The sequence below is a fragment of the Mus musculus genome, chromosome 4 (genome assembly GCF_000001635.26).
Source record: "Mus musculus strain C57BL/6J chromosome 4, GRCm38.p6 C57BL/6J".
Taxonomy (NCBI): domain Eukaryota; kingdom Metazoa; phylum Chordata; class Mammalia; order Rodentia; family Muridae; genus Mus; species Mus musculus.
Window position 1 is genome coordinate 73,974,708 of NC_000070.6, and position 266,311 is coordinate 74,241,018.

General features: G+C 38.9%; 1 protein-coding gene and 2 pseudogenes across 3 annotated transcripts; all 3 read left to right on the forward strand.

The window, feature by feature from the left end:
- The first annotated feature begins 38,520 nt into the window (after window positions 1-38,520).
- Window positions 38,521-227,507, forward strand: Frmd3 (FERM domain containing 3). 3 transcript variants are annotated; one of them, XM_030253548.1, is made up of 15 exons: window positions 38,521-39,209; window positions 99,338-99,442; window positions 123,395-123,437; window positions 145,092-145,170; window positions 153,492-153,589; window positions 161,121-161,244; window positions 170,327-170,414; window positions 178,860-178,948; window positions 183,302-183,355; window positions 184,537-184,600; window positions 185,660-185,748; window positions 186,992-187,066; window positions 187,342-187,410; window positions 195,931-196,055; window positions 212,607-214,296. In XM_030253548.1, exons 9-15 carry the CDS (start codon window positions 183,330-183,332, stop codon window positions 213,197-213,199), a joined length of 1,041 nt encoding a protein of 346 aa, XP_030109408.1. In that variant the 5' UTR covers window positions 38,521-39,209; window positions 99,338-99,442; window positions 123,395-123,437; window positions 145,092-145,170; window positions 153,492-153,589; window positions 161,121-161,244; window positions 170,327-170,414; window positions 178,860-178,948; window positions 183,302-183,329; the 3' UTR covers window positions 213,200-214,296. The 3 variants fall into 3 exon arrangements, with proteins under 3 accessions (XP_030109408.1, NP_001157204.1, NP_766457.1); NM_001163732.1 differs by lacking the exon at window positions 183,302-183,355 and adding an exon at window positions 227,282-227,507 and having other exon boundaries at window positions 38,896-39,209; window positions 212,607-213,062; NM_172869.4 differs by lacking the exon at window positions 183,302-183,355 and having other exon boundaries at window positions 38,896-39,209; window positions 212,607-215,221.
- Window positions 69,660-70,514, forward strand: Gm11760 (predicted gene 11760; annotated as a pseudogene).
- Gm11405 (predicted gene 11405) lies at window positions 253,419-255,242 on the forward strand (annotated as a pseudogene).
- Window positions 255,243-266,311: the final 11,069 nt, after the last annotated feature.

The window sequence follows — 266,311 nt, forward strand, 5'->3', positions numbered from 1 at the left end:
AAATTTCTCTGGCCTGGCCTTTTAAGGATAGGAAAGCCATTGTGGGAGCAACCTTGAGAGCATATGACCAAATCGCTTAAGTCTGCAAAAACACAAAAATAAACAGTTAAGTGAAATAATGAACACAATTGAAGATATAAACATAGAATTTCACGAAGAGATAGCATCACTAATAAAGCTTCAAACTGAAACAAATCAAAGAATATCAAACAAAACCTCAAAAGTAGACCTCACAATAGATTATGAAACATGGAAGAAAGAATTTTAGGTCCTGAAGACAAGGTGGAAAAAATAGATAGCTTGAAGACAATATTAAATCTAAAAATATTCAATTCAGTCACAAAACATGCATGAAATATGAGATACTACGAAAAAGCCAGAGTCAGGAAAAATAGTAGTAGAAGAAAGAAAACCCAGGGCAAAAAAGATGGAAATTATTTTTAACAATATCAAAGAAACAAAGTTTCCCAATACAAAAAAAAAAAAAAACAACAACAACAAAAAAAGAAACAGAGCTTTCTATCAAAGTATAAGAAGCCTACAGAATAACAGATAGGACCAGAAAAGAAATTCCCATGAACAATTATGAAAACACCAAATGTACAGGATAAAGACAGGATATTAAGTGCCGCAAGGGAAAAGGGAACAAGTAATACATAAAGGCAGACTCATTATAATAACACTCAACTTTTCAATGCAGACTCTGAAATCAAAAACTGCCTGGAAGGATGTTCTACAGACTCTGAGAGATAACATATTCAAACCCAGTCTACTGTTCCCAAGAAAAGTATCAATTCAAAATTAGTAAGAAAGAAAAACATTTCTAGTATAAAAGAAATTTAAATTATTTTTATCTACCAATGAAGCTCTAAAATGGCACTCGATAGAAAAATTTGGTCTAAAGAGAATACCCTCTAAAGAAGAAAGAAAGAATAAATAATCCCAGACACAAGCGAAGGGGGAAGCAAGTTCTCTGCCTTAGGTGATGTGCATGAAGAAGAGATGCCCTCCCCTCCAAACCATCACAACCACCTCCAGCAGGAGGGAGAACTGACCCTAGGATCATGAGAGCACAAGAGCTAGAGGGATGAAGAACACCAAGGAAATGAGGTCCTCTAAATAACAGGATTGAGGTACTGATGCATCATAAGGAAGACCTTCATGGATCTATACCAGATAGAGTCTTATAGCTGACAGGAGATGTGGTCACATACCCCCATGTCTAACCCAAAAGTTATCTCCAATTGATAACTTCTTGAAAATAAAAATTTAGTTTTCTCCAAGGGTATTTCACTGGGGAAATAAACACTCTTAAGGGTGGGATTCATGCCTAGCAGTCAATGGCCAACTGAAAATGAACTCAGTGAGATCTTTACAGGTTCTTCTCTCATAATGTTGTATCCAGGTCTTTACTTTTTTTTTTTAATTCTTGAATTTTTATTTATATAATTTTTCTCTCCTTTTAGTCTCCAGTTTAGTGTTTTCATTGGATTCCTGAGTGCACACACTCAGGGTCTCTACATCTATATCTGTTCCTTGTGCTTTTTCTTGGACTCTTTTTCTCCTATTTGTTTTTTTCTTATTTCAATATTCTACCTTTTGTTTGTTTTATTTATTTTATTGTTATCCATTAGAACCTGTTTTTTTTTCTAATGAGAGAAATAAATAAGGTGGATCTGTATTAGACAGGAGATAGGGCAAAACTGGGAGGATTAGATAGAGAGGAAACTGTAATCAAGATATATTATGTGAGAAAAACCTATTTTCAATAAAAAAGAAAAATAAACAACCAAAAAAACCCTCTCATGCCAGGAATGGGTTATATCTTGTTGAGTTATTGGACATAGAAACCCCCAAACTTCATGGGCTATTCCTAAAGGTTATTGATTACTTTCTACAACTTGATGATAAGGCCCTATAGCTAAAGACAACACTTATGTCATTAAACATGGATGTGGAAAAATAGTATCTAAGTAGAAGCTTCACCACTACTTATGAATCTCAGGTTTTTCAAAGGCACTCTTCACATTACTCTAGGAGAAAGGTAGTCATCAATATTTCCAAGCTTCAAACCGTGGGGCCCACCAGAGTGATCAGTCTACAAGCTACACTGCTACAATAGTAGCACAAATGTTATAGGAGAAAGTAAGTACTTTCTATTTGGATAGAACCCATTCAAATGAGCATTAAAATTGATTAGTAAAATAATTCTCAACCTGAGAATTGATAGGTCATAGACCCTAGAGGAAAACCTACCTTTGCCAAGCTAAAGAAACATAGCAATAAAATTAGTTCTAATAATGTACTGATATGCTCATACATCAGTGCTTCAAGCAGCCCCCATCAGAGAAACTTCATTTTGCAGTAGATGATAATTAACACAGAGATGAAGAATGGGACAATGTGCAAAAAGGGAGAGAATTTGGAACACTCATCCCTAAATGGAATTTCTTTATCAAATCTTTCTCAGTGTTCAAAGGTATAAGTGAAAGAGGAGGTAGAAATATTATAAGAGCAAGATATAGAGACAATAGGGTGAATAGACATACAAACTCAAAGAGACTATAAGCATATGCACAAAACCTGCTCAGGTTGAAACCGGACAAAGTTCCAGTACTGTGAAGGGAAAATGGACAGAATATCTCACCCATAACTATGTTTTCTCCAATGGTGTATCACTGAACATGCTCACCACAATTAAGAACAGACCCCCAATGCCCAGGGTAGTTGGTTATCACAAAATAAACTCAATTATATTTTTGGAGACCTTTGTATCACTTTGCATTGTTTTGCATTTTTTGTCATTTGCTTGCTTATTTTCCATATTAATGTTTTTGTGAGAGATTTTGTGTGTATGTGTTTGTTAATTCATTTATTATTGCTTTTTTGTTATTTTTAAATAGAGATTCAGAGAATATAATGTTGAGTAGGTAGGGAAATAGCACAGATCCAGGAGGAATTGGAGGAAGGGGGAAACATTATTAAAGTATATTGTACAATTTTTTCAATATTAAAAAATGTAGGAAAGGAGCAAAGAAGGTCAATGAATGTAGTGACACATAAACCAAAAGAAGGAAATAATGTTTTCTTGTAACTGGATCTAAGTTTCACTTGTACAGAATCACCCATGCTACTTTGTGTTAAATAATGGCCAGAGAAAAATGGGCACAATGCCAAGAGTGGAATCAGTTCTCCTATTACCAAAAGACAATAACTCAGGTAGGACAAAGCAATAGGGCAGACTTAATTATAACAAGCAATGAAGTAACAATATATACTTTAGAACAAGAATGGGTTAAGAGTTGCAACTATGGGACAATTCTAGAACCTATGAAACTAATACTTTTCTTCTTCCTATTATCTTCTCCATTATTTTCTTTATGGGCATTTCCAAGTAAAGAAATTGCTTTCTTGAAACCTGATAGTCACACCCAGAGTCCAGAGCAAATAGAATGAGTAAATGCTACTCTTATCTATATTCATATGGCCCAAGACCCACCCCCACCCCCTGCTGTTGGAATGGTGCCACTCACAATGAGCTAGTCTTCCCACTTCAATTAGTACATTCGATACAATCTTCCATAGACATACTCACAGGTAAAGTGATATTGAAAATCACTCCTTGAAAGTTTAAAGTTAACATTATCATCACAGAGCTGAATGGTAAGTGCCTCCTGCTGAAGACATTGCATGCACTTTGTGGTTGATATAAGTAGAAATGTTATGCTGGAATTGACATAAATCTTCCTTCCAGTTCATTAGCTTTCATAGTTCAGAAAGATGCTGTGTAGAATGCTTAGGGAGGAAAGCCATCAACAGTTTAGTTTGACCTAGATATGTATCCTGTGACTTTCAAAACCAGCCTCCAAAGAAGATGTTCTCAGAGGTGCTATCAGGAATGGGTCTTAAGGCTTACTTATTATTGTTATCCATTCATTCTTCTTTTTCCTCCAAGGGTAGACCTTCCAGGAAAGGGGTATGCTTTTCTTTGCCTATTCTGTATAGAATTTACTCTGTGTTGATGCATAAGATCCAGGAATAAGCATATCATTTGTATCCTATTTGGGGAGCTCTGAACTGAGACAGTTCAAAATGCTACCAACAGATTGTTTTATTTGTTATTTTGGAAGACTTGACATGGCTTAGCCAAAAACATCATAAGCACCTGCTATGTACTTTTTGTGCTCAACCATGAATCAGTCCTTTTAGAATTACTCTTCTGCCTAATAGAGTTGGGTTGACACTATGGTAATGAATGTGTAGTAGTTTTAGAAAGTTAAAATGAACAGGATTTTATGAATAAATTTAACAATTAAGCCCATAGCCAGTTGTCAATAGGAGGAGCTTAACTATGGGACTTCAAAATCTGACTTCTCTTCAGAATAGTCTGGACAGATTTGCTGTATGAAGACAACATAGAACACAGGACACAGGACAAAAGAGAAGGCTAGGCTAGCTATCAATCACCAGAGAAGAGGCAAGTCTCTGACAAAGTTCAACATCAGGAGCAAAACTCAACCCAGGAAGAAACAATTAGTTACTGGGGCCCAGAACACTGGAGACCACAGAGAAATTTGAAACAGAAGTAGAATGTTATGAGGGCTAGAAGACAGGACAGAGCAACAAGCAAAGCTAGACTAAGATCATAATAGAAAGAGTTTGGTTGTCTGGTTTAGACCTTGTCCTATGAATGTATGATTCACTCATAGTTTGATGGAAGGCCAGATCTTTATTCAGAGGGCAAATGGTAAATTCTATTCATAGGGATCTTTTTGGCACAAGACTTTTCTTGGTCACTGGGTAGTAAAGGATTCACTATACTCTTAATTAGGTTACTAAGACCTATGGCTTTCTCAGTTAGGTTATTTCATATCACCATGAAAAGCCAATTTATTTGCCTTTAGGCAAAGTAACTGGCCATCGTCACATCTGTATTGTTGAAATGGGGATTTTAATAAAGTTGTCAACTGAATTTCATGTAAGGAGTTCCTTCAGATGTTAAAGCCAGCAAGTCATCAGTGAAACAAGAGCCAAGCAGTAGAGCTGTTTTGGTCACTATTTCAGTAATTATTATCCTTCACTAATACACTAGGTACTCTGCCACCTAACCCAGGCATCATTCATCATTTTATAAAGGCACAAATCCAAACTATATATGTAGAGCCACACCATAACTATCACCTTGGGTTTTCACTACATCAATATGTTCTTTACTGGTTCTAGAAAATTCATGTTCTTGTCAACTACATTTACTCTATTAGCTCTAAAAGTTGTTGTTTATTCCAACATGAATTCAGAATGTAAGAGTCTCATCTAAATATCATCTAAATGAGGTATGTGTGGAAAGCACAGTTCAACCTAAGGGAAACTGCTTTCCAGGTATAAGCTTATGAACCAAAACAAGTGTATGCTTCTAAGGCAAACTGATAGATCTGGCACAAAATAGTCATTCTTGTACCTACTTCTCATGAAGAGTAAAATAACCAATGCCAAAGAAACTAAAACCCCATTATTAATTTAAGGCTTGTGATTAAACTTCTTTGACTCCATGTACAACTGTCTGGATACACTAGATGTGAGGTTAGGCCCCCAAGGCTTCAGGTAGCTTCAATAAATGGTCTTGTAGATATGACAAATTAATGTGACAGTAACTCTTCCAGGATGTCAGTGCATATGCCACTACAGCTCTGCCATTTCCACTTGGGCCCAGTTCCTTGTGTCCCAGTAGCTTTGTTCAAGTTTCTTAGTGCTGCTCTATGACTAGGTTTTTCAACGGAAGCTTTTAATACCTAGATGGAAGTTTCCATGTGGTGAAATGTGCCTGGAGAAGCAGAACAATGTGAACACTGTCACACTGCCTATGCCCTCGGAAGTGTAAGATGAACTGCACCTTGGCCCACTACAGTTTTGTCAGAGGTGGCCAAGTAGTACTGTGTTGAATGAATAGAGCCAAGTTCTGATGTAGCATTGGCAGCAAAATCCAGAATGCTATGGAACCGTGCCCACAAAGCCCTGGCATGTGAGACATGTGATGGAAACAGAAGCTCCAAGGATCCCCAAATTGCCATTGGCATTAGTCTCCTACCATCTTGATAGATGATATCTTGCTTCTTTTTATTTCATACTAATCTTGTCAAATGATCCTTGTCTCTATCCTTAGTACTGTGTCAATTAGTTTAACACCATCACATGAAATTCTAAGTGTATCTAGTGGCCTTCCCACTTAATTTCTGTAGGTAGAATATTTAATAGTTTATACATGTCAAAACCTAGTCTCTTTTTCCATTGAGTGCCTCTTGGGTCAATAGATATGTTCTTGCATGCTTTATTACTATAAGTCTGTAATGAAAAATGACAAAGTTCCTTTCTTTTTCTCTTCACTTTCTCTCTACATAGATGGTGTGCATAATAGAAGGTCAAGATATAAGCAATGCTGTCCAAAGCTTGCATTTGGCAGAAACCTCATTGTATACTAGAAGTTCTCTACTGGCAATGTGTGATGGAGAAGTTTGATGAGCTGTATTTCATAGACACCTTCATCCCTATAGAAGTTGTATGTTTATCTCCATTTGTGGGTTGCAATGACTTTAGTCTGTAGCCTCCCTCAGCCTTGAAGCAGGCTGATCCAGACTTTGACCTTGCTGCCACTAAGAAGGAGATTACCTAGGGTAAAGCCTTCTAACCTTGATGGCTCTATTTGCTCTTCTCCAAGACTCTGCTTCCTGCTGAAAGGTCCTTAAGACGTTCTGAAGACACACCCTGTAGATCGCCTATGGGCTGACTCCAGGCACCAAGAATGGGCAGGCGGGGGATGGGCCTTCCCCCTTATAAGCACACTCTCCTAATAAACTCGCGGGCCTTGATCAGAGAAATATTTATCTTGGCTTCATTATTCCTTTCTCTCAGTCTAAGTCTCTTTCAGTCCCAGCCTGCCTTCCAGAAATACCCAGTTCTTGTAGGCCACGGGCCAGCTTACAACATCAGTCTTTCATTCTTTAGTTCCCTTTTTCAGGTAATCCCACAAATGTTTTTCATTCTAAGGTTACTGCCTTCTGTGTGACCATTATGACACATAGACAGCACCAGTGTGTCTTCATTCTTTTACCAGGGTAAGGTCATCTTTGGTGGATGTCCCTGTGAGATGTTGGGTTTTTTTTTTTTTTTTTTTTAAGGAAACATAAAAGGATTGGATCTAGAAGAGAGAGGTGAGGGCAAGGACTGAGAGGTTCCAAAAAGGTGGCAACTCACAGGATATCCCAGCCTCTGAGCTTGACTGAAGTCTTTCATTCTCAGTCTTTCACACTATGTTGGACTTCAATATGAGATTCCTGATTAATATAAGAAGAAAATATAGATCAATCTCCCTTCCTCTCATTGAGCAAGAAAGGTTCTAGGTTACTTACCACACAGAGGTGGCCTCGACAATATGTATATTATAGAAGCCCTTGAGACATTTATGTGGAAATACAGCAAACACACTCTATAACTAGTTATACTTTGGGGAAGATTCACTCTTCAGTTCAAGAATTTGAGGTGTTCAAATTTTGAACCATGGCCCAGCAAAACTATTACATTCCTCCCATTGGGTTGCAATGTCCAGCCATGATATGAGTGAGGGTTTGTGCCCAGTCTTATTGTATCTTGTTAGGTCATGTTTGGTGGATGTCCCTGTGAGATGTTGGGTTTATTTATTTATTTATTTTTTAAGGAAACATAAAAGGATTGGATCTGGAAGAGAGAGGAGATGAGGGCAAGGACTGAGAGGAGTGGAGGGAAGGGAATGTAATGTGTGAGGGAAGAATAAGTTGTTTGAAAAGTAAAATTAATAAGATCCTTGGAAAATAATCATAGACATATACAATTTCTTACTCCAAGTATTGTAAAGTCTTAATATTAAAATATTCTTTATTAATCCTTAGATTATATATGATAAAACATAAAAACCCAATTCAAAAACTATATTGCTACATCATTACAACTGCTACTTACACCAAAATATGCTGTTTCTAGAACTCTACCTTGCTCTCATATTTCCTTGCCCTAAATTGATATAACTGCCAAAGACAGATACTATTCAGAACTATGTGAGACAAAAGTTACCTGTTTTTATAAAATGCAAAAGTGAACTTTTTATTTACTCATTTATTTTGATCAACCTTATATCTATCAAAGTTGTTCTACTTGTGTTATGTTGTGGTAGCTTGTCCTTCACTGCTGTGCAGTATATTAATGAAAAACAATACTATAATTTATTTATTCATGTTCTTATTTATGGACATTACAAATATGTTCTGGTTTCATTTTGTTTGCTATTATAAAATACTTGGACAATAGTAGTTTATGGAAATGAGGCTTATTTTAGCCTATAATTACTGGTGATTGTCTATCATTGTGGAGAAATCAAAGCAGGAACTTCAAACAACTAGACCAGAGTCAAAAGCAGATAGAAACGCATGCTTACTTGATTGTTTTTATGCACACTGTTTTATTTTCTACTCATTTAAAATTCAAGAACTTTGCATAGGGAATGAGACTGCTCTCAATGAGCTGGGTCTTCCCACTTCAATTTATAATGGGAACCTCCCAAAAATATACCCACAGACCCACCCAGTCTAGGTAATTCTAGATATGTCAAGTTGTCAGTTAAATATAACCATCACATAATATTCTCAGTTTACAGCAGAATAGAAGTAATTTTGTATATGTTATGTAAATGCAAATACAATGAAGTAATTTATTAGATTATCATTTTTATGGATACTATATTTAACCAAATGAGTTACTTTTTATTAAATTATATATTGTTATTCAATACTGAAATAGTGATTCAGAACCAAGCTAATAATAAATACCTCACAGGAATATACTGGGATGCTTAAAAATATTTGCTATAAAACATTAGTTTGTTTTAATGTGAGACTAATGTAGTATAAGTTTCATAACTAAATTAATTTCTACAGAGATGAGAATTGAACCTAGGGTTTTGTATATTGTTGATCTGAACTCTACTAGCTTATCCTATTTTAGCCTCCAAATATTTAAGAAATAAAATGAGGCTGAAGAATGATTTGTAAGCCCACACATTTCTGAAGTTAATGGATAGTACCTAGCAGAATACTGTACTACTGTATTATCTACCCTATAAGTCTTTCAGAGAAACCACCCACTCCTGAGTTCAGTGGCCATAATTTCAGGGAACTCTGTTACCTGATACTTCACCATAATCCATGAAGAGAACTTGCCTGTATGTGTGATAATAAGTTGGTATCACAGCAGACCCTGTCATCTCATAACCCACCAAAGAACCTCATATAGAACCTGACCAGAGTTCTGTGGTCAGAGTTAGGTATCCCAAGTATACTTTTGAACCTCACACTTTGCCAGGTTGCCGTGACGAAAGTAAAATAAAAATCTCGGTGGAAAATCTCATCAACACAATGAATCAGGTCTTCAAAACAAATTACAAGTTTCATAGCCTGTGTTTTTGGAAGAAAATATTTTCTCGGCCTTTGGCAAGGGATTCTTCACTTTCTTTGACCAGAATGGACAGATCTCCTAAAGATCCTCATGTTCTACTCATTCATTTTTTTTATTAAGGTTTTCCTCTAATTAATGATCTAATTCTGCTACTTAAAAAAAACCTTTTTAATTAATTATAAAAAACATAAAAGTTTTTGAAACTTTTATATATATGCATATATAAAAATCACTCCTTCCTTTTAACTCCTTTAGGCCCCACAACTCATCTGTCTCCCAATTATATGCCCTCATTATTACTAATTTTTGTAATCTACTTAGTACAGTTAAAGCAACTCCTATGTGCATGAAGTCATCCACCGAGTTATCAGATGTTGGAGGACATTTTTGGACACTGTATACAGATTATTCTTGTATTATTCAAATGCTGGTTGATTTCTGATCCAGCAGAGATATGATTACAGGCCAGATTTTGGTACTGTTAAGCACATCTTGCTTTAGTATTTTGTAAATAGTGTTCTTCATTACTTTCTGACTGGTTAAAGTCTATGGCTATAGCCTATGGCCTATAACAAAAAAGCAGAATAGTAAGTGGGGACTTCTGGAGAGAAAAAGGACCTATGGGAAGGAGTCACACATGGGAGATTCAGCCTGTAGGACATAGAGGAAGAAACATGCTGGGAAGGAAGGTGGGATACCTAACCAGCCATGTGGCAGAACTTAGATCAGTATAGACAAGATAATTAAGCCACAATCTAATGGGAAGCAAAGCCTAGTTATGAGGCCAAAAGCTTATAAATAAATATAGTTTCCATGTCATTATTCAGGAACTGGGTGGGCATAGAAAGGCCCATGTTTACAATGGACAATCTGTCCCTGGTCATTTCTACAAAGAAAAATGATTTTTTTTCTCCCTTAGTAAACCTAAACTATCCTTAGCTATATGACCAGTGAAAAATTAGGGCTGCTATCTCCTTCCATACTGGGAGTTTTGAGTAATTGCATCTTGTGTCATGTGCATGTAAGAAACCACAACTGTCCTGAGCAAATGTGTAGTCATGTCCTACTGAGAGGCCAGTATTACAGAATACTCCTTGCCATCCACTAGTTTCTATATTTTCCCCTTCCATAATATCTCTTTAGTCTTGTGACTATGTTATTTAGATGTTTGTGTATTGCTGGTCATTCAGACTCACTTATTTTCAGCACTCTGAACAATTATGGGTTTCTGTATTAACCACTACCTTCTACAAAAGAAACTTCTCTGACCAATATTGAGAATGCATATACCTATGGCTATAAACATCCGTACTTAGAAAATATTATTATAATAAGACTGTTAGCAAAAACACATCAATAGGTTCTTCCCTGGAGCCCATGGCTTCCATAGCCATGGATATAAGCATGGTTATATTACCAGGAATGAATTCTGTCATGTGGAACTGCCCTTAAACTCAACGAAGAGAGAAGTTGGTTACCTGTATTAATGATGTTGCTGTTATGGCACCAATGAGAGATCTTGCTTGTACAGTTGCATTTAGCATGCAGGGCTCAATTCTTGGTAAGACTCATTGATGTATTTTCTTCCTAGCTGTTTAGATAGTATGTTGTAGATAGAAGTTCCATTTAGTAACTAGTGTCTTCCAGTAATAATATTGTTTACACACATGGCATACATCTGTTTAAACTCCTTTTTAAAGGAGTATATTTTATTCCAGCACTGTTAAAGCTAGCCCATTGGGAGAGAGATTCCTGGTCAGTTCAAGATTGAGTTTTCTGAGTCCTGTAACCAAAATGAGTAGTGTCCTTAGGACTAGATTTGTTGTTGTTGCTGTTGATGATGATGATGTTTTTCATCTAGTTAGGTTGTATTATCAAGAGCAAACACCACATTTTCTCTCACATGAGTATCTTTGTTAGGGTTTCTACTTCTATAATGAAATGCTATGACCACAGCAACTTTTATAAAAGAAAGCAACTAATTGGGGCTGGCTTATAGTTCATAGATTTAGTCCAATGTAACATGTCAGGAGGCATGGCAGAATGCAGGCAGATATGGTGCTAGAGAAGTTCCAGAGAATTCTACATCTGGGTCAGCAGGACCAACTGTAGACTAGAAGAGAGTACCATACTGGGCCTGGCTTGAGCATCTGAGACCTCAAAGTCCACCCCTCAGTGACACACTTCCTCTAACAAGGCCATACCTATCCAGCTATGTTCATTCAAATTATCCCAGCAGGTAATTGCTTTAATTCCTTTTGTTGTGCGTGTGTTTAGCCTGGAGTTCATGCAGAAGCCAGCAAATTAAAAATTAGGCTACTGTTTGTGATGTGCCAAGGGAAAATATTTAGTAGAATATAAGAGGAAAGTTTACAAAAATAACGTATGCTTGAAGAAGCTACGTAGGAATCTATTGTCTTGCAACTCAAATAAAAAATATAGTATGAGGGATTGTAGAATATGTGTGATATGAAAGAATGACATCTGCAGAATATTGGGAGCTAAAGGTTTAAAGTGTGGTGGGAGTAGGCACCAGAAAAATGAGGAGTAGGAAGTGGGTTAACCCAAGTTAAGGTTGTTTTAAGAAGCCTTACAATACCCTCACGATTTCTAATCTAACTAAAATATACTTTTTAAAAAGGAGTTTAAACAAGGTTTGACACATGGGTATATAATGTTGCTTCCAAAAAAGAAGAAAAAGTTCCAAATCTAGGCAAAATACCCATCCAGGTTCCTTTTTTCTATCTCTTAGAGAATTCTTTTGTTTTTGTTTTATTTTTAGAATTTGTTCAGCTGTTCTGCTCAGAACATAAAATAGACAGAACCAAAACAGAAACCCCCTGTATCATGTTGCACTCAAACACTAATGGACAACAGCAACAAGAGAAAAATGGTAAAAGCTGCAAGAGATAAGGACCAACTCACAAGCGAAGACAAACCCATTAAACTAACAGCTGGGTTTTCAATAGACAGGGTAAAATTCAGAAGGGTTTAGGAGGATATTTTTCAAGATCTGAAGTACCACAGCTGCCAACTTAGAGTACTACATGCAGTTAAATTATTCATCTTAATTTGAGAAAGTTTTTTTAATATATATAATTGTATAATTGAAACAGAGTAAAGGACATTATGACCATTGCTCTATCTCACAAAAGATTCTGGAAAAAATACAGCATACAAAAAAGAAAGATGAAACATTCCCCAGAGGCTAAAGGGGGAATACTAAAACAATTATTGTGTAAAGGAAACCACCAAACAATACAAATGATGTCTTGACAGGTCTCAATCCCTCGGCTATACGGGAAACACAAAGTACACCCAATGGAAAAAGAAAAACAAACAAACAAAACAAACAAAAAAACAGAATATCAAAATTGGATCTCAAGAGATGGGAACCTGAGAATGAGAGTTGGAGAGTTAAGGGTGGAGTTGGGGAATAGGATGAGAATATCCAAAACACACTTCGTGAAATTTTCAAAGAATTAATTTAAAATATTGTTTAAAATGACTGTAATTAAGATAAGGTTACACTAATAATTGAAAAGTAGAGAAAAGACATAAACTAGTAGACTGGATTACAGAACAAGATCCCTGTTTTGTTCTTGTTTTTGCCTCCAAAAAAAAAGTCTCATGATCAAAGACAGATACTGCTTTACAAAGAGCAAATACATTTCAAGCAAAATGACAATCATTTGTAAGTATTCTAATATGTGACAAAATAAACTTCAAATTAAAACTATCCAGAAGACATGGGTCACTTCATAGCTATCAAAAGGTCATTACAATTCTAAAAATATATACAAGGAACACAAATGCTATAAACTTTTATTTTTGTACCTTTCTTTTTTTATTGGATATTTTATTTATTTACATTTCAAATGTTATCCCCTTTCCCAATTTCCCCTCCAGAAACCCTCTATCCTATCTCCCTTCGTCCTGATTCTATGAGGGTGTGCCCCCATACACCCACCCACTCCCACCTCCATGCCCTTACATTCCCCTACACTAGGGTATCAAGCCTTTATGGGGCCAAGGGTCTCTTTTCCCATTCATTCCCCATAAGCCCATCCTCTGCTACATATACGGCTGGAGCTATGGATCCCTCAATGTGTACTCCTTGGTTGGAGGTTTAGACCCTGGCTGCTGTGGTTGGTTGATATTGATGTTCTTCCTATGGGGTTGCAAACCCCCTCAGCTCCTTCATTCCTTTCTCTAACTCCTTCAATGAAGACCCCATAATCAGTTCAATGGTTGGCTGTAAGCATCTACCTTTGTATATGTTAGGCTCAGGTAGAGCCCATCAGGAGACAACTATATCAGGCTCTTGTCCTCCTGCACTTCTTGGAATCCACAACAGGGTTTGTGTTTGATGACTTTATATGGGATGGATCCTCAGGTGGGACAGTCTCTGTATGGTCTTTTCTGTCTTGGCTCCACACTTTGTCTCCATATTTGCTCCCTTAAGTATTTTGTCACCCCTTCTAAGAAGGACCGAAGCACCCACACTGTTCTTCCTTCTTGAGCTTCATGTAGTCTGTGAATTGTATCATGGGTATTGCAAACTTTTGGGCTAGTATCCACTTATCAGTACATACAATGTGTAGTCTTTTGTGATCATGTTACCTTACTTGGGATATCTTCTAGTTCCATCCATTTACCAAAGAATTTCATTTATTCATTGTTTTTTTCTACTTTTTATTATTTATGTATTTATTTTTATTAGGTATTTTCTTCATTTACATTTCCAATGCTATCCCAAAAGTCCCCCATACCCTCCCCCCCACTCCCCTACCCACCCACTCCCACTTCTTGACCCTGGCGTTCCCCTGTACTGAGGCATATAAAGTTTGCAAGACCAATGGGCCTCTTTTCAATGATGACTCACGAGGCCATCTTCTGATACATATGCAGCTAGAGCTCTGGGGGGGGGGGGTACTGGTTAGTTCATGTTGTTGTTCCACCTATAGGTTTGCAGACCCCTTTAGCTCCCTGGGTACTTTCTCTAGCTCCTCCATTGGGGGTAGTATTCCATTGTATAAATGTATCACATTTTCTGTATCCGTTCCTCTGTTGAGGGACATCTGGGTTCTTTCCATCTTCTGGCTGTTATAAATAAGGCTGCTGTATTAGTCAGGGTTCTCTAGAGTCATAGAACTTATGGATAGTCTCTATATAGTAAAGGAATTTATTGATGACTTACTACAGTCTGCAGTCCAATTCCCAGTAATTGTCGGTAGCAGGTGTGAATGGAAGTCCAAGAATCTAGCAGTTGCTCAGCCCAGCACAGCAAGCAGGTGAAGGAGAGAGGAGAGGAGAGAAGAGAGAGAGAGAGAGAGAGAGAGAGAGAGAGAGAGACTCCCTTCTTCTGATGTCCTTATATGGTCTCCAGCAGAAGGTCTGCAATCACACCTTTAATCCCAGATGACCTTGAACTCGGAGATCTCCCTGTCTTAATCTTCTGAAATCTATAGCCACTGTGCCTCAAGATCTCCATACCAAGATCCAGGTCAGAAACTTCTATCTCCCAGGTTCCAGATTAGGGTCACTGGTGAGCCTTCCAATTCTGGAAGTTAACAACCAGGAACAGCCACTACAGCTGCTATGAACATACGAAGCATGTGTCCTTATTACATGTTGGAACATCTTCTGGGTATATGCCCAGGAGTGGTATAGCTGGTTCCTCAGTTAGTACTATGTCTTGGTATTGCCCTACACTGGGGCATAGAGCTTTCACAAGATCAAGGACCTCTCTTCTCACTGATGTCCCACAAGGCCATTCTCTGCTACATATGCGGCTGGAGACTTGAGTTCCTCCATGTGTACTCATTGGTTGATGGTTTAGTACCAGGGACCTCTGGAGTTACTGGTTGGTTAATATTGTTGTTCCTCCTATGGGGCTACAATCTCCTTCAGCTCCTTGAGTCCTTTCTCTAGTTCCTCCATTGAGGATCCTGTGCTCAGTCCAATGGATGGCTGTGAGCATACAGTTCTATAATTGTAAGGCAATGGCAGATCCTCTCAGGAGACAGCTATATCAGGCTCCTGTCAGCAAGTACTTGTTCACATTCACAATAGTTACTGGGTTTGGGAACTGTATATGGGATGGATTCCCAGATATGACAGTCTTTGGATGGCCATTCCTTCACTTTCTGCTCCAAACTTCGTCTCTGTATCTCCTACCATGGGTATTTTGATCGCCCTTCTAAGAAGGACCGAAGTATCCACACTGTGGACTTCCTTCATCTTGAGCTTCATGTGGTTTGTGATTTGTATCATGGATATTCCGAACTTCCAGGTTAATATGCACTTATCAGTGAGTGCACACCATATGTGTTCTTTTGTGATCAAGTTACCTCAATCAAGATGATATTTTCTAGTTCCATCCATTTGCCTAAGAACTTCATGAGTTTGTTTTTAACATCTGAGTAGTACTCCATTGTGTAAATGTATCACATTTTCTGTATCCATTCTTCTATTGAGGGACATCTGGGTTCTTTCCAGCTTCTGGCTATAAAGCTGCTATGAACATAGTGGAGCATGTGTCTTTATTACATGCTGGAGCACCTTCTGGGTATATGCCTAGGAATGGTAGAGCTGATTCCTCAGGTAGTTCTGTGTCCCATTTTCTGAGGAACCGCCAGACTGATTTCCAGAGTGGTTGTACCAGCTTGCAATCCCACCAGCAATAGAGGAGTGTTCCTCATTCTCCACACCGTCACCAGCATCTGCTGTCACCTGAGTTTTTGACCTTTGCATTTCTGACTGGTGTGAGGTGGAATCTTAGGGTTCTTTTGAGTTGCATTTCCCTGATGACTAAGGATGTTGAACATTTCTTTAGGTGCTTCTCAGCCATTCGGTATTCCTCAGTTGAAAATTCTTTCTTTAGCTCTGTACCCAATTTTTAACAGGACTAATTGGCTCTCTGGAGTCTAACTTCTTGAGTTATTTGTATATGTTGGGTATTAGCCCTCTATTGGTTGTAGGGTTGCTAAAGATCTTTTCCCAATCTGGTGGTTGCCTTTTTGTCCTATTGACAGTGTCTTTTGCCTTGTAGAAGCTTTGCAATTTTATGAGGTCCCATTTGTCAATTCTTGATCTTAGAGCATAAGCTATTGCTGTTCTGTTCAGGAAATTTTCCACTGTGCCCATGTGCTTGAGGCTCTTTTTCACTTTCTTTTCCTTTACTTTCAGTGTATCTGGTTTTATGTGGAGGTCCTTGATCCACTTGGACTTGAGCTTTTTACAAGGAGCTAAAAATGGATCAATTTGCATTCTTCTACATGCTGACCACCAGTTGAACCAGCACCACTTGTTGAAGATGATGTCTTTTTCCCACTGTATGGTTTTAGCTCCTTTGTCAAATATCAAATGACCATAGATGTGTGGGTTCATTTCTGGGTCTTCAGTTCTATTCCACTGATCTACCTGTTTGCCACTGTAGGAGTACCATGCAGTTTTGTTTTTTTTCACAATTGCTCTATAGAACAGCTTGAGGTCAGAGATGGTGATTCCCCCAGAAGTTCTTTTATTCTTCACAATAGTTTTTACTATCCTGGGTTTTTGTTACTGTAGATGAATGAGGAAATTGCTCTTTCTAACTCTATGAAGAATTCATTTGGAATTTTCATGGGGACTATATTGAATTAGATTCATGTAGATGGCTTTCAGGGAGATGACAATTTTTATTATAATAATCCTGCCCATCCATGAGCAGGGGGAATCATTCCATCTTCTGAGATCTTTCTTTCATCAGAGACTTGAAGTTCGTGTCATACAGATCTTTTACTTCCTTAGTTAGAATCCTACCAAGATATTTCATATTATTTGTGGCTATTGTGAAAGGTGTTTTTTCCCTAATTTCTTTCTCAGCCTTTACCTTTGAGTAGAAGGCCACTGATTTGTGTGAATTAATTTTATATCTAGCCACTTTGCTGAAGTTTTTTATTTAGTTTAGGAGTTCTCTGGGTCACTTAAATACACTATCATATCATCTGAAAATAGTGATATTTTGTCTTCTTCCTTTCCAATTTGTATCCCTTTGGCCTCCCTTTGTTGTCTAATTACTCTGGTTAGGATTTCAAGTAATATATTAAAAAGTAGGGAGAGAGTGGACAACCTTGTATAGTCCCTGATTTTAGTGGGATTGCTTTAAGTTTCCTCCATTTAGTTTGATGTTGACTACTGGTTTGCTGTATATTGCTTTTATTATGTTTAGGTATGGGCCTTGAATTCTTGATCTTTCCAAGACTTTTATTATTAATGGATGTTGGATTTTGTCAAATGCTTTCTCAGCATCTAATAAGATGATCATGTGGTTTATTTCTTTGAGATTGCTTATAAAGTGGAATACGTTGATGGATTTCCATATATTGAGCCATCTTTGTATCTCTAGGCTGAGGCCTACTTGATCATGATGGATGATAATTTTGATGTGTTCTCGAATTTGGTTTGTGAGAATTTTCTTGAGTACTTTTGCATCAATATTCAAAAGGAAAATTGTTTTGAAGTTCTCTTTCTTTGTTGGGGCTTTCTGTGGTTTAGATATCAGAGTATTTGTGGCTTCATAGAATGAATTGGTTAGTCTACCTTCTGTTTCTATTTTGGGAATACTTTGAAGAATGTTTGTATTAGGTCTTCTTTAAAGGTATGATAGAATTCTCCACTAATCCCATCTGGTCTGGGCTTTTTTTGGTTGGAAGACTACTAACAGCTACTTCTATTTCTTTAGGTGTTATGGGACTGTTTAGATCATTTATCTGATCCTGATATAACTTTGGTACCTGGTATCTGTCTAGAAAATTGTCCATTTCATTCAGGTTTTCCAGTTTTATTGAGTATGGGCTATTATAGGAGGATCTGAAATTTTTGAGGGGTTTCATCACGTTCTGTTGTTATGTCTCTCCTTTCATTTCTGATTTTGTTAACTAGGATGCTGTCTCTGTGCCCTCTAGTTAGTCTGGCTAAGGGTTTATCTATCTTGTTGATTTTCTCAAATAACCAGCTCCTGGTTTGGTTGATTCTTTGTATAGTTCTTTTTGTTTGTACTTGGTTCATTTCAACACTAAATTTGGTTATTTCTTGCCTTCTACTCCTCTTGGAGCTATTTACTTCTTTGTGTTCTAGAGCTTTCAGTTGTGCTGTCAAGCTGCTGCTATATGCTCTCTCTTCTTTTTGGAGGCCCTTAGAGCTATGAGTTTTCCTCTTAGCACTGCTTTCATTGTGACTCATAAGTTTGGATTTGTTGTGGCTTCATTTTCATTAAATTCTAAAAAGAAAATTAAATTTCTTTATTTCTTCTTTGGCCAAGTTATCATTCAGTAGAGTGTTTTTCAGCTTCCATGTGTATGAGGACTTTCTATTATTCTTGTTGTTATTAAAGACCAGGCTTAGTCAGTGATGATCTGATAGAATTCATGGTAGTATTTCAATCTTTTTGATTTTATAGAGGCCTGTTTTGTGACCAATTATATGGTCATTTTTGGAGAAGGTACTGTGAGGTTCTGTAAAGAAGGTATATTCTTTTGTTTTAGGATAAAATGTTCTATAGATATATGCTAAATCCATTTGTTTCATAACTTCTGTTAGTTTCACTGTGTCTCTATATAGTTTCTGTTTCCATGATCTGTCCATTGCTGAGAGTGGGGTGTTGAAGTCTCCCACTATTATTGTGTTAGGGCAATGTGTGCTTTGAGCTTTAGCAAAGTTTCTTTTATGACTGTGGGTGCCCTTACATTTGGAGTAAAGATGATCAAAACTGAGAGTCCATCTTGGTAGATTTTACCTCTGATGCATATAACATGTTGTTATTAGACGCGTTCTCACGCCCGGCCAGGAAGAACACCACAGACCAGAATCTTCTGCGGCAAAGCTTTATTGCTTACATCTTCAGGAGCAAGAGTGTAAGAAGCAAGAGAGAGCGAAAACGAAACCCCGTCCCTATTAAGGAGAATTCTCCTTCGCCTAGGACGTGTCACTCCCTGATTGGCTGCAGCCCATCGGCCGAGTTGACGTCACGGGGAAGGCAGAGCACATGGAGTAGAGAACCACCCTCGGCATATGCGCAGATTATTTGTTTACCACTTAGAACACAGCTGTCAGCGCCATCTTGTAACGGCGAATGTGGGCGCGGCTCCCAACATCTCCCCCTTTCCTTTTAATAAGAGCAAATAGGCCACCCATATTAATGAGAGTGGAGATAGAGGTCAAATCCCCAGTGTGTAGGTAAAGGAGCCATGTACAGGATTAGCTCTTAGGCTCACAGGCTTTTACCCAGAGCAACCCTGACCTGCTCCCGTGTCGTTTTGCCTGGGGGAAGGGAACTAGGACACTGAACCTTCATGAAAGATGACATGTCTCCCTAGAATAGGCTCATATATGCCGCAGAGCCTTTCCATTGCAGTGCTTAGCCGTGCAACTCTCTCGGGCTGCTGAAGCACACTCACTCTATCCCGTGCAATGAGTCTAGCCTCGTGAGATGTAAGAGCTGAGTGGCCAGCGACCTATTGCCTAAGCATAGATAACCATATATCAGGGGGAGCTCCATGTTCTAGTCCTGCAAGCGCCTGGGCAATAACCACCTTGTCTCTCCTAGTTTGGGCCTTAAGCTTACAGACCAATCAAAGAAGCAACACTAATCCACAGCAAAGTGTATCTCCAAATAATATTAATCCCACCCATTTTTTAAAGAAAGAAAATGCTGAGGAGATCCAATTGGGTAATCCTTTGGTCAGGGACAGGTCCAAGCGCGTGGAGTTGACCTGAAGTCTCAATTCCCGAAGGATCTGTTCAAATTCAGCCGTCCAATTCTGTAACATATACTGAAAAAGACTTTTTGACAAATTAGCTGCCCTAGTAAATTTAACATACTGAATGGAAATAACACACAATCCCGGAAACTTTTGTTCACAACCCTGCTGAGTTATTTGTCATAATACATCTAGTTGTATCTGGACAAGATCTATGAGTTGATTAACCAGCATGAGACCTCTCTGTATCTTGATGTCCTAACCCTTTTCCTTCTTTATAACCCATCTTTGCCATGATATTTTTTGCTTTAGCTGAATACCCTCCTGATGGGGCGTTTTCATTGGACAAAATAAGGCCCAAATGCTGCATAATATCCCTTCCCCAGAGGTTAACCGGGAGTGGGAGCACATAAGGTATGAATTTCCCTTGCTGCCCTTCAGAGGATTCCCACGTCAAGGCAATGGAGCTTATAGTGGGACATGATTGATATCCTAGGCCCTGTAATGAATGAGATGACTCTGTGGTGGGCCATGCTTTGGGCCACCAATGTGTAGAGATTATACTTTTATCTGCTCCGGTATCAAGGATGCCTTCAAACTCTTTTCCATTAATCTTAAGGCGGAGCTTAGGTCTATCATTTAAAGATACAACCAAATAGGCAGAATCATTTCCTGAGGAGCCCATTTTCTTTATCTCAGGTCCTGCAGATTTTTCCCTGGTATTATCAGGGAGGAGCAGCAGCTGAGCTATCCTATCTCCTTTACTAATAGAAAAAACGCCTTTAGGGCTTGAGCACAGGACCTGTATTTCAGGGGAATGTTGACAATCCATAACTCCAGGGTGGACTACTAAGCCCTGCAAGGTGAGTGAACCCCGGCCGAGAATAAGGCCCATGGTTCCCGGGGGCAAGGATGGTATAGGCTCCACTGGCACCGGCTGAATACTCATTTGAGGCATTAGTAGGAAGTCGGAGGCGGCACGCAGGTCCACCCTTGTGGGTCTTCCTGGGTCGCCTCTCTGACTGCTTCCTGGGTCCTGACAAACCGGTTCCCATATCTTTGAGGGCCCTGGGACCGAGGGCCCGATGACCCGTTTTTTGGCACATCAGTTGATTGACTATCAGGTGGGGGAAGGACTCTGCCCTTTATATCCCTCACAGAGCGACACTGGTCAGCTCTATGATAACCCTTGCCACACTTAGAGCAAAGAGTGAGAGTCCCTCCCTGTTTATCTGGAGCTCTGCAATCTTTCTTAAAATGCCCAGGCTTTCCGCAATTAAAACATGTCCTCTGATCATTTCTGCTCATGGAGCGGTTCTGAGATTGGAGGATGGCGGCCGCTAAGCCTGCATTGGTGAGAGGTCCCCCAAGCTCTCGACAGACCCTGAGCCAGTCTTGTAAGCCTTTGTTCTTTCTTGGGGCTATGGCCGCTCGGCACTCCTTTGTGGCTTGCTCATAGATTAGCTGTTCTATCAGAGGCGCAGCTTGCTCTGACTCTCCAAAAATACGCTCTGCTGCCTCTGTCATTCTGGCCACAAAATCTGAGAAGGATTCCTGAGGTCCCTGGATTATCTTTGTTAACTGCCCAGTGGTTTCACCTGCTCGAGAGAGCGCCTTCCAGGCCCTAATAGCCGTGGAGGAAACTTGGGCATAAGCTCCCCAATGGTAGTTTGTTTGATCAGCAGAATAAGCTCCCTGACCCGTTAACAAGTCAAAAGTCCAATCTCTCTGCTCTGGAGTCAAAGCAGCTGCGTTTGCTCGGGCCTGCGCTTGTGCAGCTTCATGCCAAAGAGCTCTCCATTCCATATATTTGCCCATACTAGGGAGAGCGGCTTTTACAACCGTTTGCCAGTCAGCAGGAGTTAGTGCCATGCCGGCGAGCCTGTCTAACTGCACCAAGGTAAAATTAGCATTGGTTCCGTATTTACGGACCGACTCGGCAATTTCTTTAATTTGTAAGTATTCTACCGGAGCGTGGACACGCCCACCCTCGGCTCCTTCAAAGACCGGAAATGCCTGTTGTATTTTCCTTTGTTCCTCTCTGGGAATGAATGAGTCTGCGCACTGCCTCTCTGCGCACTGCCTCTCTGCGCATCTCTCTGCGCATTGCTGACGCACTACGCAGGGCGGGGGCTCCGCATAGGGCGGACCTTGAAACCGACTGCCCTGAGGCCAATCAGCAAACTGGCCTTCGCCAGCCGCTTTTGGCTTCCTTAACTGATTAGCTAGCATTTTACCTGGCTGGTACCCTTTTTTCTCATAATGAGCTGCTTCTTCCTCCCAGTCTGTTTCCTCAGAGGAGAATTCTTCATCTGCTTCAGAGCTACTAAGAGCTGGCTCCCCGAGCCCATCCAGCGATGAGCACAGGCTCCTTTTCCTAGAGACCTCCGCTAATTGATCTTTCTTCTTTTCCCTTTTTCCTCTTTTTCTTCTAATCTCTCTCCAGGTATTCCTACCTAACCTTAACTTTTCCTCGGGTTCAAGACCCTTGGAAAGGCCTGTATACTTATTTTGTGTACCATATTTTCTCTTTGCTCCTACTCTCTCTCCCCGCTTTACTTCTGATAGCTTGTCCTGAATTTCCTCTAGAATTTTCAGCCCTATCTTAATCACTTGATAACATGTGAAAAGGAACAAAAGGGCTTCTAACACTAGAAAAAATTCAAGGCCAAACATTTTCCACTTTACTTCTGATAGACTGTCTTGAATTTCCTTAGAAAGTTCAAGGCCAGGCTTACCTCGTAAAGCTATACTCACTGGTACTCTCGTTCCCCAGCTGAAAAGTTCTGAATTCATACAGTTGAATCCTTCTTAACAGTCTGCTTTACGGGAACCTTTATTACCGCGACCCGCAGTTCTGGTTCTGGAATGAGGGATCTTCCTTGCGCCAGTCCCGAGTTTTTTCTCGTCCCGGAATTCGGCACCAATTGTTATTAGACGCGTTCTCACGCCCGGCCAGGAAGAACACCACAGACCAGAATCTTCTGCGGCAAAGCTTTATTGCTTACATCTTCAGGAGCAAGAGTGTAAGAAGCAAGAGAGAGCGAAAACGAAACCCCGTCCCTATTAAGGAGAATTCTCCTTCGCCTAGGACGTGTCACTCCCTGATTGGCTGCAGCCCATCGGCCGAGTTGACGTCACGGGGAAGGCAGAGCACATGGAGTAGAGAACCACCCTCGGCATATGCGCAGATTATTTGTTTACCACTTAGAACACAGCTGTCAGCGCCATCTTGTAACGGCGAATGTGGGCGCGGCTCCCAACAACATGTCTCTTCTTAACTTTTTTTTTTTTTTTTTTTTGATAACTTTAGGTTGAAAGTCCATTTTATTCGGTATTAGAATGACTACTTCAGCTTGTTTCTTAGGACCATTTTTTTTGGAAAATTGTTTTTCAACTTTTTACTCTGAGATATTGTGTGTCTTTTTCACTGAGGTGAGTTTCCTGTATGCAGCAAAATGTTGAGTCCTGTTTAAGTATCTAGTCTGTTAGTCTATGTCTTTTTTTCTGGGAAAATGAGTCCATTGATTTTATTAAGGAAAAGTGATTGTTGCTTCCTGTTATTTTTGTTGTTAGCAGTGAAATTATGTTTATGTGACTATCCTCTTTGTGGTTTGTTGTAAGATTATTTTCTTGCTTTTTCTAGGGTGTTGTTTCCCTCCTTGTATTGGAGTTTCCCATTTATTATCCTTTGATGGTCTGGATTTGTGGAAAGATATTGTATACATTTGTATTTGTCCTGAAATACCTTGGTTTCTCCATCTGTGGTAATTGAGAGTTTTGTTGGGTATAGTAGCCTGGGATGGCATTTGTGTTCTCTTAGGGTCTGTATAACACCTGTCCAGGATCTTCTGACTTTCACAGTCTCTGGTGAGAAGTTTGGTGTAATTCCAATAGGTCTACCTTTACATGTTGCTTGACCTTTTCCCTTTACTGCTTTTAATATTCTTTCTTTGTGCATTTGGTGTTTTGCTTATTATATAATGGGATGAATTTCTTTTCTGGTTCAATCGATTTGGAGTTCTGTAGGTTTCTTGCATGTTCATGGCCATCTCCTAATTTTCATTAGGGAAATTTTGTTCTATAATTTTGTTAAAAATATTTACTGGCCCTTTACATTGGGAATCTTCACTCTCTTCTATACCTATTATCCTTAGGTTTGGTCTTCTTATTGTGTCTTAGATTTCCTGAATGTTTTGGGTTAGAATCTTTTGCATTTTGCATTTTTTTTTACTTTTGTGTCAATGTTTTCTATGGTATCTTCTGCACCTGAGATTCTCTCTTCTATCTCTTGTATTCTGTTGGTGATGCTTGCATCTATAACTCCTGACCTCTTTTCTAGGTTTTCTATCATGTACGTTTTGTTAGAGTGCACACTTGAGATTACACATGATGCCTGGAAAGGCTATAACTAACCTAACAGGTACTAGATGATGCTGTGTGGTATTGGTACATGTTACAACTCTTTGCTGGTCATTGTTGGGCTTTGCTGATGCTGGTCTTTGCTGACTACACTATATGGTATTGATTCATCTTGCCATTCTTTGCTGGTCATCGTTTGTTGTGACTTCATAGAGAGAAACACCACCGAAGAACTTCTGGTAGTGTTCTGGCAGCTTCTTGCATCTTCTGTGGACTTGGGTTAATTGGCAGAACCTCACATTTTCTTCTGGATTGAACTTCTGTTGCTGATTCTTGAATGCTGTTGGCAAGTGGGCAGAGCTACCACTGTTAATTTGTGTCAACTGAACTGCTGATACAACGACAATGTAGATTGGATTTGCTCCAAACACTACTTGCAAACAAGTCCATTATCCTCCTTTGCCCTATTACTTTTCATTTCTACTACCCCTGGTGGGTGGTACACTAAAAGGAGGTTAAAACATTAAGTACCCGAATTAAGAGCAGGTTTTGAAAAATCAAAGCCTACAGTTATTGACCAGCATTGTTCAAGGGACTCCTAAAAATTTTTTTTTAATTTTTTTTGACTCCTAAAATATTATAAGCTATTGTTATTGCACTTGCTTGGCCCTCAAAGGTGGAATGAAAACCCCTATTTTTCAAGACACCATGCCCCTCAGACAGGGTCCATAAAGCCTTAGCTTTAACTTAACAAAATATTCCTCCTGGAGTACCTGCTTTCTGGTATCAAAAGGCACTGTGAAAGTCCTAAAGAAGAAAAGAAAGCAACAGTTCTAGCCATCTTTGAAGCACAGCAAAACCTTGCCTTGTATGATAACCTTAAGAATGCAGCATGCCATGGTGGAAAACAACTGTTCTCATTGGACTTAAGACCTGCTCAATATGCTGGGCAGTAGTGGCACACACCTTTAATCCCAGCACTTGGGAGGCAGAGGCAGGCAGATTTCTGAGTTCGAGGCCAGCCTGGTCTACAGAGTGAGTTCCAGGACAGCTTGGGTTTTACAGAGAAACCCTGTCTCAAAAAAATAATAATAATAAGAGAGAAACTGTGGATAGTACTGGTTAATTGACTAACCTGTACTAATGAAGTCAGTGATCTTGGACTAAAATTAGCAAACTTCACTTTACTAAACCAACAGAATCCCCAAGTATATTCTGAATATTTATATTTATGTTCTCCTCCCCACATCATGACACTTTATATCAGGCAACTTGGTTTTGGTTCCCAGCCACAGGTCAACCAACTTTGGCTCAAAATAAAATATCTTTTATTCCATTTGAGGTAAAGGCTTGCTTTGTATAAATAGTTTGCTACCAGAGTGTGAAGCCACATGAATCATCTGTTTAGACCAGGTGAGCTGCCTGGCACTAGTTAGTAGCATGGCCATTTTGTACTCAATCATTTGTGCTGCTTCCTTGGATGTAGTTGATGAGTTCCTACACAGTAGACACGATCCCATGGTTTGTGTCTATATGTATATTAAAAGTTGTATATTTGGATATCATCACATTTTGATGTCAAAGCATTAATTTAATTAAATATTGCCTTTTATTTTAAGGAAATTTGATTCTTTGGAAATATTTATCTATATATGTGAACATTTGTTTTTCAGACTATATGGTTCATTTTTCTTAATCTTCTAAGCATTCATATGTTTAGGGAATAATATTAAATTTTTTTTCCTGCCTCATTCCCAATGTGTAATTCTCTTTTCCTATTATTTCTGTGGCTGTTTGAAACTGTTTCTCTTAGCTTCAAAATCTTTGAGTGTCTGGTCATAAATGTATTAAAAAATAAAGGAGACTTGTTTTCATCTGTTCAATAGAATGGGTGTGTCAAGGATAATGTTCCAGGATTTGAAATGTTGTCATAAAAATTTCCCCCCAAAATAAAAATACTCCATCCCTGAAATAAAGAGAAACTTCTTGACTCACTGAAAAGGCCTCATACAAAGTTTGGTCAATGAATATCTTAAGATCCCACCACATTCCATTTATTACGTAGAATAAACACAAAATACCAGAGAGGAGCAAATTCCAAGTGTGGCTGTAGGGAGCTATTCTCTCCCATCAGTAGCACACAAATGTGATTCAAAACATAAATCCCTAGGTATAAAGAAGAAGCTTGGTATTTTCAAGAGAAATAAGTAATAACGATTCAAGTATGGATGACATGTTTGGTAAAAAACTGTCATTCAGTACAGTTTAATAATCACAACTTATTAATATTAAAGATGTTTAATGTCAAATACATCCCATATATTCACCTGTTTGAACAGATGGTCTACAGCTAGTACTGCTGTTTTCAACACCATTAAAATGTGAAAAGCTCCAGCCTTGCTGAAGGAAGTGAGTCACTTGATGTGGCCCTGTTGGTTTGATAGACTAGCACACTCTCTTTATGTATTGCATGGTAAATCAATTTTTCTTGACATACCTAAATTAAGATGTATATGTAAATAAATATGAAGATTTTAAGAATTATTTTTAAATTTATAATCATGGCATCAGTATATAGGAACCTATCTTCTCTCCTGGCCTTGCCATTGTTCTTTATGACAAAAAAGGACTGAATGGTGCTTATCATAGGCAAGTCCTTCAAGGGTTAACCTTGGAATTTGGGACAAAAAATAAATAAAATAAAATAGAATGGGTTACACTTAAAAAATGTTACTATTGCATGTTTCAAAGCTTACAAAAGGCATCTTGAAAATTTCTCATGGAGAAAGGTAATCCTAGTATGTTGTCTGCAGAGGAGTCCAATGTTATGTTGCCCATGTTCCAGTGGATGACCAACATCCATGCACATACAGGTAGCATTAATTAAACTTTACAAGTTAAAAATACAAATTTAAACAAAGGACCTGAGGTAAAGCAGATGATGTGTTGAGAGAGATTCTAATGAGACGGAAAGGGCAAGTGGCATGAGTTAAGTTTGTATATGCCAAGAAACATTGGTTACATGTATGAAATTTTCAAACAATTAGTTAGGAATAGTAATTTCAGTATGGAGTAAATTTTAAAATACAAAACTGAAGTGTCTACAGATTTTGTTACTCAGTTATTTACAGGAATTACATGAGCATATTAAATCTTGACTCGAAATGTTTGAGAGAGATATGGCCCATAAAAACAGTTAAACTATTTCAGAATGAATTTTGTAAAACCAAAGTAGAAAGTTCTATATCTAAGAGTTTGCTTAAATGAAAAAAAGTAAGCACTTTATATTATTCATAATTTGTCTATTAAATGAGAAGAAATACAGAGACCCACACTAGATAACATGTCAATAGTGAAATTTCTTGGACAACTCAATACTAAATGGGATCTCTCTATCAAACCCCTTATGGAATCATGGAAATCTATAAAAGAGGAAACAGGAAGAGCCGGTGAGCATGGACAACATGAAGAAAATAAGGCCTTCTAAAAACAATAGAACTGATGCAAATATGAATCACAGAGACTGTGGCAGCGTGCATAAGAGGGCTGTCATAGGTTTAAGCCAGATTGGGTTCCAGAGATGAGTGAGGAAGAAAATACAAACTCCCTTTCTTGAGGCTTTTTTTTTCTTCCCAGTTTTCAGGTTCAAACATGTAAACTTGCAAGAGCCTTGGGTGCTATGGATTGATTTTTTTTTTTATTTATCACCTTGACACAAACTAGAATGACCTGGGAAAGGAATATCAAATGAAACAGATTGCAGGAAATTCTTTAAGGCATTGTAGTGACAGTGTAGTGAAGTCTCCTTCAGCCACATCAGCTATGATTTGTCTTGTGCTCTGGTGAGAGCACGATTTTGGCAGCTGCAGATAGTTTCTGAGATTGTGTGATGTTTGGAATTTTGAGAACTTTTTAGAGGGTATATAAATGATCAGACTTGACGAGGAATTTGATGACCCCAGTCAGCATGAAGTTGACTAATGATAAAGTTGCCTCTTTTCCTACTCTTGACTTTTTTCCTTTCTGCCCTATGCTCCACCCCCCCCCCCCTTATCTAGTGTTAGGGGTTTCAAGGGGTAGAAAAGGGCTGGAGAGAGGTAGCAGGAAGGAGAACTCACAAAGTAGCCAATGTCTAGCTACAAGGAATTTTCTTAATTGCTTACTTATGGCAGTACCACACTTAGAAAAACAGGCCAGGAAGCAGGAGTGGGTGAGTTGGGGAACAGGGGGAGGGGTAGGATAAACCAGGAAAGGGGATAACATTTGAAATGTAAATAAAGAAAATATCTAATAAAACCAGTAGAACAAAAAAAGAAAAGAAGAGGAGAAGAGAGGAGAGGAGAGGAGAGGAGAGGAGAGGAGAGGAGAGGAGAGGAGAGGAGAGGAGAGGAGAGGAGAGGAGAGGAGAGGAGAGGAGAGGAGAAGAGAAGAGAAGAGAAGAGAAGAGAAGAGAAGAGAAGAGAAGAGAAGAGAAGAGAAGAGAAGAGAAGAGAAGAGAAGAGAAGAGAAGAGAAGAGAAGAGAAGAGAAGAGAAGAGAAGAGATAAATGGCTCTGGTTTGTATATGAAAGCAGGCTAAGCAAGGCATGCATAGCAAGTGTGTGTGTGTGTGTGTGTGTGTGTGTGTGTGTGTGTGCATGTGTGTGTGGTGTACTGAGTCCATTTAGTGCTGTTCTTTGTGTATATATTTAAGGGTGACCAGGGTTTGGATAACCTATCTGGGTGGTTCATCCCTAGAGATGACTGATTTTCCTTTTCTCAATGCCACAGATTGCATGTAGTTCTTCATATAGAGGTAGGGCACAATTTGATCAAAACATTCCTGGTGATAATTCAAATCTGGTCTGCACAATGCAACACACATAACTAGTCTTGAGGAACAAAGTAAACTGAATGAAGATCAATTGTGATGACCTTGAAACTCTTTGTAAAGTACATGTGATACCTTACATAAAAACAGGTTCTATAGATTGAGAAAAAAACAAGCTCATGCTAAGCACTGGGGAAAGACCCCGTCTCAGCCACGAATTGAGCAAAGGTCACCAGGCTATTAACCAAATTTGCTCACAGTTTTATGGGTACCAGGCTATGCATCCTTTCCTTTGAAGGCAAAACACTGTGTGTCTAACATTCTTAATTTTCTTTGTCTTATCTGTGAGCACAAAGACCTCTGAGCCTCCTAAACTGCAGACATAAGTTTCACTATTTCATCCTTGGGAATATCTTGCCATGCTGGTCATTTTGTGTTTCATAAATATTATAATTAAGTAGGACTACTCTTTGCTTTTCTCTCTTGGCAGCTTGGATAGAATCTTCGGCCTAAGCATGATGGCACATGCCTTTAATCCCAGCACTCGGAAGAAAGAGCCAGGTGGTTATCTTTGAGTTTGTGTCAAGCCTTATCTCCATAATGAATTCCAGGAGAGACGGGGCTATGTAGAAAAACCCTATGAGAGCTAGCCCTCAGGAAGGAGTCTTCTACCTCAGTTCCAACTCTAAATCTTATGTCCCAACAATGATCACACTGATCTTCAAAGCAACAGGGACTTACCTTCAAATTGTGGAAGAGACCAAGAGAAATGGGCATAGTCTATATTATTTTTGGAATGTCTTCAAATTCCCTGTGAAGTGGAAGTTTCTGGATATGTCAGGTGATACAGACTCACTCACGTGGTGAGTTTTGCTGTGGGCACTGATGTTTGGAGAAAGTATAAATAGGACCCAATGGACAGTGATGAAGCACTGCATGCAGGCTTGCATAGATAGCTCTTCTTCTTTACTGGTCTTCACTTCACTAAGAGAAGCAAGGCAGAGAACATGACCTGGCATCCCAGCTGGTCCTGGTCACTCCCTCTAACTTGTGCCGATATGGCAGAGGCCTGGTGGTTTCAGCTAGATAGTGCCACCACTGCTGGTTCTTGTGTTTGCTATCCTGACATTACTGAACTGGATTGCTGGTATCCTGAAAAGTGGAGATTGGAATCACCCCCAAAGAATTACTTCTAAGCAGATCCACATCCCCTTGTCCTCTTTTCTCGCCTATCTTTGTACAATGGTCTAGAAGGGGGATTAAACCATTTGAAAACCTTTAGAAAAAGTGGGTTTAAAAAAATTTAAGGCTACACCCCTGACCAACCATTCAAAGGGAGTTTTCCCTTGCCCAATAATGGGGCTTTTGTCAAATAGCATAACTTCATACACACATGGACACACACACATGCACATGCACATATACATACATAATGTGACTTTATGGCTTTTTCAACATACCTGGTATTATTCCTCACTCCACAATCTTCTGTATTGGCTTCCCTCATCTTGCTAGTTAAATCCTTCTCATTTTTTCCTTGCTAGTTAAATCCTCCTCATTTTTTCCTCTTTAAGCCCTAGATTTTCCTTCTCTCAAGCTGGTTCCCATCTATCGCATTCCCATGGAGTCGTATTACTTTTCTGATTCCTGTGATGACAGGAGTATATACATACATGTAGAGCTGTAAAGACAGGGTCCACATGTAAGAGAGAATAACAAGCAATTGTCTTTGTAAGTATGGATTACCTTCCTCCTTCTACATATTATTTCCAATTTTCACCCATTTACCTATACATTTCATAATTCCATTCTTCTTTGCAGCTTCATAGAATTCCTTTGAATATGTGCAGCATTTTCATTATCCATTCATTGTTGAAGGACATTTAGATGGTTTCTATTTCCTACATATTGTGAATAGAATAGCAAAGAACATGGTCAAACAGATGTGAAGCAGGATGGCAAGTCCTTTGGGCATGTGTCAAGAAGGGGTATAGATGTGAATATGGTATATTTATTTGAGCTTTTTGAGAATTATCTGCACCAAGGACCAGAGTGACTGCACCAATTTCCAACCCCACTAACAGTGAATAAGTGTTCCTTTCTCTTTATCCTCACCAGCATATTTTGTCAATTATTTTCTTCATCTTAACCTTTCTGAGTGGGACTAGATAAATCCAGCCCTAGGACAGCCCAGGCTCATCTCCAACTCATGATCTCTGCCTCCTCAGCATCCTTTTAATGTTTGTGTTTGTTTTTCTTTGTTTTCAGTGCATGAGTTCAAATCCAAGTTTGCACACAGATGAAGTACTCTCCACTGGCAACAGAGACACATTCACTGCTTCAAACCTTGACTTAATTTTTTTTTTTAAGATAGGGCCTCATTGTACAGTCTAGGATTGCCTTTGAATTTGTAACAATCCTGCCTCATGTAATATGGATTATAGAGCAATTCTTGTTCCCATGTTCTGAAAATACAGGTGTATCACCTCACCCAGGTCAAGACCTTGGCGTTTAATATTATCTGTCTGTATGTCACCATGTAGTTTTGAACTTAATACAGCATTTCATTTAGACTCATTGTTTTCTCGTTATAGTTCTTCAATCACTTTTCCATTCTGTTTCATTTAAACACTACTTATTCTAGATCTCTTCTTGTATTCGGTAGTCAATTACCAAGCACAATTTTCAAGGAAAACTGTATTGTCTAGAGACAAAATATTTTTCAGGTTTCCCAAATGAGGGCATAGGTGCTATCTATGAATTTTTGTCAATTTCCAACTTTTATTACATCTGTTATTGCCTAGAAATAGCAAAGATCATTCAGAGTCACCTGGAGGAAGAAGATCAGATACAGTAAATAACAGAAGCACATAGCTGGACAATCTATAGTGTACAGATTAAATTTAGTATAGATTATGAGTTCTCAATAGAACCTGCTATTTCTCAGCTTATACACACCTCCTATTCCCACTTATTCTAGATCCATCATAGCCAGAGCAAAGTGAACTCTCATTTTTCACTAGAAGAAAGGTCATTCAAATTATCTACAATTTAGATAGTGTCTTGAATATTCATTGTCTACACTCTGAGACAGTGGGCTAGAGTCTCTGTGTAAAACAAGTCCTCTAGTGGTCAGGGTGTGACTCTACATTCTCCTGTTTGTAATTCAAGCCATGCAAAAGTGTATGGTCTATATTGGTCTGTATACACTTGGCATAGTTTGTTGTAAGCTACTATGTACAAAATTTCCAGGTATACCATCTGTGACATGTAAACAAGAGCTATCAAAATTAGGCTTATGCTAAATAGGGCATTTTAGGTCACAGAATGGGGTCATTGGATGCCAGGCTATTGTTGTCAGGTTTCAACATTCCAAGGTAAGCAGTTTGGCATTATCAATCTTTTGATGATTTCCCAATAGCACATCATCGCCATTTTCTGATCTTTAATTAGTTACTGGTCTCCTTTCTACAAATAGTTTTGAAAAACATCTTAAAGGCATCCTCAGCTAGTTTTTCTCATCAGCTCCTCAGATTTTCACTTCTAGCAGTTATCCATCTCCTTCTCCCAAGCACTGGTAACAATTTGTACTCATTAAAAGACAATGCAACTTAGAACCTATTGCAAATGTTAACGCTATAGACACTCTCAATGAAATTTATGATTACTCTACTATGTGGTATAAAACACACCTGTTGAAGTTATTGTTTTTTTCCTAACTATCAGAACAGAAATCTCTGCTTTCATGTCTTTTTCCTCCTCTAGACCAGAGAATTCTCTCTCTCTCTCTCTCTCTCTCTCTCTCTTTCTCTTTCTCTCTCTCTCTCCTTCCTTCCTCCCTCCCTTCTTTCTTTCTTTCTTTCTTTCTTTCTTTCTTTCTTTCTTTCGTCCTTTTTTACTTTTTAAAGCTTATCTTCATCCTCTTAATCACCTGTGAATAGATAAGCATGATCTGTGTGTGTGTGTGTGTGTGTGTGTGTGTGTGTGTGTGTGTGTGTACACACGCAGGCACATGCGCCATGACATATATTTATAGGTCAGAGAACATTTTTGTGGAGTCATTTTTCTCTATGTGGCTTTTGTTATCTAACTATCCATGGCTAGGCTTACATGTCTAATCTCTTCACTCACTGAGATAACTTGCCAACCCCCCATATGCTTTTTGTTGTTGTTGTTATTCCAGAAAAAATAATATTATCTACAATATTCATAAGACCTTATAGAGATTAGGGCAAAGTAGGATACAGAAGAGTGACTGCTTATTGTGATGGCAGAGAGGAATACCCCTACATGGTAGATTGTGTTCTTATTTGAAAGCATATAATGTCCCTCTTACAGTTATAAATTATGTTTCTCAGTTTGGTGGTTTAAATGAGAATGGCCTCCATAGGCTGATAGATTTGAAAACTTTGTCCCCAGTTGGTACTCTTTGGGAAGGCTTGTGAGATGTGGCTTTGTTTGAGGAGTGGCTTTGTTTATGGGAGTGCTTTTAAGATTTCAGAAGCCTCCCCACACCCCCAATGCCTTCTCTTTGTGTTTTAGAGATGTAAATTTTCAGCTATACCTGCCACATACCTTCACTGTGCCATTAAACTCTCTGAAACTCTGAGCACAAATAAAAAAATCTATTTTATAAGTTGCCTTATACATAGTGATTTAACACAGAAATGGAAAACTAAGACAAATGTTGGTACCAGGAAGTAGGCTGTTGCTGGGAAGAAACTGATCATGCTGTATTTTGAATGACTGTGAAAGATGTTGCGACTTTAGATTACAAAATCTTGCTAGTGTATGCAATGGTGTCAGCGTTTGGAGGCTGACTATGGGATGGATCCCTGGAAATGGCAGTCTCTAGATGGTCCATCCTTTTGTCTCAGCTCCAAACTTTGTCTCTGTAACTCCTTCCATGGATGTTTTGTTCCCAATTCTAAGAAGGGGCAAAGAGTCCACACTTGGGTCTTCCTTCTTGAGTTTCATGTGTTTTGCAAATTGTAACTTATATCTTGGGTATTCTGGGTTTCTGGGCTAATATCCACTTATCAGTGAGTACATATCATTTGAGTTCTTTTGTGATTGGGTTACCTCACTCAGGATAATGCCCTCCAGATCCAACCATTTGCCTAGGAATTTCATAAATTCATTCTTTTTAATAGATGAGTAGTACTCCATTGTGTAAATGTACCACATTTTTTGTATCCATTCCTCTGCTGAGGGGCATCTGGGTTCTTTCCAGCTTCTGGCTATTATAAATAAGGCTGCTATGAACATAGTGGAGCATGTTTCTTTCTTACTAGTTGGAATGCAACCCTATAGGTGGAACAACTTTATGAACTAACCAGTACCCCAGAGCTCTTGACTCTAGCTGCATATGTATCAAAAGATGGCCTAGTCGGCCATCACTGGAAAGAGAGGCCCATTAGACTTGCAAACTTTATATGCCCCAGTACAGGGGAACACCAGGGCCAAAAAGTGGGAATGGGTGGGTAGAGGAGTGAGGGGGAGGTTATGGGAGACTTTTGGGATAGCATGGAAAATGTAAATGAGGAAAATACCTAATAAAAAATGAAAAAAAAAAGGAAAGAAAAAACAAGCAAACAAAAGCAGTTGAAGGTTGTAGAAAGAGCTTAATAAAGGCATCCTAATAGGAACCTGAAAGGGAGTAGCAGTGAGAGCTATGATGACAAGAGGTTCGAGAAGAGAAGAATATTAGCCATTGGCTGGAGAACATACTTGTGTTTTAGCAATGAAAAAAAAGTGACTACTTTCTGCTGTTCTGCTGCCCTGTCATAGGAATTTATGTGAGGCAAAATTGAAAATTATTGAACTGATTTTTTTTTTTGGTGATAGAGATGTCAAGACAACATAACAGAGATGTCTAAACAATATAATATTGACTCCATTATGTGGTTACTAGGAGTCAATCTAATGCAGGTCTGTAATGTAGGAGACAAGGCAAAGAGAATTACAAAATCTGCTGCTTGAAGAGAAAAAGAGCACCAGGAAATGTAAAGATGGAGCCAAGGCTTGTTCTGAAAGAGATAAGATTAAAGATAGGCCTGACCTGCATTGGAGTAAAGGAAAAAGATATCACCTAGCTAAGATTACAAATTCTGAATTAAAATAATAATAATAATAATAATAATAATAATAATAATAATAATAATAATAATAATGGCCCAAGGAATTTTCTATTTCTTAAAAGCAACAATCAATTGGCTCCAAGAGTAATTCGATGAGACAAGGTGTACTTCAAGTTGGTAGCCAGACTGTGGCACACATGTGATGCTGGCTTCAGAGTCATGAAGGCTATAAAAGTAAAGGAATCATGGCACCTTCTTCCATGGTTACAGAGACCCACTGAGGCCAGGGCTGTGGCTGTAGAATCCCTGCATGGAGGCCCTGAGAAGACATTATGTGATCTGTGAACGTGAAGCCTGGTTTGGACTGGAGACAGGAAGCTTTTGGATATGCCAGAGTTGTGGAATATCTGCTCCATACGGGCAGTTGAACCAGCCCAAGGGAGGAAAAAAAAGGCAGAAGAGTAAAGCTGTCTAAGCCCATTGACACTGAACGTTGCTCAAAGCCCATTGACAAAGTCCATTGGGATTTGATGTTTGCTCTGCTAGTTTTCAGTATAGCTTTGATCCAGTATTTTCTTACTATGGCCCTCTTTTTCCCTTTTGGAATGGTAATGTATATTCTGTGCGATTGTATGCTGGAAATATGTTATTTGCTCTTTGACTTTATAGGGGCTTGCAATAAAGAGACTACTTTGAGTCTTAAAATAAACTTTGGACTTTTATACCGTGTTAAGAATGTGAAAGGTTATAGGAACATTTGAAGTCGGACTGAATGAATTTTGCATTATGATATGGCGTTGAGCATGTGGAGGCCAGAGAGCTTTGAATATGGTTATTTGAATGGGAATGCCCCCATATGCTTGCTCACATGTTTGAATACTTGAATCCTTGTTTGTGGATCTGCTCAGGAAGTTTCTTCCTTAGGGTTTCTAAAGCTGTGATAATGAGACACCTTGACTGCAAGGAAGGTGGGAAGAAAAGGATTTATTTCACCCCCCAGCTTCATAGCTCCTCAGAGGAAGTGAGGGAAGGAACTCAGGTAGGACAGGAACCTGGAAGCAGGGGCTGATGCAAAGGGTGCTTCTTACTAGCTTACTCGCCGTGGCTGGTTCTGCCTGCTTTGTTATATAACTCAGGACCAGATAAAAACCACCCACAAGGGGCTGGGCCATCCCAAATCAACCACTAATTTAAAAATTCCCTTCCAGCTGGATCTTATGGAAATTTTTCCTGAATTGAGAGTTTCTCCTATCAGATAATTCTAGCTTCTGTCAAGTTGACATAAGACTAGCCAACACAGGAAGGATTTATATGTGTGATGTTGAAGGGGATGAGACAGACTTTGAGGTTTCAAATGTCTGGTGCCTTTGCCAGTGTGTTCTCTGCTTCCTAGTTGTAGTTCAGAGATGTAAGCTTTGAGCTATTCCTGTTGCCACGCCTTCAGTCTGTCATCCTGGACTCTAACCCACTGAAACTTTAAAGCCAACTAAATACCTTCTTTACTAGTTGCCTTGCTTGCAGCGTTTTATCACAGTAATTGAAAAGTAACTATTACACCATCTATACCTGAGCAGATGTAGGAATGTGTCTTGGGCTCATATCCCATTGCACTGACATCTACAATTTATATCACCCCATGACCCTCAAATCTGATCTATCAGATTCTATTCTATGGGATAACATAAACAATTACATAATATGTCAAATCTCTAATTCAGCTATGATAACTTGTGTTGAGTTTTTATTAAGAATGGTTTCTATAGGGTCATTTGAATGCTCATTCACCACAGCATGACAGGGAGGCACAGCATCTGTCTCTGTCTCTCTCTGTCTCTGTCTCTCTCTGTCTTTCTCTCTGCTACTTACAGATCAGGATGTAGTTTGCCACTGCTCCTGCACCATGCATGCTGTCAAATGCTCCCTCCATGCTCCCACGATGATCACAACTACCCTCTGAAACTGCAAGCAAACCCACAATTAACTGCTTCCTTTTATAAGAGTTGCCGTTCTCATGCTGTCTCTTCCTAACAATAGAAGAGTGACTAAGATACAATGTTATACTAAATTCTCTCTCTCTCTCTCTCTCTCTCTCTCTCTCTCTTTTCCTTTTGTTATTTGATACAGTCTCACTAAGCAATCCAGGCTGGCCTCACACTCTCTCCTCCAGCTTCATCATTGCTAGTGCTGAGGTTTCAGACAAGGGGCAGTAGTAGGTTGATCGCTCTTGCAGTTTAGAGGATTGAGAAATAGATGCCTGACTGTAGGGTGATTACTAGTGCTGGAATTGCAGAGGAAGCAGGGAATACACAGGACAGGAAGAACGCCAAGTGCACTGCTAGCCACAGCCAATCCCTTCCCAGCCTTTTTCCCTCCACAGCACAGGGTATCCCTCTGGATGAAGGGACTGCATATGTAGCAAACGTTAAAGAACTGACAGCTAACAAGCCTTTCTGGTAGCAATCATTCCTCACTGAAAAAGAAACAACAGAGCAAAGCAGCTTTCATTTAATTCCTATTTTCTAACATTTCTCCCTCCATCTCGAAGTTCTACCTACCTGTAACTGCTGCAACATCTCCGTCACCCCTTGAACCTAGAGCATTTCACACAGGGACAGGGGCTCATTGGGATGACAATGAATTCCTGGAGAGCAACAGAGAATTCCAGGGTTTCCAGCACCCAGAGAGGAGACTAAAATAGAATGGGAAACGTCTTTGTCATTAGACTCCTACTAGATTCCTATGCTGTGGGAGGTGGAGGAGGCTCCCTAAAGAGGGTGGGGCAGAATAGAGCTTCTAGTTGGAGTCTAAGGAGATAGGTCCATAAAAAAAATATTAAAAATTAAAAAATCAAACTATTTAAGAAAGACAATTCCTAACTAAAGATGGAAGACGAGGGCTGATCTCAGTTAATATTAACTTTAAAATCGGCCAGGAATATCCGAGACTGTTACCACGGTCATGTGCATGTGCAATGTTTGTGCCTCTTGCCATTGTTTGATAATCCCTTCCAGCCCAACAGTTCTCTCCATCAGCGGAATTCCCTTGAGGGTGTGTGGGTTGTTCTGCACTCTTTGCTGGCCGCCAGGATCCGGGAATTCACAATGCAGGGCGCCTTTGAGTCGAAGAGAAGCAGGGCAGGGACCATCTAGCAACCGCGATGGGAGGAGGGAGGAGGCGGCCAGTCGGAGGAAAGCATCAGGGCCTAGCCTGACGCAGCAGCAGCCCTGGAAGTGGCCCCCGCCAGAGCTTCTGAGCGTCAGGGGACAGTCGGTCCTGTGCCTCCTCCAACCGCGAGCCCTAGGAGGGTCCTGGGCTCCCACCGCCCTCAGCCTTCAAGCCCAAGCCAAGGGAGGTGCCCTCTGAGCTAGCTAGGAAAGGAGGCGGGGATTGGAGCGTGTGAAGAGGAGAGGGAGGGACGGGTTCTCCTCGCCACTCGCCGCTGGTGGCCGCAGGCGCCCTGCGCTGCCACGGTCTCCGGGCGGAGCTGCACCCGGAGCTGCGACTGTATTGAGAACGTGTGAATGTCCGCGTGGACCAGGGCCGCGCGGGTCCCGCGCCTCCTACGGCTGCCTCCCGCGTGCTGCTGTGTATGTTCGCTTCTTGTCACTGTGCGCCGAGAGGCAGAAGGACTATGAAGATGATTCACTTTCGGAGCTCCAGTATCAAATCGCTCAACCAGGAGATGAAATGCACCATTCGACTGCTGGACGACTCGGAGGTCTCCTGCCATATCCAGGTGCGGTGGCACCGGGGGAGGATGCAGGGCGTGCGGTACTCGCACGGTGCAGGAGTGAGTGAGAGGGCTCTGAGGGTAGGCATGCACTGGTGGGAAACCCATCTCAGCAAAGAAGAGCGGCTGGAATGCTGGATTTGCTTCAGTCCTCAAGATAGGGGCTTTGGCCCTCTATAGTCATCTGCTGTGTGTTATCCTTACCTCAGCCCCCTACCCTGACGTGTTCCCTGGGCTCACTTTACGTTGCTCCTAGGCTGAGACTGTAAGCAAATGTCTCTCGCTTGGCGCTGTACTGGTCCCTTTGGAGCCTATCTCACCAGGACATAGAAGCCACGGAGCCAAGGGAGACCCTTGCATGCTACCCCAGTGTCCTTCTTTCTCATCCACCACGTGGAAAAGGACTCCACCAGCCAGGGTTCGCTCCTGTTTCCCGCGCCCAGGCGGTTTGGGAACCTGCTTCTTGTACCCTGCTGTTTCTCTGACAGGAGCCTGATTTCTCTAGTGTGGTAATGGACTTCTCCAAGTTTCCTAGAAATCTTGGGCTCCAGCCTTGAGGAATGGGATGCACTTTGTATCGATTTGGAGCTACCTCTAAAGAAACATGAAATGTGTGTTTCAGAGAAAGGGAAAAGATTCATGAAGCTTGCAAACGAGTCCTGCAGGAAGCTGGGTCTTGGGTTAAAGAGCTTGGAATTTTGGTGACTATTCATGTGGTCAAGTTGGAGAAGGCACGTTGCTTAGTATTTTTATTGGCCTCTCCCTTCCTTGGGAGATCATTGTCTGTGGCCTCGCAAATATATTTGCAAACTGCTGTTGCTGCTGCCTCAGCTGGTGCTGTTGGTGGTTGTTGGTGGTGGTGGTGATGTGTCTATGTGTTTCTATGCACTCAAACAGGCTGTGTGCCCTTTGGCTGCACTTGTTCAGGCAGGTCGGTGTTAGCTTCTCCTATGACCTCATATGACATGCAAGTTCTGCAAAGGTTGTAGCAGAGCTAAGCACTGTGAGCATCAGAGTTTAAAATCTAACTATTTCTAGGATTCCCTCTTCCAGGCTACTATATCTTGAGGTTCTAAGACCCATGCCTGTGGGACGTGAAGGGATTAACACCTCCAAGAGGCAGGAATCTGCCTCTAGCTTGTGCCAGAATTTTTAAAAAGACATTTTTAATTAAAATATAATTACATCGCTTTCCTCCTTCCTCCTCCTCCTTCTATCCTCTCCCCCAAGTCTCCACTCTCCAACTTTTTCCACGTACCGCATCCACAATCTCAACTGATGCCTTTGTTCTTTTATCATTATGGTTACATATATATGTATATGTATGCATAAGACTATAAGCACAACCCTCCCAGTGTGTTTTTATTGTTTGTGTGCATATGGCTTCAGGGCGGATCACTTCTATCGAATAACCAATAAGTGGACTCATCCCTGGGACGTGCTATTCTCCTTCTTTTCCATGGTCATGATTGCCCAATGTTCTTTATAGAGGGTAGGGTTCTGTAAACATTTCCTCCCTCTCAGTTTATATGTATATTGATATTGCCGTTGTTTAGGTGTTGTTTACGCCATTTCCATGAAAGATTGTTTCACAGAGGACATCTGGTATTCTGCATCGTGTAATCTTTCTGCAAGCTTTTACCCGATGTTCCCTTAGCAAGAGATGCAGCAGTCTTTAGGAAGTACCCACATAGGCGAGATTCCCCAGAATCCTTGATCTTTGCATTGTTTCCAATTGTGGTTTTCTCTGAGGGTCTCCCTTTGCATTAAAGAGATGTTTCTTTAATGAAGGATGGTACCTACATTTGTCGGTAGGTAAATTTTAGAGTGTAGGTAGGAGTTTTGTTGGCCTAGCAAAGTGGTAGTCATAAATTCTCATCTAAGATCCATGACCTCACCAGTTCTGGGAAGTCGGCTAGGTTTATAGTAGTGTTCATGATTTCACTGCTGTTGAGTGAACTTTATGTTTAACAAACCGCTGATGTTGCACCTTTGTAGATATCTTGTCCTGGGGGTCACTGTTATAATTCCTAAATGTTGCAGCTCAATGGGACCATTATGTTTCTCTCCTGTACTGGTTAGCTTTTATGTCAAACTTGAAACAAGCTAGAATAATTTAGGAAGACAGAACCTAAATTGTAAAACTCTCTCATCTGATTGGCCTGTGGAAAAGCCTATTGAGCATTTTCTTGATTGATGATAAATGTGGGAAGGCCTCGCTAGTTATGGACAGTGCTGGTCCTAGGTGCTATAAAAAAGCAGGCTCAGAAAGCCATAAGGAGCAAACCAGTAAGCCCTGCTATTCCATGGCCTCTGTTTCAGTTCTTGCTTCGAGGTCCTTGGCCTTCCTTTTCTTCCCTCAGTGATAGAGCCACATTTGGAAGTTTAAGAGATTAAACCCTTTCCTCCCCAAGTTGCTTTTCATCATGGTTTTGACACAACATTAGAAACTTTACTAAAAGTAAAATAAAAAGTAAAGTAAATATTTCCCTAGAAATATTTCATAGTATTCTCTGGTATTATGTAAGCTAGAACACAGGAAGGAGGATTTCAAGTGAGATCCAGTTTAAATAAAAATAATCTGAGTACCTTGTCATAAGTGTATAGTGTTTTTAGGAATAGAGTATTACCTTCAACCTCTGAAAGGCAACAGTAGCAACAACAGTATTCTGACCAACCATTCAGAGGGAGATCTCTCATAACTGATACTGTGGTTTTCATTAGTTTGTAGCTTTTGTGGAGGTATTGTCAGCTGAAGTGTGTGTGTGTGTGTGTGTGTGTGTGTGTGTGTGTGTGTGTGTGTGTGTTCTGTATAATTGTATAATTCTAGGTAAATGAAAAACAATGAAGTTTCTTTAGCCTTTACCAAACAATCTTGATATTGTCTGTCACCTACCATTCCTTCAGTTTCTGTAATGACCTCCCCCTGCCCTTCCCAGTTAGTGACCCCTCCCATTTTTCTGTTTTGGCCTTCATTTTACCCATATCCTGCTATTCACCTCTCAACCCCTACTACCCTGTAGTACTATTACATGTTCCTGGTTTCTATGCTGCATACTTGTTTCTAAAGATCTGGTACTAGGGAGGACAAATGAGAGAAAACTTGTGATGTCTTTCTTTCTGGGTCTGAGTTAACTCATTCAATATAATCTTTCCTAAGTCCATCTACTTATCTTCAAATTTTATGACTTCATTTAGAGCTGAATAGTATTGCTTAGTATATGTGTACTTCAATTTCATTACCCATTCACCAGTGAAAGGACAATTAAGTTGTTTTCATTTCTTAGCTATCATAAATAGGGCCACAGTAAACACAGCTGAGTAAGTGTATGTGGAGTAGAACATCAAGTCCTTTGGACATGTGGCAAGGAGTGGTATAGCTTTATAGTATATGGCATATGGTGTTGTTTTATGAGGAATCACTCATCAATTATTTTAACTCCCAGATAAATGGAGTCCTATTCATAAAGTCCTCTCCTTCTGTTACACCTTGTACTGTACTGCCAATGTTGTAGCACTTCAGGTTTCAAATTGATGTTCTTGAGCAACTTGGAGTCAATTTTTTGTGCATGGTGATACACATAGGTCTAACTTCATTCTTCTGCATGCTAATATCTACCTTTCATTTGTTGAAGATGCTCTCCTTTCTCTAGTGTGTATTGCTTTTAGCCTCTTTGTTAAGTACCAGATGGTTGTCGTTATGTGCAACTCATGTTTAGGTCTTGTGTATTTGATTCCATTTGTCTACATGACTGGATTTTCATGCCAATACCTTATAGTTTTTTGTTACTACAATTCTATAATATACCTTGAATGGCAATCCTTCTAATAATACTTTTTGATCAGGATTGCGTGGGATATTTGGCTTCTTTTCTACTTCCATATGAATTTTAGAATTTTTTTTGTACTTCTGTCATGAATGTTATGGGTATTTGTTAAGGTTTAGGTTTTGTCCCAGCCCAGCATGTGTGGTCTATTTTATCCTTTAACATTAGAGCACTACCTATCTTTTAAGCTGATTCCTATATACAATAGATTGACATTTTTTTCCTTTTTTTTTCTTTTTTTGTTTGTTTGTTTGTTTTCCAGACAGGATTTCTCTGTATAGCCTGGCTGTCCTGGAATTCACCTTGTAGATCAGGCTGGTCTTGAACTCAGAAATCTGCCTGCCTCTGCCCCCCAAGTGCTGGGATTAAAGGCATGTGCCACCACTTCCCAGCAACTTTTGTTTCTTAATACATTCAGCTAACCTGTTTCTTTTGATTGGAGAGTTGAGACTATTATTTAGAAATTATTAAATTATAGAAAGGTGTATAGAGATTGTATTTTAGAAGGTTTATGTTTTTAGTTTTCCTTTCTCTTTCGTGGAAATTTAGCTTCATTTATTTTCTTTCTACAATTTCTTGGTTGTGTATATTCTTCTCTTCAGTTATAAGTATTGCTACCAGAGTTCTACTTTCTTGGTTGTGTTGTTTTATATGAGTAGTTTTAACTTTGTAAAATGTTTTGCTCTCTCCTTCAAATACGGCAGTCAGTTTTGCTGGGTACAATAGTATAGGTTGGCAGTCATGGTCATTTTGAACTTGTAGTACACTTCTCCAGGCTCTTAAGGCTGTCAGAGTTTCCATTGAGAAATCATCTGTTAAGCAGGGTGAAATGGTGTGCTCTTTTAATTCTATCATTCAGGAGGCAGAGGCGGGTGGATCTCTGTTAGTTGGAAGCCAGACTGGTCTACATAATGAGACACTGGCTTAAAACAATAATAGCCAAAAAAGGAAGGGGAGGAGGAGGGGGAAGAGAAGGGGAGAGAGAGAGAGAGAGAGAAAGAGAGAAGAGGAGGAGAGGAGAGGAGAGGAGAAGAGAAGAGAAGAGAAGAGAAGAGAAGAGAAGAGAAAAGAAAAGAAAAGAAAAGAAAAAAAGATAAATTAGCTGCTATTCTGATGGGTTTTCATTTAGATGTAGCTTAGTATTTTACTCTTGTAGCCTTCAATATTTTTATTTGTTCTATTTGAAGTATTATATGTTATGTTACTTTTTTGGTCTTATCTAGTAGGGGTTCTGTTTGCTTCTTGTACTTGTATTAATATGTCTTTCCTTAGTTTAAGAAATGTTTTTTTTCTATGATTTTGTTATAAATCTGATCTTTGCAATTCACGTGCTATTCATCTCACTCATATATGCCTTTAATTCAAATATTTAGTCCTTTGATAGTGCCGGTGCTGGCTAGTTTTGTGTCAGTTCAACACACAAACGAGAGTTGTCTGAATCAAGTGAACATTAATTGAGAAAAGGTCTGACTGTACGGCATTTTCTTAATTAGTGATAGATGGGGTGGAAGGGCCCACTCACTGTGCTTCCTGGGAACAGAGTTTCAAGTTTTGTCAGGGTAGTTGTTTTTGTTCTTTGACCTGAGTGTATGGATTTCTTTGAATATCTGTCTGATATGATAATCTGGCCTCCCTTACATTGAATCAGTGTAGGAGTTGAATGGCTTGAACTAAGCCAGGTAAAGCTGATGGAAAGGCTGTTTAACTAGACTTGGGCAAAGATGGCTCCAAAACTACAGATCTGGAGCTAGGTCTGTTGATATGGAGATGACAATGGGTAACCAGAAAGATGGGAGATCATGTCAGGCAGTCGTAGAAATAAGCTTGTGAGTGTGGAGATCATGCGTGATGGGGTCTAGAACTAGGCTTCTTGAACTTTTAGTTTCCTTATTCATTGGGGTTATTTATGACAAGAGATCAGCGAAACTTTTGTAAATTAACATGTGGGTAAGTTTCTGTACAGGGCTATGCTTCCCCATTACATGCCAGGAAAGGTTGCAACAGCAGCAGTGGCTTTTGAGTATATTCACCAACATATACAGAGTGCTGCCTCCAGAATAAGTGGAAAAACTCAGGTTACAAATTCTTGAGTTGTCCATTAGTCTCCTTTCCCTTGTAATCATTCCCAGAGAGAGGAAAAAAAATATAAGCTCTGTGAAAGATTTCACTGCAAGGAGCCCTCAGGACTATTGTGTGAGATCATATGAATGAATCCCATACCATTTGTCAGTATCTTCTATGTGTTATCCCTTTTTAACCTATAATATCCAATACATAGTATAAATCTCTTGGGTAAACATTATTTTGATTTTATGAATAAGAAAACTGAGACACCAAAATGTTAACTTATTTGTCCAAAAGAGTTTGAGCTGTTGGCCTTAATTATCTGGATCCAAAACTTGAGTATGCTTTTGGCTTACTACTTCATATTCAAATAGTTAGATTTCAGAGAGATTTCCAACCCAGGAGCAGATGAAACCATGGAATCCTGCCTGAACTGACTTGAAGACCAGTAGGGATTCTTGTCTCGCTAATTTGCATATGGATCAAGTTCAGGATTTGGCAGGAAATCTGGCATTCCAGAGCTGACTAGAATGCCTCAATCTAAATGCCACTAAGAAACATTTCCACTCCCAGAAAACACTGTATTTTTCCTCAAGAAAACTATACTTACGTGCAGTTAGGTTCTACAAGCTGTATTTTTATGTTTCAGATCAACCTTCAAATTACCTCTGTGAATCAAAAGATGAACTGTGAACTAAGCTACCAAGGAGATTCCTTGCCTGTGCTCTCATAACAGACTGTACTGGTCAAGGGGCATGTGACCAAATGTTTTCACATGTAGCATTACTTTTGGAGGGCACTACACTGTATTTTTGTAATATGAGCTTTGGAGCTCATAACATTGGTGACATAAGGACATCGGACAAAAGGAAAGGAAATTTTCAGAAAAAGTGTAGCTCTTTCATGAGATGATGATTTTTTTGTGTAGTTCAGAAAATTGCATTTTCAAAGATGAATTCTTTTTTTAAAATCATTTTAATTTTGTGCTAAATATCTTCCATGTTTCAAGAACAGGGCTAGAACTAAAGATGTTTAAAAATTAGGTTAGTTAATGGGTCCTTTATCAGATTGAAACAGATAGACAAAAATTTTATTTGAAAATAAAATGGCATATAGACATAAAGACAAACATATACAGGTACAACACCAAGAGAATGTACCTATACAAGGCTGGGGAAATTCTCAGAATGTCTGGTTATACATGAAACTGGTGAATAACTAAAGGATCAGTGGACATCACCTGGAAGCAAGTAAGAAAGCCAAATCTGAAAGTCTGAAATTTTTTTGATTATCTGTTTTAGAATCTTCATTTGAATGGTATAGGCAGTGGTCTACGTTATTGGGTTCTTATATCTACCACCCTTCTGCATGCTAATTCCTTCCAACCCCCCAACATTAGGTAGGATAGAAAGAAGGTTAGAGAGAACAGGGACACAGATTTCTTTAGATTATTTACTGCTGATTAGGGATGTTGAGTTCCTTGGGGTAAGTCCTACTTCATTGTCAGGATATTGAATTTCGTATTCACTTTGTTCACTACCATTTGACAAACAGCAGGTGCAGAAACCAGCAGCAGGAACAGGAGCAGGAGCCTCCTTAGAGTATGCCTCTAGCTCTGACTAGTCTCAGCGCCCTGGCATTTATTCCCTCTCAAAAGTTTTCAGAATTCCAAATATCATGTACTCTCAGAAACTATGTGCAGCTGGCAAAACTACACCTCTAGAGCATGAGGCAAATCATAATCACCTGCAGTGATTATGCTATCTTTTATCTCACACCTGGGCTTAAAACAAAAATGTATTCATATAACATAACTGAGTTTTTTAAAGAAACTGAAATTCTCACTATAGAATGGGAACACAAAAGATTGTCAATTGACTTCTATTTATCTTTTTATATGTTTTTTCTTGACACTGCTATATTAGGGTTTTATTGGCATGAAGTAACACTATGGCTAAGACAACTCATAAAGAAAAAATTTAATTGGGATTGGCTTACACTTTCAGAGGTTTAGTCTATTATTGTCATGGGAGGAAGCATGGCAGCATACAGACAGACATGGTGTTGAAGAGAGAGCTGAGATGTCTATGTCTTGATCCATAGGCAGCAGCATGAAGAGACTGTGTACCATAATGGGTGTAGCTTGGGAATAAATGACCTCAAAGCCCTCCTCCACAATTGGCACACTTTCTCTAAATGGTCACACCTGCTCCAGTAAGGTCCTATCTCCTAATATGTCACTCCCCATGAGCCAATCATTCAAACACATGAGTCTATGGGAGCCATCCTGATGACCACCACATGTACCATTGGCATAAATAGCATAACTGGATGTGGAAATGAAGGCTGAATATGAGTCCAATATTGTCAAAATTAGTGACTAAAATATTGATAAAGCCCTTTCAAGGACTATTCACATAATGTTCTGTGGCCTAGTACTTATGCTATAATTTGGAGTATGATCACTTAAAGGCAGGGGAGATAATTTGCATGTTAACAGATCATGGCCAGGTTAATTAACTCTTATTCTAAAGGTATAAATTGCTGCATTAAGAGAAAAATACGGAAATAATATCAATACAATTCCTCTAAAATGCTTTAACTTTTAGACTTAAAAATGATCCTGTAAGTCAGGTCAGTTCTTCCAATGTCAGGCCCTGGTATTTAGTGCCCTCTAGAAAATTAAGAGAACATAATGAATGGTTCAGGGCTGAACGTGAGCTACAACTTAGCTTGACAATTTTTTTTTAAGACTCGGGGAAAAGAGTGAGAAAGTCATTGAATTACTGGAGTTGAAAAGAAAAACAAACAAACAAACAAACAAAACCTTCATGTTCTTTCATACCACCTGGAACTTTATCTGGGGTAGCTTCACCTTTTGAATTCCCAAACCTCACAGGAGATGTGTTTCTCCAGATGGGTGTCCTGCCACATGGTTGAGGGGCACCTTCAGCAATACACTTTGCTTGCAGGTTTGAAAAATGTTTTTCCACCAGGTGTAGATAGCACCTCTTGTTGAAGAGCAAAGAAAGGAAAAGTTGTACTGTAATTCAAAAGCCACTACAGAAGCTGAGTTTGCAGCTCCAGCTGCAATGTAGCCACCCGAGAACAGTAAATTAGAAGAACAAAGCAAATTTAAACACATGCCACAAAGAGGATGGCTCAGGTTTCTTTCCAAATTGTACCTTCATTAGATAGAGTGTGTCTTTTCATGCTAGTATCCAATCCATATATTGTTTTAAAAAAAGTCCTCACCAGGCTTTCTTGAATATAAGATGCCCTGCCCCGGTATGTTAAGTAACTATTAAATATGAATATTTTTTGGTGTTACTTGAAATAAAATAGGGAGAGGAATCAGAATTTAGATTTGTACCTTTGAGGTATTCCATTATGAAGGCTAAATTTAATACTTAAGAAATACCTCCATTTTTCCAAGCAGCAATGTTTTCCAAGATCAAACACCCCACTCCACCCCCCCCCCGGGGTGGGGAACATTGGGCTTTATAAGTCCTCAGCAAAGGTTCTAAATTTTCATGTGGTGCTGGGAATAGAGATCATTCCAAAACGTGTGACGGCTGCAATAGCAATCAATTTCAAATTGCAAATCAGAAAAGTGGAGAGCCTCACTGTGACTATATACCATTTTATCAATTAGGGAGGACTGGAGGATGGCTAGAATGTAGAAGTTCCAGGAAATGTGTGTGGAACAGAGATGCAAATGCCTGAACGGCCTGTTGGGCATTTTCTGGGCATCAGAGATACAATAAGACATTTTGAATGTGTTCCATTCCATTCTATTAGAGAATACAGACACATAAACAAATCCAACACAGTAATATTGTGATAGAAAAATCTCAGAATGCTATTGGTAAGGAGTGGGGGTGAAGGTAGGGAAGTTATGAGCTGGAGACAGACTGCATGGGCTTTCCATTAAATATTGTTTGTTTCATCCAGAGCTACCACTTTTTTTCAATTTTTTTATTAGATATTTTCTTCATTTACATTTCAAATGTTATTCCGATAGTCCCCTCTACCCTCTCACCACCCTGCTCCCCTACTCACTCACTCCCAGTTCTTGGCCCTGGCGTTCCCCTGCACTGGGGCATATAAAGTTTGCAAGACCAAGGGGCCTTTCTTTCCAATGATGGCTGACTAGGCCATCTTCTGCTACATATGCAGCTAGAGATATGAGCTCTGGGGATACTGGTTAGTTCATATTGTTGTTCCACCTAGAGGGTTGCAGTCCCCTTCAGCTCCTTGGGTACTTTCTCTAGCTCCCCCAATGGGGGCCCTGTGTTCCATCCAATAAATGACTGTGAGCATCCACTTCTGTATTTGCCAGGCACTGGCATAACCTCACACGAGACAGCTATATCAGGGTTCTTTCAGCAAAATCTTGTTGGCATATGCAATAGAAATGTCAGTGATCTGTTTCAAAAATTCCCTTTGAGAAGTGGTAGCTCCATTGTGTTGAAGAACGGAGCTACCACTTCTTAAAGGGAATTTTTGAAATAGATCACTGACATTTCTCATTGCCATTTCCTTACATTTTACTTTACTGTTTTACTTGTAGACATCTCATCAAAACTTATTTTTTTATTAAATATTTTCTTTATTTACATTTCAAATGTTATCCCCTTTCTTGGTTTCCCCTCCAGAAACCCCCTATCCCCTATCCTCTCCCCCTCCCCCTGTGTGGGAGAAACACATCTCCCGTGAGATTTGGGAATTCAAAAGGTGAAGCTACCCCAGATAAAGTTCCAGGTGGTATAAAAGAACATGAAGGTATTGTTTGTTTGTTTGTTTTTCTTTTCAACTCCAGTAATTCAATAACCCACCCATTTCTGCTTCCTGGTCCTGGCATTCCCCTATACTGGGGCATAGAATCTTCACAGGACCAAGGGCCCCTCCTCCCATTGATATCCAACAAGGCCATCCTCTGCTACATACGCAGCTAGAGCCATGTGTTTTCTTTGGTTGGTAGTTTGGTCCCAGGGATTCTGTGGGTACTGGTTAGCTCATACTGTTGTTCCTCCTATGGGGCTGCAAACCCATTCAGCTCCATGGGTACTTTCTCTAGCTCCTTCATTGGGGACCCTGTGCTCCATCCAATGGATGGCTGTGAGCATCAACTTCTGTATTTCTCAGGCACTGGCAGAGCCTCTTAGGAGAAAGCTATATCAGGCTCCTGTCAGCAAGCACTTGTTGGCATCTATAGTAGTGTCTAAATTTAGTGATAGTGTATGGGATGGATCCCCAGGTGGGGCAGCCTTTGGATGGTCTCCAGTCTCTGCTCTACACTTTGTCTCTATAACCCCTTCCATGGGTATTTTATTCCCCTCCTAAGAAGGATTGAAGTATCACACTTTGATCTTCCTTCTTCTTGAGTTTCATGTTTTGTAAATTGTATCTTGGGCATTCCGAAATTCTGGGCTAATATTCACTTATCAGTGAGTGCATATCATGTGTGTTCTTTTGTGATTGGGTTACCTCACTCAGGATGATATTTTCTAGTCTCATCCATTTGCATAAGAATTTAATGAGTTCATTGTTTTTAATAGCTGAGTAGTACTCCATTGTGTAAATGTGCCACATTTTTTGTATCCATTGCTCTGTTGAGGGTCATCTGGGTTCTTTCCAGCTTCTGGCTATTATAAATAAAGCTGCTATGAACATAGTAGAGCATGTGTCCTTATTACATATTGGAGTATCTTCTGGGTGTATACCCAGGAGTGTTATAGCTGGATTCTCAGGTAATACTATGTCCAATTATCTGAGGAACTGCCAAACTGATTTCCAGAGTGGTTGTACCAGCTTGCAATCCCACTAGCAATGGAGGAGTGTTCCTCTTTCTTCAGATCCTCACCAGCTTCTGCAGTCACATGAGTTTTTGGTCTTACCTATTCTGACTGGTGTGAGGTGGAATCTCAGGGTTGCTTTGATTTATATTTCCCTGATGACTAAGGATGTTGAACATTTTTTAGTTGCTTCTCAGCCATTTGGTATTCCTCAGTTGAGAATTCTTTGTTCAGTCTGTACCCCATTTCTTAATAGGGTTATTTGGTTTTCATGAATGTAGCTTCTACACAAAGGATAAAAAGGCTGAGAAGGAAATTAGGGAAACAACACCCTTCACAATAGTCACAAATAATATAAAATACTTTGGTGTCACTCTAACTAAGCAAGTGAAAGATCTGTATGCTAGGAACTTCAAGTTTCTGAAGAAAGAAATCAAAGAAGATCTCAGAAGATGGAAAGATCTCTCATGCTCATGGATTGGCAGGATTAATATAGTAAAAATGGATATCTTACTGAAAGTAATCTACAGATTCAATGCAATCCCCATCAAAATCCCAAGACAATTCTTCACAGAGTTGAAAGGTCAATTTGCAAATTTATCTGGAATAACAAAAATCCTAGGATAGCAAAAACTACTCTCAACAATAAAAGAATTTCTGGTGGAATCACCATCCCTGACCTCAAACTGTACTATAGAGCAATTGTGATAAAAACTGCATGGTACTGGTACAGTGACAGACAGGTAGATCAACGGAATAGAATTGAAGACCCAGAAATGGACCCACACATCTATGGTCACTTGATCTTTGACAAAGGAACTAAAACCATTCTGTAGAAGAAAGACAGCATTTTCAACAAATAAATGGTGCTCGCTCAACTGGCAGTTATCATGTAGAAGAATGTGAATTGATCCATTCTTATCTCCTTGTACAAAGCTGAAGTCCAAGTGTATCGAGGACCTCCACATAAAACCAGAGACACTGAACCTTATAGAGTAGAAAGTTGGGGAAGAGACTCAAACATATGGGCACAGGGGAAAAGTTCCTGAACAGAACACCAATGGATTGTGCTGTAAGATCAAGAATTGACAAATGGGACCTCATAAAATTGCGAAGGATGCTGTCAATAAGATATAACGGCAACCAACAGATTGGGATAATATCTTTACCAATCCTAAATTCGATAGAGGGCTAATATCCAATATATACAAATAACTCAAAACTTTTAAGTCATTACCAATAGGATATCTTTAGTTTTTTCTGGTTTTAACGTCAGTCTTAGTTTTTACTATTGTGTTTTTGAAAGAGAAATAGTCCTAGAAGTTTACTTAAAACAAGCAAGAAGCATGAATGTCTGTTTAGAAAAAAAAAGGGCTGAGCAAAATAAAAACCTCTGGACCCTAGCAAACATGAGTGCTTATAGTTCTTGTCTTCCTGTTATGCCCTTCCTGTGCCTCTACCAAGGTGGGAACTTCCAGGAAACTGATCAGGATTATTTTTTAGCCAATTGAACCCAGAATTTAGTTTGCTATTAGATGTATAGGATATCAGCACATGAATATGGGTTTTTAAGTACACCTAAAGTTGAAAGGTTCACTACCCAAAGGGTACAAATATGTTCCATGGTCAGAATTCCCCGAAGCCAATTTGAAGTTACCCAACTAGAGTTGGTCATTACCACTTGTTATTTTTATTATGCCCCTTTGAGGACCCTGAGTTTGCCCATCTAAAGGGGCTACCATTACTTGTCTTTAAGTCCTGTTTGTAGACTACCATCCTTCTTATGGCTGTCTAGAACCATCCATACTGTAATCTGTTGTATTGGTTGTCTTGTTTTAGGCATACAGTACTTCCTAGACCTAAGCTCTTGCCTCACATTATAAACTGTAATTTTAAGATGAATCCCATGTATCACTTTCTGCCAGATTTTCACCCTGCTATCATTACTGGAGCAGTGACTGGAATATATGCTCTTATGTGACAAGGACAAGAGAACTTTTGGTAGAGATGACATGTAATGTATGTTTGAAAGAAAAAGTAGTCATTTTCCAAAACCTGGAGAGTGAGAACAATGAAGAGGTATAGTTGGGATGACATTCTGGTAGAAGAATGAGCATCAGGAAAAACATGGGATTTGGGGGGAATTGAAAGAACTGTACTGCAATTTTATAAAATAGTGTAGTCATAACGAGTCTTAATGGTTTGAAAACATTATTGGCCATTTTTACTAGGGAAAAATTTAGACTATTCATCAAGGTATGGGTTGTTTGGGCCAAACTGAACTGAGGAAGAGTTTCTTCTGAGTAGGTGTTGGGTGCCATTACACCTGGGAAGATGGGAACAAATGTTTGTTTATCACAGACAGGACAAGTGACAGAGCACAGAATATTATCAAAGTCCTACTTGGTGAACCAGTCAGTCTTACTGGGGTTACTTATGGGAGTAGGGGTGACTACAGGCTCCACTCTAAGATTTACCCGTCCTTTAGAACATCCTATTTCTAACAAACTTCCCTCTAATATGGGGTGTTTTAGCTGAGGATTGTGCTATACATTTATATTGCTCATATTTTTATAGATATAGGTAAGATTTGCTAAGTGTTTTGTCTCAGAGTTTGAATGTCTTAATGTTTTTTGAAAAGGATAATCTCAGGGCCACTAGAATTTAATTGGAAACTTTTAGCTAAGATTTTAAACTCTGCCTCCACCATCAGTGGACCTATCAGTGAAGCCAGTCATTCTTAATTATTAATCATGAAATTAGGAGATATTTCCAAGGCAACTTACCCCTCACCTATTAAGGTAGTACTGAATCCCCACCCAACTGATATGTGCAATTGTAAGGGCTCTAGGAAATAAGTATCAAAGAGACAGAAGTATACGAACTTCAAAAAGGCCTCATGCACAGTGTACACAGTTTTTCGGCAGACAATTTGTTTTTCTGCTCTTTCTGACCTGGCTGGTAAGTACTAGCTCATGTGGGAACTGGGCAACTGGTATGAGTCTGGACCCGAATTTTCAAGGCTAGTCATCTTAAGCTCCCTGTGGTTTTAAGTAGCACCTGGTCAGCTCCACAGCAGTTATTAACCTTGGAAGTGAAGAGGAAGTAATGGTTCCTATACTTATATATTATTTGGCTGTTACTGAGCATGAGTCACATTTTAAAATGGTAGGAAAATTCATAATGGATATATGCACCTTTATGCTCAGGAGTATGGGGGGGGTGATTAGATAGGATTTTAGACTTTCCAGTCCAGTCAATGTCTATCTTTTTTTTAAGTCTGGGAAAGGACAAATCCACTTCGCATGTAAATAACAAAGAATTCTAGGACCTTGCTCTCCTTTTCATTGTTCTTTCTCTTTTGTGATAAGTTATTGTTCATGTAGGCTTAGATAATGTGCTATATTTTCTCTTTGTACCTAAATATAAATGACCTACAATGATTAAGCAGATGAAAATTCACCCTTGTAAATACTGAAGAATAAACAGCACTTCTCAAATTAGTTTTTATCCTCTTATTGATTTTGTAGAGAATATCTTTTATCATTAATTATGAAAGCACGGAGTAAAAAGTCAAATAAACACAGGAGAATATTCAGCGAAAAAATGGATTCTCCTTCTGCATATGACACTAGCTGTACTCCTCAGGGTCCCCAATTCCCAGAGAAATGTTTCATAGGGTTCGACAACCTAGCACCTGCAGAACCAACAGATAAATGTTTTGGATTTTTTTTCTATTGGGTTTTCAACACCTTCAGTATTTTGGTGCCCATATATGTGTATATGCTTTCTTTGTGGACTTATTTATATTTGTGCTAGTTGCTAATAGTCATGTTCTGATTTGATGGGTAATCTCTACTGCTTCAATTATTTTTATTTTATTCCCCTCCTTTGTAGTGTAACTGGAGTAGATGAGTAGTTTTTCAAGTCCTTCTATCTCCTCAGCTCCCCGTCCTAAAACTTTTATATATCTTTAAAGAAAACTGCCTAACACCAATGGGCCCTGAATAAAATTCCACTTTGTCTGTGTAGAATGAATTAGTACCTGAATGACCTCGTAGTGATGGGAAAAGGAATGCCAGCCTTCAGAAGGATGAGAACAAAAAGGAAAGTTCTGGAGATGTGTATCAGTGTGCCGAATATACATGTAACTATGGCAGGTCCTGTGACCTGGTTGTACTCAACTAGCTGATCAACCAGCAAGCATTTTCTGAATAATAATAATAATGATAATAATAAGTAATAATCCTTTTACATTTTTATTTGTTTGTTTATTGTGCTAGTGCTTTGTCTGAATGTATACATTTGCGCCATGTGCATGCCTAGTACTCACAGATGCCATAAAAGGGTATTGGAATCTCTAGAACTGGAGTTACAAATGGCTGTAAGCTGATCTGTGAGTCCTGAAATATGAACACAGGTTTTTTTAAGAGCAGCAAGTATTCTTACCCACTCCTGTTTCCAAACTAAGAATTTGCTATTAGTGTTTGTTCCTTACACACAATGTTTTTTTCCCCTTGCTACATATTCATAGCACTCATTGTGATTGTTAACCTGTTTCTTCTTTTGTGGGCATTCTCATTATCTCTAGTCTACATCGATTAGCAGCTCCATAAAGGCTGTAATAGAAAACTGTAGGGTCTAATACAAATATTGGTTAAATGAAAGAATAAATGAATCACTTGGCAAGTTGTAAAAACCAAAACAATAAGCCCTCTACCATGCATCAAACCCCATAGTAAACACCTTCCATCTCATTAAACCTCAAAAGCAGCCTTGGGAAGTAGCAATTACTATTCTTACTTTACAAGTACAAAAATGAAAGGACCAAATAAAAATGTTGGGTCTTTTGTCCCATTACATGTAGACAGTGGTAGACTGAGGTTTGAATTAGGCTTGGCTGGAGACCCTGAAGTTTAAAAATTATTGTAAGAGTCCAGGAGATACCAGACACCTCAGAAAGTAGCTCTGCAGGGGAAGCAGAGTTTTGATAGATGTCCGTGGCTGGGGATAGACTAAGCTGCTGTTCCCAAAGTGCTTAGGTGGAATCGTGTAGTCCATCAGAGTACAGTGCAAAGTGGGTTTGTCCATGACCTGGGCGGATATTTTAGCAGTTGTAAATTATTCAGGTGCTGAGGCAGAGTGATTCCTTGCACTGAATCCTAAATGCAAACTGGGATGAAATTCAAGACCACAGTTACTGCTACTACTGAGCACTTTCATTTTTTCCCTATTAATAGAAAGAAAGATGAGAAAACGATAACCTTGAAGCTCCTAAGTTCTTATTGCTTATTATTTCCCCTCCCTTTCTCCCTCTTTGTGGTGGATAAACTGAACCCCTACTGTGCATACAAAGCCCTTTCTCTACCCCTGAGCCACATCCTCAGTCCCAAGTGCTTCATAAAAAGTTGTGCTGAGAGAACTCTTCCCACATCTTTAAAAAAATAGTTTATTGGTATAGAATACAAATAAATCACTATCATTTAATATATACAATTCCATGGGTTTGAATTTTTATTACATTTATTTATTTAATGTGTGTACTTCTATGTGTGTGTGGGTGTGGGTGGGTGAATATGAGTGGTGGATATGTGTGGGTGTGGGTGTGTACTCATACCATGGCATACATGTGGAGCTCAGAGGGCAATTTATGGGAGCCAATTTTCTCCTTCTACCACATTGGACCTGAGGGTTCACCTCAGATGACAAACACTTTTATCTACTAATTCATCCCACCTGCTCCATGTGCTTGTTTTTTAGGACAGACACAGAACTATTTATCCATGACTACAGTCCATTTTAGAATATTTATCACTATAAAGAGCATTGGAAGGCACTCTGTACACCACTGGAAGAAGATAATCATACATATGTCTTAGTTACAACTTCTGCAACCGGCATCAGTGATCTTCCTGAAAGATACACTGAAGCAATAATGGTACAAATTTATGGAAATAACCAACCGGTTTTTTAATTGGGCTTAAATTACATTCCGTGGGATGGAACTCATGCCAGACATTGCTAAAGAGTCTAAGAACCTAAGAAAAAGGGCCTAGGGGAAATACTACTACCACTACTAGTACTCTGATAAAGGAACATAGCAATGAAATGTCTCCCAGTGAGATACTAGTATATTCGTAGATCAGTGCCTCAGTCTTCCCTCTTCAAGGAAAAGTAACAAACCCAGAACTGAACGATTTTCAGAAAGTGAGACACATTGGAATACTCAGCCATAAATGCTATGTCTTTATCAAAGCTTACTCTTTAAGGCTCAGAGATATATGCAGAAGATGATGTGAAAAAAATTGTAAGAGCCAGGGTTGACACATGACACCAGTGATAATAATTATTGGGATATAACAGGTCTTATGAACAAATGAACTCAGAGTGACAAAAGCACAGGCCTTCACTGGTAAGGACTGAAGGGGTTCCATCAGTGAGAGAACAAAGTGGACATGGACCCCCACCAGTAACCTAACTGCAAATGATACGCACTGGCAAAGAAACAATTAGTTTTATCCAATGAAGTCTTACTGGGAATCTTGTCCACACCTCAGGACAGACCCCATGTCTATGAGTAGCTTAGCCAAGAACATAATGGTACTTTTGTAGACTTTTGATCATGTTTTGTTTTGTTTGGGCATTCTTGTCTTGCTTTGTTTTATTGGCCATTTTCTTGTTTAGTTTGATTTTTTTAGATTTTTTTTTATATAAATGTTTGTTTTAAGAGAGAGAGATGTGCCAGGCAGTGGTGGCTCACACCTTTAATCCCAGCACTTGGGAGGCAGAGGCAGGAAGATTTCTGAGCTCAGGGCCAGCCTGCTCTACAGAATGAGTTCCACAACAGCCAGGGCTACACAGAGAAACCCTATCTGGAAAAAAAACAGAGAGAGAGAGAGAGAGAGCGAGAGAGAGAGAGAGAGTGCATAAAGTTGTGTGGATAGGATCAGAGAAGAGTTGTAGAAAATATGATCAAAATATATTGATCATATATATATTGTTTTTTAATAAGATAAATTAGAAGAAACACGTTTCCTGTACCTTTGTAGGGCAGGCTTTTAGTGTTCTCAGGTTAATGGCACTTATATATTTTATTTATTAGATTGCTTTGACCTTCGAGTCTATAAAATATTTAACATTTGGGTACTTGCACAGATACTTGTTAAAGCCTTTTCTCCTGTATTTTTCCTGTGTGTACATTGCACCCTGTCTTTCAGCATAAAACCATCTCTTTAACACTTATATACAATATTATCTCACCAATGGACTTGACTTTCATAATGGGAATTGTCTAGGGAGACTGTGTATTCACAGTTCTTTGGTTCTCCAGCTTCTTTGGATAAGAAGGTGTCTCTACTAGACTTACAAGTACATAGTTCTACTAGGACCTAAACAAGACCCAGGCTTGGTTACAACCTTGGAACCAAATCAGCAGCTCACAATTAAAGCTCCAGGGGATTTGCTGTCTTCCTATGACTTCTGCAGATGGCCACACACATGCAGCACCCATTATCATAGAGACACACATATACTCATAAACAAAAACAAAATTTAAACAAATTGACACTCAAAGTGTTAGTTGAGTCACTACAGGGCTTTGTTATAGGGGCTTCTGTAAATATTTTCAAGTTTTGAAACTAGCTTTTTATCATTAGCTTCTTATATATTCAGGATGATGCTCCTTGCCTTCTTGCTAAATATTTTTACTACCCCTAATTCCTAGCAAGATCCAGAGAGGTTCATTAGAGGGGGTGGGAGAGGAGGGAGAGTGGAGGGAAAAGGGAAGGATGGAGGGAGGGAGGGAGGTAGGGAGAGAGAGAGATATCAAGGGAACTGGTAATTCAAAGTTAGGATTATTTAAGTCACATTAGCCCAAGGGAAACTTAAAAATCAGAACTGATTCAAGCACTGTTTCAGCATCTTGACAAGTGGCTCAAAGGCCTTGCTTTACTTCAGTAATTGTTAATATTTGAAAATGTTACAGGGCTTTCAGAATACCTCAAGAAATACTAGTTTTCTGGTATTCATATTGCTTACAGAGTTCAGTTAGGCTTTTGGTAAAAATTTGTTTCATGCATATTAAAACCTGGGAACCTTTTGATCATATCACAGTGAGCTAAACAAGGCTCGAAGGAGGACTAGGAGGTGGTAAGAGAGGTTTTTATTTTTGTTTTTGTTTTTTTTAATATAGACATACTCTTTAACTTCTTATAATTTTGGCTGTATGCCTAGCCTTTAACAGCTGAGCTATCTCTCCAGTCCTTCCTTCTTAATTCTCATATCTCTTCCAATAAAGTTGAATAGAATTTGAAGGAGAAGTTGTTAGTCCTGGCTAAGGAAGCAGAGAGAAAGAAAGGGGTTGGGAGAAGAAGGAGAGTGGAGGGAAAAGGGAGGGATGGAGAGAGAGAGAGAGAGAGAGAGAGAGAGAGAGAGAGAGAGAGATCAAGTGAACTGGTAATTAAAAGTTAGGATTATTTAAGTCACACTAGCCAAAGGGAAACTTGAAAATCAAAACTGATTCAAGCGCTGTTTCAGCATCTTGACAAGTGGCTCAAAGGCCTTGGTTTACTTCAGTAATTGTTAATATTTGAAAATGTTACAGGGCTTTCAGAATGTGACTTGCTGACTGTGTGGCCACTTCCAGAAGGTTGCTGGTGCACCAAGTCTTCCTAGAACCATTTGAAGATCTAGGGTTTAATTCCACAGTCAAAGGTATATCCACTAGAACAGTAAGGTGGTCGGTTGCTATAGACCTCTGTGTCAAGTTTGGATAGGGCTGTGTGTACTCTTGTACCTCCCTTTCTTGTCTGAATGTCTGCTTTCAGCTTGCTTTTAATCTTGTCTTAAGTGTAGGAGTCACAGACTGAGCTTCATACATGGCCAATTAAGAAGCATGTTATAGAGACAAGGCAAGAGTGAAGACACAGTGGAAGGCTGCAGGGGATGTGGACAGACTCATCAGCTGTTATATTCACCTATGTAATAATTCTCTTAAACAATAGGTTTAGGATCATGCACAGGATGACTATTAGGTAGAATGATTACAGAAGAAACACTGAAATTAGATTCTTTTGAACGTCTAAGAACCAATCTTTAGAAATTCAAACCAAAAGTAAATGGGGCAAAAATACACCCCCCCCCAAAAGAAGTCTATACCTGCAATTTATATTTAGCTCATAAATTTACCATTTCTGAGGCAGTGTGAAAAGGAAAAGACACATTTGTCTACCTATTAAGTACAAGACAATGTATTGACCTTTTCATACCCTGAGATTCAGACATTTTATGAAGTAGGTATCATGTCACACTCATTTTTGGTCACAGAGAAAACAAATAGTTTTCTTATGGTTATTCAGCAAGAATGAGGTGGCAACAGAAATTGACACTTTGCCTTTTGTCCCTTAGTCCAGAAGCTGCCTCAGTGTCACTGTATTTTTGTAGTCATTGTCCAACCTCTGGCCTCCTGCACTGCTAGTCAGAACATTTGCGTTCACTGGGGCTAGCTGTCAGTTGTTATCCACTCCATAACTTCTGGAGGTTCAGCTACCTAGGCCCCTGCCAGTTCTGGCTACAGGTCTCCTTGCTGCCTTTAGGGTAGGACTCACCTGACCCTGGTACTTATCCTTCTTGGCTCTACCTCTGGGCGTGCTGACATTCCAGACTGGAGTAGGTGATGACTAGGCCTGTGGTCAGATCCCTGTAGACCGAGCAACAGTGGCCTGACTGGAGTTGGAGTAGCTGTCTTGATTTTCATTTATGCCTAACGTCCCTGACCTGTATGGTTTAGAAGCTAAACTGTCTTAAAGAATAGAGGATAAGGTTGTATTGTTTTCCTCATGATTATAAGTAAAACAGAACATTTGTAAGATAGTAAACTTAGTACCCTATACTCAGGGCACCCAGGAATGCTGCTAGGAGAAAAGAAGAAAAAATACCCACCCACCAGGGACTTTCCTGGTTTTCAGGTCATTATGCTCCGTGGATATTTGTGCAGTACATTAATTAATCTATTTATGTTTGTCTGTGACAGGATATGCGGGATAGCCTTTTAACAACTTGATACAAAATGGGATTATATGGGAAGAGAGAACTTCAACTGAGAATATACCTGTATCAAATTGCCTATATTCAAGTCTGTAGTGGCATTTTCTTGGTTAGTGATTGATGGAGGCAGGCCAAATCTACTGTGGGAAGTGTTACAGATCGGGTGTCCTGAGTTTTATTAGTAGCAAGCCATAAAAAACATTCCAGTAAGCAGGCCTCCACTTTGGTTCCAGCCTCTAAGTTCCTGCCTTGGATTCCTACCCTTAATTTTCATGGAGTTTTCTTAATTAATTAAAATTAATTTTCATGGAGTTTTCTTAATTAAAATGAACCATTTACTCCTGGAGTTGCTTTTGGTTGTGGTGTTTATTACAATAGAAGGGAAACAAAGATACAGGGTCTCATCTCAATATATATTTCAGCATTCTCTCTGATTCTCTAGACAAACAGAACTGATGGCATGAATCTCTCCTCTCTCATCCCTTCTTCCACGTCTCTCATTTATCCTATCTATCATCTGTCTCTCATGTATCTATCTACCGATCTATCATCTGTCATTCTATTTATCTATTATCTATCATCTATCTATCCATTTATTGTCATCTAGTATTTATTAGCATATCTTACAAGCAGTATCTCATGCTAACAATGGCTGTCTCCCAAGAGAAAGCCCAAGAATCCAATAGTTGTTTGGTCCAAGACTAGATGTGTAAGGTGGTCTTCAGTGTACACCAGAATTCTAAAGAAGCAGGCTATAATGCCAGCAAAGGAATGAAGTTGTCAGTGAAGATTGAGCACAATCAGACAAAGAACAAGAACTTCCTTCTTCATGTCCTTTATGTAGACTGCCATTAGAAGGAGTTGCCCAGATTTAAGGGTCTTCCTAACTCCAATGACCTAGATTTAGGGTGGCTCTTCCTACCTCAAATGTTCCAATCAAGAAAAATCTCTCAAAGGTGTACACAGTGTCTTGGAATTTAGTTAATTTCAGATATAGTCAAAATGACAACCAAGAATAACTGTCACACACAGACTGGTCTTCAGCTCAAGATCATGTAACTTCCCTACTACTGACATCACAGACCTCTAGTGGCATGCTGGCTGATGTGTGAAGGAACATCAAAAGAGATCATACAATATTGACCTTGGGAAAATAAAAATGAGAGGACTTATTTTACCCAGGTTTAAAGTTTTCAGCCATCAGCCATCAGCAATGTGGGAGCTATGCTATGTAAGAGCTGTGACAAGTAGCCCTTGGATGTTTGTGATGAGCTTGGAAAAACCCAATCAGCTGCTTGAGGTCAAGTCTCCTCACCTAATATATGCTGAATATTTACTGTCTAAAAAAATAAAATAGCATATATAATGACAGAAAAAAAGAAAAGAGGAACATATGTTTAGCATGTTCTATCTTTGTATCAGGACAGCAAGGGTAGTGGTAGTTGTTTTATACATTGTGACTTCTTCTACCCCAAAAGTGACATACATCTTCAGAGATACAAAGCAGCTTATATTTATAAATATATGATATATGCATATGTGAATGTAATAATAATTAATAAAATAGGCATGCATTTAAAAGATAGTAATGAAGGGAATATGGGAGAATTTGGGGAAGAAAAGAAAGAGAAAATTACTTTGATATATTCTCAAAAACAAAAGAAAAAATGAATTTAGGCTTAGTGCAGCATGTGGTATGCAACTTTTAATTCCAGTACTCAGGGGGCAGACACAGGTCATTTTGTCATTTCAAGGCCAGCATGATCTACACAGCATGTGGTCCGTTTGTGAGGGATACTCAGTGAGGTTCTGTCTACACACACACACACACACACACACACGGGGGGGGGGACCTTGGGGGGGAGAGATTAGATTCAAGTTATAAATATCTAAATTTGTATCTTGGACTTGGGTTTTATTAGATGAGAGCCTCAATTTACCTTATAAGACCTGTAAAAATATTATGCATTAGAGTTATTGAAAATATGGAAAGATTTAATGTACACAAAGTTTTATGCTTGATAATTGGAAGCTCACCTCACAAATAGAATCTGTTGTCAATAACTTAATGTGAGGAAACTCAGTTTCAAAGAAGATGGAATGTGGAGTTAATGTTTGCTGTATTTAACTAGGTCTGACTAAGACAGTTGTTTTTGTTTTTATTTTTTTGTTGTTTTGGTTTTTTTTCTTTTAAGTCCAGTGCCTTTCATTTCTTCTGTCTAGATGTCTATAAAGAAGTGGATGTTCACACTTTGAAATGTTTACTGGCCTTTTGGCAATGTGGTACATATCCAGGAGAGTAAAGCATTCTGCTTTTTCTGGATGGAACATGAGAAACAGCATGCATCCTGTGGTGGCATCTACAGCTGAGACATTGACAGAAAAGGACAGCTTAACAATATATTTGTTTATTTTGGCTAGGAAAAAGCAGGTTTTTTTAAGGTTGCTCACCACTATTTAGTAACATGGCTTTATGCTCTAGAACAGGAAAGAGATGTTTTCTCATCTATTGATGGGTTTTAAAGGCTGAAAATACTTAAATTCTATTTTCTTTTTCTGGGTTGTTGACCTTGATTCTTTGGTTAGGACTATTCTGGCTGATGTTCAGAACTCTTAAGCTTTTAATCTATAGATTATTTTGTGTTTATCCCATGAGGCTTAATGTGAATATTTAAATCCTCACTTTACAGAGGCACAGCACAGATTCAGGAACCAGGATTATTTGCCTTTTCTCTTTTTAAACCAGTGTAACTAACATACCAAGGTCCTTCCTTTGTGAACTACCTTGGTCTTGGATAACATAGTCACAAAACTCAGAGTCAATATTGTCCAACATTTGTTAGACTATCCTTTCAGCAATGGTGGTCTACACCATGCTGTTATAATATTCATTCCTAGAAATATCAGTGGCTCTGTACAACATTTCTTTTTCTGCTTATAAACTCATCTCCCATGGCAGTTGCATGTTTATTTTGATCATCATATCACACAGTGACGAAGTATGATTGAAGGCTGCATCACAAATAATATCACAGTAATTAAAAGATATTGTCGGATCCTCTGTGAGAGGGCTCCATACCTAAATAGCACCGGGACAGAGTGAGCCTCCCAGGAGCATGGGACAGCATGTGAGTGCAGGGAGGATCAGTACTGCTGCTCAGAGGAGCCCACCCAGAACCTTCAGAACGCAGGAACCTAGGAGCAGCCTGGAACAGAAGTCTTCCTGTCTCTGTCTGCACCTAGACCTGATCCTGTGCCACAGAGCTACATATACAAATACCACCAGTAGAGAGCTGGTCTCCCAGGAGTGCCTACACACCTGAAAACATAGAGAAGACCACCACTCCTCTTCAAATTCCTAGCCCAAGAGGGACACTCACAGAGCCATCAGAACACAGGAACCAAGAATCAGCTGGGGACCAGATCCTTCTGGTCTCTGTCTGCACTCCAGAGCTGACCCTGTACCATAGCTCTCTATACCCAAATCCTCCCAGAGAGAACTGGTCTCCCAGGAGTGCTGACACACAGGCTTTCAGGAAGGACAAACCAAAGTCATAGACAGCAAAACCAGCTAACACCAGAGATAACCAGATGTAGAAAGGTAAGGACAAGAACATAAACAACAGAAACCAAGACTACTTGGCATCATCAGTTGCCACCACAACTCAGTTCTCCCATCATAGTGAACTCTGGTTACCTCAACACACCAGAAAAGCAAGACCCTGATTTAAAATCACATCTCATGGTGATGATAGAGTACTTTAAGAAGGACATAAATAGCTCCCTTAAAGAAATACAGGAGAACACAAGTAAACAGGTAGAAGCCCTTAAAGAGGAAACACAAAAATCCCTTAAAGAATTACAGGAAAACACAACCAAACAGGTGAAGGAATTGAACAAAACCATCCAGGATCTAAAAGTAGAAGTAAAAGCAATAAAGAAATCACAAAGGGAGACAACAGTGGAGATGGAAAGCCTAGAAAATAGATGAGGAGACATAGATGCGAGCATCATCACCAGCAGAATACAAGAGATAGAAGAGAGAATCTCAGGTGCAGAATATACTATAGAAAACATTGACATAACAGTCAAAGAAAATGCAAAAACTTCCTAACCCAAAACATCCAGGAAATCCAGGACACAATGAGAAGACCTAAGGATAATAGGTATAGAAGAGAGTGAAGGTTCCCAACTTAAAAGACCAGTAAATATCTTCAACAAAATACAGAAGAAAACTTCCCTGACCTAAAGAAAGAGATGGCCATGAACATGCAAGAAACCTACAGAACTCCAAATAGATGGACCGAAAAAGAAGCTCCTCCCATTACACAATAATCAAAGCACAAAACTCATTAAACAAAGAAAGAATATTAAAAGGAGTAAGGGAAAAATGTCAAGTAACATATACAAACAGGCCAGTCAGAATTACACCAGACTTCTCACCAGAGACTATGAAAGTTAGAAGATTCTGAGGAGATCTCATACAGACCCTAAGAGAACACAAATGCTAACCCAGTCTACTATATCCAGCAAAACTTTCAGTTACCATAGATGAAGAAACCAAGATATTCCATGACAAAACCAAATTTACACAATATTTTTCCACAAATTCATCCCTACAAAGGATAATAGATGGAAAATGCCAACACAAGGAGCAAAACTACCCCTAGAAAAAGCAAGAAAGTAATCTTCTTTCAACAAACCCAATAGAAGATAACCACACAAACATAAAAATAACATCAATAATAATCGGGAGCAACATTCACTATTCCTTAATATCTCTTAACATCAATGGACTCAATTCCCCAATAAAAACATATAGACTATTAGACTGCATACATAAACAGGATCCAGCATTTTGCTGCATACAGGAAAAGCACCTCAGTGTCAAAGATAGGCACTACCTTAGAGTGAAGGGCTGGGGGAAAACAATTTTCTAAGCAAATAGTCCCAAGAAATAATATTCTAATATTGGATAAAATCGACTTTCAACCAAAAGTCATCAAAAAAGATAAGGAAGAGCACTTCATGCACATCAAAGGAAAAATCTACCTAGAAGAACTCTCAATTCTGAACATCTATGCTCCAAATGAAAGTGCACCCTGAATTCTCAACTGAGGAATACCAAATGACTGAGAAGCACCTAAAGAAATGTTCAACATCCTTAGTCATCAAGGAAATGCAAATTAAAACAACCCTGAGATTCCACCTCATACCAGTCAGAATGGCTAAGATCAAAAACTCAGGTAACAGGAGATGCTGGAGAGCATGTGGAGAAGGGGAACACTCCTCCACTGCTGGTGGGATTGGAAGCTGATACAACCACTCTGGAAACCAGTTTGTCAGTTCCTCAGAAAATTGGACATAGTACTACCTGAGGACCCAGAAATATCACTCCTGGATATATAACCAGAAGATGCTCCAACATGTCATAAGGACACATGCTCCATTATGTTCATAGCAGCTTTATTTATAATAGCCAGAAGCTGGAAAGAACCCAGATGTCCCTCAACAGAGGAATGGATACAGAAAATGTGGTACATTTACATAATGGAGTACTACTCAGCTATTAAAAACAATGAATTTATGAAATTCTTAGGCAAATGTATGGAACTAGAAAATATCATCCTGAATGAGGTAACCCAAACACAAAAGAACATTCACGGAATGCACTCCCTGATAAGTGGATATTAGCCCAGGAGCTATGAATACCCAAGATCCAATTCACAAACCACATGAAACTCAAGAAGAAGGAAGACCAAAATGTGGATACTTCAATCCTTCTTAGGAGGGGGAAACAAAATACCCATGGAAGGAGTTACAGAAACAAAGTGTGAAGCGAAGACTGAAGGAATAACCATCTAGAGACTGCCCCATCTGGGGATCCATCCCATACACTATCCCCAAACTTAGACACTACTGTGGATGCCAACACGTGCTTGCTGACAGGAGCCTGATATAGCTGTCTCTTAAGGGGCTCTACCAGATCCTGACCAATATGGATGTGGATGCTCACAGCCAACCATTGGACTGAGCACAGGGTCCCCAATGGAGGAACTAGAGAAAGGCCCCAAGGAACTGATGGGTTTTGCAGCCTCTTAGGAGGAACAACAATATAAACAAACCAGCACCTCCAGCGACTAAACCACCAACAAAAGAGTACACATGGAGGGATCAGAGGATGACCTTGTTGAACATCAATGGGAGGATAGGCCCTTGGTCCTGTGAAGGCTTTATGCCCCAGTGTAGGGAAATGCCAGGACCAGGAAGTAGGAGTGGGTGGGTTTGTGAGCAGGGGGAGGGGAAGCCAGGAAAGAGGACAACATTTGAAATGTAAATAAAGAAAATTAAAAAGAAAATTTTAAAAAGATATTGTCATGAATCCCTCAGTGGCTCATTGGCCTAAACAAATCATACCTTAAGACACATGGTTTGGTCATATACTTAGAAGGAAAAGAATCTAGTATATATAAATCTGTCCCAAATGATCGCCATACACTCTGGGACCAGACTCAGTATTCTTTGCTTTGATATGTCATTTGTAAACTCTACCCAAGGCACATATTCCTATTTCTACATTAAAGGGAGATTTATAGAGGTAATCTAACTACTCTAGAACCCACAGTCTTAAAACAGCAACTCTTCTCTATGATACTCTAAATGAGTTCATTTTCCTCTATTATGCTGCCTATAACAGTTTAGATTTTTATCTTCTCTCCCAACCTATGATCAAGTTCTGTACACTATAAACATCATTAAACATTACACACACACACACACACACACACACACACACACACACACACACAGTGTTCAGGAGGAAAGAGCACCAGCTTGAGCACGCTTGAGAGAGAGAGAGAGAGAGTTTATTATGTTGTTATCTTGACTTTACTAAAACTCATCAGGCTGCCCTAGAATTTTTCAAAGATCTTTCTGGCTCTGTATTCCTAATACTGGGAATACAGGCATGGGCTGTCAAATTGTATATATGTTTTGTTCATTAAACATGGCAACATCTGGGTCAGTAGCACTGTCTTACAGATACTTTTCCTAAGGAAGTCTATGTGCATCTGGAGTCTCAGGCTTGTAGATATCCCCTGGCTTCCTTTCAAGTATTTCTTTTCTTTTCTGGAGGTTATCTATGGAGTCATACACTGTGTAAGAGGAAAACAGGGTTGATGTAGAGCTGAGTCTTAGAACATTTTATGGCTCTCCCAACTGTGGCAGACAGAAAATACAGAACAAGAAAACTCTTTCTTTCTTTTGTTCCCAGTGTGGTTGTTTGACCTACTTAGGGTCTGTGCTGTAGTTGTCCATGGTCTGTGCTGTACCTGTCCGCGATAATGGATGCTCACACTTGTGCAGAAAACAGTCCTTTCTGAAAATCACAGGACAAGCAGAGGGAAATTATTTATGTTCCTTACTAAACACTCACTTGTATGGTCCTTTTAGGATGTCATCTGTCAATGACAAGCATAGCTATCTACAGATAGAACTTATTTTATCAATTTAAAAATAGACCTTCCAGGTTTTACCTATTTGGAGTAATATCATGCATACTTATCTATCCCATACTCTGTAGCTTACTTTAGAAAATACATTTGCTTTTCTTTTTTTAGAAAATTCTGTCAGGTTGTTTTCTTGATTCAGGCCTTTTCTTAATATGGTTACTAGTAATTTAGAAAGAATTTTTAGATTTTTTTTTCCTGGCACTTCCAGCCTCTCTGTGAGTTTGCTTATAGTATCAGAACAGGCAGTGTGTGGGAGGTGAAGCTGAAAGTAGAGGCTGATGCTGAAAAATAATGCACTCTTCCCTGTGCCCTCACATGCCCTCCTTATCTGTTTTTCTCCCACACAGCCTTTTGGGTTCTTAAGGATATCCTTTGCTTCACTTATTTAGCTTTGTTCAGTGACCTAAACACATATTTAAATGTAAAAATATGATAGCATCTTAATTTCTTGTAGCAATCAGTCAATAGGAATAGGACACTGGGCCAAATAAGATGTAGATGTGACCTCTCCTGTCTCTGTGGTGTTTTCTACTTATACAGAAGACTCAGTTATATGTATCTGGGTTACATGCCTGGGTTTCAGCCAGGTCAGAGTGGAGTAGACTCCATAAGAGAAACTGGTACCCAGGAAGATCCCAGTGGCTGTCATAAGTGGTGAGGATCTTAGAAAATTTATATAGGATAAATGGAATCTTGATTCAAGAATTTTGGAAATTCAGACTTCCATGATATCATAGAATTGGCATTCATTACAGGACAGAGAGATGACTGGGTCAAATGTCAAGGAAAATCTCAATGAAAATTTTTCAGTAAATGAAAATACTGAGTTACCACTGGCCATGGCCACAGGGCCTCTTCAGCTAGCCATAACCAAACATCTTCTCCTATACAGATGCAATTTGAATGCACTGAGGATTTGTTTAGCCCACTAATGAAGAAACGGAAGAATGACCAAATCAGTTCAAAGAAACATAGTAAGCATGCATATTCTCTGAAGTAGAATGATGTTAACACAAGATGGACCAAGGAATAGCTGTGATGGATCTAAGCAAGGTGATTAAATGATAAACTTTGAGGTGTAACTTCTTAGAAACAGAAATTATTTATGGCTTATAAATCTTCAATAAGTAAGTATCAAATTTCATAGTATCTATCCTAAAGGGTAGTTAATATGAAGTTTAATCAAATGTATATTTCTAAAGAATGAGGCGGCTCCACCAGCCAAGCAAGTTGCCCAAAGGGAAGAAGGCCAGGGGAAGAAGGTGGCCCCGGCCCTCGTCGTCGTCAAGAAACAGGAGGCCAAGAAGGTGGTCAACCCTCTGTTTGAGAAGAGGCCGAAAAACTTCGGCATTGGACAGGACATCCAGCCCAAAAGAGATCTAACGCGCTTTGTCAAATGACCCCGCTACATCAGGCTGAGGCCGCAAAAAGCCATCTTCTATAAGAGGCTCAAAGTACCTCCTGCAATTAACCAGTTCACCCAGGCCCTGGACAGGCAGACAGCTACTCAGCTGCTTAAGCTTGCCCACAAGTACAGGCCAGAGACAAAGCAAGAGAAGAAGCAAAGGCCACTGGCCCGTGCTGAGAAGAAAGCTGCTGGCAAAGGCAACTTCCCAACTTAGAGACCACCTGTCCTCCGAACATGAGTCAATACAGTCACCACCTTGGTGGAAAACAAGAAGGCTCAGTTGGTGGTGATTTCCCATAATGTAGACCCCATTGAGCTGGTGGTTTTCCCACCTGCCCTGTGTCGAAAGATGGGGGTGTCCTACTGCATCATCAAGGGAAAGGCCAGGCTGAGGCGACTGGTCCACAGGAAGACATGCACCACTGTTAGCTTCACACAGGTTAACCTGGAAGACAAGGGTGCTCTGGCTAAGTTAGTGGAAGCTATTAGGACCAATTATAATGACAGATATGAAGAGATCCGTCGCCACTGGAAGGCAACGTCCTGGTTCCTAAGTCTGTGGCTCGCATTTCCAAGCTGGAAAAGGCAAAGGCTAAAGAACTCGCCATTAAACTGGGTTAAATGTACACTAAGTTTTCTGTACATAAATATAACTACAATTTTTTTTTAAAATGAGGTGGCCATTATGTGACTATGTTGGAAAATGCTTTATGAGTCATTGAGAAGACACATAATCATGTCATGCCTGATTTTCAAGGTTTGGATATTTTTCTTGACAACATTATGTGATTATTACAGAAACTGTTCTTGTATCCAACATTAAAACAGCCTTAGGATTTCTCATTTGATATTTATTCTTTTTTTTAAATTTTTTTATATTTATTCTTTTTATTAAAATGTTTTTCATATACTGTTTTCCTCCCCCAACTGCACCCAGATAATCCCCACTGATCAAACTCTATGATTTTTTTCTCCTCTTTAAAAAAACAAACAACAAACAAACCATAATAAAAAACAACAAAAAAGAAACACATATCCACACCAACCCAAATTCATGAAAATACAAAATCAGAAATCATCTAGGATCAAGCCAAACAGGACACTGAAACAAAGAAGAAGACAAAGGCTCCGGTCACTAACCAAGAAGCTATCTCCCTTTGACATCTGTTTGTAAAGAAGTAATTCATTTTCTCACTGGGCATATTAACCACATTTAAGGGTGGGCCTCATGTTCTATAATAGATGATCAACACAAAATAAATTGAATTGTACTTTTTGTTTCATATTGCCTTGTTTGTACACAGAATAAACAGTGCATACCTACCTGGAAATGGCATGGATATTTTGGAGAAGGAAAAAAAAAAAAGTCTGTCTGTCATTCTTCCTTCTTTCCTTCCTTTCTTTCTTTCTTTCTTTCTTTCTTTCTCTCTCTCTCTCTCTCTTTCTCTTTCTTTCTTCCTTTCTTTCTTTCTGTCTTTATTTATTTATTTATTTCTTCCTCCCTTTCCTTCCTTCTTTCTTTCTTTCTCTCTCTCTCTCTTTCTTTTTCTTTCTTTATTTCTTCCTTCCTTCCTCCCTTTCCTTCCTTCTTTCTCTCTCTCTCTCTCTTTCTCTCTCTGTTTCTTTCTTTCTTTCTTTCTGTTTTTGTTTGTTTTGTCTAGTAACAGGGCAATTGAAGTGGATCATATGAATGTTAAAAATTACTATTTTATAAACCATATTTTTACTTAAGAAACTCACAGCTTTTCATTGCATTTGATACAAAGTTTTTCTTTCTGAATGAGTTGTTCTAGTTTTCATATACCCTCCTCCATCCAACAAATCTTAATTTATATTACACTAGAGAAAACAGTGATTAGCGTATATATGTTCTTATTTACTAAATATCTAGGTATAGTGAAGCCCTTTGAATCATTTGTCATTCCGGCTGTGAAGATAGTTCTGTCAATACTTCATTTAACTAGGAATCAATTCCCAATGCCACAGACCAGCAAACAGTTTTGAAAATAGTGAATGGATTGTTTAGTCTCAAGGAAGAGGATGCAAAGTTAAAACCAAAGTCAAGAGTTTTAAGGTGATGGACAGTTGTGTGGAGGACCAGGTGAGCTGGACAAGTGAGACTGGAACAGTGAGAAAGAAATTCATGTGTGCAGAGCTTCCAGGAAGACATTCTGTGAGTTCCTTACACGTCTTTTTCAAGAATGTCTGTCAGTTTCTTTCAATGGAATTACATTCTTGGAAGAAAAAATAAAACATAAGTTTTGTCTCAAGCCAGGTTCTAGAGATTTTTGATCAAATAATCCATTCATTCCCTGTATATTAAGGTCTGAAAAAAATCCCAGTAAAATCAGTGGGGCAAAGAAATATTCAAAAGTAAATTTATTCACATCCTTAATCATCAGGGAAATGCAAATCAAAACAACCCTGAGATTCCACTTCACTCCAATCAGAATGGCTAAGATCAAAAATTCAGGTGACAGCAGATGCTGGCGAGGATATGGAGAAAGAGAACACTCCTCCATTGTTGGTGGGATTGCAAGCTTGTACAACCACTCTGGAAATCAGTCTGGTGGTTTCTCAGAAAATTGGACATAGTACTACCAGAGGATCCCGCAATACCTCTCCTGGGCATATATCCAGAAGATGTCCCGACCGGTAAGAAGGACACATGCTGCACTATGTTCATAGCAGCCTTATTTATAATAGCCAGAAGCTGGAAAGAACCCAGATGCCCCTCAACAGAGGAATGGATACAGAAAATGTGGTACATTTACACAATGGAGTACTACTCAGCTATTTAAAAAAATGAATTTATGACATTCCTAGGCAAATGGGCATCATCCTGAGTGAGGTAACCCAATCACAAAGGAACTCACACAATATGTACTCACTGATAAGTGGATATTAGCCCAGAAACTTAGGATACCCAAGATATAAGATACAATTTGCTAAACGCATGAAATTCAAGAAGAACGAAGACTAAAGAGTGGACACTTTGCCCCTTCTTAGAAATGGGAACAAAACACCCATGGAAGGAGTTACAGAGAGCTGTGACGAAAGGATGGACCATCTAGTGATTGCCATATGCAGGAACCCATCCCATAATCAACTTCCAAACGCTGACACCATTGCATACACTAGCAAGATTTTGCTGAAAGGACCCAGATAGAGCTGTCTCTTGTGAGACTATGCCGGGACCTAGCAAACACAGAAGTGGATGATCACAGTCAGCTATTGGATGGATCACACGGCTCCCAATGGAGGAGCTAGAGAAATTACCCAAGGAGCTAAAGGGAACTGCCACCCTATAGGTGGCAATATGAACTAACCAGTACCCCGGAGCTCTTGTCTCTAGCTGCATATGTATCAAAAAATGGCCTAGTCAGCCATCACTGCAAAGAGAGGCCCATTGGACTTGCAAACTTTATATGAACCAGTACAGGGGAACCCCAGGGCCTAAAAGGGGGAGTGGGCAGGTAGGGGATTTGGGGTGGGTATGGGGAACTTTTGGGATAGCATTGAAAATGTAAACGAGGAAAATACCTAATAAAAAATTTATATTTAGGATATGCTGAATCAAGATCTAAGGATGAAGTAAGGAAACTCCCTTTGGTAGCATTCCGGGACATCTTTTTAAAAATTGAGAATCACTCAAATAGCTGTTATATTATTTCTACACTCCTCCTACCCTATGTGGTGAATAAAAACAGTAAAATCTGTCAGAACAGATTCTCTCAGTGTTGTCAATTTGACTTCTTGTTAAGCTATCTAGACACACACAAAAAAATCCACCTAAAGCATAGATGTTTAAAAAATAACCTTGCTAACAATGATGTTCATGGTTTCATGGTTTTAGGAAAGACTCTTATTTCCTCGATGACTCTACAGTAAGACTATTGTCAATACTTTTGTCCTAGACCCCTGGGCCTTCTCATTAACTTTTCTTATCACATTAGATTCACATCTGACTTTAAAGAGGCACAAACTTGTTTTGTACAAAAACTACTTGAATTCCTCAGAATTCCAAATAGACCAGACCAGAAGCTTTTCAGGCTGAATGTTCACGTAGAAGGCTCTGAAGAAGTAGTGGAAGTCCCTATGTATATCACTGTTCCCGTAACATCTCTTTAGGTAGCTATAGAATTGAGATGCTCTGAATAAGCAATCTTAACCAAGAAATTCTGCTGTTAGCATCTCAGGTGAATTGTGTTAATGTGTTCGAAGGAGAAGCTGTAGACTTCCAACCATATTTTATAGCTTATCTTCTCCCACTCCTACTCCTTACTCCCCACTGAAAACTATAAAAATGTCTACATTGTAAGTCTATGACATTGGGGGAGAACAATTCATTATCATTATTTTATTTAATATTGGTTTTGATGATAGGACAGAGGCATAGCTCAATATATTGCTGACAGTCATCTTGAGAGTATTATTTCGTCTTAGAACTCCCCATTTAGGTAAAATCAGGACTTCTTACTTCCAAGAAGAAAAGAAATGAGCCTCTATCAAATATATTTGGAGATTTATTTACAGATACTTTTTAACTTCAATGTTAAGAATAAAAGTGAACTGAAAGACACTCTGGGAAAGAATAAGACATCCAAGCATGAGTATAGGTTTCACAAAAGACAGTCACACTTATATTGCTCTATAATTAGTGGAATATAATATAACTTTTGTGGCACTCAAAGTTGCTAAGAGCACCTCCTCTTTTCTCTCTATCATTGTGTAATACCTGTAGTTTGTAAGATATCTGTAGTTTATAAAGGACAATGCCTAGGTTTAGGAAAGAGGTGGGAATGTTTGAGATTACGTAACATTTGGCCCTAGGAAGCAGAGTTCTTTGGCTGTCTTTAACATCTCTGATATCTAACTTCTCATAGCCGGCATTATAGTTGAGCACACAGACTTTGACAATGTGGCTAAGGGTAACTACTACCAAGCCCTTTATTAATATACTTCTTTCATGTAGAACCCCTTCATTTGTTTGCCTTCTGCAGTGTTTAAAAAAATAATCATTTTCTTAAAAAGATTTGTCTTGTGTTATCTTTTATATTCTTGTTATATTTAACTTGCCAACAAATATTTCATTAGGCTTTGGGTGGGTGTTCTCTGACCTTTGCTTTGAATATTTCTCTTTCTAGCCTTTGAATTCCCAGAAGCCTTGAAGAAGTGGGTAGTACTTTCCATGGTGTGGCAGTGGGTTTTACTGTAATTCACATAGAAAATCTTGGAATGAGAGTGGGCTTTGGGGTAATAAAGGCAGGCAGACTGTGGGAAGAGAATGAAATGAAAGACACATAGTCACATTCTTCCTGGCCCCTGGGTTATCCTCGTGGGTTCTTGCCATGTGGCAGCTCTACAGTGTTCTCCCAAAATTGATTCCTGAGTGTTGGAGTAACTCATTGTCAGGGATGATACAAAAGTAGCTTGTAGGAGAGAAGATTGTAGCCAGTAGGTAAGTTAACCAGCTTCTAGTGGAGGGATCAGCCATGAGTCAGAAAAGAATTACCCATGTGATTTTTATTTTTAATATTTCACTGATTTATTTGCTTGCTTGTTTATTGTATGTATATACACCATGGCACACATGTGGATGTAAGAGGACGACTTCTGGCAGACAGTTCTTTCAACTATGTGAGTCTCTGGAATTTAACTGAGGTACTTAAACTTGCCAGCATCCACTTTGCCTGCTGAGCGATGTCACCAGGCTTGTATGTTTTCTTTCCAATGCAACATTTATAACTTTAATATATTCATGTACATACTAAATGATCTATGTAAACACATGAATACATTTTTTATAGACATTAAAGTTCAAAATCAGTTCACTGTAGTATTAACTGCTACTCTTCAGACATCTCATGTTTCTTGCCCATTTAAGAAGGAACCTGAGGCCAGCAAACACTTGCTGATATTTTCAAACTCTAGTGTCTCAGAATAAAGAATGTGCCCAAGGAGACATGGATATTGAGCTGGATAGTTTTTTCATCACCTTGATACAGGTGGTGTCATCTTGCAAAAGGTAACTTCAATTGAAGAAATCCCTCTATCATATTATCTGTAGGCAAGTGTGGAGGACATTTTCTTGATTAATAATTGATTCGGGAGGGAGAAGCTAACTATGGGCAATACCACCCTTGGACAGCTGGTTCTTTGTTATATTAAAAATCAGTCTGAGAAACCTATGAGAAGCAAGCTAGTAAACAGCGTTCCCCTATGGGCTCTGCTTTAGTTCCTACCTCTAGGTTTCTACCTTGAGTTAATACCTTTAGTTTCATCAATGGACTCTATACATGTTAGCCAAATAAAACCTTTTCTCCTGAAGTTGCTTATGGTCAGTATCTTGTTATTTCTTATAACCTATCTCAAAACCAGAAATCTAATTTTATGCCTTCTAATCTACAGTTCAGGCTTACCTTCCTTCTGAGTTTTTCATTTGAGGTTTTGTTTCAGTATAGTGATTCTATTTTTTCTGTTAAATTCTACTTTCACGTCATGAATTATTTTTCCATTATTTCATTCAACTATTTTTACAGTCTTCCCTGAGGCATTTATTCATATTGTTCCTGAGGCCCTTGGATATATTCATAATTGGTGTTTTGAATTTCCTTGTCCTGCTTTTTCTATACATATATTTCTTTGTAATTTGTAGCCCATGATTGCATGTAACATTTTCTTAACTCTTCTCTGCTAATTAGCAGTGGAAAACCCAAAACAAAACAAGACAAAAAACACCCTGAAACAAACAAACAAACAAACAGAAAGCCTAGCTTTAAGAGGAGAGGCAATATGATGATTTTCAGACTCTAAACAAATTTATAGTCTAGTACCAACATTATGACTGTGATACTGTTAAGTTCTCTAAGCCTAGGCTGAAAGAGTCTGAAATTCAATTTTTGAAAAGTAGACCTAACTTTCCCATCAAGTTCCCATTGCAGGATTGATTAGAAATTTTCATATGTCTCTCCTGAACTTCCTTCTCTACTAGGCATGTGGCGACATGGCTTCCTCCATGTGCATACATGTGTGCCAACATACAGACACACAGCGGACGAGGAATATGCTTGGCCACCAGAATAATTTGTTACATGTATTTAAAAACTAGAAGGCTGGATTCCCCAATTATACCTCCTCCTCATTTCAAGGGATTAGTCATGGACAAAGAAAAACATCTTGATTATACTTGTATCTGTTCTGACAACACAGAACAGAAGCCAAGGTTGTTTTGTTTTTCAGAAACTAAAAATATGCAGAATGCCTGGTAGCACTTTAGTCATTGCTATCAGCTGTTACAAATCCTTTTTTGTTCATTAAGCCTCCTCTGCCTTTTTTTTTACTCTGTGGCAGATGGGAGGTTCCTGGAAAAAGGAAAATATATGCACTCTGCCAGCTTTTTATTCTTGAAGATCATGCTTATTCGTGTCTCAGCAAGGCTCCAATGCAGAACCTACCAGGCTTCATGAATACAGAAAGCACTCTGGGTTCTTTTGCCTGATAATAACTGAGGTTGGTTAAAATATCAAATGTAGGAAAGGCTTAATTCAGTGGTCAGCTTGTGTATCCCTTGTTTTGAATCAAATAATTTCCTATGGACCACTTATCCTAAAGTCAAATGTGTGAAGCTTCTCTGTTTCAGAAATATAGTTGTCTCAACTCAGTGTTCATTATCTATGATATCTTGAAGTTTATGATAACTGAGTATTTGCAGTATGTGGAATATTCATTATTAATTTTTTTAGTTTTCTTTGAGTCGGTGTAATTTCCATGTTCCCGTAGGTCTGAGCTAGTAAATCTTCAGTTCATCTGGGAAATTTTAATTGTAAATTAAAATTCTCTTTGATGAAGATGTTCACTGAGGATAAAGTGAAGATCTTCCTTTTAGGATTCCATCTGCAGAAGGCATTCACAGATATATATTCAAAATGTGCAAAATATACATAAAAAGAATCATCTTTTTGTGGAGTAATATTTCCCTGTGGTTTTATTTTTTTATTAGGTATTTATTTCATTTACATTTCCAATGCTATCCCAAAAGTCCCACACACGCTCCCCCACCCACCCACTCCCACTTTTTGGTCCTGGCGTTCCCCTGTACTGGGGCATATAAAGTTTGAATGAACAATGGGCCTCTCTTTCTACTGATGGCCGACTAGGCCATCTTCTGATACATATACAGCTAGAGACAGGAGCTCCGGGGGGTACTGGTTAGTTCATAATGTTGTTCCACCTGTAGGGTTGCAGATCCCTTTAGCTCCTTGGGTACTTTCTCTAGCTCCTCCATTGGGGGCCCTGTGATCCATCCAATAGCTGACTGTGAGCATCCACTTCTGTGTTTGCTAGGCCCCGGCATAGCCTCACAAGAGACAGCTACATCTGGGTCCTTTCAGCAAAATCTTGCTAGTGTGTGCAATGTTGTCAGCGTTTGGAGGCTGATTATGGGATGGATCCCGTTTAGAGTGCCTGTTTTACACTTGTTATATCTTATGCCCACATATAGAGATAGAGATATGTAAAATAAAGCCTTGTAGGCAACAAAGATAAATGTTGCTAGTGATACCAGTGGGCGATAACAAGCTACTCATGTGTGTTCATTCATTCATATTTTTAAGTTTTCCTATAATGAAACTTTTACTGAGTTAGTTATCAGTATAGTGCACTTCTTTTTAACCATGTAGAACAAGACTATATTCTTTGAAGGTAAAGTGCAGAAAATATTCTTTTAATGCACTGTGAAAAAAAACTCAAGCATTATTAAAACTTGAAAGCCAGACTCCCAATTATCCTATTAGCTAGAGAACATCACTCAGTTTCAAACAAGGACAAATAGAAGCAAGAGAGTAAGGCAAATAAAAATAACTCTAATCTTAACGTCCATGGTTTCCTACCTCTGCCAACCACTGACCTGGGAAATTAGCAACACTGTGGGGCTCCCCAAGTGCCCATGTGTACACCAATAGGCTTAGTTGATGTAGGTGGAGGACCATTCCTGACTAAAGCTTTGGAATAAATTTCTTACTATTTCTTTAGCCTTGGTGTGTTTCACTGAGTTCTGAATGCAGTTAGCCGGGCTCCTTGCAAATTTATAAGGAAATTTGGAGAGATGGGCTTGAGGATGAATAAAAATGGTTTTAAAATGTATATCGTTCCTTCACCTAGAGTCCTGGAATAAAGGTAGACCAGAGTCAACAGAGATGTTTAGCTTGGCATGTTTATTAGAATGGGTACATCTGTTTTTGTTTTTTTTTTTTTTCTTTTTTTGGTTAAATACCTAATTATGTTTCACTGCACACCAACAACTTATTTTCTTTTTCAGCAATTTTATCATATTTTCCCCATAAATACTCCACTATGTAAAAATTCTGGGAATGTAACTTTAAGACTAATGCAGAGCTTCTTGGGCTAAGCATAAGAAAGCAAATGCGATCTTGGTCCAGGACCCGCCGAACTTAGGAAATTAGTCTGAACAGGTGAGAGGGTGCGCCAGAGAACCTGACAGCTTCTGGAACAGGCGGAAGCACAGAGGCGCTGAGGCAGCACCCTGTGTGGGCCGGGGACAGCCGGCCACCTTCCGGACCAGAGGACAGGTGCCCACCCGGCTGGGGAGGCGGCCTAAGCCACAGCAGCAGCGGTCGCCATCTTGGTCTGGGACCCGCCGAACTTAGGAAATTAGTCTGAACAGGTGAGGGGGTGCGCCAGAGAACCTGACAGCCTCTGGAACAGGCGGAAGCACAGAGGCGCTGAGGCAGCACCCTTTGTGGGCCGGGGACAGCCAGCCACCGTCCGGACCGGAGGACAGGTGCCCGCCCGGCTGGGGAGGCGGCCTAAGCCACAGCAGCAGCGGTCGCCATCTTGGTCCCGGGACTCCAAGGAACTTAGGAATTTAGTCTGCTTGGGTGAGAGTCTGTACCACCTGGGAACTGCCAAAGCAACACAGTGTCTGAGAAAGGTCCTGTTTTGGGCCTTCTTCTTCGGCCAGGAGGAGGTCCAAATACAAGATATCTGCGCACCTTCCCTGTAAGAGAGCTTGCCAGCAGAGAGTGCTCTGAGCACTGAAACTCAGAGGAGAGAATCTGTCTCCCAGGTCTGCTGATAGACGGTAACAGAATCACCAGAAGAACAATCTCTAAACAGAGTCAACTATAACTACTAACTCCAGAGATTACCAGATGGCGAAAGGTAAACGGAGGAATCTTACTAACAGGAACCAAGACCACTCACCATCACCAGAACCCAGCACACCCACTTCGCCCAGTCCAGGGAACCCCAACACACCTGAGAACCTAGACCTAGATTTAAAAGCATATCTCATGATGATGGTAGAGGACATCAAGAAGGACCTTAATAAATCACTTAAAGAAATACAGGAGAACACTGCTAAAGAGTTACAAGTCCTTAAAGAAAAACAGGAAAACACAATCAAACAGGTAGAAGTCCTTACAGAAAAAGAGGAAAAAACATACAAACAGGTGATGGAAATGAACAAAACCATACTAGACCTAAAAAGGGAAGTAGACACAATAAAGAAAACTCAAAGCGAGGCAACACTAGAGATAGAAACCCTAGGAAAGAAATCTGGAACCATAGATTTGAGCATCAGCAACAGAATACAAGAGATGGAAGAGAGAATCTCAGGTGCAGAAGATTCCATAGAGAACATCGGCACAACAATCAAAGAAAATGGAAAATGCAAAAAGATCCTAACTCAAAATATCCAGGAAATCCAGGACACAATAAGAAGACCAAACGTACGGATAATAGGAGTGGATGAGAATGAAGATTTTCAACTCAAAGGTCCAGCAAACATCTTCAACAAAATTATTGAAGAAAACTTCCCAAATCTAAAGAATGAGATGCATATGAACATACAAGAAGCCTACAGAACTCCAAATAGACTGGACCAGAAAAGAAATTCCTCCCGACACATAATAATCAGAACATCAAATGCACTAAATAAAGATAGAATACTAAAAGCAGTAAGGGAAAAAGGTCAAGTAACATATAAAGGCAAGCCTATCAGAATTACACCAGGTTTTTCACCAGAGACTATGAAAGCCAGAAGAGCCTGGACAGATGTTATACAGACACTAAGAGAACACAAACTGCAGCCCAGGCTACTATACCCAGCCAAACTCTCAATTATCATAGAGGGAGAAACCAAAGTATTCCACGACAAAACCAAATTCACGCATTATCTCTCCACGAATCCAGCCCTTCAAAGGATAATAACAGAAAAAAACCAATACAAGAATGGGAACAACGCCCTAGAAAAAACAAGAAGGTAATCCCTCAACAAACCTAAAAGAAGACAGCCACAAGAACAGAATGCCACCTTTAACAACTAAAATAACAGGAAGCAACAATTACTTTTCCTTAATATCTCTTAACATCAATGGTCTCAACTCGCCAATAAAAAGACATAGACTAACAAACTGGCTACACAAACAAGACCCAACATTTTGCTGCTTACAGGAAACTCATCTCAGAGAAAAAGATAGACACTACCTCAGAATGAAAGGCTGGAAAACAATTTTCCAAGCAAATGGTATGAAGAAACAAGCAGGAGTAGCCATCCTAATATCTGATAAGATTGACTTCCAACCCAAAGTCATCAAAAAAGACAAGGAGGGACACTTCATTCTCATCAAAGGTAAAATCCTCCAAGAGGAACTCTCAATTCTGAATATCTATGCTCCAAATACAAGAGCAGCCACATTCACTAAAGAAACTTTAGTAAAGCTCAAAGCACACATTGCGCCTCACACAATAATAGTGGGAGACTTCAACACACCACTTTCACCAATGGACAGATCATGGAAACAGAAACTAAACAGGGACACACTGAAACTAACAGAAGTGATGAAACAAATGGATCTGACAGATATCTACAGAACATTTTATCCTAAAACAAAAGGATATACCTTCTTCTCAGCACCTCATGGTACCTTCTCCAAAATTGACCACATAATAGGTCACAAATCAGGCCTCAACAGATTCAAAAATATTGAAATTGTCCCATGTATCCTATCAGATCACCATGCACTAAGGCTGATCTTCAATAACAAAATAAATAACAGAAAGCCAACATTCACATGGAAACTGAACAACACTCTTCTCAATGATACCTTGGTCAAGGAAGGAATAAAGAAAGAAATTAAAGACTTTTTAGAGTTTAATGAAAATGAAGCCACAACGTACCCAAACCTTTGGGACACAATGAAAGCATTTCTAAGAGGGAAACTCATAGCTATGAGTGCCTTCAAGAAAAAACGGGAGAGAGCACATACTAGCAGCTTGACAACACATCTAAAAGCTCTAGAAAAAAAGGAAGCAAATACACCCAAGAGGAGTAGACGGCAGGAAATAATCAAACTCAGGGGTGAAATCAACCAAGTGGAAACAAGAAGAACTATTCAAAGAATTAACCAAACGAGGAGTTGGTTCTTTGAGAAAATCAACAAGATAGATAAACCCTTAGCTAGACTCACTAAAGGGCACAGGGACAAAATCCTAATTAACAAAATCAGAAATGAAAAGGGAGACATAACAACAGATCCTGAAGAAATCCAAAACACCATCAGATCCTTCTACAAAAGGCTATACTCAACAAAACTGGAAAACCTGGACGAAATGGACAAATTTCTGGACAGATACCAGGTACCAAAGTTGAATCAGGATCAAGTTGACCTTCTAAACAGTCCCATATCCCCTAAAGAAATAGAAGCAGTTATTAATACTCTCCCAGCCAAAAAAAGCCCAGGACCAGACGGGTTTAGTGCAGAGTTCTATCAGACCTTCAAAGAAGATCTAACTCCAGTTCTGCACAAACTTTTTCACAAGATAGAAGTAGAAGGTATTCTACCCAACTCATTTTATGAAGCCACTATTACTCTGATACCTAAACCACAGAAAGATCCAACAAAGATAGAGAACTTCAGACCAATTTCTCTTATGAACATCGATGCAAAAATCCTTAATAAAATTCTCGCTAACCGAATCCAAGAACACATTAAAGCAATCATCCATCCTGACCAAGTAGGTTTTATTCCAGGGATGCAGGGATGGTTTAATATACGAAAATCCATCAATGTAATCCATTATATAAACAAACTCAAAGACAAAAACCACATGATCATCTCGTTAGATGCAGAAAAAGCATTTGACAAGATCCAACACCCATTCATGATAAAAGTTCTGGAAAGATCAGGAATTCAAGGCCAATACCTAAACATGATAAAAGCAATCTACAGCAAACCAGTAGCCAACATCAAAGTAAATGGAGAGAAGCTGGAAGCAATCCCACTAAAATCAGGGACTAGACAAGGCTGCCCACTTTCTCCCTACCTCTTCAACATAGTACTTGAAGTATTAGCCAGAGCAATTCGACAACAAAAGGAGATCAAGGGGATACAAATTGGAAAAGAGGAAGTCAAAATATCACTTTTTGCAGATGATATGATAGTATATATAAGTGACCCTAAAAATTCCAACAGAGAACTCCTAAACCTGATAAACAGCTTCGGTGAAGTAGCTGGATATAAAATTAACTCAAACAAGTCAATGGCCTTTCTCTACACAAAGAATAAACAGGCTGAGAAAGAAATTAGGGAAACAACACCCTTCTCAATAGCCACAAATAATATAAAATATCTCGGCGTGACTCTAACGAAGGAAGTGAAAGATCTGTATGATAAAAACTTCAAGTCCCTGAAGAAAGAAATTAAAGAAGATCTCAGAAGATGGAAAGATCTCCCATGCTCATGGATTGGCAGGACCAACATTGTAAAAATGGCTATCTTGCCAAAAGCAATCTACAGATTCAATGCAATCCCCATTAAAATTCCAACTCAATTCTTCAACGAATTAGAAGGAGCAATTTGCAAATTCATCTGGAATAACAAAAAACCGAGGATAGCAAAAACTCTTCTCAAGGATAAAAGAACCTCTGGTGGAATCACCATGCCTGACCTAAAGCTTTACTACAGAGCAATTGTGATAAAAACTGCATGGTACTGGTATAGAGACAGACAAGTGGACCAATGGAATAGAATTGAAGACCCAGAAATGAACCCACACACCTATGGTCACTTGATCTTCGACAAGGGAGCCAAAACCATCCAGTGGAAGAAAGACAGCATTTTCAACAATTGGTGCTGGCACAACTGGTTGTTATCATGTAGAAGAATGCGAATCGATCCATACTTATCTCCTTGTACTAAGGTCAAATCTAAGTGGATCAAGGAACTTCACATAAAACCAGAGACACTGAAACTTATAGAGGAGAAAGTGGGGAAAAGCCTTGAAGATATGGGCACAGGGGAAAAATTCCTGAACAGAACAGCAATGGCTTGTGCTGTAAGATCGAGAATTGACAAATGGGACCTAATGAAACTCCAAAGTTTCTGCAAGGCAAAAGACACTGTCTATAAGACAAAAAGACCACCAACAGACTGGGAAAGGATCTTTACCTATCCTAAATCAGATAGGGGACTAATATCCAACATATATAAAGAACTCAAGAAGGTGGACCTCAGAAAATCAAATAACCCCCTTAAAAAATGGGGCTCAGAACTGAACAAAGAATTCTCACCTGAGGAATACCGAATGGCAGAGAAGCACCTGAAAAAATGTTCAACATCCTTAATCATCAGGGAAATGCAAATCAAAACAACCCTGAGATTCCACCTCACACCAGTGAGAATGGCTAAGATCAAAAATTCAGGTGACAGCAGATGCTGGCGAGGATGTGGAGAAAGAGGAACACTCCTCCATTGTTGGTGGGATTGCAGGTTTGTACAACCACTCTGGAAATCAGTCTGGCGGTTCCTCAGAAAATTGGACATAGTACTACCGGAGGATCCAGCAATACCTCTCATGGGCATATATCCAGAAGAAGCCCCAACTGGTAAGAAGGACACATGCTCCACTATGTTCATAGCAGCCTTATTTATAATAGCCAGAAACTAGAAAGAACCCAGATGCCCCTCAACAGAGGAATGGATACAGAAAATGTGGTACATCTACACAATGGAGTACTACTCAGCTATTAAAAAGAATGAATTTATGAAATTCCTAGCCAAATGGATGGACCTGGAGAGCATCATCCTGAGTGAGGTAACACAATCACAAAGAAACTCACACAATATGTACTCACTGATAAGTGGATACTAGCCCAAAACCTAGGATACCCACGATATAAGATACAATTTCCTAAACACATGAAACTTAAGAAAAATGAAGACTGAAGTGTGGACACTATGCCCCTCCTTAGATTTGGGAACAAAACACCCATGGAAGGAGTTACAGAAACAAAGTTTGGAGCTGAGATGAAAGGATGGACCATGTAGAGACTGACATATCCAGGGATCCACCCCATAATCAGCATCCAAACGCTGACACCATTGCATATACTAGCAAGATTTTATCGAAAGGACCCAGATGTAGCTGTCTCTTGTGAGACTATGCCGGGGCCTAGCAAACACAGAAGTGGATGCTCACAGTCAGCTAATGGATGGATCACAGGGCTCCCAATGGAGGAGCTAGAGAAAGTACCCAAGGAGCTAAAGGGATCTTCAACCCTATAGGTGGAACAACATTATGAACTAACCAGTACCCCTGAGCTCTTGACTCTAGCTGCATATGTATCAAAAGATGGCCTAGTCGGCCATCACTGGAAAGAGAGGCCCATTGGACACGCAGACTTTGTGTGCCCCGGTACAGGGGAACGCCAGGGCCAAAGGGGGGGAGTGGGTGGGTAGGGGAGTGGGGGTGGGTGGGTAAGGGGGACTTTTGGTATAGCATTGGAAATGTAAATGAGCTAAATACCTAATAAAAAATGGAAAAAAAAAAAAAAAAAGAAAGCAAATGCATTGTATTGTTAAATGATTGGTTATTTAAGCTTTCTAGAAAACACACACACACACACACACACACACACACACACACACACACACACACACACACACACCTGCCTCCTTTGCCAGCAGTCCACACCTTCCCTGTCTCCTGATCTAGAACCACTTGTTGTAAAGGGCTTCCCAACCCTTGCTCTCCAGCCAAAGTTGGAATATGAGAAGGAAACAAGCCAAAGATCACAAAACAAAAAACAAAAACAAAACTGTCCATAATTTGAAGGACACCTATATAAGAATTACCACACTGCAGTTTATGCACACTCCTATACTTTATGCAAACAAGAAGGCCAGCACCAGATTCTCCCTGCTCTCTTGCATCAAGGGAAGTCTGCATAGGCTACAGGTTCTGATGGGTTTCCCAGGGCTCAGAAAGAAAGAGAGAAGGTATCAATCAGTTCTTGCAAACTAAGAAACAGGCCTGGTGGTCACCCTCCCTCAGCCTTCAGTACAGCTCCCCCAAGTTAAATGCTACTCGTCTGAAAGTTGGGTTTAGACTTTAAGAGATTACCTAAGGGTCTAAGGGTCTTCATGTGGAGATCGGTTAAAGTTACCCAATGTCTGTGAGAACACAGGCTATTGAAGAAAATAGGCATATTTTGAATGTGACTAAATCTCCTGCCTAACTTTCTAAGTTTCATTCTTCTGCTATTCTAGCTAGTTTTTCTTTATTCTCTATACTTTCTTTGCAGTCACTCAAAATACTCCACAAAACTTCCCATCACACTCTTTATTTATACACTGCCTTTTGGGAACAAAGCCTTTTTCTTCCTGTCACAACTCTGCAGTTGGTACATTAATACACAACTGCAGGCCTAGCATGGTGGCTCAGGCCTTTAATTCCAGCACTCGTGAGGCAGGGATCTCTGTGAGCTCAAGGAGAACTTGATTTACAAAGAGACTTACAGGATGTCCAGTGCTACACAGAAATACCTTGACTGGACGAACAAAAACAACAACAACAATAAAAATAACAACAACAACAAAATAGATAACATCCACAGGACCGACCCCCATAGCACAGTGCCCATATCCAGAGGATACGTGTCTCATCCTCAGACTCCACTAACAGTTGGTGAGCCAGCGTGATCAGCTTTCATATTGTTCCGAGATGTTCTGATCTCTTGAACAGAGGCTCACCTCTCTGTTTATTAAATATAACACAACAGATATAATATGGAAAAGGAATGAGAAACTTTTCATTTTATATTTTCTAAGAGTCTTACAAAGGAAGAAATAGTTTTTCTGACGATGTTGACCTAGAAGAGCACACAAAGCCACAGTCACATGTCATCCATCTATACTCACATTTTGTTCTCAACACTTTTTTGTGAGGTGTTGCTTTTAACACCTCACTGTTTCCAGTAAATGGTCTTATATCTAGTCATCTTAGGCACATATAAGTTTCTCTGCATCAGGGCATGAATGGGCAACAAAGAGAAATAGGGGGCATGGGTATAAACGCAAACCAAGCATCCAGCTTAATTTCTAAGTTAATTATATCAGGAATACAAATTTAAGTAAGACTGATTACATTCTTATCATCAAAGATTAATAAATTCTGAACAGTTTGAATAGACAGAATGATACATAAAGTTTCAGCTAACTCTGATAATTAGTCTTTACAACATCAGCCAGCAGCCAGGTTGGAATAACAGTTTCCTAATCCCAAAGTATCATGGTGTTTTGTTGACAAAACAGAACATGCTCATAAATTTGTTGTAGCAAATTTACCATCAGTTTGGCTCATCCCTTTGTCACCTATACCTGTGTGTTATTCCAGCCTGGTTGGTTATTAATCAACTGTATTTGGCTTGAGACTTTCTTTCATTGTTTTCCCTGAGTGAGAAGTTTGAGTATAATAAACAGAAAAGCAAATTTGCCTTAGCTTCAATAATAGATGGACATCATGACATCTATTTACATTCATATTAATAGTTTAACAATGTGAATACAAAGACTTCACTTCTCTGGATATTAGGTTCTAGCCAATGTGTTTCAGACTGTGGCAGTAGTTATAGGCTGTATGTCCTTGTCTATTACTTAGAGGTAAGAGAAAGTCTTTTCTTGAACTCTTTCAGTAAGTAAACAGAAACTGTACTAAAATCTCTAATAAGTGACTTCATATGCTATATTGTATGTGCTTTCTTGAACCAGTCAGACAAGAGAAGAAGAATTATCTTTAGATCAGTCTAGCCTGTGCTCTGGAGATAAGGATGGGTCCTAGTTCTTTTAGACTATAATGTGAATTTGCATATCAATAATCATGCACATAGTTGCACAATATTGGGGTGCCATTAGCAGAGACGTAGGAGTATTGGGATCCTGGGCAGTCATCCAGTGACTTCCTTATATTGTACTTAGCATTTTTTGAAAACACAGAGCTTGCCTTTACTAGATATATTCTGTTTTGTAACCCACTTTTCATTCCAATCTGTGTCCTAATTCTAATAGCTACCATGGGATGAATATTAACTAAATCAGTGGATCATTAGGAGATTAAAGGTGTAGTCTGTGAAAGCTGTTCATGACATACACTGTTTAATTAAATAAGTGCAGTTTTCTATTATTGCGTTTTTACCTTCATTCCTGATGGTAACTTCCAAACTCTTAGCTTTAGCTTAGAATCATCCTTTTGAGTAGTGTCTCTTTTTAACTTAACCAACATTTCAAAAGTTTCAAAATGCCTTAGATTAGACCTTTAGGAATTGAAAGTTAAGGTTTTTATTATTTTTTTTGTGGGGAAAAACATTGTTGATATAGGACATTTATTTTTTCCATTTTTTATTTTGTATCACAGATGTATTATTGTTTTGACTTTGCCAGTGATCTAGGGAATTAAAGTAAATACATTATCAGCAACTGGCTGTTATCAAAAGACTCAAACTCTTTTTTTTTTCCTGTTCACTACTCCTCCCTTATAAGGGACAGTTCCAGGAGGGAAATACTACTCTAATGCACACAAGCCATATACTCTGAACACAAAGTGACCCATAACACTGTTTCCAGTGTTCCACAAATTATCTTTAAGTTTATTCTTAATTTTAGTAATAATGGCATATCACTTGTGCTTTGCCATTTCTAAGATGTTTCACAGTTTCAAACCACAGGGATTTAAGGCCCCTGGGTTTACAAATAATTGCTTACTATATTCCCTTCACTGTTTCTCACTAATTGCTATTCCAGTGTATGATTGGTGTTTACCAAATATGTAAATGAGCCTTAAAATAACCTGTTGGGTGTAGATCAGGAAATTATTATAACTGCTACCCATTTACCCAGTAAAAACTCAGCTTCAAGATTTCATGACTTGCTGAAGGCCTCTCAGCTGGTAAGTAGCAAAAGCAAGACTTGATTGAAGTAGTTTGTTCTGTTTGTCTGTTTGTTTTTGATGTCTTGTTTGGAATGGTGAGGTGACATGTAATTTTTTGAGAAATAATCCAGTTTGTGTTCATAAGAATCAGCTTCTTTGAGGCATGAGGAAGCAAAACTTATCCCAGGAGAGAATAACAAGTTCAGTAGTCAACCTGTGTTTAATAGAGGTTCCTGCTTACTCTAGTCCATGTGCTACCCTTCAAACAAAGACCATGGCATCATAAGTAAATCTCTTCCTATTACATCATACTGTAATTGCTTTGTCATGATCCGTAAGCTTCTGCCTCCTGAGGGCTAAGATTACAGGCAATTGCCACCACTCTTGAGTATAGTTTTTATTTATTGAACATCTACTTGTTACCAATCCTTAAATTTATTATTACAATTATTATTTGACTTCTGAATCAGAGACTTTGTATATAATACAATCTAGCCTAGAACTATGTAGTTTCTGATGTTTCACTATGTAGCCCATGTTGAGCTAGAATTTACAATCCTCTCCTGTAGAGGAATTTTAATCCAGCAATATGGCTACACTGACAAGGATCACATACAGATAGAATGCACACAAGCCATATACTTTTCATCCCAGAGAATATGTCTACTTGATGGGCAGACAAAAATAATGAATCAGAGAAAGATTTGACAGAATGAGTCAGAGATAAGGTATGCACAACTCTCATGAGTGCAGACAGGAAAGAGAAGCTGCATAAAGAGCAGTGATGGAGAGAGAATTCAATTCAGTTCTGAGCAATTCAGTTCCGAGAGTTAAGGTCAGTTCAGTTGAGTACAATTCAGAGCAGAAGAGTTGAGTTCAGAGGTGGTCTTTCTAAGCAGAGCAATGCAATCAGAAGTCAGGGAAGACAGTCAGCTTGGAGAGGAGCTTGTGCTAGAACAGCTGAGTTGAATCAGACAACCAGAGTTCAGAAAGATCTAGGAAGAGTGAGATTATTCAGCAATAAGTCTCAGAGGCTGAAACATTCTAAGCCAACATTATTAGCAGATGGAAGGTACAGAAGCTAGAAGCTTCTAGGCTTAGATCCTAGCAATAATGAGATGGAAACCCTATGGGTGCAGGCCTAGGTACGTAGTATCACAGCTTGGGCCCAGCTCTCATCAGTATAATCCCATCATCTGAGAAAATAAACCAACGTTTGTTTCCACTATTGCCTAAGCATCTGCCTCTGAACCACTGGGATTACAGATAAACCCACTATGGCTAACAAACATCTTTAAAACTACCAGAAAACAGGGAATAACTTACCAAACAGACTGGGTAATAGAAGTTCAGAGAAACTACATGGTACTTTCCTTCTTTCAAAATGATTATCAAAGAATCCAACTGGAATATTATTGCCATGTTAGAATGGGCTAGAAAGGAGAGCTAATTCATCGGCAGCAATTCTATGATATGTGAGATGTCCAATCACATATTATTGGCCATTGAGCTCTTATTTACCACCCTTGGACTACATAAAAGGATTTTGTTTAGCATTTTGGTGGAAGGGCAACAAAATTAGGCCTTTCATTAGCAAAAGTTTCCCATTTCTCTGCTCAAACACATAGTCATTTTATACAAAGACTAATTAAATGGCATTTCAATACCACAGATAAAATTCTGCCCCACTTAAATTTGTCTTTTAAGATACCACAAATTGGTGGCATTGGCCTTGGAAACCAATGAGGCCTCTCCACCTCCTGGTGTGTATGGCAGGGTATCACCAATATGAGCAAATATGTGGTGTAAAGATAGAAAAGAGAGAAAAACAGAGTGAAGCATGCATTGAGGAGAGAAGGAGGATCTGGCTGATGTGAGTGGCCTCTGCTGCCACCTTAGGCCAAGGTGATATCTGTATTGATGTTACCATAGAGGGCCATGTCTGGCTCCAAAGTCCTACTGCACCCAGGGGCCATGTTCATGGTTTATGCTGTCACCAGAAACCATGTAGAAACCCATCATCCATGCTCCCAATAACGGTAAAAAAAACAAGGAAATTACTTTTTGTCATTCTTTATTAAATATTTTATTTATTTACATTTCAAATTTTATCCCCTTTCCTGGTTTCCCCTCCAAAAACCTCCTGTCTAATGCCCCCTCCCCCTGCTTCTATGAGGGTGTTCATCCACCCACCCACTCCCCCTTCCCTCCCTGGCATTCCCCTATACTGGAGCATCTAGCCTTCACAGGACCAAGGGCCTCTCCTCCCATTGATGTCCAACAAGGCCATCCTCTGCTACATAACGCAGCTGGAGCCATGGGTCCCTCCGTATGTATTCTTTGGTTGGTGATTTAGTCCCTTTGAGCTCTGGGTGGTCTGGTTGGTTCATATTGTTGTTCCTCCTATGAGACTGCAAACCCCTTCAGCTCCTTCAGTCCTTTCTCTAACTCCACTGGGGACTCTTTGCTCAGTCCAGTGGTCGGCAGCGAGCATCTTCCTCTATATTTGTCAGGCTCTGGCAGAGCCTCTCAGGAGACAGCTATATCAGGTTCCTGTCAACAAGCACTTCTAACTTCTGCAGTGATGATTTCAGAGACATAGTTGAGCAAAAGGGAAAAGGGACATAGAAGGCTTCTATGATGATGTCAACTCACTCCCCTAAAAAAAAAAAAAAGCAGCCTAAACAGTAAGCTATCAAAGAGAATTCTTTGAAAAATGTAATAAGGATGCAGGAAGGGAAGGACTCAGTCCTATTTAAGGGGTAAGCCACTGAGAGTTTGACAATGTTCCTGTGAATATACAGGTAACACAAATTGAACTTGCTTTACTTTCCTTAAATTTAAATTTAATTTTTAATATTAGCATTCAGGCAATTCTGCTTGCCTGCCCTCAGGGATTTAGCAATTGCTTACATCATGACCTGCCACACCCACCGGGTTCTCTAGGGGTGTGCAGACAGATAAAAGGATTGCCTAGCACCCCAGCTCTCCCTGCTTCCAGTGTTTCCTCCCCCCTTTCTGTCCTACTCATCACCCACCTCCTTCTCTGCCCTATGCCTCTGACTCGCTCTGTCTGCCTGTCTACATGTCCACTGGTCTGCTTCTACCTTTTCCCAGGTACTCACTCCTATCCATTCCCCCAATCAGCCCCCTTTATACCAGATGTGTGTTACACAGCATAACTACTCAGCGGCATACACCACCAGGGTCCACATTATATTTCATAACAAAAGTCTCAAGGAAGTCAGGATATGAACATGGAAGGAGTGGAAAATGAGTATGAACAAGGTGTGCAATGTAAAATTCAGAAAGAATCAATAAAAATACCATAGTGAGAAAAAGATACCCAAAATTATTCCAGGTATTGCCCTCATACTCAATGCAAGTTACAGATCTGCATATATACACAGACAACTGTGCCACCACTCAGGGAGAGAATGTGGAAAAAGCACCGAGTTCATTCACAGTGAGGCTTTTGAATTAAAGATCCCCACATGAAACCAAGTATGGTGCCACTTTGGATCAGAATAAACATTTTCTGGAATAGGTTCTACAATGGTTTTTCCCATCTGTTGCGAAGCAATCACAATAGAAAACACATTAAAAATAGATGTCTAATCTTACTGAGGAATATAAAAGGCAATTTGTATTACAACATAGACCATGGGAAACCCGTATAATACCATTGCTTAAAGATTGTTTTAAACAATATTTCATTTGTATTTATATAGTTTTGGTACAATATAAGTCTGCTAAGGATCTTCATTCCCACTGGTCTGATCTGCTTTTATAGAAATTACTTCATTAGTTTATATGCCACAGTATAGGGGAATGCCAGGGCCAGGAAGCCGGAGTGGGTGGGTTGGTGAGCAGGGGGAGGGTGTTTTCAGAGGGGAAACTAGGAAAGGCAATAATATTTGAAATGTAAATAAAGAAACTATCTAATAAAAAAGACAAAAAAAAAATTACTTTATTTAAACTATGTGTATTTAAATTATGTATATTTACAAACTGATTTCTGTGCATTATATGTACATTTGGCTGTAAATATTATTATAGCTTATTATGATTTTTTTCAGACATTCTTATTGGTTTTTTTTTACCCCAATCTCACCTTTTTCTGTATTTATCTATCTCCCCTTCCATATTTAGAGACCCCCCCCCCCACCCATTTATCCCATTTCCCCCTTGTACCTTTTTTTTTTTTTTTTTGGTTTTTGAGACAGGGTTTCTCAGTGTAACCCTGGCTGTCCTGGAACTCACTCTGTAGGTCAGGCTGGTCTCGAACTCAGAAATCTGCCTGCCTCTGCCACTTGTACCCTTTTTACTTCTCATCTATCTTCCCTCCCAGCAATGGTCCATTTTTTATTTACCTTGTTTTGTGGTTACTCCAGAATACTTATTCACATGTGAAGACTTTGAATTCTAAATCTCAGGTGAAAATAACATGAAACACTTGTATTTCCAGGTCTGGGTTATATCATTTAATATCTCACTCAATAGTTTCCTGATTTCAGTAGGATTGCTTTAAGTTTCCCTCCATTTAGGTTGGTGTTAGCATATATTGTATAGGCTTAAATTTTTCAAAGTCTACTTTCAGGAAGGGTTCTTAAATGCTTTAACCTCCCTTCTGGCCTACCAGAGATAGTGGAAAACAAAGATCACTAAGACACAAAGGAAGTGAATCTGTTTAGAAGTAGGTCTTTGAAACAAATCTAATCTGCGTTGTCAGGATGTCAGTAGTTGAGTTCACATGAATCAGCAGCAGCAGCTTGATCCACTTGAAAACACCATCAGCATACCAGCAGTCCAGTTCAGTAGTGTCAGGATAGCGAACACGACTCAGCAGTGGTGACACGACCCAGCAGAAACAGCCAGCTTCAGTCAAATAAGAAGGAGCAACCAGGACGAGCAGAAACTCCATGAGAGGTTCTCGGCTGTACCTCTCTCAACGAAGTGAAGATCAACAAAGACAAAGACAAGAGACCAACGAAGCATTGCAAAAGTAGTTATGCAAGCTCCCACCTCCCGCCCCACCCACCCCCACTCCGTCAATATCCGAGGAGTCCTATTTATACTCTATAGAAACATCGCATGCCTTACCTCAGCAAAACACCACATGAGTCTGTCTTAGCAAAACTCTTTGTGAGTTTGTATCAGCTGACATATCCAGAAACCTCCACTTCATTCTGCCAATCAGCCTACGTCTGCAGAAGTGGCAAGAAGCCACTAGAACACCATCCAAACTTTTCTGTTGTGTTTCTTCTTATGAAATTACAACAAATGATGACCATTAAGGAATGGCAAGGCATACCAATACCATCCCACATCATCCACTGTCTGTTGGGTTATGTTTATAATCCTTGTTAACAACATGCATCTTTTCATACAGGTTTGCTTTAACAAAACATCCTTTTACCTGTATCTGTTTCAGGAAAACATTCTTAAGTGTTTGCTTTGGCAAAACCTCCTTTTACCTGTGTGCCCCAGCAAAACATCATTTGACATAACTGTCTTTCCAGAGAAACAAGAAATTTCCATTTCAATATTGTTCATATTATGTTGAACTGTGTTACCTCTAGTCCTCTCTCAAGGACTTTTCTCAGAAAACATGTTGGATTCTCTCAAAGGTTTTTTTTTTTTCCTGCATAAGTCCATTTATGTAGTGTATTGATGCATTCATGGTAACACACTCCTGAATTTCAGGCATAAAGACAACTTTTTCATGATAAATAATCTTTTTTGTGCATGTCTCTACTTGAACATTCAAATATTTTATGAATAATCTATGTTCATCAGGAATATTAGTCTATAGTGTAATATTTGTTGTATCTTTATCAGGTTTTTATATTACACTTTTATAATCTGATTTAATAGAAGGCTTTTTTTTTTTAGTTCTCTCTCCCCCTCCCCTCCCCCTCCCTCCCCTCTCCCTCTCCCCTCTCCCTCTCTCCTTCTCCCTCTCCCTCCCCTCTCCCTCTCCCTCCACCCTCTCACTCCCCCTTCCCCCTCTCCCCTCTCCCTTCTCCTCCTCCCTCTCCCCTATCCCTTTCCCTCCCCCTCCCCTCTCCCTCTCCCCCTCCCCATCTACCTACCTATCCCTCTTTCCTTCCCTCTTCCCCTCCTTCTCCCTTTCGTTTTGCCCACAGGAGTGGCTGTTTAACTTCTTTGAAGGTCTGGTAGAATTCTTCTGTAAAACCATCTGGACCTAAGGCTTGTTTTGTAGCTGGAAGAATATTTAATTTCTGTTTCAATCTCCAGATTTGTTATAGGTCTGTTTAAGTTATGTACTTCTTGGTTTCATTGTAGTGATTTGGCTGAATTTAAAAGTGTATTCTCTTTTATTTTTTTCTAGCTTAATATAATACAGGCTTATAAGGTATTTCATGCTAGTATTCTGAGTTCTTTTTGTCTTTTCCTATTTATTTCTGATTTTGATCATTTAGTTCCTGTCTTTTGTTCTTTCAGTTAGCTCCTCCAAAAGTCTGTTAATCTTAAAGAGATAGATTATAGACTCATTGATTCTTTGTTGTTTTTTTTTCTATTTCACTAACTTCTACCCAATTTTTTATTAGATATTTTCTTTATTTACCTTTCAAATGTTATCCCCTTTTCTAGTTTCCCCTCCAAAAATCCCCTATCCCCTCCCCCCTCCCCCTGCTCCCCAACCCAACCACTCCGATTCCCAGTCCTGGCATTCAACTATACTTGGGCATAGAACCTTCACAGGACCTAGGGCTTCTCCTCCCATTGATGACCGACTAGGCCATCCTCTGCTACATATACAGGTAGAACCACAACTTCCTCCATGTGTTTTCTTTGATTGGTGGTTTGCTTCCAAGGAGCTCTGGGGGTACTGGTTAGCTCATATTGTTTTTCCTCCTATGGGACTTCAGACCCCTCCAGCTCCTTGGGTACATTCTCTAGCTCCTTCACTGGGGACCTTGTGCTCCATTCAATATATGATTCTGAGCATCCACTTCTGTATGTGCCAGGCACTGGCAGAGGCCCTCAGGAGACAGCTATATCAGGCTCCAGTCAGCAGGCTCTTGTTGGCATCAGCCATAGTGTCTGGGTTGGTTATTGTTTATAGAATGGATCCCCAAGTAGGGCAGTCTCTGGGTAATCTTTCTTTCAATCTATGCTCCAAACTTTGTCTCTGCAACTACTTCCATTGGTATTTTGTTCATCCTTCTATGGATTCTGAGCTTCTGGGCTAATATCCACTTATAAGTGAGTGCATATCATGTGTGTTCTTTTGTTACTGGGTCACCTCACTCAAGAAGATACCCTGCAGATCCATCCATTTGTCTAAAAATTTCATAAATTCATTGTTTTTAATTGCTGAGTAGTACTCCATTGTATAAATGTACCACATTTTCTGTATCCATTCCTCTGTTGAGGGACATCTGGGTTCTTTCCAGCTTCTGGCTATTATAAATAAGGCTGCTATGAACATAGTAGAGCATGTGTCCTTATTACAAGTTGGAACATCTTCTGGGTATATGCCCAGGAATGGTATTGCTGGATCTTCTGGTAGAACTATGTCCAATTTTCTGAGTACCCACCAGACTGATTTCCAGAGTGGTTCTACCAGCTTGCAGTCCCACCAGCAATGGAGGAGTGTTCCTCCTTCTCCACATCCTCACCAGCATCTGCTGTCACCTGAATTTTTTATCTTAGCCATTATTACTGGTGTGAGGTGGAATCTCAGGTTTGTTTTGATTTGCATTTCCCTGATGGTTAAGGATGTTGAACATTTTTTAGGTGCTTCTTGGCCATTCAGTATTCCTCAGTTGAAAATTCTTTGTTTAGCTCTGTTCCCCATTTTTTAATAGGCTTATTTGGTTTTCTGGAGTCCAACTTCTTGAGTTCTTTATATATATTGGATATTAGTCCCCTATCAGATTTAGGATTGGTAAAGATCCTTTCCCAATCTGTTGGTGGCCTTTTGGTCTTATTGACAGTGTCCTTTGCCTTATAGAAGCTTTGCAATTTTATGAGGTCCCATTTGTCAATTCTCGATCTTACAGCACAAGCCATTGCTGTTCAGTTCAGGAATTTTTCCCCTGTGCCCATAGCTTCGAGGCTCTTTGCCACTTCCTCCTCTATAAATTTCAGTGTTTCTGATTTTATGTGGAGTTCTTTGATCCACTTAGACTTGACCTTAGTTCAATGAGTTAAAAATGGATCAATTCACATTCTTCTACATGATAACCAGCAGTTGTGACAGCACCATTTTTTGAAAATGCTGGGGGTTTTGTCCACTGGATGATTTTAGTTCCCTTGTCAAAATATCAAGTGACCATAGGTATGTGTTTTTATTTCTGGATCTTCCATTCTATTCCATTGATCTACCCATCTGTCACTGTACCAGTACCATGCAGTTTTTATCACAATTGCTCTGTAGTACAGCTTGAGGTCAGGAATGGTGTTTCCATCAGTTCTTTTATTGATGAGAACAGATTTTGCTATCCTTGGTTTTGTGTTATTCCAGATGAATTTGCAAATTGTGCTTTCTAACTCAGTGAAGAATTGAGCTGGAATTTTGATGGGGATTGCACTGAATCTGTAGATTGCTTTTGGCAAGATGGCCCTTTTTACTATATTAATTCTCCCATACCGTGAGCATTGGAGATCTTTCCATCTTCTGAGATCTTCTTTGTTTTCTTTCTTCAGAGACTTGAATTTCTTATTATACATGTCTTTCACTTGCTTAGTTATAGTCACACCAAGGTATTTTATATAATATTTATAACATATATAATTTAATAAATATTTATAATATTTATTATTATTTAAATGATTTTATCATATATATATATATATATATATATATATGTATTATGTATATGTGCTTTATCTGTCTTGGTATCACATTTATCCCACTGTCAAAAAAGACCAATGATACCAAAGAGGACAAAGGATTTGGACTTGAAATCACACATATTAATGAGCTACCATGTGGGTACTGAGAACCAACTCTGGGTCCTTTACATAAGCAACAAACAATCTTTTATTACTGAGGAATAAAGGAATGTCCCTTGTCAGTCACATTGATTGAAACATAACCTATTGTGATTTATCAGTCTTCTAAATCCAATACATTGATTTTTTTCACAATATTACTAGTGTGAGCTAGGATATTCCATTGTCTTTCACTGCGTATCTATCCCTTTCAAACCATGAATAGTCTCAAAATATTCCAGAAAGACTATGTGGTTCGCCAGAAAGCCATATTCCAAATCCAAGTACTGAGACTGAGATTCTAACTTAATCCATGCAAGTTGAGTTACCTTAAACAAGCCAATGAATTCTTTTGTTGCTCAGTTGTCTCTGAAACCTGAATCAGTAAAAAACTGATACCGTTTAGAATAAAGTGTCAAAGGCACTGTAAATTTGCAAACTGTGGGTTCCTGTATGGTAATGAAGTGTGAAAAGTTTTCTCAGTTGTAAATACCTCAAAGCAAATTAAATTACCCATGATAGAATGAAACAGAACACACAGAGCACATTGTACCAATTCAGGGCATTGCTGTGTAGCCTATTTATTCCACTTTTGGGTATTCTTGTGATTACAAGTGTGTGTTTCTGTGTGCACATGTGCAAGCACACACATGCATTTTTGTTGGTTTACTCTGTGGTTTGCATGCCAGATGTCCCCTATTGGCTACTGGGTTTGAACATTTGCTTTCCAGATAGTAGTGCTATTTTGAGAGTCTGTGAAACCTTCAGGATTTGCGATTTCACTGGCAGAAGTTTCTGTAGGTGGAATTTGAGGTGGTTTTAGTATGTCTTTGTTTTCTATGGCTGATTTTGATTTTGTTATTGTTGTTGTTGGTGGTGGTGGTGGGTTTTCCTGGCTATGTTTTATTTCACGCTTCCATTTACTCATCTGCTTGCTTTCTGCTTGCTTGTCTACAAGCAGTCTCACACTTCCATTGCCAAGCCTTCCTTGCAAGAATGCACTATATCCTATACAACTATGATGAAAAATAAGCCTTTTCTACTTTAAGTTGCTTCTTGTCACTTCAGTGGTCACAACAACCTAAAAGTGACTAAGCTGCTCACTTTGTAAAATTTGTTGCTTGCTGAAGTTGTAACTAGTGATATTGGAAACATTTATGCCAATATTTGAAGTAACCAAACCCATTATTCTAAACACAGATCCAGCTGGGTAAGTAAGGCCAACTGGGAGTAGACTGGGAATGTGCTTGTGAGTCCTAGCTGTATCTTAAATGTGCTTCCTTTACAGAGGGAAACGAAAGGGCAGTTTCTCATTGAATACATCTGCAACTACTATAGCCTGCTGGAAAAGGACTACTTTGGAATTCGCTATGTGGACCCAGAGAAGCAAAGGGTAAGAACACATCTTGATCTTCAACCTATGGGCTTAAGAGAAGGCCTGGAATGCTGGGTACTATGGGATCCTTTCCAGAAACCTTATGGTGCCTTTATTCTAACAGATTGTTGACCTGAGAAATAAAGCAACTGGTGGGTGTTTAACTGGAAGGAGTGGGAACACGAAAAAGTCTTTCTCGGAATGCTGGGCTCACATGAAGAAAAGTGGGAATTGCCCCATGCTCTTTGAATTTAGATTTCTCAGAGTAGTTGCATAGAATCCAATTATAAAGAAACACAACCACCATATTAAGAACCTACTGGCAGAGGTAGGGGATAAACTTGGTAGAAGTTGGGTGTTTTTATGGTGTGATGAAAATATTTAGAGTCTGGCATAGATGAGGCTTATTCAACACAATCAATTGTAAATATTTTGTGGATCAATATCAAGTAATATGAAATGTACTTTTAAAATATTAGAGTCTCTTTACTTTTTAAATCAATTTGTACATTACAAGTGTTGTTTTGCAGTCACTTGCTACTGTATTATAGGAGAAGGTTAACTACTGGATAGAAAATATTGCAGGAAATAGTAAACAACCCACAAAACATTGGTTCATTTCATGTTATTTGGAAGAAACTTTTGGGAAGATGGTGAATCTCTCTTTGGAAGCAGGCAAGAGAAGATTGGATGGTTCCTATCAGCAATACATGAGTTTATGGGGGTCACCAGAAACCACAAAGTGCTTCCGTTCACACCCAGCAGCATTGCCCAAATAGCAAGCTTAGCTGTCATGAACTGGTTATGGATGACAAATAGCAACCAAAGACAATGAAACGGAGCGTGGGTTGGATGGTATGCGTGTGTCAATTTGAGAGGGATGAATGGGCTAACATTATACCCTATTGTCCATGCCTGTGAAGGTTTTGCGTACATTCTTCCTGTCTCTTTTTTTATCTGTTTTTTTTTTCTTTCCTTTTTTCCCATATGCATTTCTCTTACTGATACATAGCCAAAGCCCCAAGGTTGACCTTATTACAATATTTGAGTACATTTATTCATTCACCCTTTTAATCTACCATTAATCAAAATGTCTACATTTCTCCCCACTTTTTCCTCTCTATTCTCACCCTTATACATGTCTTTCTCTCATATAACAAAGAAAATACTAATCATTAGTATTATCAATACAGCTTATACCTGATTCCCTCCGGTTTTCCACTTGTACAATAACTGAAATGTTAATATGTACAATATTACCAGGGTCTCTTTACTTCTTAAATCAATTTGTACTTTACAAGTGTTGTTTTGCAGTCACCTGCTACTGTATTATAGGAGCAGGTTAACTACTGGATAGAAAATATTGCAGGAAATAGTAAATGACCACAAAATATTGAAGGAAATATTACTCAGCCCACAGGGAACAGACAGGGGATAGAGCCGTTTGCCTGGAAAACAAGATTGACAGAAAAAAAATATCACCACAACCATGTTGTTTTACTCAATATTTATAAGCTGCTGTGACCTTGTATAGGCACATCAGTTGCAATGTTATTGTTGAAAATATTCTTCTTTTAATTTAAGCCGAGTTCTCACATTTTCCTTAGGCTGGCCTCAAACTCATCTACATCCTTTGGCTTTTGCCTTGTAGGCTTTAAAGTTATAGGTGTGGGGCTCTGTGGCACCCGACCTGCATAGGTTTGATTTGATTTGATGTTCTCATTTCTTTGGTGCAGACTATGAGCCTTTTACATGCTTGGCAAGTAGTCGACTACTGAGTGCCAACCAAACCTCTTCAAACTGCATAGCTTGTGGACTCAGAAAGATGTGATTTCAAAACCCTGTCTCTTCTGGTTAGTAAGCTCTTTAACCCAGCAGGTTATTTTGCTTGGTACTCTGTTCCAATGGAAACAGTAAACAGAATAAACTTCTTTTTTTTTTTTTTTTTTTACATTTAAGAAAATTAGAGTAGGTATATAAATGCTTGGCACATGGCATATATTGACTCTGAGTTACATGTTGTTCTCAATGTAAGTCAATGTTATTGCTTTTACAATTGCTATGGTCTGCCTGGGTCCAGGTGAGAAATTAGAGGCATGCTTAGTGCCTTCATAACATACAAATATTTGTAACTTCTGTTAAAGGCTACTACTGTTAACAGTCTTTGATGAGTTATTTATTTACAGAAGCTAACCAATTAAGAGAACTAGGTAAGCTAGAGAAGCGAAGTATAATTATCCCTATTGTGTAGTTAGTAGTGGGTTACCTGTACTTCTCAGCCTCAATGATGGCAAAACATTATTCAATATTATTTCATCATCTTAATTCCAGCTAATGAGGGGAAGATCCTTCTGGAATATATTTTTTAAACAAGTAGCTGAATTTTATAACTCAACGTTCTATTATTATGGTATCATATGTAAAGTGTATTGAATCTCCCTTCGTAGTTTTGTACCTCAACCTCTACTCCAAATCTAAGGAAAGAGTCATGTTATTATTCACTGGAGTTATTGCATACTCCAGCCACCAGCACAACCAAAGAAGAATTAGACCACACGTAGGTTGGAGGTGATTGGTTTATATTCTGGGTACTGGTAAGCTAACACAGCCATGAGCTTTTTATATAGCAAGACATATAGTAAAGCTATTGCTATCTTATTAATAATGGGAAGGTATCTTGTCTGTATCAGAACAATTTGCATTTTGTACAAGCACCTTCAGGAGGACACAGAATGGAATAAACTATTGGGATGGTGGCAGGAAGCCAGATGGTATTATGTCCCACCACCTGCTCCTGCTATTGAAAGACTGCTTCCTGCTGATCTCCTCGAGATAATTGTTTCCCAGATGCTCATCACGGAGAACAGGAAAGGAACCAAAGATTTAGGGCAGCCCTGAACAGAACAAGATTTACTGTAAGCAGAAGTCTCTGCTTGTGGATTTGCTTGCTTAATACATTTTTAAAGGTTAGTAAGGATTAAATATCACTATTTCAGAAGCTGGAGGGACTGCTCAGTGCTTTCAATTGCTTGCTACTCTTACAGAGAACCTGAGTTTAATTTTCAGCATCCACATTGGGCAGCTTACACCTGCACGTAAGTCCAGCTTTCGAACATCCTAGGCTCTTTTATTGCCTCTGCAGACACCTACACTTACATAAACTTACACACAGAGACATATGCATATAAACATAATTTAAGTTAAAAAAGAACTATTTAAAAATTGTATTTTCTTGGATGCCTTAGGAGACACATACAGATAACTTGTTCTCCTTAGAAGTCTTGGTTACTGGAGTCACAAAGCACAGAGTGCTACCATCAACTCTTTAAAGCTGGATGTAACTAAGAGATCCAAGTGTTGCTCAAAGAATTAACATTGTCACATTTTAGGAAATGATCAGAATACTGCAGCAGACAGAAGATCTTCAACTTTAACTATTATTGCACACGATGTAGATATCAGAACACCTGTTAGTATAATTAAAGAGGAATGACTCTGTAAATGTTTGAAAATTTGAGTCAGGAACGCAATAAACAGTTTAAGACTCTGATATAATTGCTTAGAACAAATAAAACATTTTATTTCTTCAAACTCTGAGATGCAATTGTAGAACTAAGGAAGAGACTGTAGATGGAAGATAAGCAACACACATATTTTAAGATATGGTCCAGAAAACAAAACCAGGAAGACCAAATTAAAGCAGACAGAAAGAATGAGCAAAACATGGTTTCCAAAGACTCAGCCCCAAAGAAGACTTGACAGTTTCAAGGGCAATGGCTAAGAAATGTACCAGGTACCACAAGAAGGACTTGGTGAGTACTTGTCTATGCCATTTGCCTCTTGCTCAGCACTCTATCCCACATTTTCTTCATCTACATGACAAATAGTTCCTCTGTTCTTTTAATTAATCATCCATATTATCAATCTTATATAATTGATTTTATAGTCCATATTTTAAAGAGTTTAAGTAGACCCTTGGAGATATCTGGCCTTAGATCACTTCAGTAAATCTTACTTAATTTATATATTATGACATCTAATGTTATGCATTGATAAAATATAAACTTGAATGAATTCCACAAGTTCCCTTATTTTTGAATTTTAATTTATTTTATTTAGGTGTGTATGTTACCCTGTATGTACATATATGTACTACTAATATATCTGGAGTCCAATGAAGCCCAAAGGTTTCAGATTACATAGAACTGGAGTTATAAAAGGTTGTGAGCCTGTTTGCAGATGATATGATAGTATATATAAGTGACCCTAAAAATTCCACCAGAGAATTCCTAAACCTGATAAACAGCTTCAGTGCAGTAGCTGGATATAAAATTAACTCAAACAAATCAGTGGCCTTTCTCTACACAAAGGATAAACAAGATGAGAAAGAAATTAGGGAAACAACACCCTTCATAATAGCCACAAATAACATAAAATACCTTGGTGTGACTCTAACTAAGGAAGTGAAAGATCTGTATGACAAGAACTTCGAGTCTCTGAAGAAAGAAATTGAAGAAGCTCTCAGAAGATGGAAAGATCTTCCATGCCCATGGATTGGCAGGATTAATATAGTAAAAATGGCTATCCTGCTGAAAGCAATCTACAGATTATATTCAATCCCCTAAAAATTCCAACTCAATTCTTCACTGAGTTAGAAAGGGCAATTTGCAAATTCATCTGGAATAACAAAAAACCTAGGATAGCAAAATCTATTCTCAAGGATAAAAGAACCTCTGGTGGAATCACCATGCCTGACCTAAAGCTTTACTACAGAGCAATTGTGATAAAGACTGCATGGTACTGGTACAGTGACAGACAGGTAGATCAATGGAATAGAATTGAAGACCCAGAAATGAACCCACACACCTATGGTCACTTGATCTTTGACAAGGCAGGTAAAACCATCCAGTGGAAAAAAGACAGCATTTTCAACAAATGGTGCTGGCACAACTGGCAGTTATTATGTAGAAGAATGAGAATTGATCCATTTTTATCTCTTGTACAAAGATCAAGTCTAAGTGGATCAAAGAACTCCACCTAAAACCAGAAACACTGAAATTTATAGAGGAGAAAGTGGAGAAAACCCTCGAAGATATGGGCACAGGGGAAAAATTCCTAAACAGAACAGCAATGGCCTGTGCTGTAAGATCAAGAATTAATAAATGGGACCTCATAAAATTGCAAAGCTTCTGTAGGGCAAAAGATACTGGCAATAAGACAAAAAGGCCACCAACAGATTGGGAAAGAATTTTTACCCATCCTAAATATGATAGGGGACTCATATCCAATATATACAAAGAGACCAAGACGCTGAACTCCAGAAATTCAACTAACCCCATTAAAAAATGGGGTGCAGAGCTAAACAAAGAATTCTCAACTGAGGAATACCAAAGGGCTGAGAAGTACTTGAAAAAATGTTCAACATCCTTAATCATCAGGGAAATGCAAATCAAAGCAACCCTGAGATTCCACCTCACACCAGTCAGAATGGCTAAGATCAAGAATTCAGGTGAGAGCAGATGCTGGCGAGGATGTGGAGAAAGAGAAACACTCCTCCATTGCAGGTGAGATTGCAAGCTGGTACAACCACTCTGGAAATCAGCCTGGCAGTTCCTCAGAAAACTGGACATAGTTCTACTGCTAGATCCAGCAATACCTCTCTTGGGCATATACCCAGAAGATGTTCCAACTGGTAATAAGGACACATGCTCTACAATGTTCATAGCAGCCCTATTTATAATAGCCAGAAGCTGGAAAGAAGTCAGATGTCCCTTAACAGAGGAATGGATAAAAAAAAATGTGGTACATTTACACAATGGAGTACTATTCAGCTACTAAAAACAATGAATTTATGAAATCTTGGGCAAATGGACATATCTGGAGGATATCATCCTGAGTGAGGTAACCCAATCACAAAAGAAGTTACTTGATATGCAGTCACTGATAAGTGACTATTATCCCAGAAACCTAGAATACCCAAGATACAACTTCCAAAACACAAGAAAATCAAGAAGGAAGACCAACGCTTAGATACTTCATTCCTCCCTAGAATACATAATAAAATATCCATGGAAGGAGTTGCAGAGACAAAGTTTGGAGCTAAGATGAAAGGATGGACCATCCAGAGACTTCCTCACCTGGGGGTCTATCCCATAATCAGCCACCAAATGCAGACACTACTGCATATACCAGCAAGGTTTTGCTGAAGGGACCCTGATATAGCTGTCTTCTGTGAGGCTTTGTGCTACATCCATTCTAGTAGTGACAAGCACGACAGGCCCCTAAAACCTGGGTGCTGTCCCAAGGCAAAAAGTTCACTGAAACTTAGTCTCCTGGAATCGTGGCATCCTGTATAAAGAATGCTCCAATGTCCTTGCTTTAATTGGTAAATGGATCTGTGTGCTTTCCCTTAATATTGCTTTATTACAAGTGCTCCTAAGGATTGATATTTTGACATATAGCTAAGTTACATTCTAGGCAGTCCTTGATCCGACCCTGGGCATGGATAGTTAAGTCACTGCCCTACACAGGAATTTACCATTGTCTAGGAAGAAGGAAGTTTGTGATCTAAGAAGGAACCAGAGTAGATACTTAGAACTATAGATAGCTGAGTTACATCCATACACAAGTATTTACAATGGCCTAGGGGGAAGGTGAACTATACAATAGACTAGAATAGGAACTATGGCAAGGGCACAAAGACCTTGACTCTGGCTTCTAAGATTAAATGGACCTTAGGTGGAGCTGTTTTTGATCCCAGTTGTTAACATTGAATTTTATCCAAGTTGTTCCTGCCAGTCCTTCCGTGTTTGCATTCCTCTGTTTTGTGTAAGAATCCAGTAACCTCTTTGCACCTTGCTGGTGTGTCACCCAACTTCCCTATTTTTTTTTTTTTTTTTTTTTAGATTTTTAGATATATCCTAAGATTTTGATTTTAATATTCTTTTTTTTAATTAGGTATTTTCCTCATTTACATTTCCAATGCTATCCCAAAAGTCCCCGTACTCTCCCCCCAACTCCCCTACCCACCCATTCCCACTTTTTGGCCCTGGCGTTCCCCTGTACTGGGGCATATAAAGTTTGCAAGTCCAATGGGCCTCTCTTTCCAGTGATGGCTGACTAGGCCATCTTTTGATACATATGCAGCTAGAGTCAAGAGCTCCAGGGTACTGGTTAGTTCATAATGTTGTTCCACTTATAGGGTTGCAGATCCCTTTAGTTCCTTGGGTATTTTCTCTAGCTCCTCTATTGGGGGCCCTGTAATCCATCCAATAGCTGACTGTGAGCATCCACTTATGTGTTTCCTAGGCCCCGGTGTAGTCTCACTAGAGGCCCGGCCTGATCAGGGACACAACTCCCGTTCGGTCCTGCCAGCACCGGGGTAGCTAGGGTGTGGAGTCGGCTGACACCTGCAAGCTACCCACAAGACCTGCCACGGGATCTTAAGACCTCTGGTGAATGGAACACAGCGTCTGCTCCAATCCAATCGCTCAGGATCCTATTTTCTTCTGTATAAAAAGTTTGATGCTCGATTCGACAAATTACATTCAGATTCTACACAATCGTGTATGTCGTTTCTGTTTGTCATTTGCTGACTCCTTGTCCACCTGCAACCAGAGACCCGTTCCACACAGAGAGGAGACCCAAAAAGGGGATAGTCTGTGGCAGCTTTGCCAGTGCCTGGCAAATACAGAAGTGGTTGCTCACAGTCATCTGTAGGATGGAACACAGGGCCTCTAATGAAGGAGCTAGAGAAAGTACCCAAGAGCTGAAGGGGTCTGCAACCCTATAGGTGGAACAACAATATGAACTAATCAGTACCCCCAGAGCTCATGTCTCTAGCTGCATATGTAGCAGAAGATGGCCTAGTCGGCCATCATTGGGAAGAGAGGCCCCTTGGTCTAGCAAACTTTATATGCCCCTGTACAGGGGAAGTCCAGGGCCAAGAAGTGAGAGTGAGTGGGTAGGGGATCAGGACAGGGAGAGAGTATAGGGGACTTTTGGGATAGCATTTGAAATGTAAATGAAGAAAATATCTAATAAAAAATGTGGAGAGAAAAAAAAAGGTTGTGAGCCACCATGTGGGTGCCAGGAACCAGACCTGGGTGTACCCTTACAGTAGCAAGTGATCTATACAGAAAACCATCTCTGCAGTCCCCATGTTTCTATTTTGACTGCTCGTTATTATCCTAAAATAGTTTGTAATAATCACAGACAAATCTTTTACAAGATATTATATTTATATTATGAGTTTAATTTGTTAGTGTATACTGAGTTATTGACTGTAAGGTAGGAGCTATAATGCAAGTATGTTTTCACAAGTTTTATTTTAATGCAAAACAATTCTGATTCTTTATTGATATATTATCAAATTTTGGATGACTTGATACTAGAAAAACAGTACTGTTGCAGAGGCCATGTTGGCCACAAAGCCTAAAATACTTCTATCTTACTGAGGTGAATTATAAGGATGTATAGATTATTCTGAGCACTGTAGGGAGCCACATAAAGATCAAATGTAGAGTTGATGAATATTTAAATGGAGGTTTGTGATTTTTTTTAGCTTTCATACCACCGTCTTTATTTTGTGCAACATTTTTTCCTTAATTGCCACTCCTTTTTAAGCTATCCAAGACTCTATAGCTGCAAAAGTAAAAACCACTGCACCAAAGCAGTTAAATTTTTTCTGTGGAGGACTTCCAAACAAATGCACAGTAGGTAACTTGCCATTAGTTCTTGTTTTACGTATGTTCTCATATGTTTTACAAAAATGACTGCAATACATTTTACTTGTAAGAAAATGACAGGATGTTCTCTATTGCTTTACATCCAGAACTCTGTTAAGGCTGTATTCAATCAGATAGTCTTGCCTTTGCAGCAGAAAGCAAAGTGCCCATAAATGGCATAATTTATGTGTATCTAGCACCGGGACTAAGTTGCTTTGGATTTTGCCCTGGTGAAACGAGAATTGGGTAATATTTTTCAAGACCATAGTTGTAACTGTTTAAGCATTTGGATCCTGTCAATATTAAGGGGAAAGATTTATGGATTGTTGATTATATGTCTCTGGGTTGTACATTTTTCCACTTTACAGCACTAAGATGCTTGAGAAAGATAAGAGATAGGGGTGTGACTTATTCTGTAATCATGAGCTAAATCCATGTCAACAGAAACCAAACATTTGAGGATAAATATGTGTTATAATATTTACTTTCATAGCTATTTTTAAAATTTTTGGTTTCAGCAATTACCAAATTAAAAATCACACTGCTTATATATTAGTTGCCCCTTCACATACCATCTTCCCTCCCAATAGTCCAGATTAAAATGCTAAATAAGTGGAGAAATGATCCTGTTATGTACAATCGGTATCAAAAGTTATAAAGAAAGAAATATAGAAAGATTTGGTGACACACATATACTCCAGGGTCAGAGTGTGGACTGCAGTAGTAAAGGACTCTACACTCAATCTCCTACTCCCAACGTTGCATCCCTTCCTTCTGTCAGTGCAGGTGAGAAAATTACAATGTAGACAGTTTGGGGATCCTATCTGTATTTTCTTTATTCAGTTCTCTTCTATTTTTCCTCCATTTATTTAACCTGCTGTCAAAATGAATGTGTTCTAAGAAAGGGTTTATGGTATTTTCAGGTTTGATTGTATTGATTCTAAAATATCTTTTATATTTGGACCTCTCACCAAGGCTTTCTTGTGTGGCCTTAAAAGAAGGAAGTAAAGTAATATCTTGATATAATATTGGGCAAAGTCCTTTCTTTTATCTCACAAGGGAGCTGAGGAATCGGAGATCATGCAAAGGTATTTATATTCCTGTATCAGTCAATCACTATTTTTAAAAAGAAAACTGGCTTACAGAAGGTAGAGTGAACTATAGAGGTTGCCCTACAGTAGATTCCAATAAACCAAGGAGGAACTTTCCTAAAAAGAGAAACACTATTGTCTTAGTTAGATATCTGTTATGGTGCAAACACTATTATTAAAAGCCACCTAGTGTGGAAAGAGCTTGCTTTAACTTATACTTGTGGTCCATCATGAACTAAATTCAGGGCAGGAACTCAAGGCAGTAACCTGGAGGTAAGAACTGAAGCAGAAGCCACGGAAGAGCACTGCTTACTGGCTTGCTGTCTAGGCTTATGTTCGACTACATGACTTTTACCTCTGAGGACCCCTTACCCAAAAATGGCAATGTTCACAATTTTGGGACCTCCTACATCACTCATTAATAAAGAAATGCCATATAGACTTGCCTACAGGCCAACCTGATGGAAGTGATTTATCACTTGAGCATCCCCTTCACAGGTAACTCTACCTAGTGTCAATGTTAAAAAATACCAATGAGGACAACTGCTTAACCCTGACCTTATCAGTTGCTGATTCTCTCCTGGTACTTTCAAGTAACACTAAGCAATAATCCTCTGTTTTCCCATGTTCCCTCAGTTCATCCTGTAAACCAGTAGAGGGAATTTAGCTTCTGTGAATTTTGTAGCTTTTATTCTGTAAGAGAAATAAAGAAATGAAGTGTTCATCAAGACTTGAATTCACCAGCCATGAATTCACATAAATCTGCAGCGGTTTCTTTCTGTCTTTCTTAAGGAATACCAGTTTTTAGTTATAAAACACAATTATTTATTTTTAAAACCAAATTGTCATAAATTCCATATAGCAAATGAACTTAAACGAAATAGGAAAAGTATCTTGGCCTATCTAACTTCCAAGCAGATCACATAATGTAATATACTTTTACACATCTAGACCTCTAGTGAAAATAGAAGTTGCTGACATTATTGGCAAGCTCTTACCTCTATTGGAAAGAACAAGCAAAGGAAGGAAACAAAAGAAGAGAATGGGGAGGTAAATGGCTGAAAGTTTCCTGGCAAATGCATAAATAATGCCCTTAGGTGGAGGAGAATGAAAAGTGAGACAGGAAGGGGAAAGAGATCAATAACAAATGGATTCACTGAAAGCTACCACTGTATGAGTCAAGGAGAAAAACCATGACCCTGAGTGCTGAGCTGAGTTTTATATTTTCTATTATGAGGAAAATTCTTCATGCAGAGTAGAAATCACATGAAATTCACTTTCATCCTCTAGGTAGACCGTAATTTTCTCCTTTTTTACATCTTATTTTTAATTTTTCATGGGATGTGCCCATACATGGAAAAACATTAAAGTTGAACAATCTCAGATAAAAATGCTACAGAAAAGGGTGAAGTTCTAAATTTCTTTAACCAACACCCTTAAATTTTTGTCCCTCACTCAAACTATTTATCTTCCACTGATATTCCTTTAGTGTGTTGCTTCTAAACTATAAAGAATAAGTTTAGATGCCTATATTTGATTTTCAAATATTATATTGTTTTGTACTTTTTATTTTAAAAACAAATCATATTATTTATATGATAGATTATTCAAAATTTCCCAAAGTTTTCTCAATGCATCGTTCTCTTAGCATCTTAATCATGATATCATTGTTGCCTATGGGCTGAAGAACATTTCCACGTAAGTAAGGCAAATTTAAACGTATCACTTACGTACTAACAATATAGTTGCACCTTGAAACATTTTTCACATATGTTTCAAGAAAAACACTAATTTCATTTCATTCTAAATAAGGACAATTATTTCATAATGGCAGGTTTTTACCTCCTGAGTATGCTCAGGATCTTCACAAACACCATCAAGTTCTCTGTATGTTCCATGCATAATTTTGGACATTATCTGTCGTTGATCACAGCATGCAAGCTAACTTGGTAAAGGAAAGCAATAACAAAAAGATAACTAATGCTAGCACTATAAGCTCTCTGGAATGATGGCTGTGGTATTGACACGTTAATTATGGTTATATTCCCTTGGGTTGCTAACAGCTGCTACAGTTATACGTTTTTCAGCTTACTTTGTCATCCTGAACTATTTCTAAAATCTATGTATATGTTAGACATAAAATTTTATCTCATATGAACACTCTTTTAGAATCATCCAGAACATTAGCAAACTACAGCTTATTTACCTAATGATTGCCTTTGGTATTATTTGTAACCTTTTATTATTTCATAAAAAAATTGCAATTGAAATCCTTGCTATGAAGACACATGCTTCACTATGTTCACAGCAACCTTATTTATAATAGCCAGAAGCTGGAAAGAACCCAGATGTCCTTCAACAGAGGAATGGATACAGAAAATGTGGTATGCTTGCACAATGAAATACTACTCAGCTATTAAAAGCAATGATTTCGAGGATCGACATGAGAAGGGCACAACATTTGTTCCAACACCACTGGGAGTAACTGGAAACAGTGGGATCCAGGGACACAGGAACCCCACCTAACCAGTGGCTCGGGTTCTTTTCAGTCTGCATTTGTTTACCTTGGTCTCAAACTCCTAAGCCAGTCCCAAAACACCCAGAGGAAGCTCCACTCCCAGGTTTATTTCTTTGAGAAAATCAACAAGATAGATAAACCCTTAGCCATACTAACCAGAGGGCACAGAGATAGTATCCAAATTAATAAAATCAGGAATGAAAAGGGAGACATAACAATGGAAACTATGGAAATACAAAAAATCATCATATCCTACTACAAAAGTTTATACTCCACTAAATTGGAAAATCCGGGTGGAATGGGCAATTTTCTAGACACATACCAGGTGATAAAGTTAAAACAGGATCAGATAAACCATCTAAACAGTCCCATAAGCCCTAAAGAAATGGAAGCAGTCATTAATAGTCTCCCCACCAAAAGAAAAAAGAAAAAGAAAAAGAAAAAGAAAAGCCCAGGACCAGATGATCTTTAAAGAAGACCTAATACTAATATTCTTCAAACTATTCCACAAAATAGAAACAGAAGGAACACTACCCAATTCATTCCATGAAGCCACAATTATGCTTATACCTAAATTACGCAAAGACCCAACAAAGAGAGAGAACTTCAGACCAATCTCCCATATGAACAATGATGGAAAAAAAAAAAAAACTCAGTAAAATTCTTGCCAACCGAATGCACAAACACATCAAAATGATCATCCATCACAATCAAGTAGGCTTCATCCCAGAGATGCAAGGATGTATCGATATATGGAAACCCATCAATGTAATCCACTACAAAGAAAAACTCAAAGAAAAAAAAAATACAGGATCATTTCATTAGATGCTGAAAGGCATTTGACAGAATTCAGCAACCCTTCATGTTAAAAATCTTGGAAAGATCAGGAATTCAAGGCCCCTACCTAAGCATAGTAAAAGCAATATACAGCAAACCTATAGCCAACATCAAACTAAATGGAGAGAAACTGGAAGCAATCCAACTAAAATCAGGGACTAGACAAGGCTGCTCACTCTCTCCCTATCTACTCAATATAGTACCTGAAGTTCTAGCAAGAACAACTAGACAACAAAAGGAGATCAAAGGGATTCAAATTGTAAAGGAAGAAGTAAAAATATCACTATTTGCAAGTGATATAATTGTATACTTAAGTGACCCCAAAAAATCCACCAGAGAACTCCTAAACCTGATAAGCAACTTTACCATAGTGGCTGAATATAATATTAACCCAAACAATCCAGTGGTCTTCCTCTACTCAAAGGATAAATAGGCTAAGAAAGAAATTAGGAAAAGGACATCCTTCACAATAGTCACAAATAATATTACATAACCTTGGTGTGACTCTAACAAAGCAAGTGAAATTTCTGTATGACAAGAATTTCAAGTCTCTGAAGAAAGATATGGAAGATCACAGAAGATGGAAAGATCTCCCATGCTCATGGATTGGCAGGATTAATATAGTAAAAATGGCTATCCTGCCAAAAGCAATCTATAGATTTAATGCAATCTCCATCAAAATTCCAAATCAATTCTTCATAGAGTTAGAAAGAGCAATTTGCAAATTCATTTAGAATAAGAAATAAAACAGTATAGTGAAAACTATTCTCAACAATAGAAGAAATCCTGTTGGAATCACCATCACTGACCTCAAGATGTATTACAGAACAATAGTGATTAAAAAAAAAAAACCTGAATGGTATTGGTATAGAGACAGTCAGGAAGATCGATGGAATAGAATTGAAGGCCTAGAAATAAACCCACACACATATTGTTACTTGATCTTTGACAAAGGAGCTAAAAACCATCCAGTGGGGAAAAGATAGCATTTTTAACAAATGGGGCTGATTCAACTGGCAGTTAGCATGTACAAAAATGAGAATCGATCCACTCTTATCTCCTTGTACAAAGCTCAAGTCCAAGTAGATCAAAGACCTTCACATAAAACCAGAGACACTGAAACTTATAGAGGAGAAAGTGGGGAAGAGCCTTAAACATATTGGGTACAGGGGAAAAATTACTGAACAGAGCACTAACGACTTATGCTGTAAGATCAAGAATTGAGAAATGGGACCTCATAAAGTTGTTAAGCTTCTGTAAGGCAAAGGACAAAAAGGCCTCCAACTATTTGGGCAAAGATCTTTATCAGTCCTACATCCGATAGAGAGCTAATATCCAATATATACAAAGAACTCAAGAAGTTAGACTCCAATCAAATAACCCTATTTAAAAATGGGGTACAGAGCTAAACAAAGAATTCTCAACTGAGGAATACCGAATGGCTGAGAAGCACCTAAAAAAATGTTCAACATCCTTAGTCATCACGGCAATGCAAATCAAAACAACCCTGAGATTCCACCTCACACCAGTCAGAATGGCTAAGATCAAAAATTCAGGTGACAGCAAATGTTGGGAAGGATATGGAGAAAGAGGAACACTTATCCATGGCTGGTGGGACTGCAAACTGGTACAACCACTCTGGAAATCAGTCTGGCAGTTCCTCAGAAAATTGGACATAGTACTACCCAAAGGTCCAGCAATACCCAAAAGATGGGCATATATCCAAAAGATGTTCCAACTTGTAATAAGGACACATGCTCCATTATGTTCATAGCACCCTTATTTATAATAGCCAGGAGCTGGAAAGAACCCAGATGTCCCTCAACAGAGGAATGGATACAGAAAATGTGGTACATTTACACAATGGAGTACTACTCAGCTATTAAAAACAATGAATTTATGAAATTCTTTGACAAATGGGTGGATCTAGAGGATATCATCCTGAGTGAGGTAACCCAATCACAAAACAACACACATGGAATGCACTCACTGATACACAGATATTAGCCCAAAATCACGAATACGCAAGATACAAGTCACAGACCACATGAAGCTCAAGACGGAAGACCAAAGTGTGGGTGATTTGGTCCTTAGAAGGAGGGAACAAAATACTCACAGGAACACATGTGGAGACAAAGTGTGGAGCATAGACTGAAGGAAAGGCCATCCAGAGACTGCCTCACCTGGGGATCCATCACATATATAGTCACCAAACCCAGACACTATTGTTGGGTGCCAAGCGCATGCTGACAGGAGTCTGATATAGCTGTCTCTGAGTGGCGGCAAACACAGAGGATGATATTCACAGCCAACCATTGGACAGAGCATGGGGTCACCAATGGGGTTCCCAATGGAAGAGTTAGAGAAATGACTGAAGGAGCTGAAGGGGTTTTCAACTCCATAAGAAGAACAACAATATGAACCAACCAGACCCTGCAGGTCTCCCAGGGACATAACCATCAACCAAGGAGTATACATGCAGATACCCATGGTTCAAACCACATATGTGGCAGAGGATGGCCTTATAGGACATCAGTGAGAGGAGAGACCCTCTTGGTCCTGTGAAGGCTCAATGTCCCAGTCCAGAGGAATGTAAGGGTAGGGAGGCAGGAGTGGGTAGGCAGGTGGGTGGGGAAACACCCTCATAGAAGCATGGGGAGGGTATTGGAATAGGGAGTTCCAGGGGTGAGAAAGGTACATTTGAAGGAAAATATCCAATAAATAATTTTTTAAAAAGAAAATCCTTGCTATGTTTACATGCATGAATTAGAGAATAATGAAATTGCTTTGCCATTGTTTTAACCACTATTAACAGATTGAGTTTAGCCCTCTTTGAAAACATGGTTTTCTATAATCCTTTGAAAGATGATTATTATGAGGTTATTCTCCCTAAGTCTCTCTACCTTGTGATCATCCTTTTGGGAAAGAATAGTTGCCCTAAAAATGTAAATATCGGTCACAGTGCATAAGCAAGTGTAATACACAGATCCTAAAAGGAAAGAAAATAGGAACTGATAAGAAACTGTATTTCTTAAAGCAATGAAGAAACTAGCTCATTTAGAATAAATAATTTATTTAGGGCACAGATGGTAAGTACCTTGAAGGCATTCCTTAAATATTTTCTCTCCCTATCCTTGGCATACATAGCCAATCCCAGATGACATTCATTTGAGCCCTCATCCAGTACTAGCACCAACTTCACAGTACATGAAAGGCAACAGATTCATCAGTTCCCTGAGTAAGAAGGACTTTAGAACAATGGGTTCAAATTCAGGAAGGGAAATCTGGGACTTCAAAGGATACTAAGCAAAGAGAACATGGAAAGGTTATTTATATTTCAGCCTGGCAAAATGGGTAGAGGTTATCTTTATGGAACAATAATATGGGCAGGTCTCTGATTGCTCTTATTTTTCTCCTGAGCACAACTCTAAATTAATCTGCTTATTTCCCAAAATAATTTAATCACAATGAAGTCTGTTTATTACTCACTTCCTTGCAGCCCACTGAAAGATGGTCTCTACCAACTAAATTATGCACACATAATAAAATCAAGGGCCACTGCAGCAAACCTTGGGTAGGATTTTTTTTTTCACTACAGGTGTGAGACACACATTTATGACCTTTATAAGAACTTTAAGACCTATTGATCTCGATCTATTTTCACCTTAGATTTGTGGAGTCTGAGATGCAGGGAATATTTTTACACAAAGTTACATCAATGCTAGATTATAAGGTGAATTATATGTCTGGATGTATTAATATGTGACAGTAAGGATTTAAAAAAAACAAATAGATATAATTTTGGTCAGAAGTAAAGAAACTTGCTCTTTTCAAGAAGCTTGCCTATGTGTAAGTGCATGTCCTGTTCTCTTGAAGAATTGTCCCATAATATTTAACGAGTTGAAAGAATCTTCTTACTGCTTGAGAAGACTTTACAGATCTGACATATTAGATTGGAAACTACCGATTTGACCACTCAGTTTTTCAGTTCCTGAGAAAATAAATGTTCATCAGAGAGAGTATTGCTAAACTCTCTCTCTCTCTCTCTCTCTCTCATTCTCTCTCTCTCTCTCTCTCTCATTCTCTCTCTCTCTCATTCTCTCTCTCTCTCTCTCTCTCTCTCTCTCTCTCTCTCTCTCTCTCTCTCTCTCTCTCTCTCTCTCTCTCTCCATTATGGTTTAGCTAGTAACATGAGGCAAATCTTAGCCACAGATTTCTGAATAGAAAATAAGTAGTTGTGAGAACTGAATAAGACACCCTATATAAGAAGATATTCTTGAAGGGCACCTGGTATTCAATCAATGCTTTTATTTACATTTATGAACATGAATTTACATTAAACAATAAAGATAATGCAGACATAGATGTTTATTGGAAGACAGAAAGTACTATGGGGAGTTCACCAAAAACTGACCACTCAGACACAATTTGTCAAGAGTTGCAAGGCTTTATTTCCCAGCCATCTTGGACTACGCTCAGTAGTTTGAGATCCCAATGAATCCTGACTATTTAGAACAAGGGGCTTTTAAAGACAAAATCCGCCTCTTGGTAAATCAGTGGACAGCTGCACTGGGAGGTTTTGAACAAGCAAGCAATTTAACTGAGCTAAGATAAGTTATCAGGGACATCTTGTTCCAAGATTTCTAGAACAAAGTTAGTTTTCCACAGGATTCTTCATCAAGGAGATCAAATTCCAGCTAAACTTAAGTGGCCTCAGAAAGAATGGAAGCAAAAGGAACCTCTGCACTGGAACAAAAGAGGGTAGAGTGAAGTGTTAACCTTGGTAAATTTTCTCTGCTTTTTTTTCTTTCTAATAGAATGTGGGCAGGTGCTCATAAAAGGGCTTTCCTGAACTCAAGATGTTTTTGAAATGGAAACACAACTCTCACCACAAAAGGGCTAAACAAAATATGAATGACCATGACCCAAGTGCATAGATTTAGCTTGCTCAAATCCTGTGTTTCAACAGCAAAGAAGTTCAATTGAGTATTTATAGTAACAGAACAAAATAGTCATAAATCAAAACACTTTTCAATACATTAAGGGAAACATCAGAAAGGCTGGGTTAAAGCAAAACAAGGAGTACTCTGCTACCGTCTTCAGATGTAATCCTTTGACTGGTAGAAAATAATGTTTTGTTAAGCTAAAGAATTTATAAAGCCTTTTACCTGTTAGCCACTAGATGTTAGATCCAACAATGAAATGGGAAAGGAATGACCATTTAGTAGTGGAAAGATGGCCCTAGATAAATTTTAACTAGGTTTTGGACATACTGGCTCAATCACTAAAGTTCTAATCAGCCTTGTAGAAGGTTTCAGTTTGAAGGTATAGCTTTTTATGAGAGTTTCATTCATGTGTATATTGTTGATGCAAAAACCAACAATTTCAAGCAAGAATAAGAAATAGTCTACTCTGGAGCTGTTTTGAGTGACCATGGCCTAGGAAAGCAAATTTAGGTTATCCCAAATTCCTATTTCAAAGTGGAAGCAGTTTCATGAAAACAACTCCAACCTCCACAGAAGCAGACTGTCTTTTCATTGAAACAATGAAAGGCAATACTCTTTCTGCAGGAAAAGAGCTTGAACCCTCAGGGTGACATTGAGTAGGCTTATGTCAGGGAATTGAGAGTAGAGAAGTTTCAGGTGTTGAGTCTGGGCTGTCTGCAGTTTTTCTGATATGCAGAGTTCCAGTGGGAGCAGAACTAAGTACTTCTGAGCAAAACTATGTTTATTCCAACATATCCCAACTCTAAAGGGATAAAAAGTTGCACTGAAGAAGTTTCAAGACAAGAAATTTTATAAGATGATCTTCATTTGGAAATGGAGTTATTGTTTGGAAGATGTTCCAACTGAGTGGGGGCAGAGATCAACAGTTGGAGGGTAAAGGGGTTAACATGATCTGTAGAGGTTGTCCTTATGTTGGATAGTGTTAATATCCTTCTGGCCCGAAGTATTCTTTGACCCTCTGAGTAATGAAAATTTGTAATCTTTGTTGGAGGAACTTGGTGAAGCAACTGAGAATGTAGGATCAAATAATGAAATTAGCAATTTCAAAGCTATTGGGTTCCTGGATGACCTGTTTCTCTGTATAACAGCCCTAGAGCCTCACTCTGTTGACCAGGCTGGCCTTGAACTCACAGAGATCTGACTGCATCTGCACTCTGTGTGCTGGTATTAAAGGCTTGTGCCACCACCGCCCAGCTGGATTTTTTTTTCTTTAGTCAGATCTAGCTCTCTTTCATTCTTCAAGTGCCATAGCAACCAAAGAATTCAGTTGGACCTGATAGATGTTAAGCTGATCTGAAATTTCTTCAAGGTTTTCTGATAGGTAATGTGACAGAGGTGATAACTGATACAGGGAAGGCTTCAGGGAAGATGATTTGTTTCTGAAACCAAAAAAAAAAAAAAAAAAAATGTCCAGAAGAGGGAGTGAATTGGGCAGCCTATTAGTCTCCTTTTTGACATGACCAGATATTCTTTTAGAGGTTTCAGGGCACAAATCACTCTTAACTCCTTCTACCTGACATGACAAAGGGACCATGTAGAAAGGGCAACAGTTAAAGTGCTTCAGAGAAGGTACAATAATAAAACTTAACAGATGGCAAAGATCCAGAACATAAGACAGCAATCTGATGATATGTATTCTTGAAGTGATTTATGTGAGAAGGATATATCTGTAACATATGAAGGGTAAGATCATTAGAACTACTACAATTCCTAGGTCATACTCAAGAAAATAGTTAGGACTTGAATATATATATATTATACATATATATTATATATATGAAACCTACTTATCATTTTAATCTTGGTTATTCTTTCCTGCAGGATGTTTAACACCATGTAGACAGGCAAAATTAATTTTTGTTTTTGTACTGTTAAGAGCAATTGAGGATCCAGTCCTGAGGAGTCACTTGGAATTGTGAAGAAGGTCTGAGTCCTTGAACCTTTCTTCACTAGTTGTTCATCTACATGAGAATATACCAAAGCCTTTGCCAAGCCTGTCTATGGCTTCCTCTAGAAGCACTAAGGAAGTCTTTCTCGTGTGTTGAGCCTCCATTTTGTAGAGTGGATACTGGTTACAATTACCTCATGGCCTCCCTATATAAGAGAGTAAACATTTCTAGAAATGACCCACAGTCCCTTGAGACCTCAATGATCTTAGAGGTGAAAATATTCTCCCTTGTAATTTCTCTGACCACATTAGATTAGCCCTCAAGTGTGGATACTAAACACTCAGAAAGTCAGTTACAGCAATCTGGTACTTATAATAACTGTTTAATATTTTAGTAGCTGAATATGTCTAAATAAACTTTGATTGACTCAACATAGCATTCTAGGCAGTTTTTTGTAATTGTTGATCTTAGATCTTAGAAACTTTGATATATGAATTGTTTTCTTAATATTGCAAGACATAATAACATTAACAAATGAAATACTATCTGCTGTGATAATATACTCCCTAGGGGATGGTATGGTCCCAATGACACACCAAAGTTTAATTTTATCAACATTCATCCTGGGAAACCAGTGAGTTTTTGAACTTGCTTACAAGGAGTTGTTAAGGAGTTACTGGTAGCAGTGTGGGTGTCCCTGAAACAATTAGACTGAAAACTCTTTACTTTGTATGGATAAGAACATTTTATAATCATGTTGATAGGTGTCACCTCGTCTTTTTGAGGGGGGTGGGTCAAGACAGGGTTTCTCTGTACAGCCCTGGCTATCCTGGAACTCACTTTGTAGACTAGGCTGGCCTTGAACTCAGAAATCCACCTGCCTCTGTCTCCTGAGTGCTGAGATTAAAGGCATGCGCCACCACGCCCGGCTGGGCTCTTGTTTTAACCTTTTGTCCATATAAAATTGACTGAGATGGACTATTAAGCTCCCTTTTTTTGTGGAAGAGTATTAACATTTAACATCTTCTTATGTCAGCATAGATGAAGATATGAAGATTATACTTATGTACCTCAGAAGATAGGACAGAAGCTCTGTACTAGCTCTTTGAAAAAGATAGTTGTCAGAACCAAAATTCAGATGAGGATCAAGGCACTCTGACCAGAATACTATAATTATGTCTTGTCCTGGGACATACTATAATTAAGTAAGTCTTGTCCTGGGACTTTTAACAATGAGAGGGAGGGCAAGGCTCTGACTCTCTTACCTGCTCTTAAGACCCTTTTCTTCTATGGATTTGACTCATCCAACCTTGATATGAGGGTTTGTGCCTAGTCTTATTGTAACTTGTTTATATATATATATATACCTTGGAAGACTGCTCTTTTCTGAATGGAAACAGAGGAAGAGTGATTCTGGGGAAAGGGGAAGTGGTGGTGGAAGGAACTGGAAGGAATGAAGGGAGGAGAAACTATGGTCAGAATTAATGCATTAGAGAAAAATAAATATTTTAAAATTTATGTCCTCATGGCAATTGTTCAAATGAAAGATTTAGGACCATATTCATAAGTTAATTTGGTGCTAAGTTATTATCATTTTCCATTATTATTATTATTATTACTTTCATAAATTTGAGTTGTACTATGAAAAGAAAATGAAGTGCAGCCAAGTTAAAAACTTTAGTTTATAATTTATAAGTCAATTTCATGCTGAGTCCATGATGACAAACCATAATTACATGTGGCCAGTGTGTGTGTGTGTGTGTGTGTGTGTGTGTGTGTGTGTATACATATAAAGATATGTATTAATAAACCAATATATGAACATTGTTTTGTTTGTTCCAATTGTGTTTTCTACAATCCTCATGTGAAAGCGAATCTTAACACAGATATCATCAGCAAGCACATTGTTAGATTGGGCAGAAGCAAAAGTAAAAATGTGAGGAACAAAGGAGATCTGGAGTTGTGGGATCTCTGATCTCAGAATATAATGAGTCTGGAGATCCCAGGCAGAAATAGCAAGCATTAACACCCAGCAGAGCCTATTGTAGTGGATCTTCACTGACAGCATCGTGTCCCTGTTAGGATTTAGGAATCTTTGTTTGTTAGGCTGGCTCATTTCCTTTTCTGAGTCACAGAATCAAAGGACCAGCCTGACCCAGGACAGAGATTTAGAGACCATTCCAAGAAAAACATGCTTGGAGTTTGAAGTGCGAGGGCCAGTTCCATAGTCAAGGGCCAGCTTCTCAGATTAAATAGCACAAGACAATTTGACAGTTGTGCCTGCTCTACTTTGATAGGGAGGAGCGCATCAGCTAGATGAGCATCTGGGAAAGTTTGAGGAATTAGGTTTAGAAGTTTACACTGGTAAAACTATAGAAATGGTGGAATATAGCAAATGGTCAAAGTGGAGACAGAAAACAGACTTGAAAGTGGAACACTTCCCAACTTTTGTCATTCTGTCACACAGTTGTCTGAGTCAGTGAGACTCTGAAACTAGAAAGTATTATCCAAGACCTTAGTACAGTAACATCTTGAGGTTTGTTTTCAGACAACCCAAAGTGTCTGAGAATGAAGATCTTGGACCTCATTGAGGGCAAGATAACTGTGAGCATTCTTTCCAGGAATAAGATATCACCTACAATCATAAAGTGACTGCAAATGAATGGTTAAGGGCTGGAATGAGTATTCCCGTTTTTTGCAAGTTGGTAGACAAAGCCAAATCGGGAATCTGTAAGAACCCCTGAGGTTCAAAATTCTAGTTACCTGACAGGCAAAGCCAGAGAAACATATAGGCCCAGATATGGTGTCTGTCCAGAGCACCCTTATGCTGAACCTGAACCTTACCTTGTTGTTTTGATGTGGGATTGATTCAGTGTGGTCAAATGATAAAAAGCTTCTACTCCGCAGATGAGAATTAGATCAATAGTTGAAAGGAAGAAAAGAATCCAAAAACTGAGTCTAACCCTTGAATCAATAAAGTCTCTCAAACCAGAAAATTATTACGACACTGGAATTTGGACTGTTCACATAGCGGGAGGCCAAAGGAGTTGTTCCATTGGCATCTTAGCCTGTAGTGAGTTTGTAGTGCTGGGGAGATAGGAGCAAGAGGGAGAGAGAAAGAAAGCATTCAGCTGGGGAGGATCCATTGAAACCCCTCATTGTTTCCCAAAATATTAGATTGGAATGGACTGTGACAACTGGAAAGAAACAAAAGCACAAGTCTGACATCAACAGAAGCAGTCTGTCCTATAACTAGAACGAGGACAACAACCACTGGGCTGAAATGGAGATTAAGCCCTCAAGACATCTTTGAAACAGTCTTATATGAGGAAGCTGAGGATATGGAACTTGTAGATGTTAACTGTAGGCTATTTATTATTAATTATTTGTCTGGGAATATTTAGGGGCTATGAATTCTAGTTGTGCCCAACCGGTTGGACTGTTGATTTCAACAGAAACATCTACAGAAGTTATCAGTCAAATGTCCCTTCCCAGTTTCTCTGTCATTCTTAGGTTTTTAGGTCATTAACCCTTCAAAAATATGTCAGAATCAGGTACAGCGAAGTGAGGGAAGCTTTCTTATAGGCCCAAGATGTTATCTGATGGCATTCTTCGCTTTTGGATTAGAGAACGATAGTTGTCAGCCAAGTTAATAGATTCTAAAAGGTTCCTATTATGCACCAGATGTTAGCTCAGACACAGAGGTGGGCAAGAAATTGCTGTTCTGGAGGGCTAGAACTAGGCTAATTAGCCCAGTGTAAGGTAATTAGCCTCTGGACTTAGAACATTCCAGTCTCCCCACAGAATTGCACTTCTAATCCATCAGTCTCTGCAGACACAGCTTTAATTTCAGGAGTTTCCATTCATACCACCAATCCTTGTTTTGTTTTGTTTTCTCCCTAGCACTGGCTTGAGCCTAACAAGTCCATCTTCAAGCAAATGAAATGTAAGTATCAAGCTATGGTTTTACTTCTGCTACAGAATATTCAAGAATAAATTGTATTTCCTAACAAAGCTGCACATCTCTGCAGATAAGGGTAGTGAGAAATATATGGGTGAATGGCAGCTTCTTTCTCTGAGAACTATGAATCTTCTCCCCTTTTTCTCTGACCTGGGTTCCAATAACACTCATAAATTCAACTGTCTACATTACTTCTTTCTATCTCCCTTGCTGACTCTCCTATTTCTTGTTGAAATAGGAACTTTGAAATTGTGTGGTTAAATGTTAGCCATAAATACTTGCCTCTATTTTGTAGCAATTGGTAGTATAGTTTTTTGAGTTGTATAAAGTCTCAAGTGGGGATGTGAGAGTGAGTGTGTTAGGAAACTGAAATTACACTAACAACTTCACTGGATAGTACTAATTTTTTTTCCTGTTCCCCCAACTCAAAAAATATAAAAAGTAAAAATGTTTTCTTTCTGGTAATTACTTTAAAACCCTGATGTTGTGAACAAAGCTTTTTTTTCTAGAATCCTCTGTCACTCACTATAGGCATTGTGAGGAAGGTATTGAATTTTATTCTTCTGGGACATGATTCTTTGTCTAAGTCACCTCTTTTGGAATATATCCAGCACACACACGCACACACACACACACACACACACACACACACACACACAATTTCTAACAGGTACCTCAGAGAGCCATAGCCTTCTATTAAAAAATGTGCTGGTTGGTTTTTGTTATTATTGTTGTTGTTGTTTGTTGTTATTTTCCAAATTAACACAAACTAGGATCATCCAGGAAGGCGGAATCACATTTGAGGAAAATGTCTCAGACTGGGCTATAACAAAATCTGTGAGAGATTGTTTTTTTATGATGATGATGATGTTGTTGATGATGATGATGAATGATTGATGAGGGAAGACCCAGCTAACTCTGAGTGCTAGAGTGGTACTACCTTCAGCAGGTGCCCCTAAGGTGTATAAGAAATGAAACCAGGCAAGTTTTAGAGATCAAGCCGTAAGTAGATTGCATCCGTGGCCTCTACTTTAGTTTCTACCTTGAGTTCCTGTCCTGATTTCCCTTCAAGACAGACTATAAGCTGTAAGCTGAAAGAAACCCTTTCCTCCCCAAGTTGCTTTGATCATGATGTTTTGTCATAGGAATAGAAATCTAACTAAAGCAAAAAATCAGGACAAGGATCACATGATAATGCTTCGAAGACTTAGCCATGGTTTTTTTTGTTTGTTGGTTTGTTTTGTTTTTGGTATTTGGGGGGGAGGGTGTTTGTTTATAGGATTGTGGAATTATTTAGAAATTTGAGGCACAGAGAGCTTAATAGATTGCTGTGGGAACATAGAAGACAATGGTGACAGTAATGCACATGAAGGGAGACGTGCTTTGTTAACTTCAGGGGGGAATTTGAGAGTCTCTTAAAGATCACTTCATGTGATATTTTGAATGAAACACCTGTGGTTTCCAGGTTAGCAACGGCTGAAGAATCACTTGTGTTTAAGAAAAAGCTAGGGCCACGGATGTGGAATATTTGCTTTACTAGGGTATTGGAGGCTGCTTAGATGGAACTGAGAAATTAGCTATGATTAAGAAGAAATCAAAAACGTTGAGATGAACTCTAGAGTTTGTCCTCAAGGTCAGCAAATAGACTTTTATGTTCCAGATGGTGCATCTCATGCTGGCAGATGATCTTGGTAAGGTGTGACAGTCTCCTTCGTGTTACTAATTTTGGTGGCATGAGAGTTGCCAGACTGAGGGAAAACATGGGGTGCAGTTGTGACATGGTAACAGGAGAGGCCATTGGTGAAGGTACAGCTATAGTTGCAATAAAGATCTCATGATTAAAAGAATCATGGAGAGAAGCTGAGGCTTGGCACTTTGAGACAGGTCATGGTAAAGTTAGGACAATGGTTGCCATGGAAACTCAGTATTGAAAAAATAAAGGGGAGAAATGGAGGCTTAGAACCATGTGGCAGTCCACAATCACAGATGAAGGATAAAAAGGTCATTGGGGAATATACAGCTGAGAATATTAATAATGCTAAATTGTAAGATGACCACTTAAGCACGGCAGCAGGTGTGGAGTGGAGACAGCCTGAGCTTATGATCATGTGTGTTTTTTCTGCCAATACCATGTGATTGTTTTTTAATTATTATCATAGTTCTATAGTACAACTTGAAATCGGGAATAGTAATACCTCCAAAAGTTCTTTTACAGTACAAGATTGTTTTAGCTATCTGAGTATTTTTGTTTTTCCATAAGAACTTGAGAATTGTCCTTCCAAGTTCTGTAAAGAATTGTGTTGGAATTTTAGTTAGGATTCCACCGAATGTGCAGATTGCTTTTAGGAGAATGGCACTTTCACTGTTATTCCCACCAAAACATGAGCATAAAAGATCTTTCCATCTTCTGATATTTCTTCAATTTCTTTTTTTCAAAGACTTGGAGCTTTTATTATTCAAGTATTTCACTTGCTTTATTAGATTTATTCTAAGATATTTCATATTATTTGAGGCTGTTGTGACAGGTGTTGTTTTGCTGATTTTCCCCCCACTCCATTTGTCAATTATATATAGGAGGGCTATTGGCTTGTTGTTGTTGTTGTTGTTTTAGTTAATCTTGTATCCAGACACTTTGCTGAAAGTGTTTATTCATCAGCTACATGAGTTTCCTAGAAAAATCTTTAGGGTCACTTACGTAGACTATCATGTCATCTGCAAATAATACTATGACTTCTTTGTTTCATATTTATAACCTCCTGATCTCTTTCAGTTGTCTTATTGCCCTAAATAAACCACCAGTTACTATATTGAATAGATACAGAGAGAGTGGACAGCCTTGTCTTGTTCCTGATTTTAGTGAAATTGCTTTGAGTTTTTCTCCAATTAATTTAATAGTGGCTATAAGCTCACTGTAAATGGCTTTATTATGTTTAGGTATGTATCTTTCACCTGTAGTCAGTTCTAGGTTTTTATCATGTAGGGGTGTTGGATTTTGTCAAAGAAATTTTAGCATCTCATGAGATGATTATGTAGTTTTTCCTTTCATTTTCTTTATATGGTTAGTTGCATTGACTGATTTTCATATGTTGAACCATCCCTGAATCTCTGGGACAAAGTCTATTTGATCATGACCTTTTTGATGTGTTCTCGGATTTGGTTTGTATTTTATTGAGTATCATTGCATCAATGTTCCTGAAGGACATTCTCTTTGTTGAGTCTTCATGTGGTTTCTGTGGCCTCATAAAATGAGTTGGGTATATTCTTTCAGTTTCTATTTTGTGAAATAATTTTTAGCTCTTATTTGAAAGTCCGGTGAGTTCTTCACTACAACCTTCCGGCCCTGGGCTTTTGTTAGTTGGAATACTTTAATGACTGCTTCTATTTTACTAGGTTTTATAGATCTATTTATATTGTTTATCTGATACTGATTTAACATTGGTAAGTGGTACCTAGCAAGAAAATTATCCACATCTTTTAGAATTCCCAAGTTCATAGAATATAGGGTTTTATTTATTTATTTGTTTATTTACATGCCAAATTCTGCTCCCTCCTTATCCCACCTCACAGAGTTCCTCCACCATTCCCTCCCCTTCACTTCTGAGTGGGTGCAATGCAGCAGAATGATGGATCCTGTTTACCTATCCAGTTTGTTAGCCTGTGTCGTGTTATTGGTGAATTGAGTCCATTGATTTTAAGAGATAATTGTTAGTCCCTGTTATTTTGTTCTTGAAGGTGATGGTGGTGGTGGTGTTGTGTGTGTGTGTGTGTGTGTGTGTGTGTGTGTGTGTGTGTTTCATTTCTGTTGGGTTTGCTGTGAGTTGATTAATTTCTTGTGTTTTCTTGGGTATATTTACCTTCTTTGTGTTGGAGTTTTTCTTCTACTATCCTCTACTGGGCTAGAATAGTAGGAAGATGGCGTTTAAATTTGGTTTTATCATGGAAATCTTGGTTTCTCCATCTATAGTGATTGAGAGTTTTGCTGAGTATAGTAGTCTGGGCTGAAATCTGTGGTCTCACGGGGTCTGTAAGACATCTGTCCTGGATCTTCTGGTCTTTAGCGTCTCTGTTTAGAATTCAGGTATAACTCTGATATGTCTACCTTTATATATTACTTGGTCTTTTTCCCTTGTAGCTTTTAATATTCTTTCTTTGTTTTGTACATTTAGTGTTTTGATTATTATGTGGTAGAACTTTCTTTTCTGGCCCAATCTATTTGGTGTTCTGTAGCCTTCTTGTACATTTATAGCTATCTTTCTTTAGGTTAGGGAAGTTTTCTTCTATGATTTTGGTGAAGATATTCTCTGGCCCACTCAGCTGGGAATATTCAATAGGAATAGAAATTCCTATTATTCTTAGGTTTGGTCTTTTCATTGTATTCCAAATTTCCTGGGTGTTCTGACATTTTCTTTGACCGATGTATCAATTTCTTCTATAGTATCTTCTATACCTAAGAATGTCTCTTCCACTTTTTGCATTCTGTTGATGATGTTCACATATGTAGTTCCTGTTCTCTTCCCTAGGTGTTTCATGTCCAGGATTGCTGCCATTTGTGTTTTCTTTATTGCTTCTATTTCCATTTTTAGGTCTTAGATCATTTTGTTTATTGCCTTCACCTGTTTATGTTTTCCTGAGTTTTTAAAAGAGATTTATTTATATCCTCTTTAAAGACCTCTATTATCTTCAAGAGGTAGGATTTTAAGGTCATGTAATCATGTTCTTCATGGGTGGTAGGATCTCCAGGGCTTACAGAAGTAGGAGAACTGGTTTCTGATAGTACCACACATTTTATTGGCTTCTATTGATTATGCCCCTGTGCTTGCCATTTGCCATCTGTTTGTCTCTGGTGTTGGCTGGCCTGCATGTCTCAGGTTGTAGCAGGTCTCCTGGAAAGCAGGCAGAGGCTGGGGTGGAGAGGTGACAATTCGAGAGTGTACATGGAGCTACAAACAGGAAGGAAGATGGAGCTCTTGATAGGGCAGAACAGAACACAGGTCTGCTGGGCATGATGGAGTCCCAGCAGGTGGGGGTATTTCTGTGGGAGTCTCCCCTCTGTCCCTGGTTAGAGAAGGTCTCCTGGGAGACGGGCGGAGCAGTTAGGAGTGGGAAGCAGCATGCCAGTCACCAATACATGTGGCGGTTAGGACCAGAAGGGAGATGGAGCTCAAGTTGGGCTCTGTGGCATCCCAACACGTGGAGATATTGGGGCAAAGGTTTCACCTGTGTCCCAGTTAGAACAAACCTGCTGGGATGAAGGAGAGGTTTTTAAAGTATGTTCTTATCTTTCTCTGTATTTACTCAGTGTCTCTTGTTATGTCCCTTGTTTTGATTATGATTTTGTTAACTTGGATATTCTCTCCGGTCTTTTAGTTAGTTTGGATAAAGGTTTGTCTATCTTTGATTTTCTCAAATAACTAACTCTTTGTTTCAATGATTATTTGTATTGTTCTCTTTGTTTCTATTTTATTGATTTCAGCCCTCAATTTGATAACTTCTTACCATATACTATTGGGTGTGCTTACATCTTATTGTTCTAAGCATTTTAGGTGTGCTATTAGGTTGCTAGTATGTGATCTTCACATTTTTTTAATGTAGGTACTGAGTGCTATGAACTTTACTCTTAGCACCACTTTAATTGTATTCCATAAGTTTGAGTATATTGTATATTCATTTTCACTGAATTCTAGAAATTCCTTAACTTCTTTCCCTATTTTTGCCTTGACTCATTTTTCATTGCATCGTGTTGTTCAGTTTCCATAAGTTTGTAAGCTTTCTATTGTTTGTTGTCGATATCCAGCTTTAATCAATTGTGGTCTAATAGGACACAGGGAGTGTCCTGTATTTCTACTTTCTTGAATCTATTATGACTTGATTTGTGTCAAAATATGTGATAAATTTTGAAGAAAATTGGTTGAGGTGCTGAGAACTATGTATATTCATTTATGTTAGAGTGGAATGTTCTATAAATATCTGTTATGTTCACTTGTTTCATAACGTCACTTAACGCTAGTTAGGTCAGGCATTACTCTCAGTGTCTGTTTGGATGACCTTTCAATTGATGAGAATGGAATTTTGAAGTCTTCCACTCTCCATGTGTGAGGGTTGATATGTGGTTTAAGCTCTAGTAATATTTTTTAAACAAAAATTAGTGCCCTTATGTTTAGGCATAGGTGTTAAGAATTGACAGGTCATCATTATGGATTTTGCATTTGATGAATGTGTATTATCCTTCTCCATTTCTTTTATTAACTGATTCAAAGTCTATCTTGTTAAATATTAGAATAACTACACCAACTTGCTTGATAAGACTATATGCTTGGAATATCTTTTCCCTTTCCCGTGAAGTAATGTTTATTTTGATGTCAAGGTGTGTTTCTTTTATACACGAAAAAGATGGGTCCTGTTTTCATATCCAGTCTGTTAATCTGTGTTTTCTTACTGAGGAATTTAGAGTACTGTATTGAAAGAGATGACAAATGATTCTTAATTCCTATTTTGGTGCTGGTGGTGGTGCTGGTGGTGCTAGAGAGAGAGTGTATGTACGTGTGTGTGTCTCTCTCTCTGTGATCTCTTTATTTTGTTTTTGCTAATGGGAGATTATTTATTTCTTGTGTTTTTATGGGTTTTATTAACCTAGTTGGTTTAGATTTTTTTTTTCTTCTAGCACCTTCTGTAGAGCTAGATTTGTAGATAGATATTTTTTTCATTTTATCATGGAATATCTTTTTTCATTTTTTCAAGTGTATTATTTATTTATTCACTTTCTAATACAATATCACCCCTTCTGATCCTACCACTAGACCCTCATGCAAGTCCTATCCCCATTCCACCATTCCTTTCTCTTTTGAGAAGGAGAAGCTCCCATCTGAGTGTCAGCAACCCCACTAACATAACACCCCCCACCTTCCTCACTCCCTACCCCTACACATCAATTTACTGCAAGACTAGGCAGTGTCTTTTCTGGTTTGGTTTTTTTTTTAATTTTACTTTATTTTTAATTTATTTTTACTCTCCATCTTCCATTCCCCTCCCCAATCCGCCCTCTGACTGCTCCACATCCCATACCTCCTCCCCACCCCACCCCATCTTCACGTGGATACACACACACACCCACTCTGCCTACCCTCTAAACTCCCTGGGGCCTCCAGTCTCGTGAGGGTTAGGTGCATCATCTCTGAATGAACACAGACCCGGAAATCCTCTACTGTATGTGTATTGGGGGCCTCATGTCAGCTGGTGGATGCTGCCTGTTTGGTGGTCCAGTGTTTGAGAGATCTCAGGGATCTGGATTAATTGAAACTGCTGGTCTTCCTAGAGGATCACCCTTCTCCTCAAGTTCTTTCAGCCTTCCCTAATTCAACAACAGGGGTAAGCTGCTTCTGTCCATTGGTAGGATGCAAATATCTGCATCTGACTCTTTCAGCTGCTTATTGGGTCTTTCAGAGGGCAGTCATGATAGATTCCTTTTTGTGAGTACTCCATAACCTCATTAACACTGTCAGGCCTTGCAACCTCCCCTTAAGCTGGATCCTACTTTGGGCCTGTCTCTGGACATTCTTTTCCTCAGGCTCCTCTCCATTTCCATCCTTGTAATTCTTTCAGACCGGAACAATTATAGATCACAAATATGACTGTGGGATGGCAACCCCATCCCTCACTTGATGTCCTCTCTTCCTGCTGGAGATGCACTCTATAAGTTCCCTCTCCCTACTGTTGGGCATTTTATCTAAGGTCCTGGGAGTCTCTCACCTTCCAGGTCTCTGGTGCATTCTGGGGGGAGGGGTCCCTCAACCACCTATCTCCTGAGGTTGCCTGTTTCTATTCTTTTTGCTGACCCTCAGGACTTCAGTCCTTTTCCCCCACCCAATACCAGATTAGGTTCCCGTCTCGCCCCCCCCCAACTCCCACCAGCCCCCCCATCCACTTTTCCTCCCAGGTCCCTATCTCCCTCCCCAGTTGTGATTGCTTTCTTCTCCCTTCCAAGTAGAATTGAATCAGGCATCATCACTTGAGTACTTCAGTTTGTTGAGCTTTTGAGTTTTGTGGACTGTATTTTGGGTACTTTATATGGTCTTTTTCTTTTTGTTTGTTTGTTTTTTGTTTTGGCTAATATTCACTTATTAGTGAGTACATACCATGCATGTCCTTTTGGGTTTGAGCATGGTATTTTCTAGTTCCATCCATTTGCCTGCAAACTCATGATTTTATTTTGCTTTTCTTATTTCATTTTTTTTACAGCTTAATACTTCCCAATTGTGTATATGTACCACACTGTCATTACCCATTAATTAGTTTGAGGGCATTTAGGTTATTTTTACTATATAGCTACTGTGAATAGAGAACCAATGAACCTAGCCAATTATGTATCTACGGGGTAGGATGTCAAGTCTTTTCAGCATATGCTAAGGAAAAGTATAGGTGGGTTATACAATAGATTTATTCTCAGCTTTTTGAGAAATGGTCACACTGTTTTTCTGAGTTGTCATACTAGTCTGCAATCCCATTAACAGCAAATATGAGTTATCTTTCTCTACATCCTTATCAGCATTTGTTGTTGCTTATTCTAAAGATAGGTAAGATAAAATTCCAGTTATTTTTATTTGCATTTTCCTAATTCCCAAGAATGACCAGAATGTTTTGATATGATTCCTACCTATTTTTTTAAATCTTCTTTAAAAGCTCTCTGCTCAAATCCATAGCCTATTTTTGAATACTATTTTTAAATAGTATTTACACTTTGATATTAACCCTGTATCCGATGTACACATGACAAAAGTATTCTCCTACTCTGTGGCTTTTACTTTACTAAATTGATTGTTTCGTTAGCTGTGCAAAACCTTTTTAGTATTATGACATCTTACTGTTTATTTGTTGATCTCACTTCTTTGGGCAAATGGATGAAATCTTATTCTAAACATACTTTCCTATACCTATCTCTTTTCTTTCTTTTCTCTCTTTTTTTTTGAGTATTCTTTTTTTTTAATTAGGTATTTATTTCATTTACATTTCCAATGCTATCCCAAAAGTCCCCCACCCACTCCCACTTCTTGACCCTGGCATTCCCCTGTACTGGGCCATATACAGTTTGCATGTCCAATGGGCCTCTCTTTCCAGTGATGGCCGACTAGGCCATCTTCTGATACATAACAGCTAGAGTCAAGAGCTCTGGGGTACTGGGTAGTTCATATTGTTGTTCCACCTATAGGGTTGCAGATCCCTTTAGCTCCTTGGGTACTTTCTCTAGCTCCTCCATTGGGGGCCCTGTGATCCATCCAATAGCTGACTGTGAGCATCCACTTCTGTGTTTGCTAGACCCTGGAATAGTCTCACAGGAGACAGCTATATCTGGGTCCTTTCAGCAAACTCTTGCTGGTGTATGCAATGTTGTCAGCGTTTGGAGGCTGATTATGAGATGGATCCCTGGATATGGTTTTGCTTTCATACTAAGGTTTTTAACATATTTAGAGTTTTTAATAAAATGGCTCTGTAATATGTCGCAAGATCCGGAATGAAAATCCCTCCAGCAATGGTTTTATCCCCAGTCAGCATCACTTTAGCTATGTCAGATCTTTTGTGGGTCCATGTTAATTTTACGGTGTCTTTCTTTATTCCAGTGAAGAATGTTATGGGGATTTCCATAGAATCTGTGAATAACTTTTTGATGAAAGGTCATATTTCTCAATATTAATTCTACAATCAGTGCATATGGGAGATCTTTTCATTTATCTAGCATCTTTCTCTAGCTCTCCTCAGTGATTCAAAAGTTTTCTGTGTAGAGTTCTTTCACTTTCTTTATTTCTAGATGTTTTAATTTCTTTGGTGCTATTGTTAATGGGAGTGTGTCTATAATATCCTTGTCGTGGTGTTTGTCAGTATGTAGAAAAAGTTCAGATTATTGTATCCTTATACTTTGCTGAAATTATTGATTATTTTTATAATTTTTGGTCAGATCTACAGATTCTCTTATGTATTTAATAAGATGAAAAAATAGTTTGACTATATTTTTTTCTAGTTTATATCACTTTGATTTCTTTCTCTTGCTGTATTGCTTCAGTTAATGATTTGTGCACTATATCAAAAAGGACAGAGATAATGTACAGCTTTTTCTTTTTCCCAATTTTAAAAGGGAAATGTTTTGCCTCCACTTAAGATGCTGTAGGCTATGGAATTCTCACATGTAGCCTTTATTTTATTGAAATGTATTTTATACAGTACTATATTCTGTGAGACTTTTATCATGAAGTCATGTGGGATATTGTCAAAGGGATTTTTGCATTTATAGAGATGGCATGCAATTTCAGTCTGTATGTCAATGATTCACTACAATTCTTTACTAATCAATATATGTTTTTTTTTTAAAGAAAAGACATGGCTGTCTCAGAGAGAAGAAGCCAACATGACCATGTTGGATAATATTTTTGATATATGCCCTTTTTAGTTTGCATATATTTAGTTTCCATTGCTTGGGGGCATTTTGCAACTATGTTCATCAGGGATATTGGACTATACATTTCGTTGTGTCTTTAATGGTTTTGATATTAGGGTCATTGTTTTCTCTGCTTCTATTTTTTTTTTATTTCTTTAAATAATTAGGATTGACTGATGGTAGATTTTCTATGAAAAGCTTATAGAATTCTGCTGTGAATCTGTCTACAAATTGAGTTTTATTTTGCCAGAAGGATTTTTCTTACTGTGGTTGTTGTCATCATCATTGATGTTATTGTTGTTTCTATTTCATTAATTTCTTCTCTGATTTTTCACATTTTTTACAGTGTGACGGTTTCAGTTTGTTTTGCTTTTGAGTTTTCAAAATTATTAATTTATATAATAAATTCAATTAAACTTTTTCTGTTTTTTAACACAGACTTTTCGAGGTATAAACTTTTTCTCATGAAAAAGGTTTTTTTTTAATTTAGAGATTATAATTATTTATATCTTTTCCCTACCCAAACTCCCTCCAAACCATTCTACATGTTCCTCCTTGCTCTCATTCAAATTCACAGACTCCTTTAAAAAAATCTTATTGTTATATGTATATATAACTATGTATATGTATATGTGTATGTACATATATATTCCAAAATATAACTTAGACTAATTAATGTTACTTATATGTATATTTTCAGGACTGACCATTTAGTAGTTGGTGTACTAATTCCTAGAGATTACTTCTCTCACTGTCAGTATTCCTTACTTGGCTATAGTCCTTTAGGTAGGGTTGAGACATCATGGACTTTCCCCCATCCACTTTGGCATATGTATTGTTGTTGTTTTGTTCAGTTGATATTTAGGCAGTTATATGATACTATTAGGAACACAATCTCAGAGCAAACCTCCTGTTCCTATGTCACTTATGACCTTTCCATACAATGCTCCCTGTGTACAGCTGTTGTTTTGGAGATATATCCATTAAGACTGGGCTCCACAGATTGACCTTTTGATCAATTATGTTTTCTGTAATCAATTCCATTTGTTTCAAAGAGATATTTTATTAATGATGGATGAGGACTACACTTATCTGTGGGTATAAGAACAAATACTTAGTGTATTTAGGGATTATGCTTGTTAATAAATTAGCAGTTGTAAACTTGTAAAGATCTTTCACTTTAATAGCACTGAGTTGTTAGCTAGGTTTTCATTACCAAGCATGATTTCTCTCATTCTGGTGAGTGTTATGGTTCGTAGGCACCATAGTTGTGTTGCACTGTTGGTTGCTTTCCACCTATGGAAGGTTCCATAATGCTTTTGGCACCATGAAAGCTAGTTCTGATGGAGGAAACTTTGAGGTCAGTTTTAGGTGAGGGGTATTTGGGTGCTGTATCTGAAGTGCGTTATGTCATCAGCATTATGGACTTTTCTTCAAACTCTGGTGGGAGAGAGCAACCAAAAGCAATAGCAATAGCCTCAAATATATCAAATATTTTGGGAATTTCTTAGATGACCCTTACCAACAACTCAAAAAAGTACTTGGCTTGCTTAGTATTGGAATCTTTGTTAGGTGTTTTTTGGCTCTGGGAAGCTGTATTGTTAGCCCAATTGGGAAAACTACACATACACACACACACACACACACACACACACAGAGAGAGAGAGAGAGAGAGAGAGAGACAGAGACAGAGAGACAGAGACAGAGACAGAGACAGAGAGACCTTATATTTTTAATTTTTTAGATAGATAGCCAATATTATGATGCCTTGTGATTCTTTCAAACATTCTTACTGTTGTTTTACCCTCCCTCTTCCTTCTTCTGTGTTTATATTCTTCCACCATCCTTAGTGAAACCATTCCTGTATTACCTATTCCCCTAATCAGACCACTCATATCTTCTATTTCTCTCTTTACTGTATTTCAACTATTCACCCCCAACATTGTCTCTTTTTACATTCCTTGTTTTAGCGGTTACTCCACAATATATGTTTATGTCTGAAAATTTAGAGCTAGGAGCCTCCAGTGAGAACGAACAAGAGATGTTTGGTTTTCTCAATCTGAGTTACCTCACTCAGTTTTATTTTTTTTAGGACTGTCCATTTATCTGCAAAGTTCATGATTTTATTTTCCTTTATAGTTTATTATAATATTCTGTGATGTTTATGTACAGTATTTTCCTTATCCATTCATCAGTTTAAAGATATTTGGTTGTTTTCATTTTTGTGCTGTTGTGAATAAGGCAGCAATAAAAAAAAAAGCTAAGTATCTGATGTACGATGGCAAATTCTTTAGAAATATGTCAAGGAGTGGTGTATCTGGGTTCTGTGGTAGGTTTCTTTGATTGTTTGCTTGCTTGAATTTGAGGATTCTACACGCTTGGTGAGATTCCAGAGTGAGTGCACAAGTGTGTAATTCTACAGCATCTCAGATTTCCCTTTTGCCCACACCCTGCCCAGCAATTGTTCTTGATACTTTTGTTCATAGCCATTCTGCCAGAGGTAGGATTTAATTTCAACATTGCTTTGATTTGCATTTCCCTGCTTGCACATTCTGAACCTTACTTTTAAAGTGTTATGAATCCTCAGAGACGCTTGCTGATTTCTTGTTCCTTTGCTGAAGCCCCAGAATTGACGTGGCAACAAGGTCCCCAATTATCACTTAGAGCCCAAGTATTTCCCTTTGGGAGAATGTTACATTCCATTCATTTGCCCCCATAAAGCTGGAGTCCATTTCTCAAATAAGCTGCGAGTAAATGGGATAATATGATATTAGGATGTAGTTATGTGGGGTGGAAGAAGAAAGTTCATTTGAGTCCTATTGCCCACTGTTTTCTGTTTATAAAGAAGAGTTTGAGTGATGATAGGGCTAATTCAAGATCTCCTTGATTCTACTCCTTTTTTTATATACTCCCTAGCATGATAAATGAATATAAAGACCTTCAGATCACTTCCCTTTGATTCTTATGACATAAATCCAGCTAAAGGATAATTTTGTGATTTATGCTTACAGCTGTTGGCATAACTTCTTCCCGCAGCTGTTTTTGAGACTAGATGGTGTTGCAGTATGGTATCATGTCTTTCTTAAGGTTCTCAAGATCAGATTTCTAACTCTTGAATCTGCATCATAGCAGCCATTCAAGGATATTGTCCATGTGTTTCTTGTTAGTGAGAGAAAACTGTTAAAGGTCTTTAAAATGAAGAGGCATCTCTCCCATATATTCTCAATTTATTGAAGTGGAAATTTTTGGTTTCTTTGGAAACTCAGTTGTATTTTATGCCCCAGGTTTGCTGGGGAAGACAGGTAAAAGGATGTTTTGTAGAAACAGACACAGGTGAGAGGCTGTTTTGCTGAAGCAAAGATGTGATAGGACACATAAATAGTAGAAGGAATATAAATATGACCCACAGACTGTGGAGGTTCTGGCCTTGGTCTTGCTACACCTCACTAGTTTTCGCTGACAACGCTCTAGCATTGATTGTCCTTGCCCTGTGTAAATCTTCACTTGTTACTGCACTGAGAGTAACTTGCTAAAGAACTTCTTGTGATATTCCAATGACTTCTTGCTGCTTCCAAAAAAGACCAAACCTATGAATAATAGGAATGGAGAAAGTAGAAGAAACCTGGGTCAAAGGTACAGAGCATATTTGTAACACAATCATTGAATATGAGTTTCCCAATCTAATAACATAAATGCCTATCAATGTGCAAGATGAAACAGAAGACCAAGTAGTCCAGACTAGCAAATGCTACAACACAAGATAATCAAAATTATGAATGTACTGAACAAAAAAAGAATATTAAAAGCTGAAAAACATGAAGTAATATATGAAGACAAGCCCATTGGAATAATATCTGACTTTTTAGTGGAGACAGTGAAAGCCAGAATGTCAAGAAAGGAAGTCCTACAAAAAGACCAAAAGTAATATTTTGATTTCTTTTCCATTTCACATATCAGTTTACTTATACCTTTGCCGTATAATATCTGAAAGTAAAAATAGAATCACTAAAGAAAAGCAAAACTAAGATAAAGCAGTATTCTCTTCTAGTCCCCTCTATATCATGTGTTGCACACACACACACACAGATGCAAACAATGGTCCATTTTTCAGTGGTCTGTTTCTGTAATTATTTCAGGATACATACTTAAATCTAAAAATTTGTAGCTAGGAGCCTCAGAGGAAAGAGACCATGTGGCAATTGTCTTTGTAGGTGTGATTTATCTTACCCAATATGATCCTTCCTCAGTCCATCAATTACTTGCAAAGACCATTATGGCATTTTTCTATCCAGCTTAATAATATGCCAATGTGCATATGTATCACTTTTTCACTATCCATTCGATTGATGGAGATGATATACTTTTCATTCCCCACAGCAATGAATATGGCTGAGCAAGTATCTGTGCAGTGGAATATTAAGCTCGTTGGGCATATGCCAACGAAATATCTACTTGGGTTATGTGGTGGGGTACTTTTTTTTTTTAACTTTTTCAGGATTCTTCATACTGATACTTAGAGTGGATGAAGTTGTTTGCAGCCCGGCAAGCAGAAAATGAGTGTTTGCTTTTGCCCACCTCCCTCTGAGTACTTGTTTGTTTGGTCTTTGTTTGTTTGTTTGTTTGTTTTTGTTGTTGTTTTGTTGTTGTTTTGTTGCTTTTGTTTTGCTGATCTTTATTTACCATGGTGATTAGAGGAACATGAATTCTCAACATTCTTTTGATAAGTGTTTTCATAATTCCTAGGGACAGCGAATATTTTTTGAGATTTTTCTTAGTTAATTTTTTCTGCTTTGAAAACCCTCTATTCTATTACCAGACCTATTTTTTAATTGATTTGTTTGGGAATTTGTTTTGTTTGACTCCTTGTTTTTTGAGTTCATTATATACTCTGGGTATAATGCTCAGTGTGATGCATAGAAGACAAGGATTCCAATTCTGTGGAATTTCTCTTCACCCACTGGACTCATTTGGTTGTTTCCTTAGATGTGCAGAAGCTTTTTAATGTTATTAAATTCCACTTGTCAACTGGTAACCTTAGATCTTGAGCAAATTGAGTCTTATTCAGAAAGTTCTGTCCTGCATCTATCTCCTACAGACACTCCCTGTGCCACTTCTAGCACTTTCACGTCTCACATTTATGTGTTTTATTTAGAGTTAGTTTTTGTGCAAGGTGATAAAACTCCAGTTTAATTTCATTCTTATCCTTGTGGGTACATGGTTTTCTGAGGGAAGATGCCTTTGTTTTTTCAGCATAAGGTTTTGGCATATAGTAGGGGGATGAGCTGTATCTTCTCATGATAGGGGCTCTACCAATCCATTAGCATGGGATATTTTTCAATTTCCTGGTGTCTTTCTTGTCTTTCCTCAGAGCTTGAAAGTTTTGCCTCTTTAGCTAAGGTTATTTCTAGATAATTTCTGATGGTATTCTTAGTGGAAGTGTTGATGACTTCCTTCTAAGTATGTTTACTACTTTTGTGTAGAAAAACTACTGATTTATGCAAATTCATGCTATATCCTCACACATGGCTGAATTTGTTTATCACTTCTACATGTTACCTTATAGAAATCTGGGTATCTTATGAAAAATTCATGTCTTCTGCAAATAGAGATAGCTTAGCTTATATTTTTCCTGTTTGTGATCCCTTAATTCCTCTTATTTGCTTTATTGGTTTAGATAGTACTTTGAACACAGTATTGAAACTCTTTACTGAGAAAGAGTCGAAAGCCCTGTCTTCTTCCATGTTTCAGTGGAATGGTTTCAAGAATACAATCAAACTACATTGTATGCATTTTTTAAGAAACCAAAAAGTACATAACAAAAAGTCCTAATCATTCCTGAAAAGAATGACTTCCAAAAGATGGGAAATTAGAGCAAAAATGGACAATGATCTGCTTTAAGGAGACACTTGACATGTCACTAGTCTATGCATCAGCCTGTCAGCCCATAGATACTCCTGCATGCATTTCCCAGACCAGTTGCCCGATCCTGGCATTTAAAACGGGTGTTTCAGATTCTTATCTTCGCTGCTTCTTCTCAGTGGTAATACCCACCACCACCACTCCCCCATGCCACACACACACACACACACACACACACACACACACACACACTGTTTACATGACTTAGCACATGTTTTTCAGGTATTGGAATGAGCAAAATTTATTCTTTCCCTTCTATTAACTCCCATTTCTACCTCCTGTTTTTGTCCCTACTTATCTGAGTATTTTCCTAACAAGGAAACCTTCCATTTAGCTAATGCCCCATGTAAATGTGCCAAAAGCCCACTAGATCAATCCAAACACTTCTGAGGTCAACATATTGGCTAACATTGTCCCATCTTTCAAAACAGGAAGCAAAACAGTTAGATGACTTGCTCAAGGACAGTATTTAACACAAGTATTTATTTATATGGAAATTGAAGTATTTGGACATGTTCCAAGCAGTAAGTGCCAGATGCCAGTTGGCACCTAGAAAGATTATTTTCATCACTGATACAGCTGGTATGGACAGATGTCAGAGCTCAAGTGGTACCTTCTCACCCTAAGCCAGTGCCCAGGACTTTTGAAAATATAAATGGCTCCCCTTTATCTCCTTGTTTAATGAAAAAAAAATGTTAAATAGCTATATTTTCCATCTCATTTTATTTCTCTAGTAAGGTGAATTGCTGAAACTCTATTTTGTCATCTACATGAGACAAATGATATTGGTTCAATACTACTAACATATGATAGGTTATATGATAATTGAAAAAATTGAAATTTTAAAATAACCTAAATGAAAATTGAAGGCAAATATCTGAGTAAATTTGGATTTACACATAATATGAGTTATTGCTGTTTATGGGAAGTTGTATAAATATTATATATACCCTACTAGAGGGAGGGAAAATGCAGCTTTACAACGATAAAAATAAACATGCGTAGTTTGATTCAATTTTGACAGAACAAATAAATGATTACTCCATATATAATATATATTAATATGGTCATAAAATCTGTAGAAAGATGTAAAAAAAAAAGTGCTGGTAGGGAGAGGAGAAGTGGCAATTGGTAATATCTTGAACAGTGAAAGATCAGGAACCGAGACAATCTGAAGGAGGATGGTTGACCTATCTATCATTCTGCTCATTGGATAACATTCTACATATATATCTAAATTTTTAGAAAATATTAATAAAAGAAAAATAAAGAAGAAATAGAGAAAATTATCCTCTTAAGTCTTTGGTTCAATTGTTCTTTTTCAGTAAAAATAGTTTTCTGCTAATAAAGTGTTTGGATAGAAGAATAGGAAGGGAGAAATTATGTTATTATAACCACAAAAATGAAATTAAAATACAATAGCAAATGTTTTATAATAAAGAGTTTCTTAATTTAAACATGTTTTCAAATAATTAAATAGTGGTAATGTAAAATGATAAAATATTTTATGTTCTAGGTATTAAAGCTGAATGACTTGAGGCTCACTTGTACTTTTTTTATGATTTTGTAATGCTTTAATATGTGATGAACCTAATGATAGCAAGTTCACAGTGTTCAGTCCTTAGCCTGTTATTGTTCAGCTGCATATATACTGTATATATATGATATATTTACCATTATTTTTCCAAAATTACTTTTTCTTTTTTTTAAATTTTTTTATTACGTATTTTCCTCAATTACATTTCCAATGCTATCCCAAAAGTTCCCCATACCCTCCCCCCATTTCCATACCCACCCATTCCCATTTTTTTGGCCCTGGTGTGCCCCAGTACTGGGGCATATAAAGTTTGCAAGTCTAAAGGGCCTCTCTTTCCAGTGATGGCCGACTAGGCCATCTTTTGATACATATGCAGCTAGAGACAAGAGCTCCGGGGTACTGGTTAGTTCATAATGTTGTTCCTCCGATAGGGTTGCAGATCTCTTTAGCTCCTTGGATACTTTCTCTAGCTCCTCCATTGGGGGGCCCTGTGATCCATCCAATAGTTGACTGTGAGCATCCACTTCTGTGTTTGCTAGGCCCCGGCCTAGTCTCACAAGGGACAGCTATATCACCGTCCTTGCAACAAAGGCTTGCTAGTGTATGCAATGGTGTCATCGCTTGGAGGCTAATTATGGGATGGATCCCTGGATATGGCAGTCTCTAGATGGACCATCCTTTTGTCTCAGCTCCAAACTTTTTCTCTGTAACTCCTTCCATGGGTGATTGTTTCCAATTCTAAGAATGAGCAAAGTGTCCACACTTTGGTCTTCGTTCTTCTTCAGTTTCATATGTTTTACATATTGTACCTTATATCTCGCTATACTAAGTTTCTAGGTTAATATCCACTTATCAGTGGATATTTCATTTGAGTTCTTTTGTGATTGGGTTAACTCACTCAGGATGATGCCCTCCAAGTCCATCCATTTGCCTAGGAATTTCATAAATTCATTCTTTTTAATAGCGGAGTAATACTCCATTGTGTAAATGTACCACATTTTCTGTATCCATTCCCCTGTTGAGGGGCATCTGGGTTCTTTCCATCTTCTGGCTATTATAAATAAGGCTGCTATGAACATAGTGGAGCATGTGTCCTTCTTACTGGTTGGGACATCTTCTGGATATATGCCCAGGATAGGTATTGCGGGATCCTCCGATAGTACTATGTTCAATTTTCTGAGGAACCGCCGGACTGATTTCCAGAGTGGTTGTACAAGCTTGCAATCCCACCAACAATGGAGGAGTGTTCCTCTTTCTCCACATCTTCGCCAGTATCTGGTGTCACCTGAATTTTTTATCTTAGCCATTCTGACTGGTGTGAGGTGGAATCTCAGGGTTGTTTTGATTTGCATTTCCCTGATGATTAAGGATGTTGAACATTTTTTCAGGTGATTCTCTGCCATTCGGTATTCCTCAGGTGAGAATTCTTTGTTCAGCTCTGAGCCCCATTTTTTAATGGGGTTATTCAATTTTCTGGAGCCCACCTTCTTGAGTTCTTTATGTACACTGGATATTAGTCTCCTATCCGATTTGAGATAGGTAAAGATCCTTTCCCAATCTGTTGGTGGTCTTTTTGTCTTATTGATGGTGTCTTTTGCCTTGCAGAAGCTTTGCAATTTTATGAGGTCCCATTTATCGATTCTTGATCTTACAGCACAAGCCATTGCTGTTCTATTCAGGAATTTTTCCCCTGTACCCATATCTTTGAGACTTTTCCCTACTTTCTCCTCTATAAGTTTCAGTGTCTCTGGTTTTATGTGGAGATCCTTAATCCACTTAGATTTGACCTTAGTACAAGGAGATAGAACTGGATCAATTCGAAATCTTCTACATGATAACCACCAGTTGTGCCAGCACCATTTGTTGAAAATGCTGTCTTTTTTCCACTTGGTGGTTTTAGCTCCCTTGTCAAAGATCAAGTGACCATAGGTGTGTGGGTTCATCTCTGGGTCTTCAATTCTGTTCCACTGGTCTACTTGTCTGTCACTATACCAGTACCATGCAGTTTTTATCACAATTGCTCTGTAGTACAGCTTTAGGTCAGGCATGGTGATTCCACCAGAGGTTCTTCACTTGTACTTTTTTAAGCTGCATTATTGTCAGATGAAAAGTGTCCATTTTTTCTAGTTCTTAAGAAAATATACTACCTCATACAGGATTTATTTGTGTTTATGGCATGTAGAGTAAGTGTATATGCATGTATATCTGCATGCCTTTGGATTCCAGAGGAGAACATTGTCTTCTTTCACTGTTTTCTACCTTTTGGGGGATTCGGGGTTATACTCACTTTCTAAACCTGAAGCATGCCATTCGGCTATGCTGACTAGGCAGAAACCTCACGAACCTCCAGTGTATGCCCATCAGTGCAAGGTTACAGATTTTCCCAGCCATGCTGACTTGTCTGCGTACTAGGAACTTGATCCCAGGTGCTCTTGCTTTCATAGTAAGTGCTCTTCTCACTGAGTCACCTCTAGTCTTTCTTTTCTTTAATTCAAATTTATTATTTTAAATACGGGGTTTCACTATGTACCTCTCATTCACATAAAACTCTTGCTCTCATTCACATAGATCTAGCCTGGTCTCATAATGGTGATTTTCCTGCCTCTGTTTCTTGAGTACTGGACTACAGATATGCTTCAATGTTTCAAGACCTTTCTATCTTTCTTAAATATAGGAACACAAAGCAGTGTTGGTGTAATGACTCAGGAAATTTGTTGGCATGAGAACAGCATACAGACTCCTGTGTGACTATGAGTCTGTAGTCGTGTGTGTCTGTCTCTGTGTGTGTCTGTCTCTTTGTGTGTCTGTGTGTGTGTGTGTGTGTGTGTGTGTGTTCAGGGTTTTTTTTTTCTAACATAAAGGTGTTGTTCTCATGATGCCAATATTTTCTATTAAATTATTTTGTAATTATAATTATTTTTATAGGGTATAGGACATGTGATGATCAGACAACTACTTGCAGCAGTTGGTTCTCCACTGCACCATGCTAGTCTCAGGGACTGCACTCAGGTCATCACACTTAGGAGCCAGCTTCTTTACTTGCCAATCCATATAACCAGCCCAATTATAAAAACACAGTGATAATTATTTTCCATATGAATATTCTTCATTATATAGTCAGAATTACAACTGGTGCGTCTTTCTATGACACAGATTTGATTTACAATCTGAATAGTTGAGATACTGTCAGCTGTTTGGTGATGATTAACTTCTACTTATCTTGAAGGAAGAATTAGAGAATATAATTTCATCTAACCTCATATATAGATAATAATAAAAAAAACTACAAGCATGTATATCGTCTACTTCTTAAAAATCACAATTGTGCTTCAAAGACTTCATCTTTTTTGTTTAAAAACACATATACAATGGCAATTTTCTACCTCACACAGTCAAAATTCTTTCATGTATCTCAAACCTAAACACAGCTTTGGGCAGATTGGCTTTTACGTGAGAGTGGAAAGTGTCAGAGGAGAAAATCTTCCTTGATCTGTGATCTGGAGAGTTGGAAGGGAAGGTGAGTTGTGATGTAGAGTGATGAGCTTCTTCTTGCTTTGGGTTGTATTGTACATTTGCTCTGGATATCCTGTTAAACATGTTTTTTGTTTTTGTCACCATCTTGAGCATTCTATTGGCTTCTTTCCTACAACCTCCTTCCCTTCCCTTCTGGTTGGTTCTTTCATGTGCTGAGGTTCCTATGTGTGTTTGCCTCTGTGATCTTTTGCCGCTTATCTCATGCCTTTTCTTTATGACGTTTCAGCTCATCCACCATACACCATGTGCTTTAGAGTGAAATTCTACCCACATGAACCCTTGAAGATTAAAGAAGAGCTCACAAGGTATTTTTCCTTTTTGCATATTTACTCCACCGCTTGCATTCAGGTAGAGCCTTTGCTATCTTATAGGCTAGACATTCCTGTTATCGATTTGAGAACACCTCCAGGAAGTAGGCTGTGGAGTCAGCATTGTGTTCCTCATATTCTTGTTGAATTTGGGATACTTTATAGAGAACCTTGTTGAGAAAGTATTATCTGTACAAGAAAGCAATGGTTATAAAAGGGGAGCTCTCTAAAACATTTGACAATGGAATGCTAACAAAAGCAGAAGATGACTGTCTTTTGGGTATGGGCAAATGCAGAGAGCAGTCCTAGTCTGTCCTTTTGGGTCTAAGACTTTCTGGAAGAACAAGATTACTGGACAGAGAGGACAATTAGCTATTTTGCTTTCCACTTGCTACATGACAACTACCAAGCAGATGAACTCTCCAACTTTCTTCTCTTTCTCTCTCTCTCTCTCTCTCTCTCTCTCTCTCTCTCTCTCTCTCTCTCTCTCTCCCTCTCTCTCTCTCTCTCTCTCTCTCTCTCTCTCTCTCTCTCTCTCATTTATATTCACTTAATCTTAGAGTTTATTTTTTCTCTGAAAAACTTCGTACAAGTTGCTGAGTAGAACTCCAGGTGACCACTTCCTGGATTGAGAACTGAAAAAGCTGTCATGCACCTAGATCTTGATGAGGCTCTAATTTGGTAACATCCAAATTGTCGTGTGTAATTATAATTGACAATAATCTGCTTAGGTCTGGATCCTACAGAAAGGCAAATACATGTCCTTTTTGGCAGATTTTGTATATGTATATGCATGTGTAAATGTATATAAGTGTATATATGTATGTGTGTATGTAAAGAAAAGTGTGTGCCTGTGTGAAATGTGAAGAAAAATAGGTAATAGATATATTAGTGTTAAGTATTTTTTCTTCTCATTGAATATAATTAACAAATGCATAAATTTCACAAGCATATTCATAAGGTTAGAAAACTATTGCCACTATTGAATTCCAAAGTATTTCACTACCACATTAAGCACACACACAATATCAACAATAGTCATGATCTGCATCTCTAAAGTTGTCCCTGACAACTATTAATCTACTTTCTATGTCTATAAATTCATATACCCAGATATCTCATGTCAGTGAAATCGTGGAAGAGTACGCAGCTCTGACTTGATTTGGCTGGAAATTTTGAAACTTATTTTTAATTTATTTGATTAATTTTTTCTGAGCTCAAATTTTCTACCTAAGTGAAAAAAATACAGTAAATTAGAGAAAAATAAAAGTACAACAACAAAATAACATCCTTTGACATCACCCCAAACCTCAAATAACAATTGAAAAATAGAAAGAATACACACACACACACACACACGCGCGCACGCGCACACACACACAAATACTACCACCACCAATAACAATAAAAAGACACACCTAAGGACACATCTAAACTCCAAGGCAATTTTTTTTTATTGAAAAACTCCTTGAGGGCTGGAGAGATGGCTCCGACTGACTGCTCTTCCGAAGGTCCAGAGCTCAAATCCCAGCAACCACATGGGGGCTCAAAACCATCAGTAATGAGATCTGACTTCCTCTTCTGGAGTGTCTGAAGACAGCTATAGTGTACTTATTTATAATAAATAAATCTTTAAAAAAAAGTAAGAAGGAACGAAGTATCCACACTTTTGTCTTCCTTCTCCTTGAATTTCATGTGTTTTGCAAATTGTATCTTGGGTATTCTAAGTTTCTAGGCTAATATCCACTTATCAGTGAGTGCATATCACATGTTTTCTTCTGTGATTGGGTTACCTCACTCAAGATGATATCCTCCAGATCCATCCATTTGACTAAGAATTTCATAAATTCATTGTTTTTAACTGCTGAGTAGTACTCCATTGTGTAAATGTGCCACATTTTCTGAATACACATGGAAGGAGTTACAGAGACAAAGTTTCAAGCTGAGATGGAAGGAAGGACCATCCAGAGACTGCCCCACCCAGGGATCCATCCCATAAGCAACCACCAAACCCAAACACTATTGCAAATGCCAGCAAGATTTTGCTGACAGGACCCTGATATAGCTGTCTCTTGTGAGGCTATGCCAGTGCCTGGAAAATACAGAAGTGCACGCTCACAGTAATCTATTGGATGGAACATAGGGCCCCAATGAAGGAGCTAGAGAAAGTACCCAAGGAGCTAAAGAGGTCTGCAACCCTATAGGAGGAACAACAATATGAACTAACCAGTACCCGCCCCCCTCCAGAGTTTGTGACTCTAGTTGCATATGTAGCAGAGGATGGCCTCGTAGGCCATCTGAGAGGAGAGGCCCTTGGTCTTGCGAAGATCATATGCCCCAGTACAGGAGAATGCCAGGGCCAGGAAGCAGGAGTGGGTATGTTGGGGAGCAGGGTGGGGGTAAGGTATAGGGGACTTTCAGGATAGCATCTGAAATGTAAATGAAGAAAATATCTAATAAAAAAATTAAAAAGAAAAGAAGAGAAAAAGAAAAACTCCTTGAATGTACTTACAGCATACTTAGGAAAATACATGGATAAATAAATAAATACATACATACATACATACATACATACATTCATACATGTTATTATTGTATGCATGAATATGTGTATGTATATAACAAAGATAATCAAAGGAAAATACTATCATGGTGAGAATGAAAGGGCCATGGGGGGGCTTGGAGGGAGGGGCAAGAAGGAGATGGAAAAGGGAAAGTGAATAATAATATAGAGTGCATAATTAAATATAATTGTATTTCAATTAAAATTGTACACAATTTTATAAGTGAATAAAAATTTAATGAAGTCATTTTTGTCATTTATCTTGTAGGTTTTTTATCTTTAATTTGGCTTTTGAGATTGTACTGAATGACATTTCTCCCTTCTCTTTTCTTCACCTAAGCCATTCTATATACCCCTTCTTGCTGCTCTCACTCAGACTCATGACTTCATGTTCTTTACTGATTTTTATGTATGCATGCATGTATCTATATAGATGTATGTATATACTCCTAAATATAGTACATTCCATCCATATAGCGTTAATTGCATATATATTTTCAGTGCTGACCACTTGATACTGAATAAAGAATTGGTAAGGAAACTTTGAGCATATGTCCCAATCTTAAATAAATGATGAATCTGTTGTTATTGAGAAAGTCTCACAAAATAATAAAATAATATAAAACTATAATAAATAACTCTAATTTCTATCAGTATCATATTTTCATGCTTCAATGATATTTTATTGCATCTATAAAACACATTAGTTTTATTTGTTCATCAGTTAGTGAGCATTTGAATTATTAATATTTTTTGGTTATAATGCATAATACCACCAAGAACATTTATGTGCAAATTTTGATGGTAGCCCAGATGCTGATTAGTTGGGTCCAGATTATCATTTAGAAACATATAGAATTTGTACTTTCTTTAATTATATTTTTTAATTCTTTGAAAATTTTGTAAATGAATTTCCATCGTGTCAACCTTCCTTCTCTAACTATTCCCAGAGCTTCTCCACTTCCCTCCCACCCAATTCTATATCTTTTTTCCCCCAATTGAGACCAGGTGTGCTGTCCAAACATGCTTGGATGTACGGACTTTTACTAGAGTATGGTGAATTATCAGGGGCTGCCTTCTTAGAAAAAATAATACTAACCCTTTCCCAGCAGATAACAATTGTCAATAGCTCTTTGCTTGGTGATTGCTTCTCATATCAGATCTCCCTTTCCATACTGGAATTGGCATGGGTTTAGACTTAATAAATCTTATGGATCTTGTCACAATGACCTTTAGTTCATATGTATAGCTTTCCTGCTGTGTCCTAAAGATGGTGTTTCTTGGTAGTCATCCACCAAATCTGGCTCTCACATTCTCTGTCTTGTATGGAAGAGAGAGGAGTGATTACACAATCCACTTAGAATTGAATAGTCTACAGTCTTTCTCTTTATACCTTTTCCAGTTGAGGTTCATGGTGGTGATCCTCGTCTACTGAAAAAAGAAGCATCTTTTCTGATGAAAGCTGAGAGGTGCTTTAAACCATGGCTGTAATGATAAATCAAAAGGAGCTGGTTTCGTATAATATATATTTAGCAGTGTAAGGGTAGTGGTTTCTCTCCTAGGGCCTATAACCTGTCCAGTCATAGTTTCTAAATCCCGTAACAATACCTAGTATAGGTTCATCTTGTGTAGCAAACAATAAATCCAATCATAAAATGGTTACTTTCTTTACGTTGTTTAAGCCACTATCTCAACAATGGGCATGTCTTGCTAGGCCAGTCAGTCTTAAATGGTGCACAAGTGGCTATAATTAACGTATATTCTGACCTCTGGTATATACACAGCTCTACCCAGCATTTTAAAAGATAATTAGTAGAGAAGTTTCCAGATCACTACCAGTTTGATTTTTTTCCATGTTTTAAGACTCATGTTTGTGGTGTCATCACCAGCAGACTCTTACCACCACATTCTGAAGCATATCCAAGAACACTGGCAACAGCCTGCAATGTTTGGGAGTCAACAAATTCAAGATATGTAACCTACTCCTGAGAATGAACTTTGTATTTGTTAACCTGCCATGTCATTAAGGGCTGTGTTGCCTTATTATAGGATAACTACATTTTAACTCTTTTTATTTGTGTGTATAGATGTATGATGTAAAGCTTCTATGATAGTAGTTTTCCATATGATATTTTGGGAAAGTTTTATACTCTGCCTTCCACTTCCTCATGCCTATTTATCCCTTCTTGTTCCATAATTCTCCTTTAATTTTTTTTTTACCAATGATTTTACCACACTCCTTAAAAGCCCCTTTCTATGAGCACTTTAATTATCTAACTTCTGTAGATCACTCCCATTAACAAAATAAAAAACATAGCTAAAGGTTCTAGGCTAATGTCTACATATAAGAGGGAAAATGTGATGTTTTTCTTTTGGAGACAGCTATATCCATTTACTTGTGAATTGCATAATAGCTAATTAATACTCAATTGTGTAAATATATTATTTTTATTGTCCATTCCATTCATCTGTTTATAAACATCAAGGCTATTTCCATCCCTGGCTACTCTGAACAGTATGGCAATGGACATATTTAAAAAGTATCTATGTAGCAGTATATAAGGTCTTGCAGTATATATCCAAAAGAGGTATAGTGTATCATGTATTAGATGTTTTTACAGTTCTTTTAGGAACCTCCACAGATTTCTGCAGTGACTGTGCCAGTTTGCCCCCTTCACCAGTGAATAAGTGTTCCCCATTTCCCTCATCAAACCTAACATCATTTGTTTTTTGTATCTTATCCATTCTGACTCGGATAAAATTGAATCTCAAAGTACCTTTAATTTGCATTCATGTGGTAGTTAATGATGAGTGCCTCCCAGGTGATTCTCATGTTCACTCAAAATTAAGAAACTAATTATTTAAAGTATATCTCATCAGAGAATGGCCTAGTCAGTCATCAATGAGAGGAGAGGCCCTTAGTTCTGTGAAGGCTCTAAGTCCCAGTGTAGGGGAATGCCAGGGCCAGGAAGCAGATGTGGGTGGGTTGGTGAGCAGGGGGAGGGAGGTGGGGATAGGGGTTTTTTTTTTTTTTGAGGGAAAACCAGGAAAGGGTACAACATTTGAAATGTAAATAAAGTGAATAAGAAAGAAAGAAAGAAAGAAAGAAAGAAAGAAAGAAAGAAAGAAAGAAAGAAAGAAAGAAAGAAAGGAAGGAAGGAAGGAAGGAAGGAAGAAAGAAAGAAAGAAAGAAAGAAAGAAAGAAAGAAAGAAAGAAAGAAAGAACAAAAGAAAGAAAGATAGAAAGAAAGAAAGAAAGAAAGAAAGAAAGAAAGAAAGAAAGAAAGGGAAAGGGAAAGGGAAAGGGAAAGGGAAAGGGAAAGGGAAAGGGAAAGGGAAAGGGAAAGGGAAAGGGAAAGGGAAAGGGAAAGGGAAAGGGAAAGGGAAAGGGAAAGGGAAAGGGAAAGGGAAAGGGAAAGGGAAAGGGAAAGGGAAAGGGAGGGAGAGAGGAGAGGAGAGGAGAGGAGAGGAGAGGAGAGGAGAGGAGAGGAGAGGAGAGAGAGAGAGAGAGAGAGAGAGAGAGAGAGAGAGAGAGAGAAAGAGAGAGAGAAAGAGAGAAAGAGAGAAAGAGAGAAAGAGAGAAAGAGAGAAAGAGAGAAAGAGAGAAAGAGAGAAAGAGAGAAAGAGAGAAAGAGAGAAAGAGAGAAAGAAAGAAAGAAAGAAAGAAAGAAAGAAAGAAAGAAAGAAAGAAAGAAAGAAAGAAAGAAAGAAAGAAAGGAAGGAAGGAAGAAAGGAAGGAAGGAAGGCTCATGACATAGCATCACCAGGTAGCTACTGAATACACAAATATCCTACCTGGCTACTGAATCAGCATAACACTTTAATTTAACTTTTAATATCTTGGGTTAATAAGTGTGCTCATTAGAGTTTGCAGGCTTCAGTGCATGGATCTATGCTGTCAATTCAAACTGGGTAATAAACTTACAAGGAACATTCTCTCTTTAATACAATTATGTACTAAAATAAAGAGGTTGTCTTTTGTACTTGTCATGTGTCCCTACTACCTTGATGGCTAGCACAATGCATAGTATAAAGTTTGTGAGATAAAGATCCATTGATCTTTCAGTGAAGTAACCTCCAACACTGGGTGCTCACATGTTTATGATATTAGCACACAAATTTCCCTTTCTGGTTTTCCATGTCTTTTTCCTTATCTTTAAAATGAGCAATACTGAGTAAAATGCAAATTACTGAGTAATAGAGATATTAGAGTTTTTCCAGAGAAACATACAGAAGGATTTGTGTCTGTGTGTGTGTGTGTGTGTGTGTGTGTATCTGTAGATGTGTGTGTATATATATACATATACATATATATATATACATAAGTGACTATGTATGTATGTTTGTATAATGTTTATTATAAGTAATTAACTTGCATAATTATGGAGACTTAAAAGCCCCCACAACCTTCATGTTAGAGGCTGCATAGGGCCATTGGATTCTAGTCCTGCTCTGAAGACTTAAGGATAAGAAATTTTTTTAAAAATTTAGCTCACATTGTCATATCGAATAAACTCATTCTCTCTCTGCATTTCTGTCCCATTCAGTCCTATAATACATTGCATGACTTCAACCTCAAATAATGTAGTCACCTGTTTTGCTGTTTCATTAACTCAAGTATAAGTCATGTCCATTCACACCCTTAAAGAAACCCAGAAATCATATTTAACTGCATATCTGGTTATCCCATGGCCCAGTAAAACTGATGTCCAAAGTTAATTATCTAAAAGTTGTAACTGACAGGTTGAAAAGTGTTATTAAAGGTTCTGCTAAGGGCATACATGGACGGGAAGAAGGTCTCCTGTAGGTAAATGTTAAAATTGGCATGAATGGAGTATGTTACTTTGGATAAGAAACGAAATAGATCTTAAGATCTGAGCCTGGAGAGGAAGGATTAATTTGGTTAACGAAGAGCATGGAACCTGAAAAGCAAATGGATCAACCCAAAGGACAGTGATACCGGAATGCCTCTGAGGTTTTGTTGTTTGGTTTTTGGTTTGGTTTGGTTTGGCTTTAAAAACTATAATTTTTAAAGTGTCATGATAACGCTTATGATTGTAAAAGTTTCACGTGTAAATACAATCTCCTGAGTTTTCTCACAAAGTGGACACATTTTTTTTCTGCTTTTCTACAACACAACACAGGCAGAGTTTCATAGTAGTTGATGCTAACATAATTTACCCCATTTTTCACTCTGTTCCCCCAGCTCACTTTACCAGCCACATGTGAAGCAGGTATCTGAGCTTAAGTACAGACCAGATACAATGAAACAAGAGCCCAATACAAGTGTTAGTCCCCTGGATTTCTGACCTCATAAGCAATTTTGTTGCTGATGGTTGGTTTTCATTGAGCAGTAACTGCAATGCTCTCTGTTCTTCGGGAACAATGAGTGTATCTTCTTAAACTAATTGAACCCAGTTTCTGATTACATGTTTCAAAAAGAACTTAGAATATTGATGATAAGTTTTAGTTTCTTGTTTAGGAGTGATGACTGCTGGGCAGTGTGTTTCTTGGTTATTCTTGTTTTATTGAAAAGCCAAAACCATTTATATTTGGAAATTCATATACACTTCTGGTTTTTAAATTCGGAAACTTCTCTACTTCTTTCTACATGTGTTAAAGGGAAGTTTGGCATGTCCAAGATACTGCATTGAACTAGGCATGACATTAGTGGTTCATCAAACAGTGCATAAACATTCTTACTTCAAAGCTTCAGCTAAAACTTGGGATGATTATTTCTCCATTTGTGTTGCAGGTACCTATTATATTTGCAAATTAAAAGAGACATTTTTCATGGTCGACTGCTGTGTTCCTTTTCTGATGCTGCCTATCTGGGTGCTTGTATCGTTCAAGGTGAGTCTAGCCCCAGCACACTCATCCCTACACTGCATGGGTTATGGAACTATATTCTGTGCCTCTTATCTCTGCTACCTGTAACTATTTTGTCTTTGTCTATGGGGGAATCTAGATATGTCTAGATAGTTTGCAACATATTTCTCTGTTCATTTTCCAAGCCACTCTTCCTGGCAGATGGTTAAGCTCTAGTGTTCATAGTGCTTATATTCACGTGTTAAGATGTACAAAACCCCCAAAAGTAGAGTATAGAGGTTTTTTTTTTTTTCCAAGGAGACAGACTATCATTTTACAAGACTTTCCATATTGACATGGGTATCCTATATTCTGAGTTACACCTGCTAAATGTGAGACCTAATACACGTACCAAGGGGGAAACTATATCAAAGAAGTGGATTTTAAATAATTATGGTCACTGAAATCATATTTTCTGTGTGCATATATTTTCTGTAAATTCTTCAACTTTTCTAGCCATAGAAGAAGATGAAGAGACCATTAAATTCACAAGTCTATTCACTGAATCTTTATTCAATTTTCCTAATTATTTTGTCAGACAGGAATATCATGAGTTCTTTAAGCTTCAGAACTTTCCTTATAAAATGGAGTACTTTTTCAAACTTTAAAAATTCAAGTACTTTAAAAGTTCAGTTTCCCCAGGAGTCTTCCCCTTCTCCGAGGACAACATGAGGGGGAGGGAGGAAGGATCTGTGGAGGGAGGCACTGGGAGGAGAGGCTGCTATTAGGATGTTAAGCAAAATAATTAATTAATTAGTTAATTAATTAATTTTAAAAGTTGTTTCTTTAAAACATTCAAAGTGTCTTTTAAAGTTAAAAGTCTTTATTAATGGCCTAGTCGGCCATCATTGGGAAGAGAGGCCCCTTGGTCTTGCAAACTTTATATGCCCCAGTACAGGGGAACACCAGGGCCAAAAAGTGACAGTGGGTGGGTAGGGAAGTGGGGGGGAGGGTATGGGGGACTTTTGGGATAGCATTGGAAATGTAAATGAAGGAAATATATAATAATACTGAAATACTTTAACACAAGAAGGAACATTTGGGATACATTAAAACCAAATCAAAGCTCAACAGTATAAACAGCTCAGTGGTTACTGACAAGGACCCATTCCTTATCTTCTGAGCTACAAATGCTTTGGAATTATCTTTCTACAGTGCTGCCATCTACAGCACACATAGATGGTCTCCTATACTCAAGCTATACTCAAGCTGGCTCTGCATCACAGATTCCACTGTCCGTGGTGGTCATCCCATGATACTGACATCTCCAAAACCCTGGAGTCTCTGCTAGGATTGGGCTGTACCTTCAGCAATAGTTTCTCTTCAACTCTCTTCTGGGACTATATCTATGACACAGGATGTCAAGCCTTAATTTCCTTCTATGCCTTCTTCAATCCTGGAGCTTCTACTGCAACTGAACTGTGCTTTCACCTATAGCCTCTCCTGTCCTTTCACAGTGCCGACCCTCAGTCTTAACTCCATGATATTTTCAAGTCTTCAAAACAAGTACCATCTGGGTGCAACCAGCAGGAAGTTCAATGTTGATTGCCTATGACCCAATTCTGTGTGCTGAACCTGAGGGAAATTTTCCCAAAATAATTTACCTGAATGATGATGGCCTTTCTCAATCACAGCTGATTACTCAGATTTTTAATTCAAAATTCCATTCAAATGGCTGTATTTGCTTAAAAAAAGGCCTCTGAAACTCCACCAGATAGACCTTTGTCATCTACATTGCTTGCAACATTCTTATTTTCCTCCGAAAAACCCACTGAGCTCTGAGCACTCGGTTGTTTTTCCAACCTAACAGTCAAATGCCACTACAACTTTTCCCAAAATCACATGGTCAGGTCTCAACAGCATTACGCATGACCTGGTATCAATTTCTTAGATAGGCTTTTTGTTGTTATGATAAAACACCAGGACTATGAGCTATATGGGGACCAAAGTGTTTATTTGACTTACACTTGGATGTCAGTTTCAAGAAACATAAGAGGGACTCAAGACATGTAATGAAGCAGAAACCACTGAGGAGTACTTCTTACTTGCTTGCTCCTCTGAGATTACTCAGCCTGCTTTTTGATACCACTTACCTAGACATGGCATTGCCCGCCTCCCCAGTGAGCTGAGTCCTTCCACATCAGTCATTAGTGGAGAAAATTCACTAAGGACTTGCCTACCAGCAAATCTTACAGAGAGATTTTTCTCAATTGAGAGTTCCTCTTCCCAACTGTCTCCAGCCTGTATCAGATTCACAAAAAAACTAATGAAGACATGGGTACTGGAGGGTATCCAGTTTTATAGTAGTGACATATTGTCTATGCATTTATGGTAAATGGAGGTGATGGCTTACACCACCTTCAACTGCTGGGGACCATGGCCAGCTGCTGGTAATGCCTAAAGTGGAGGTGCCTGTTAAGTGTACTTCTGGAAATTAATTTGAGTTATCCATCATTCCATAGCCCATACTTCAGTTCACATGTTTATTTACTGACTTTTCCTTTTTTTCGCTAATCTCTAATTCTTACCCTAGGACAAATGGATTGTTTTGCCTACAGTTCCATAACCTGTTGAATATTACTATGACCTAATGCTGTACCTTGTTACACTTCATAAATTAAATAGGACAATAGAACTCATTTAATTTCTTTATTTTATGCCCAAATACTGTTTGAGATAATTGTTTCTAGCCAAAAACAATGTTTTATAATGTACAACTCTGTGTTTTACTCATGAGCTCTGACATTGAACACCCAAATTGCTTATCAATTTTCATAATCATGGTTGATGCTATAAAAGCAAACAAGAGATACCATTAATCATATCCATTCCTGCAGATAACTCTGATATGTGTCCAGTATGTATGCCTAGAGGAGGGATTTCTTAATCATAATACTTACCTAAATACTCCCATATTGCTTTCTAAAACTACATGCCAATAATCTATAAAAGTACATACATATATCTATCTTCTCATATCACTGCCATCTTCCACTTTTTTAGAAGTTTTTAGACAAAAAGTGTCAGCTTTTTTTACATATGTCTGCTTTATTATAAGTTTGAACATCTCTTCCTATCCGTTTTGGGTTTTGTAGTGGTGTCTTCATATATATTAAGCATTTCTCTACTGAACATCCTATCCCTTTTCTTAACCATTTGTGGGGATTCTATATAGAAGCCCATCAGATTTTGCAGATATACTTCTTAAATTTGACTCTGTTTTGACTTTGACTAAAATGCCATTTAATAAAGGGAAATATTTTAATTTTAATAAAATCAAGTTAATCAAATTTTGCCTATTTAACCAAGTAAATTATATCTTCAGCAGTATGTTCTTGCCGCTTACTTCTGGAGATAACTAATGGCCTTGGTAATACCTTATAATGTTTATGGGGAAGTCTGTGAGACACCTTTAGCCAATAACTCAAGCTAGAAGTAACCCATTTCTGGTACTGAGAGTTTTATTTCACAGCATATGGTGTTTAGTTGTAATCTTCCCCATGATAGGACAATTCAAATATATATATATATATAGAAGATTCAGTAGTAATATGTTGCCCTGTGGAGTTTTCAAAATTATTTTTACTGTTTATTGACCTTTCCCATGTTCTCACTACTCTACCCTCCAAGCCCCATCCTACTTAATCCTTCCTATTTCATTTTGTCCTATGTCCCTTTTATGAACTATATTCTATATTCCAATCCTTGAGAGATCTCTGCCCCCCACAGAGTCCCATATTATTTGGCTAAATCTATGGATATCCCAGATGAAACATACATACCAAACTTAAAAGCTAACATTCATATGTTGGATTAAGCATGCAATTTTGGACTTTGTGAGTCTTTGTTTATTTTTATTTATTTTTTTTTGTTTTATTAGATATTTTATTTATTTATATTTCAAATGTTATCCCCTTTCCTGGTTTCCCATCCAAAAACCCCCTATCCTATCCCCTCTCCCCTGCTCACCAACCCACTCACTCATGTTTCCTGTCCCTGGCATTCCCCTATACTGGGGCATCGAGCCTTCACAAGACCAAGGGTCTCTTCTCCCATTGATGACCAACAAGGGCATCCTCTGATACATATGCAGCTGGAGCCATGTGTATTCTCTGGTTGGTGATTTAGACCTGGGAGCTCTGGGGGTATTGGTTGGTTTATATTGTTGTTTCACATATGGGGCTGCAAACCCCTTCAGCTCCTTGAATCCTTTCTCTAGTTCAACCATTGGGACCCTGTGCTCAGACCAATGGTTGGCTGAGAGCATCTACCTCTGTAATTTTCAGGCACGGGTAGAGCCCCTCACAAGACAGCTATATCAGGCTCCTGTCAGCATGCACTTGTTGGCATCCACAATAGTGTCTGGGTTTGGTGACTATATATGGGATGGATGCCCAGGTAGGGCAGTCTCTGGGTGGTGTTTCCTTCAGTCTCTGCTCCACACTTTGTCTCTGTAACTCCTCCCCTGGATATTTTGTTCCCCTTTCTAAGAATGACTGAAGTATCCACACTTTGGTCTTCCTTCTTCTTGAGCTTCATGTGGTCTGTGAATTGTATCTTGGATATTCCAAGCTTCTGGGCTAATATCCACTTATCAGTGAGTGAATGCCATGTGTGTTTCTTTTGATGATATTTTCTAGTTCTATCACTGCCTTAAAATAGCCTAAGAATTTCATAAATCCAGTGTTTTTAATAGCTAAGTAGTACTCCATTGTGTAAATGTACCACATTTTCTGAATCCTATCTGCTGTTGAGGAACATTCTCCCTTATGGACATAAATGCTAAAAATTCTCAATAAAATACTTGCAAAATAAGTCCAAGAACACATCAAAAAGATCATAAACCTGAGCCAGTAAGTTTTATCCCAGAGATGCAGGAATAATTCAACATACGTAAATATAATCCATCATGTAAACAAACTGAAAGCCAAAAACCACACGATCATCTCATTAAATACTACAAAGATCTTTGACCAATTCAACAACCTTTTATGATGAAAGTCCTGGAGAGTTGAGGGATACAGATCACAACTCAATGTAATAAAGGCATGATTTAGAAAGCCCAAAGTGATCACCAACTTAAATGGAGAGAAACTCAAAGTATTTCCACTAAAATTGACAAGACAAAGTTGTTCATTCTCTCCATCCCTATACAATGTAGTACTTGGAATCTTAGCTAGAGCAATAAGACAACTGGAAGACATCAAAGTACAGAAAGTAAGGGTAAAAGTAAAAGTATCTTTGTTGTCACATGATATGATAGTGCATATGAATGATCCTAAAAATTCCACCAGAAAACACTGAAAAACACTTTTAGAAAACTAACAGGATACAACAGTAAGTCACAAAAATCAGTAGCTTTCCTCTATTTCCTATATATAAATGGCAGATGGACTGAGAAAACAATCAGAGAAACCCATTTTCACAATGTCCTTAAAATTATAAAATATCTTGGGGTAAATCTAATCAAGCAATTGAAAAACTTTAAGATAAGCACGTAAAGACATTGAAGAGAGGAACTGAAGGAAGTATTAGAAGACAGAAAGACCTCACATGCCTCAGAGAGCACTAACTTTAATAGTGTGAAAACGGCTATCCTACTAAAAGCAATCTACAGATTCAACACAATTCCCATCAAACTTCCAACACAATTCCTTTCAGAACTTAAAATGACAATTTTCAGTTTCATAGGAGACAAAAATCCCAAGGTAATGAAAACAATCCTGAATAATAAAAGAACTGCTGGAGGTCTCACCATTCCTGATCTCAAATTGTACCACAAAGCTATAGTAATAAAACTGCACAAACAAAACTTTCCTGAGTGTCAAAGGCCCAGCTTATCAAGGATCTGGACTTTTGTTCTTTCTTCCTGACAATTTGTCAGTAATAAAGGTACCTGGGAGTGAAAAGAAGAAAAAAAAAGATCCAACAGAGGAGAAAATATGAAATATATTTGAATTTACATTCACAAGCACAAGAAAATCTTTTAAACTAAATCTCTTCTCTATTACAGTGGACACCATTAGTTCCAGGACAGCCAGGGCTACACAGAGAAACCCTGTCTCGAAAAAAAAAACAAAAAAACAAAAAAACAACAACAAAAAGAGGCAGTCTAAACAACAGGAGAAAAATATGTTTAACAACTACATACTTAATCAAGTGTTCATATCTACACTATACCAAGAACTGCAAAAATTTAAACATAGTGAAAAATAATAAACCAATTTAAAAATATGGAATGGAACTAAATACGGAGTTTGGAAAAGATGAAATGCAAGTGGCTGGCAATGCTGTGTCATAAACTAGACCTTAATCATGTTTTTCAACCCTTAATAAACATTACAATCACCAGGGGGAAGCTCTCATCCTTATCCATCAGGGAAATTTAAATTACAGATACTTTGAGATGTCATCTTAACATCATGATCAGAATATCTATAATTTAAAAATAAATAAATAAAAGTGGTAATGACCAGTGCTGGGGAAAGGGGAACTTTTAACTCACTGCTAGTGAGAGCACAAACTGCTGCAACCATTATGGAAATCAGAGAGGAAGCTCCCAAAGAACCCTAAAAGGTCAACCATAGAGCCTTGTATAATATGTACCATGGGGTTTTAATGTTTGGATTTTATGGTTTCCAAATTCAAGGTGTGTGTGTGTGTGTGTGTATGTGTGTGTGTGTGTGTGTTATGCCCTCCATATATAATTTTATGTGAACATTCAAAATCTATTCCACTGAGTTTTATTTATTTTTTTTTAAAGAATTTAGACTGACCAATTCAGAGTCTGCCATTTATTTATTTATTTATTTATTTATTTATTTTTTCGAGACAGGGTTTCTCTGTGTAGCCCTGGCTGTCCTGGAACTCACTTTGTAGACCAGGCTGGCCTCGAACTCAGAAATCCGCCTGCCTCTGCCTCCCAAGTGCTGGGATTAAAGGCGTGCGCCACCACGCCCGGCTCCACTGAGTTTTAAAAATAGTATATATTCCTCTAATAAGTATACTCACAATGTAGCATAGCACATCTATTGAATGTATCTCTTGTACATGAATGAAATTTTATATCTTTTGACTATTTCTGGAGGATGTTATTATTAATAATAAGGGTGATTTAACTAGTAACATTTAGTGTCTGAAAAGTCCTGTGAATCTTAGGAAATCTGAAAGAATAAAATTATTCAGTGTCCTAAGTGCCAATAGGGCCCTAATGAAGAACAACAATGATTTAAAACATTTTATGACATGGAAAATGAGGCAAAGGAAAGATTAACCAGCACCCACACTCACATAGCCAGATATGAATATGAATATGTCTCTGGAAAATTAGGCTGGTGGTTTCCCCATAAGTACAAATGAATTATATTGTGTAAGTTTAGTCTATTTTCTTTTGATTGGTAGAAGACAGTGTGTGCTCTCATTGTGTTGTTTTTGAATGGTGGAAGACAGTGTGTGTGTCCTCTCATTGTGTTGTTTTTTAATTTCTCTCTTTTCCTCCAATTTTTGATGGTTACAGCTGAGTTTGGTGATTACTATCCTGATGAGCATCCTGAGAATTATATCAGTGAGTTTGAGATTTTTCCCAAGCAGTCACAGAAATTGGAAAGAAAAATCATGGAAATTCATAACAACGAACTAAGGTAATTAGAGCAAACATCTAAAGATGAACAGCATCCTTACTAGGTAGAAGGTGGAAATTATGTGAAGCCAAAGTATTTGAAATGTGAATAGGCAGCTTGAGCTTACAGAGAAATGTTTCTGGGTTCCAAAATTGATGACTTTAGCATCTCAATAGTATAAGACTTTTCCAAGATAGCCATCTATAACTGATCAGAAGTTAGAAAGTTATATATTTTATTATGCAAATACATTCCTGACCCTTCTTAAGTTTTGAAAGTAAATCTGAGACTAATAAGCTATCTTTTTAAATTTGAATTTTGCTTTTTTTCCTTTCTGGTGGACCTTGCTAGAAGTGTTAACTCTACGTATAATGAAATTCATTGAAAAGATTCCATTTTCTGATTTCAAGATGGTGAATCTCAATGTATGTTACTCCTTTGCTTGTCTCCAACACTTCAGAATAATAACATTACTGTAATGCTTATCAAAGAACCAAATTGAATAGAATACCACTGAATACCAGACACTGTGCTATTATATGCATTGCACACACAGACTCAATTAATCTTCACAACAATGTAGGAAGAAGATACTATGGTTGTTTTCCCCTTATGTGTGTAGGACAGAATCCAGGGAGGTTAAGTAACTTATAAATTTCTGGGATTTGAATTCAAGCATAAATAAATGGATCAAAATTAAGCATGCTTAGGAACATTCTCAACTTGGAGATCCAGTAACTTAGGTATGTTAGTCTACAATTAGGTGGAATTTAGATCTTATAGAAATCATAGAAATATCACGTGATAATAGCATGGATAGCTAGTGCTATTATCATTATGATGAAGAAGCACATAATGCCTCTCTCTCTCTCTCTCTCTCTCTCTCTCTCTCTCTCTCTCTCTCCTTGTGGTCTGGGTCTCTAGTAATATAGAAAGTATACCTGAGGTACTATTCCCCTTTTTCTTTTTGTTTCTTATTTTGATTTTCACAGTAAATGTTTGGTTACTTAAAGTGGCAGCATATTTCAGCTTTAAAAAAATAACCTTTATTTTAAAAATACTTACACATCACAGCACTGTGTCTATTCCAAAAACATAATCACTTCTATGCTTACTCTAGAGAAATTTCTTCTAAAGGAAATGTGTTGGAAATATATATAGGATATTCACTAGTCTCTATATATTTTGGAAATAAATGTACTAGAGGGAACAATGAATCAGAGTATTCCAGTTGATGGAACTGTAATATAGAATTAGTCTTATTAGGAACCAAATGATAACTTAGATGTGTAAGTTTTACATTCAATACATGGATGGGTAAGAAAGGGAGATCTCCTGTGAAAAGAATTCACAGGGCTTTAAATTCTTGGTAAATATATTGATAAATGTTTGTTGAGCATTTGCAGAGTGCCAAATATAATTGAAACAGTTTTCTGAGTGGTGTTCCAATTCATTGTTCCAAATTGTAGGAGGCAGGCACTATTTGTGTGAAGAAAATAAAGATACATCTTGAAGAGGATAAAAAAAATTATTTCTTTTAGTTAACATTGATGTCAGGACTTGAACCTTTGGCTACCAGACACTAATGCCCATGCATTACTTCTGTGTTGGGGAGGTCTTGGAAAGAGATAGTCATCTGGGAGTTACAGTGGCAATGAAAAAGGGTAGGAACAATGTCAGGACCAGAAGGCAACGGATGCCTATTGCAGTTGTTCGAATGTGAATAGCTTGTATAATTGAAGTCATAGTTTCCAGTTGGTCATAATGTTTAGGAGCATTTAGGACCTCTGACTTGTTGAAGGAGGTATCTAACTACTGAGAGGCTTTGAAAATTTATAAGACTGGTGCCATTTCCATTTCTCTCTCTGCCTTCTGTTGGTGTTTTAAGAAGGGAACTATCCACTTACTGCTCTACTCACTAAGTCTGTCAGATGCCACCCTTGCCCACTATGAGAGTGGTAAACATTTATTCCTCTCGAAACATGAGCCCAAATAAGTCCAGTTCTTAAGTTTCCTCTATCAAAATGTTTTACCACAACAGTAGAAAGAAATCTAGTACACCATTCTAGAGTGCTATGCACTCACACACACAAAAATTTGTAAGATTTAAAGGAGAAAGAAAAAATTCCAAGATATAAATTAAAGAAAATAATTCACAGCAGATGCTGGTGAGGATGTGGAGGAAGAGTAACACTCCTGCATTGCTGCTGGGATTGCAAGCATGTATAACCACTCTGGAAATCAGTCTGGTGGTTCCTCAGAAAATTGGACATAGTATTACCAGAGTATCCACCAATACCTCTCCTGGGCATATACCCAGACTATGTTCCAACTGGTAATAAAAACACATGCTCCACTATGTTCATAGCAGCCTGACTTATAATAGCTAGAAGCTGGAAAGATCCCAGATGTCCCTCAACAGAGGAATGGATACAGAATATGTGGTACATTTACACAATGGAGTATTACTTAACTATTAAAAACAATGAATTTATGAAATTCTTAGGCAAATGGATGTATCTGGAGAATATCATACTGAGAGACATAACCCAATCACAAAAGATATGCACTCACTGATAAGAGCATATTAGCTCAAAAGCTCAGAATACTCAAGATACAATTAACAAAACACATGAAACTCAGAAGAAGGAAGACCAAAGTGTGGATACTTTGATCCTTCTTAGAAGGGGGAACAAAATACCCATAGGAGTTAAAGAGACAAAGTGTGAAGCAGACACTGAAGGAATGACCATCCTGAGACTGCCCAACCTGAGGATCCATCCCATAAACAACCACCAAAACCAGACACTATTGTGAATGCCAAAAAGGGCTTGTTGACCGGAGGCTGATATACCTGTCTCCTGAGAGGCTCTGCCAGTGCCTGAAAAATACAGAAGTAGATGATCACAGACATCCATTGGACAGAGCACAAGGTCCCCAATGAAGGAGTTAGAGAAAGGACCCACAGAGCTGAAGAGGTTTGCAGCCCCATAGGAGGAGCAACAATATGAACTAACCAGTACATCCATAGCTCCCTAGGACTAAACCACCAACCGAAGAAAACACATGGTTGGACTCATGGCTCTAGCTGCATATATTAGCAGAGGTTGGCCTAGTTGGTCATCAATGGGAGGAGAGGCCCTTGGCCCTGTGAAGGTTATATGCCCCTGTATAGGAAGATGCCAAGGTCAGGAAGCAAGAGTGAGTAGGTTGGTGAGCAGGGGGAGGGGCAGGAGGTGGGGAGGAGGAGTTTTCAGAGGTTAAACTAGGAAAGGGATAACATTTAAAATGTAAATAAAGAAAAAAGAAAGAAAGAGAGAGAGAGAGAGAGAGAGAGAGAGAGAGAGAGAGGAAGGGAAGGGAAGGGAAGGGAAGGGAAGGGAAGGGAAGGGAAGGGAAGGGAAGGGAAGGAAAGGAAAGGAAAGGAAAGGAAAGGAAAGGAAAGGAAAGGAAAGGAAAGGAAAGGAAAGGAAAGGAAAGGAAAGGAAAGGAAAGGAGAAAGGAAAGGAGAAAGGAAAGGAGAAAGGAAAGGAGAAAGGAAAGGAGAAAGGAAAGGAGAAAGGAAAGGAGAAAGGAAAGGAGAAAGGAAAGGAGAAAGGAAAGGAGAAAGGAAAGGAGAAAGGAAAGGAGAAAGGAAAGGAGAAAGGAAAGGAGAAAGGAAAGGAGAAAGGAAAGGAGAAAGGAAAGGAGAAAGGAAAGGAGAAAGGAAAGGAGAAAGGAAAGGAGAAAGGAAAGGAGAAAGGAAAGGAGAAAGGAAAGGAGAAAGGAAAGGAGAAAGGAAAGGAGAAAGGAAGGGAAGGGAAGGGAAGGGGGAAGGAAAGGAAAGGAAAGGAAAGGAAAGGAAAGGAAAGGAAAGGAAAGGAAAGGAAAGGAAAGGAAAGGAAAGGAAAGGAAAGGAAAGGAGAAAGGAAAGGAGAAAGGAAAGGAGAAAGGAAAGGAGAAAGGAAAGGAAAAAGGAAAGGAAAAAGGAAAGGAAAAAGGAAAGGAAAAAGGAAAGGAAACAGATGAGACAAGACAAGACCACCCTTAGTCCATGGTGATCAGATAAGATGCATGGGATAATTTCAATGTTCTTGTATCTGTTGAGGCCTTTTTTGTCACCATTTATATGGTCAATTTTGGAGAAAGTACAGAGTGGTGCTGAGGAGGTATATTCTTTTGTGTTAGGATGAAATGTTCTATACAAATCTGTTAAATACATTTGGTTCATAACTTCTGTTAGTCTCAGTGTGCCTCTGTTTCGTTTCTGTTTCCATGATCTGTCCATTGTTGAAGATGTGGTGTTGAAGTCTCAAACTATTATTGTGTAAGGTTCAATATGTGCTTTGAGCTTTAGTAACATTTCTTTTATGAATGTGAGTACCCTTACATTTGGAGCATAGATGTTAATAATTGAGAATTTTTCTTGGTAGATTTTTCCTTTGACAAGTATGAAGTTTCCTTCCTTACCTTTTTTGATAATTTTTGGTTGAAAGTCAATTTTGTTTGATATTAGAATGGCCACTCAAGCTTGTTTCTTGGGACCAATTGCTTGGAAAATTTTTCCAGCCTTTTACTCCGAGGTAGTGTCTGTCTTTGTTACTGAGGTGTGTTTCCTATGTGCAGCAAAATGCTGGGTGCTGTTTACATATCCAGTCTTTTGGTCTATGGCTTTTTTGGGGGGAATTGAGCCCTATGATTTTAAGAGATAATAAGGAATAGTGATTGTTTCTTCCTGTTATTTTTGTTGTTAGATATAAAATTATGTTTGTGTGGCTATCTTCTCCTGAGTTTGCTGAAAGAAGATTATTTTCTTGCTTTTTCTAAGGTGTAGTTTCCCTCCTTGTGTTGAAGTTTTCCATGTATTATCCTTTGTAGGCCTGGATTTGTGGAAAGATAGTGTGTAAATTTGTTTTTGTCATGGAATATTTTTATTTCTTCTTCTATGTTAATTGACAGTTTTGTTGGGTATAGTAACCTTGGCTGGCATTTGTGTTCTCTTAGGGTCTTATGACATCTCTCCAGGATCTTCTGGAGTTTATAGTCTCTGGTGAAATGTCTGGGGTCATTCTGATAGGTCTGCATTTATATGTTACTTGACATTTTTCCCTTACTGCTTTTAATATTTTCTTTGTTTTGTGCATTTTCTTCTTTTGATTATTATTTAATGGGAGGATTATTTTCTAGTCCAGTCTATTTGGAGTTCTATAGGTTTCTTGTATATTTATGAGCATCTCTTTCTTTATGACAGGAAAGTTTTCTTCTATTATTTTGTTGAAGATAATTACTGTCCATTTAAGCTGGGAATCTTCCCTCTCTTCTATACCTATTATCCTTAGGTTTAGTCTTCTTATTGTGTCCTGGATTTCCTAGATGTTTTGGGTTAGGAGCTTTTTCAATTTTGCATTTTCCTTGACTATTGTGTCAATGTTTTCTATGGTATCTTCTGCCCCTGAGATTTTCTCTTCTGTCTTTTGTATTTTGTTGGTGATGCTTGCATTTATAACTCCTGACCTCTTTCCTAGGTTTTCTATCTCCAGGGTTGTCTCCCTTTGTGATTTCTTTATTTTTTTAATTTTCATTTTTTGATCCTGGATGGTTTTGTTCAGTTCCTTTACCTGTTTGGTTATGTTTTCCTGTAATTTTTAAGGGATTTTTGTATTTCCTCTTTAAGGGCTTCTACATGTTTACCTGTGTTCTCTTGTTTTTCGTTAAGGGTGTGATTTATGTTCTTCTTAAAGTCGTCTATCATCATCATGAGATGTAATTTTAAATCAGAGTCTTGCTTTTCCTATGTGTCAGGGTATCCAGGACTTGCTGTGGTGGGAGACCTGGGTTCTGATTATGCCAAGTAGCCTTGGTTTCTGTTGCTTATGTTCTTGCGGTTGCCTCTCTCCATCTGGTTATCTCTGGTGCTATTTGCCCTTGCTGTTTCTGACTGGAGCCTGTCCCTCCTGTGATCCTGGTTGTGTCATAACTGCTTGGAGTCCAGCTGTCTCTTTGATCCTGGGATCCTGGGAACCTGGGATCCTGAGATCACAGGTGTGTCAAAGCTCCTTGTAGTCCAACTGTCTCGGGGATCCTGAAAACCTGGTGTGACCAAGCTCCTCAGATCCTGTTGTGTCAAGCTTTCTCTGAGTACCACAGAATTGGGTGGGGAGTCAGAGCCCTGGCTTTGCTCAGGGCACAGGTGCCTCTGGCTGGGCTGGGATTTGTGTTTCCCTGGTTCCTGTGAAGTTCTCAGTTATGGCGGGTTTGGGGAAACATATTGTGGTTTCAACTGTGATCTTGAGTGTGTCAGAGCTCCAGTGATCCTGGGTCTGTTCCATCTCCTGCGAATCGAGCTTCCTCTGTGATCCTGTGTTCTTGTGATCCTGGGCATGTCAGGGCACCTGTGATCCAGTGATTCTGTGATCCTGGGCATGTTAGAGCACTTGGGAGTCAGCTTCCTTCTAGTTGTTGTAGGAGTGGGTGTAGAGCCAGCTTCCCAGGTCTGCTCTGGTAGCAGATTCAAACTGAAAGGAACCTGTGCCACTGGCCAGGCAGAGGTTCCTGTGTACCTGGATCCCTGAGGATCCCAGTATCTCTGGGTGTTGGGGCAGATCTTGTTACCTCACCTGTGTTCCTGGCTGTGATAGAGCACCTGGGAGTTGGGCTTCCTCTGGGTATTGTAGAAGTGGGTACAGAGCCAGCACTCCAGGTCTGCTTCAGGTGCAGGTCAAACAAGAAGGAACCCGTGCCTCTGACTGGAAGGGGGGATCCTGTGTCCCTATGGTCCTGGGCATGTTAGAGCATTTGGGAGTTGAGCTTCTTCTGGGTGTTGTAGGAGTAGGTGCAGAGCCAGCACACCAGGTCTTCTCCAGACACTGGTCCAAACCTCAGTGTATTTTCTTATAGAACATACAGCCATCAGCCCATGGATGGCCCCACTCAGATGGTCTGAGCCCTCCACCATTGATCACTAATTAAGAAATTTCCCACAGGCTTACCTACAGCCTGATTTTGTGGAGGTACTTTCTTAATCGAAGCTTCTTCCTCTCTGATGACACTAGTTTGTATCATCTTGACATAAAACTAGCCTAAACTATATAAAAATCAACTCAAACCATATTAAATTTAAATTTAAAATCTGAGACTATGATGCATATGAAGTTTAATAATTTAGTTTTATCTTCAGTTTTCTTCCTTTTTAAGCTTATGGAAACAGAGGCATTCAGTATTTATCAGTGTGTCTAGGTTCATTGGTTCTTTTGTGATATTAACCCATTTCTGTATGTCGGTTCTTTTGACTTATTTATTTTTATGGCCGTGCAGTATTACATCTTATATCTATTCTACTGTTAATAGATGTACATTCACATTGCTTTCTGTCAGTCTTTTTAGATTTAGTATGCCCAGATATGTTAATGGTGCCTTACAGTTTTAAGTTATGCTTTGTTTACTGTAAAGAGGCTTAGCATATTTTTATATAGTTGTTGACTGTATACAGCCTATATGTTTAGTGTCTGTCAAGATGTTGGTCCATTTTTTTCTTGGTTATCTGTATTTTTTTAAATGTTCTTTGTGCATCATTAAGAGTTTTAAAGGTATTTTAGATACTAGTACTTTTTTGGTTGACCACATTGCTGATATTCTCTCTCATGCTATGACTTGCCTAGTCATACCTTGGATAGCAACCTCTGATTAGTAGAGACCCATAAGTTTAATATCCTCTGCAGTTGGGCAGCACAGGAACTCGCTGTCATCTGATATTAAGTTTGGTGATTAGAAATTATATATCCATGAGACATAAAAGGGTGGAGACATATTGACAAAATTACCATGTAGGAAAGGGAAAGTTAATCATTTTCCATTTTAGCCTATTTCCTTTTGTTACTACAAAACACTAGAGGCTGGGTGCTATATTTAAAAATATATCTATTTGACTCCCACTATTATAGATTCAAGAGCATGGCATGATCATGTTTAGCTCTTGCTTTGTCGTCACACTAGAGATGGCGATATGCTGAGAGCATGTTTGGGAGTGCAAATCAGCATAGCAAGAAGCAAGTCATTCAGGGGCCAAGCTCTCTGTCTCTCTCTCTGTCTCTCTGTCTCTGTCTCTGTGTGGTGTGTGTGTGTGTGTGTGTGTGTGTGTGTGTGAGAGAGAGAGAGAGAGAGAGAGAGAGAGAGAGAGAGAGAGAGAATCTTTGTGAGTATAGGTGCATGTTTGCAGAGTGGCACAGAACACTGTAGAGACAAGATTGGGTATCTTACTTGCTTTCCACCTTATTTGAGGAACAGTCCTATTTTTCACTGCTATATACATCATACTAGCTGGTCTGGGAGATTTTCCAGGGATTCTTCTCTCTCTGCCACCCATGTTGCAATAGGTGCATACTATTATGTCTGTCTTTTACATGAGTTTTATGAATTCAAACTCAAGTTCTCATTCTTTAACAACAAGCACATTATACACTAAACCATCACACTTAGTGATAGGGGTGGCTTGGATTCTCTGTAGTATATGTGAGTTGTTCATATGAGTCAGAGCTGGATCTTTCAAATAGAACATAGTCTCAGTGAACAAGCCAGTTTTTCCTGAATATGTTTTGCTAACCCCATTTCTCTGCAGCTTGTTTATCAAAATAGGGGACAGTTCTGAAATTAATATTTGAAATTTCCTGTGGTGATCCAGGGCTCTTTGTACAATTATCTATATTTTTTGTTCTGTTTGGAATTGTGGACAAAAGAACAAGATTAGCAACTTTTTTATCTGAATGAGAAATATTCATCCTGAATAGTCTTTTAAAATATGTAGTAAAGAAGAGATTTTGAGTTTTGTTTTATATTAATATTTAATTTGGGGTACATCCTTACTGGTCACTCATTTACTAACTCTATATTACGAAATTGTGGAAAATATACAGCAGTATATTTTTGTACAATTAGCTACAAAATATGACATTCATAAAGAATTCTACATGATGAGAAATACTGATAGATATACCCAGTGCTATTAATGTAAGGATCTTTATTATATATTTAATTTAGAAAGTAACATTTGATTAATTAAAGGAACTACTCGTTATATTGATTGAATTTCACTTGAATTCTCTAATTTGTTTTGTGTGTGCCATTTCAGAGGTCAGAGCCCAGCAATTGCTGAATTCAACTTACTCTTAAAAGCTCATACATTGGAAACTTATGGAGTGGATCCTCACCCATGCAAGGTAACTGTCTCACACAACAGGTCACCATATAATCATCATTTTGCCCAAAAAGAAATTATTGGCATGTAGGCCTGCAGAAAATACTTAAGAGACTTAAACAGTCATACCACAACAATAAGAATTAGACTATGGTGCCATGTTTTGGACATGATTGGCATCTGTGCCAGAGACCTGTAAATGTTCACCAACTGTAGTAGAGTATCCACATTTTCTAAAATATGTACTCATTTATTCATCTAATTAATGATTTCCATCATAAAGTGAGCATATTCAAACAAGTTTATTTTTAATGTCCTTCCCAATAAAAAGTATATAGTCTTGAATCCATTCTTTTTTTTTTATTATGTATTTTCCTCAATGACATTTTCAATGCTATCCCAAAAGTCCCCCATACCCTCCCCCCCCCCACTTCCCTACCCACCCATTCTCATTTTTTTGGCCCTGGTGTTCCCCTGTACTGGGGCATATAAAGTTTGTGTGTCTGATGGGCCTCTCTTTCCAGTGATGGCCGACTAGGCCATCTTTTGATACATATGTAGCTAGAGTCAAGAGCTCCGGGGTACTGGTTAGTTCATAATGTTGTTGCACCTCCAAGGTTGCAGATCTCTTTAAGTTTTGGGCTAGTATCCACTTATCAGTGAGTACATATTGTGTGAGTTCCTTTGTGATTGGGTTACCTCGCTCAGAATTATGCCCTCCAGGTCCATCCATTTGCCTAGGAATTTCATAAATTCATTCTTTTTAATAGCTGAGTAGTACTCCATTGTGTAAATGTACCACATTTTCTGTATCCATTCCTCTGTTGAGGGGCATCTGGGTTCTTTCCAGCTTCTGGCTATTATAAATAAGGCTGCTATGAACATAGTGGAGCATGTGTCCTTCATACCGGTTGGGACATCTTCTGGATCTATGCCCAGAAGAGGTATTGCTGGATCCTCCGGTAGTACTATGTCCAATTTTCTAAGGAACCACCAGACTGGTTTCCAGAGTGGTTGTACAAGCTTGTAATCCCACCAACAGAATCCATTCTTAACAACCTTCCTTTCAAGTCCATCTTTTTTGTGCCCACCTACCCACAGTATTATTCTGTACTGTGTAGGACCCAGTGGCTAGGGTAGGCTATACGCAGGTAGGCAAACTTTATTATAATTCCTGTCTTCCATTCTGGATTCTCCAGATTTATTACTACAGCAACCTGCACACAGGAGCTCCTCCTCAATCCCACCTTCATTCCATGGAAACTTAGCCTGTTAATGCAGACCCAGGCTACTCCTAGTTCATTGCTACAGCCCTTTCACCTTTTCCTACCAGCCCATCTCCATTTCTTTGTGATACTTACCTAGCCACAGAAATATTCTCTACCATGAATTCCACAGCCATTTCTTTCTTTCCATTGAGTGGAAAACAACATATATAGAACATAACATTCGTCCAAAAAGATCAAACCAGGCATATCTGTTAGGACCACTTCAATATTATATTTCCAGATGGCTAGATCTCAACACCAAAACAGAGAACATGAACAGACAAAATAATGTGCCTCTTCTGGAAGCCACCAACCTTATTGTGTAGGGACCAGAAAAAGCAATTCAGCTAAAGTATATGACATGGAATGACATGGACCTCAAAATAGCAATTATATAAATGCCTTAATAAAAATTTTGAAAACACACAGATGAATAAAATAACAACTATAGAAACCCAAGAAATGAATTAGAATTTAACAAAGAAATAAAAACACACACATACATACAACCAAAAAAAGAAGAGAAGAGAAGAGAAGAGAAGAGAAGAGAAGAGAAGAGAAGAGAAGAGAAGAGAAGAGAAGAGAAGAAAAGAGAGGAAGTAAAAAAATGTGGTAAATCAAACATGAAGCTCAGAGGTAATACTTACCACTAGATGAAAAGATACAGAAGAAAGAATCTCAAATCTGAAGACAAGGTGGAAGAAATTGATAAGTCAGTCAAAGAAAATGTGAAATCTAGAAAATAAAAATAATCTTGGTATAAAACATCCAGAAAATCTAGAACAATATAACTGACAAATACAGAGGAAGGGAAACAAATCCAGGGCAGAGGCAAAGAAAGACTTTTCATACAATTTTTGAGAAAAATTACCCCAAGCTGAAGAAAGATTCCTATCAAAGTACAAGAAGCATCTAGCACACCAAAAGAGATAACACCAGAAAATAAACTCGCCATGACAATAATAATCAAAACAGTAAATGTACAGAACAACAACAAAAAAAGGATATTAGAATCTGTAAGAAAGAAAGAAAGAAAGAAAGAGCAGAGAGGGGGGGCTGGAGAGATTGCTCAGTTTTAAGCATGCTGACTGTTCTTCCAGAGGTCTTGAGTTCAATTCCCAACAATCACATGGTGGCTCACAACCATCTGTAATGGAATCTGATGCCCTCCTCTGGGGTGTCTGAAGAGAGTAACTGTGTGCTTACATACATAAAATAAATAAATGTTAAAAACAAAATGAAAAAGAAAGGAAGAAGGGAAGAAAGAAAGAAAGAAAGAAAGAAAGAAAGAAAGAAAGAAAGAAAGAAAGAAAGAGAGAAAGAGAGAGAGGGGGGGAGGGAGGGAGGGAGGGAGGGGAGGGGGAGAGGAGGGGAGAAGAAGAGAAGAGAAGAGAAGAGAAGAGAAGAGAAGAGAAGAGAAGAGAAGAGAAGAGAAGAGAAGAGAAAGAGAGGCATTTAAAGGCAGATCCATTGTAAAAACACCTGACATTTCATTGAAGACTCTGTAAGCCAGGAGAGCCTAGATGGATGTTCTACAAACTTTAAGAGACCACAGATAACAGAACAGACTACTTTACCTAGCAAAATTGTCAGTTACAATGGTCCATGACAAATACAAATTCAAGCAATTTCTATCTACCAATCCAGCTCTACAGACAACACTAGAAGAAAAAGTTCAGTTTGAAGGTATTGACTAGATTCAAGATGATACAAGTAATAAACAACCCCAGAAGTCAGTCAAAAGAGGGAAAAATACCTACAATATAATAACAAAATACCAAAAATTAATAAAAATTGTAATTAGTAACTGTGAATATTAGTGGGCCCAATAACCCAATAAGCAGACAGATTAACAGATTAAATTTCAAAACAGTATATCCATCTTTCTATCAAACACCAACCATGGCTTGGAGAAGGGTTCTGAGGAAGTGGTGTTTGGGAATGACAAAAAGAGCAACTTGAAGTCAATGATGGGGTATGAGCCTACTGCCTTGTGTGCTACTCCTGCTGACTTTCCAAGATAACTCTCATGAACCAAAGCCTAGTCTTCTATTTATATATCAATTTAATCATCCACCCCAGATTCCCTTTTGGTTATCATATGAATGAACATTTTATGACCACTTGATTCTTAGAAAAGTAGAGCAAGTACATGTTTTTTTTAATATGGCAAATGAATTCAGAGATCTGCCCGCCTTTGTAAGCAGAGGCAATAAGCTGTCTGGGTGGGATCTTGCTCTGAGATTGCCATTACCACCATGCCTGGACCTAACCTCACTCTGTCCCAACCTGACCTTGAACTCACCAATTTGCCTGCCCTTGTAATCACAAACAATAAGCTGACCTGGGTGGGGTCTTGCCCTGCAATCACCACTCTCCAAATCTCTTTATCTCCTTTCTTAATATCTTTCTGATAAGCTGGTTCATAGTGTAACTGCCTCTGTTTCTTTAGGTTTTTGAAGTCCTTCATATAATTCATATTGGATCCTTATATTTTGCACAGTTGAAATCTTGTTTATACATTTTTGAATTCATATTTTTAGAGTTTTTCCCACAGCCTTAAAGAGCTATCTTGCAGGTCACCATGTTTATTATTTTGCTAAGAACATTATACACACCCTCGATTCCCAGACTCCTGCTGTCTCTGATTGTCATGGAGTCATTAGCCTTGGCAGAGAAGATATTTCCTTTCCCCCAGGGACAAACATAAAGTAAAATATACAACCAAGCCTTATGCTAGCAACCATCCACATCACTGGAGACGATGCCCTGCTGACTCTTCTCCAGGGGCAGGACCCATGTCACACCTTCCTTTGTTCATGGCCCTGTAGGACTCAGCATCTCCTCCTTTCTGTTTTAATTTGAAAGTATAAACATTGACCATGAGTGTGGTTACTGAATGTGTGACTTGATTGATGCAGACTAGAAGGAGAAACAAAACCAGCAGAAATAAACCAACTACAATTTCTCCATTTATCAGCAAGGTCATCCAGGAAGACAAACCAGTGTTCTCATGCACAGCAAAGACAAAAGCTGCAGACACTTCCTCAATAATAGTTGATCCCACTAATATCCGTGTTCTTAAGATGTAGGGAATCTGTATCCAAAGTCAAACAAGAGTTGTTCCAAAGCCCCTTTAAACAAAACTTAATTTTAGAACCAGTCATGTTCAGAGGTATTATACTCCAAGGAGATTTTAAAGACCCAATTAAACAGTGAATGTCATTGCACTGAGAGCTAGATCTTAATATTTTTTATTTGATTTCCCACAAATAGAGCTGCTTCCTCTAAAGCATGAAACCTATCCTGGAGTCCCCTGACAATAGTCTCCTGAAGCATGGGTTATATTGATATATTTTTGGATAATTTATCTTCATGGTGTGCTGTGTGAATCTCTTTAACCAAGGATGGAGAGGATAAGGCAAAACTAGAAATCACACCTACTAAGGCTGTGATCTCCAATATCAAGGTTGGAGCAAGTCTTAGCTCTCTCTCTCTTTTTTTTTTTTAATTTTTATTTATTTGTTATTATAAGTAAGTATACTGTAGCTGTCTTCAGATGCACCAGAAGAGGGCATCAGATTCCATTATGGGTGGTTGTGAGCCACCATGTGGTTGCTGGGATTTGAACTCAGGACCTTCAGAAGATCAGTCAGTGCCCTTACCCTCTGAGCCATCTCACCTGCCCCCATCTTTTAGCTCTCTTGCGAGCCAAAGTAGCTTTCTGCTACATCCAAGAAACATTCCTCACCATCCTTGACAAATTTATCCATATGGAGAGAGAGAGAAAGAGAGAGAGAGAGAGAGAGAGAGAGAGAGAGAGAGGATGTTAACAAGTCTCAACATCAATGTATCAGACACAATGGCACCCAAGTTCGTAAAAGGAACACTACTACAGATAATTTCATATATTGACCCAAACACAGTAATGGAAGCTACTAGCTTCAGTACCCCCTCTCTCTTCAATAGTCCAATCGTCTAAACAAAACAAAAACAAAAATCACAACAAAACAAAACAAAAAACATAGAGATGCTCTTGTAAGATATTGTAAATCAAGTGGTCATTCCAAACATCTATTGAATATTCCAATCAAACACTAAAAAAATAAAAACAACAAAAATAAAAAAGAACAAAAAACAACTTTCTTTTCAGTGGCTAACTAAACTTTTAGACTAAATTGAAAACATATTAGGAACAAAATACTAAGTCTCATTACTGATTGAAATTGGAAACAACAATGAAACTTAAACCTTTTTAGAATTAAATGAAAATTTAAAAAAAAAAACTGAAACCTATGAGACACAAGAAAGGAAATTCTCTTTTTTTTTTTTTTTTTTAGATTTTAATTTAATTAAAACAATGCTCCCTTTTCTTTCTTCACTCTCAATATGCCCCTCCACACTCCTTCAAATGTGTGGCTTCTATTCTTTTAATAATTGTTATTACATAGATATATATAGATATAGATATTCCCAAAATACCTATGCATATATGTATAATGAATTTATTCCATGTAATAATCTGTATTATGTAAGTTTTCAGAGATGACCTGTTGGCACTTGACATCCAATCTATGTGTTTTTCATTGGAGGACACTTCTCTGTTCCTAGTTTCCTCAGTTGACAATTATTATTTGTGTGGGGTCTAGTAATTTTCTCTCTGGCTAGTTTTGCATGTTTCTTGGTATCATCCTTGTTCCAATCACATTTGTATCATCATATTGGTAACACTTTATGGGTGTAGCTTCTGATATTCCTAGGAGACAATCTCAGAGCAAACATCCTGATCTTCTTAAAGTAATCTCCCTTACCCCCACTTTCTTAGTCTTAGGTAGGGGAATGATATGTAGATATATCCACTGATACTGGGCTCTACATCTCTGTCTCTTGATTGGTTGTATTCTTCTAAAATGGCCTCCTCCATCTGTTGCAAATAGAAGTTTCCTTAATGGTGGGTTAAAGATACACTTAACTAACAGTATAAGGACAAATTTTTACACAAGGTTGTTAGGGATTATGCTGATTTATTAAATTCATGGTTGTAAATTCTTTTCTGATAACCATGACTTTGAGTACTTAGCTAGGTTTCCAGTATGAGGCATACTTGTGCAGGTTGTCAGTCCAATTAGAGAGCTATTAGTTGTTACCAAGATATTCATACTACTACTGTACCCTTAGGGTTATCATGCTATGCTGGTCATTGATATGATTCGTAGGCATTATAGCTGGGTAAGATTGGTGGTTGCCTCACTCTTTGGAAGCTTGCATGACATCTTCTGGTACTAGGAAATTTAGTCCCCATAGAGAGATTTTAGGTTGGTTCTAGTTCAGACATCTTTGGGCCTTGTTTCTGAAGTACATAGTGTCTTTATCAACATGATCTGACCTTCCATCTCTGAGGGGTACCCAAGGACAAAGCAATGGGCTGTACATTTTGGAGTCTCTTGGATATCCTTGGACAACATGTTAATGTAACATGTTATGCCCACATAAAATAAAATTATGTTAAGTTTTCAATGGAGTCTTAAAAACAGAAAAAGGTGAACAGGAAAGAAATCTTTTCAGTTATATTAACTGAAAGTATTTGTTAATTATTTTCTTTTTTCATATTATTTGTCAACTTTTATCAGAATCACCTACAGATACTCTCTCTCTCTCTCTCTCTCTCTCTCCCTTCTCTCTCTCTCTCTCTCCCTCTCTCTCTCTCTCTCCTCTCTTTCACATGTACACACACACACACACACACACAAACACAAACACAAACTTGTATTTGCGAGTCTCTACTTATATGGGCTTACATGTGGAAGCCCATGGACAGCCTGGGGTGTCTCTCATTAATCTCTCTGTACCTTAATTTTATTAGATAGTGTTTCCTCACTGAACTGGGAGTTTATTGATTTGGCTAGGCTGGTATTTTTAAATAATCTTCCCTCATTCCATAGCCAAGGCTAGGGATTTTATGTACACATTTTTTTTTTACTACCTCATTGATATTTTATTTTTTTTTCCATTTTTTATTAGGTATTTAACTCATTTACATTTCCAATGCTATACCAAAAGTTATGTACACATTTTTATGTCTAGATAATTTTAAGTGTGAATTTGAGGATATCAACTCAGACCTTTATACTTGGATGGTACTTTGCCAGTTTAGCTATCTCCCAAAACACAGATTTTTTTCTCTTATCAATTTTGTAAGGTGGTATTGTGTTCACAATCTCAAAAAATTATTCATGTAGTCAATATTTCCTTCTCTGCATTTTAACTATGTATCAACAAAATAGTAGCACTAATTCTAGACTAAGCATTCATGTCAATCAGGATATTAAAAAATAGGTTTTGGAGTTATTCTTTGAGAATATACATTTCCCCAGAACAAGACAGCTTATTAGCTGAGTACTAGATCTATACTATTCAGCTCAGTCTACTCATCATAAGCACTTAGGAACTTCACAACTATCTGCTTTCCCAGAGCTTACCCCACCCCGATTACTTCAGGCACTGTGAGACTGGAGGTAAGGGTGCCAAGTGACACTGGTGTTCTAGGTGCTTCTACTTGTCCATGTTGACACATGCATCATCTCTTTCTGCCTATACAGTTGTTTTATGATATTTCTCAGTTGCCTCTTGTAATGATATAAATGTTTATTTCTTTTTGTGGCACAGATTCTTTCCAGAAATGTAATAACCTCTTTTTATTTTCTTGTTTGGAAAAAATGACTGCATTTTTCTGTTACACATTGACCTCATGTTCTCTATGAGTTGCTTAGAATTTCAGGTTTGGTCGGGAGATGAGTAGGCTTTATCTGGTGGTTTTTATACTGATAATGTCAGAAAGTCTGCATATGGTTGAATCAGGTGGGCAAAGTGCTCAAAGCGGTGGTTTCATTGTATTAGAGGGCTAATGGCAACCAACCAACAACAGTACAGAGAAGTATGCAGAGCATAAGCAACTCAGAACCCTGGAAACTAGAGTGTTCCTGCTAGGATAAGATGTCAATTTCTGGAAGAGAAACAATAGGTAACCCCAGATTTTGTCCAGAATTTAGAAGTAATGTTCTTTAGAATTTCATCTTAAACACTTAATTTATGGCTGTAGTTGCTGGCCTTGATTCAAATTAGCCCACGATGAAGGACAAAGAGCATGTCATTTATCATTATGCTCTCAATCCAAATACTTCTTTATTTTTATTTCTTAGGATTCAAGAGGTGCTACAGCATTTTTAGGATTCACTGCTGCAGGTTTCGTCGTATTCCAGGGAAATAAAAGAATCCATTTGAGAAAATGGTAAGTGCATCCTTCAAAAAAAAAAAATGACTTACCTTTTTCTTAATCTTCCTCTTTCTCTTTAGCATTATTTTTCTTTCTGAAACTTTCAGGTAGTTTCCTAGGTAGTTAGCTTTAACTGTCAACTTAATACAACTTAAAAGTGCCCAGTGTGCTTGTTAGCTTTTGTCAACTAGACACAAAGCCCAGATTTACCTGAGAAGACTGAATCTCAACTGAGGAACTTCATTAAAACTGCATTAAATCACAGGCATACCTGTGGATCATTTTCTTGATAGCTAAATGACACAACATGGCCTATACCCACAGTGGTTTGTAACACACCTGAGCAGGCAGTATTGGGCTGCATAAGAAAAGTAGCAGAAGGCTGGTGAGATTGCTCAGCGGGTAAGAGCACTGACTGCTCTTCCAAAGGTCCTGAGTTCAAATCCCAGCAACCACATAGTGGCTCACAACCACCCAGAATGAGATCTGATGCCCTCTTCTGGTGCGTCTGAAGATAGCTACAATGTACTTATGTATAATAATAAATAAATCTTTGAGACTGAGTGAGTGGGATTCACCTGAGCGAGCAGAGGTCCTAAAAAAGTTCAATTCCTAACAACCACATGAAGGCTCACAACCATCTGTACAGCTGCAGTGCACTCATATACATAAAATAAACAAATAAATCTTTAGAAAAGAAAGAAAGAAAAGAAAAGCAGCAGAACAAGCTATTGGAAAAGGCAAGTAATATTCCTTCAGGGTCTGTGCTTCAGTCCCTGCTCAAAATAAGCATACTATATATTTAAAATATTGGTCTTGCTGTGACACACCTTAACATGTTAGGTTTTAGAGAAGATTGTTGCAGGATTTTGGAGCTTTGGGCCACAAAAGAGATTGAGTGTTTAGAGCTTAATGGGCTATTCTGTGGAAAATTGGAATATAATGCTGAAAGCCATGTAAAAAACGAGGGCTTGGCTTGTGAAGTTTTACAAGCAAGAAAACCTTCTATCAGGGTTGTTTGTGTGATACTTTGTATTCAGACTTTGTGAAAAAAGAAGCCTTGTTTGCTAAGGTTGAACAATTAATAATGTTATCTGGGACAGAAAAATCAGTTGTTATGAATAAGACCACCATCACTAGGTGAAATCTTCTGGGAAGTATTTCCTTAGAATCAGCACACAGATGCTATGGTCCAGAAAGAACCAAAACTCCACCTCAACCTGAGAGCCAAACATGCTAATATGTAAGAGTCTCCCACATCACACTGCTTTTGAAGTAATAAAAATGTCATGAAGAACAGCTAAGGCTTGACACTATATGGCAAGTTCAGAGTTCCAGAAGAACATCTAGGACTAGCCATTTTTAAGGGTGCAGCCTCAATTGCAGTAGAAATCCCAGGACTGAAAGAAAGGGTCATAGAAAAAAAGCTGAAAATTGGTATTATGTGTTAGGACCAGGGTGCCTGGAGAGAATCTAGGAGTCTACTAATGTAGATGTAGTGTCAGGTGCATCACCACGGGATGAGCACCAAGAACAGTGGTACACCTAGAGAGGATGACGCTGAGTCTCTCTGTGTACCGTTGATTATGGAGTTGCAGTGATGGGGTTGTTCAAGCCCTTTGGATCCAAAAGATCGGAAGTGAGTCCCAGACATTGGACAATGAGCTATTTTCACACTTCGATTTTAAATTGATATGATTGTTCCTGTTCCCTAGAGATTTTTTTTAAGAAATATTAAACTACTGTAGTTTTTAAAGACCATATAGATTTATTTTATTAAATGTGGGATTGTGTTTTATATTGTGATGTGAACATGAGATCTTGGGAACAAAAGTATTGCTTAACAATAATATGTTTGTTGTCAAGATAACAAGGGGTAGATTCTACTATATGGCTTTTGTCAATTGACCCAAAATTCTAGGCATACTTAAAATGAAAAAATAAAATGACTTGAGGAATTGTTTGTCTCAAACTGGCCTCTGATCATGTCTATGGGGCATTTTTCTTGATTATTAATTAATGTAGAAAGGCCCAGCTTATTCTTAATGGCACCACATCTGAATGATGGACTGGAACTATATAAGAAAAATAACTGAGCAAACCAGTGGAGTAAACCAGTAAGCAGCATTCCTCTGTGGTCTCTGCTTTAGTTTCTGCCTCCAGGTTCTTGCCTTGAGTTCCTGCCACACTGGGTTCCCTAAGCTCTTATCTATAAATGTAGAATGGAACTAATCATTTTGCCTCTGCAGGCTGACTTTTTATTTATTTTTTTTGGCCATGCTGTTTATCACAGAAACTGAAAAGATCAAATTGTCCTGTGGACATTTCTGTGGGAAATTGCCATGATTTTTAATTGATATAGCTGGGGTCAAGTGACTGTGGACAGCACCATCTCCTAGGCAGGTAGTCTGAAACTGTAAGAAAGCTATGATCCCTGTGGTACTGAGTATTTGATAAATACATTTCTTGGTCAGTACTTGTTGTATGGAATAGAGTTCAAGTTCCTACCTTGACTTCATGCCTTAATTTCTTTTAATGATGGATCTGTGTTGGAGTTATAAACTGCAATAAACTTTTCTTCCCTTAGGTTCCTTTTGGTCAGAGTATTTTTCATATCAATAAAAATAAAAGTAAAACAAGTAGTAACCATTTACCTGGTTGCTTTATGATTGCTAGATTCATCACCTGTAAAGTAAAAGCAGAATTCTAGTAGGCTTCCAAAGAAGGTCTATAGCCAATAGTTCTTTTTTTTTTCTTTTATTGGATTTTTTTAATTTACATTTCAAGTGTTATCCCCTTCCCCAGTTTCCCTTCTAGAAACCCCTTATCCCATCCCCCTTCCCCTGCTTCAATGAAGATGCACCCCCACCTAAATAGTTCTTAAATTATTCAAAAAAAATAGAAACATAGAGTATTTCCAAAACCCTCCTACAAAAACCCTTATTACTCTAATAGCAAAAACAAGTAACCACAAATGTTCACTCGTGTGTGTGTGTGTGTGTGTGTGTGTGTGTGTGTGTGTACCAGTGTCACTGATAAACATTGACTCAAAAACCCCCAATAAAATACTTACAGATTGAATGCAGGCACATATCAAAAGGAGTATGTCTCATGATCAAGTTGGCATTATCCCAGTAATACGAGTTCAACATATATATGAAATAAATGTAATAAACCAAATAAATGGACAAAAACTACAGGAATCATATGATCATCTCAATAGAAACAAAAAGAGAAAAAGTCTTTGATAAGATTCAACATGCCTTCATAATAAAATCCCTAGAACAAGTAGGACTGTAGGAAACACATTCCAACATAATAAAGGTTATGCATGACAAACCTATGGCCAATATCATCCTAAATAAATAGAAAATGTTAATAAGCCTCATTAAAATCAGGAATGGGAGAGGACTGCCCACTATACCTACTGCTTATCCATAATGTGATTGAAGCTTTAGCTGGAGCAATAAGGCAAGAGAAGGGATACAAATGGGAAAATATTAAGTCAAATTATTTTCAGTTGAAGATTATATTATCCTATACACACAATGTCCCCAAAATATGACTAGGAAAGTTGTAGAAACTATCAATAATTTCAGCAAAGTATTATGACTCATAATTGACTTACAAAATTTACCAGTCTTTATACATATCAAATAGCAAGCATGCTGAGAAAGAAATCATGGACACACTCCTCTTCCCAGTTTCTCAAATAAAATAAAATATTTATAATATACATAACAAAAGAGGTAAAAAAAACTCTACAATGAAAAATTTAAATGTGTGAAGAAAGAAAATGATTAACATACTAGAATTTGAAGAGCTCCCAAGCATATAGCTTGGTAGAATTAACATTGTGAAAAAAAGACCTTCCTACCAAAACAATTTACTGATTCAATGAAATCACAATCAACATCCTCATCTTATTCTTCACATAAATAGAAAGAAAATCCTCAAATTGATATGGAACAACAAAAGACCCAAATTAGCCAATTAGTCCTAGATAAGTGTCTGTTTCTATGCATTCTACTCGTTTTAGGTGCTAAGTGCATCTGTCTAAGACCCCAACTTTTATACATCTGTTTCTATTGTATCATTGATTTTTCAGTCAGTCATACTTTCAATCCTCCATTGTACCAATTTGTCCTCTTCTTCCACAGTTAGGAATCTAAGAACTTACTCTTAAATTTTTTGAGTCTCAATGTATTCATCCATAGAATGGATATTGGTTGTATATGATTGTCTTAGAAAGGGTGAAGGAGTTGGAGGAGAAATAAATGCAATGTTTATAAGAGTGCTTTGAAAATCTGGTATAATTTAATAACTACAAATTGTTATATGACATTACTATTTGGTTTTCTTCTCTAGATTTTCAGCATCCGACAAAGAAGCTCCAATGTGTTTACTTCAATCCATTCCAGGGTAGATACCATAGATATTCCAAATTAGTTTGGGAAGCATGGGTAACTTGAAGACTGCCCTCATTCCATCCCAGGACTGCAAAAGTCTTGGAGGACATTATATACTCAGGTTTCCAAAATTTCTTGAGACCTGAAATGTTTTAAATAGAAGCAGCTGCACCTAAATGCAGATTGATATCCTGTCTTTTCCACTTGAACACCATTTTGCGGAGGGGTCATTTGACATATTGAGGTGAATAGCCTGGAGTATTTGGTTCTGTTTTTTATTTCTTCAGGTTGCCTATGTTACTGGTATTGAGTTCATGTGGATTCCATCCTTCTTGGCTTCTTCTTAAACACATTTTTTTGTTGTAACCATGCATCTCTTGCTAAATCAAAGTTTCTTCTCATGTAAATCACAGTTGTGTGTGTGTGTGTGTGGTTTTTTTTTAATTCAGCTGTGTTATCATTTCAAATTTCTCTCCCTACATTGAAACAGATGAATGAAGTACCACTGTTTATTTTCTCATGGAAAAAATATACATGCAATATAGCTATTCTAAAAATAAAATAAATTTTTTTTTCTTTTCACTCATCAAGGAAATGAGCATGGATCTACACTCAAAGCAGGTTTATATCAAAGAGCCTTTTGAGATAAAATCAAAGTTGTCTTTGACCATACCTTTTTTTTGAGAATTTCAATGTGGACAGGAATGATTCTCTTGAAAAATCTGTAATGTGGTATATGTTCTTCCTAGAGGTGGTTGGAGAGTAATGGGAAAAAAATAGATTCTTTGAATTCATATTATCTTACTAACATTCTTTTAACTTTGCAAAATGTGTTTACCAATTGATGTTTCAGTTGCTAATGTTTACAAATAAACATTATTACTTAATAAACAGAACCTGTTAAATAAAAGATGTATTGTATACAAGTGAAATTATTCTGAGATAGCAGTATATCAACTCTTGGGAAGAAAATTGCTACATAATTGACTTAGAGGCTTCCATTCTCAACAGACCATTATTGATGATAAAAAAATATATTTTGATTCATTGTAGTTTCCTTGGCATTTGTGAGTTAGATAGATTTATATGGAAAAGCCAGGCATCTTGTTTAGCTATAAGGTTTTTGTTTGGTTGGTTTTTTTGTTTTGTTTTGGTTTTGTTTTTGTTTTTCAACCAGAGACTTTCTTTTCTTAGGTCAGATGTCTGCAAATTGAAGTTTGAAGGGAAGACATTTTACGTGATTGGTTCCCAGAAAGAGGTCAGATACTGATTTTCTAATTAGTTATGTGTGCATGTGCAAGTGTGTATGTGCATAAGAAAGGTCCAAGAATCAAAGCTGCCCCCAAAGAGAGTGGCTTTGAAGAGTGGGAATAATGGAAGTTAATTGCTGAAAACAGTGTAGAGCTAGAGAATTTTTATGGCAATCCACCCATAAAAATAAACTGAGCAATGTTAACTGGATAGAGCTATGTTACAAAGACAGATTGGGGTAGACTTTATTCATTAAATATAAAACATAAACTCTATAAGTCTTTGTCTAAGTTATGAATAAATGAAACAAAAAAATACTTATAAAACTTGACATAAATCAACAGTAGATAAAGTGTTATGACAACATTATATAATCCCAAGTGGTTTTTTCCCCCAATACTTTTGGGGTTCACCAGGGAGTGGACTTGGTGGCAGGCTATTACCAAAATATTGAAACTTAAAGCTAGACCTGAAGTTTGCTGATTTTCTTGACCTTTGACATTTGACTCAAATATTCTTCCAGTTTAGTAATTTTTAAATTAATCAAAAAATGATAGAGAGTTGGGTGATACCTGGAGTATTGGTAAGAAATTATGAATCAATCAGCTTTTTATCACACTTAAATAGATTAGTGAATATCTAATGAGTAAGGAAAAACCCATACCATTTCAGCTTTAATGAACGTAGTAATATTGGAGGGGTTCCTAGAGAGAAGGCTCAATGGGTAAAGTGCTTACTGTGCAACAACAATGATTTTAGTTTAAATACCCTTGCCCCCAGCTGGGTGTGAAGGAGAGCTATCTGTAGAGTTTGCTGGTCTGCCACTCTAGAATTGTGCACGCCAGGTTCAGTAAGAAACTGTCTCAAAAAATATGTTAAAGAGTGGTAAAGGAAGATATTCAACATCAATCTCTTGCCTCCATACAGGAATGTATACAGACCCATATGCCTAAAGTAACACCCATGTACAATAAAAAAAAATATACAGTAGGATATAAATATCTATTGAAAAGCATAAATAACATAAAGTGTGTTTAATATGCCATTTCTTGTTATTTTTTAATAGAAAAATGCTGTTTTGGCATTCCATACATCAACACCAGCTGCCTGCAAACATTTATGGAAATGTGGGGTAGAAAACCAAGCCTTTTATAAGTAAGACTCTTGTGTTTCTTTGATTATAGGTTTATAAAGTACCCATGAAGCCCTTTATGCCTTACCAGTGACTATATACTTATTTTGTTTTGTATACCTCTTTATAGTCTATTAAATGTAATGTTACATTACATTTAAATACATTACAGTATAAATGAGGGACATAATTATTTACCACACACGTATGATAGTGGATTAGTGTCTAGAATATCCAAAGAGCTGAAAAAAAACAAACAAAAAGAAAATGAACAGCCCAATTAAAACTGTGCTATCAAACCAGAGAGGGCTCAAAAAAAATTCAAAAAACTAAGAAGTATTTTTCTCCTTTTTAAAATATGTATTATTTTCTCATCTACTACAACCCTCCTACAGTCTTCCCTCTCTCCACTCCTCCCAGTCTGGTGCCCTTTCTTCTCCACCAGATTGACTAAGCCACCATTTCCCTTCAGAAAAGAGCAAGCCTCCCAGGAATAGCAACTGAACACTGCATATACCACAGTGCAATATCCAAAGCACAAAACCTCATTAAAGTCAGATGAGGCAACCCAGTAGGAGGAAAAGGGTCCTCAGAGCAGGCAATAGTCAGAAACATACCTCATTCCCACTGATAGGGGTCACACAAACACTCTAAGCTAAAACTCCACGTGTATGCAGAGGACCTAGTACCAAGCCATTCAGGCACTGTGATGACTGCTTCAGACCCTTGTGAACCCCTATGACTCCCACTTAGTTAATTCTGTGGCCCATGTTCTTCTCATGCCATTGACCTCTCTGGCTCCTAGAGTTCTTCCCCCCACTCTTTCTTGAGGTTTCCCAAGCTCCACCTAATATTTGGTTGTGGATATGTGCATCTACTTCCATCAAATGTTGGAATAAATCTCTCTGATGACAATTGAGTTACCCTATTACATGCAGTTCTACACAATTCCTTCTAGTCATCAACATACCTGAAACTTTCTTGCAGGCCTGAACTAGAAATGGAGTATAATATCAAATGTGTGGCTTATGACCAGTGCTCGCAAACAACAAAAGGAAATAACATTGATCACTGCTGAACATATCAAACGATAATGTACATAAAATTTCTATTTTTTGAGAAACCCCTCCAGATCATGTGTGTGTAAGCTTGGTCATCATGTAAAATTAATTTCTTTCTAGAAGTTAAAGTTGGTAATGACCACAGTTGTACTGCGTGTCCTGCTTGAATATTTCACTATCACCTCTGTTGTGCTTTTCCTTGAAGGTATGCAAAGTCCAGTCAGATCAAGACTGTGTCAAGCAGCAAGATATTTTTTAAAGGAAGTAGATTTCGATACAGGTGGGTAACAATGGGTCTGTTGCAGTAATGGGTTGAGGTGGGGAATTCATTTACCTTTGAATTTTTGTTTGTAGATTTATGCTATTACCTTCAGTTAGTCTGTTTCCCATTTCACAAAGTTATCCTCCTGACAGGCACGCTAAACCTCCAGATACATTTTTTCCCATGGAAGAAGGGAATGGATAGAATCTTAAAGCCACCTTGGGAATATGTACACATGCTTTCCCATTATTTGGAGTGCTTACTTACATACATTGTATTTGTGTATTTTATAGTGGTAAAGTTGCTAAAGAGGTGGTAGAGGCAAGCTCCAAAATCCAGAGGGATCCTCCTGAAGTGCATAGGTGAGTAGGGTGATCTATTTTGGTTTGTGGGAATGGTGCTTCAATGACAGACAAAGGCACTTAAAAGCTAGATTACCTCTTTCTCCACATCCTCGCCAGCATCTACTGTCACCTGAATTGTTGATCTTAGCCATTCTGACTGGTGTGAGGTGGAATCTCAGGGTTGTTTTGATTTGCATTTCCCTGATGATTAAGGATGCTGAACATTTCCTCCATTTGTTGGTGGGATTGCAGGCTTGTACAACCACTCTGGAAATCAGTCTGGCGGTTCCTCAGAAATTTGGACATAGTACTACCAGAGGAACTGGCAATACCTCTCCTGGGCATATATCCAGAAGATGTTCCAACTAGTAAGAAAGACACATGCTCCACTATGTTCATAGCAGCCTTATTTATAATAGCCAGAAGCTGGAAAGAACCCAGATGCCCCTCAACAGAGGATACAAAAAATGTGGTACATTTACACAATGGAGTACTACTCAGCTATTAAAAAGAATGAATTTACGAAATTCCTAGGCAAATGGTTGGACCTGGAGGGCATTATCCTGAGTGAGGTAACCCAATCACAAAAGAACTCAAATGATATGTACTCACTGATAAGTGGATATTAGCCCAGAAACTTAGAATACCCAAGATATAAGTTACAATTTGCAAAACACATGGAACTCAAGAAGAATGAAGACCAATGTGTGGACACTTTGCCCCTTCTTAAAATTGGGAACAAAACACCCATGGAAGGAGTTACAGAGACAAAGTTTGGAGCTGAGACAAAAGAATGGATCATCTAGAGACTGCCATATCCAGGGATCCATCCCATAATCAGCCTCCAAACACTGACACCATTGCCTACACTAGCAAGAGTTTGCTGAAAGGACCCTGATATAGCTATCTCTTGTGAGACTAGGCCAGGGCCTAGCAAACACAGAAGTGGATGCTCACAGTCAGCTATTGGATGGATCACAGGACCCCCAATGGAGGAGCTAGAGAAAGTACCCAAGGAGCTAAAGGGATCTGCAGCCCTATAGGTGGAACAACATTATGAACTAACCAGTACCCCAGAGCTCTTGACTCTAGCTGTATATGTATCAAAAGATGGCCTAGTCGGCCATCACTGGAATATATGCCCCAGTACAGGGGAATGCCAGGGCCAAAAAGTGGGAGTGAGTGGGTAGGGGAGTAGGGGGGGTATGTGGGCCTTTTGGGATAGCATTGGAAATGTAAATGAGGAAAATACCTAATAAAAAATAAATTTAAAAAAAGCTAGATTACCACACATGAGACTCTAGGTTTATCCTTCAACAACTACAAAAAAAAAAAAAAAAAAAAAGTAACTATTACCCTAACTTTTGATATCTCTTGTATGTCTCTATGTATAGAGGCATGCAGCATGAAGTCAAGTGATTCATTCCTCTGGAAATCTCCCTCACCTTTGTCAGGGCTGTGGCCTCAAGGCAGCTTGGATCCCTCCTACATCACATAGTATGCAGATAGATATTGAGTTAGAATGCTACATGAGTGAGCAAGGCATATGCTATTGGATGGCTCCTGCTACTTCTGTGTGTTCCATCACCCTGTCACACTTCACTCATAGACCAGCCCTAACTATACCTTGCTCATAAGACATGGTCAGGCTTGCTTCTCAGGGTCTTTCTCTACGACTGAACAGCTGATGGATAGGTTCTTCTGTATCTGGGAAGTGAATTGTCCAGAGGCATGCAGTTATAGTAGAGCAGTGACAATTTATTAACCAGTGACATGAAGATGCAAGAAAGAAGGAGGATGGGGAAAGGAAAGGGAATAGCAGCTCCAAAAGCCAACATTATATAAACGATTGCGGGGTTTGAATCACTTGGATCATCTTTTGTATACCATAAGCTTTCACACACATGTTGAGCTACATGCAGTTCTACACACAACCTCATGCATTTCATGTCTCATTGGGCTCCCCAGTTTCCACTCATGAGTGTGTGTTTTCATATAATGAACGGCAAGTTACCTCAGAGACTTTAGGGTGCCTCTATACCTGATCAAAGGGTTGATTTACTTGGCCTTATGGAGAAGTGAGGGATTATTTCAGTCCTTTTTGCCAGCTTGCTTTTCCACTTGGTAATTTTATAACACTTATATGGCCTCTATAGTACAAATGCCAAACCATGGAATGAGAGGCATGACCATTATTAGATTCATACTACACATTTTTTTGAGACAAGGTCTTCTGTAACCCAAGACAACCTTAAAATTCTCAATCTCCTGTCTACATCTTGCACATCTTTTTTAAAGTAACAATCTATAGTTTGTTCTTAGGAATTAAGTCTTTTCTCTGACAGACTGACTTTATGTGACTACAATTTACAAAAACAAATATATATCCTAAAATTCAAACTTTGTCTTAAGGTGAATGCTCTCATAATACCACATCCTCTAAAATAAAAATCATCATAACCTAAATTATTTTATAATTTTGTTTTTATGTTATCATATGACATAATGACTTTCATTTTGGCATATATATATATATATATATATATATATATATATATATATATATATATATAATCATTCTACTCTATTCTTATTCACCTTCACCTTCCACTGACCTTTCAAGTCCTATCTCCAAAACCTTCTTTCATACCCCCATACTTCCCCATAATGCCTCCACTTCTGATAAATTATTTAGGGAATTTCACACAGGATAGTTGTCACCTGCCTTTCCTTCTTCAACTTTGGAACCCAAATGCATTTCCTTTATGTTCAGATTTGCTGAGGTTCCTCCATTTTCAAGAATCTTGGGTGAGTTCAGTGGTACTCTACTTTATTTTGGTAGTTATAGGGAGGAGACAGTTGTGTCCTCTCAGAAAGTAGGCTAAGCCAGACATTCAAGGGCATCCTGATAACACCAGTCTCCCGAAAAGCTGAGTATAGCTAAACTCTTCAGAACTGATGCAGATATAAACAACTTATGATTCATCTCTGCTTTTGGGTAGTCCTGAGGTGAGTCCAGCTTTAAAGAATAGGAGAAACCTGCAGAGTTGGAGAGGGTAAAAACTATTGATTGACAGTGCCTTGATGCAATATCTAAATGTGTGGCAGACTTTTCAAAGATCAGAAGACAATTTAGAACACTCTCCCTTTTCATAAGCTGTAAAAGTCTGGCATAGCAGAAATGAAGACGGGGATAATAAAATATACCATTTTCACTTTTTCAGAAACTTTGGATAGAAAATAGCCTTAATGATATATTTGTTCCTTCTATTTAACTGATCTGAGATTTAATCATTTTCCTTAGACATGTGTTTTGTCCAAGATGCTAGTCTGAAAGTCCTTAACATCTCCAAGGCAGCACATTGGTCAGAGAAGTAGTAATCAGTGACACTTCCATTTAATTTCTACTTACTTAGAATTCATATTACATGGAAAAACATTTGTTTTCTACCATTATCTTAATATATATACATATATAAACATATATACATATATGTGTGTATATGAATATACATGTATATATATGCTTCTTTGATGTAGCAATCAAAAATTAAAATGTAGTAATAAGGTTACATTTTGTGGGGATTCTTCAGGAAAAAATGTTAGTCTATAATGGCAATGATAATTTATTTCATTATGGATGATAATGATAATTTCATACCTGAGACTCTACTTCTCAAAAAAAAAAATGACAGGCTAATAGATTCTTGCTTCTGAAAGAAATGTATGTATAAAGCGACAGAAACCAACAGACTGAGAATATTTTAGGATTATTCTTTCCTTCAGAAAGAAAAGCTCATTCTGACATTAGTTCACTGGCCTTTACTGATGGCATGGGAAGATGCTGGGGAAAGCTCTCCTGGGCTGGTTGCTGGGAAAGAATCCCTGAACCTAGCCAAGGGCCACAGCAGAAGGAGAGCTGCAGCTCGGAGCATAGCATCCTCCACCAGGGGATATACACAACACCCAGAACCTGCAAGATACAAGAATGTTCTGATACACAAATGAATAGATTTTAATCTTTGCTACATTATCTGCCAGCTCTGTGGCCTGGGTAAGTCACTGAATTTCCTAGTTTATTGGTTTACCCATCTGTGAAATGAGACTATTATATTGCCTTGACCTACTTCTAAATTTTCTTAGGGGCTTTAAAAAGTATTTTAAGATGTAAAGTGGTATACACATACATATAAGAGCAATGATCTCATTATTATTATTAACTTAGAACAGGGCAGCTAGATCTAGACATTGGGTCAGATGTTTTGCTCAGCCTTGTAAGGCCTGTGTTTCAAACCAGAACACTGTAAAAATGGGGAGGTAGAGTCTGGAGGATACATTTGTATTGAAATTCATTTGAATGGTATGCCAACATTACTTCATTTGATTATAGAGTGGTGAATGACTGTCTTAAATGTCATTGTACTCATCCTGTCTTGTAACCATTTTCATGTCCTGCATTTGCCTGTCATCAGTTCACGATCTGGTGCTGTAATTTCACTTTGCTCATCTTTCAATACAAGCTTTTATCATGCTAAGAAAAAAAAATCAGTACTCTAAAGTCCACATGAATTCTACAAACTTTCTTCCTGCAACAGATTTCTTAACAACAGTTTTATTCAATTGAACAGGAGTAGCTTGTGAACCCAGGAAGTCATTTTGTACAGAGTCACTAGATGAGATCTGTAAGTGTAGAAACAGCACATGTTCTAGAGTGGCATAGGAATCAGTTCCTTCATGACAAGGTTTGGGGGACACCATGGTTTCTATTCCAGATTCTTGATTCTGATAGAGTAGTTGTGAGGAGGTGAGAATATTAAGAGTAAGGCTAAAGGAAATGTGTTTGAATCATGGACGCACCGCCCTCATGGATGGAGTCTCTCTTGATGATACTGTGTTCTTCTCTTAGAACCAAATTGTTAATTTTCTTTAGGATGCTGCTGCCTCACATTTGCCTTTTTGAACATTCCACTTTGTCTTTCCACCTTGTCTGCCATGAGGTAAGCCAACATATGGCTTTCACCAAGAGCTAAGACAATGACTACACAATGCTTTCAGGGCTTTTCCAGTATCTAGACCTGTAATCTAAATAATGCATTTTTCTTTATATTTTACACTATAATCATTCTATATTTGATATAACATCCAAAAATTGGCTAAAACACCTCAGGATATGAACAGGAAGGACAGAGGTGAAAACAATTCGAACCTTGGCAATTCTCAGAAAAGTGTTTCACACAGTAGGACCTTCTTGTATGGCCCCAAGCTTGAACTATTACTTGTAAAACAAATCTCTTTGTGATGCTGTACATTCACTAATGGTGAAAGTGTGGCATAAACAAAAGTACTAGACAAGGATTTGATTCCTGAGTTTGCCCTTTTGTTTTTATTTAATTTTATTTTCTGAGCATTTCATAGTTGGGTATATTAAATCATTTAATTTTTCACCACTCTGTCCACTCCAACTCCTTTCATGCCATATGTGTGTGTGTTTATATGTATATATTGCATATATATGTGGGTGTGTGTGTATTAGTGTGTATTTACAAAAATCTACATGAATATAATGTTGTGGATACATACAAACACACACACAAATGTTTGTCTGATGCACTGAGATCTTCCCTTCAAGTTTTAGGAGACAACCAAGGGCAATGCACTAACTTATATTTTTAGTGAGTATTTTGAACCCTGCACAGAGGTGATGATCACATGTCTGAGCAACAATTAGAAGTGAAACTATCTGTGCCTGGTTCTAGAGTTTTGTCAGATAGCCTAGGACCTTTATAGAAGAGAGCATGACTCCTTTTAATCAATTTATATGATATCACTGAATCTGAATTTCCCTTACCAGTATGAATATAATATTTATCCTACCTGACTTATAGGCACTCTGTGAAAACTGAAAAGATGAGCAGTGTCTATAAGCCAGTATGTAAAATGAACTGGCTATTTAGGTTTTATTCTACTATGTACTCATCCTTAGCCATTGTTCCAATGAGCAGTTGCTTCAAATGACAATCATGTCAGTGTTCCTTTTTGTAGCCTTTTCAAATAGATAAACAGGAACAGTTTTTAGTCTAAAGGAAATAGAAGATACAGTGTACTTAAGTTTCTACAGCAAAATACCACAGACTGGTTAGTGTGTACACAACACTATTTTATTCCTCACAGTTCTCAAAATACCACAGACTGGGTAGTTTGTACACAACACTATTTTATTGCTCACAGTTCTAAAGGATGGAAAGCCCATGACTGAAACACTGAAAGAGTTGATGTCTTGTGAGGGTTTCTCCATACGCAGAAATGTGTCCCTTGTCTGACACTGAAGGAAGGGGAAAACAGACTGCCCTGGAGTTCTACTTGGTTTTCATGTAGTTAGAGAATGTGGGAGGCAAGTGCACGTGTGCAGTCATAGGATGTAATGCAATGTAAGAGCACAACTAAAGAAGTAGCTCCTTCCTTTCTCCATGGGGCTATGGGATTAAAAATAATCAGGCCATCAGGTATAGTGGCAAGTGTCCTTACCTACTGAGCCACCCCACTGGCCCTCAGAGTACAATGATAAGAACTCTAGAATATTCATGAGGGCTCTCATGACTGAATCATATCCATATACCCTACCTCTTATGTACCACCACAATAGAAATTATATATATTCTCTTTTTTCTGAAAATATTTTAATAAGTGGAAATTAAAACAAAAAATAAAATTTAGACCATAGAATTTTACAATAGGTGGGAGATATCCATTTATCCCATAACTTTCTTTGTTCTTTCTTTCTCTCAAGTTATCCAGTAATCCTATGGTTTGGAGCCCTAGAATTTTGCAGAAAATTCCTTTGGGTTTATCTGAGTCTTGTACTTACTAGAAAAATTGTGACCTTCTCTGTCATGTTATTTAAAATCTGAGGTTTATAGTACCCTCAAGAGTCATCCACGTAATGCTGGGCATGTCCATCAGCCATAGATCTCTACTACAATAAAGCAGCATGAATCTGTATATAGGGGCCAAGTTGTCCCCCTTTTATCCAGTACTAAAATGGACTTATACTTGGAAACCCAACCCTGGAAACCTCAGTCTGACCCAGAACCAAGCAGTTGTTGGACAATTCAGTCATGAATGGAATATCAAAATGTTTAACATCTCCAAATGAAGACTATTGGGAGGAAAATAGATAACACAGAATGTAACTCACAATGTGTCTCAGTTTTTTTTTTTTTTTTTTTTGTCTGTTTGTTTTGTTTTGTTTTTAAGAAAAGTGAAAATCTGGTTTCTGGACAGTGATTTCCTTAATGGGAAAGCTACCTACCAACACAACAAGCACATCATGTAGTACATAAGCAGCAGTTCCAACATCTATTTCTAGAATGATAAAGGAAGAAATGACTCTATGGTGAAGCAAGTCCCAAGAATTTCCCCATAGATCCAGTGTCAGCTGTGTGTTTCCAATTTGAGATGCTAACAGACATCCTAATCTTCGTCTTTTTATGAAAGTCCTAACAGAAATGACCACTCTGAGAAAATTCTTGGCAGTCTGAAATTCCAGGTTATATCAAGCTATAATTGTACTCAGTTTACTTCAGATTAGGACCTGAAAAGCCTATAAAACGGTGTAGATTGTGACACTGTGAGGTACTTAAGAATGGTCAGTACTCTCATCACACTGGGACTGGTTAGTACAATAGAAATTGCACACTGACCAAAGTAATGAACATAATGAATTGTCAAAGAAGAGAGAGTAGTATGTGAAAAGGAAGGGAGAAAGGGAACAAACAGGGACGGCTTCCAAGAAGAGACATTTGACTCCATTTCAAAAGACTGGCTGATGTGTTTTTGACAGCAAACTGGAGAAAGTTAAGCATTTAATGGCTACCTTCAGGTCTTCACTTCCCTCTATGCTAGTGTTCACAGCTGGTTTGCCTGTAACAGGCAATGAAAATAGACTTCCAGCTGCCAAACAATAGTTTTAATAAAATACCAACAGATTCCTGGACATCTGCTACTTGTCATAGCTCCTGTTGTGTAAATGCCTTTCCAAAGGAGAACCAGAACTGGGTTTCATGGCTGTCTGATAAGGAGGGCATGAATGGAAATCTTAAACACCAGACATCTGACAACATGAAGACAGCTCACAGTTGCAGATCATCTGTGTCCTCTGTCTGAGCAGGATTTCGGGTGGTGGTTCAATAGCTCTGAGCTACTGGCACTTACCATTCTACCTGTCTGATTCAGTGCTAGCAGACTTCACAGTGTGTTACCTGTGTCCACTTAAAAGTTGTGTGTTGTCTGTCACCAAACATATATTTGTCTGATGACATATGGGGAACTTTAATTTACAGACTTGAATATCCAATATAGACTCTTGTCAGAAATTTAATGACAAGGAGAGCTAGGTATCTAAAATGTCAGGACATTTTTATTATTGGCATCAATCTCTTTCTGTGTCCAGAGGTAGTTCTCATGTTAGGTAGCCACTGAGAAAGAGGGGCCAGTCTTTGTAGCAGACACTACATTTATTTGGCTTATGTCTGTTTTTAGAGTCAACATTACTCAGAGTCGCAGCTTTCACTCCTTGAACAAACAGCTCATCATCAACATGGAACCTTTGCAGCCCCTGCTTCCTTCCCCCACTGAACAGGAAGAAGAAGTTCCTGTGGGTGAGGGTAAGTTCACCACTTCATTCCAAAAGCTACCTTGCCAAGGAATGTGGACATTTTGTGAATTCAAAATATTTCTAAAATTATTTATGAAAAATGTAATGGTAGCAGTTGGAAAAGGGACTGAAAGAGCTAAGGCGGTTTGCAGCCACATAGGGGAAGCAATGGTTTCAACCGGCCAGACCCCCCAGAACTCTTGGCAACTGGACCACCAACCAAAGAATACACATAGAGGGACCCATGGCTCCAGCCACATATGTGGCAGAGAATGGCTTTGTTGGGCATCAGTGAGAGGAGCAGCCCTTGGGCCTGAGAGTATTTGATTCCCCAGTGTAAGGGAATGCCATATTGTGAAGATGTGGGTGGGGAGCATTCTCATAGAGGCGAGGGAGGGGGATAAGATAGGGGGTTTCTGAAGGGGAAACCTGGAAAGGGGAAAACATTTGAAATGCAAATAAATAAAATATCCAATAAAAAAGAAAAGAAAAAGAAAAAAGAAAAATGTAACGGTACAACACATGTACAGTTAAGCAAGGCAATTGCTTTTAGTGACTATTGAAACTCAGTTATAATTCATTAAAATTAGAACCCGAACTCCCAATAATGATAGCTAGATTCTAGTACTCAGTAGCCATCAGTGGCTGGTGGTCACTATATCCATCTGAAACTAAGAACATTCTTCATTGCAGAACGTCCTGATGGAAAGAATGGTTTTTGTACTACTTAAAATTGAATTGATGATTATGAACAATCCTCCCCAAGTCCATCTACATGGATCCTCCTTTCCTGGTCTCTTAATTCCCACGCCTTTTGTTTCTACATGGATTGTGACAGCTCTCTAATCTGTTTGATCAGTTTGGCTTGGTTTAGCTTTGAGACAAGATCTCATGTATCTGAGGTTACTTTCGGATGCTATATGTACCAGGGATGGCTTTGAACATGCCTCCAGCTCCTGAACACTGGAATGACTGGCATGCACCACCATAGTATTTTATGCAGTGATTGGGATCTAACCAATACATGATAGGCAAGCACTCCATCAACTGAGCTACACTCCCACCCTGCATGATAGTTTTGATGAAGGCTAAGTAGTTTCTACTTCAACTAAAAAGCTTTTGTATTCTTAAGTGATAGTAAATGTTTGTGCATCACCTCTAAGGATAAAATTGCTGCTGCCATTTCTCTTCCTCTTCATCGTCACCCTCCTTTTATTTTTACTTCTGACTTCTTTTTCATTTGTCTTCTTTATATATTCTCACTTTATAAAGACTTACTTCAAGGAAGAACCTCACCACACTGGTTCTTCAAGACACCAAGAGAGGCAAAGTCACACTACTCATATCAAAGTAATTTTAATGAATATAAATTAAAATTTTGAAAGCCTGACTTGAAACAAGTTTCTCCTTAAGATTTTTATGTGAGATATGGTTGCTCTCAGAAACTCTAGATATCAGACAGTGTCAAGAGGGCAGATGTCCCTGTCAGTTTAATCTCAACCTCAAGCTAATAATTTCTTCCATAGAAAGGAAGTTTTATTTCTATTGTCTACCAGACTATTTAAATAATAGACTATGCAGTTGACATTTATCCAGGAATCCCATGTTGGGAGAAAGAAACATACATCTGAAGGCTGTTTCCAGCAGAGGGAAAGTTTATTTCTCTGAAAGAGATTTTTGTATAGTGCTGTCAACTTGTTCATCATTTTGCCCAAAAGAGTGGAGATAAAGCAATGATGATGTGTGGCACCATACACTAAGACTACTTAGATGCTTCAATCTATGGTCCTCTAGTTAAATGCAAACCTTATGTTAGAGACACAATAGTGGACCTGCGGGCATGTGTACTGGGTCTCCTTGTTTCTCTTCCCAATGTGGCATCATTGAATATTTACCCCTGTAGTTTTTACTATTATTTGTTTGTATAATTGGCCTATTGAGGATATGTGGCTTGAGTGTGGCTTATTGAGACTGTGACAGTCCAGACTCTGACCCTAAAAAGTCTACTAATAGGGTCCCTTTTATATCCTGGTTGATGGATGTCCCAAAGCAATAATGACCTCATGCACACTGTTCAGCCTGTTTGGGTCTTAGGTTTGTTTTTCATTCTAGGTTCCATCTGTATAGAAATCTAGAGTCACAATCCCACATGTAATTTGTCTTTTCTCCACAAGTTAGTCACATCTTTCTCACTTTTCCTCACTCAAACTTGGATAACCATGACCATTACAAATCTTAATTTCACTCAAAGAAGTATTCCAGGACATGAAATGAAGCTGATAAATTATCTATGGAAAGACTATGTGTGTGTGTGTGTGTGTGTGTGTGTGTGTGTGTGTGTGTGTGTGAATCAACCACTCCTGGGAATGGGTCTGGCCCTGGAGTACAGTCGACGTACCCAGTGACACTCCACTGGAATTAGAAAAAAACTTGTTTTTCTTTGCCAATAGTTATCAGTTGTAAAAAAAAACCTTCCTAGTAAGGGGTGAAACCCTGTGTCCACTTCTTCCTCTCAGTGCTCAGATTCTTAGGTTAAACCACACAGGTCCTATGCTTACTCTCATAATTTCTGTGAGTTCATCTGTGTATGAGTCCTGTTGTGCCTGGAGGATAGTGTTTCCTTGGAGTCATTCATTTCTACCTCTTACAATCTTTCTAACTTTTTTTCCATATAGATCCCTGAGTCTCAAGGGGAGTTGTTTGATAAAGACATCCTATTTAGGACTGGGTGCTCCAAAGTCCCTCACTCCGTTTCATTGTCCAGTTGTGAGTCATAGTAATTATCGTCTACCTCAAGGAGAAACTTCTATGATGAGGATTGAGCAACACACTGATCTATGAGTATAAATGGATGGACATGAGGACAAAATGAACTAGTCAGTTTAGTTGGATCATCTGAGGTACACATGTTTCTCCTGTGTTTGATAATGTCCTTGTTTCCATCTAGGAGGTCTTAATCTGATTCATTTCCTAAGCCAATTAAAGAAGTAAAAGGCAAGAGGAATCTCAGACACAGCAAGCAACAACAGATAACAATATTTGTGATAATTTAAAAAGCACACACACACCACACATGGGGTCGGTATGTAGAGACCATACATTACAGATGAGAGAGTAATCCAAAAATCACTTTTTTACATGGAAGGCAGAGGGTTATAAGTGGTTTTAGCAGCCTGAGATGGATCTTATTTCCATTTATTATGGGTTTATCTGCATAAACAAAGAAAGGAAAACTGGTAGGTCAATAGTGTCAAGAATACACGTTTATGGTGGTATAGGTCAGGTCCCCCTTCCCAGTTTAGATTGGTCACTTAAACACTGGACAGCTAATGGGCCCACAGCTTCTGTTAAACATGTTCAGGACCTGCCTTGAATATATCTGAGCAGCCTGGACTCATCATCTGGAAAAGGAAGAATCCTGCTAGCTGAAGAAAAAGCCCTTCAGGTTTTTGGCTCACATCTAGGTGTTGAGGAAGATGCTGGACATTCGCCATATTTAGTATCGAGCTATGGTAGCTTTCCCTGTCTGTCTATCAGTGTCCTAGAGTCTGGATGTAGATGCTCATCCTCATATAGTTTCCAAAGTGGGGTGCTCATTTAAGGGAACAGAGTTAAGAAGAAAGACCTTTTGGCCATCTCTTACCTCTGTAAGGACAGAATTCCTAACAGGTTCAAGGACATTGCAAGCTATAGCTATGGAAAAATTGGTGATTCTATTTGAGGGGGGGGATCTCCTACACTAAACCTCACTAATCAGTTTCTATATCCTATTTTTATGAATTCCCCCACAAAAGGCAAACATAATTATTATTAAAGAATTTATAGCATGACCAATCTCTATTGAGAAATAAATTGGTTCATTAGATGTAGCAGTTGGGATACCACTCTATTGAGTGTATCTGAGAAAATTGACACTATAGCAGTGGTTCTATCTGTGTCATAACTAAGCATGGCAAGATAGGGAAGTCTTTGGTGCCTTCATAGCGGTCTGAGGGAGGAAGAATAAAAGCAATGAGTCAGATAAAGGAGCATCAAATAATTTGAACACAGGAGAATTTTAGGATTCCTGTTCAAGCCTTGAAGAATGATCAAGGAGACTTAGATGAATTAGATTGTCAAAGGACCATCTGCATGTAGATTGGCTCTAAATGCTAGGAGATAAAAATTAAAACAGCTCTTAGTATAAAAGATCTAGAGATTAATAGAATTACTACTAACACTATAATACAGGATAAACCCTTTCCACCATGAACAAAAGAAATCTATCTCCAGAGACTTCCACTCTATTTCATGATGATGTCTGACATGTTCTGAATCTGTTTCTTGTAGATTTTATAGATCAGATGAAACATGAGCAAAATTATTAGGAATTGAATCTGTATGATAGCACAAGTACTGGCTTAAGTTGTTGTAGGCATATCTAAAGCCATGTGGTTTTAAATCCTTTCGAGTATATTTAGTAAGTTTTTTTTTATTGTCACGTGATGACCTTTAGACATATAAATGAAATAAAAATGAAAGGTATATAACCTTATCACTAGATAGCACTTCAAGTCCAGCAATATCATAATCTAAGTTTGGTAGGGTGCTCTAGAGGTTTTATTTGTCACCCTTCCAACTAAGAAAATCCCCAAGTATGTCTGTTGATCTATTCTTAGGGTGGTCTGAGCCAAAGGTTAGTGCCTCGGAATCACTTAATGTCATTATATGAATCCCAGTTGGAAAATATGCATCCTAATATGCATGATTTCTTGTAGTCATGAAGCCAGGACTACTAGAAAGAGAAGGCTTAAGATACTTCTCTAAGGCTTTATCAGTCCTAATGTGTCCATTTTGACTCCACCATGAATTAACAATACATTTAATGGCATCCCATCTAACAACCAATTTAAGGCGGGAAAGTTAGCTCTAGCCTAGTTAATATCCTGATGCAATTGATTCCAATAATCCCCTTGATGATGAAATAACCCTGTACAAATCTACAATAAAAACAGGAAACAACCGTTTTTCCTTTTTGCTAGGTTCTAAGCCTGTTACTATAGTCACAAAGGCTATCTTTTTCTGGTGGTGTTCATTGTTTTTTAAATATTATATGTCAGAGGGTGAAGTGAGTCCCTGGAAGACCTAAATATATTTCTCAGGGTCTTCTGAAATTTTTACAAGATTACCTTTTTTGTGTCTCAGATCTTGGAGTAACAGAAAGTATACACTGGGTGTGGTGTCCATGTCTGGTCAGTACCTGTCTCCTGCAATGGGAGAAAGGAAGGATATACTTGAGGGAACCCTGAGATCCTGAGGCCAAGGCCTTTTCCTATCATTAAAAAAGTGATAAACCTAAAGAGTGCTTGTTGACAGGAACCTGATATCGCTGTCTCCTGAGAGGCTCTGCCAGAGCCTAACAAATACAGAGGTAGATGCTCACAGCCAACCATTGGATTGAGCATGGGGTCCCCAATGGAGGAGTCAGAGAAAGAACTGAAGGAGCTGAAAGGATTTGCAACCCCATAGGAAGAACAACAATGTCAACCAACCAGACCATCCCAGAACTCCCAGGGACTAAACCACCTACCAAAGAGTACACATGGAATGACCCATGGCTCCATCTGCATATGTAGCAGAGGATGGCCTTGTCAGGCATAATGGGAGGAGAGGCCCTTGGTCCTGTGAAGGCTAGATGCCCCAGTGTAGGGGAATGGGAGGGCGGGCAGGCAGGAGTAGGTGGGTGGGTTGGGGAGCATCTTCATAGAAGCGGGGTCACGGGGGAATGGAATAGAGGGTTTCTGGAGGGTAAATCAGGAAATGGGATAACTTTTGAAATGTAAATAAAATATCTAATGGGAAAAAAAAGAGTGATTAACCCTGTAAGAGGCCACTAACATCTTGGGAATTCCCCTAAAGTGGAGGCATGTTGGAATGCTAGGTCAATATATCACTCCTGTGTATATCTGGGTTGAGTAAATACTACATAAGGAACCTCAAACTATTTGCTTTTTTTTTTGTCTCTTGCAAAACATATATTATTATAAAATGATATAAAAGTACTACTTCCATCTCCAGGCCATTTTTCTCTTTTGTTTGATTTGTATTCAGGCCATTTTAAAGTACAAAACAATATCAGGCATTTCTTTTCTAACATAGGTGGATTGAGGAGCTACTAGTACACAAGGATTCAGTCTGAAGGAATCTTTGTTAGAGATAAACAGCTACCTATCTGTAGGACAAAAAAAAAAAAAGATATATTACAGAGTTCTTATCTTCTTTGCCTTCTTTTCCAAAGCATCATCCAGCATGTTTCCCTTTACTCTCCTTGCCTCTCAAGCTAGCTAGCTGCTGTCTGTGATAAGACCTTGATTCTTGTATCCTCTTTTCTTTCATGTGCCATCATGAGAAATGGAAGCCTAGCAGACTACTAACATCACTCTAATCAGCTTTAAGCATCCTCATCAACTTCACTCTGATTCTGATACTGGATCTACTATAAATTTTTAAATGTTCAACCTTGATAACTGGAAAAGAAGTCAATTTCTGAAGATTATCTAATGTGTAGGGATCTTGACTGTGTTGCACCTCTAATAGACATTCACTCTGGACCTCTTTTTCTTCAAAGTTTTAATCGGCTAATTCGTTTGATGTTCCTCAGTCTAGATAAGAGGAAAGCATGAGAGTGCTAAGGGTGATTTTCTCACTTAAAGAGAGCACCTTGATTTTTTTAAAAGCCACACTTTTATTTATCACGTTCCTTGACGTTGAGTAAATACAGAACACAGTGGGAAAAGATGTCTAAATGAACTTAGAGGTAGTATGCAGAAACTCTTTTCCCTGACCCTATCCATGTCACAGCAACTGGAAAGTGATAGCAAACACAGGGGACAACCAGAACACCATGTGGCAGAAAAAAAGTAAACAAAGAGTGTGGAGCAGTTTTGAGACTGCAAATAGCACTCTGTCTCTGCCGAAGAGCAGGCACTAGGACACTGCAGAACCAGAGTCCTCAGCACTAGCCCCTAGAGCATTCCAGATGTCCACAACAGTTAGGTAATTTCTACACAACTACAACAGCCTCCTTCCCACTTCTGGTTGTAGTTTGCCCAACACATAGCGATTTATTTTTTTGATCCTGGTGGATCTGTGCAATGGCTCCAGACACAAGGGTGGGCTGCCATGTATACACATGGTCCAGCCATCTCAAAGTGCTAGAGCACCCTTTGGAAGCTGGTCATTTGCTGTTTCTTTACTTAGGAACAAATTCAAAGACCATGGTGCAGCAAAGGTGTTCCAGAGCATACTTCATCCTGGACTCACAAAAAGTAGAAAGGGGAAAAAAAAGAAGGATGAGGCTTAAGTTAAAGGAAGGTGCAAAGGGAAACAAGAAATATACGAAAGTTTCTATCTGAATTTGGAAGGCAGAAAGGTGTGTGTGTGTGTGTGTGTGTGTGTGTGTGTGTGTCTGTGTGTGTGTGTGTGTCTGTGTGTGTCTGTGTGTCTGTGTGTCTGTGTGTGTGTGTGTGTGTGTGTAGGAATGGTAAATTTAAAGCAAAGAACAAATATAGCATTGGTTTCTGTATTCACTCTCCTTCAGTTCTTATCCTATCAAACCAATGATTTGGGGAAAGTTGGGCAGCCTTCAGAATGACCAGGTCTGTAACTTAGGAAAGACAAGGTTTGGGTCCTGGAAATTTAGTGACTATCAAAGCCATTTCATGCCATTGCCTCTAGATATTTAACTTATGAATTTAAAAAATGAATTGATAGACCAAAGAGAGGATAGATTTCTTTTTTTTTTTTTAGGTATTTATTTCATTTACATTTCCAATGCTATCCCAAAAGTCCCCCACACGCTCCTACACCCACTCCCCCACCCACCCACTCCTACTTCTTGGCCCTGGCATTCCCCTGTACTGAGGCATATAAAGTTTGCATGACCAATGGACCTCTCTTTCCACTGATGGCTGACTAGGCCATCTTCTGATACATATGCAGCTAGAGACACGAGCTCCGGGGTACTGGTTAGTTCATATTGTTGTTCCACCTATACGGGAGAGGATAGATTTCTAAAGGAGTTTTATAGAGCTTAAGAGAAAGAAGGCAGAGCTGGTGAGATGGCTCAGTGGTTAAGAGCACTTGCTGCTCTTCCAGAGGTTATGAATTCAATTCCCAGCAACCACATGGTGGCTCACAAACATCTATAGGGGGGAGGGGGGTCTGATGCCCTCTTCAGACAGGCAGATATATATGCAACAGAGCACTCATACATTGAATAAAGATTTTGAGTGTGTGTGTGAGAGAGAGAGAGACAGAGAGACAGAGAGACAGAGAGACAGAGAGAGACAGAGAAAGAGAGAGAGAGAAAAGAGAGAGAGAGAGAGAAAGAGAGAGAGAGAGAGAGAGAGAGAGAGAGAGAGAGAGAGAGAGAGAGAGAGAGAGAAGGAAGGCAGTATGCCTGTCTAGTAGGAGTGAAGTAGATTCCTGGAAATGTGCCATTTATGTTCTTTACCAGGCTTTATTACATGAAGTCACAGAGAAGGGAGATAGAGTCAGTTCAGTTGCCATGTCCATAAGATGTTCAGGTACCTCTCAGTTTTATCTGCATCCTCATATATAGTTTCCTAGCACAGGTTCCCATTCACAGGAAGAGAGATACTGAAAAACCAGACGTCCCTTCTGGTATTTAGGAGACAGGAGATAGAAATTGGCTAGAAGTGTTTATAATAATGGCTCCAAAACAGTGACAAGTTTCCTTCTTAGACAAAAGCCAGAAAAAGTGTGATTTCAGGGTTAAGCCATACCATACCCATAAATTTCATATAATTTTATAGAATTCTTTCTAAAATTGCATTCTATTTATATTCTCATAATGTAGTAAAACAATGAAGAATTCCAAATGGTGATTTTGAACAAACCCCTGTGCCATCAAAAAAGAAAAAAAATATTTTAATAACAAAATTATCTTTTGTCATTAATTTACCAGATAAAGTAGAAAAATACATGCATGCAAAACTTTCCATTTTTTTCTCTGTAATCAGAGTCTTTGAATTATACTAGTTGTGTGTGTGTGTGTGTGTGTGTGTGTGTGTGTGTGTGTGTATGACACAGGTGAACATATTTATTAACCAGTTAAAATTTTTTCAGCTGCAGAATTTTTCTAGTCTCATTTCTTTTTTTTAATTAGATATTTTCTTCATTTACATTTCAAATGCTATCCTGAAAGTCCCCTATAACCCCTTCCCCGCTCTGCTCCCCAACCCACCCACTCCTGCTTCCTGGCCCTGGCATTCCCCTGTATTGGGCATATAATCTTCTCAAGACCAAGGGCCTCTCCTCCCATTGATGGCCTACTAGGCCATCCTCTGCTACATATATAACTAGAGACACAAGCTCTGGGGGGTACTTGCTAGTTCATATCATTGTTCCTCCTAAAGGGTTGGAGACCCCTTTAGCTCCTTGGGTACTTTCTCTATTGTTATGATAAAATATCCTGAAAAGGGCAATCTAGGAATGGAAGGGTTTATCTTATCTTACAGTTCCAGTTTACAATCCATAATTGTGGGGAAGTCATGGTGTCACAACTTGAGATTCTAAGTTGTGTCAAGCTAACAAGAAGAGTTGTCAAAAGCATATGATGAAAATTGAAATAAGTTTGATCCTTTAAAATCCCACTATAAAATTCAATCACAGTTATGCTGTGGATGTACAAGGGTAGTGCTTTCCAATGGCTAACAGTTAGAATGTTGTGTTTAACTCTTTAACTTAAAATCCATTTGACTAGAGATGAAAGCAGTATTTGTTGTTATTCTTGGGGCTAGACTTTACTCACCTGATGTTAATTAAATTGAAAGTGAATCATGCCCTTGCCAATGAACAAATTTTATTAACTCATCCAATTTAATTCTTCTTCCAAGTTTTATGTATAGTGGAGGAAATGTCAGCATGGTGATGGGGATGAAGGTGGAGCATGCAAAAAGCTCACCACCTTGGTGAGAGCTATGCAGTCCATCATGCTTGCCTATTATAGCTGCTAAGCACCATCAGCAGCATGGCTTGTCTGAACTGGAACTTTCTATACATGTGCAACACACATAAATCTAACATTTGTGGTTTCATTGAAGAAGGTTAACTAATTACTTCATGTAGCTGTATGTTAAACTGATGCTATTTTGGATACCTAGCTTTCATTATTTAAATTAGTTCTAATACATTTTATTGTTTAAAAGCATAAAAGTATAGAGTTATATATTGGTTATTCCAAACTTTTTATTTGGGGTCAATGTTCTAAAATATAATAAAAGCTCAGTACGTATTTTTAAATAAAATCAAGTTGAGTTGTTTCTCCATTCTGGAAACATGATGCTGTCTTTTGATAAAGCCTTCACTGCAGTAGAATTGTGTTCTTCTGTCTGCTGAGATAAGACTGAAGGTCACAGATCAAAATTCTGGTATGTGCATATTTCAAAATTCTAGTATGAGCTGTTCTTGGCTGTCATCCTGTGCCTAAAGAAATAGGATTGATTCCAGTTATGCACTCTGACTAAATCTTTAGAGAACAGCTAAGGATGAATATGGCATCCATTTTTATAGGAAGGATGGAAGAACAAGAAGGATGGCAAAGAAGTAGAGAAGCAAAAGCTAAGTGAAAAGGAGAAGGCATATCCCCCCAGAACAAGATGACACCTTGTTATGCTAAGTAATATTAAGCTAAATAAATGTTTTACTCTATATTCAGAAAAGGGAGAAGAAGTCATAGTGGTGTGTTCCTCTGAATTTCTTCACAATAAGAGAAGATGCAAGCATTTCTCATCTTTACATTATTTAAAGCATGAGTGCTCCACTTATGGATAGCAGGTCTAGAGAGCCATGACTATACTCCAAAATAAAATTATAACATACTTAATATATTATGAGATATTTTATGATTTTTTATAACTAGATTATAGTTTCTTGAATTAGAACATACAGATGGCATTAAGCCTTATAAGGCAAACTAAATGTATGCATATTCTTACTATTTGTTTATATACATGGTATCAGTTTTATGGTGGATTGTGGCTTAAACTATGTTATATTCCAAGTGCAGAGAGTAGAGTTTGAAAAATATGGTAGTTATTAAATACATTTGAACATATGCCTGTAAATAATATAAATTTTCTCTTATTAAGAAGACAGCTAAATATTATTTAATTAAGGATTTTTCAATACCTTGGCATACCTCTGCATTTCCTACTGTATTTTACAATCAGTCCTCCAGTTCTCACTGCATCAGCAGCTCATATATGAAATGGATGAAACATTAATTTCTCATTTCCTGTCAATTGATTTCATGACAAATGTAAAAATAGCCTCTTATTTACTTTTTTAAAAATCACAGCAAAATTTCCACAATGTCTCAATATAAAAATGTCTCCAGCTCTGAGAAAGGAAAAATTCTACATTGTGGAAGATTATTTTTTAATTAAGATAAATGATTTTGTTTTATTATTATTATTATTATTATTATCATTATTATATATTTTCTTTATTTACATTTCAAATGTTATCCCCTTTCCTAGTTTCCCCTCCGAAAATCACCTATCCTCTCCCCACTTCCCATGCTCCCCAACTCACCCACTCCTGCTTTCTGGCCCTGGCAGTCCCCTATACTGGGGCATAGGACCTTCATAGGACCAAGGGCCTCTCTTCCTATTGATATCCACCAGGCTACATATGCAGCTAGAGCCACAAGTCCCACCATGTGTTTTCTTTGACTGATGGTTTAGTCCCAGAGAGCTCTGGGAGTACTGTCTAGTTCATATTGTTGTTCCTCTTATGAGGCTGCAAAACCCTTCCGCTCCTTGGGTACTTTCTCTAGCTCCTTCATTGGGGAGCTCCGTCCAATGGATGACTGTGAGCATCCATTTCTGTATTTGTCTGGTAGAGCCTCTCAGGAGACAGCTATATCAGGCTCCTGTCAGCAAGCTCTTGTTGGCATCCACAATACTGTCTGGGTTTGGTGGTTGTGTATGGGATGGATGCCCAGATGGGGAAGTCTTTGGATGGTCACTCCTTCAGACTCTGCTCTGAACTTTGTCTCTGTAACTCCTTCCATGGGTATTTTGTTCCCCCTTCTAAGAAGGATTCTGAGCTTCTGGGCTAACATCCACTTATCAGTGAGTGGATATTATGTGTGTTCTTTTGTGATTGGGTTACCTCACTCAAGATGATATCCTCCAGATCCATCCATTTGACTAAGAATTTCATAAACACATTGTTTTTTAATAGCTGAGTAGTACTCCATTGTATAAATGTATCAAATTTTCTGTATCCATTCCTCTGTTGAGGGACATCTGGGTTCTTTCCAGCTTCTTGCTATTATAAGTAAGGCTGTTATGAACATAGTGGAGTATGTGTCCTTCTGGGAATATGCCCAGGAGTGGTATTGCTGGATCTTCTGGTAGAACTATGTCCAATTTTCTGAGGAACCTCCAAACTGATTTCCAGAGTGGTTTACCAGCTTATGGAGTGGGAAAAAAAGTTTTAAAGAAAAGTGTATGGATTACTACTTTTCCTTTTCATTGTTGTTGTTGTTGTTGTTGTTGTTGTCGAGGCATATTGTAAGAAAAACTGATTAATTTATGTGAGGGTTCTTTAGTAACATTAAAAGATACAGAAAGAATCAAGATGTTTATACAATGTAGTGAAAAACTGGTGAGAGCAATATTCTTTGTCCATTGTCAACATATGTGTTGTAGTTAGTGATGCCTGAAAGTGGTAGGCAAACTAGAAGAATTTTTAATATTGATAAGATAAAGCACAATTCCTCTCCAAAATCTATGCTTAATGAAGTAACATCTAGATAGTTAATTTTTCTGTGTGTGACTTTGTTTTATACACTTTTGACGTAGAATTCTCCTTTTTCTATGCCCATTATTTTTGATTAGGTCTTATTATTGTGTTCCAAAGACCTTGATTCTTTTTTAATTTTCAATTTTTATGAACCAATTTATATGACTACTCATAAAACCCTGGTATTCTAGCTTCATTATTGATTATGTTGTTGAGGTTTTTCACTCAACTATGTATTTCACTTGCTAAATGTTTCATTTCCAGCTTCATTTTAGTTTTGGGTTTCCTCAATATTTCTCTATCTTAAATTCTATTTTTTGTATCATACGGTGTCCTCCTTATTGCATTCAGTTATTTGTATTTTCTGGGGCTTCAATCAATTGATTCCTATCCTATTTAAGTTTATTCAAATGTTTGTCTCTTCTTTAAGTCCTTTGAACTCTTTGAAAATGTTTATAATTATTCTTGTGAACCATGTTCACTTACATCTTCCTTATTAGGGACTATTACTGTTGAATTGATCATTCATGGGAAGACAGTCAATTCACAGAGCTACTGTTTTGTTTTTTATTCAGTTCTGGCTTTTCTTCCCATATTCCTTGTGTTCTTAATAATCTGATAGAAACAGACACAGAGAGCCACAGCCAAACATCAGGCAGAGATCAGGAGTCTTGTGAAAGAGTTAAGGACAGGATTGAGACGAAGAGGTCAAGGGCAGCACAAGAAAAACTAACTACAGAGTCAACTAACCTGGGCCCATGGGGCCTCACAGAGACTGAACCGCCAACCAAAGAGCATGCAGGTGCTGGATCTAGGCTGCCTACACATTTGTAGCAGACAAGTAACTTGGTCTTCATGTGGGTCCCCTAACAATTGTAACGAGCCTGTCTCTAACCTGCTGCCTGGCATTGGATCCCCTTCCCCTAACTGGATGGGTATACTGGGCATCATTGGGAGAAGATGTGCCTAGCCCTGCTGGGATTTGTTATCCCAGGACATAGTGGTACCTTGTCTGAGGAGAAAGGGAGAGCTTAATAGAAGTTGGGGCTTGTGAATGTGGGACTGGAAAGAGAGGAGACAGGGCAAGCTGCAATCAGGATATAAAGAGAATAAATAAATGAATGAATGAAAAAACTAGGCCATAAAGGAGAACCTATTATTATGTTAAATAGACATAGAACTAAACTAGTAGCTACTGATATATAATTATACCTAAAGATGAATGTATCTCTCAATCCTCATTAGGAAAATTTCATTTGCAGTAGGTGATGATTAATACAGACACCAACATCTGTATATGTGTTACTTGCATGATATTTTCCATTTAAACTATTTTCTGCTCTTAGGATGGAGCTCCCAGAAGATATTGGGTGATTTTTTTGAATGATAAAAATGTGGGGGAATTATGAATGGTATTCTATTTTACATTTGATATATTGATTTACCTGCTTGCACATTTTATGTTCTATTATCTATGTTCCACTGTAGAAAACACTTCTTTGATGTTTATATCATTTCCAACTATTCACCCAAGACTCATAATTAACACAGTTTTTACATAAATAAAAAGTGGCTAGATACCACATATGTAAAAAAAATTAATACCCAATCACAAAGAAACTCACACAATATGTACTCACTGATAGGTGGATCTTAGGATACCCAAGATATAAGATACAATTTGCTAAACGCATGAAACTCAAGAAGAACGAAGACCAAAGTGTGGACACTTTGCCCCTTCCTAGAAATGGGAACAAAACACCCATGGAAGGAGTTACAGAGACAAAGTTTGGAGCTGTGACAAAAGGATGGACCATCTAGAGACTGCCATATCCAGGGATCCATCCCATAATCAGTTTCCAAACGCTGACACCATTGCATACACTAGCAAGATTTTGCTGAAAGGACCCAGATAGAGCTGTCTCTTGTGAGACTATGCCGGGGCCTAGTAAACACAGAAGTGGATGCTCACAGTCAGCTATTGGATGGATCACAGGGCCCCCAATGGAGGAGCTAGAGAAAGTACCCATGGAGCTAAAGGGATCTGCAATCCTATAGGTGGAACAACAATATGAACTACCCAGTACTCCCCAGAGCTCGTGTCTCTAGCTGCATATGAATCAGAAAATGGCCGAGATGGCCATTAGTGGAAGTAGAGGCCCATTAGTCGTGCAAACTTTATATGCCTCAGTACAGGGGAACGACAGAACCAAGAAGTGGGAGTGGGTGGGTGGGGGAGTGGGTCCGGGAGCGTGTTGGGGACTTTTGGGATAGCATTGAAAATGTAAATGAAATAAATACCCAATTAAAAAAAGGAAAAAAAGAAAAAAGAAAAAGAAAAAATGAGATTCAAGTCTGACCTGCATGCTTAGAAACTACTTTCAGATGTGGAGTAGACCTTGGCCTTCCTTAGCTTTGTGAAGCAACTTCTCTCTTTTGTCACTGCCTCCTCTGGGAATTTGCCTTATCTAGAGGGCAGTTAACATTAGCTATCACTGAAGTCAGTGCAATTAGAAGACAAATAGTGGGGCCTATAAAGTGAAATTATTCCTAGTAAACTGAATCCCAAAGGGGGGGAAAAAAAGAAAAGAAAGATGTATTTTTCAATAAACATTTTTTAAAATCTCAAGCACTTTAATTAATTTGCCTTCTGAACATGTAGCTATAGAAATAAACTGATATGAATTGGAGTAATAAGCTGTAGATGTAAAAGCAACTCTTAAAAATTTTATTCAGCCGGGCATGGTGGCACACACCTTTAATCCCAGCACTCGGGAGGCAGAGGCAGGCAGATTTCTGAGTTCGAGGCCAGCCTGGTCTACAAAGTGAGTTCCAGGACAGCCAGGGCTCTACAGAGAAACCCTGTCTCGAAAAAAACAAAACAAAAACAAACAAACAAAAAATAGTCTTCATTCTTCCAAAATTTTTACCAGTAGATAACTAAAGTTTCTTGGAAATTTTGGCATAATTTTTAAATAATAGTAATGAAAATACTCTACTTGAAGGTAAAACATTATGTATTAAAATGTGAAAAAAGAGAAAAAATCCGTTTGTACACACCACATGGTTGCAATTACAGGTGAGGATTATCTACTCCAAAGGCTTTGAACCAAAGTATACAAGATTTCATTTCTTTTTCTTCTGATTTTGGAACATTTGAGTTTAATTTAATGCTTGAGTATTACTAACCTCAAAATCTAAAATCCCAACGTTGACGGACTGAAATCTTTCATTTTGCTTTGCTTTAAATATTCTGAATATCAGAACTTTCCATTCTTTGGACTTGTGAATTAGATGATAATCCAAAATACTAATAACAGAAATCCCAAAACTGTGCCTGGAAGGAAGAGTAGAGAGCAACACCTCAGAATGGTTACTCAATTGTCGCTGTTAGGCAAATTTACATAATACTCAATTGTGCCATAGTGTTAACTCTGAAAGACCTATTTGTAATTTTCATGTACTCCTGGATCATTTTCACATGTTAAAGACCTGGCATTAGTTAAAGGTTTGCAGACCAGAATAATATGCTGAAATTTTGTATATACTTCTTTAATCAGTGTTGTTTATTGTATTGAGCTGAGCACTTATGATATAGCATGTTGCTAACAAGATTATTCTTTTTCTAATAAGAGAATGCTACTGAACAATTTCACATATTCTTTGAACTTTGATTCTACATACAGACTTCTGTGAAAGAAGAATATGTGCAATTTAAGCTTTATAAAATGATGTTTCTTTCCAGGTGTCCCACTGCCTAAAATGGATGTGTCTGAGCCCCTAATTGCCAGCTCACCAGTGAAGGGAGCACAGTGTGCAGATCCTCCAGATGAAGAGGAAGATAGAGTAAAAGAAGACCCCTTGACCATCTCTGAACTAGCGTACAATCCCAGCGCCAGCCTGCTTCCTACCCCAGTGGATGATGATGAAATCAACATGCTCTTTGACTGTCCATCCAGGCTTGAGTTAGAAAGAGAAGACACGGATTCATTTGAGGAACTTGAAGCAGATGAAAATGCTTTTTTGATTGCTGAAGAGGAGGAGCTGAAGGAAGCTCGCCAAGCTTTGTCATGGAGCTATTCAATCCTGACCGGCCATATCTGGGTCAACCCCCTGGTCAAGAGTTTCTCCAGGCTCCTTGTGGTGGGCCTGGGACTGCTGCTGTTTGTATTTCCCCTGCTCCTCCTCCTTTTGGAGTCAGGTATTGATCTCTCCTTCTTATGCGAAATCCGTCAGACACCAGAGTTTGAGCAGTTTCACTATGAATACTATTGTCCTCTGAAGGAGTGGGTGGCTGGGAAGGTCAACATCGTCCTCTACATGCTGGGTTGTTCATAAAATGAATATCTGATAAGACGAAGGGCTATCTTCAATACTAGTAGTAGCATTTTCAGTAGATGCTAGGTTTTGATTGGCCTTCAGTTGTCAAGAGGTAGTCTTAACTCTTGACTCTTAACTCTCTTAACTGACTGCTCAAACCTTGAAATAAGTTTTCTGTACTTCATTGAATTTAGTCGATTTAAATCAAATACAATACATTGAGTTATTCTTCAAAAATGCAGTCAGGAAGAAAAAAAATCTCCATATCATACCATAATAATTTAATACATTGGAATTAGGTATTCTTGTTTCTTTTTTGTGAACTATAATCAAATTAGAATTTTAGTAAAAATACAAAGTGAATCTTTTTAATATAACCTTTGGTGAAAATAATGACCTCTTACTGATGCCTATACAAATAAGTTGATGCTGAGTTTTTCTTTCAGTTTTTTTAAAAAAAAATATTTTTACGCGTTCTAACTATTTTGGTAAATTTTTAGCAAAACAGAAGCTTTCTGGAATTATTTGAGTATACCTACTGTAAAACCAATGCACATGGAATTTTTTAATGTTTTGGCACTTGATTTTTTTAAAGATATTTTTTGGCTAACTAATCCATAATTTATTACCTGCATATGACTTTGGAAAAAAAATGATAGTAAAAAAACTATAGCAAGTTCTCAAAAACAGATGATTAAACTAGAAGATGTAAGCATGAAGAACATTGAGTTGACATTGTCCGGTCTAGTTTTCAGAGTTTTGGACATGATAATCTTATTATAATTTAATTTGTGTTCAGTCCATATATTTGGACTGGGAAAGCAGAGTGTTTTTAAAAGAAATTAAAACTAATTGTAATAGTAAAATTGTAAAGAAGATCAACTAGTTAATTGTTATTGTTGACTAATCTGAGTAAAAGCAAGCAGGAGTTTGGCAAATAGAAGGTAGCAAAGAAGAGTTCTGCTGAGACTGCTAGGCAAGTGATGCTAAGCATGTGGTTGCCTTTATGGAAGTGATGCTGATATATGGCACTCATTGTAAAGTGATGTGCACTCACTCTCTGAGTTCACAAAATCATGTTTAGTTAATAAAAATGGACAAAATTTTAAGGTGAATTTTTGGGACCCCTCATGCTTTTCATTGTAATTCTCTGGGTAAAATTTCAAGGTGGTGTGTGTGTGTGTGTGTGTGTGTGTGAGAGAGAGAGAGAGAGAGAGAGAGAGAGAGAGAGAGAGAGAGAAAGAGAGAGAGAGAGAGAGAGAGACAATGAAAGTGGGTGAGAAAAGACAGACAGACAAACAGAAAGGCAGAGACAGAGATGGAGAGAGAAAGAGAATGATGAGAGAGAGAGGATGATGAGAGAGAGAGTGAATTTCCTTTATGAATCTCTTTAAGTTCTGGACTCTTGTGTAATTGGGACTTTAATTGAAACAATGAATCATCAGATAATACATCAATTCTGTTTGGGTAAAATCAACAAAGGAAGATAAAAAAAGACAAAAGAAATGATAAATCCTGAGACACAATCCTTCATGTCAGTGAACCCAAGACAGAAAAATATCTGGTGCTTTCCATTGCTGGCCACTTACCAACACTGTGTTATAACTAAGAAAAAAAGGAGTATAGGAATATTTTTAGGGAAAGAGAGAATAAGGACTCTTCAATTAAAAGAATAACCCATAAAGCCTAACACTGGGATTTTAAAAATATTTCTTCGATTTGTTTTTATTTGTTTTTTGTTTATTTTATGTATTTATTTTCTCAGTAAGTGCTCTGCTGCAGGTACAATTACCTGTCAGAAGAGGGTATCAGATCCTTTTATAGATGGCCTTGAAACACCATGTTGAGACTAGGAATTGAACTCAGGTCCTCTGGAACAATACCTGGTACTCTTAACCATTGAGCCATCTCTCTAGCTTCACAAATATATATTTTAAAAACTAGCAGTTTGGCCAAAAAGAATAAAGTATAGACAAGTGCATGCTTGTGAAAGAAATTAGGGTCTTTAAAAAGAAACCAATGAGTTTTCATTGAAACATTAAAAAAAAAAAAAACCTTGAGGGCACCTTAAGTATTGCCACATTAAAGTACACCTATAGCAGGCTCCTGGGTATCAAAGAGAAAAGATTCTGAGCAGAAAGATCTGGTGGATCCTCCTTTTCTCAAGGTTTAGTCACTCAGGAACTCAGAGGCAACTCCAGTCAAGGTCCAAAGGAAGATTGGCAGACTATCGTATCATCCAAATAATGCTCGTTTTTCAAACATGCAAAATTCATGAGTTAAGAAGTTATGAAGATTTTACCTCTATTTCAGCAGAAGATCTGGAGGTCAGGCAGCAAATGACAGAGAAGGCAATCCCTAAGAGAAGATGTAAAGCTGTAGATGTGAAGCCTTAGCTGAAATGGAGACTTGATTCCCATTACACTTTCACACCCTTATTTCCTTGAGGCAGGGTCTCTAACTGAACCTCAAGCTAACTTAGCAAGTCCCAAACTACTTTCCTAAGCATCAGCATCACTGGCATTACAGATGTGCAACCACACCTGACTTTCTACATGGGCACTGGAAATTTGGACTCAGGTACTCATGCTTCCTCATGCTGCCAAGCCTTCTCAGCTGCCAACAAAATTTCTGAATCAAGTTCTTTTTATTTTCTTCTGTTGTTTGTGAATGCTGGCATCATATTTGAAGCTATTTCCTAACTCAGAGTCATAAATATTTATTTCTATAACTTTTGTAAGAGTTTTATTATCATACTAGCAACTTAACTTATGACTGTGGTGACAGGGTATACTGTGACTTAGTTGTTCTCTATTGAAGATAGAAAAGAGGTGTAGCATACGTGAGCAGAGGAGGGGAGGGCAGAGGAGAGGAAAGAAGAGGAGGGAAGGGGAAAGGAGGGGAGGAGAGGAGAGGAGAGGAGAGGAGAGGAGAGGAGAGGAGAGGAGAGGAGAGGAGAGGGGGGAGGGGAGGAGAGGGGAGGGAGAGGGAGAGGGAAAGGGAGAGGGGGAAGAGGGAGAGAGGAGAGGAGAGGAGAGGAGAGGAGAGGAGAGGAGAGGAGAGGAGTCTTGGGAGGGAAAAAACAGAATGGATCAGAGAAATTCTGTGTAACTTCTTTATGAACTGTATCAAATGCTGGATATAATCCCATATCAAAAGCTTAAAGGAGATGGGTGAGTATAGAGTTATAGTCCCCTACCTGCAGGCAGCTTGCCTGATAGAAGTGTGAGACAAGCATTGGTCCTGTTTCCTCGGGGTTGGATATTCGCCCATGAAATAAACCATGAAACAAAGCAAACTAGGATAGTATACTTGAAAAGACCAAGAAATGAAGGTGTCATGTTGGTGACTGTCTATAGAAAGATAAGTTTAGGTCCTACTGGGTCTGAGATGGTTGGTAATGGAAATAGTATCTACAGCTTCCTGTGGTGACCTCAAAGTAAAGAGGGAAGCCAACAGTGGGTAAGGGTGCTTACTTCACACATATGAGGGCTTGAACTTGAATCCTCAGCATCTGTGTAAAACACTCAACATAACTATGTATTCCAGTAACCCTAGGGGAGTGGAAATAGGCAATCTCAGTGAAGCCCAGGCCAGCCAGCCTAACTGACACAGTGGCCTTTTGGATCAGTGAGAGACCCTATCAAGGCCATAATCTGGAAAATGACAGAGGGAGGCATCCAGTGTCCTGCTCTGGTTCTGTAAGCATATGCAACACTCATATGCACCACAAACATACATCATGTATATGCCACAGCAACTTTGTTCACTACTAAGTGTGAATAGCTCACTGGGTTTTATTTTGTTCCTTGGAAAATGTCAAGGGGCAGCTTATTGGTTACTTCTGCATTCTGTGACCACAGTACCCAACATAAATTAAGGAGAGGAGACAGACTTTATTTTGATTTATGGTTTCTGTGGTGCAACAGAGAATCATATATCACAACATTTTCCCTGATTTTCTGCATACTTTTCAAGATACTCACATTGACAGTAAGATAAAAAATCACTTGTTCTTTTATGAGTTTGACATCCAAATGTAACACTGGAATCTTATAATGTCATTTATTCACTATAAAAGTAAAGCCTTTAAGAAATATCCATATTTATTAGAAAGCTTCATCAGTTGTTTGAGTCAAATGAAGAGGGGAATTTGTCAACACATAAAATATAAAATAGTGAGATTGAGGCTTCAAAGCAAGCACACAAGTATGTCAATATTCCATATTATTGATATATGTATATTTATAAAAGATGTGTATATGTGTGTTTATATAGATATAGCTCATATGCCTTTCACACATACTTACTTGTTCTTATTTTGTCCCAAGTGAGGAATTTATGGAACCTTATTATTCTTTTCTCTCTCAGTTATCATGAAATATAGACTCCCAAGTGATTATTTTATGAAAGTGTTTTATGTACATTTGTGAATTTGTGTATACCCAGAGAGAGAGAAAGAGAGAGAGCAAGTAAGTGTACACACACTTATCTTTAGTGCTAATATGAGCTTTATAATGAGAATGATATAGGTAAAGGATCATATATTTCTATCTGAGTTTGGAACATATGTGTTATGTATTTACAGTATATTTTGTAGTTTGTCTAATATTATGAACATAACGCTGAAAAGATTTACAATGAGTTGATTTCTTTATGGGGGCTATAATATGGTTATTGGAGCTGTATCTTTGTATAGTGAAATTAGCATTTCTATGTCAACATCCAGATTGCTTGTCTGTTAATATGGTAGTAGGAATCTCTAATAAAATAATCTGGGGCAATTTTTTTCAATCATTCAGTTTTATTTTATGTAAAGTAATGGTTGGAAATTATAGGAGGATGTGTGATAGGTAATGGAGAAGATTACCTAATATTCTACTGAAGTTACTAAGGCACAAGCAGAGATATAAGCACTAAAAACACATTCCAATATCAAAGAACTCATTGGTCAAATTACAGTATTAAGATGAGAATATATGTGCTTGGGATGCATCTGTTTTTGTGCAGAACCATGATCCAAGCCTTCCTTAGCCCATCACCATTATCTTTTTCAGCCATTTCTTCTAAGCAGTCTCCATTTCTCTGACTTTTAGCTGACACACAGAACATGTTTCTACCAGAGACCCAGAGCCACTACATTCATCTTGCTGAAAAATTATTAAACTAAAAAACAGATTATAGACTCTTCCTCCTTCCTATTCTCCTTTTAGGACTCTCTAGACTTGTTCTTAAGCTTGCCACTGTCTACTTATCTCAGCCCCTTCTCCCAAACTACTACTGTTTCTTTAGGACTTGGCCAAGTCCAGATTCTAATATATCCCCAGTTCTTCCCTGGCACATTTTTTTAGCCATTCCTTAGAGATCAAATACATTGCATTGTGACTCTCCATAGACATGTGGAACTCCTATCAAGACCCTCATAACCATTATACTAGGGTAGGAATCAGGGACCTCACAACACGATATTTGACTAAGTTTCCGATTGGGTAACATCAACCAAAGAAAAGAAGACACAGCAAAGGCAAGACACTAAAATCACTCTAAATGTCATAATCCCAGATGCCTGGTTCCCAGCAAAAACCATAAGTAGTAAAGAAAATATGTATTAAATATGCCCTGAGGGAAGAAATTTAGTTGAAACATAAGACAAGGACTTCAAAATAGCAAGTATGCACATGTTCAAGGATCTTAAAGATGATATAAATAAATCCCTTAATGAAGACCATGAAAATACAAGCACCTGGATGGAAAAAATGAAAATAATTCCAGACATGAAAATAGAAGGAAATAGGATCATTAAAGAAAATGCAAACTGAAATAAACCTTGAGATGAATAACTTGGGATGCTAAAGAAAAAGTTCACAAGTAAGCCTCACCAATAGATTAAAGAACAGAGAATAAATGGATAGCTCATTTTTAAAAAATGTTAAATCTTTTTGAAAATCCAACCATTGAACAACCAAGAAATGGAGTACAATATGAAAAGACTAAAATTTAAAATAATAAATACACAGAAATGTGAAAAACCCAAGTCAAAGCCACAAATAATGCATTAGTCAAAATAATAAAAGAAACATTCCCAATCTAAAGAAAGAAATCAAAGTACAAAAAGCATAGAGAACATTAAATAAAAAAGAACAGAAAAAAATTCCTATGACACATACTACTCAAAACTAAATGTACAGAACCAAGGATATTGAAAGCTGCAAGGGGAAAAGACCATGTAACATATATATAAAGGAAGAGCCATTAGAATAACACTGATTTTTCAGTGAAGACTCTGAAAATCATAAGGGCCAGGTGAATATTATGTAAACTCTGAGTTACCACAGATGACAGTCTTAATATGTGCTAAGGTTTAAGACTATTATACCCAACAAAACTATCAATTACAACCAACAGAGAAAGAAAACATTCCATGGTGAAAGCACATTTTTAAGCTATATCCAGACAGTCTAGACTATTATACCCAACAAAACTATCAATTACAACCAACAGAGAAAGAAAAACATTCCACGGTGAAAGCACATTTTTAAGCTATGTCTACTGATACAGCTCTACAGAAATCACTAGAAGGAAAATGTTGGTCTGAAAGCTGACTGCATCCAAGGTGACACAAGTAATAACTGATTCCAGAACAATCAAAAGAGAGGGGCAATGTCCATACCATATAAACAAAATAATAGAAATCCATAAATATTGTTAACTAATAACCCAATATTAATGTTCTCACTTCCCCAATTAAAAGATACATTAACCATGTGTTTTTAGTGAACATAAAAATGTACATAAAAATGCCAGAGTAAATTAACAGCATGAACCAAATGATTGTTGCAGACATCTACAGAAAATTCTACTCAAGAACTAAATAAATAAATAATAAAAAATTAAAAAAAAAAAAACTTGTTTATCAGAACTCATGGAACTTTCTCCAAAACTTTGCACATATTAAGATACAAAGCAAATTTTAAAAAAATATAAAAAATAAACTTGAAATACCACCCATTATTGTAACTGACATCTATGAACTAAAGCTGGCTATCTACAACAATAGCAGAAAGTATACAAACTCATGGAAAGTGAGTAACTCTTCTAAATGAAAAATAGGTCTAGGCAGAAATCTAGAAGAAAATTAAAAACTTTACAAACTGAGTGAAAATGAAAACACACTATAACAAAACCTAAGGGACACAAAGAAGGCAATTCTAAGACACAAGCTCTTTTTTTATTTGTTTGTTTGTTGTTTTGGGGTTTGGTTTGGTTTGGTTTGGTTTGGTTTGGTTTGGTTTGGTTTGGTTTTTCAAGACAGGGTTTCTCTGTATAGCCCTGGCTGTCCTGGAACTCACTTTGTAGACCAGACTGGCCTCAAACTCAGAAATCCACCTGCCTCTGCCTCCCAAGTGCTGGGATTAAAGGCATGCACCAACACTGCCCAACTTAAGAGAGAGCTCTTAACAGTAAATCCCTACATCAAACTATTGAAGAAATCTTACATTACTAATTCAATCACACATCTAAAATCTCTATAAAAACAAGAAGAAATGATACCCAAAAAGAGTAGATGGGAAGAAATAATCAATTTCAGGGATGAAATCATAAAATAGAAACAAATAAGTAAATAAAACAATACAAAAAAATCAATGAAACAAAGAATTGCTTCACAAAACAAAAAACAAGCAAACAAAAACAATCAGCAAGATTGACAAATCCTTAGCCCAATTATCAAAAAATGGACAAAAAAGATACAATTTCATAAAATTAGAGATGAAAATTAAGACATTACAGTAGTCACCAAGGAAATTTAGAAGATCAATGACATATTTTAATTTTCTTAAGTTATATGACCTACAAAAGTTAAATCAGGGTAAAATAAATGATTTCAATAATCCCAAAACCATAGTAAAAATGCAAGTAGTAATTAAAATCTCCCAACCTAAAAAGCTCAGAGCCAGAAGTATTCAGTATAGATTCTGTCTACTGTAAACATTCAAAGAACTAATGTCAGTGGTTCTCAAATTATTCCACAAAATAGAAACTGAAGGAATATTTTCAAATTCTTTTTATGAAGCTACCCTAATCACTGATACTGAAAACACAAAGTCTCAATAAAACAAAAAGAAAATTATACAATAATATTTCTTATGAAGATATGTTTTTTTGTTTCTGTTTTTTGTTCTAATTTTATTTCTAGGAGAGTTTCTAACTTTTCTATGAAGAGACACCATGACCAAGGCAACTTATAAAACACAACGTTTAATTGGTGGCTTGATGGCTAATTCAGAGAATGAGTTTATGATCATTTTCATGGAAGGAAGTAGGCAGCACACAGTTACGCATGGTGTTGGAGCAGTAGCTGAGAGCTTACATCTTATCTGCAATTTGCAGACAGAGAGAGAGAGAGAGAGAGAGAGAGAGAGAGAGAGAGAGAGAGAGCCTGACATAAACATTTGAAGCCTCAAAGACCATGCCCAGTGACAGACCTCCCCAAACAATGCCACATCTTGTAAGACTTCCTGTGGTAGTTTGAATAAGAATGGCTCACATAGGATTATATAGATGGATGCTTAGTTACTAGGGGGGAAATATTTGAAAGGATGACAAGGGTTAGAAAGTGTGGCATTGTTGAAGTGGGTGTAGGGGTGTAGCCTTTTGGGGGTAAGTGTGTTAAGGAGAGATGGGTTTTGAGGTTTCAAATGCCCATGTTAGGCCCAGTTCTCTCTCTCTCTCTCTCTCTCTCTCTCCTTCCTCCCTCCCTCATTCCCTTCCTCACTCCCTATCTCCATAATGATATTGGACAACCTGTTAAATTTTTAAGTCTGCCAATTAAATATTTTCTAATAGTTGACATTGTCCTGGTGTTTCTTCACACTATTAGAACTGCAATAGACTAAGAAAATTATCAAAATAGTTCCATCAGTTACGAACTAAGCATTCAAATAGGTGAGTATATTGGGGTTATTTTTAGTCAAATTGTCACATTATAGGTGCAGAAATTTTTTTAAAATACTTGCAAACAAAATTAGGGAACACATGAAAAGATTATACGCAATGATCAAGTTGGGTTCATTCAGAGACGTATGGATAGTTCACCATATGTAAATCAATAAATGTAACCCAACATATAAACAGACAGAAAGACAAAAACCGTATGATCATCTCATTAGATGCAGAAACGGCCTTTGATACAATGCAACATCCCTTATTGATCAAACTCTTTGGAGAGGAGGCATACAAAAGACATCACAGCGTAATGTACAAGTTTATAGACAACATGATCTGGAATGAGAGAGAAATTCAAAGCATTTCCAGTAGAGTCAGGAAAATGACAAGGATGCCCACTCTTTTTATACATATTCAGTATAATATTTGAAGTCTTAGCAAGAGCACTAAGACAACTGAAGGAGATCAAGGGGATATAAAGAGGAAGGGAAGAAGAGGATTTTCTTCACCAGAAAATTCCTACAGCTAATAAACCCCTTCAGCAAAGTAGTGGGATACAAAATTAACACATATAGATCAGTAAACCTCCTATATACAAATGACAAATATACTGAGAAAGGCATCAGGGAAACAGTACCTAAAAATTAAATAATAAAAATGTCCCAACACAATTCTTCACAGAAATTGAAAAATCAATCTTCAACTTCATGTGGAAGACAAAAACAAAAAACGAAAACAAAAAAACAAACCCACAGGATAGCTAAATGAACCTGAATAGCCGGGCAGTGTTGGTGCATGCCTTTAATCCCAGCACTTGGGAGGCAGAGGCAGGTGGATTTCTGAGTTTGAGGCCAGCCTGGTCTACAGAGTGAGTTCCAGGACAGCCAGGGCTACACAGAGAAACCCTGTCTCAAAAACAAAGCAAAGTAAAACAAAAATCCTGAATAAAAAAACTAAATAGAAAAGAACTGCTGAAGCTATCACCATCACAGATCTGAAGTTGTATTACAATGACATAGTAGTAAAAACAGCATGGTATAGGCATAAAAACAGGAACATGCACATTAAACAATGGGATCTGATCAAAGATATAACAACAAGTTATATACATATCCAGTTTTTTTGACAAGGCAGCCAGAAATATACGCTGGGAGAAAAAAAATTAAAAGACAGGATCTTCAACAAATGGCACTGGTCATATTGGATGACTGTATGTAGAAGAATAAAACATAAGTTCATGTCTATCTTCTTACACTAAACTCAACTCCAAGTGGATAAAGACCTAAACATAAGACCAGGTAACCAGAATATGACAGAAGATAAAGTGGAGAATATACTTGAATTCATTGACACAGGAAAGGACTTTCTTAGCAAAATAATAGTGGTATAGGCACTAAGACCAAAAATTAATACATAGAGCCTCATGAAGTTATAAATAAATAAATAAATAAATAAATAAATTGTGTGTAGCAAAGGATACCATCATGCATGCAAAAATGTCAGCATATATAGTGGTGGGAAATCTTCACCAATTATGCATGTGATCAAGAAATCTAAACATTAAGAAAACAAATATCCCAATTAAAAATGAAGTGTAAAGTTAAACAGGGAGTCCTCAAAAGATGAAAGACTGAGAAGTACTTAAATAAAAGTTCATCGTTCTTAGTCATCAGAAAAATGCAAAATAAAAGCACTTTAAGATTTCATTTTGAGCTGGAGAGATGATACAGCTATTAAAGGTTGGGCTCACAGCAAAATATAAGAGATTTCATCTTACTGCAGTCAGAGTGGCCAATGTCAATAAAGCAGATGACAGTATATGCTGACAAGAATATGTAGAAAGGAGAACATGTTCATTTCTGGGAAGAGTTCAAACTGGTACAGCTACAATGGGCATCAGTGTGGCTGTTCTTCAAAAAGCCAAAAATTGATATACCAAAAGCTCCAACTATACTATTGGGCATACATCCAAAGGTTTCTACATCATACTACAGAAATGCGATGCTTACTTCTCCACATTTATCACTGCTTTATTCCTAATAGCCAAGAAATGGAAACAGCCTATAAGTCCATTAACTGATGAATGAATAATAAAAATGTAGTACATTAAAATAACACAATATTACTTAGCTGTTAAACAAGAAGAAATTGTGAAATTTTCAGGGTTTGGTAATTAAATAAATAGAGCTAGAAAATATCATCCTCAGTGAGGTAACCCAGACCCAAAAAGAAAAATGTTGCATGTATTCTTTTATATATGAATGTTAGCTTTTAAACTTCAGCTATTTTTGTTTAAATCAAAAATAAACATAAAGGCTAGGCAGGTAGTACAAGACCACTAGAGGAGAAGATCTCCCAAATAAAAGAAAAAAGAACACTGTGTTATAAAGAGGTAAAGGGGGGCTAGAAAAAGAATTAAATGAGGGAGAGAATAGGATGGCAGGATAAAGGAGAGAATATGGGGAGGGAGAACAAATATGTGGGAAACCTTTTGAAAAGCCATACAGAAACCTACAACTGTCAATGCTTCCTAAAACGAATACACATATGAAATGAATTTAAATGGAATCACCATTAATTAGAGAGAGAATACCTCAACTAGACATGTTATGCCAGCAAATTAAACCCCCAGTGCTTGAGATTGGTTACATCTTATAGTTTCATTGGACAAGGGGTTCACATAGACACCCCCAAAACATCACAGTTTATTGCCAAGACTGTTTGTTACCTTCCAAAACCACTTACTTATATGTCATTGAACACAAAGGAATTGAGCTGGTGCCCAACTAGAAGTTTCACACTACTGACTAGCATCACAGTGCAAAATGTACTTTGTGCAATATTGACAATGAAAGTTAATCATCAATATTTCCCAGCTACAAACCCATAATCTAGAATAGTATACTGGTATGATAGTGGCACAAATGTTGTGGGAGAAACCAAACATCTTTTAAAATTGGATTTAGGGTCCATTTCAGAAGATAGAACCCATACCTGATACTGCTAAGTGGTCAACATCCTGAAACTAGATAGGTCACAGGTCCTAAGTGAAAGAAAGCCTTCTATTAAATAAACATAGAAATAAAATGACTCCTAATGGCATACTATTGTACCCTAGTCAATGCACTAGTCAATCCTTGTTAGAGAAACTTCCTCTTGTAACTCATGGTGATTGACTCAGAGACCCACAACTGAACAATGTGCATATAGTAAGAGATTTTGGTGCATTCAGCCTTAAATGAGATTTCATTATCAATCCCTTCATCTCAAGGCTCAGGGATATATACAGAAAATGATGTGTCAAGAGCCAGGGGTGGTGTATGACTCCAAGGAAACAGTATCTTGTATGACTCCAAGGAAACAGTATCTTCAAAACACAACAGGCTCAATACTCACTTAAACTCATAGAGGCTGGCAGGCATGCACGAGTCCTGCAGAGATTCAAACTAAACAAGATCTTAAAGCTGAGAAGTGGACACAAAGAGTCCTAGCCCGAATCAAGAAGGTATTTGACACCAGCTAGGAAATGGAAAACCAGTTTTCTACAGTGGAGTGTCACGAGGTAAATGAACCAAACTCCAGAGAAGGCCCCACACCCAGGAGTCATTGATCAACACAAAATGAACTCATGGTTTTTATTTAATTTTTGTTTTTGGTTTTTCTTTGTTTTGTTTGTTTATTTGTTTGTTTGCTTTGACCTTTATTTTGTTTTGTGTGTGTGTGTTTGTGTGTGTGTGTGAGAGAGAGAGAGAGAGAGAATGGAGAGAAAAAACACAGGGAGGTGAAGATTTGTAAAAAGCTAAAGGAAGATAAAGAATATGATCAACATATATTGTACATAAAATAATAAAAAGAAAGACATAGAACATAAGTAGAAAAATAGGAAAGGTGATTAGTCTTAGAGTGCTAGAAATTAGGAGTTTCACCACTGTCTAGAAAAAAAGAGTTCCTGTTCCAGAAACAATTGAATGAAACTCTTCACTCCGTTGTGCTTGATGTAAAACTCATCTCTCTGTCACTAACTTGAAAAGACTTTACTGTTGTACTTTTGCTGAGCCTCATAGCTGCAACAAATCTTCAGATGAGTTCTGGCGTGAATTCAACAACTCTCTACACAGAACTGCAGAAAGAATACTGTATAATGTGACACAGAAACAGCCCCCTTGTAGTTGTTTCCTGAATGTGTTTGTTGAGTTTTTCTTACTCGGCTGTCCTTAGAAAAACAGAGTCTAGAGTCGAGGACAGAAAAAGAGTTCAGAGCTAGCCGGGCATGGTGGTGCATGCCTTTAATCCCAACACTTGGGAGGCAGAGGAAGGTGTATTTCTGAGTTCAAGGCCAGCCTGGTCTACAAAGTGAATTCCAGGACAGCCAGGGCTAAACAGAGAAACCCTGTCTTGAAAAACCAAAAAAAAAAAAAAAAAAAAAAAAAAAAAAAAAAAAAGAGTTCAGAGCTTAGTGCTTAATGGTCAGATGACTTAAGAACTTACACTCCTGCTTCCAGTAGCTCTTTTCACTGTCTGTGAATGTATTAACACCCACTGACATTTAGAGATTCATATCTAGCCCAAGGCTTAGAAACAATTAATGCCTTTTCCTGTTCAAATTATATTTAGCTTCACTTAGTGATGTGGTCATAGGAGGACAGAGAAATATTCTTCCTTGGCTGAATAAAGAGGAAGTCATTTTTGATAATCAGCCCTAAGTCTTGAATCAACCTTATGAAATCAGCAATTTCCTAAGATATGTTGGCAATAAAGTGTCTATACTCTAGAGTTCCAAAGTAAATATGGGGAAATTGGGTACATAGGGCATTTTCTCAGAGGCAGGTTGAGTAACTGTCCATTGTGCCTAAGGGCTCCAAAGATATAGTACTTAACCACTTACTGAGTATTACATTGAGTTTCTGACCCACATCTACTTTTCATTTTTACCTTATATTTTCTGCTGAGTCAAATAGAAGAAGATTCTCTCACAACATTCCTAACCTAACGTGCAAATGATGTGTCTTCAGGGATGGTTGTAGTTGATGGGACTTGGGCATCTTTGGGCTGACTTTCTCTACTTGAGGGAGATAATGTGCTGATGGTCCCTTCTTACTTATCCTCCTACTTCTCTCTCTTTTCCTGTCTGTCTTGGACCTGCTTTTGGACTTCCAGTCTCTATGCCATAAACAGACTCAACAGAACCTGCACATGGAGGACACATCCAATACCAGTTCTCCACATTCCAACCTCTCTCTCTCTCTCTCACTGGGTGGATAAATTTGTGAGCCAACCAAGAAGGCTCAGCTGTCATCACTTCAGAGAGGAAGGAAGAATCTTCACTTAGCCTCAGACTTCAGGTGCATTGACCCATCCATTAGTAAAGCTGCTTTGAACCATCTTCTGGCCATTGTGTCTTTTATCTACTGGGAATTGGAATGGTGTCACAGTGGTGGGTGATACTTAGGACTCTTAACTTTCAATGTCACAAAAGCAAAAGTGTACAGAAGGTTGATCTTGACTAAGCCTTAGGCATCAGAGGATGTTTGTCACCAACATGGGTCCTCACAGCCTTCAAGAATGGGAGAAGGAACTAGGAATAAGTTAGGAATTAATAAAGTATTTATTGGAACTATATTTACCTACTCAACACCCTTAGTTACCACAAATATCCTTTTAGAAAGGGTGCCCAAGTCATTTTCATGGTTACAGAAAATAAGATAAAGAGATATTTTCTGTAGGTACTACATTTTGAAAAACACCTTGCAAATTCTAGGAGTTTCTCCAGCTAATATTCATCACCATCTGTAACAGAATTATTTTTCTGATCATTAAATTTCAAAGGAGAATATTCTTCAGAGTAGGAAAGAATTAAGAAAACATTAGTTTACATGAAGTATGACAGATGCATTTTTCAGAAGCAGTTAAAATTTCAATGTTCTTGTTTAAGTTTCCTGTAATTTTTTCAGTATGAATCAACAGAGGTTCAGACAACTGAAGTTTCATAACATGGTTTGAGGATAAAGTTCTGTAAACAGCAATACAGGCTATAATTACAATGATGGTCATGTAACTACAGTGCTTCTTAGTAAAGTGGTTACTGTATACTTCACCCATATTAAAAAAAAAAAAACTTTTGACAGTAAAACAGGATATGTTGAAAAAGCATGTCTTAGCAACAGAAATCACCTATCACTGTTCAAGGCACTCTGTATGCACTAGATGCCCTCTTTTAGCTGTTTTTCTAGGGTGTTTCTTTGTATCCTTGACTAATTGAAACAGAGTAGAATTACTTCTTTACACTCATAGCTCTCCCATTTATCAACACTCAGAGGATAGGAGCTCTGTTTAGTGATAAAGAGCTTATATAATATGGGTGAAACCCTGGGTACAGAATTTATTTTCAGCACTAAAAAGCCAAAAGAAAACAAGAATCGAGTTGAAATTCAATATGATGATGTATATCATATATTTTGACTCTCAATTATAAATTACAAAGAAGAAAATTTTAAATTAAACTTTGCAATTGAATTATAAGAAGCTCTTACCTAATCATCGTGATGTTCTTAACAATTAGTATGGCCCTACACTTAAACATAAATATATCCTTATGCCAACGCTAAATCTAACTTTTAGACTAGCCTTGTCTTAAACCTAATCCTAATCCTAAATCTAACCATAGCCTATTCCTAATCCTAGAAATAACCATATTCTTATTCCTACTGTTAATCATAACTTTAACACTATCCCTAATTCTAACCATAAATCCTAATAAAGGCAAAATTTTAATATTAACCCTGCCTCTATCTGTAACAAGAACCCTTTATTATCCTAAGCACTAGGGTTAGACCTAGCACTAACCCTAACTACAAAATGAGCATATCCATGACACCAACCCCACCTCTAAGTCCATATTAAAATCATAATCCTAACACTTATTCCTAATACTAATGATAACCCTACATTTGAAATTTTCTCTATCAAAAGCTTTTACCCTAATTTTAAAATGAATCTACTTATAACCTCACAATACCCCAACTTAATACTAATTCAAATAATAACCATAATCCAAAAACTATTCTAACCATAACAGTATACTAACCTTAACACTAAGCATAAATCAAAGCCTAACCCTAACCGTACCCTAACCTACACCAACGTCTAACCTTAATGCCAATAATAACACTTACCCTAAACCTATTTTTTTTAAGATTTATTTATTTTATGTGAGTACACTGTTGCTCTCCTCAGACACACCAGAAGAGGGCATTGGGTCAACCCATTATAGATAGTTGAGAGCCACCATGTGGTTGCTGGGAATTGAACTCAGGACCTCTGGAAGAGCAGTCAGTGCTCTTAACCGGTGAGCTATCTCTCCAGCCCCCCCCCCAAACCTATCTTGATCATAAAAATAACCTAGCCCTAACTCTAATTCCAAAACTAACCAAAACATAATCCAACCCTTAATATTAACTCTAGGCTCTAAACTTAACTTAATTCTATTTCCAACTCTAACATAAACTATTCATAGCCTTAACTCTAACCATAATCCTAACCCAAACCCCATTTCTAACTCTAAACACAATCTTAAATTTAAACTTAGCCCTAAACCTAACCACAGGCTAAATTTTAGCAGTAATCTAATGCTAAGTTTCTAAGACCCTTTCTCTAACATTATTCTTAAAACAAACACTAAACATGACCACACGCACACACACACACCCCACAGACATGCACAGTATCAAAGAATCACATACATACAGTTATCCACAATATCTCTCTCTCTCTCTCTCTCTCTCTCTCTCTCTCTCCCTCTCTCTCTTTCTCTCCCTCTCTATCACACACACATACACACACACAGACACACAAATCACAAGTCTTATCATAACTCTAACCCAATTCATAACCCTAAATGTATCCCTAACTACAACCTTAACTCTTTTCCTAACCTTAATATTTAATCTAACCCTAACCCAGGCTTAACAATACCTCTAAACTTAACCCTAAACTTAATCCTAGACTTAAATCTTACCCTAACCCTGACCCTGACCCTAGCACTAATAGTGCCTATCCTCATTTCCCTAGTCTTTTCTCTAACAATAATCATGTCCCTATTTTGAATCCTAACCATTACCCTAAAGTTAGCCGTATAGCATACCCTAAAAATAAACCTGACTATAAACCTGATCCCTTACACTAACTAACCCCTAGCCCTAATGAGAGTCCTACCCTTCACTCATACATGCACAAACATTCAGACACAAACTCTCAAACAGTCTCTCTTTAAACCTACTTTTTTTTTAAACATTTTTGGCTGATGTATTAATTTCTTCTCTGGTAGTCTTCTTATTTATTTGTTTGTTTGTTTACTTATTTATTTATTAGATATTTTCTTTATTTACATTTCAAATGTTATCCCCTTTCCTAGTTTTCCCTCTGAAAACCCCCTATCCCATCCCCCCACCTCCTGTTCACTAACCCACCCACTCCCCCTTCCCCGTCCTGGCATTTCCCTACACTGTGGTATCCAGTCTTCACAGGACAAAGGACCTCTCCTCCCATTTATCACTAATAAGGCTATCCTCTGCTTCATATGCAGCTAGACCCATGGGTCCCTCTATGTGTACTCTTTTGGCAAAACACCACATGAGTCTGCATCGCATGACATGTCCAGAAAGTTCTACGTCATATCCCCCTTTTTGTTTAAAAGTTGTCTTTTTACCTAACATTAACAGTCTACTTACAATAAAAATAATTATAACCACGAAACTAGAACTTTACATATTTTAATTAAACAGCTTATATACAATATAGTCTAAGAAAATAACCTTATTAATTGTGGCTATTGAGAAGGGTGTTGTTTCCCTAATTACTTTCTCAGCCTGTTTATCCTTTCCCATGGAAGGAGTTACAGAGACAAAGTTTGGAGCTGAGACGAAAGGATGGACCATGTAGAGACTGCCATATCCAGGGATCCACCCCATAATCAGCCTCCAAACGCTGACACCATTGCATACACTAGCAAGATTTTGCTGAAAGGAGCCTGATATAGCTGTCTCTTGTGAGGCTATGCCAGGGCCTAGCAAACACAGAAGTGGATGCTCACAGTCAGTTATTGGATGGACACAGGGCCCCCAATTGAGGAGCTAGAGAAAGCACCCAAGGAGCTAAAGGGATCTGCAACCCTATAGGTGGAACAACAATATGAACTAACCACTACCCCCCAGAGCTCATGTCTCTAACTGCATATGTATCAGAAGATGACCTAGTCAGCCATCAGTGGAAAGAGAGGCCCCTTGGTCTTGCAAACTTTATATGCCTCAGTACAGGGGAACGCCAGGGTCAAGAAGCAGGAGTGGGTGGGTAGGGGAGTCTGGGAGGGGGAGAGGGCATGGCGGACTTTTGGGATAGCATTGGAAATGTAAATGAAGAAAATGCCTAATAGAAAAAATAAAATAAAATAAAGAAATATTTTTTTTCACATGAGAGGCTTTTATTAGAGAGAAACCTCTGAATTGGGGTGGGGGTGGGGGCAAGGACAGAGAAGGGGAAGAAGTCATAAATAAATTTTTAAAAAAAGAAAGAAAATAACCTTAAACCTCTGTTGACATACAATAATTCAAATAAAAACAACCTTAAATTTCTATCAATATACAATAATTTAAACTTACCACCCTAGATGATAACAACCATAACACATCAAACAACCAAAATGGTCTACTCCAACTTAAGGGATCTGAATGACTGTCTTCTTACAATTGCTGCTTGCTGAATTGGGATGATGAATTCCTGTTTGGGGCCCAAGGAAAAAATATGATTAGTCTGAAAAAAAAATCCTAGCTATACATTTGTTGCCCTATGTGTTGTGTGTCCAGGCAATCTGTTGTCCATCCAGCCTATGTGTTGATGGTCTAGTTTGTGTTGTCTATCAGTCTATGTGTTGTCTGTCTCTGTGTGATTGATAATTTGGGCTTTTGAAGTTGATGTGCATGCATATTTTGAAGAAGTGACTAACTCAGGCAGTCTGTGAGAGTAAATCACCTGGACTTATTTGCTTTGTGAAGACATTCAAGTCTCAGCTGATAAGAGGTCTTCCCTGGTCAGATCTAAACTTTATAAGTTTTGTTATTAACCATAAACTTTCAAAGTCAATACCATTCATTTGCACCATTAATTTGGCTCTCTGATCATAAACCACTGTTTGCCAGAAACACGGGTTTTCCAGTACTCCCATAAGTTCCTATCATTTCTACTGGAGCAACCTTGCCCTTGATTTAAGGAAACAACAGCAGTTGAGCAATTCTATCCCCTGCATAAGTTTTATCTCCTAATATGCCATGATCCTAATTTCTTCCTTGCTATCCCCACCTGTGATACCAGGATGCACAATAAATCCTTGAGAAGTTAACCCACTTCTTCCCAAGATTATCCCCACTGCTCCTGAGAGTCATGGACCATCCACATCAGTGGTTAACTTATAACATTCAGTTCGGGATGGGTAGGGTAAAAGGTGTTATCTATGGTCAGATCCAAAGCTGTACTCCCTTCTGTTGCATGTATAAGATCAGAAATACTTAATTTTTATTTTCTTGCCTGCTTGGTACTTTCTGGCTGATCAAAGAAAGATAGTTCATATTGTTTACTGCAGGGCCTCCAGGTGACAGCCCCCTCTGTTCCTTTTCTGAGGGCAAGAGGCTGCCTCATATATCCCTCTTGGACCTGCAATTCTTTAACCAAAGTTTACTTTCCACAGCTGCTACAATACCTGGAAAAAACTTTGTGGTTCATAGCAGCCAGAACATACCTACTCTCTTCTACAAACACCATATTCTCTAGAATGTGCTGCTATTTTGACCTGGGAATCTTCTAGCTTTGGAACTTGCCAAATTCAGCATAATTAAAACACTGGGCACTTTGATTTCTAAGACTTTCATATATGGCTTGCCCTATGATATTAGCATGATGCTTCTAAAAAACAATGCCAGTTCTCTCTTTTATCTATTTGCCTATTGATCACCTGGTGCTTTCATGGTCTGATTGCTCTCTTACATTCATTATTCACATTTTCAAAGGCCTATATTTCTATCAATAGCTGTCTAGTTTCAGGATCTGATATGGCTCTCTTTACAGCTGAACCCAATCTATGTAAGAAATTGGTGAATGTTTCTGTAGGCTCCTGTATTACCTTCATAAATGAGGCAGATTTTCCCCCTGGCTCTTCAATCATATCCTAACCTCTTAAAGCTTCAACATGACATTATTCCATTATACCATCATCAGATCAGATTTGTACTTGTAAGTCAGTATAATGCCCTTCACTAACCAGTTTGTCTTTAGTAACATTTATCTCCCTTGCTATATTCCATTGTTCTATTTTTGTGGCTTTCTACCTCCACCATGAATTGTTGTCCAGCTTCTAGAACAGCTGACAACAATCCTTTCCAATCTTAGGGGATAAGCCTATTCTGCATAGCCCAAGTATTTGCCATTTCCTAATCAAATGGAGAGTACAAGCCATACAATTCCACAGTCTCTTTAAAATGCTTTAGATCTAGCATTTCTACCAGATGCCAATTCAACTCATTATAGGCAGGAATACCATCATTACCAAGTTATATGTTGCACAAAGACTGGGAAGGCTGAAGATGCCTGTGTAGGCTTAAGCAAATCCTCTGGTGATGCACTCAGTTCAACACTATCCAATTGTACCTGTACCATCACCTGCTCTTCCTGGTCCCTAGGTTTATGAGGGCTCTGTAGGCCTCTGGCAGTGGAAGTGTATGCAGTAGGGTGAGGTAGCTGTTTACCATCCAGCTCATTTTGCTTCCCATTATGCAGTACTTTCTCAATCGCAGACATCAAGCCTGAACCCTATTGTTCACCTTCCACTGGCGCTTTTTTCTTCCTATGCACCTCTACCTCTATTTGCAAACTCTCTACAAGCTTAGCCTGCAATCTTCTCTAACATAGGAGAATTATCAACTTTCTCCCCCCCCCCAATATTTTTTTCAAAAGAATATACATGAAAACCATGAAACAAAACCAAAAAACACTCTCTGGAAACAAGGTTAGAGACCACCCAGTGGCTGTAGCTGCTATTTTGCCAACCTCATTAAAAATCATTGCTAACTCCTCATGAACTGACTTTTGTCTACCACATTTGAAATAATAACCAAATTTTTAAAAAGCATCTTCAGCCAATGATGTCAATCAATTTGAATAGCCATGTATAGAAGAATTAAACTAGATCTTCTTTTATCCTGCACAAAACTCAACTCCAAATGGATCAAGAAGTTCAACATTAGGCCCAATACGATGAATCTGGTAAAAGTATGGAAGAACTAAAGTAAAGAATATGCTTGAACTCGTGGACAATAGAAGGACTTTATTCAAAGGACCCTAGTAATTAATAAATGGAATGTTATGAAGCTGAAAGACTTCTGTACAGCCAAGAACACCATCACTTGTGTTAAAAAAGAAGTCCACAGAAAGGGAAAATCTTTATCAAGTACACATTTAACACTGGGTGAGTATTTAGAATATGAAAGAAAAGAGTATCACAATACCCAAACATCAAGAAAACAGAAAACCGCTGGGCAGTGGTGGCGCACACCTTTAGTCCCAGCACTTGGGAGGCAGAGGCAAGCAGATTTCTGAGTTCGAGGCCAGCATGGTCTACAAAGTGAGTTCCAGGACAGCCAGGGCTACACAGAGAAACCCTGTCTAGAAAATACCAAAAAAAAAAAAAAAAAAAAAAAAAAAAAAAAAAAAAAAAAAAAGAAGAAGAAGAAAGAAAAGAAAACAGACAACCCAAATTAAAAACAAGACATAGAACTATCATAGGTCTTTTATGAAGTGCAAATGGCTAAGAACCATTTTTAAATGTTCAATATCATTAGCCATCAGGGAAATACAAATTAAAACAACTTTGAAATTTTATATTATCCCAGCCAGAATGGCTAACATTGGGCGGGGGGGGGGGGGGGGGGAGGTAAATGATGGCAAATACTGCATAGATGATGCAAGCAAAGGGGAGCACAGTGAACACTCCCCCACTGTTGGGTGGGAAGGGTGCCAACTGGTGAATCCACTGTGGAAATTCATGTTGATGTTTCTCTCTCAAAAAAAAAAAAAACAAACAAACAACAACAACAACAAAAACAAAAACCTAGAGTTAGATCTAGCACATGACTCACCAATAGCACTCTTGGGCATATATTCAAAGTATTCTCTCTCCTAATATAAAGATAACTGCCCACCCATGATCATTACTGCTCTATTCACAATATTCAAGAGATAGAACCAGTCTAAAATGTTCATCAACTGATGAACGGTTAATGAAAATGGAGTATATTTGCATAATTGAATTTCCTTCAACTAGTAAGAAAAACAAAATTATGTAATGCACAGGTAAATAGATGGAGCTAAAAACATTCCTTCTGAGTGATATAACACAGAGACCAGGGCATATACAAGAGTCCATGATGGAGCAGCTTTTAAAGCAAGGGAGATAGAATGTACTGATATAATGTGATAAATGGGTGTAATGGAACAGGAAAGATTAAATGAAGTACAAGATTGGAGGGAATGACAGAGAAGTGGAAAGGGGTACTGATAAATAATACTAAAGACCTCTTGAAAAAGACATGGAAATCTACTACTGTGGATTTATATATGAGTGAAACAAGTTTAAAGGGAATTACCTTATAAAGTAACAATAACACCTCGACTATAGGCTAACAAATAAAAAAGCCCAGTGTCGGGCTGGAGAGATGGCTCAGTGGTTAAGAACACCAACTGCTCTTCCAGAGGTCCTGAGTTCAATTCCCAGCAACCACATCATCTCAACCATCTGTAATGGAATCTGACGCCCTCTTCTGGTGTGTCTGAAGACAGCTACAATGTACTCATATATGTAAAATAAATAAATAAATAAACCCAGTGTCAGAACCTGACTTTGGGAGTTGTTGACCAGTTAAATTCCATAAATATCAAACCAGTACTGAATATAACCTATGATCTGCGTTATACTTCAGAACTTGATGGTAAGACACTACACAGTTGTAGAACATGAAAGAATCAATCTGGTACTTGAACTGGAAGATTTATCCCTACTGGCTAACTTTCATAGTGTTAGAATGTGCTATGCACACTAAGAGGGGAGAAAAGTAATCTCTATACTTACCTAAATGTGAACCCTGAAAGCTAATATCTAGCCTGGAAACACATCCCCACTGGTGCAATTGTGACACAAATGTCATTGGGAGGAACCATCCAAATAATGGACTCTGGCATGGGGTTTGAGAAGCCTTCATAGGTAACAGTCCAATAAATCCTGACATATGACAGATGTATACCTGTAGTAAGTGATGAATAAATAAATATGCCCTTCGTTCCTGGACAGAGAACTAAGGTGTGTATTATAACAACCATCACAGAAAAGTGAAAAGCCAAAAAAGAATAAAGATCATTTTTTTCTAACAACAAAAAAAAAATAAAGCTACAGTTTTCTTTTTCTTTTTTAAGATTTATTTATTTATTATATGTAAGTACACTGTAGCTGTCTTCAAACGCACCAGAAGAGGGCATCAGATCTCATTACGGATGGTTGTGAGCCACCATGTGGTTGCTGGGATTTGAACTCAGGACCTTCGGAAGAGCAGTCAGTGCTCTTACCCACTGAGCCATCTCACCAGCCCAAAGCTACAGTTTTCAAATGAAAATATTAGTTCATTGTTAAAGCTAAAACACTGAAAAACGTATTTCTAAATAACATACTCTAGTGTTAAAAATTAATCTCAATATATAAATATAAACATGTAATAAATTTATACAAAATAAGTTTTATATTTATTCCTTAAAGAGTTGTTGTTTTATTTTATAATTATGCTGATATGTGTTGAGGAAGGGTTATGTGCATGTTTATGGAGCATCCAGAGAGGCCAGAAGTTATCTAACAGAGCTACTGAAACTGTTGTTGCACGTTATTGTGAGCAGCTCCACATCCATGTTGGGAACTAAATTTTGGTCTTTCACCAAAGTAATGCAGCTTTTAACTACTGGGCCATTTATCTAGGCCAAGGCTTATATTCTTAAATTAGATATTTGAAATTTGGTTATATATTAAAGTTGTTTAATAAATAATCAAGGTAGAACTATAAAGAAAATATTTATACACATATGCCACAGGACTTGTATGTATATTCTATAAAGAACTGCTATAACATAACAGATAAAATAGGAAAATAATAATAATAATAAATAATTAAAAATAAATCCAAGAGTTGGAAGCCTCATAAACAATTTTTTAAAAATCCTTCATGCCCTCCCCAGGGAGATTCGTGTATCTCCATAGAGATTTTATTTTTACCTAACTTCTCTAAATTTTGTGGATTGTGGCTTGATTATGATTTACTTAACAGCTAATATCCATTTATACTTGAATACATATTTGTCTTTTCAGGGTTACCGCCCTCAGCATGTTTTTGTTTTTCTAGTTGCAACCAGTGAACTGCAAATTTTATGATGCAATTTTTTTAACAGTTGAGTAATTCCCCATTATGTAAATGTAACACATTTTCTTTATTTAGTCTGCAGTTGAGAGACATCTATGTTGTGTCCGCTTTCTGACTAATATGAATAAAGCCATAATGAACATAGTTGAGCAAGTATCTTTGTAATAGTAATAGGTAGGAACATCCGTTGGGTATATACCCAAGGGTGGTATAGATGGGTCAATTTTGTGAGAAACTGCCATATTGATTTTGAAAGTGGCTCTAGAAGTTTGCATTACCACCACCAGTGTAGGAGTATTCCCCTTGCTCAGCGTGAGTTGTCTCTTGTGGTTTTGATCTTAGCTATTCTGACAAGTGTAAGATGGAATCTCAAAGTAGTTTTAATTTGCATTTCTCTGACAGCTAATGATGTTAAACATCTCTTAATCTGTTTCTCAGCCACTTGAAATTCTTTGTTGAGAATTCTGTTTAGATCTGTACTCCAGTTTTCATTCAATTATTTGTTTTTGATACCTAGTTTCTTGACTTCTTTTTTATTTATTTGTTTGTTTGTTTATTTTTAATTTATTTTTTTAATTAGGTATTTTCTTCATTAACATTTCAAATGCTGTCCCAAAAGTCCCCCAGACCATCCACCCCCCGACTCCCCTACCAACCCACTCCCACTTCTTGGCCCTGGCGTTCCCTTGTACTGAGGCATATCAAGTTTGCAAGACCAAGGGGCCTCTCTTCCCAATGATGGCCGACTAGGCCATCTTCTAATACATATGAAGCTAGAGACATGAGCTCCGGGGGTACTGGTTATTTCATGTTATTGTTTCACCTATAGGGTTTCAGACCCCTTTAGCTCCTTGGGTACTTTCTCTAGCTCCTCCATTGGGGGCCCTGTGTTCCATACAATAGCTGACTGTGAGCATCCACTTCTGTGTTTGCCAGGCCCCGGCATAGCCTCACAAGAGACAGCTATATCAGGGTCCTTTCAGGAAAATCTTGCTGGTGTATGCAATGGTGTCAGTGTTTGGAGGCTGATTATGGGATGGATCCCCGGGTATGGAAGTCTCTAGATGGTCCATCCTTTCGTCTCACCTCCAAACTTTGTCTCTGTAACTCCTTCCATGGGTGTTTTGTTCCCAGTTCTAAGAAGAGGCTTGGCTATTAGACCACTATCAGATGTGAAGTTGGTGAAAATCTTTTCCCATCTGTAAGCTGCTGCTTTGCCTAATTGATGGTGTCATTTTCTTTTACAGAAACATCAGATTCATGAAGCACCATTCATTACTTGTTGATAGAATAGATTTTGTGGGTAGCCTGGGCACAGGTGAGGCCAGGGGTGGGAGGAATCAGGTTTGGGGGAGGGAAGAAGACAGTGAGTGCGGGAAAAGACAGATGAAATCAGGGGTATGCATTTGGGGAACCATGTGGATCCCTAGTGGGGTGGAAAATTTCTAGAATCTATAAGGGTGACCCTACTGAAAACTGTTAATAGTGGAGCATATAAATCTGAACTGGCCATCTTGTGTAGCCAGTCAAGGCTTCCAGTAGAAGGACTGGATTATATTTGGTAGCGTTATTGGCTGAGAGGGTCCTATGGAGATTTCTAAACAACCCAGACTGATGCTAGGACAGAGGACTGTTTTTTGAAAACTGACAGTGGGGGTCCCTTTGCCAAAAACAACATCCATGCAGCTCAGTGAACATAGATATGTAGAACTGGTACCTGTATGGAAACTTTACCCCCATGTTCTAGTCTTTTTGATGTAAAAAGGTACTCTGCAGGCTGTGAGGCTATCCAAAGAGAAATCTGGACACCAACCCACCCACAAAACCCTCCACCTACGAATTTGCCCTACCTGCAAGATGAGTTGGAATAATGTTGGGCCAGAACTGGTTGGAATGGCCAACCAATGACCAAAACTTGAGGCTCATGCCAAAAGAGGGAGCCTTACCCTACACCGCATGGATAGCCAAGAATAGGAGACTGGACAGCCCAGAGACCTGAGATAAAATCAAACACAACCAGCAATAAAAGTCAATGAAATGATTCCTAATGATATACTCAAAGATCGTGCCTTATTCAGAGAAGTTTCCTCTAGCAGCAGATGTGGGTGGTTGCAGAGACCCATAATCAACCATTACTGTGAAAGTCTAAGTTATAGGTCTCCATCATGTTTCTCCCCTCAGAGCTAAGGGAACCCTATGAAAGAAGCAGAGGAAGACTATAGGAGTCAGAGGGCATGAAAAACACCAGGAAACTTGGTCCACTGAATCAACTAAGCAGGACTCACATGATTCTTTGTTAGTTTCACATTATGCACCCAGTCTCATCTTCCTGTCCTCTCATGTTTGCCCTCTGCTCTTGCAACCTCGTACCCAAAATAGAGAACATACAAACAAATAAACAAAACAAAGCATAGAAAATATTAGCAGGACACAGGGTTAGTTCTCTGGCTCTTAAGCCCTTGGAGCTGTAGTGTGTTCCACAGTATACACCTCTGTCCACACATCTTCACTTGCAGATGTGTATTGTAATGAGTCACTAGTCTTGTTCAAGGTCTCTGGCATCTATGTCACCATCAATATTGTATGCTCACTAGGACTCCTCTAGGTTATCCTGTTGTTGCCCTGTGTCATGAAGACCGGCCATTTTACACTCTGCCTGTTCACAGATAATGGTGTTGGCAAACCCAAAGACCTCAATCTGGGCCTGGGTGGCAAGTGAGCTGGTCAACCCACCAGCTCTCCATTATCAGTCCCACCAGATTGAGCTCTCCAGCATCACTCTAGCTAGGTCACCCAAGGCTGACTTTGGAGCAGACTCACCAGCAACCATATCTCCAGAGCCAACTTCATTGTGCTTCTCTATCACTCTCCCAAGTGCTGGATATGATGAGGAACTGGGTCAGCTCTTTCACTCTCACACCCTCAGGGCTCTCACTCATGGCTTGAATCTCAGGGTCAGCTTTCCTGACTACCACAAGTGGTGAGGAGTGCAGGAGAGAGAAGAAAGATGAAAGGAGGGAAAGAGGTCATCTCCTCTACACATAAGCTACCCCAGGGCAGTTGAATGGTGGGACCAGCTCTCCTACTCTCACACCCTCGGGACAAATTCACCCACACCCCACCACTAGGGCCAGCTCTACTGTGCTGCCCAAGCAAGGCACAGAGCCTTCTCCCCTAAGTGCTGCAGGCAGTGAGGGGCAGTGCCAGCTCTCCCACTCTCCTGACCTCATGGTCGGCTCTCCCAACTGCCACAGGTGGTGAAAAATAAAGATGGGAGGGTATCATCTCCAAGTTCATGCCACCTCACAGCAGGGGAGTGGCAGGGCCAGTAATACCTCACCCTGGGGGCCAGCTCACCAGTGCTCCCACCACCAGTGCCAGCTCTGCTGTACTGTCAGTGCAAGGTGCAGGGCTCAAAGTGGACAAGGACAGCTCTCTGGCTCTCTCGGTCTCAGAACCAGTTTTCCCAACTGCTGGAAATAGCAAGGAGTGATGCGGGAAGGGCATCTCCTCAGTGCTCGTGATCTCCCATGATCCCACCTGACTGGGGCTGACTCACTAGTGCCCCCTTCCACTAGAGCCAGATCTAATGTGCTTCCTAGGCCAGATGCAAGGCCCATTTTCTCAAGTACTACCACAGATAATGTGGGTCAGGCCCAGGTTTTCACAATCCCTAAATATCCAATTGGTTCCTGGAAGCTGCCCAGACTAGGGACACCTCTATGTTCTCCAGTGGCAATATGAGCCATGAACATCAACACCTGTCCCTGCATAGCCATTGACCCAGATGTTATCTTCAACCGGTGTGATGGTTTGTATATCTTTGGGCCAGGGAGTGACACCATCTGGAGGTGTGGCCTTGTTGGAATAGGTGTGACCTGGTTGGAATGGGTGTGTCACTGTGGGTATGGGCATAAGATCCTCACCCTAGTAGCATGGAAGTCAGTCTTCCAGCAGCAGCCTTTGGATGAAGACTTAGAACTCTCAGGTCTGCCTGCGCCATGCCTGCCTGGATGCTGCCATGCTCCTACCTTGATGATAATGGACTGAACCTCTGAAACTGTAAACCAGCCCCAATTAAATGTTGTTTTTCATAAGATTTGCCTTGGTCATGGTGTCTGTTCACAGCAGTAAAACCCTAACTAAGACAGTGGGGGTTAGAACTTCACCATGGCATTAAGTGGCAGGACTAGCTAATCACAACAGGCTACTCCTCTGTACCCTCCAGTCTTCAGTTCCATTTCTCTTCATAATGTGCAAACTGTTCCACTTCTTCTCTCCCTTCTGTCTACCACAGACTTGCATATTCTAGTGGCTCTCACTGCAGCCTGTCCATGAGGCTGGTGGTGCTCTGGGTGATCGTCTCTGTCAGTGCTTCGGATGTGGTGACAAGCATACCAGATTTCCACAGCCTGCCGGTGTGACATAGTGTTGGCAGGTCTGGGACATCTTCCCCTTTCCATACTAAATGGCATGAAAGCAGGCAGGTCTCTGTGTGTCTATGGCACACCTGAGACATGCAGCAGCTGGCAGGTCTCTGGGCATCTCTCCTCACCCTCGTTCTATGGCACTACTCTCAGCAGATCCCTGGCTATCTTCCTCCTCACGTGCTGTGCTGCGTGATGGTAGGTGGGGTTCTGTCACTCTCTCTCTTTTTTAATGTAGGTATTTAGTACTATGAACTTGCTTTTTAGAGTCACCTTCATTTTGTCTCAAAGCATTTGGTATATCATGTTTTTTATTTACATTCAGTTCTTAAAAGTGTTATTTTTTTTAATTTCTGTCTTGACCCATTTTACATTCAAAAGTGAGTTTCTGTAAATTGGTAAGCTTTCCATTATTTTGGTTGTTGATACCCAGCTTTAATCTGTGGTGGTCAATATGTGTTGAAATTTGTTTTGCACCCAGGTATGTTTTGGAGAAAGTTCCTTGAGGTGCTGAGAAAAAAGTATACTCTTTTGTTTTTGGGAGAAATTTTCTGTAAGTATCTCTTAGGTTCATTTCATTTGTAAAGTTAATTAGCTCTAGCAGTTCTCTGTTTAGTTTTTATTTGGAAGACCAGTCCATTGGCAAAAGTGAATAACCTGCTATCACTGTATAAGGGTCAATATCTGTTTTTTGGTTTTTGTTTTGTTTTGTTTGTTTGTTTGTTTGTTTGTTTTCGAGACAGGGTTTCTCTGTATAGATCTGGCTGTCCTGGAACTCACTTTGTAGACCAGGCTGGCCTCGAACTCAGAAATCCGCCTGCCTCTGCCTCCCAAGTGCTGGGATTAAAGGCGTGCGCCACCACGCCCAGCTGCAATATCTGATTTTAACTGTATTAGCATTTCTTTTATCAACTCAAGTGCTTGATTTTAGTGTTCTTGTGCTTGATGCATGAAAGTTTAGAATTGTGGTGTCCTCCTAGTAGCCTTTTCCTTTGATAAATAGGTAGCATCCTTCCCTATCTCTTTTGATTAGTTTTGGTTTGAGATCGATTTTGTCAGGTATTAAAATAGATTTTAATACTACAATGGCTTGTTTCTTGGATTCTGGAATATTTCTTTTCATCCTTTTACTCTGAGATTCTGTCTATCCCTAACGATAAGGTGTGTTTCTTAGATGCAACAGAAGAAAGGGTTTTGTTCTCTAATTCGCTCATTAGTCTGTGTCTTTTTATTGAGTAATTGAGACCATTTATGTTACCAGTTTCCAGGAGCCAACTGGGATACTGTTGTTATTACATATTCTAATGATTCTTTGCATTACCCCAACCTATTGGGCAGATTTTCTGTAGATCAACGAAGATGTACTCTCCTGTAGCAATGCTGTGTAGACAAACTGATGATTTCACGAATCCTAATAATGATTCTATAGAATTCCAAAATTTATACAAGTAATTTTAAGCCCTCTATGAAAACTGCAATTAGGGCTCTGTAAACCTTCATGAGTCATGGGTTAAATGCACTAGGATAGAAAGCAAACTTGGAACAAGTTTACGATCAGGGGAAACTTCCTTCTGGGTTAGCAGTAAAGCCATTATCTGATAAAGGTAATAAACTGGGTATAGACTATTTATTTTAGGTGCAAGGACAGACAATAAAATATTGACTGGATTTACCTATACAAAACTTCAAAACTAATGAGATACCCCTTGATAAACCATGCTAACTTATGACATAAGAATAATTGTTCTAAGTTGTAGAGCTAGTTAGATACTAGTCCTGGTGCAAACATATTTAAATATTCTTCTCTTTTGGGGGGGTGGGGACCTTTTGGGGCGGTGGGTTTTATTTGAGACAGGGTTTTTCTGTGTAGCCCTGACTGTCCTGGAACTCACTTTGTAGACCAGGCTGACCTCAAACTCAGAAATCCACCTGCCTCTGCCTACCAAGTACTGGGATTAAAGATGTGTTCCACCACTACCTGGCTATATGTAAACATTCTTGCTATAACTTCTTATTCTATTTATTTATCTATTTATCTATTTATCTATCTATCTATTTATTTATTTATTTATTTATTTTTGGTTTTTTGAGACAGAGTTTCTCTGTGTACCCCTGACTGTCCTGGAACTCCCTTTGTAAACCAGGCTGGCCTCGAACTCAGAAATCCACCTGCCTCTGCCTACCAAGTGCTGGGATTAAAGACATGTTGCTCCCCAACCCGGCTATATGTAAACATTCTTGCTATAACTTCTTATTCGATTTATTGACTTTGACTTGCATTAATGTCTTGAACTTGATATGAACTTTTTTTGGAATGTAAAGATGCTTGGAAAACAATGTGATCTATTTTCCTGAGAAAGTATAAGATCTAAGAATGAACACAATAAAGTATACAGCTTACTTCATTCGGCAATAAAAACGAAAAGGCTTTTTCTTTCACCAATAGAGAGATGGAACTTTTTTTCCTTCAGCAATAAAGAGGATGAAGTTTGTTTGTTTGTTTGTTTGTTTGTTTTTTCCTCTGAACACTAAAGGTTGGAGCTTATTTTCATGCAGAATGGGTGAGTTCTTTCTGTGCTGGTGCTTGCTCAATGGAACTTGCTTGTGGGGGCTTTTGTTCCATCCACCAAATATGTGTGTGTGTGTGTGTGTGTGTGTGTGTGTGTGTGTGAATGTGTGCAGTGAATGTGTGCATTCTGTGTATATTGCCTGTATAAATAATTTTCTTTCTGCATGTGTAAATTTCTTTTCCTTGCTCTCAAGGAGTTAACGAAATTGAGTAAAAAGTAAAAAGAGCCAGAGCAATCATTTGTTTACTTAAACACCCCCACACAGTGTTAAACAGCAAGTTTTAATAACCAGAAGCCAGCCAGAATAACGAAGATTTCAAAAAGACAAATTTTATGAAAAGTAAGCTACAATCACACCTTTTGCCACTGCAATTGCCAGCATTCCCATTGGTGCCTTCCTCGGCAACTCTGATGCTGGGAAGGTTCCCAGCAATCAGTGAGCAGTGTTTATTGATTCTCATTATTTTGTTTATTATTCTGTTGGGGGCAGGGGTTCCTACCTCTTTTGATTTGCTGATCTGGGATTATCCATTTCTTGTATTCTCTTGTGTGTGGTTAAAGTCTTCAGAAGGTTGAAGTTTTTCTTCAAGTGACTCCTATAAAGCTAGATTTGTAGCTACATACTGCTTAATTTGGTTTATCATGGGATTGTTTTCCTTTTCATGTATTTATTGGCCACTTGTACTTCTTTTAAGAACTATCAAGTCAATTAGTGACACTATTATTCTTTTGGTGTTTAACAGAATTTCTTGCCTTCTTTGTGTACAAAGATGTTAGGGAAACAGCTGACAGAGTTTCTCTCCAGTCTTAGGTGACCTCTTCATTCTGATGACTCTAAACTGTATTGGGCAGAGCTTTCAATCCTATGCAATCACAGTTGTAAAATTTTGCTATTATTTCCTGATCTCTTAGAGACTTATTCAGAAAGTCATTACCTATTCTTCTGTTTTTGTGGTTTCTTTTATGTTTTCCTCTAGTACTTACAGAGTTTCAGGCCTTTGGTCTATTTTCAGGTAATTTTTGTGAGGATAAGGGCTGGGAATCTCCTTTCAGTTTTTGACATGCGTGTAACCAATTTTCTAGCACCATTAGTTAGAGAAACAGCCCTTTTCTCCAATGTTTTTGTCGTCTGATGGCTGTGGCTACGTGATTTTGTTTCTGGATTCAATGCGGCAATTTAAAACACCATATTGTCTTCTGCCCTGGTGTGGGTGACTATTGAGGCAAATGGTTTCCATGCAAAGATAATGTGTCCCACACATACTGTGTGTCTTTGGCATTTTACAGGAGTACATGTAGTGTTTTCCGAGAAACGATGACTCTCAAGTATGCAAAACATGTATAGCTTGAGAATAAGTCTGACCCTGGAACATACTTAGGCATTTCTATGGAAGATGCAGTAAGTACTTCGCTTTTGATGGGTTCACATTTTCAGTTGTTGGATGTGCCTTCAGTGTTATCACTTCGTGTGGAGTGCATTAGAATATGCATATGGCATCCTCAGCCACAACAAACTACAGTAGTTACAAAGTAATATGGCTCTATAGTATCCATGTGAGACCAAATGGACATTAGTGAGTGTATTAGTCAGGGTTCTCTAGAGTCACAGAACTTACGGACAGTCTCTAGATAGTAAAGGAATTTATTGATGACTTACAGTCGGCAGCCCAATTCCCAACAATGATTCAGTCGCAGCTGTGAATGGAAGTCCAAGGATCTAGCAGTTACTCAGTCTCACGCAGCAAGCAGGCGAAGGAGCAAGAGCAAGAGCTAGACTCCCTTCTTCCAATGTCTTTATATTGTCTCCAGCAGAAGGTGTAGCCCAGATTAAAGGTGTGTTCCACCACACCTTTAATCCCAGATGAAAGGCGTAGCCCAGATTAAAGGTGTGTTCCTTAAACTCGGAGATTCAATCTTCTGGAATCCATAGCCACTATGGCTCAAGATCTTCATACCAAGATCCAGATAAGGATCTCCAAGCCTCCAGATAAGGGTCACTGGTGAGCCTTCCAATTCTGGATTGTAATTCATTCCAAATATAGTCAAGTTGACAACCAGGAATAACCACTACAGTGAGGAACCTCAAATGTGAGTGAAAATTTTGGTACATTTTTATTTTAAAGTTTAAAACAAGTGCTATTTTCTTGTAGTGTTCTTAAATGGTTACATTTCAGTTACCTGTGTTGTTCCTAATAATTAAACACACACACACATACACTCACACACACACATACACTCACACTCACACACACACACACACACACACACACACACACAGGCACGCACGGTAGGAACTCAACCAGGGCAGGAACCTGGAGGCAGAAGCTTATGTAGAGGCTATGGAAGGATGTTGTTTACTGGCTTACGCTTAATGGCTTCCTTAACCTGTATTTTTTTTTAAAGATTATACACACACACACACACACACACACACACACACAAACACTGTAGCTGTCTTCATACACACCAGAAGAAGACATCAGATCTCATTACAAATGGTTGTGAGCCACCATGTGGTTGCTGGGAATTGAACTCAGGACCTCTGGAAGAGCAGTCAGTGCTCTTATCCACTGAGCCATCTCTCCAGCCCCTTAGCCTGTATTCACATAGAACCCAGGACCACCAGCCTAGGAGTGACCTCATCTACAATGGGCTGGCCCCTCCCCCATCAATCATCAACTAAGAAAATGCCCCACAGGTCTGCCTATAACCTGACTCTATGAGGCGTTATCTCAATTGAGGGTCTATCTTCTTTGATGACTCTAGCTTGTATCAAGTTGACATAAAACTATCAAGCTTAACTATCATGTCTTTCAGAAGACATTCTTTACTTAATTACTGTGTTACTTTCTTTACATATGTTATAATCTGAAATATACAGTCTGTATCCTCACTGATATATAAGCTACATGATAAAAAGATACGAGTAATTTTTAGGCCACCTTTTTAGTAGATTGGACAATATGCAACAGTGTGTGAGTGTGGATGGACGTGTGTGTGTGTGTGTGTGTGTGTGTGTGTGTTATTCAGACTGAGATCTTGCTAGACAGCTCAGGGTGGCCTTGAAATTTCAGTAACTCTCCTGGCTAATCTACTGAGTATTGGGATTACAGACATGTTCTTCTATGTCTGGGATGGCATATAGTGCTGTTTTTGTAATATGTATGGACTGAGGAAATGATGAAAAAAAAAGCAGCTTTTTCCCACTGTGTAGCTCATATCTCACCACTAGGTGGCAATCATGCGTCCATAAGGGATATGGCTGAGAATTAGGCATTTTGGGGGAAAATACGTTGTAGAGAACTTGGGGTTAATGTAGATAAGCTTACTTGGTGAGAATAACGAGTGGGGATTATTAAACCAGCATAGAGATAGCTGTGCTGGACCAACAGCACTCAGGATGGCAAACCACACTTAAGATGACTGTGAGAATGGGCCTTTTACTGTCTGCCCTACAATCATATATGCTTAATACCAGGATCTCAATAATAAATAATTCTAGAAAAGTAAACAGAGCCTTAACTACATGTTTTATGTACAAGTTCTCTGGAAGATAAAAATGTTTGACATTAGCAGGGCGTGTGGTGCACGCCTTTAATCCCAGCCCTCTGGAGGCAGAGGCAGGCAGATTTCTGAGTTTGAGGCCAGCCTGGTCTACAAAGTGAGTTCCAGGACAGCCAGGGCTATACGGAGAAACCCCGTCTTGAAAAAAAAAAAAACAACAACAACAACAATTGGCATTATAGTGTGTTTTGCTGCGTTTTCAGAATATGACATCTTTGTATAGTTATACATTTAGAAAGTAACTAATTGTTGACTGGATTCTTTATCTAGCAGAAGAACTTGTTCTCAACTATTAGTAGAAATGAAAGACAATTTGAGCATAATATCAAGTAATAATACAATACAGTTTTTTTTTTTCAGATGAACATTACTCTACAGCTTTGCAGGTGAACCCTCAACTCTCCAGTTACCTGAAGCAACTTCGTGTTTATAGTTGCTGTTTCTGTGTTCATCATCTTTTTCCACATCTTCTTCTATGATAGTAGATTTCTTCACTAGGAGCAAAAGAACCACAACTGCAGTCTGCATATATTCCTTCATGTAGTTAGTCATTTTTCAGTTAATGGGCTGAACTTAAAAGATTTAGGGGGACTGGAGTACAGCTCAGTGTTTGAGTGCTTCCTGGATGCACAAAGCCCAGGATTCAACCTCCAGCACCTCGAAATAAAAGGAGATATAATTCTTCTACCTGTTGAACTGTTATGCCAGCCCTATGTGGTCTATTATTTATTATTATTATTATTATTATTAATGGTACTTAGTCATTAAGTTAGTGTGAGCTGAATAATTTAAGTTATTTAAATTTCATTTATTTGTTCCACCAAATAGATTTGTCTCTCTAGGTCTTGTGTGCTGGATTGTAACGTTTATCACAAAACAAAAATTTATTATTAACATCATATCACCAGTATTGAGAAAGTGCCTGGCCATAGTGAGTGATCACACAAACATTTGTTAAACAACAACAAAATATTGAAGTCTATTTAATGGTAGAAGAATGGGAACACACGCACACTCACACTCACACACACTCACGCATACATACACACACACACTCACACACACATTCACTCACACACACACACTCACACACTCACACGCACATACACACACTCACACACATACACACACACTCACGCATACATACACACACACTCACACACACATTCACTCACACACACTCACACACACACACACACACACACACACAGAGTTCCCCATAAGCTAGTGTGAGGAAACAGTTTCTGCTCTGATGCTCATTGGCATCTCCTTTTACTCTTTTCCTTTTCTTTTCTCCTTTCCTTTCTCTCCTCTCTTTTCTCCTCTCTTCTTCCTCTTCCTCTCTGTCCTCTTCTTTTTCCTTGCTCTTCCCTTCCCTTCCCCTCTTTTTCCCTTAAAAAAAAAAAATCATTGTTTGATCTTGGAGCCTCGGTCCCTGTAAATGCATGCTTTGAACTCTATCTGGTTCTGGGATGCAGAGAGTTTACAAACAGATGTGCTCATGACACCAAGTGGTGGTGCTGAAAATATCAGGCATAGGAACAGCTATGTGAACACCACAATGTGCTCTCAACCAGACATTACAAGGATGAAAATGGGAATACCAGTGGGGCCACATGGTGCTGGCATACAGCAGTTATCCAAATATGCATCCTCAAGCGATAAGCAGTGAAATTGGACACTTCAGACATACAAATAGACATTTCCATGCTACCATTTCCGGGAGACACCTTGTCTGCAACCAGGTGTGCCCAGGCTGCACTATGGCAGTTTTAGGGCACAGAGGTGTGCATGCAGACATACCGAGGCCATCATATGACCATGTTGGGATTTGTAGGCATGTGAAGAGGTGTGCCTAAGGCTGCTACTTGTTCCAGGTTGCTGGGACACAGCAGTTGTACAAACCAATGCCAGTGTTGTCACAGATGAGCTTGGGTCACCTTGTGACAACACTGGGACATGACAAACATGGGAATACTCAAGTCAGTCCTGCAACTTGTCAGCACTAGGACATGGCACAGTGGTGAACAGGCTTACCCACAGTGCCTCATGGCTAAGTTGGGACACAACTCACATACTAGGAGGTAGCCTATGCTGTCATGGGGTGATACCAGGACACGGCAGGCAGGCAAAAAGCCATTCCCAGGTGCTCACATGTTGGTACTGGGACATTCAAACAGGCAAGCCCGGGCACCATGTTCTGGAACTTGTATACAGCAAGCATGCAAACAGGCTTGCCCAGGCTGCCTTGTGGCTACTTCAAGACATGGCAGGTGTATTAAGAGGCATGCTTAAGCCACCACATGGGAACACTGGACCATTTCATGGCTCCTAACAGGTGTAACCTCACTGCTATGTGTTGGCTCTGGAATATGACAAGTATATAAACAAACATTCCCAGGCTGCCATGTCATGGCACTGGAATATGGCAAGTGCATAAACAGGCTTACCCTTGCTACTATGTTGCAGCACTTGGACTTGGCAAGCATGTGAAGAGACATGCCAAGGTCACCACACAGCAGCAATGGGACATAGCAGCATGCTACCTGCAGTGCCACAGTGTGGCACTGGGACATAGCACACCTGCAAACAATTACTTGGTACAGTTCCAAACAGGCATGCCCAGAGCACCATATGGCATTGCTGAAATATGGTAGACATGTAAAAGATGAGTCTCTGCCATCACATGTCTGGCACATGCCTTGTTAGTGACCATGCAAGCCCTTGCCACCAAAAGAGGTGCTGGTATACACCATACATAAACATGTGAATCAAGGCTGCCATGTGGCAGCCCTGGGACATAGCAGGTGTGCAAATAAATAAACATAGGCTAGCACTTGAATGTTAGCATTCTGTCTAAACTCCATCCCACAATTACCTGGCAACAGCCAGGTATGCTCCTCCCTACAGTTATCTGGCAACAGCCAGGTAGGCTTGGCCCACTATAAAAGGGGCTGCTTGCCCCCTCCTCTCTCTTGCTTCTCTTGCCTCTCTCTCTTGCCTCTTGCCCCCTTGTGCCCTCCCTCCCCATACCTTTCCCCCATCTCTCCACATGGTCATGGCTAGCCTCTACTTCTCTACTCTCTCCCTCTCTCTGTCTTTCTCTGCCTCTACTAACCTCTTAACTACCCTCCCCATACCCTGAATAAACCCTATTCTATACTATACTGTCATGTGGCTGATCCTTCGGGGTGAAGGTCTTGTCATGGGCCCGCTGGGACATCCCATTCCCCCCATACCTCACCACTCCCTTAAAGAACATATTCTAATACCTCTTCATCTTTTTATAAACACACCAGTGGCAACACTAGGATTCTCCTGGCATGAAAAAGCAAGTGGCCACATTGCCATGTGTTGTTGCCAGGATACAGCATACATGCAAACATCCATGGCCAAAATGTTACATGACAGTATTGGGACGTGGTAGGCTTTTGAAGAGTCAAGACTATACTACCATATTGCATGCTGAATTCACCATGTGATGGCACCGAGACAGGTCAGCTGTGAAAACAGGTATGTTCAAACTACGACGTGACAGTGCTGGCACATGGTAGGCAAGCAAACAGGCATGCTGGCACCACCACATGGTGTAGTTCGTCAAAAGACCCTCACTCACAAAGAACACAGAGACCACTGCCATCGCTACAAAATGTATGAGGATTTTTATTGATCCAACATGTTAGGGACTCCCCTCTCAGCACCCAGGCCAGAGGAGAGACCCAGAACAAAGAAAGAACACACTTTTTATACCTTTGTAAGGGGCAGATTTGAGCAACAAGGTTCTCATTGGTGTAGCAAGTAACCCTTTGGTTGGTTTGTATAGTGACTAAGTAACCTTTGGCCTAGTGACTCACTATGCTTGCTCCCATGGTGGGTTATTATGATTTGGTCAGCAAAGTAATAGCACATTAACGTCACAGCTATTAATGTCAGGGGAATTCTTGCAACAAGGTCAGGGTGGTCTGTGGTCTTTGTCAGAATTCAGTGTGGGGCAGGGGGCAGGAGACTTGCTAATCTTGCTATGGTTATTTCTCTGAGAACAGCTAATATTGTTTTGGTAGTTACAAGCTTAATCATTTTGACCGCTAAAACTATGTTTTTACATTTGTTTAGTCAGTCAGCTTCCTTATCTGGCTCTGCACTTGGCCTGCTAGTACAGTTTGGAAAGTCCTTTTCGAAGGGGGAAGGTACTAGGTGGTCTTGAATTCATTTTGGATATTACAGGGGCTCTGCTGGCAAATGGCATGGGTGGGAACAGGTGTGCCTATGGCACCATGTGGTGTCACTGAGACACAACAAACCTGTGAAGAGGCTGTCCATGAGCCCTTGTGCCTGTATGGTAGCAATGAGTCATGGTACATTTGTGAAAGGGCATTTCCTGGCTGCCACATGGCAGTGCTGGTACATCGCAGGTACAAAAACAGGCATGCCCGTGCTGCCTTCATGGCAAAACTGGGTACAGTATATGTGCAGGTGTGTGGGCCCAAGGTGCCACATGACGGCCCTGGACTATGGCAGACATACAAGCATGTGTTCCTACACTGTCTGGTCTTGGTGCTGGAGCACATCAGGTGTGTGAAGAGATGAGTCTAAGGTACCATGTGATAACAATAAGACAGGGGAAAGCATGTGGGCAGGCTGGCCCGTACGTACTCCCACAAAGCAACCTTGAAACATGGCAGGGATGTGCACTAGCATTATCAGACCTTCACTTGGTGGCCCTGGGGTATAGAACAGTTGTAAGCAGGTGGGTCTAGGCCAACACATAGCAGTGCCATGTCCCAGGACTCCCACATAGAAGGCATGGTATACATGCAAATCGGTGTGCCATCAAGATTCTGTGCTTTGCACAGGTGCAAACAGGCAAACTCATACAGATACAATATAGCGCTGAGACGCCACCCTGTTGTGAACAGGCTTACTCAGGCCACCACACGTCAGTGCTGAGACTGGTGAGGTGAGGTGAGTCCAAACTGCCGGGTTGAACTGTAGGGTACAGTAGGCACACAAAAAGGCAAGCCTGGGGACTCTGACCTGCCCCCCCCTTCCTTTCCTGCTGCCGCCCTCCCCCCACTACTTTCCTTCCCCTCCTCCCCCCCCCCCCCCCCCCGTTTTCGTTTCCGGCTCTCCGGCCTTCTCCGTGAAACGACTGCACATTGAAGCTGTTGGGGGTTGGGGGGAGTGGGCGTGGAGGACTCGGGCTTCCCGGGAGCATGAGCTGCAGCACCACTTCCGGAAAGTTCAGGAGCCCTGGAAAGGAGAAGGAATAAGACGACAGGAGGAAGAAAGAGAGAGAGAGAGGGTAGAATGGAAGAGCCTCACTTCAATTCTAACCCATACTTCTGGCCTTCTATCCCCACAGTCTCAGGGCAGATTGAAAACACTATGTTCATCAACAAGATGAAGGATCAGCTGTTGCCAGAGAAGGGCTGTGGACTGGCGCCACCTCACTATCCCACTTTGCTAACTGTCCCCGCCTCAGTGTCCCTGTCCTCTGGCATCAGCATGGACACAGAGACCAAGTCAGAACAGCTGACCCCACACAGTCAGGCATCTGTTACCCAGAATATCACCGTGGTTTCTTTACCATCTACAGGACTCATGACTGCGGGAGTCTCCTGTTCTCAGAGGTGGAGAAGAGAAGGGAGTCAATCAAGGGGTCCTGGTTTGGTAATCACATCCCCGTCAGGCTCTCTTGTGACCACAGGCTCCGCAGCTCAGACTTTCCCTATTTCAGCTCCCATGATTGTCTCAGCTCTTCCCCCGGGCTCCCAAGCCCTACAGGTGGTCCCTGACCTCTCCAAGAAGGTAGCATCAACCCTAACTGAGGAAGGAGGTGGAGGTGGTGGTGGTGGTGGCACTGTGGCTCCTCCTACACCTCCTCTGGGCCGCAAGAAGAAGTGAATGCTGGAATCAGGGCTTCCTGAGATGAATGGCCCTTACGTCCTTGCCCCTGGGGATGACGATGACCATCAGAAAGATGGCAAGACCTACAGGTGCCGGATGTGCTCCCTGACCTTCTACTCCAAGTCGGAGATGCAGATCCACTCCAAGTCACACACCGAGACCAAGCCCCACAAGTGCCCGCACTGCTCCAAGACCTTCGCCAACAGCTCCTACCTGGCCCAGCACATCCGGATCCACTCAGGGGCCAAGCCCTATAGTTGTAACTTCTGTGAGAAATCCTTCCGCCAGCTCTCACATCTGCAGCAGCACACCCGAATCCACACTGGCGATAGACCATACAAATGTGCACACCCGGGCTGTGAGAAGGCTTTCACACAACTCTCCAATCTGCAGTCTCACAGACAGCAGCACAACAAAGATAAACCCTTCAAGTGCCACAACTGTCACCGAGCATATACAGACGCAGCCTCTCTAGAGGCTCACTTATCTACACACACAGTGAAACCTGCCAAGGTTTATACCTGCACAATCTGTAGTCGGGCATATACATCAGAAACATACCTTATGAAACATATGCGCAAACACAACCCTCCTGATCTTCAACAAGTGCAAGCAGCAGCAGCGGCAGCAGCAGTGGCTCAGGCCCAAGCCCAGGTCCAGGCCCCAGCCTGGGCCCAGGCTCAGGCCCAGGCCCATGCTTCACAAGTGTAGCAGCAGCAGCAGCAGCAGCAGCAGCAGCAGCAGCAGCAGCAGCAGCAGCAGCCACCTCCACAACCACCACACTTCAGTCCCCTGGGGCAGCTCCCCAGGGAGGGGGTGGTGGAGACAGCAACCCAAACCCTCCACCCCAGTGTTCCTTTGACCTGACCCCCTAGAAGCCGGCAGAGCATCATAAAGACATCTGCCTCACTGTCACCACCAGCACCATCCAGGTGGAGCACCTGGCCAGCTCTTAGAGATCCGTACTGCCATCCATCGGAACGGGGAGAAGTCCTGGTCCCTCCTTTGTCAACTCTTCTTGGTGGGAAAGTTCTCTTCTTCCTTGACAAGTCCTGTCTCCAGCTCCTTGGGTCTCAGGCATGGCTTTTCTTCGCAAGATAACCATCCTTAACCTCAGCTGCTCCTGATTGGCCAAGGAGTCCTGAGCTGATAGTGTTACCCAGCAGCCCCCATCCAGCTGCTCCTGATTGGCCAAGGAGTCCTGGGCTGATAGTGTTACCCAGCAGCCCCCATCCAGCTGCTCCTGATTGGCCAAGGAGTCCTGAGCTGATAGTGTTACCCAGCAGCCCCCATCCAGCTGCTCCTGATTGGCCAAGGAATCCTGGGCTGATAGTGTTACCCAGCAGCCCCCATCCAGCTGCTCCTGATTGGCCAAGGAATCCTGGGCTGATAGTGTTACCCAGCAGCCCCCATCCAGCTGCTCCTGATTGGCCAAGGAATCCTGGGCTGATAGTGTTACCCAACAGCCCCCATCCAGCTGCTCCTGATTGGCCAAGGAATCCTGAGCTGATAGTGTTACCCAGCAGCCCCCATCCAGCTGCTCCTGATTGGCCAAGGAATCCTGGGCTGATAGTGTTACCCAGCAGCCCCCATCCAGGCAGAGCTTTTAAAACCGGGGCTTGGTGCTTGAGAGAAGGATCCGCTGGGAGCTCACATCTTATCCAGTGTGGGGGCGCTTACCTTTCTCTCTCTTCATCCTCAAAGTTGAGGTTGATGGAAGACTAGTGGCTGGCCCTCCCAGATAACAGAGAAGGAAGCTCTAAATGCCACCAGCCTTCCATTTTATGCTTACCTGTAAAAGAATAGATTTTTGCACGTGGTCTGACCCCTGTGAGCTCACTTTATATTGGGTGATGACTATACCTTTTTATTTGTAAGGGGGCAATAGCTGATTCATGGTTGCCAAGGTGCCAGAGATTCCCCGGAGACCAAGGGTGGCTTAAGAGTATGAGTTATTTTTCCTTAACAGCCTCCTTCCTTCTCTGCCAACCAAGGGCCTATATACTCAGTCTCGCTATCCAAGGAGTCCAGTCCTTGGAGCTCTGGGAGCTGTGGTAGCTGTGTTCTCTGCAATACCAGACGGGCTTTTGCAGAGAAGGGAGAATTCAGGGTACACACAGGACTGGACTTAGCCTCCCTAGGTGCCACGGTCAGATGCCGGACATGGATATATATATATATACATACATATATACCTGCTCATCACGGCCATCTTTGTTGTAACCATTTCTGTGTTTATAAATGCATTATCTCTGAAAAAAAAAAGGCAAGCCTGTATACCAAGTGGGCTCTGGGCACGAATACAAAACAGTGTGCCCAGGCCACCATCTGGTGGCACTGAGACAGAACATGCCCAGGCAGGCCACTTGGTGGTGCTGGGACTCAGCAGGCATAAGCCAGCCCATGCCACCACTTGGTGGCGCTGGGACATGACTTGTGTGGAAACAGGCGAACACATAATGCTGTGTGGTGGTGCTGAAACATGGCAGGCAGATGTTCCTGCAATGGCTTATGGTAGTGCTAAGACATGGCAGGCATGTCAATTGTGTGCTAGGCACAGTGCTAAGACATAGCAGGTGTGCAACAGACATGTACACACCACCACATTGTGATGTAGGGTGAAGCCAATACACAAATAGACATGTACACACCACTACGTGGTAATGATAGGAACGGGTTGTATCAGAATAGGTGAACCAGCACAGACACACTGTGGCTCTCAAACACAGCACACTTTCAAACAAGTGTGCACAGGCCACCAGTTGTAAGCCCTTGGACACACCAGGTGTGCAAACAGGCATGCCCAGCTCTACCACGCCCTGAAGCTAGGAAATGTCAGATGTGTGAATATTTGAGTCCATGCTGCCACCTGGTGGTACTGGGACATGGCGCAGTTGCAAAAAGGTTTACCCGGGCCTCCATGTGATGGAACTGGCAAATGGCAGGCATGCAAACAGGTGTGCCACAGGTACAAAGAGACCTATCCTAGGCTGCCACAAGGCAGCATTTGGACATGGAAGAAAACAAAGAGGCAAACCCAAGATATTACGTGGTAGCTGTGATGGTTTGAATGAAAATGGCCCTCTACAACCTCATATATTTGAATGCATAGTAACTAGGGAGTAGAACTGAGGATTGGAAGGATTAAGAGGTCCCATGATCAGCTTCCAAACGCTGACACCATTGCATATACTAGCAAGATTTTGCTGAAAGGACCCTGATATAGCTGTCTCTTGTGAGACTATGCCGGGGCCTAGCAAACACAGAAGTGGATGCTCACAGTCAGCTATTGGATGGATCACAGGCCCCCAATGGAGGAGCTAGAGAAAGTACCCAAGGAGCTGAGGGGATCTGCAACCCTATAGGTGGAACAACAAAATGAACTAACCAGTACCCCCTGGAGCTTGTGTCTCTAGCTGCATATGTATCAGAAGATGGCCTAGTCGGCCATCACTGGAAAGAGAGGCCCATTGGACACACAAACTTTATATGCCTCAGTACAGGGGAACGCCAGGGCCAAAAAGGGGGAGTGGGTGGGTGGGGGAGTGGGTGGGTGGGGGAGTGGGTGGGGGACCGTGTGGGGTACTTTTTGGATAGCATTGGAAATGTAAATGAAATAAATACCTAATTAAAAAAAAAAAAAAACGTACTTGATGTTAAAAAAAAAAAGAGGTGTGGCCTTGTTAGAGTTGGTGTGGCCTTATTGGAGGAAGTGCATCACAAGGGGTAGGCTTTGCTGTTTCAACAGTCCATGCCTGGTCTACTGTTTATCTCTTTGCCTGAGAATCAAGATGTAGCTCTCACCTACTTCTCCAGCACCTTGCTGACCAATCTGCTACCACGCTTCCTGCCATAATGATCATGGACTGACCCTCTGAAATGTTAAGCAAGCCCCCAGTTAAATGCTTCCTTTTATAAGAGTTGCCTTGATCATGGTGTCTCTTTACAGCAATACACCAATGGCTCAGAAAGACGTGCTGATACACATCAGATATGTGAACATAGCATGCTTGCAACTCCAAGTGGCAGTGCTGGAACATGGCAGAGATGGGAAAATGGCATGCCAGGTGGTGGTTTTGGAACACCATAGGAAGGCAAACAGGTGTACCTTGGTCACCATGGGTTTGTGCTGGAGCAGGGGAGGTATGAAAACAGACATGCCTGTGCCACCACATGGCTATACTTAGAAACAGCAGATGTGCAGACATACCAGTGGTGCTCTATGGTGGCACTGGGACAGGGTTTACTTGAGAACAGGCCTGTACCACTATGTCATGGCTCTGGGACAGACCATACATGCAAACAGGTGTGCCTAGCCCACCAAGTGGTGGACCTGAGACACATCAGATGCGAAAACTCATATGCCCAGGTGTGTCATGATGACACTAGGACTTGGCAGTGATAAAAACAAGCCAGCCTGAGCCACTACTTGGAGGCACTGGGACATGACATGATTACAAAGGGACTTTGTTGTGCTGCCACATGGTAATGCTGGGATATGGCTTGTATGAAACTAAGTGAGCCCACGTCATGTGACGGCACTGGGACACTGCAGGTGTGCTAACAGTTATGTTCATGCCACCAAAGTCACGGCACTGGGACACAGCAGGTACGTGAACAGGCATTGTAGTGTTCCTCCATGTGGCAGTGATAGGGCACGACAGGCATTTGAAAAGACATGCCACACCATTTGACAGTCCTGGAATATGGCAGGTTTATCAACAGTCAAGCCCGCGACACCAGGTAGTTTCAGTTGGACATGTCCCAGTTGGAAAGAGTCTTTCCTGAGCTGCCAAATGGTGATACTGAGACATAGCACACATGCAAGCAGGTGTGCCCATCCCGTCCACATGGTGGGGCTGGGACAGGACAAGTGTACTACTGGCACGCCCACACCACCATGTGCCAGCACTGAGACAGGGCAAACATGTGAACAGGCAAGCTTGTGCTTCCACTTGGCAGCCCTGGGACACAATATGGTTGTGAGCAGGTGTGCACATAATGCTATGTGCTTGGCTATGCTGGGTGCACACATGCCACAGCATGATAGTGCTGGGTAATGACAAGCTAGCGTCATCAAAGAGGAAAGAGCCTCCATTGAGAAAATGCCTCCACAATATCTGGCTGGGTAAGCTATAAAAAACAAGCCAGTAAGCAGTGCCACTGCACAGTGGTTCTGGTGCCCATCAAGTGTACAAATGTCTGTGCTCAGGCAGCTGTGTTGGCGTTGGGACACAGCACTGTGATGAATAAGTGTATTCAGGTTGACAATTGGCATTGAAGGGACATGGTAGATGTGCACACAAACGTGGACAGGCTGTTTGTGGCAGTCCTAGCACAAGACAGGTGTGCATACAGGTATAACCAGGCCTCCACTTTGCAGCATTGGACCACAACAGATGAATAAACAGGTGAGACCACGCCACCAGGTGTGAGCACAGGGACATGGCTGGCATGTGAATAGGTGTGCCTAGGCTTATGTGCACTAGGTCACATACATATAAAAAGGTTATACACAGCTCACCACACTAAGACATGCAGGCAGGAAAATAAGTATGACCAGGCTGCCACAATGTAACCCCAAGAAACAACAGGAATGGGAACCGGTATACAAACATTACAACATGATGGTGTTTGAACACTGCATAGGCGTGCCTAGGCCACCACATAGTGGTTCTGGGATTTAGCAAGGTTGCAAATAGGCATGGCCAAGTCACCACTTTTGGTGACTCTGGGACAGAGCAGGCATGAAAACAGTCATGCCCAGTCAGCTGTGTGAAAGCCATGGGACACAGCAGATGTCCACACATGTACAACCAGGCTGTTGTTTCACAATGTTGGTTCATGGCATGAATGCAACAGGCATTCCCAGCCTGTCATGCGGTGGGCTTGCGGCAATGCAGTCTAACAAATAGACATGTCCAAGCAGCCACATGGTTGGCACTGGGACACAGTAGGTGTGCAAACGGGTATTATCAGGCTGCTGTGTGGTGGTGTTAGTACATGGGAGGTGTGCAAACCGCAAGCCCCAAGCCACACATGGTGGCCCTATGACACTACAAGTATGAGAACTGGTTTGTGCTTGGGCTGCCATTTGGTAGTGCTGGGATGTTGCTGGCATGCAAACAGGTATGCCACCATACGGCAGTGCTGGCAAATATCAGGCATATAAACAGGAATGCCCAGGTCACCACATGGCATTGCTGGCATTCAAAGTTATGCCCAGCCCTCCAATTATTGCCACTAGGACATGACAGTTGCATGAACACATGTGACTATGCTTCAATACAGTAGCAGTTGGACATGAAAGACATGTGAATAGTCACGTCTAGGCCCTCACATGACAACACTGGGGAACAGGATGTATGTAAACAGATGTGCCTCAGCAAGTGGTGGCCCTATGACACAGCAGCTGTACAAAGAGACATGCCCAGCCTGTGAGCCAACAGGCTTTCCCAAACTACCACATGGCTGCAGGCATGGAAAACTCGTGGCGAGTTGGGAACACATGCAGAACATTGTTGAGTGCCATTATATGTTGGCACAGGCACACGTATTCACATTTCATGATCATTCTGAGTGTTGACACGCATCATTGTGGCCATATGTGTTCATACAAGTGACATTTATGTGTAGTTTCACATGTAGGTCTGATGTTTATGAGCATGGTCACATGTTATTGTATATATAGTATATGTTCATACTCTAGACATTTCCAGTGCTGTCACATGTTATCGTGGGCACTTGTGTTTACATGTGAGATATTTCCAAATACAATCACATGTTATCATGTACACCTATGTTCATATATTTGCCATTTCAGACCAGAGTCACATGTTAGCAAAGTGTTCATATGAGGGATGTTTATAAGCTCTATCACAGGTCATGTGTGCTCACACCTGTGAAGTTTTGGGGCATGGTTACATATTATTATATGCACATGTGTTCACATACATATCTTTTTTTTTTTTTTTGGTTTTTTGAGACAGGGGTTCTCTGTGTAGCCTGGAACTCACTCTGCAGACCAGGCTGGCCTCGAACTCAGAAATCCACCTGCCTCTGCCTCCCAAGTGCTGGGATTAAAGGCATGCGCCACCACGCCCGGCGACACATATCATTTTTGATCATAGTCATGTGTCAGTCTGTGCTTGTGTGTTCACAAGTAGAACCTTTCTGAGCTCCATAATATGTAGGCATGGGCAGACATGTTTATACACAGTATGTTTCTGAATACTGTCACATGTCAGCATGGGCATGTATGTGCACATAAGAGATTTTCTGAGTGCCATCACATGTTGGTGTGACCATACAAGTTCACACATGTAACATTTCAAGAAATATCAAATGTCAGCATTAAGTTTCTGAATGTTACATGTGTATGGACATGTGTGTTCATATGTGGAACATTCTAAGCACTGTTACCTTTCAGCATGGGCACATGCTCAAATCCATGACATTGGGGAGCACTGATACATGTCTGTCTATAAACATCACTGTATATCACTGGGGTTAGGCTTTGAGATTTCAAAAGTCCATGCCAGGCCCAATGGCTTTCTTATGACTGAGCTATGGAATACAGGTGTGTGAACCTGTATATATCAGCCTACTTATGTCAAAGCTTAGAGAGACATGTGTGTAAACGGGAATATATAACTCCAAATGTGATTAAGCAAAGAAATACATGTGTGTGAACCTATGCATATATGCCTAAACATGACAGAGCTAGGATATGTGCAATCTGTACATATGAGAGTGTCTGTGATGAGCTAGGATATATGTTTGTATGTATATAAGTATGTGTATGCCATATGTGTAAATTGGCACATATAGGGTTATGAAATGTCTAGGAAGTACATGTGTGTGATTCCACACATATAGCCTTACCTATAGATAAGAGTGATAGAGTTAGAAAATATATGTGTAAAATATAAGCTCTGTATATATGCCTACATGACAAAGAGCTAGGAACTGTATAGGTAGTTACATTTGCGCATAGAGGTCTACCTACTTGTGACAGAGCCAGCTAAGATATGTGTGTGAATGTGTACTTATAGGCCTACCTATGAAAGAGCTACATGTGTGTGAAGCTGCACATATAACTCTACCTATGACAGAACTTGGAATTACATGTGTGTGATGTGTGTGTGCGTGTGCGTGTGTGTGTGTGTGTGTGTGTGTGTGTGTGTGTGTGTGAAGATGCATGATGTGTATGTGTAGGTCTTAGATAGGGTTTCCATTGCTGTGAAGAGACACCTTGACCAAGGCAACTCTTATAAAGGACATTTAATTGTTCATAGGTTTAGAGGTTTATTCTATTATTATTAAGACAGAAAGCATGGCAGAATCCAGGCAGGCAAGGTATAGTGGTTTGAATATGCTTGACCAAGGGAGTGGAAATATTTGGAAATCTGGACTTGTTGGAGTTGATATAGTCCTATTGGGGGAAGTATGTCACTGTGGGAATGGGGATAGGCTTTAAGACCTTCTTCCTAGCTGCCTGGAAGTCAGTCTTCTCCTAGTGACCTTCAGATGACGATGTAGAATTCTCAGGTCCTCCTATACCATGCCTGCCTGTGTACTGCCATGCTTCTGCCTTGATAATGGTTTCAACCTGTAAGCCAGCCCCTATTAAATGTGGTCCTTATAAGAGTTGCCTTGGTTATGGTGTCTGTCCACAGCAGTAAAATCCTAACTAAGACACATGGTGCTGGAGGAGCTGAGAATTTTACATCCTGTTCTGAAGACAAGCAGGAGGAGATTACTGTCTTCCAGGTGAGTAGGAGGAGGGTCTCAAGCCCACCCCACATTGACACACTTCCTCCAACAAGAACATTCCTACTACAAGTCCACCCTTCCCAAAACTGCCACTCCCCAGGTCAAGTATGTTCAAACCACCACCATGTACATATGACAGAACTAAAAATCTATTTGTGTGTAGTCACACTTGCAGTGTACCTATAGTAGCTAGGAAATTCATATGTCAACCTGCACATATAGACATTCCTTTCATAAAGTTAGGAAATACATATATGTGTTTATATTTGCCTTGCATACCTGCATGTGTGTCCACCTGTACATATACACCTACTTATGAGAAAGCTAGGAAATTTATGTGTGTGGACAGTCACATAAAGGACTGTTACTGAATAACAAAATAGATGTTCATGAACCTGAGCCTATCCACCTATGTATGACAGAGCTGGAGAGTACATGTGTGAAAATGTATGTACACATATAGGCCTACTTCTTAAGGAGATAGGAAATGCATGTCTATGAATATGTACATATAAGCCTACCTCTGATATAGCTAGAAAATACATGTGTGTGTGTGTGTGAAGCTGTACATATGTACCTACCTGTGAAAGACCTAGGAAATACATGTGTCTAAAGGTGAATATAAGGCATACCTCTAACAGGGCTAGGGAATACATTTGCATATCCTTCAAATATATGTCCATCTATTCCAGAGCTAGAAAATGAGTATGTGTAACTTTCACATGTAAGCCTACCTATGACTGAGTTAGGAAATACATGTGTATAACCTAAACAGTTAGGACTACCTATCAAATAACTAAGAAATATAGATAGATAGATAGATAGATAGATAGATAGATAGATAGATAGATAGATAGATAGATAGATATTGTGTGTGTGTGTGTGTGTGTGTGTGTGTGTGTGTGTGTGTGTGTGTTTGTGTGTAATATATACAGGCCTACCTGTGAGACAGGTATGAAGAACATGTATGTGTAAATGTGTGCCCATGACTGAGCTCAGAACCATGTATGTTAACCTGCACATATATACCTGCCAATGTCACATCTAGGAAGTTTATGTGTATGAACAGGCAAATATTATATTGACCTATGACAGAGCTAGGAAATGCATGTGTGTGAACCTGCACATGTATACCTTCCCAAGGCAGAGCTACGGAATCTATTTCTGTGAATATTCACATATAGGTCTGCCTATTACAGAGTTAAGAAATGTGTATGTGTGTCAATGCAACTTTTATTTTCTGCTATAATTGTCATCTGGGAGGCTTACTGCCTCCAACTGCTAACCTATGCCTAGTCCTGGAAGCTTCTAGGCTCTGTACAATCTTATCTAGGCCTAGAATGTTTTCAGCCTCTGAGGCTTGCTGCTTGTTCACACTTGCTTGTTCTTTCTGAACTCTGACTGGTTCAATGCAGCTTCTCTGGCTCAGGCTTCTCTCCCATCTGACTTATTCAATCTGGCTTTTCTCTCAGCCTCTGAATTGCTCTATTTGGCCTCTAACAATCTTTTCTAAATTTCTGGCTCCTTCTCATTCTCTTGCTCATTCTGTCTTGACCTGTGTCTAGCTTGTGCTCTCCTCAATCTGTCTCTGTAAAGCTCTCCCAGGAAAACTGTCTCCTTCTTCCTCTCGGTGCTGCTCCACTCTCCCTCTCAACTCTACTGCACTGCTCTCCACAAACTCTCCTGTATCCTGTTCTGTCCTCTTTTCCTCCTAGACTGTCTTTCTCTCCCTTAAGTCCCTTTCCTTCCCTCTCTCTTCTCATGAGAGTTGGGCATATCCTATTCTGTCAAATCTCTCTCTGATTCATCATAGTTTCTACCTCTTAATTAGACATCACTTTCAAATTTGGGTGCTTCCACGTACAAACTAACTTTACCCTCATTGTTTGGGATTAAGGGTGTATCTGTATTCCAGCCAGAGGGAATAAAGGTGTGTACTAAGGGCTGAGCCACAACCTAACTAGAAACAGGTTCAAATATTCTATAACACATGTATATGTACCTGAGCAAAGCTACTTTCTTTTCAGAATAAAAGCCATCAGGTTTTATCATACAGCTTTCCTCATCATCTTAATTTTTTAAAATTAAGAGTGGGTTTACCAGGTATCTTTTTTTTTTAATTAGGTATTTTCCTCATTTACATTTTCAATGCTATCCCAAAGGTCCCCCATACCCACCCCCCCCAATCCCCTACCCACCCACTCCCCCTTTTTGGCCCTGGCATTCCCCTGTACTGGGGCATATAAAGTTTGCAAGTCCAATGGGCCTCTCTTTGCAGTGATGGCCGACTAGGCCATCTTTTGATACATATGCAGCTAAAGACAAAATTTGGAGCTGTGACGAAAGGATGGACCATCTAGTGACTGCCATATGCAGGGATCCATCCCATAATCAGCTTCCAAATGCTGACACCATTGCATACACTAGCAAGATTTCGCTGAAAGGACCCAGTTATAGCTCTCTCTTGTGAGACTATGCCGGGGCCTAGCAAACACAGAAGTGGATGATCACAGTCAGCTATTGGATGGGTCACACCGCCCCTAATGGAGGAGCTAGAGAAATTACCCAAGGAGCTATAGGGAACTGCAACCCTATAGGTGGAACAACAATATGAACTAACCAGTACCCGGGAGCTCTTGTCTTTAGCTACCAGGTATCTTTTAAGAAAGAAGTTGCTTGGCCAAGGGATGAATTACAATGGAAAGAGAACATGTGGTTGGCAGTCTCTACATTAGCTTCTGATTGGAAAGTGTAAAAAAACAATGATAAAGGTGTTGGCTTGCTACTTCTTACAGTTGGAACGCCTAATGGTAAAGAGACAACAAGTCACTGGGAAGAGAGAGAGAGGACTTAGTGGTTAAAAGTACTCGCTGCCAGCCGGGTGTGGTGTCGCACTCCTTTAATCCCAGCACTCAGGAGGCAGAGGCAGGCAGATTTCTGAGTTCGAGGCCAGCCTGGTCTACAAAGTTAAGTTCCAGGACAGCCAGGGCTACACAGAGAAACCCTGTCTCAAAAAACAAAACAAAACAAAACAAAACAAAACAAAACAAAAAGTACTCACTACCTTTACAGAAGACACAGCTTCTGTTCCTAACACTCATATGGTAGCTTACAATCATTCAAAACTCCAATTCCAGGGACTAACGCACTCTTCTGGCCTCCAAAGTCAGCACACACACATAAGATGCACATGCATACATTCAGGCAAAACACTAATACACATAAAATTAATCATTTTTGAAAAAAAGAGAACAGCAGCAGCAACAAAAAGTCTTCCTGGGATCAGAAAACTTGGACCTATTAGAAGAATGGGGAATGAGCGTGAAGAGATGAAGATAAGGTGACAGAAGATACCCATAAGGTCCAACCTGTAACAGAGAGAAAGAAAAAAATATGTTATCCAGCAAGAAGGGGGAAATCTTAAAAAATGTCACAATGTAAGAAGCC

What these genes read in the sequence shown, in the direction of transcription:
- Frmd3 (NM_172869.4), top strand. Translation starts at nt 39,063, where the DNA reads ATGTTCGCTTCTTGTCACTGTGCGCCGAGAGGCAGAAGGACTATGAAG. An exon ending in CATCTTCAAGCAAATGAAAT is followed by an intron (nt 123,438 to 145,091) that starts GTAAGTATCAAG and finishes ATGACGTTTCAG; the next exon opens with CTCATCCACCATACACCATG. An exon ending in GATCCTCCTGAAGTGCATAG is followed by an intron (nt 187,411 to 195,930) that starts GTGAGTAGGGTG and finishes GTCTGTTTTTAG; the next exon opens with AGTCAACATTACTCAGAGTC.